The sequence below is a fragment of the Actinia tenebrosa genome, unplaced genomic scaffold (assembly GCF_029948245.1).
Source record: "Actinia tenebrosa isolate PJP-AT-01 unplaced genomic scaffold, QUT_ActTen_1.0 PGA_scaffold16__25_contigs__length_10494907, whole genome shotgun sequence".
Taxonomy (NCBI): Eukaryota; Metazoa; Cnidaria; class Anthozoa; order Actiniaria; family Actiniidae; genus Actinia; species Actinia tenebrosa.
This window is the reverse complement of record NW_028292576.1, coordinates 4,280,520-4,568,877: the sequence shown is the minus strand read 5'-3', so window position 1 is coordinate 4,568,877 and position 288,358 is coordinate 4,280,520. Positions and strand designations below refer to the sequence as shown.

At 38.8% G+C, this 288,358-nt stretch overlaps 17 protein-coding genes, 2 long non-coding RNA genes and 1 pseudogene across 23 annotated transcripts; 8 read left to right on the top strand and 12 right to left on the bottom strand.

Moving 5' to 3' along the window:
- Positions 1–8,764: 8,764 nt before the first annotated feature.
- Positions 8,765–11,291, bottom strand: LOC148910615 (uncharacterized). The gene is made up of 4 exons (XM_089031256.1): positions 11,080–11,291; positions 10,834–10,940; positions 10,397–10,506; positions 8,765–10,064 (listed from the first exon to the last, which is right to left on the bottom strand). Exons 1-4 carry the CDS (start codon positions 11,124–11,126, stop codon positions 9,738–9,740), a joined length of 591 nt encoding a protein of 196 aa, XP_088887382.1. The 5' UTR covers positions 11,127–11,291; the 3' UTR covers positions 8,765–9,737.
- A 1,261-nt stretch (positions 11,292–12,552) lies between these two features.
- On the top strand, positions 12,553–17,038 carry LOC116298469 (tyrosine-protein kinase HCK). Its single transcript, XM_089031255.1, has 3 exons — positions 12,553–12,905; positions 13,740–13,933; positions 14,870–17,038. Exons 1-3 carry the CDS (start codon positions 12,553–12,555, stop codon positions 15,430–15,432), a joined length of 1,110 nt encoding a protein of 369 aa, XP_088887381.1. The 3' UTR covers positions 15,433–17,038.
- LOC148910614 (uncharacterized) lies at positions 15,674–19,580 on the bottom strand. Its single transcript, XM_089031438.1, has 3 exons — positions 19,367–19,580; positions 19,237–19,292; positions 15,674–18,352 (listed from the first exon to the last, which is right to left on the bottom strand). The coding sequence occupies exons 1-3, from the start codon at positions 19,578–19,580 to the stop codon at positions 15,674–15,676; spliced, it is 2,949 nt and encodes a 982-aa protein (XP_088887564.1).
- A 3,593-nt stretch (positions 19,581–23,173) lies between these two features.
- Positions 23,174–35,131, bottom strand: LOC148910613 (uncharacterized). The gene is made up of 6 exons (XM_089031437.1): positions 34,365–35,131; positions 32,932–33,966; positions 31,006–32,719; positions 30,329–30,354; positions 23,519–24,185; positions 23,174–23,367 (listed from the first exon to the last, which is right to left on the bottom strand). The coding sequence occupies exons 1-6, from the start codon at positions 34,380–34,382 to the stop codon at positions 23,174–23,176; spliced, it is 3,654 nt and encodes a 1,217-aa protein (XP_088887563.1). The 5' UTR covers positions 34,383–35,131.
- A 14,433-nt stretch (positions 35,132–49,564) lies between these two features.
- On the top strand, positions 49,565–52,099 carry LOC148910612 (uncharacterized). The gene is made up of 4 exons (XM_089030976.1): positions 49,565–49,785; positions 50,141–50,247; positions 50,399–50,508; positions 50,659–52,099. The coding sequence occupies exons 2-4, from the start codon at positions 50,193–50,195 to the stop codon at positions 50,992–50,994; spliced, it is 501 nt and encodes a 166-aa protein (XP_088887102.1). The 5' UTR covers positions 49,565–49,785; positions 50,141–50,192; the 3' UTR covers positions 50,995–52,099.
- Positions 52,100–58,607: 6,508 nt separating this feature from the next.
- LOC116287072 (uncharacterized) lies at positions 58,608–61,119 on the top strand. The gene is made up of 2 exons (XR_016119981.1): positions 58,608–59,028; positions 60,819–61,119. It is a non-coding gene; the product is annotated as an uncharacterized LOC116287072 (long non-coding RNA).
- Positions 61,120–68,513: 7,394 nt separating this feature from the next.
- On the bottom strand, positions 68,514–193,320 carry LOC116292126 (proprotein convertase subtilisin/kexin type 6-like). The gene is made up of 13 exons (XM_089031253.1): positions 193,130–193,320; positions 182,036–182,140; positions 179,871–179,960; positions 177,123–177,248; positions 164,926–164,996; positions 164,382–164,470; positions 159,013–159,191; positions 154,758–154,973; positions 132,727–132,827; positions 130,208–130,444; positions 89,551–89,843; positions 75,676–75,804; positions 68,514–68,874 (listed from the first exon to the last, which is right to left on the bottom strand). The coding sequence occupies exons 1-13, from the start codon at positions 193,301–193,303 to the stop codon at positions 68,675–68,677; spliced, it is 2,010 nt and encodes a 669-aa protein (XP_088887379.1). The 5' UTR covers positions 193,304–193,320; the 3' UTR covers positions 68,514–68,674.
- Positions 70,453–71,095, bottom strand: LOC116305911 (uncharacterized). Its single transcript, XM_031715914.2, has one exon. The coding sequence runs from the start codon at positions 71,056–71,058 to the stop codon at positions 70,453–70,455; it is 606 nt and encodes a 201-aa protein (XP_031571774.2). The 5' UTR covers positions 71,059–71,095.
- LOC148910611 (uncharacterized) lies at positions 110,385–112,504 on the bottom strand. The gene is made up of 2 exons (XM_089031254.1): positions 111,955–112,504; positions 110,385–111,423 (listed from the first exon to the last, which is right to left on the bottom strand). Exons 1-2 carry the CDS (start codon positions 112,379–112,381, stop codon positions 111,083–111,085), a joined length of 768 nt encoding a protein of 255 aa, XP_088887380.1. The 5' UTR covers positions 112,382–112,504; the 3' UTR covers positions 110,385–111,082.
- Positions 184,798–185,996, bottom strand: LOC148910610 (uncharacterized; annotated as a pseudogene).
- A 1,148-nt stretch (positions 193,321–194,468) lies between the features above and the next one.
- On the top strand, positions 194,469–202,911 carry LOC148910609 (uncharacterized). The gene is made up of 3 exons (XM_089030956.1): positions 194,469–195,019; positions 195,393–195,453; positions 202,720–202,911. Exons 1-3 carry the CDS (start codon positions 194,593–194,595, stop codon positions 202,823–202,825), a joined length of 594 nt encoding a protein of 197 aa, XP_088887082.1. The 5' UTR covers positions 194,469–194,592; the 3' UTR covers positions 202,826–202,911.
- Positions 202,912–216,508: 13,597 nt separating this feature from the next.
- On the top strand, positions 216,509–217,414 carry LOC148910608 (uncharacterized). Its single transcript, XR_016119930.1, has 3 exons — positions 216,509–216,591; positions 216,679–216,826; positions 217,354–217,414. It is a non-coding gene; the product is annotated as an uncharacterized LOC148910608 (long non-coding RNA).
- Positions 217,415–227,659: 10,245 nt separating this feature from the next.
- On the bottom strand, positions 227,660–234,462 carry LOC148910607 (uncharacterized). 2 transcript variants are annotated; one of them, XM_089031440.1, is made up of 8 exons: positions 234,382–234,462; positions 233,224–233,257; positions 232,557–232,642; positions 229,780–232,044; positions 229,622–229,705; positions 229,387–229,534; positions 229,171–229,314; positions 227,660–228,883 (listed from the first exon to the last, which is right to left on the bottom strand). In XM_089031440.1, the coding sequence occupies exons 1-4, from the start codon at positions 234,382–234,384 to the stop codon at positions 231,637–231,639; spliced, it is 531 nt and encodes a 176-aa protein (XP_088887566.1). In that variant the 5' UTR covers positions 234,385–234,462; the 3' UTR covers positions 227,660–228,883; positions 229,171–229,314; positions 229,387–229,534; positions 229,622–229,705; positions 229,780–231,636. The 2 variants fall into 2 exon arrangements, with proteins under 2 accessions (XP_088887566.1, XP_088887565.1); XM_089031439.1 differs by lacking the exon at positions 229,171–229,314.
- Positions 234,463–238,155: 3,693 nt separating this feature from the next.
- On the top strand, positions 238,156–241,977 carry LOC116300767 (uncharacterized). Its single transcript, XM_089031318.1, has 2 exons — positions 238,156–238,589; positions 240,210–241,977. Exons 1-2 carry the CDS (start codon positions 238,504–238,506, stop codon positions 241,081–241,083), a joined length of 960 nt encoding a protein of 319 aa, XP_088887444.1. The 5' UTR covers positions 238,156–238,503; the 3' UTR covers positions 241,084–241,977.
- A 530-nt stretch (positions 241,978–242,507) lies between these two features.
- Positions 242,508–257,038, bottom strand: LOC116300768 (uncharacterized). Of its 4 annotated transcripts, none has more exons than XR_016119944.1 (4): positions 253,730–253,884; positions 253,014–253,103; positions 252,504–252,651; positions 242,508–243,072 (listed from the first exon to the last, which is right to left on the bottom strand). XR_016119944.1 is itself a non-coding variant. In XM_031709693.2 (4 exons), exons 3-4 carry the CDS (start codon positions 252,515–252,517, stop codon positions 247,146–247,148), a joined length of 3,966 nt encoding a protein of 1,321 aa, XP_031565553.2. In that variant the 5' UTR covers positions 252,518–252,651; positions 253,014–253,103; positions 255,589–257,038; the 3' UTR covers positions 246,716–247,145. The 4 variants fall into 4 exon arrangements, 3 of the variants coding, with proteins under 3 accessions (XP_031565553.2, XP_031565552.2, XP_031565554.2); XM_031709693.2 differs by lacking the exons at positions 242,508–243,072; positions 253,730–253,884 and adding exons at positions 246,716–251,097; positions 255,589–257,038; XM_031709692.2 differs by lacking the exon at positions 242,508–243,072 and adding an exon at positions 246,716–251,097.
- A 2,774-nt stretch (positions 257,039–259,812) lies between these two features.
- Positions 259,813–260,784, top strand: LOC148910606 (uncharacterized). Its single transcript, XM_089031436.1, has one exon. It carries the CDS (start codon positions 259,813–259,815, stop codon positions 260,782–260,784), a length of 972 nt encoding a protein of 323 aa, XP_088887562.1.
- A 22-nt stretch (positions 260,785–260,806) lies between these two features.
- Positions 260,807–261,403, top strand: LOC148910605 (uncharacterized). The gene has a single exon (XM_089031435.1). It carries the CDS (start codon positions 260,807–260,809, stop codon positions 261,401–261,403), a length of 597 nt encoding a protein of 198 aa, XP_088887561.1.
- Positions 261,404–261,531: 128 nt separating this feature from the next.
- LOC148910604 (uncharacterized) lies at positions 261,532–267,090 on the bottom strand. Its single transcript, XM_089031013.1, has one exon. It carries the CDS (start codon positions 264,686–264,688, stop codon positions 262,277–262,279), a length of 2,412 nt encoding a protein of 803 aa, XP_088887139.1. The 5' UTR covers positions 264,689–267,090; the 3' UTR covers positions 261,532–262,276.
- Positions 265,655–266,005, bottom strand: LOC116300765 (BTB/POZ domain-containing protein KCTD6). Its single transcript, XM_031709690.2, has one exon. It carries the CDS (start codon positions 266,003–266,005, stop codon positions 265,655–265,657), a length of 351 nt encoding a protein of 116 aa, XP_031565550.2.
- A 5,872-nt stretch (positions 267,091–272,962) lies between the features above and the next one.
- Positions 272,963–287,814, bottom strand: LOC116300772 (catalase). The gene is made up of 14 exons (XM_089031221.1): positions 287,656–287,814; positions 284,795–285,077; positions 283,316–283,446; positions 282,627–282,677; positions 281,848–282,027; positions 280,909–281,019; positions 280,360–280,440; positions 279,039–279,191; positions 278,401–278,536; positions 277,945–278,021; positions 276,434–276,487; positions 275,577–275,684; positions 274,514–274,582; positions 272,963–273,586 (listed from the first exon to the last, which is right to left on the bottom strand). The coding sequence occupies exons 1-14, from the start codon at positions 287,710–287,712 to the stop codon at positions 273,548–273,550; spliced, it is 1,530 nt and encodes a 509-aa protein (XP_088887347.1). The 5' UTR covers positions 287,713–287,814; the 3' UTR covers positions 272,963–273,547.
- Between the last annotated feature and the right edge of the window lie 544 nt (positions 287,815–288,358).

Genomic DNA, 288,358 nt, shown 5'->3' with positions numbered 1-288,358 from the left:
CCCTGAAATGGAGTAACCTTCTCGCTTTGTAATATAATGTCGACCAAATTAATTGACGCCGTCCAAGAAGCTGCTATCACAACCTCCATCATCGCCGGTATTGGCTGGGTAGGTAAGAAAGTCCTAAAGGAGGACCTTACTGAGGACCCAAGTAAAAACCTGAGTAACTTTGCTAAGATGACCGCTGCCGTATGCGGGGCTATCATGCTAAGAAATTACCTACAGAAGGAAAAGTACCTGCCTAACATATAATGGTTAGCTTAGTCGCAGGTGGAGTTATTGCAGCTTTAGCATTCACTGGAGCTAATTATGGTGGTAGATATCTGGATAGATTAGTTAGCGGTGATAGAAACGCAGAATCTAACGCTGAGAGGAAGAGACACGACTTAGCGCTGGAGAAATATCAGCGAGACGTTGCAGCTTGGAATGAAAAAAGACAAGCTTACAGGGATTGGTTGGACAAGAACTACCAAGACAAGATGCAGGCAGACAAGAACTTCGAAAACACAGACTACGCCTTTAAGCTCTATGCGCAAGCACACCCCGACTTTAGAATGAGAAAGCCTCAGTTCAAGAATTACTACCAGCCTTCTAAGAAACAAAAAGACAATGAATTGGTCTTTGTAGGAGTCGCAGGGCTGGCGGGAGGCGTAGCTTTGGCGTATCTAATATAATGATCGTCTTTTTGGAAAGCGACAAGAATGACTTTACCACTTACTTGAATCCCCCCATTAAAGCCCATAAGGTTCGGTTGGTTAGTTGCTCTTTGTACAATTCTTGGTATAACCTGATTAGGGGCATAGTCACTGAGCATACAGGAGGATCTAACTATCAAGCCGTATTGCTGCCCGATGGACACACCATCGCCGACTTAGTCTCCCAAGCTCTGCGGGACCGCCGCATAGACGACACGGAGTTTTCTTTGATCCTCGCGGAGGAAAAGAAATACGGGGAGCTAAAGTCGGGCAATAAAAAAACCATCGTGAAAGATCTGTCCGAGGAATCTCGCAAACAGATCTACCAGAAGGCAAAGGAAGATCTACAAAGAAAACTCGCTCAGTAGACATTTGCTTTGAAAAAAGCGTAGGTGGATTTCGGCTGCACATTTCATCTTCTCGGAATCCATTCTAATAGGGGGTGGTTGGGGTCTATTTTGTAAAATATTTCGTAAATTACGTCGGGGTAATAAGGAATATCCTTATCCAGCCGACAGAATAACCACTCGGCCCTTTGCATATCTGGGACATGAGGAATACGCCTACCGGTAATTTCAGACAAAAGATAGGGAATAGCTTTGTAATATTTCCCTAGCTTTAATTTTTTCAATGTCTTTCGTAGACTTTGCGGCGAGGGCTCTTCCAAATTGTCCACGATCTCCCGCGTGTCTAAATACACCGGATGTAAGCCTTGGATATGACTCATCCAGTCCCTGAAGTATTTCAACCTCTTATATGGCGTTTTCTTACGACCTCCATTGGCGTAATACTGCTCTCTGGTAGCATTTGGTACGGCATTACGAATATTCTTACCACACTCGTAACACTGTGCTGACGTGTCGTCTTCTATTTGCATTTTTTTACCACAACACCAAAAAGATTCTGGCTTCGGTATGACAACTTTAGGCGTTAAACAAATCACACAGAAGTCATTGGTGAACTTCTTACATTCATGCATCGTATATCTAAAGAATATCTTTTCCTCCATTTGCGACCCCAACAGAGCAGCAGTTAGGCACATTTCGCGCTGCAGGCGGATCGCGCAAGACCCCCTGTAGGGCGGGTTACCGACCTCTAAAAACCCACCCCCCCATGGTGTTTTTCGACTTGCGATTTTTGGCAATGCCGGCAATTCGCGACTCCGCCTAACTGCTGCTAATGAAGAGGATAAAAATTTACTAGTTCTCTTTGAACAAATAATCTCTAAGACCTTTCTTGAATTTAATAAGAGAATTACAATGAACTAAATGTTCTGGCAGATCGTTCCATATATTAATATAACTAATCCAAAAGGAGTATTTATAAATGTTAGTTCGAGCATTTGGTGTCCAAATTTTGTGGTCATGAGTAGACCTAGTACGACCTTTAGAAAATACTAAGTAATCTTGTAATTTGACTTTAGAAAAGCCATTTATAAACTTAAATAATTGAATTAAGCTAAGAAAGTCACGACGAGAGTGAAGACTTGGCCATCCTAGGTATTTCAAACGTTCATTGCAGAGATACGCGATAAACTTTCTTGGATAGGGTGGGAGACATCAGATGGTTTGCTAGAGTTGAATAATAGTGTGTCGTCGGCAAACATTTCACTGGCACATGATAGATTCTCTGGTATATCATTTACGTACAACAAAAACAGCATCGGTCCTACAATACTTCCCTGAGGCACTACAGACGAAACCTTAGTCCAGTTCGAACTTTCACCCTCCAATACAACACATTGATATTGTTCATGTAAGAAGTCACTCAGCCATTCAAGAATTTGACCACGAATCCCAAACTGCTGTAGCTTTGAAATGAGATGAACATGCGGAACAGAGTCAAAAGCTTTCTCAAAATCCAAAAAGACAACATCTGATGTTCTGCCCTTATCCAGAGCTGACGCCCATGTGTGGAATAAGTGAATAAGTTGGGATGTACATGAAAGGCCAACTCGGAACCCATACTGATGTTGACTAAGCAGAATGTGATCCTCGAGATACGAAAGGATGTGGTTAACAACAAGATTTTCTAGGGTCTTCACAACCAGAGAAGTGAGAGAAATTGGTCGATAATTAGTGACAAGTTCCTTCTCACCTTTTTTAAACACTGGAGTAATATTAGCACGCTTCCAGTCGCATGGTAACGTTCCTCTGTTGAGAGACATGTTGAACAGGCATGAAAGTGAGGTCGAAATTGAAGGAGCCGCCTCACGAAGCAATCGTGCTGTTACACCATCAGGGCCAGTAGCTTTATTAGTATTCAGTCCAAGTAATAATTTCTCAACGTTTGCACTAGAGCACGCAAGATCTGCAATGATGTCATCAGTGTAAAGCGGTTGGGCATCAGCAGCAGTAAGGGGGACTCGCGGAGGGGGTACCGGGAGGCCCGGGTATTACCTGGGTTAAACACTAAGCGTCCGCAGCGGGTATTACCCGCGCGATAATTCCCTTACTGCTGCTGTGTTTGCGAAATCTATGTATTAAGTTAAAATATTTGTGTCGCAAACGAAGGTTAAAATATTTCCTAGATATAGATGGACGCCATCCAAAGCATTCAAAACAAAACTGTGCGCAAGCTGAGGACTCAGGTGTTGGATCGTTTGGATGCTGACTTCGCCTTCACGACTTTTATGGAGGGAGATACGGACGAGACCATGGATGAAGAAAGAGCTATAATGATAATTAACTTAAAGCCTGAAGGAGATTACCGTTTGAAATTGACGTTTATAAAGTATTTAGATGGTGAATGGATAATAGAAAAAGGCCGTACCCCCATTCGGGCGTCTGGTAAGCAGAACCTGTTTGTTCTGAGTAAGCAAACGCGCCCGGGAGCGTTGGTAGGCGTGGATATGTTGTTCTACGAAGTTGCTTACCCAGTTACGGTGGTCATCTACGGTGCTTATGAGATCAAGAAGCCGGACGTTAAGAAGCTCAAGCCAATGCGACATACTGGCAACTGCGTTGGAAAGTTGGTAAGAGAATTCTTCAAGGATTCCTCTAGAGGCGGTAAGTTAACTCTGAAAAGAAGAGAATCTATCAGAAAATGGGAAGATGTCACCCGTAGGGCAGGAGCCACGATAGATAACATTAAGAAGTTAGAAGTGCTGTTAGAAAGGCGTATACATGTGAAAGACACCACAGACGGGTTTATTTACCCTGGTACGCATAAGTATGGAAGTAGAGGTGCTCCCATAGTCATTTACCAGCACAACGGACGCGCTTGGAGAGAGTTAAGATTTCCTAAGAAGAAGGAGACAAAAATCTACGAAAACACGCCACTTGCAGAATTGGTCCATGAGAATTCTATTTGGCTGATGGATTCTGAAGGAAGTCAATTTATGACGCAAGATGGTACTCGGTATCGTCCTGAAATGGAACACCAACGCATTCGAAGTGCTTGTGAAACTTTAGGGGAAGACTTCTCAGATGAGGTCCTTAGTAGTCGTAGCTTAGACTTTCTAGCAGCGAAGAAAAGGAATGGTTGGAAACCTACCCCAAAGGAGTTCGGAGACATAGCCAAAGCATGCGTGGAGCACGGTCATGGAGGTTTGTGGAATATGGAATACGACGAAGATGAGTATGTTTCCTTGGATATGAAACATTGTTACCCCGCAAGTTTCAAAGGCCTTGGCGACTGTAAGGAATGTTACGACCGTTACGGGCATCCAGACTCGCAGTTCTTTCGCGTAGCTTTACCAGGCCACTATGACGCCCCATCTACGGGGTTCGTAAGATTGACCACGTGTGGAAGTTAGCAAAGGGCTTACATCCTATAATTTACGCTTGGTATGGTAAGCATCTCCAGGAAAAGCAATGGATACCCGTACCCCTCCTCAAATTCCTTGAAGAGCGTAAGTTGCTCAAATACACCGCACATGAAGCCATACTATGTCATTCCTCCTTTACTAAATGGTTACCAGAACACAATCCAACCGCAAGAATTGTCATAGGAAAGTTTACCCAGGGCGCCAAAGAAGGCGAGAAACACATACAAAGGCGCCTAATAACAGACGAAGGTGAGTTAAGTTTCCTCATCAAGCGTGCCCATGACCAAGGAACCATGGTTTCCGTGGAGAAGTGGGACTATTTCATAGAAGCCGAGCAAAAAGAACGCAAATGGAATGCTTTATGCTACTACCAAGATCATCGACCGCAATATTACCACCTCCGCGCCAGCATGCTTGCCTACGCGCATGTCAACCTTCTCGCAATGCTCCTGCGGTTTGACAAAGAAGATATCCCCCGCGTAGCCACGGATTCCTTATACGTAAAGGCTAGCGTGTTGGAAAAGATGAAGGAATTCTACACTGCCGATGAACTCGCAGAAAGTAGCCAATGGCGCGTCAAAGATGAGGAGATAAGGGCTTGGAGGGCACGTGTAGAATATCACGGCGAGCACACCCGTGGTTCCGTAACGCCTACCAAAGAGCCTCTACCTTCAGTTGCCGACCCCATTTCCTACCAACGCTTCTCTTACCTCTACGGTACGGGAGGCAGCGGTAAGACGACGCGTGTGTTAGAACTATTTCCTAAGATAAAGGTGCTAACGCCAACGCATCGTTTGGAAAGAGAACTCTGCGAAATGGGCCACGACGCACAGACGTACCACAGTTTCTTTCGTTGGAATGGCCAAAAGTGGGTACCGGAAGCTATTCACGACATACCACCAGTAATACTTTGGGACGAAATCTGTACCGTTCCTTTAGAAATCCTTCAAGAATTCGTAGACTTCCTCCGCGGGAAATGTCAAGTAATATTCGCCGGAGATCCCTGCCAGCCTCCTCCAATAACCGGAGAAATGCCCCACGAATGGCTGAAAGATTTCGTAGACCACTCCGAAGAAATTAACACAGATTACCCCAGCAAGGATCAAGTAAGAAACCTGAAAGCGGAATTGAGGGGCATCAGTGACGCCGAGCAATGCAAAACACTGCGCAAACGCGTACGAGCAAAGAAGTACGAGGACTTTCTATACGCCTGGCATCCCAAAGATCTGGTGCTAAGTAGTAAGCGCGCAGCACAGTCTCGCATACAGAAAGACCTCTTCAAAATACACCAAGAGCGCTTCCCTACGCATCCCGTGCCCGTTTGTTATAAACCCCACGACACCCGCATGCAGCGCCGCGACGTTTGCGTACCCGGTACCGACATCCAACTGCAAAATGCGGTAACGCATGATAAAGCCTGGGTGCCCATAGAAAAGGTGGAAAAAATAACCTCCCATCCAGACTGGCGCTTGGGCTATTGCATGACAGTCCACAGCGCGCAAGGACTTACCATAAAGGAAACCTTATGGATCATAGATCAGCGGCTGTGTTGGAGCAACCTTATCTACACCGCCGTAAGCAGGGTGGAGTACGCCAAACAGTTAAAAAGAGCCTGGGGTCCGCAACCGCGTTACGACCGCACCCCAGAAGACATAGCAAGGGAGAACATTGCCAAGAAACTCCTTCGCTACAAAAGACACGACGAAGAAAAGAGTACGGATCCCCGCTATGTGGGGGTCAAATTCGACCTATGCGTGGACGACGTCTATAAGAAAGGGGCAAGGTGTGCCAAGTGTAACATACCGCTACTATGGAGGTTTGACCCGAATGACGATCAGCAGTTCTCCGTGGATCGTATGAATAACAAACGCGGGCATTGCAGAGGCAACGTAAGACTGACATGCCTAGAGTGTAATCGGGCGCGTGGAGCAGCACTACTCTGAGTCTTTGGGGACTATGAGCAGCTCTTCCTTGACAAATCCACGACTTGGGCCATCTAGGTAATACAACACGGGTTGCCCTTCCTTGGTGACGGACTTTGAAATCTCATACGTTTCCAAAGACCAGTTAGGATCCGTGGCTCTCTTACTGCCACCTTCGAGTTCCCCCGGCTGATAGAGTTATCGGACCACTATGTCGCGGGGGAGCTTTTTTTCTTTCAGTCCGACCGCCCTCGAGCTTCTGACGTAGGACTTGTGTTCCACGTGTTTCTTCTTCATAGCATCCTTGGGTTTCATCCCCGTAGCCCTGGCCGCCTCGTTGTTTAAAGGCGCGACGACCTGGGGGAGCCTCTGAGCCCATTCCCTGTTGCGTTTGGAGGGATCTTCCCGCTCTTTCCAATACTGGTATCCAAAGAGACGCTCGGCCAGGGTCTTATTGAATCTTTCGACGATGCTCTGACCCCTGTGGTACTCAGCTTCGGCTCTCCTAATCTTAGTGTCGTGGTCTTTCAGGGTCTTAGTAACCACGCCCATGAACTCTGTCCCCGCATCCACCTGCAGCAGCTTAGGCCATTTCAAAACGCGCTTATAAATCCTACCTAGGGCTTCTGCGACTTCCCCAGAATCCTTGCTGGTTATGGGTTCTGCGTCCTTGTATCTGCTTGCGATATCGACTACGGTCAAAGCGTATCTATAGGTCTTTTTTCTCACCTTATCGTGTGGCAAGAAAAGCAAATCCGCCTGATGAACTTCATTGGGGGCATTTACGGTAAAGCTGAGCATGGGAATTTAGTTGGGCACGGGAAGATAAACCTGCCAGAGGGTTTGTTTTTTTAACCAGTTCTTAGCCGTTTCTTCTGATACCCTGGCCGCGGTCGCGAGTTTCTTGATAGCCGACGCCCCTCTCCAATAGCCTTCAGGCCCATAGTAAATCCTCTTGAGTTTGTCCTCTACGCGGCCCATTATATGAATTCCAAAACAAGATTGATCTTACGTCCGTTAAAATCCACCGTCTTTCCGTCCACCTTAATGGGGATGTTTATGCTTTCTACCAAATTAGACAAATCATAGCACAAAGAAATGGGAGTGTATTCTACCAGGTCAAATGGATTACCTTTGGGTAGGAATTTGGACATAAGAGAAGACTTTTCTCCATTGTTGTAACTATGAACCAAGTCGCAATAGACTTCGTAAGAGGATGCGACTTTCCATTTTACGGGTATGGCCGCGTCGGTAATTGTCTTGCCCGAGGCACATAATAAAGATCCCAATGGGTCAAACTTTCCAAAAGTTACTGAATAGTTTGGCATATTATGTTTGAGGGTCATTTCGTCCGGCAATCCCGTGGTGAGAGTATAACCGCGCTTGGCGAGCTCCTTGGCAAGGGTGATTGGCGTGTAATGTCCATCGGGTAGCATTTCACCTTGATATTTGCCAGGCGCCTTAAGTACGGTGACCAAGGCATTGACTAAATTATACCAAGAATTGTACAAAGAACAACTAACCAGCCTAACCTTACGGGCTTTGATGGGGGGATTCAAATAAGTGGTAAAGTTATTTTTGTCGCTTTCCAAAAAGACAATCATATATATTAGACGCTCATACTTCGCGTCACTAAAGGCAGCTCAGACTAAATACGCCAAAGCTACGCCTTCTGCCAGTCCTGCAACTCCTACGAACACAGGGCGAAAATAAATATTTAAATATTGAGTAAAGGCATATTAAAGGTGTGGTAACGGAACCTTTACATACCTTTATTCAAAATGATTAAAGATTTTAAAGCCATGTATAGTTAGCTTTAAAACATATCAATTAAAGGTTAGTAGTGGAGGCTTTACTACTTTCATTTAATGGTATACTAAATGTATGTAATGGTACCTTGCATTACGTGAGTAAAGTATAATTAAACATATGTAAAGTTATCTTTATCATCCTTTAATCATTTTATTAAACATTGGTAAAGGGAACTTAAACTACCTTTAATTATCCATATTAAAGATAGTTAAAGGTACCTTTATCATTCTTTAATCACTTTATTTAAATATCGGTAAAGGGAACTTAATATACCTTTAATAAGCCATATAAATGATAGTTAAAGGCACCTTTATCATTCTTTATTCAATCCATAAACATTGATAAAGGGAACTTTAGGAACCTTAAATTATCTTTATAAATAACCCATAAATGTGCCCACCTTTTAGTTCCCAAATTAATTTTAATGAAGGTAACTAATTATCTTCATTCCTTGTTATAGATCATTAAAAGAAAAACAAAATTAAAATGCTCAGAATTTTCCTTCAATCGTACTGATTTTATTGAATCCATAATAACCTTAACTTACAATGAAAATATATGTTACTAAAAGATATATAAAAGATGCTATTTTTATGTAAAAATAGCCAAAAATGATTTTTACAATAAATATGTCTCATTCTCTATATCACAAAAAAATCATTAAATTTGTTTCAGCTATGAAATATATAGTAAGCTAATAATTGGGTATTGTTTCATTTCATTTTCTCTATCAAAGAGTATAATAGTTTTTGTTGATAAGGTAAGTAAAATCTCCCTATGATGTTAAAATTACTATACTAAATAGTTGATAATGTGGGTACTCCATGCATAGTCTCTATTTCAGAAATCAAGGTCGACCTATACAAATTTTACCACAAAAATGGTAATAATTATTTTAGTTACAACTTTAGTGTCTACCACTAAAGCACTATAATTGGTTATAAATATGAAATTCTATTGCAATAATTCATAATTCAATAATTCATTACAAACACATGATTTACCAAATAAATAGATGAGAAATTTAATAGAGGATAGTAGAGGAAAAGGTTCCATGCAAGACAGTGGCGTATAAACTCAAACTGAAATATTAAAAACTGATTCCTGTTACATTCATGCCCTAAAGAATTTTTAAGTTTTCTTACATTTCACAGGTAGAGTAGTTGACAAAATGAGCAGCCCTGTTGTATAACAGATGGACAATCACTCATAATATATTGTAATTACACACAACTAGGAAAATAAGGAGCTAAAACAGACAAGTTAAAAAGAGAGTTCTTGGACATTTGATCATATCATTGCATGGAATTTGTGCAATTTGGTAGGAGTAAGAGACATTGCTATTATTAAGAAAGAAGCCAAACAATGCACTACCTAATAAAACGTTGTAGCACATACTACAGACTGTTTTATATTGTGACATGAAACTGAATGGAGGTGAAACATGAAACATCTGCACACATGTTGACAAGTGCAAGAGATACAAATCAGAAATTAAGAAATGCTTTTATGATTAGGAATGTCACAAAATTATAATTATTACTGAAGGCAAGCCCAGTCTGGGCAATCGTTTGGCTTTTGTCTTCGAGAAGGATGTCCATTCCGCCTGGGAATAACTCTCCTTTTAACTAAATCAGGCAAAGAATCCTTATGATGTTTGTCAAGAGACTTCTTTGCCTTTTTTAGTTCCTGACTTTCCCAGTTTAGAGGTTTAACAATATATGCCACTGTCTTAAATGGTTCCTCTTCCTCTACCTCACTTTCTTCACTCGAAATATAGTCAGGGTGGAGGCAACTGGCTATTTTTGCCTTCTTCTCATTACTCCACTTCTTAGAGTCAAGGCTTTTAAGTCTTCTTCCCAGCTTCTATGAAAATAAAAACAAGGAAAACAAAAACCCAGATCAATACAAAATCGTTTATTATTTGATGAATCATTACTTGTGACATGGAAAAATGGACATACCTTTCTTATTCAAGGTTGAGGACACAGGCATCATACATTTAATATTTTTTGGGCCAAATTGGATAAGACATTATATTTATCCAAAGGTTTTTTGTTTTATTTAGCCATTTTGATTTGGCCAAACCTCCAAACTAATATATATCTACAACACAGACAAAAAATAATCACCCTAGGGTTCAGTCCATATGATTGCAAATCTAATACTAAGATATATGTAGGGATGCATTTATCTACCTCTTTCTTGCGATTCTGCCTTCTGCATGATCGAACATGCTCCTGGTTGTTACCCTTGGCCTTTCTTTTCGCACTTGCTCTCAATGATCGCATGTATGTTTTTAAAGCAACTAGAAAAAACAAATAGCATACATAGTATTAGTATTAGTTGTCATTCAATTTTATAAGTACAATTTTATAAAATAAAACCTCAATGCTCAGGGATTGCTTTGATCATGTTAATGGCAGTCCTATCCAATGACTTTTAATTACTTATTCATCTATTATGATCAATTAAGGCAGGACAATTCTAATTATGAAATTTGGGGAGGAAGGCACAAATTGCATTAAAAATAATTTTTGAAAACCCTATGCCACATCTGCAACATACTAATCATTTTAAGCCAATCAAAGTAAAGATATTCAATTCATGTTCCATAAAATTACATTTATCTTACCTTTCATCTGTAACACTGTCCAAGGACACTTTCCTTCCCCTCCATAAGAATGGTAAAGCTCATCCTTCACCTGATTGAATATGACTAAATTGTGATCTGAGTCTTGGCTAAAATAAAAAATAAATAAATAAAATAAAAAACACAGAAGATTCGTTCCAATCAATTTAAAAAAAACATTACTACTTATTTTTAACATCAGTGTCAATAGGTCAAAGAATAGCCTGAATGCAAAATAAGTGAATTTACCTTTCCTCCAAGTTTAGAGATAGGTTTTCGGGATCTGCTTTTGCCATCTTTTTTATTTGTTGTCGAAAGTCATTCTGCAGCAACGTGAAAAATGAATTAATTATTGATCAAGCTAGTCTCGTGGTATTTTAGGCGGGAAAATTCACCAACGGTTAGAATATAATTTTTAATACAAAGAGCGGGTTTGCTTGTTGATAAATTCTTTCTTACTACTATATATCAGTTATCAAATTTATTTCGCAGTAAATGCGCTTAAGGATGAATAATGATTATAATAACATTAGCAGGTTAAATAAAGCAAGCTGAAGGATCATCGAAGAACATTGTGTAAATTTGAATTTCAAATTATCTACGTTCAGTTTTGGCGCGCGAATGGTTAATTCTAAGATTTCTTCGAGGATTTTGTAAGAATCAAGAAAAAATGAACATCAACAGGGAATTACAGCTTAATTAGGTTTTCGGATTGCCTTTTCTCTTTTCCTAAGTACTTTTGGATTAAAAATAATTGCAGTAAGCATACCGGACAATGAGGTCACTAGAGCGCACGATGCAGAGGTCACCAGGGAGTTTAATTTTTAAAAAGATTTTTGTGTCTGTTGTTTTAAATATTAAAGATCGAAAAACTTTTAATACTTACGCTACACATCTTAGGGACTTTTGTAGGCCCTCCAATTTGGCGAACTCTTCTCGCAGCCGTCGCATTTATCGAACTTACTGTCGTCGCTAGCCCATCGACTTTCTTAGCTATGTTCTCTAGAACATCTTTCTCCTTACTCTTATCCTTGTGGATCTCCTCTCTCAAGAACTTCGTTTGGTTCACAACATCTTGAAGTAGGACAACGTAGTGATCGCTTAGAGAAATATCGGCCATTATTACACTTAACTCGTAATGTTAACTAACTAGCTTTTGAGATCAATGATCGCTTGGAAAGAGACCCTCTAAGTGTTTACACTGTAATTTATATAATTATATTTTGGCGCGAGAAGAGCTGTTCTCTTTGATTGGCTAATGTCGATACCCAAACAAATATTAACACGCTGGCCCACGTGGGGAACCTTATTATTGACTACACGCTTACTGGGTAAGTGAATCATTGTAATAACCAGTAAAAAATATGCTGCATGGGTCTATTTTTAATAATATTGCGAGAATAATATACTGTTATCCATTACCGAACATAAATGTATAAGCGATATGCATACCGCACGAAAGAAAGCAAGTTATCGCTGTGTATACCTCCCTGACAGTCTAAATAAGGGGAGACCCCTAATTTAGACTGTCAGGGAGGTATTGATAGCAAATCTATAGCACATGTTTACGCGCGCTAACATGATAGGTTACATGAAGAAGACTTGATTCTTACTTGTTGGGTTGGTTGTTGCCTTCGTACCTTCTCTACTATATATTTGAATTCAACTCATCTTATTTAGCAATCTTTTTGGTGAAGTAGTAGTGTTGTAAAACTGGCTGAAATGGCACATTTAAGCACAGTCTTTCACAAGGCGAGTGGCACACTTGCCATGAGTGAAATGCAACATGAACCTCGGCCATTGACGAATGCTAAACAAAGACGGCTTTCTCGTCCAAATACCATCGAAGAAATACGAGTTAAAAGACGAAAAAGAAAGCAAAAAAAGCGCAAGGAAGACAAACAGATGTCTAAGAAAGCGAAGAGAATGATGAAAGCACGAAAGCTGGAGTTGCAAAAGGAAAAAAATAAGGAATTAGAAGAGAAAGCTTTGTATGGCAAAGAGCAACGAAAGAGAGCATTATATTTTTGGAAAAAATGGCGGGAAGAGCGACGATTGGATAATAACGAATGCATGTGAGTCTCTTTTCCCTAGTATTACGTATTTTTATTTATTAAAGCAAAGTATTTTCTACATAAAGTTAGATTATTTAGGATAGAGAGCCTGCACGGTCATGATTCATGACTTCATGTTGGGGGCTTTTTCATTGTTTATAGGGAGAGGGGATCAATTTTATTCACGGAAAAAGGAAAACCAAAATGTTTTTTGTGCAGACTATTCAACTACATATATATGAAATAATGTAGTGTCCCCCTACCCTATAATAATTACCCCTTGGTGCGCGACCTTCAGAGTTCGAGGTACACGATTGGATCCTTAGAATCTCCACATCTGTTTCGACTTCTCTCTAATCCGTGTAGCTTCAGCTTTAAATACTCTTAAAACAGAGCACTGATGGAGAGAGGGGGTAAAGTGCGCACCGTCGGCTTCCATTGATAGCAGGTGAATTTCAACTGAAGGAACTACTGACGTTAAATATAGGTACTTTACCTTTTACCTTGGACACGGATAATATTATAAAGTAGCCAAGTTTCCATTTCATGTAAATAAGTTTATGAGTTTATGAGTTTTGGACAGCCTTGACAGTCTAAGGTCAAAATGGGGGCTTGGATTTGAAAATAAATTTAGTGGATATCAGCAAGATACAAGTGTTGTTGTTATATAGCTCCCTGGCCCCTCTCCCTGCATGATCCATTAACTTAAGAGTTGTAATATTAAAGAACTACAAAATGGGAAGGTTTTGCTTGCATGGGTACATGAATATTTTATTTAAAAACTTGGCCTGATTTAAAATAACTTAGTTTAATATCAAATCTGTATTATTGCTGATCAACATTCTGTCTTTATAGACAAATTCGTCAAATAGACCCAAACAATGTTAAGAGCTTGTCAAAAGAACTTATTCTTGGTGAAGGGAGATTTGGTACATGCAAGAAGGCATGTTACAGAGAGAGGATTGTTGCGGTGAAATATTTCAAGAAATCTGTAACACCCCAAATGGTTGAAAGAGAAGCCAATATGATAAATTCCTTTGATCATCCGGGTAAGTACACATAAGCACTTTTTATGAACTGTCTCTCACATTAACAAGTGCAGTGGATTGGTTTTCATTAACCCATGAAACAAAATGTACCAATTAAAGTGTAATAGTCAGAAAAAAGCAATACAAAGCAAAAGAATTAGAAGTTATTAAGGGCTAAAAATGCTAAAGTGTATTTTACAGGTTTATGAAAACAACTTTAATACACGCATCAAGAGTTCCATGCTACTGCTCTAAGCGCATGCTCAGGGGATTAAAAAGTGGAATAATATTTTGTAAAATATGCTATTTCTCGGTACGTTTGATTCAGAATTTGTTTAACGGTGGGTACACGATCTTGTATGTTTGATCAAAATTTAGCTTAAGAAAGACACAACTAAAATATAGCATATTTTACAAAATATTAATTATCAGCAGTAGCGTGGAACTCTTGATACGTGTTAAAAGGAAGGGTTTACTAAAATTAATTTCACTTAAGTTTTTATTTAATCTCCAAAATAGTCAATTGTCAATGGAAACAACCATCTTGCGGCTTGCATAGGTATTAGACATTTTAAAAAAATTCAGCTTTTTGACCGTAGTTTGATTTTTACAATAATTCATTATTATTAAGGCTCAGGTGTGTGTAAAATACAGACTTCATACGCTGGAAGAAAATAATAAATTTGTAAGCACCTCTTGCATACTATTTGAGGAAATAATTTTTTTGGAATTTTATGTAGTGCATTTCACACTTTCATAGTGCAATTTACATACATTTATGATAATCAGAGGCCTGAGAAACATATGTTTGGGTGTAAACTATTAATTGCTACTCAGTCAGGGGCAAAAGGCAATCAGTGATTGCAGGCAATTGCATGACTGAAAGGTGGGTAAAAGGGGGCAAGAGGATAAAAGCTTTGTGTTATATAAGCCCTGACTGCCAATATATTTTTTCAGGTTTGCCATTTGTGTTTGGCATTTCCAATAAGCCGAAACCATATTCAATGATTATTGAATTTTATGGTATTGATGTAAAAACCGTGACAGTAGCTGAAGGTGCAAAGACAAATTTATTGAAAGACCAAAAAACCTGGGCAGAAAGTCTTTGGCATTGTTCAAATGCCATTGCCTACCTACACCAAAAACTGTACATTCATTGTGATATCAAAGGTGACAATATTGTCTTCCATATAGTAGATGGAAAGTACTTCCCAATATTAATTGATTTTGGCAAGATGAAGAAGGTTAGTGATGCTAAAAAGTACACCCTCTCAACAAATGAGCAAGAAAAATACAGATTATACCACAAGCATATTGCACCAGAGGTAGTAAGGGGATTTCACCCTCAATCTACAGCAAGTGATGTATATGCTTTTGGACTTGTGATATCACTAGTGTGCCACTATACCAAGTATGAGGACTTGAGACTTCTAGCAGTGCAGTGTATTCATGGTACCCCACATAAAAGACCAGGGATACAAAATATAATTTCAAAGCTTTTTTCATTTTTTAATAATTAAATAATTATTATATACTAGCTATACAATGGTTTAAAATGGCATACCATGAAATATCCCACAAGTCATTTATAGTTTCTAGTATACAATCAAGCCTTTAGGCGAGTGTGGTATACAAAGAAAATACAAGTGCGAGTGGGTTACCCACAGTATATGCATCCTTGTTCTCAGTGCCTTCTCAGTGAAATTTTAATAAATTGTAAGGAGGCACTGGGGAATCCGAAAAGGATTGGTTTTATCATACTTAACAAAAACTTTTAACTAAAGAACTTATGACATATCTTTGTTCACCTCTGTCATTTGACACTGTAGTATAAGCACACTTTGAAGAAATTCTTTGTACTGGAAGAAATCTTGAAGGCCCCCCAGGAAGAGTATCATTCTTGCATGCAATGAGAAGAGGGTTTACATTGGCATAAATGGTATCATTTGATGAATGATACCAGGTCACACATGCAAAAATGTTCTTAAAGTAAACTCCGTCTAAAACTAGTGAATGAGTGAAAAAATAATCAACTGTTCCAAATGTTTGAGTGGAGGAATCTTGTGTGATACTACCATCATTTTTGGGCCAAGATGCAAGTATTCCAGTTGATCTACTGCTTCGATGAGCCGTTTTAGAACCAAATTCAAGGCCATAAATATTAATTGTGGCATACTTGTTTACTGATCTTCCAAGATTTTTGTGTGAAAGCTCTTTTTCAGGAAACATAATTTTATATACTTGTAAAAGAATAAGTATGTCATCATCAACAAAAAAAGCTTGCCTATAATTCTTAGGGATTGATATTGGTGCAATATTTAACCAATTAATGTTATGAAGTGGCAGCTTCAAATCCATCTCATAGTATTCAAGTCGAGCAACAAATGATTCACCTGTAAAATTACTTTGTTGTTCTTCTGAAAAAGCGTTAATTGATGTTACATTTCTGAACAAGGGCTCAAATTCCTCAGGCAAGGAAACATTATCAAGAAATCTAGACGTGCATAGCTTTCTCATTAATTGTAACTCCACAGATATGTTGTTCGTAACAATACTTCCAAGTATACCATTATATCGTTCAAAGCTAAAACACCAAAAGCTTTGAATAGGCCCGTAGTCAATGATTACTTCCTTGAGGTGACAATGAAGATGCATATTTGGTGTTGTAGCTTTGTTTCCATAAAGTGACTGGAATTCGTTACAGAATTTCAATAGTAGGCCATCTCCTTTTATTATGTCTGCTTCAGTGAGGATGGGTTTACAGACATACCTACAAGCTAAGGTGAAAGTCTGCCAGCACCTAAAATGGTCATCCCCAATTATATCTTTTAATGCAAAGAGGGAATAAAGAATTGTCCAGTTCTTCCACTGTTCGGCGGTGTATGTTCCATAATTAGCTGAAATATTCTTAGGTAGTCTTCCCAGATGGGGTGGAACATCCATTTCTTGTATTCGAGCATCAATTTTTCTTAATTGTGGAGCACTTAAAATACCTTCGTTAATCCAAAGTTTGAATACAAATTTAGCTGTACCAAGAAATAAATTGTGCATGGGATCTATGGCACAGAACCGTATTACATCGAAGTATTCAAGGTCCAATAACGAAGAATAAAATGATATGCCATATTTTTTTGAGAGCTCTTTAGCCTTGACTTTTGTTTTGCATTTTTTAATTTTTTTTGCATATTTTCTGTGATTTCTATTTGTTCTTTTTTCCCATTTCGTACGGTCAAATCCTGAATAATCTCTAGATTCTCCAAAAGAACCTGAAAATTTCTTTAAACATCTGGAGCAACCCAGCTCTGCAGAATGACCCTTCAATCCACATAACTTTCTTGCAGCAGGAATGTCAGAGGATGTACAGAGAACTGCAGCACGGAACTTAAGTGGTACACTAGTAATGCTATTGTTCATGAAGATTCCTGACCATAATGCATTTAGCTCTTCAACTGCTGGGTTTAAAAACTCATTCAATGTTTTAGGTTCATTTTTCATTGATGGAATTATACCTACCACAATGACATTTTCCCACTTAAATCTTTCTGATCTTGGTAAGTTTAAAAGAACAAGGTATAATACTCCAACCGAATAGTCCTTTCTTCGTTTCATTGGTTGAAAGAAATCAAAGTTTAACATAAGGCCATAATTTCTTGGGGCATCTAAAAAAGGTTTTCCATTGAATGTTTTGAAGTCTTTCCACAGTTGGCCATCATAGATGTCAGTCATTAGTGAATTACCAATATCCCTTTCTCTCCATTCTTCACATTTCTGAGGAAAACCAGCTTTCTTCAATAAATTTTCCAAAGGATTGATTATCCCATTATAGCAATAATAATGTATAGGAAAAAACTTGACATTATTGTTTTTTAGTGTGACCTTCTTTACAAGTGCGCTATCACACTGATGGGGTCGTCCTCTTAAATAGGTAATATTGGTGCAGTGCTTGCCAACTTGATGACCATGGACATCATATGTCAGACATTCATCATAATTGTAGCACTTTGTGCATTTTGGACAAACAATGAACTTTGTAAAGTTATCCCTGTCCAAGTTCAGATATTGCCGCACCATATACAATGAACAAGGAAATGCAGCAATGAGATCTGTTAGGAGTTCATTTGACATATGAAGGTTTAAGGCCTTGAAAAATTGAAGAAAAAATCTTAGCAACCATGTAAGACCATTATCACTTAGATGACAATAGCTTTGCCAAATTAGTAGAAAGTACAATAACCATTGTAATAAGGAATGGGCCAAGTGAAATCTTTTCTTTTTTCGTTTGGGCTCTGGCAAGGGGCTTGATGTCTCAATGTCTTGGTTGAGTAAGGATTCAGGGACATCATCCCAGAATTCATGAACATCTGAATCAGTGGATTCACGTTCATCATCACTGCTCTCTGTCTGCTCTAGGTCACTGTCAACATATGTTACTTGTTCAGCCTGAAAATCAAAATATGTATCAAATTAGTATGGATCAGAAATTAAAGCCATATACATATGCTAAGGCAGATTAGCGTAGCAGTTTAACAAGTGCAAACGCAAACGCAAGCAATGTTCACACGTACAACGCAAATGCAAGTAAATTAAGATACGCATGCGCAGTAGTGATTGTTTATAGTTCACACGTATTTTCCTTGCGTTTGCGTTGCTCGTGTGAACCACGTCTTGCGTTTGTGCTTGCGTTTGCGTTTTCTCCGGTTCACACGTTAAAAAACGCAAACGCAAACACAAACACAAGAAAATGGAAAATTTTCCATTCCTTGCGTTTGCGTTTGTGTTACTGTAGTTCACACGTAGTTTTCTTGCGTTTGCGCTCGTGTGAACCAGGCTTAAGAATGAATGGAACTATATCAACCTTACTCGCGCTAAATTTTAGTTATCTTATTTCTTAAGCGCGCGCATCTTAGTGTTATACGCCATATTATTCAAAATGTTTATCAAATGTTTATCTGTAATTTTGTAAGTGGAGTGAAGAGGATAAACGAAACTGGTTTCCAATTAAATTGTTATTGGGTTAGTGCGTAAAAGATTTTCATAAGGCATTTTGCCTCCAAATATCTATCAATGAGTCAACTATGTAATAATGTATCGATAAATAATTTTCAGTTGGTGAGAGCACAGACATTTAGAAAAAGCTTAATATCAATACGGAACATTTCATAAGATTTGTGTTAACATGTTCTATTATTTCAAATGAAATAAACTTTGCATTTAAAAACATTTTACTTTGACAGTTAATAATACTTTAGTCCCCTCCACTACAAAAGGATATTCCAAAATGATAAAGTATTCATAGTTTAATAAAAAAGGCGATTAATACTTACAGTCTCGGAATTCGTTTGATTTTGAACTTCTTGTGTTTGTAAATCTTGAATTTGATCTGTAAGCAAATATAAGCTTTAGTTTAAGGACGAAAATCCGGGTTATAGAAGGAAAAGAAATGATATGTCATACCTTGCAATAAAGATGTGGATATATGTGATAGATCGACAGATTCGCCATCAGAATCAGACGATGAAGTATCGTCTAGAACTCTATCGTGCTCACTCGTAGTAACAGCTGTTGCTTGTCTCGAAAACAGGTTCAAATGATGTCGTCTATATGTTGATTCGAAAACGTACTCATTGCAGTGAGAGCAATAGAGATATCCAGATGGAGGTTGATTCATATTGATCGCAGTTATATAATAGTTAAAAGGCCGGAAAACGTGTATACGAGTAAATTTGAAACCGTAGTTTTAGAATTCTGAAATGACTGAAGTATAGACCCGACGCGACGCTTGGAATGTTTTTCGTAGCATAGCAACCATAATCAACAAACGGTACCAATCCCTATCGGTCGTATAAAAATCAATCGTATGTATTTATCGTAGTTATTTGACTGCGCGATAAACAATAGGATAACATCAACTAAATAATCAAAAATATATAGTAACCGACACTTAAATTTCATGGTGAAATAATAATAAAAAGGATTGGGATAGAGAACGGAGAGGTGTTTGTGTATCAATTCCCATCTGGAACTCAGAATTGAGTGTGTACACTATTTCCATGTGGCACTATTTCGAGTCACTAGTACCATGCATGCCGAGCTAGAAGAAATTTTTATATTGAATTGACATAATTATTGAAACAAAATTAAACCCGGCTTTATTTACCTTTAAGATGACGCGTTAAATAACGTTAAAGGGAAATCCATATTTAGTCACCTTTAACACGGGGTATTAAAGTAAGTTAAATTGAAACATACCTTTACTCACCTTTAAGATGATGCGTTAAGTAACGTTAAAGGGAAATCCATATTTACTCACCTTTAACACGGGGTATTAAAGTAAGTTAAATTGAAACATACCTTTACTCACCTTTAAGATGATGCGTTAAGTAACGTTAAAGGAAATCCATATATATTCACCTTTATACTGTATGTTAAAGTAAATTAAAGTTAAGTGATACCTTTATTCACCTTTATAGCACTATTAAACGTCATTAAATACGGTTTTCATTTAATCACGTTTAAGTTGTTGCTTAAAGGTGTATAAGACACCTTTACAAACTTTAGTATCATGATAAAAGGCAAGTTAAGATAAATTTTCGCCCTGTGGAAGACCAACTCATTGTCTTTTTGTTTCTTAGAAGGCTGGTAGTAATTCTTAAACTGAGGCCTTTTTAACCCCGTCGATGCCGCGGGGTGCGCCTGCGCATAGAGCTTAAAGGCGTAGTCTGTGTTTTCAAAGTTCTTATCCGCCTGCATTTTGTCTTGGTAGTTCTTGTCCAACCAATCCCTGTAAGCTTGTCTTTTTTCATTCCAGGCTGCCACGTCCCTTTGATACTTTTCCAGCGCTAAGTCATGTCTCTTCCTTTCAGCGGCTAATTCTCCGCTGTGATCGCCTCTAACTAATCTATCCAAATATTGACCACCATAATTAGCTCCAGTGAATGCTAAAGCTGCAATGACTCCACCTGCGACCAAGGTAGCCATTTATACATTAGGGATGTACTTTTCCTTCTGTAGGTAATTCTTTGCCATGATAGCCCCGCCTACGGCAGCGGTCATCTTAGCAAAGTTAGCGAAGCTCTTGCTTGGGTCTTCAGTAAAGTCTTCTCTGAGCACTTTCTTACCTACCCAACCAATACCCGCAACAATGGAAGTAATGATAGCTGCCTCTTCAACAGTTTTCAATAACGCGGTTGACATTATATTACAGAGCGAGAAGGTTATTACTCCATCACGGGTATTTTGCTTCGGGGCTCCTGCGTCACATGTACGGGTTCTACTTTCGGCTTCGTTGCCCGCCATTGTAAGTAGAGGCTGCCTGCTGCTATAGCAACTCCCAACGCGCCAATGACGTACCCAGGATTAATAAAGGATTCCTCTTCTTTTTCCTCTGCCTTTTCTTCTTTTTTGGCTTTGTTCTTCCTGTTCATCTCTGCGAGCTTCTTGCCGGCAGCGACTCTGCCTGGAGATTTAGCCTTGGTAATCTTCTGCTCCTCTTGGGGCTGCTCCTCCGCCTTCGATTCAGCTTCACTCATTTATATCTAAGGACTTGAAGGACTTGATAAGTAACTTAATAGGATCTGAGCAAGTACTTGATAAGTACTTGAGGCGACCTGGGTAATTCCTGAGGATGACTTAAGTAGGTACTTGATCAGGTACCTCAGCAAGTGCCGCCTGGAAGACCTTTGCAACGTCTCTGTCCTTCTTGAAGTCCTTCCAAGACATCGTAAGTTCCTTCAAGTCGACATGCTGGGCTACGTGAAGTGCCGCGGAGGCGACTGCCATTAACTTAGGGAATTGTTTATGCCAGAACTTAAGATGCCCAGATAACTCGTTAGGGTCTAAGATATCTACGAAGAAGTCATCATCTTTCGCGCCTACGCCCGTCCAGGTGCGGTTGTTCACGTAAGTGGGGCAAAGTAGCACTATGTAGTCGAAACGGTATCTAAAGGGTCCTAATAGCTGCTCTACTACGAATTGGGTCTTTCCGCAGCCGGTAGGCCCTACTATCAGAGAGTTACAAGGCATGTGATCTGGGTTCATATATATGGAGCCCGTGGAAGCAGTCAAAGCAATGGTTAACGTCGTCAAAGAGAAGTCAGACCTGGAGAGGACGGTCGAAATGCAAAGGGAGGAGATAGACCGGTTTAATGGACGCGTAAAGGAGCTTTATGAGGAAATGTGCGGTCTAAAGCGCGCAGAGCGGTTTGGCGCTTTGATAACGATGGCAACGTTGGCAAAGGAGTCCGTCGTGGACTTCATGCGCTACCCAATCTAATGTTAAGATTGGTTTGTCATTTTGTTAAGGAAGGTCGGAAACCCTCCTAGAAACCCCCTCAGAATGTTAAATGCAGGTTAAAATATTGTTAAGCTGGGTCCAAGACTCCCGTAAGAAATGCCTCAGAATGTTAAATGGAGGTTAAGATCTTGTTAAGGTTACCGTCAAACTCCTCCAAAAGATGCCTCAGAATGTTAAATGGAGGTTAAAATATTGTTAAGTATATATGGACTGCCTGAAATGTAAGAAGGTATTTAGTACCAAACAAAGACTGCAATACCATGTTTGGCATGGAGTTTGCACAAAAAAGCCAACCAGTAAGGCCTGCAATGACTGTAATAGGGAGTTCAGCACTCTTCAGAAGCTGCAGTACCACGTCAAGAAGGGGGTTTGCCGTAGAACTACGCAGTGTAGTTACTGTGATAAGGTTCTTAGTAGCCGCCAACGTCTTCAGACACATAAAAAAAGACATGAAAGGACATATCGATACCTTTTGAAGGGGTACGATCTGGAAGGAGTGGATTGTTACCAATGCGGGGATCTCATTAGTCGTTGTGAACATAAGGATGATTACCTAAGGAATCGAATAGACTACTTTAGGAAGATTAGTAGGACGCTACCCCGTTTTGACGCGTTAGAAGGTGTCCCATGGACTAACAGGGAATACTGGAGGCAGCAGTGTGAGAGATGTGGATGCGTAAGAGAGGAGGAACACATATTCAACTGTCTCTTAACAAAGTCTTAACCACCATTTAACATTCTGGGATGGTTTCCGGAAGGGTTTCCGACCTTCCTTAACAAAGTCTTAACCACCACTTAACATTCTGGGATGGATATATGATAGCCTACGCTGCAGCATTCCTTGGAGGATTACTAATTACCCTAAGTATATATGGACTGTATTACGTGCGAACCCCCTGCTGACTGCATCGTTAAAAAAGAGTCGCCGAGCAGAGATACGACTGCCGACGACCCTATTTTCAACGTGCCTAACCACATAGAGGCGAAGGAAGGACGCATTTTTCGACGTCAAAGGCCCAGCGGCCATCCTTCTTCCCATACGACCTCAGATGCGTAAACTCCTGTCCTTCGATGACGTATCGAACGCGATCCGGCGCCCACAGGCTGTACGTGACACCCTCATGCGCCAATAACAACCGTAGCCTGTCAATATCTTCAAAGGCTACGTAATTTTTTATTTCATACGTAACACCCTCCTTTAAATCTCGCCAGTGTATCTGCTTTACCGCGTTAAACGTCATATATTCTATGGAATATCTTTAAATGCGTTCCCAGAGTCTGCGCGCTTTTAAAGCGCTTGCAGCACCACCTACAGGGTAGACGAATTCCACGCGCATACTCCGCGATGGCTCTGCAGATGCTGTCGTAGTCGTTGCTAATGAGCACCTTAAATCCATTTTCCTCGTAGCTGTTTAAGAGGCGGCGCTGATCCTCAGACAATACCCCGTTGCCTTTCGGAGTCTTTAACTCGATGCAGAATCCACGGTAATGTTTATGGGCGTTCAAAATAAGCAGATCAGGCTGGCCGCGTTGGTAGCCCTTCTGCCAACACTTTATACGTTTACCGTCGCTGTCCTGCAGTTCTCCTAGGCCGGGTGCTATGAGCATTTGTGGGTAAAAGCGGCGGATGTAATTTACCACTTTCTTATGTAAGTCAAACTCATTCTCGATTTTGAATATCAATTTGTTGGGGCCGTCATAGCGCCGCTCTATCTCATACTTATCGGTCTTCCTTAATGCGGGAAGGACTTCCTCAAAGACCCAATCCTGAAACTCCACGGCCTTGGGTAGTTTGGAGCTGAATATCAGTTCATACAACCCAGGCTCGGTTACGTACACGGAATTTGGCTGTGCATTAGAGGGGCACTGTTTCGATGCCCCCTTTAGCTCATCCAACCTTTTCTGGTATGTTTCAGACACGTGGTCTCTGATTGCGTTTCTTGGGCGCTCATATCCCAACGCGGCAGCCACTTCCTTCGCCTTAAAGTACAAAGTTTCGCCTTGCACTATGCATTGCAGTTTGGTGTTGTTGTTTTCGAAGACGCGTAACATGGTATATTAGACACATATTTTATCTTTTTTTGAATGGCTGAGGCAACGAAGTCATTAATATGTAACGCTCTTTAGCTGATTCATTTCTACGCTAAGCTGCGCGTCAGACACGACGAAGATATACGCGTTTATCTTAGTCGAATCGCTGGCATGTTTGGTGCGCTTGATTTCCAAAGTGATGCCGTCTTGAGTGTTTACCAGCCGCAGACCCTGACCGTGCATAGATTCATCGTTGGTAGTGCGCATGTCAATCCATAACGCTACTTATCCGTGAAGAACTCCTTAGGGCTAATTTGGTCGCCAAACTTTCGTGCGACTTCCCGGTACGTATCCGCTGGCTTTATCCCTTGTGAGTAAACCTTGTTAGGCACTCCGTTAATACTAACACCTACGTTGGTAATGTTAGGATTAAAGAATGCCTCAGAGTCACGCAATCCTGCGGTGTATGTCTTTGCAAACAGCAACATTAACCCTGTGAGGCTGCGCCTGGGAAGATTAATGCTTTGGTTGATAACCTCTTCGACGTTGTTTGTGAAGCTGAACGTCTTGTACATCACTACGTGGTCGTAAAGGAATGCCTTTCCGGCGCTATATTCCATGCCAGCGCTACGGGCCAGCTCTTCGCTATATACCGTCTCGTACTGCAGCTCCAAGTTCTTGATGAAATAAGGGTCCACGGCTGCTGAACTTACATCTTTTCCTTGCAGGATGTTCGTAGTATCTGCTAGGGTCACTTCGAACTGCAGTTCACTTAGCTGCCTTGGGTAGTATACGCCGTGGTTCGTGATAACTTCGAAGTCCAGCGGGATAACATACTTAGTACCGTAGGCCGTCTTTATTTCGTCTTCTCCTGAGGCGCCAGAGGTTGCGCTTTTTACCTTGCGTATGGCTACGCTTGCGATTCCTTGTTCTATCTTTTGCGCGCGGTCGAAGGCCGTCAGCCATAAATCTTCGTACGTGGTGTACAGATCGTACCTGTTCAAGTCCAAAAGGGATTCCCCGGCGAACTTAACCCGCATCTTAGAGACGAGGTTTCTGCCTACGTTATTGACGGCATAACGCGCGTCTGCGGTATCTGGCTGTATTACTAGGTCAAACCTTAACGCCAGCGTGCCGGGTACTAAGACTAGGTTATCCGTTAGACGGGGCACGCCTACGTACAAGGTTTCTCCTGGCTTTCCGCTGCTGGGAGTAAAGGTGACCAGGTGAAAGGTGCGTTCTGCCTTTAGTCCGCCAACCTGCTTAGGTAATACGTTGGGGTTTAACTTTGAGCTTATCATATATAATGGAAGTAGAAGGAACGGATTTTGACCCCCTTACCGAAGAAGGCCAAGTCGATATTAACGATGAAGAATTTGACGCATGGACTAAAGGCGCGGAGACCGACCCCCTAATCTACGACGCAGCTTTACATCACAAATATGGCGGCAAGTGGCAGGCCGCCAAGGCCGTCCTAAAACGCATGTGGCAATCGAAGAACCGCGGCAGGCCCGTCCCTGAGTACTTAGAACTTCAAAATATAGACGAGCATGAAGAAACCACGCGGGAAACCGTAGAGTGGGCAACGCAAGAACTAAGGCAGCGTTATCCCCATTTCGAAGCTGACGACATAAAGCTCACAGAACGCGGAAACAAAGTCCTCATAAGCGTCAGAGACATGAGATATCCCGACGCTAACCGTTGGACCAAACCACAAGTCCTCTTTGATGATAGTGGCTCGGTCAAGGTTAACGTGGCAAGATTGAGGGGCTTCAAAGAGGCTACCAGGAGTGACTTAGAAAATTTGGAAACCCTAAATGAAAGGGTCGCATTAGAAAAACGCGCCGAGGAACTACAAGAAACGTTGGAAGAAAGGGAAGCAGAATACATGAGACAAAACCAACTACTCCTTGATGCTCAAAAGAGAGAACTTGACGACAAAAATCAGCTAATAGTACAGATGAGAGAACAAAGAGACAATGCCCTACGCGATAGGGACCAAGCCCAAAAGGCCTTCGATCTTGCCCTGCAAGACCTGGACATGAGCAAGGAAGAAGCCAAAAACTTGCATATCACCATAGCCGGCTCTTTGGAGGAACGGCGGCAGTTGGTTGCCGAAATCAATACTAAAGAAGAGCAAATCCGGCAAATGAGCCAGGCTATTGAAGACCTGCACTAGGGAAAAAGCTGCGTTTTACCGAATTTTTCATTTTGTAAAACTTGAGCATTATTTGAAATTTTACCGAATTTTACGGAACAGGAAATATTCCTTGCATTTTACACTCATTTTCCCGCACGTCGGAAAACTTTGGATTTTATGTGTTGTCAAAACTATTGGATAATCCCAAATTTTCCCAAAAATTTTCCCAAGCGGGAATATTGGGATTTTTCTAATTTTTCCAGAGTTTTACACCTGGTAAAATTCCGAGTTTGACACGAATTTTCTGGTAGCGTAAAACTAAAGTATTATTGAAGATTTTACCCGAATTTTGGGGCATTTTATCTATTGGACTATTTTACATTATCCCGTGTTTTGGCTTGAACCGGGATTATTTTAAATTTTACTGGGTTTTCCAACAAATGAAATTTTACCTGGTTTTCCTAAAGGGGAGTTGAATTTATAAAATATGTATATTCACCTTCAATTTTCATTGCTTAGACAAGGTATGAAAAACATTTTTTTCCAGTTTTGCATTACAGTAGCGCAGGTGATATATATATATATATTTTTTTTTTCTGTGACGGAGGCTGAACATAGAACTGCGAGTAATAATCGGCCATATTTTCCCTCTTGAAAACGCACGTAAAATGAGCACTTCGTGATGTTAAATAATAATTTCTCACAAAGCAAAATCAAGGCATAAATTATCTTGCGCTAGAAATCAAAGAAAAGGCACAAGATTCGACCAAATAGGTTGATAATTTCGGATTCCTTCTCGATGTTAAATGTCGAGAAATGTACGAGTAATTCAAAGAAGTGGTTTCTTTTCCCTTAAGTTTGCAAAAATAGCGATAATTCATGCAAATTATCCACAAAGATTTATTTAACTTTTCATGTCCGGCCGACGTGAGGTGGATTTGCTCTCTGCTCGTGAAACACCTTGGGCCGGCCGTGCGGTAAAATCAGGGAAAACTAACCCCGATTAATCACCCCCATTTGTTGCGTTTTACCTGCATTATCCTGTTACGGGATAATTCGAATTTTACCGATGTGTAAAACGCGGAGATAACTTCGCATTTTCCGACACATTTTCCATTTGTATTCCAGGGCTGGAAAAATTGTGTAATCTCTTACGTTTTACCATAGGGATTATGCACATAATATACTAATTATCCCGTGCGGTAAAATCAGGGAAAACTAACCCCGATTAATCACCCCCATTTGTTGCGTTTTACCTGCATTATCCTGTTACGGGATAATTCGAATTTTACCGATGTGTAAAACGCGGAGATAACTTCGCATTTTCCGACACATTTTCATTTGTATTCCAGGGCTGGAAAAATTGTGTAATCTCTTACGTTTTACCATAGGGATTATGCACATAATATACTAATTATCCCGTGCGGTAAAATCAGGGAAAACTAACCCCGATTAATCACCCCCATTTGTTGCGTTTTACCTGCATTATCCTGTTACGGGATAATTCGAATGTTACCGACGTGTAACTCTCGGTATTTCAACTACACAATTCAGGAATTATCCTGTAATGGGGCTCCCTGTGGTACATACCGCTGAAATGATATTCGCGCCGGCGCGCTTGCACTCGTATATTGAACTATTGACGTTTATAGTTACTAGTTTAATTATTTCGAAATATATAAGCTTTAAAGTTGTCCAAGATCGACCATTATGTCAACAGTATCACGTTCAAGATCTTCACAGAGGCTAAATCGAGCTTTTCGACTGAGTCGTGCCAAATGGTAAGCAAATATTCATTGTATAAGCATAGTTAAGATTTGGCCGATGTTTTTCCAACTTTAAACTAACTCAAAACATTGTAGCTCTCGAAAATGATATCTTAAACAAATGGGATGTTATGAAAGCAATACAAAATTACCGTTGATTAATTTTGGGAATGTTTTTTTTGGAGAGAGAAGGGGGGGGGGGGGGGGGGGGGGATTAGTGTCTTTTTAGTCAGATCAAAAAAAGAACTATATACCAACAATACCAAAACAATGTTGCTTCAGAAGTGACAATTATTCCCTCCACCACTCCGACCTCTGGTTACTCCCTCCCCACATTGGCCAATATACTCCTATTTTAAAAAATTAATCTTTGTCGCATCAAATATCCCAAGTAACCAGCCAAGAATGCAGAGAATGTTGGTGTAATTTCTAATCAATCAACTCCACAAATCTCTCAAAACATGGCTGCTTCAGTTAATAATATTGATAATATTGTAGAGCTACAAGTGACTTGCGTTTATCATGATCTAAGTTGATTATGAATAGAAGTAGCCACATCCTCTGCAATCTTTGCTTGATGCTCAAGGCTCTAGGTTGTGACAGCAATTTTTGAAATAGGATGTATATTACACATAACAAAATAAATAATGATCACTTTTAAGAAGTATTGTAAGTATATCCAGTCAAAATCAAGCTCTTGATGAGTTAAAATCTTCTCATGAAACAGCATTTGTAGAGAAACAGTAGTCATGGTTTGATACTAAAAACCTATTGTATAAATGCAGTATATTATTTAATCAAAATAATTAATTATTGTTCACTATTTATTTCCAGGCTTAAAACACAGATCTTTGAAACTAAAGGGAGGAAAACTGCATGTGAGGAAATTAAATACATTATTACAGCTTAATATGGAGGAATATCTGAGCAAGAAATTGGTCGGATAGTAAGACTAGCTTTCCCAAATATTAGGAGAGGAAAGCATTCCTCAGGATACAAGTATTTTTACCAAGACCTTTCTCGGAAAACAGCAGTTGAAAATGACTGTGATGCAGCAGACAATTCCATATATTCATCAGACAATATTCTCAAAGAAGAAAATGAAGAGTTGAGAAAGCAAGTTAAGTATCTAAAAGCAACAAATATAAATAAAACATAATCATATTCAAAAAGAACTCAAAAATACCAAGAAAGAACTTCAAAAAGCACAGAAACAATTGCAAGATCAAAAGCATCGTTATTCATGTAGTGATAGAAACAGGCTTAACAAAAATGTGATAACATCTACACCATCATCAAAAACTGTGAGAGATGATTTCACACAAATCCCATGTCAATTGCTTCTTGATATTGAAATTGCTGACTATAAAAAGTCAAAACATATAGGAAGTGGAGCATTTGGTATGTGTCAGCTTAAGCTCTATCGAAACATTGAGGTGTCAGTGAAGTACTTAAGAGAGCATGTCAGCAAAAATCAAACATCGGGCGGCAAGGGTGAAAAATTTGATTTTGCTAATATTTTAAACTTAGGTAGGCCTTAGCGTAAGTAAAACCACTGTGTAGTTTGTTTGGTAAAATAGCGCTTAGTTTTCGAGAAAATCGAAGAAAAGAGTTTTGGACTAAATTCGCTAATTTTCGGCCGATAATTTACATCAACTTTAACAGCTTATCGCGACCAAACAAAGCAACCTAGCACTGTAATAAGACTAAATAGTAGTTAATTGGTATCTTAAGAAACAATTGGTAGAGTGTTAGTAATTTTGGTGAAATTTTTCGATTTTTACTTAATTTATATTTGGAGCACATATAAAACTCCTCTTAAAATGGGGTCAAAATAATCAGATTTTTTTTTATGTGCGACGAAAACTTTTTACCAAAAAGACAACCTGAATTAAAGTTGAAATAATGATTTCCACGAATCATGCAAAATTTTCTTGGGGAAATTATTTTGCGCGTTGCACCACAGCCTGTAAGTTGTAAGAAACTCACGGATTTTATCTGTCGGCGAGTTCAATCAATTTACATTTTGTTTACTAATGTAAACGAATTCATGTTGACTTTCTAAGAAATAAAAAAAAAGAAACGATTTTAAAGAAAAAATAAAAGCTCTTGGACTTATTCTGAAAGAAGTTGAAACAGTAAACTCAAACTATGAATTAAATTTGCTCAAAATTCACTCGACTAACCCAAAATAGTATTGCACGTCTCTGGCCTTAAAATGATAACATGATTATTTTTATCAAAACATACAAAATATTTGCTACAACCTGCCAGATTCCATAAAATAGTTGATTAAAGTTTAAATTTTAAGAATTCTTGCTATGATATATTTTTTACTATGATTTTGGGTTTATATAACAAGACACCCTCCAAAATAACAACAAAAGAAAGTTTTAAAAATGTCATGGTTCCGGTCGGCACCAATTAACGTTGCACGCATGAAATTGACAAGTAATTACGCAATAGAATCCTAACGCAATTTTACTTTATTTACCTTTTGATGTCCAATACCATTATTATTTTGTTCAGCAAGTGCAACTGATAACCAGTTTTTCCAGTAAATCCATGTAAGGCTTTTTGCGCTTTACCTTGATGTCAGATGTATCAAGTTCAAGGGAAGTACAGATTTCTCGTAACATGTGAACAGAGAATTTCGAAAGTTTCCTTTGAGTAGTTAATTCACAAATATTATGCTTTTCGAACATTATTGAATGTTTCAAGCCTATCGTGCCCATCAAGATTTTCGTCAATTCTTGGATTTCTTTTTGCTTTTGCTTTTCGAAATCGTTGTTATTTATATCGTCATTGTCCTTGTCATCGTCATCATTGTCCTTGTCATCGTCATCATTATCATCATCAGCACCGTCATCATCATCATTATATTCATCTTCGGCTGCTGTTGTCCTCCTCTTTTTCGCTAAGCGCGAGAAAAAGCTAGCGATCTGCTGTGATGTTAGAAAGTCGCTCTTGTTAAAAAGACGTGAACCGTCGATGTGTCTGGCCGATCTCATCTCTCTCGATACATCAGCTGGATCGGCTTTTTGACCTGTTTGCTCCCCGGCATCGGACACATCAACTAGGTACTTTTTCTGTGTATCAGAAAACCGTTTTTTCTTAGCAGATGATTTTAAGGCCCAGCCCATATGAAGCTCAGGACCAATATCAAGCTGTGGCAAATTGTTACTTTTTGTTGATTCCGGGTTTTTACTGGTTCCTTTTTCAAGTTTTGTTGCATATAATTTCATTGCCTTGTCATAAAGTGTTTCATGTTCTAATGCGTATTTATGGTTTTCACAATCCAAATGTTTTTCTAGGGAAGAGTACCTCTGGAATGACTTAGTGCAGCCTTGTTCGGGACAAAAAAACAATTTGCTGGAAGTGTCGGGTCTTTGATCACTGTTTTCTTTACTCTCAGTTTCGTCGTCACTTTCAGTTTCGTCGTCACTTTCAGTTTCGCCATTTTCAGCATCACGTTTTAGAAGAGATTTCTTTGGTTGTACCCTTGCTTTCACTGTAGTGAACGATATTTGATTCTGGTCCGTGGTATCTTTGTTATGGATTAGCTTGGGTAAGGATGAGGGCAGACAAAAATTACTCAAAGACAAGACTTTTCCTGGACCAGTATCGTAAGCCATCCACCCTGTCATGGACTCGCGTTTATACTCTATGTTGTTAATATGGCTCACACCCTCCCATTTCCCAGCCACGCCCTCAGGGCTAGCTTGTAAATCACACACTATTACTTTCACTCCAGGGATGCCTCCAAAGGACTCGATCGCTGCCTTCATTTGCTTTGGATTCTCGATATCTTTCCCGGAGTTCAAATATTTATTCATGTGATTTTTGAGATGGGCTGCCTTGCGGTCACACGCCCCTTTTCCCCCTTGAGGATCTGAAAAATCGATACGTCGGATTTTGATCCCAGTTGCTTTCGCTATCATTGGTAAAGACAGCAGAGTTAATGCAGAGTGATAACACCCTGCATTGTCCTGTCGCAGATATACGGTATTTATCTCGGGTGCAATCGATGGGAGCTGCCTTAAGACATCGTCAATGATTGCCACAACAGTAGTACTATCCTGGCTGCAGGATTTGAACACATGTACAAAAGTAAGCATTTGTACCTCACCATCATCCTTCTTCCTGGTTAATACCGTTATGTGCCACGGAAGTCCCCGTTTCCCGAACCAGTCTCTCTGGCTTTCACGGTATTTACGAGGTACGAATTTCATCGCCCAGTCTAACACAATAAAGGCGCAATGAGAATCCAACTCTTCTAAAATGTCGTGTCGTGCAGCGTCCTGATTGATTGATCTTAAAATATGTGCTTTCCAAGACTCAATGTATTGGGCTGCCTGTGTAGTTACGTACTCCATAGCTTCTTTTTCCTCGGAAGAGCAATGTACTTCATCCAAAGCTGCGCGAATTTCAGTCAAAACATCGGGAAATAAGCGGCATCTGTCACATTTCGCATTGTGTTCATGATCACAGACGGCAGTATAATTGTAATCGTTTGAAAGACTAAGAGCATATGCCCTACAGTGATCGGCAACTTCAGAATGACTAGAAATATGAATCTGGAAAAATGAATGAACAAAAAACAACAATTAGTCCTGCTGTATTCTTACATGAACTAACGATGCCACTCAACAGTTTGGTAGTTTATCAAAACATGCCCTAGCGTACTTTATTTCCTGTTTTGGAAAGACTTATTATATTTCAATTATAACAAGGTGAGATTCGCATGTTCATGGAATTGATCATGCATATACCTTCCACCTGTTCTTACCTTATAGTCACCCTTTAAGTAGCGTTTGGCATCTTTGAGTTTTTGGTTTCTTTGTTTGGCCCACGTCAAACCCCTTTCATAGCAATCTCCAAGCTTATCAACGACTTTCTCCAAGTCATCGAAGGCTTTTCCGCCCATGGCTGAGATATAATCAAGTCCTTGTAAGGATTTACGGACTGAAGCAGAGCAGACGTTAAGAACTCTGCGCAATGTGCTGCGGCTCATCGGTTGGAAATTAATCTCCTTGCAATATCTTTCGTACTGTTGAATACATTGCTCTGGGATAAGATTTCGTACAACATTTGGGATTTTTATATCTCTGTCAGTAGAAAGTTTTAATGTTTTTTCTCCGAATGGCAAGTCCTGTATGACATGAGAACTTGATATAAAGGTAACAAAGTGGTCAATTTTTTCTGGCTCAACACAAACTCTTGTGTTTTTTAAAGGAGGGAGTACAGAGCCCCTACCATGTAGCAATAGATGATGTTTAGCGATGTTGAAACGGTATCTGGTCAAGTCTGGTATCCATTTCTGAAGTTCCTTAAAGGTAACCTTATCAGCCATAATAGACAAAATCTGCCTTCGGGTGCTCCAGTGACTGGTATTTCTATAGCATTCTGCCAAAGCATCCAACAGAGAAATATCTTTTTTTTCATCTTTATCGAACTTGTCACATGTTAAGCCTTCAAGCAGAGCGGTCGACTGGCCAGGCGCGATTTCTTCCAGGCAATTAGTAACAACTTGGCGAGCTTTACGCATGTAAAAACGTTTTGTACGGTCTGAAAGCTGTTCCATTGGCGCTGAAAGAGCGTATCTGATCGGACTTACATCCCTTGAAATGAGAAATGCATTCAGTTTTTCCCTCGGTGTGGTTAGAGTGGTAGATTCATCTTCTGAGATGGTGGAAGCAAAAGATGTCTCGTCAGGTTGATATAGGCTCATAGGGGTTTCCGTAACAACACCCGCTGATGCTTGAAACGTTGGGGTGGTAAATTGTGGGCAAAACTTTACTTTCTCATCCTCATTATCACTATTCTGGAAATAGAAAGTACATAGTAGTAGTAAGTATTTAGTGGAAATAAAACAACTATTTGCTTTTTTCTTCTTTTCATTTATTTATTTAGTATTAAGCAACATTATTAGCGCAGTACATACAAATGCCGCAGGTGCGCCATTTCCCGCCAAAAATGTAAATAAAAAGTTTCTCATATTCGTTGAATTCATTAAATAATCGATTGCATCGCACAGTAACTCGGTAGTGAGCAGCACACTCAAATTTAGTTTTTCGCTGCCATCAATCAAAAATAATCAGTCCGTACCTTCTTTGTTCTTGACTGGCGGCAGTGAAAAACCAATTTCACAACAAGCCAATGAAATGTCTGAGCTCACAGAACATGGAAAACCTCAGTAGTGAACTACTAGTTCTAACTTACAAGTGTTAATGCACTCATCTGATCGAGAAGACTTTCTGCTTTATTTGGAGTAATTGGCCCAAATGTCTTCAACGTCTTACGACAAGATGAACAGATACCTGACAAAAAAAAAAAGCATATCAAACATTCAGATACAATCAATTAACAGAAATTAAATATTCATTACATATTTCTTACCTGATCCAACTTGCAGGAAAATGCCAGTCTTCTTTAATATCAACTGCGAATCGTCCTTACTAATACCCCTATCGCACTTTGGCCACTTTCCCTTGATTTCACTGTGATTAGAGAGAGCAGGGGGTACTCTACACCTGGCGTTATTACCTCTAGCCCATCCTAGCCCAAGTTTGGATCGATGCAGGGGACAAACAGTCCAACTATGGATATCTTCCGGCGAAGTAAATATGGCTGCTCGGCTAAGAATTAGATCTATCTCATTCTCGATGCCCGTAAACTGAAATGCGGATCTATGCGCATTGATTTCTTTTTTACATGCTTGTAAAGGTATAACTGTGGTGTCTTGCTTTCGATCTTTTCTGTCGAATCCACAGGTTCCTCCAACAATCGTTTTAAATGAACAGCAAATCTCCATTCTATTCAGTGTACTTAAAAGCAACGCAGTAACCAACTAAAGGAATTATGTTGCATTTAAAAAACATAAGCATGATTGGACAACAATTACTTGTCAATTTCATGCGTGCAACGTTAATTGGTGCCGACCGGAACCATGGCGTTTTTAAAACTTTCTTTTGTTGTTATTTTGGAGGGTGTCTTGTTATATAAACCCAAAATCATAGTAAAAAATATATCATAGCAAGAATTCTTAAAATTTAAACTTTAATCAACTATTTTATGGAATCTGGCAGGTTGTAGCAAATATTTTGTATGTTTTGATAAAAATAATCATGTTATCATTTTAAGGCCAGAGACGTGCAATACTATTTTGGGTTAGTCGAGTGAATTTTGAGCAAATTTAATTCATAGTTTGAGTTTACTGTTTCAACTTCTTTCAGAATAAGTCCAAGAGCTTTTATTTTTTCTTTAAAATCGTTTCTTTTTTTTTATTTCTTAGAAAGTCAACATGAATTCGTTTACATTAGTAAACAAAATGTAAATTGATTGAACTCGCCGACAGATAAAATCCGTGAGTTTCTTACAACTTACAGGCTGTGGTGCAACGCGCAAAATAATTTCCCCAAGAAAATTTTGCATGATTCGTGGAAATCATTATTTCAACTTTAATTCAGGTTGTCTTTTTGGTAAAAAGTTTTCGTCGCACATAAAAAAAAATCTGATTATTTTGACCCCATTTTAAGAGGAGTTTTATATGTGCTCCAAATATAAATTAAGTAAAAATCGAAAAATTTCACCAAAATTACTAACACTCTACCAATTGTTTCTTAAGATACCAATTAACTACTATTTAGTCTTATTACAGTGCTAGGTTGCTTTGTTTGGTCGCGATAAGCTGTTAAAGTTGATGTAAATTATCGGCCGAAAATTAGCGAATTTAGTCCAAAACTCTTTTCTTCGATTTTCTCGAAAACTAAGCGCTATTTTACCAAACAAAGTACACAGTGGTTTTACTTACACTAAGGCCAACCTAAGTTTAAAATATTAGCAAAATCAAATTTTCGGCCTTTGCCGCGGATTTGCCAAAATGTCTGATTTTTGCTGACAACCACTCTTAAGAGCGACTGTCCAGAAATATCGAGCAAAATCGAAAATTTGTGGCCACAATCAAAAAAATAAAAGTCCTTCATTTTTGGTCTGTAGACACTATTAGATGAGTTTATGAACGTACTGGGGTCGGTTTTTCGATCTACGTAAAAAATCCGGATTTTTTTGAAAAAAACGATTTCACCCCGTGTCGGTCTAAAAATTGCCCAAGAAACGGCTGCGAATTACGCTTTCAAAAACATTCTCGCTCCAAGTGAAAACCTAAGTTACAATCAAATTTGCAACTGAATTCAAGAAAAGGGGTGTTGAACAATTGTTCCAGGTGATTTTAAACGTTTTAAACTAAACTTTAGATAGAAAAAATTGCATTCTTCCAGCAGAGTTATTCACAGTCTCGATTTTACCTCACATTTATAAAAGCGATTTTTCGCATGTGGCCATTCTCCAATTTTTACAAAACTCAAGCTGTACAATGTTCAAATGATAGAATAACACGAACTACAAAAATTAGTTTGGGTTTTTCAACAGGCCTTATGAAAACTTTATGCGAATTTGGAAAAATTTGCCATGTAAATATGCAAATTAGCAGTTTGTTTACATCTCTACACCACAGATCACGTCCGCGAAAAAAGTCATCTAAAATAGTTTTAACGGCTTATTAATCCACACATTAGCCTATCTAAGGACTATCTAAGCATGATTGGCCTTTGTTATTATTTTAAACGATTATTTGTTGAAGTTAAGCCTACACTTCCGGTGTTGAAGACACTCAGCTTGCTTGCCTCGGTGGCATTCCATCGGTGCGTAGTAAACTTAGTAATCATAAATGACTGTTAACATGCTCTATAAACGTTACTATTCCTCACTAGTGGTATCCAGCTTATCACATAGTATTTTCACATACTGAGTATGCTTGAAAGTTTGCATTACTTTGTAAATAAGCAGGGATCAAACCTGTCAAAGCGGATTATGTGAGCTGATGGCGTGACAAACGACAGTTTGCGCGGAGCCGGACGTGACGTCGTTTGGTACAGTACGTTTTTTATTGCCCGAACATCTTGTGATTTGGCATAAACTAAAGAGAATCACTCATTATCAAGATTTGTTTTTTTAGTTGTCATATGTTTTCTTGCTTGATCGAAGTCATGTTTAAAATTGGTTACATGTATGAGTGCAGTTGTAGCCTGATATACAATTCCCCTTCCCCTACCCCACTAGCTTCATGGCTGTACAATAGATCGAATGTATGATAGACTCGCCTGGTTTCGTGGAAGCGTAAATCTGATATAAGACTATGAGAAAAAAGAAAATACATTTTAAAGTATATATATAACATTTTATGTCGATAGTGCGATTTGATAGAACTGTGATCTGAACATGACGTGTGTGTGGCCGAAATGTCCAGGAATTTGATAGTTTCAATCAAATTCCAAAAATTTGTTGTACATTACCAGGTAGACAAAAATAAAAGCAGCATTTAACAAAGTGTTTATAGTCAGTATAGAAATTTGTTAATTATGGTGAGCATCAGTTATGGAGGCTCGTGAATCATGTTCTTTTCAAGCTATCATTTGTGGTCATTGTGGGTTTGACCCAAAAGAAAGAAGTAGATCTGTCACTAACGTTCCTTTGACAAGATGTAAACGGGATATCGCCGAGGACAAACGATGTTTTAGTATAGTTGAAGTTGAAACCGAGGTCGAATTAATTCTCGCAAGCGTATGTATTTTTGAGCCCTCTAGAAACATAGACAGCCCTACAATCTGTCGGAATCACCGTGCGTTTGGGCGTCAGCTGGAAACGGATATCAGCGAAATGTTCTGTACCCGTAACTCTTTCTCAGCACAAAGCCGATGTCAAAAGGAATCCAAAAGCAGAGTGGGGTTTGAGCAAAGGTGGATCGAAAACTGTGTTAAAAGAGACTGGTGTTTTTCTTACTGTAGGTTCAGGAAGGTTGGTGGATTGTTAGCATTAAATTGACTAATATATACGGTCTATACGACGCCATGACTACTTGCGCAGTGCTCAGTCAAGAAATTGTGCAAGCTTGACGCTACTACATCATTGATTAGGGACTGGTTATAAAATATAGGGGGGGGGGGGGTGGGGGTGGGCAAAATCAGAATAGAATCAGTGTTTTTTATCGTGGCCCACATAAAATGATGCTGAAAATCCTGATGACCCAAAACCAGTTTAGAAGCAAAATTGCAGGCCCACCCATTTTAGTTGTCAAATTTTATCAACAGCCCACCCCTTTTAAGGAGTTCAAAATTATGTGTCCCATCCCCTGATTTTGCCCCCCAACCCCCCTCCCCCCATACTTTATGACCAGTCCCTTACACATATAGAAATAGTCTTGGGGAGGCCAACGAAGAGAGTGAAGTTATCTTACGAATGGAAGAATTGACTTTGTTAAGTCGAAAAACACGAGGGACGCAAGCTACTTGATTGCAAATCGATGTGGGATGTGGTTCGATGATTCTATTATATGAACTTATTATATAAACTAGTTCTTTGATGTCTGAATTCCATGAGACATTAGGATGCGTTCATAATGTATGGCAGAGAGTGGTGGTGAGGGGGGGGGGGGGGGGCAGATGAAATTTAGGGGGATCGGAAAAAGTTTTACCAATAAAAGGGGGGGGGGGTGTGGGTGGGTTGAAAACCTTTTTTCAGAGAAATGGGGGGGATGCAAAATTTTTAGAAGAAGCTACAAGAGTTTGCCAGGGGGGGGGGGGGGTATATTATTTTTTGGGGGACTTTTGGGTGTTCTTAAGAATTGTTTTGTCATTTAAAGATTTCATCTGCCCCCGCCCCTTCTGCCATACAATATGAACGTAGCCTTATTCAAATCGGGGTCTTTTTGTCGTAAAGAACAATATCATTGAAAGCTCATAGAGAGTCTTGATAACGAGTGATTCTCTTTAGTTTATGCCAAATCACAAGATGTTCGGGCAATAAAAAACGTACTGTACCAAACGACGTCACGTCCGGCTCCGCGCAAACTGTCGTTTGTCACGCCATCAGCTCACATAATCCGCTTTGACAGGTTTGATCCCTGCTTATTTACAAAGTAATGCAAACTTTCAAGCATACTCAGTATGTGAAAATACTATGTGATAAGCTGGATACCACTAGTGAGGAATAGTAACGTTTATAGAGCATGTTAACAGTCATTTATGATTACTAAGTTTACTACGCACCGATGGAATGCCACCGAGGCAAGCAAGCTGAGTGTCTTCAACACCGGAAGTGTAGGCTTAACTTCAACAAATAATCGTTTAAAATAATAACAAAGGCCAATCATGCTTAGATAGTCCTTAGATAGGCTAATGTGTGGATTAATAAGCCGTTAAAACTATTTTAGATGACTTTTTTCGCGGACGTGATCTGTGGTGTAGAGATGTAAACAAACTGCTAATTTGCATATTTACATGGCAAATTTTTCCAAATTCGCATAAAGTTTTCATAAAGCCTGTTGAAAAACCCAAACTAATTTTTGTAGTTCGTGTTATTCTATCATTTGAACATTGTACAGCTTGAGTTTTGTAAAAATTGGAGAATGGCCACATGCGAAAAATCGCTTTTATAAATGTGAGGTAAAATCGAGACTGTGAATAACTCTGCTGGAAGAATGCAATTTTTTCTATCTAAAGTTTAGTTTAAAACGTTTAAAATCACCTGGAACAATTGTTCAACACCCCTTTTCTTGAATTCAGTTGCAAATTTGATTGTAACTTAGGTTTTCACTTGGAGCGAGAATGTTTTTGAAAGCGTAATTCGCAGCCGTTTCTTGGGCAATTTTTAGACCGACACGGGGTGAAATCGTTTTTTTCAAAAAAATCCGGATTTTTTACGTAGATCGAAAAACCGACCCCAGTACGTTCATAAACTCGTCTAATAGTGTCTACAGACCAAAAATGAAGGACTTTTATTTTTTGACTGTGGCCGCCCCGTGCTCGATATTTCTGGACAGTCGCTCTTAAAAGAAAGTTCATACCAAGATTTACTTCATGAAGCCAAAGTTACCAAAGTACTTGAGGGACACCCCAACTTACCAATATTGTTGGGCATAAGCCCAAAAACCACAAGTGAAAAATACCTTGTGACTAAGTTTCATGGGAAAAATTTGAAAGGAATTCCATTATGGTATGTATTATTGAAGGGTAAGAGTTGTGATATTGAACTCAAAGATTTTCAGTTAATCTGCTATGGAGTTGCACGTGGACTTTTACATATGCACATAAAAGGTTATTTGCACAACGACTTGAAACAAGACAATGTGGTCATTGATTTTATTGAGGGAAAACCAACTCCTGTCATAATTGACTTTGGAAAAAGTTGTACCTTATCAGCAGGAAGAACTAAAAATATACCACTAGGAGAAAGAGAGATGTACCTTAAAAAGCACAGCCACATTGCTCCAGAACTGGTTGATGGTTATCATGAACAAACATGTTCTTCTGATGTATATTCTTTTGGCATTCTATTGAGCATGATTACCAAATATGTAGGTCCACATGAAAGTGCTGCAGTCATTGGTCTTGTGGCAGATAAGTGCATTAAGCCAATTCCAAGAACTCGTCCTAATATGGACAATGTTGTAGAAGAACTGAAATGATGTATATGACCAAATATATCACTCATCAATGATTTTAGGCCTGGCCTTCATTTCAGACATATACACCTATTTCAAAAAAGCATTGTCACAACCAAGAGGCTCAAGCAACAAAACAGGACAGCAGAAAATGTCGGTAATTGAGAGTGCTTTATTCATGTTGCACACAAAATTGTAAAAATACTGTTTAAGTGAAAAATAAAACAATTTTATTTACTACCGATATCTGCAGATGAAAATGAATCAAAACAATACAATGCAAGGGCATATCCAGGATTTTTCATAGGGGGGGTCCCTATATACCAAACTTTTACTATGATGTCATAGCAGTCTGGTCAGATTTGCTCTTTTTTATTGCTTTTGTGGCTTACCATATAACCCCTTAAATACGCCCCTGCAATGCCAAGGAAGAATTATATGTGTATGTTCTAATGAACATAAGGAATATGGTAACAACATTATGTGAATATTATACTAATAATCTTCTAGGTGTTTTTGGCTTCTAAAATGAGAATATAACCAAATTGAATTATCAATTGATAAAATACATAAAATTCAGACTAGGGAAATTAGCTGGTCTTTTAAGCCAGTTTTTACTCAACCTTATTTAGACTTAATATCAAAGTGCACCTAACTCCTGATATAATACTTTCAGTATTGATTCTACAGGAGCTGGTGAATAGTTGAATGCATCTTTAACTTATAAAGGTTTATACTTCCAATATGCAAATGACTGTGTTTTAATTGTAATGCTAAACACTGGCCATTATCAGACACCAAATTAACGGTAAACATTGTAGAAACCATGATTATATTGATAAATGATGCTTTTTAAATAATGTTTTTGTGAACCAGCTTAATTTTGTATATTTATGAAGCCTGCAGTGACTTCACAGCCACATGCATATTGGAAGTATAAACCTTAACTACTTAAAGATGCATCACTTAAATGAAGAAATATTTTACCATTCAACTATTCACTTCATGTAGAATCAATAGTGAAAATTAGGGGTTAGGTGCACTTTAAGTTACACAAGGGATTGCTCAGTTTCATGGCTGATGATGGATGCAAGCATTTATTCACGGATTCCTTCTCTTATATAAATATTTGCTCTTGTGTGCTCATAGCTTTCCCCTAGTATGGTGGTGGGATTTTGCCACTGATCAGCTGTAAACCCACCAAAACTATGAGCTATTTTACCTGGAATGTGTCCAATGTCTTGTGGAGTAATCATACAATCTACAATTAATTGCATTTTTTTGAAGTCCTCATCACTGATCAATGGACGATCCCTCCTTGAGCCAGATATTTTTCATCATGTGTTTTGCTGTTCCAAGGTATAAGTTGTGCATTGGATCGATTACAAAAAATCTTATGCTATCAAAATAATTCAGATCATGAAGAACAGAGTATCTTGCACCATGTTCAGAACATTTTGCTTGTTGGCTTGTAGGGGACGTTTCATGCAGAGTGTCGCGTGCTAAATTCTTGTGTTCATCTGAGGTCCTAGAAGGCCACAAGTCACGATTAAAGCCAGAAAAATTTAAATGTCCATCTTGATAAAATTTTCTTTTACATCTAGAACAACCCTAATTTGCCATGTGGCCCATAAATCCTCCAATAATAGGCACTTAAGGTGGCTGCCTACTTTTGAACGTTCGAATTGAGCCCACGATGAGAGCGCGCTCAAAAACCGCTGAAATATTTTATTGAAGAACCATACGCGTTTTGAGCTTCAACAGGGCAAAACCCTCAAATTTTGCACTGGACTCTCTATTTTTTAATGGCTCATTCGAAAAAATTCTCAAAAATCTATGTTATATCAACATTTTGGAAAAAAAGTTTAAATCAGCAACACATGAAAAAATAGATTTTTGTAGGGATTTTTGTTCGACTTTATGAGATTTTTAAGAGCACCAAAACTACAAAATATGAGAAATCAATTTATCTTTTTGTCTTTTTGTTGAAAATATCCATGTATTATCGTAGAATGATTGACTAGCCTTCATTCGTGCAATCATATAGTCTAGAAATAACTATGATCTTATGGATCTTAATTTTTTTCTAATCACTTCCGGTGATGCAGTTTTTACTCCAAAAGGTCGTGCGTAGGCTTCCATTAAATGCTGGTTATCTCGGAAACAAGCTCGGGAGACCCTATTTTTCTTTCCAGATTTGGAATCAGTATTAAATTTCAATTCGGAAAATCGAAGTTTAAAAAAAAGCTTAAATCAATTTTCAAAAGTAGGCAGTCACCTTAACGTAAATCGCATTTGCTTAAAATTAATACGTCATACGTCTTCGACTGACCAATGGGAAAAGCGTATCATAAACAGCACGTGTTACTTGTCAGACAAAATTGTTGTCGTCAGCCAGACAGTTGTCTACAGTCCATGGCAAAGAACAGTACTTGTGAATATTTGGGTTCAGTTGAATACGTCAATTTAGAGAGAGAAAAAGAAATACAGTGGGTACTACAGTACTTGATAGTTAGCTGATTAATCTCCAGGCAAGGTTGTCATTGTCATTACTTTCTCCTTGTTGTAGTGGATCTTACCCATAGCAAATCGAGAGTGGAACCTCTGAATGGGGATGAAACAGCATGGCCCAAAGGCATCAAAATAATCGCACCATATTTCCAAAGAATTCCCGAATGCATGCCTGTTTGGATGTGCTGCGAACCAATTTACTCTGGCTATGTGAAAAAGGTGTGTTTTACTCTCAGGAAAAAATGAGGGATTGCTCGATCTTACTTTAACACGATGACGAAAATAGAACTGTACTTCGCCTGGTCTTGGGTGACCTTCGTCGCGATCGCCTATACTCATTCGACCTTCTGAACCAGCCCAACTAGCTAGGAAATACGAATTTCTGCAACTTCCTTTGCTCATAGAACCAAATAATGTGGAGCCAATTTTGACGGATCCAAACTTAGCAACTGTGTAGGGAATATCCAGGATGTCATTTTCAGTAAGTCCCAATAGTTTTGCATAGACGACTTTAAGGTATCTCAAGTCGTCACTGTCTATAGTATGGTCCTTGATAGGAGGCAGTTCTTCCAAGATAGAACTACGGGTCCAGTCGCAACTTTGGAGCTCGGTTACAGGCGTCGTTCTCTCCATTTGAAAAGCACTCTGAGCCACAATTGGATCAAGTGTGGTTTTTAGAGAGCCCACCATCTTACTCTCACTGAAGAACTCTTTGAATTCTTCTTCGTAATCGGAGGGAAAAGTAAAAGATTTGGGCTTGATTTGCGCCAAAAATTTTCTCATCAGCTGCACTTCTAACGATTTGTTGTTGGTTGTGTATGCCCCAAGGACTCCATTATACCTTTCAAAACTGTAACACCAGAACCCATGGAATGGGCCATAGTCCGGCAAGCATTCTTTTAGATGGCCATGCAAATGCATATTTGGTGTTATGAAATTGGACCCATATAAATCTTCTGCCTTTTTAAGGAACTGTATCAAAACATTATCTCCTTCTTCAATTTCCCCTGTTGTGATACATTTCTTGCTCAGTATTTTGCATGCTTTGGCAAACAGTTTCCAGCAATCCAGATGTTTATCTGGAAGTATTCCTTGAAGAGCATTGAGTGAGTATACCACAACCCAGTTTTGCCATTGATCAGCTGTAAATCCACTAAAATTGTTGGCAATTTTACCCGGGATTCTGCCAATATCTTGGGGAACTACCATTGAGTCTACTCTTTCTTGTATAATTTGAAGCTCATTTTGGCCCAAGAGAGGTGCATCTGGGTTGCACCAAACTTTTTTGAATATGTGCTTTGCTGTTCCCAAGTACAGGTTGTGCATCGGGTCTATAACAAAATATCTGATACAGTCAAAGTACTCTAAGTCCTGCAGCACTGAATATCGGGCACCATGCTTGGAGCACACTGATTGTTGCATGGTTGGTGTCACCTCAAACAAAGAATCTTTTGCCAAGACTTTGTGTTCTGCAGAAGTTCTCTTTTGCCACTCTGACCGATCAAATCCTGAAAAATCTAAATTTCCATCTATATAGAAATTTTTCTTGCATCTTGAGCAACCCTGGTTTGCCATGTGTCCCATGAAACCACCAATTTTTCTTATGGCTGGAATGTCACAAGTGACACAAACCAAACCTACTTTTATTGGTTTTTTCAAGAGACTTCCTGCAACTGAGAAGCGAATGTTAGTGTTCCAGAGTTGTTTAAGTTCTTCAACCAATGGTTTAAGGAATGTATTTGCTGTGAGCTTTGGCTCACTTGGTCCTGGAAGAATCCCTGCTATTATGACATTTTCCAGCTTATATCTCTCATGTCTAGGTAAATCCATTACCACAAGATATATAACGCCGACAGATCCAGGAGAATGCTTGTGTGGCTGAAACCAGTCAACATTCAGCATCAGGCCAAGACTGTTTACAGATGACAAGAAACCAGATGTTGCTAGCTCTTTCCACACATTCCCATCATAAATGTCAGTTTTAATATCTATGTTTGCAGGCCTTGCGGTATGCCTCCACTTTTGACATTCTTTCCAAAATCCTGGCTTCTTTAGAAGATCCTGAAGACATCCAATTAAGGATTGATATGGATATACCATTCTTGGATAAAATCTAGTTTTACCTCCACTTCTAACGGTTTTTAGAAGGAACTCTCCACAAGGACCTAAAAATGGTAAGTTTAAGATTTACTAAATTTTATAGTTTTTATTATATTTTTAGAAAACACATTGTTTAAGCATATGTTCGTGCCAGACTGTTGCCAGTTACCAAGAGTGGATTCAGGGAGTTCAAAAGGGGGCTAAAGTCCCCCTCCCCCCCCCCCCCCCCCCCCTTCAGCAGAAAAAAAGATGCTTTTTTATATTGTTTTTCCTTGTGTTGATGGAAGAAAGTCAATTAGCCCCTCCTAAACTCAATTAGCCCCCACTAAGATTTTGGCAGGATCCGCCCTTGGTTACAGTACAGCAGTATAACAGTGTTCAAATCAAAAAGTGACAATTGTAGTAGGGGAACATAATGAGGCTAATTCTCAAAACACCCTAAAAGAAAAATCAAGAAAACACTGCCAAAAACATATGACATGGGTCAACATGGCATGATATCATTAACACATGAATATTATATAAATATATAGATAGATCAAGGTTAGCTATGTTCTGTCCTCTGATAAAACACTCCTGAAGCTGTAGAACATTCAAAGGGTTATTATATAACTTTTTCCATGTGCTTAACAGCTCCAGTCATGTTTTGTCAGAGCAAAGAACATAGCTAACCCTAATCTATTCATTAAATCAGTTCTACATAACAAAACACTACTGTGTTTCCTTCATGAATTATTAATTATGAGTTTTTTAAACTAAGTTTGCAATTTTGGTTTACCTCTTCTACCTCTGTGTGGGTGATCAGGCCATGGTACATAATTGCATCTGGCAGACACACAGTTACCACTTCTAGTTTCAATGCAGTCCTTCAAGTTATAGAGGGACTTGCATTTGGGGCAAACCACAAATTTCTTGAAGGTGTCCTCAGTGACCCCAATGAATTTCTTCAATTTGTACACAGAACCAGGAAAAAGCTTTTCAAGAGTAGATATCGTTGTATCAAATGTCCTAATGAGCCAAAAGAACTTGCAGAGGAACTTTATGAGCACACTGACTGCACTATCAGATATCCCAAAATTGCTTTGCCATGTTGTTATAAATAATGCCAACCATAGAACTAATGCATTTATCTTGGTGCTCAAAGCTGATGTAGATGTTTCCTCTTGTGGGACTTCTGAATGGTCATCTCCTGTATCGTTATTTATATTGTCAGGCTCTAGGTCTTCCATTATATCGTCATCTGATTCCATACAGCTGTCAACATCTTCATCATCCCAAGTCTCAGTTGGTGGTGGTTGTGTCATTTCTTGACTGCCTGCAGGATCCTCTTGAATATCTTCCTCATTATCGTCACTATCAAAAAAGCTGACATCTTCTTCCTCAAACCTCCTTTTTTCAATTAATTCGCTAAACTGTTTTGTGATGTTTGGAGGTAACTCCATATCTATTGTGCCTCCATCAGCTGGTTCACTATCAATTGGTAACCCACATTCCTTCACATGAAACCTTGACCAGGAGTAAGAAAAAGATTTGCCACACTTTGGACATGTTTTTCTACGTCTCTTCTGGGCTCTTTCCATGATTGTTATTGTAAATCAAACCAGCCTGCATTTAACATGAAAAAGTAAATAATGAGACTATATCTAGCTAGATAGGCAGCCTAAGTGACTTACAAATGAATGAACAGCACATTAATAAGGAACTTGAATATTGATGAAATAGTAATTTGCTCAGTTGCATTAACTTGCCAATAAAGCAAAAAAAAATTATCATGGCCGTTGATTAAATTAAATAATGTATAGTCGGTGGTATTCATCAATGAGGCAGTGTTACTCTACAAGATATACAGTAAAATGAAGATTAATTTCTGGTATTATAACTAAACTTAATAAATAATTATAAAGGAAAGACAATAGGACAAATTATAAAGATATATAATTGCATATGTAGTTAGCATAATTTTAGCCTTGAATATACTTGAATGTATAGTGTCTTATGCCAGATTGGAACTATAGACTGAATCATTTTTTATCCTTCGAATTTTAACTTTTCTCTGATATTCAAGTCTAAAATTAATACTAAAGCAATTATACCCATAAATATAACATAATTATACCCCTCAGGCTCAGTGATTATGGTTAATATTATTTTACCTCGCCACTTGAAGACTCGCAGCTCGCGAAATACTCCACCAATAATCACTCTGCCTTTTATGAATAAAAGCTCTGCTATCCCCAAAATATTGATCTGGACTTTTTTTAAAGCATATTAACACAGATGTAATGTTAGTAGTAGTAGTGGCATAACCATGGAGACATAACATTAATTACATAACTCTGATCTTTGAGTTGAAAATGTGATTTTTTTCTCCTGTAATTAAGTTAATGTTCAATTATTTAATGTCATTTTATTCAAGGGACTGTCGTAATTGAGGAAACCTGTGACGGTATCCCTTACCTCTCATCTGCTTGTAATTTGTTTATATTTTTCATTTTTTAAACGATTTGAGGTAAATGCTAAATAAAATTTAAAAAATATTTCCACTATTTAACGTAATTTTAAGTACATGAATCTTACCTCTTGAACTTGGATAAAATTCTTAGCTTTAATATTGAATACCCTTTTATTAATTTCTGAATTTAGAGACTTGCAAATATTTTTTGACTTTGACCTATAACATGGAAATGTTTATTAATTTATTGATGGGCAGTTAAATCATCTAAAAATATATACTTTTGATCACCATATTTTTTAGAGCCCCATTGTTCCTGTAACAAATTTGAATGTTTGTATGTTTGCATATAAATTAAATTACATAAGTTTATAAATTCTAAAGAAAAATGAAATACTTACCCCCTAAAGAACTCCTGTCGATTCAAATACTAAAAAAAAAGTTCGTTGTATTTATTTTCATTAATTTTGATAGATTAAATAACCAATCAAAATAAAGATTTTATCTGTATTGCGGATGACATTCTGGAATAGCCAATCACACAAGCTGTTATATCAGTTGTTGTGTACATAATTATCCAATCCTGATCCAATTTCGATCCGGTTCTAAACTCGTTTTAACTATTTCAAACCGGTTCTAAACTCTTTTCAAACCAGTTCAGTTCTGATCGAGTTCGTTCTTCAGAAGTTCGGCTTCGTAGACCACTAAAGTTTAGTCTTATTAGAACGCGAAAAATTCGATTCCGTTATTTCTGGTTATTTAGTTGTATTACTAAAATGAATAGAAACGCAGGAGAGTTTCGACAGTTATTGAAATCCATTCAAGAAGTTGGTGGAAAAGTAGACAGTGTAAAGGGAAATGTCGATGTCCTTGATGGAAACGCGGCACTGTTTTCCGATGAAGTCTTTTCGAAAATTAGCGAAATGGAGAATAGGTTAGTCAAAAAGATGGATGATTCTTTGAACGCGATCATGACCCGGCTAGACGCATTAGAAGAGAAGGTAAAGGAAAATTCTGCTTCGCGTAGCGGTTCTGGTTTAACGCCTGACAGTTCTCGTAAAAGAAAAATACAGAGAAACCCCGACTTATCGGTAAGTATGCTTAATCTAAGTTAGCTTAATCGACTCAAATTTATCAAATGGCGTAAAATCAAGGCAGATTTATATTTTTTAAATATTTTTGAATTAAAACGTATTTAAGAATGTTTTTTTATTCAGCTCCTAGATGCACTTTTGATCAAAAAAAAAAGAGAGAGAGAAATTTGCAAACCAACTACTTGGATTTTCCCGCGTTTTTTTACCCGCGAAAGTTTTTTTCCTTTGAATTAAAAAGTCACCAAGATTGCTTTTACATTTCTTTCTGTACTTTATGTTTTTTTATTTGCCCTTTTAATATATTTATAAGCGAGAAATTTACAAGGTATTTAACTCGAGTTTCGAATTTCCTCGGTTTTTCCCTTGTGCATGTCTGGTGAAAATGCAAGTTTGAAAGATGCGCCAATTGTGGCAGGTCACGTGACTCTAAAAGCGAAAGTGCACGAAGTCGAATCTCTATTACATTACAATGTTTTGATTTCTCTAAATAATCATTTGAAGTATTTTCCTTCGACATTAAAAAAAAAAAGAAATGTAAGTATTTTAACGCCAACAACATGCAAAAAAGTCATATATGTGTATATATAAACGAAAAAATACATAGAAAATTTACCTGTTCTTTTTTTTTTTTCAGCATTCAACTGAGTGGTTTGTGAACTTTGATATACATCCCCTATAAGCCTTTTCATAGTTTACGAATCGATTCCACTGCACATGCGATTTTATCCCAAATTTCTCACCTTCTGTCTTAAACCTATTGTTCTTAATTAAACATAAGGTGAGAAATTCGGGATAAATTCGCATGCGCAGTGGAATCGATTCTTAAACTATGAAAAGGCTTATTGGAAGCGTTTAGCCTTTAAATTACTAATTTTGTTTTCGCATTTTTGATTTGACTTTGATTTTTGAATTTAATTACTTTTAAACCTAGCATCATGTGCGCAGCAAGCTAATTTCATTAGATTTGGAATGGGACACCTCAAAGAAGTAAGTAATAATGAAATTTAACGAAAGATTGAAGGAGTATCATTATCAAGGATAAATTATTATCTTTTACTTCTTTTAATTTGGCCCTAACCCAAGGGCTGATCCAGAGGGGGGGGGATAAAGGGGGGCTGAAGGCCGACCACCCCCCCCCTTCAGCAGAAAAAAACGATATTTTTTATATTGTTTTTCGTTGTGTTGACGGTAGAAACTCAATTAGCCCACCCAATACTTACTTAGCCCCCCCCCCCCCCCCTTAAAATTTTGGCTGGATCCACCCTTTAAGCAATCATGGTTTACAATTTAAATGCACTACCTTTAGACTCGACATTGAATAACTTTAAGTTTATATTGATAGAGAAACCGATCCTGTTAACTTGGCTATATCTGAAAAATTGCTAAAGGAGGTGATGGAAGTGGAGACAGTGAGAGGCGATACGTCCATCACTCCCAGAAGAATAAATGGTATGGCCCTGAAAGTTATTCTCTTATTTTGAGGAGAACATAACACATATTATTACATATGTAAAATGTTCACTTACTACCATAGAATTATTAAAGTTTTTTAAATATTGAGAGCGAGATATTTAATTTATTATGATCATACTTCTAACAGATGCTATATCGGCGACTTATCAAACCGCCAGGAAGCGCGGAAAGCGGCAGGAAAGTGGGGCTGACGAGGCTTATAAAAAACGACAAAGAAAAAACCAAAGAATAGATAGAGTAAGTAACAACGGAATTTTATTCGCAAGTAGTAACGTATATTGAAGGGATTTTAGAGGACACTTTTTTTATACTAAGGAATGATTTATCTAAACGAGCTTGAACCTATTTCATCATTCTTTTTCTCTTTTCATTTACCTCTTCTGACAGAAATTAAGACGTCGCCTGGCAGCAGCGACAGAACAGGAAAAGAACGGCGACTTGGGTACCGGACTACATTCTTCCCTCGTTTCATCGGAGGAGTCGGATGATGAAGCCCTGGACCTGAGGCCCATCCCCTGGAGATGTCCCCGGCTCTCAACCTTTTTCCAGTCTCTCGATGATAGGTGGAAGAGTAACCTCACAAGCTATCAGAGGCGGCAGATCGTCGAAAGACAGACTGGGCCGCCTAGCACCAGAGATTATGCTATTGTTCCACAAAGATTGCGTAAGTGGACTATAGGGCCCCATGAAGATGATGTGCTAGCCGAACCCTTTTCCCTATAAAGTGCTACTAGTATATGAAATCGCACGATCTGGAGTACAATTCGGAATTACTAGGCACGAGTGGTGTTTTCAAAGTCTTCAAAATTGAACGAGCCTTTACGAGCCTTTAGGCGAGTTCAATTTGATAACTTTCAAAACATCACGAGTATCTATAAATTCCGAATTGTACGTTTTATTTTTTTTTTGTAAAGTATTTTTAAACGATTTTGCGCGAGTTTGTCTCTGTCTTTTGACACAAACACATCCGGTAGGCAGCCAATCAGCGCTCGCGTTATATGTAAATATTTTTTTAATTACGTATAAAATACTTGGAATGAGTTCATATACACCCCTTTTTCAAAAAAGGTAATTGGGGAAGGTGCATTCTGCATGTTTTTTTACTAATTTTGTATTTTAAGCAATATTTCAAAGCCGACAATGAGGAATGGACAGGATTTGAAGTGCAAGCAATTAGTTGCTTGGAACTAATTGCGCGGACTCTATATCCCGTCCAGTCCGATATTGGAGGCTATAAAATGACACATCATGCTCATTTATTATTGAATTCAGTCCTTTTACAGGATTTTACTAGGTTTCAAGTAACATCATGTGACCCAAATATAGACCATTGATTGACTGGTTTCCTCATGACTTATTATGCATGTGTAAATAATGTCAACACTGTGTATTTCAGGCTTGGTATACAACACATTTTAAAACATGCAAGAAAATCTTCTCCAAATTTTTTTGAAATAGCTGTATAATAGTTCACACTGCATCCGGATTGGCGCGGCATTCTGCATTCTAAAATAAATATTAGAATGGGTAACAAAATTTTTAAAAATGAAATTTTTACTGCACGGTAAAACGTGATTACCTTTCTCGATTTGGGGCATAAATATAGGTTTTGTTGGCTGTGATGCTGGCTGTGATGCTGGCTCTGATTTGAAAGCATGCCTTTTCAGTATTTTAATAAGCAATATATTTGTGATTTTTAGAGACTTTGACTTATTTGTATATTTTGAATACTACAGTTGTGTTGTAATTCCACTAGGGAAAACATTACTTTATTTGATGACATGTAAAAATAAGACGTCATTTTTTAAAATAAAAGACATTAATTCTATGGATAACATATATTGTTTTCCCCAATAATCCTAAAAAGAAAAATCCCGGATAACCAGAATTTTACGTCAATTATACCCTCCTGTAAAAGGCAGGAAATCTCAGAAATTTCCTTAATTATCCTGAAACGAAAAATCCCGGATAACTAGAATTTTACGTCAATTATATCCTCCTGTAAAACGCAAGAAAACTCGGAGTTCTTCTGAATATTCATGAAAAGGAAAATCCTGCAAAATCTTAGTTTTACGTCAATTTTACAAAAGGAAAACGCTGGAAAACGCTACATTTTACCACATTTTACGTAACCGGAAAATTCTGGATAACTCAAATTTTACAACAATTTTACAGCGTCGGTAAAATTCCCGATAATAGGACGTTTACCGGAATTTTACTGTCAGGAAAATTCCCGTAAAACTCGAGTTTTCCTTTTCGTAAAATATCCGATAATTCAGGATTATGTTGCGTTTTGTGGTAATTTTACAGGTGGTAAAACGCGACTGTTTTTCCAGTGTACGCCTTGCGGAATTAGAGGCGCAAAAGGAAAACCTGGAAAAAGAGTTGGGGCTTACTACCAAGGAAAAGGTAAAAAGAGCCCTTTTGAAGTATGGTATTCCGCTGGCATTTGCGGTCGCTATTTCGAGCGTAGTAGGAGTAATCTTATCCGCGCTTAAGGCTACGGGCGCAGGCGTAAAGAAATTAGGCAATGGGTTGACGGACTTGGGGGGAAAAAATGGCAGCCGGTCTTCCTGGGCTGCTTGGTAGTGTTCTTGGCCTGGCACTTAGGGCCGGCGGCGAACTGTTGACGTTTGTGGGGAATAACATCTGGATCCTGGTAGTAGCTATTGGGGTGGTAGTTATGAAGAAGATGAAGGTTTAATCTTGTCCTTGTATGTTACTGGGGGCTTATCGTCGTCAGGCATCCGAGGCGTCTTCGACTGGGGATAAGTAAAGATAGTATTCGCGCCGCCTTGATAATGCGGAACTAGCGGCAGCACACTCATGGTGCTAATGGGCTTATGATTCCAAGTGGCATCCGTCGGGGAATCTCTTGACGGGGCGGCATTTATCCGAAGGTAGGCAACGTCGTTGGGGAGAACTTGTAACTTCGCATATTGGCAATTGGCTATCATGTGAAAAGTTACCGGCGTTAAGTCTTCTCCGCTTCTTGGAGGGGTTCCGACGAGAAATGGGCTGGGTTCCTGTCGTTATCTTTTTTTCTGTAGGGTAGTAATGGATGGTCATTCTCATCGACGATCCTAAACCCGACATTACACGAATACCCCGTCGAAATGCTAATGGTACACATGACCAATCCCAGGCCCCCAACCTTTACCCACAGCCCGGTGTCAAGCCAATGCTGTTCTAAGTAGTCCTTCTCCTCCAAAAAATGTAGAAACCAATCTTCCTTCGCGTGTGGGTTCATATATTTCAGGGAATAAATTCCCTTCTAAAGACTAAGCACCGTAAGAGTGCTGATGGTTGCGTGGTTATAGGCTGTATCCCTTTGATTTTCTATGCTATTTACGCAAACGCTCCCACTATCATCTACGCGTATTTGCGGCTTTACCTTTCCATGGCAATCGGCGACCATGTGGAAAGTCCAAACGGAAAGATTCTCGGCGCTCTGGGGGTTGGGCTCTGCGGAGAAATGCGCAGGCTCCCTGTTGTTTGTCTTCGTACGCATAGGCTGCAGTATGCCGTTGTCATACAGGAACCTAAAGCCGATGTTGGCATGGCTGCTCGTACCAATCCAAATGCTGCATATTATCAGCTTCTTTCCTGAGTAGTTCAAGTCTACAGACATTCCGGTGACATCAACCCAAGATGCCTGGGTGAATTTTTTCTCGCCTGTGTAAGTCGTACAGACACAATCTACTCCAGCTACGTAGGGGTGGTTCATCGCCATATATAATAACTTAGACCAACGCCTGCGGTGGCTAAGCCGGCTTTTAGTAAGTTATGGTCATATTCCTCAGGTATGGTTGGTAACGCGGGAATATGCTTTGATGGTTTCTTAACTGCGGGTAGCTTCGTTTCGTGTGACTTGTTTGGCTCCTCTACAAAGTGAGGAATGCCCTTGGTAGTATCAGAGTTCACGTCATTCACCCCAAACTTCATGTCTTCGGTTGCTCGCTGCAGCTTGTTGTTATAACCCACGACGGAATTGGCGTTGATAATCAAATTACTTGGCATTAACCAACAACCAGGACTCAAGGCGTAATCCAGCCGCACTTTAGATTGTTGCACCGCAAGTTGATACCTTTGAACTGACTTGGATATGTCATTTTCTATTATTGCGGACTCAAACAGAACAAGGAATTCTTGTTGCGTTTCCCGCGAAGCACCTTGGGATCCAACAATGGGGCTGCGGGTATTTACCTGCGCTCCCAGGGTGCAGTAGACGAATGCTTCAAAGCTGCGGTTAATTCGAGCTAGGTTTCTTAGGCCTTTTCCTTTTAATAATACGAATGGATCCCAAGGACTGGGGTAAATCGTCTCAATCCTATCGATCAGCGTAACGTCATTCTTGCGACCACCCAAATCGTAAAACTTTAGGACTCCGGGGTATTTTTGATGATACATGTCTGCCGGACGCACGCCGTCAACATGCCAAGCATAAATAATACCCAAGCCATGCGTGGCGCCCTCCCGATAACGAAAGTCTCTCTGCTGCGGCTTAAACTCATTCATTAGCCTTTCTAGGGCAGCGGAATCGTAGTGGTTATCCATTCTATTAAAAAGCTTTTTCCCCCGGCAGCGGTACGCTAAGCTCCTTCAATATGCGCCGCATAGTAAAGGCAACATGGAACCTTAGAAAGGCAATGTCGAACATATCCGCGGCAACCCCGCAGCCCTTTGTAGCCGCCCAGACGGCAAAGTTTAACTGCTGCGGCCAGTACTTAAAGTTAGGCCCCCTTAACCATTCGTGGGCTTCTTTTCCTGAAGTGTGCGTAAGGTTAAAATCCTTAAAGATATCCCTTATTACTACGTTAAAGGTTTGCTTACCCACTGGAATCTTTAGGTGTGTTACCATCTTATCAAAGTTGTTTACGCCACCTTCAGCATCGTAAAATGGGTAATCCTGGTCGGTTACTAATAGATTCTTTGGAAAATTAGGCTGTACCTCCTTTGTTATTGACAAAGGCCGCTCGCTTACCTTCTTCATTATTTTTGGTTTCAAATCCTCATTGCTGTACATCCTAGAGCCGTTATAGTAAATCCCATCGGGTCTTCTTTCGAACTTACTGGGGTCTGCATGTGGAAACATCTTCCTAAAGGCCCTCCAGTTCCAGTAATCCCGGTTGTCGTGATGTGGCTGCTCCTCAATATCATTCCCAAAAGCGTCGTACATTAGTATATATAATGGATGTTATACCATCAGCACCTCCACTTTATCCTGAACTTCCTAAGGATGCTGAAAACTTTCGTCTGAATAAAGCAAATTTAATCCTGGCTTACTTGGAAGGGCAGACAAAACACTACGAAAAAGTCCGAAAAAAGTACGTCAGAGCCCGGAGTACGCTACATAAGATTTCGATAACTTCAGGATCCATATCTGTTGTGTTAACAGACTCCGGCGTTGCTACTTCGCTTACCGGACCGGGAATAATCGTTGGAGTTCCTTTGGCCGGCGTTGGGGCAGCCTGTGGTATCATTTCGGCTGTTGCTACGGGCATTATGAAACAGTTGTCAAGCAAAATATCAAAACACGACACGACAATAGCTCTGTCAAGGGCTAAAGTAAATACGATCACTGACCTTGTCTCAAAGGCTTTGCGTGACAGAAAGACAGACGACGTAGAATTCTCGCTTATTCTGGCCGAAGAAGACAAATACGAGAAACTAAAGACCGATATAAGGAATAAAAAAACAGTCGTAAGAGATCTTTCCGAGGAATCTCGCAAAAAGATCTACCAGGAGGCAAAAGAAGAGCTTCAAAGAAAGCTTGCTCAGTAAATATCGTGAAAGGATTTTATTTGCATATTGAACGCCGGCTGTCTGGGTCATATGCAAATTAATTTCACAAATTAATTTCACAAATGTGAAACGTTTTCACAAATGTGAAAGAAAATTGTGAAGGTTTTGATTAGCCGAAAACATGTGACGTAATCGTCTCATGCCATAAGATTCACTATCTTCTCGGAATCCATCCTAACAGGGGGTGGTTGGGGTCAATTTTTAAAAATATTTCATAGATTACGTCAGGGTAATAAGGAATATCCTTATCCAACCGACAAAACATCCACTCGGCTTTTGTAACATCAGAAACCTCAGGAATAGGGTCGCCGGTAATTTCAGACAAAAGATAGGGAATAGCTTTGTAATATTTCCCTAGTTTTAATTTTTTCAGCGTTTTCCGTAGACTTTGTGGGGTTGGCTCTTCTAAGTGGTCTATGATTTTCTTCCTTACTTCGTTGTTTAAATATACCGGTCGATAACCTTGGATATGACTCATCCAGTCCCTAAAGTATTTTATTCTCTTATAAGGTGTTTTCTTACGACCTCCATTGGCGTAATATTGCTCTTTGGTAGCATTTGGTACGGCATTACGAATATTCTTACCACACTCGTAACACTGTGCTGACGTGTCGTCTTCTATTCGCATTTTCTTACCACAACAAACATACTTATTAGGTGGTGGGGCAACAAACTTGGGTTTCAAGCACTTTACACAAAAGTCATAAACAAACTCTTTACATTCATGCATCGTATATAGAACGAATATTTTTGCAAACACAGCAGCAGTAAGGGAATTATCGCGCGGGTAATACCCGCTGCGGACGCTTAGTGTTTAACACAGGTAATACCCGGGCCTCCCGGTACCCCCTCCGCGAGCCCCCCTTACTGCTGCTGCATCAATACTTGAGTCAGAATTAGTGGAGAATGTTGACGCAAAAAAGTTATTAAATAGTTCAGCTTTTTCTTTGCCTGACGATGCTATAACGTCACGCTCATCCCATTTCATGGTCAAAGGGATGGAATTATTCTTTGTTTTGGATTTTATGAATGACCAAAAACGCTTTGGATTCTTTGAACTAGTGAGTTGACATACCTGTAGTAGCTTTTATTCAGTTCAGATTTCACTTAATTCCAAATCATTTTATACTTGTTCCAGTCACTTTCAAACTGGGTGGATTTAGATTTCTTTCTTTCTTCTTTATTGAATAATTTTCGAATTTCAGTTGTAATCCAAGGAACATTTTGTTTGAGTTTTATAGTCTTTGATGGAATGTTATTATGAACAGCTTTAAAGTTTATCTGAATCATGTAAACTTTGTTTTCCGAAAAATTTTCGGTCGTTCGTGATTCAGTACCGTATCTCTCCCGATCTCGCGCATGAAAACAGATGAATAAAAAAAAATCAAATTAAAATCGAATCTCAAAATCTAGTATTTATAGCTTATGTATCAAGCTTATCGAAAAGTATTTAAGGCTTATACAAAAGGAATAAAAATATCTTAATGAAGAATTAGGATCAGAAAACTATTTTGAAGTGATGACACATTTGGTTTTAACGTTCAGGGCCTTCATTTCACGAGTTTAGTAATTTTCTCTCGCTGATGCTATCTAATTATTTATTTTCTTAATTTTATTTCGGCAAAAATACGGCTCTTACAAAAACCTAATCTCTTCATAGATAACCAAACATTGTCATGTAAAAGAAGTAAAACTAAGCTTATGTTTTGCTCATCGTCTTTTAAGCAGTTTTCTATTCTGTCTTTATATGCCGTGTTCATTTGTCCATAAAAAGATAGGAAATCTCCGAAATTTGGATTTTAATGAAAGACATCCAAGGTAAATTTCACTAAACTTGACATTTTATTGGATTATCTGTACTTATCTTTCGTTTTTCAAGTAAAATTAACAAGGAATTCAAAGCGTAAAAATGTCGGCCATGGAAAACTTTGTCAAAAAAATTTTCAAGAACAAAACTAGCCCCTGGGTTGGACGGTGGTGGGTTGTGTACATGTGACCAAATTCCTAAGTGGGAGAGTACAAAGACTCGTGCGAAGATTTCATTTTTTCACTTCATGGTTTCCCTTATGACTGACATTGTCTTCATTTCGATGGAGAAAAAAAAATTAGAGACATTTTGCCCTATGGATTTTATTTTCATCTTTCAGTTTTATCTAAATTGGGCTCCCTTTGCTATTAAGATCTCCTTTGATTTGTCGATTCGTCGAAAGAAATTTAAACTGCTTGTCATAGAAAGTAAAAATATGCGATTGTTTGCTAAAAGCCACACACCTGAATTCTTGAAAAATACTTTCTTGATCCATCTTTGACTAAATGGAATTCTTTTCATATCATCTGTTGTCGGTCCATGATTTGTCCCAAAGCGATGTTTTCTGTGCATTTCTGAGTAGTTTTGCTTTGAAATCAAGCGGGATTTCTGTGTTGTGTTACACGGACGTACGGACGGACGGACGGAAGTGACGTCAGCCATGCCATGAAAAATCAACTCGATGGTTTACCATTTTTTCTTAAGTATGGTGCTCCGCTCGCGCGGGATATCCGCTAATAGGGTAACATCTAATCGAAATGAAATAGCGTAAAAAAGAAGGCAGTTCCGTGACCCCTAAGATATTGTACTAACGACTTAGGTGTGTATTACGGCTTAAGTTGTTTGAAATACAATTTTTAACACTTTAGTCTATCCCAACAAAAGTCTACATAATAAAATGAAAATACATAATCAGTGAGATAAAAGAAATTTCTTATGTTGTCCTATATAGGTGTCTAATAGGCCGTCGTCACACAAAATCGAAAAGACTATCCAGCAATGGAGAGTTGGTGCTCGAGTTGACAAACGTACTTTAAGACAGGCAGTTCGTGATTTCTGTGGCCAGTTCCCAATCTATCGCCTAGAGCCATATACTGCTGATTCAGTCTCTGTGATGGCTGCAGACCAGGGAAGTGCGCCCGCTGGTAAGTGTACTCACAGGTTATTTTCTAATTTTCATCTTCGCTACGATTAAGTACTAACTATGAAACCAAATAAAATATATAGATAGATAGACACCTTTATTTAAACTTGAATAAAATAACAACATGGTATTCCAGTCAGTGGCAAAATGCCTCTGCTATCAAAAGGAGCCCTGTTAAACATATACACAATATACAATATGAAATAGAAACTAAAAGGAGCTAGATATAATACACCTTTTGCTGTTCATTAACCGCAAAGGAATATTCATTGAAGCGAAGAAGCATTGTCATTAGAGCGAACAAGCATACAATAAGGCGAACGGAGTCTCAATAGTGCGATGGAACATTCATTAAGAAATTTAGCATTGAATTTGACAATCATGAATATGTTTGCGTGAGTTCATTAACGTTTTCAAACTTTCATTAGCGTTTTGGTGCAGACAATAAACCACAACACACATTCAATACAGCGTTTTGGACATTTATTTACGCAATACAATATAAGTATATTTTCCACTAGGAATTTTAGGATTTAGAATTTTAGGATCCACAGAAATGCATAAAATGGTACAACCACATGCAAACATATCGTCCAAGATGTTTAAATAGAGAACACATTCAAGGATAAATTCACTTTTTTGTTTTTGAAAATGTACAATCGTAAAAGCATAATATACTTATATTGTATTGCGTAAATAAATGTCCAAAACGTTGTATTGAATGCGTGTTGTGGTTTATTGTCTGCACCAAAATGCTAATGAAAGTTTGAAAACGTTAATGAACTCACGCAAACATATTCATGATTGTCAAATTCAATGCTAAATTTCTTAATGAATGTTCCATCGCACTATTGAGACTCCGTTCGCCTTATTGTATGCCTGTTCGCTCTAATGACAATGCTTCTTCGCTTCAATGAATATTCCTTTGCGGTTAATGAACAGCAAAAGGCGTACTACAGTATTAATCTACAATATTTACAATAATGTATTCAATTAAGCTATAAATACAAAGAGCTATATAAATAAAATACAATAATGAATTCATAAGATATAAAATAGACCTATAAATCATTTGCTTAACCTATTAAAATAATACATCCATGATAATAAAATGATTTCTTAGCAAGCTCAATTCTAACCTTTGGCAAATGTAACATATTACTTTGTCTTGTAATTCTACTATGAATAGCGTTGTAGTAAAATAATTTTTAAAAAATTGCGGGCAACTCCCATTGATACATTGCTTAACACGTTTGAACACATGATCAACCCGCCTACTTTGTAAATACAATACAATACAATACAATGCAATAAAGGTTTATTCCAGATGCAACTAAATAGTTTTACACAAATATATTAAAAGGCTTAAAGCATAAAGCGGGTACATAACAAAAGCAAAATAAATAAATAAATAGGCATCCAGAAAGGAAGTTAAGAGGTTAGCCCTATGTGAAACCCCCTATAAAAACTCCCTATAATTAAGTAAAGAGGGCCATTTAACTGAATGTAAGGCTCTAAGGCATCTAAGTAAAACTAGTGTAGCAATTTGAAAGACTGGAGATCTAGAATTACGTTGACATAAGCACGTTTCATAAAATGATATTGAAATACGTAATTTTTTTACAAAAAAAAAAAAAAAAAAAAGAAACTTCTTCCGCTCCCAAAATAATTATAATTGAGTATAAAACAATTATTTGGACTTTTCCTCAGCGTACGAAACGATTTTTTTTTTTAAATTGTTAGACAGTAATGGGATCAACATTTGTGTACTTTATCAACTATTTTCAACAGGTAGAACAAGGCGTGATATCAGGGAATTTCCACTATGCAACAATCATGTGCCCACGTGCAACCCTAATAAATGGGTGTTCTCATGCAAGATTCGTACCAGTCGCTGCGTTTATTACGTTTCATGCAAGCTCGATTTTCAGGGTAAACTCATGAGCTGTTCAACGCTTACTAAGCATCTTTACACCAGCATCGTATGCTGCTCCCCTAGTTGCTCCTAGATGTCCCTTAGGAAAGGGTATTATTATTCTTGTCGTAGAATAATGTAAAATGCAGCAAAAATAAAAACTTGAACATATGAAAATGTGTAATTTGATCATCTTTTTCAGAAAGGCAATCATGAATAATAATTACCTAAATAATCAAAACTTAAAAATCTATTTTGCAATGTTTAATTTCCGGAAACAGAGACTTTTTGAAGCTCATAAAACTCAAGAGCTACATATTTTTTTCGTTCTTCTCCTTCTTTAGCGGATTTCTCCAGACATATAATTCCTATCTTGTATTCACTAATAAACCCCCATAAAATAAAGCTTGACAAAATTAGTAATAAGAAATTGGAAACAAAACAAATATTGTTTTTGACCACAGAGTGCAGTAGATGGCTGGGATTTGTGTAAACTAAGAATTCAGATTACCAAGGGTTAGTTTCTATACCGCCCGCATTTTATTAAGCCTAATAAGTAGTTTTTTTAAATGCACGATATTGCGCTAATTGACCTTAAATTCTACGTTTTGGTTCAGAGACAACCAATTTTAGCAAGAAAAAAAATTAAGTCTTCAACGTCGAAGTTCATTCATTTATGGAAACATTTTACGTTTTATTTTATTTATAAGGAATCCCATATATATCTTTATTTTTATTTTTACACAGCTTTCGTTAGGGGGAAATTACTAAGGAAATCCATCTCGATCTATTGCATGGACCCAACAGATTGCTAGCTGGGCTAAAAATAACTCGTGCGATGGTTGGTCTGGACAATTTTACTATAAAATGACGCTTCTGTTCGGCAATGCGTTAACTCATCAACGAGACGTCAGTCGATTGTTCTTGTCAAGCCCAAGTTTAGCTTTTCGTGGTCTAGAAAACTAAGATAAATTTTTTTAAAAATACTTAAAAAAAGTGTTCGCTCGTTGTCTTGATTCGACAAAAGCATAGGATTCTTAACGTGCCTATCACCCTTCTGACAATATTCACAGTATTGATTCTACATGAGGTGAAATGTTGAATAATCCGGGAAAAAATAGTTTGAGTGCGGCTTCTTGAAGTTATAAAGGTTTTTCAATGCCCTCGCTAATGAGGAGTAATGATTTAAGAGGGAATGTCCACTATCACCGAGCAAAATCAAAAATACGTGGCACATAATGAAAAATCAAAATCCTTTATATTTTGTTCGTTAATACTCTAATTTATACTTAGAAACGTGGTGGGGTTTGTTTTCTGAAATATTATTTTAAACGCGTAGAATTTATCAAAACGTGAACCGGACCCGAGATTCGTCAAATTAGCCAAAAACATTGTGTGAAATAGCCTCTCGTAAACTTCGCTCTGTTCGATTCGCATCGCTGGAAAAATGATTTTGGGTTTTGAAATGTGTTAACAAGATGTTTGTGAAGAATTTGAGTGCAATTATATTCCTTACAATTATTTTTCCAAGGTCTTGGCAAGCCAGTAAAAATCGCTTTATTTTGAGAGCTAAAAAATCCTAATTTCTAACACTTTTTGAAAATTAATTTTCCCTAACCGGTAAAATTCCGATTTCCTTGAATTTTAAAGAATCGAAAGAGGAAATGTTGCTCTAAAACCTGATGTAAAAATTGTTTTGGGGCTTTTTGTTGTTGCGGAATTATAATGATCTGAAAATCGTGAAAATCACAACATATACCTGTCAACAACTCCAGACAATCCGGCACCCCGCTCAGACTAGACGGCCGAAACTTGAAGATTCGCACTTGTTTTCTCTTTTTATTTGGGTATGTAATATAAAATGAAGATCATCTTAAACTAGTTTTATTATTTATAGATCGGGTTCTTACAGAAATAAACTCTGTATCAAAATCATGTTGCAAAAGATCGATGCGTGTGTGACCTTGGCACGTGCATTAATTATAGTGTTAAAGTCCTTATTGACTGCTTGTTCAAATCCAACAGTTCTTTAAAATATATTATTTACTATTATAAACTCCTTTTTCGGTCTGAAATACCTATATGCTCAATATATATTGTTTCAATACTTGACTTTATACACGATGACGGCATGCGTGCGTATGTCTCTTGTAGGTAATAAATTAAAATCAATATCATTGTTATAAATGAAAAAAATACATATCAGAAAATTTTTTCATTGGCTTTTTTATTTTATCAATTACTATTACCCTTACGATCAAGGCATCCGTATTTGTCACACCATGCACGAAATGACGAAATGTAACGCATAGAAAATATATCATTTACTAAGGGACCGACCATTTCTCTTCTGAGGGCGGGGGGATTTTGCAAATGATATGCTTATTTCCAGTGAGAAAAACACGAATATCCTTTTGTTTTTGTGTTTGTTATCTTTTTTTTTTTTTTTTCATCACAAAAATAAAAAAAATAAAAAAAAATAATTAAAAAAATAAAATAAAAAAAAGCGCAAAAGAATATTCACACACACAAAAAAAAAATCTCGTAGGAATATTTTTCGAAATCACCAAATAGCTAAATAAACTCCTTACTCAAAAGTTAAATGGTCGGGCACGTAAAAGTCAGTAAGAATGCGATGGAATTCACTGTCACATGGGCTAAATGAGTTTCATCCGTGTTGAGGCTAATCCTCAACAAGGGTATTCCGGAGTTCCCGCGTTCCTATGTTTCTATTCTACGTCTGCATAAATGTCCCGCAATCCTTTGCGCGGTATATGTTTTACATGTGCTTGAAGTAGTGTGCCGTACTTGTATTCCGTGGTGTCAATTAGGTGAGTTTTTTGTACTGTTTTCCTTTTTTATTTCCCTTTATACATTGTAATTTTAGCTTTGGAATTTTAGGTTTCACCGGGCCTTTTCCCTAGCCTGTTTCTTCGTGGTATTGGACTGATTTGTGTGAATAAAGTTTTAGCCTTTAAACTATGCCCGTGTAGAGCCAAATCGACACATAATTCCTTCGAACCAAACACGCTACTTCAGTCCGTCAACAACGGAAAACAATAAAAAAAAGCATCTAATTCTTCATTTTTTTTTCTTCTGCTGAAGGGGGGCGGGATCCGCCGTTGTCCAGTCCTGGACAACTAACACTGATGATTCATCAAGTGTGTTCAGTACGTTAGCCCTTGCAACTTGGTGAATGTGAGCTCCTCATTGACACTGGGTAGCAATCAATAACCAGCTTGGGTGGTAAGTGCTTAATCTGTCTTCATAATTGTCATATTTCGTGACTGCACGGCCTCAGGGATGATTTAGAATATCCACGGACTAGTCCAAGTACGACTGTTTATTTTTGATTGACGGCAGCGCGCAACTACCGAGTTCGCAGAATTTCAATTAACTCTAAAGAAAAGTCTTGTTCTCGGGAGTCATCATAATCAATCAAATTCAATGCACATATATTTAACGTGAAAAAATAGATTGTAGGATTGGTATCGATTGTGTATTCGGACGTATTTTGTTTATACAAGAAATGTCAGTCTAATAATAAAAACGTTTAAAACACAGAGATATTTCTGTCATAATAGGAAATTGAAAGAAATTGGTAAAATGGAAGTTTAAAAAAAAAAAGACAGACAGACAAACGGACGGACGGACGGACGTAGACAGAAGTAAATAAATGAATGAATGAATGGATAAATGAAGGAATGGATGGATGAAGGAATGAATGAATTAGGGGATTAATGAATGAATTAATTAATAAAGGGTTAGGAACCCCCTTTCAGGACTCTCTTTTTTAAGTATTAAACTTTGCACTGTTACAGTAAAACGTTATCTTACTGATATTGTTTTACATATATTTATGGCACAAAAGCATTGAATGCTTATGATATATATTGAATTGAAAAAAGGAATGTTTGCTGAAGGATAGCCCAAGAAGGGTTACGTTTTTTTAAGGAGGCTCGAAACGGTATTTCTGAGCGCGCGCGCTCTATAAATTTTTGATATTCAAACTGAAAAAAATCAAAAACTCTGTGGTGAAATTTCTTCAAATTTTGCATATGGCTTTAGTTTATGTTTTCAAAAACTTAAGGAAAAATTTAAAAAATTCTATGAGGGAACTATTCCAAACCAATTTTATCGATTTTTACGAAATTCCTATTAAAGATTTTTTTCCTTTTTTTGCCAAAAAGAAGATTGCGATACAAACTTTAAATATTCCGCTTTTTTAAAAAAAATTTCACCATTCGGTTCTTGAGTTATGATTTTTTAAATGAACACTTTTGATGGCATTCCAAGTGTTCTCATGTTGTCATAGCAACGTCTGGCGTCATTTTTTCATGTTCATTGTGATCTTTGGTTTATAGTCTTTTGCATTCCGGGTTTACTTGCTGTCATATTATAGCCATATAAGTTTTTTGGTTCATAATTGTAAGTGTATGTGAAGGCACAAAACACTTTCCAACCTCCTTAATTGTAACGCAGTGGGGAAAAGATGTTGTTGCGTCGAGATCGAGTGACAGAAAAAAAATCGAGTCTGAAACAGTCTAAAATCGAACTCTATTCAAAATGATTTGTGCAAAGATTACAAAGAAAAGAGGAATATTGAGCATAGGTATTTCAGTCTGAAAGAACAAGGAAAGACTCAAACTAACCGAACTGTTGCCAATCTCTTATTGGCATGAAATGCTAGACATCATCTTCTTTTTTAAAGCAATTAATGGATTGGTGGACATAGAGAATGTGCTACCGTCAATAAGGGATACCGGCAGAACAAGGGCCGCACCAAGCAACAACAGAGCAGTGACATTCACTCAGAAAAGATGTAGAACGACCACGTACCAACGCTCTTTCTTCATTAGGGTATGCAGGACGTGGAACGCCCTACCGGAAAATCTAAGAAATAAGAATGTTTCTCTTTTCATCTACAAGAAATCTCTTGTAGACTACTATCGTCGCGCTCTGCACCTCGTTTATGACCAGGAAGATCCTCGGACATGGAAAACCATCTGTATAAAATGTAACACTGCCCGAGGATTGCAGAGCGCCCCATCATGCTGCTATTAACTGTCAATAATAAGGATAATCAAGGATAATCAATGATCATCAAGAGAAAAAGGACATAATAAAAAAAAAAAAAAAAAAAAAAAAAAAAAGAGAACAAAATAACTTTGTTCAAACGAACCTCTTTTAAATTAATGTATATATGTGAGGGGCCACTGTAATTGGCACACGCTGTAGTGGATTCCCAGCCAGTATTTATTTATGTATGTATGTATGTATGTATGTATGTATGTATGTATGTGTGTGTGTGTGTGTGTGTGTGTGTGTGTGTGTGTGGTGTGTGTGTGTGTGTGTGTGTGTGTGTGGTGTGTGTGTGTGTGTGTGTGTGTGTGTGTGGTGTGTGTGTGTGTGTGTGTGTATGTGTGTATGTATGTATGTATGTATGAGTGAGTGAGTGTGTGTGTGTGTGTGTGTGTGTGTGTGTGTGTGTATGTATGCATGTAATTATTCTCGTGTGTGTGTAGTGTGAGTGGGTTAATGTGTGAGTGTTTGAATGGCGAAGCTAAATAAATAAATAAATAAATAAACAAACTCTGGGAAATTATGACCTATGTATTACGTCAGAAACAATTTAACAATGTAACATTTTAGCAATAATGCCCTTATTTCTTTCAGATATATGCATTATTAGAATGTCTTATATTGTTTAATTTATTGTTTAGCTTACAAGCTGTTTTGTAATATATAAGACGTCATTATGGCGTCATAATAACGTGATTGGCGTAGCTAATGACAATTAAAGACTTAGCAAACATTATACCTTCATTAAACATATATTTTTTAAAGATTAGTGTTATACTTTCGGTCTTGTAGGGAGTATCCAATAAATACAGTTTTAGCCAATATTTGCAATGTCATAATGACTCTAAGCTGACAAATCCAAAAAAATAACGTGACACGTTAAGGAATTACTTAACAGACACGTAACAGATCAAAACAAACAAAATGGCGTACTTGAGCGAAGAGCAAAAAAGTCTTTTATCTCGTAGAAAAAGGTTTTAGTGTGTTTATTAGTGGAAAAGCTGTAAGCGGAAAACCATTAATTAGATATATTTTAAAGGAGTTGAGAAAGGGAGCAAAAACTGCTTCGAGCTTTATTGATACCGAGCGGTTTTATGTCATGTAAAAAAATCTCTTCTTCTGCCTTCTTCATGCACGGTTGTTTCTTGTTAGTGATATTCATTTGTGTTTTGTAAACTAAATATGCCTCCGTAGTTTTGATAGCTTCCCCATTAGATACGGAAAACAAACTATTGATTATTCTGTAGACAAATTGAAATTTCAAATTGAATTCATGACTGTAACGATTTCAAAAACATTCGAACGAGTGACTCAACAGTTCATCTTGAACATAAAATCATACGCTCATGTTATGTAAATTCATAAATTCAGCTACTTCAAGTTTCGACAAGGGAGCACGTGAAATTTTTGATCGTGTAATCCAGCCATCAATGTGCATAGCAACCGCCTGTGTGCATAGCAATCTGCTTCGAGCATATGCGATAAAATTTCCACCGTTTCATTCCCCTTCTATTACACTCGTCATTTCCTTCCTTACAGGATCGTAAGCCATTCGGATCGGCCGAAACCAAAACACTACGAGGAACGCCTGTCACATGATGGATTGCGCGCGCTTGATAGATCAACCAAGAACAATAACTTTCTTTACACAAACAACATTTTAATGTGCTCCCTCGCTCTAAATATGGTTAACACACTGGTATATAATTAAACAATAAACCCCTTGCAGCATGTCGGAATACAGCTCAATTTCGAAGACATAACAATAGGTTTCAAATTCTCATGAGATTTAAATTATTTTGTTTTGACGTCACATCCAAGAGGTCTATCGAGTACAAGTAAGCTACTAGCTAACTTCATTTAGTTATAAGTACACCTTTTGCTGTTCATTAACCGCAAAGGAATATTCATTGAAGCGAAGAAGCATTGTCATTAGAGCGAACAGGCATACAATAAGGCGAACGGAGTCTCAATAGTGCGATGGAACGTTCATTAAGAAATTTAGCATTGAATTTGACAATCATGAATATGTTTGCGTGAGTTCATTAACGTTTTCAAACTTTCATTAGCATTTTGGTGCAGACAATAAACCACAACACGCATTCAATACAACGTTTTGGACATTTATTTACGCAATACAATATAAGTATATTATGCTTTTACGATTGTACATTTTCAAAAACAAAAAAGTGAATTTATCCTTGAATGTGTTCTCTATTTAAACATCTTGGACGATATGTTTGCATGTGGTTGTACCATTTTATGCATTTCTGTGGATCCTAAAATTCTAAATCCTAAAATTCCTAGTGGAAAATATACTTATATTGTATTGCGTAAATAAATGTCCAAAACGCTGTATTGAATGTGTGTTGTGGTTTATTGTCTGCACCAAAACGCTAATGAAAGTTTGAAAACGTTAATGAACTCACGCAAACATATTCATGATTGTCAAATTCAATGCTAAATTTCTTAATGAATGTTCCATCGCACTATTGAGACTCCGTTCGCCTTATTGTATGCCTGTTCGCTCTAATGACAATGCTTCTTCGCTTCAATGAATATTCCTTTGCGGTTAATGAACAGCAAAAGGTGTATTTATATTCGGTGGCCTTTAGAGACGACAAAAGTCTCTACAATTATAAACAATATATTATACCACGAATCTACCCTCAGTCCCAGAAGAATCTCCGTGTTTCTCTTCCTTTCTCATCTCGTTAAGCTCTGGAACGGATTCCTCTATCTCCACGGGCTTTTTACATTTATAACGGTAGCAAAAATAACCGATAACCAGCAAAACAAACAGTGCCAAGGCTATGAAGCCAACAACAGCCAAAATTTTCTTCCAGCGTTCTACAAATTAAAAAATAAAAAAATAAAAAAATAATAAATAAATAAATAAATAAATAAATAAATAAATAAATAAACAAAAAATAAATAAATAAAGAAGAAAATAAAAGAAAAAGAAAAAGAAAAAAAGAAAACAGGGAATTGCACACAATAAAGGGCAAAAACTATATCCACAAAATTGCAACATTTTGCACTATTTAGTAGTAAATAGTGCTAAATAAACAATAGAAAACAATAGGATTGGCATAATTTAGCAGTATTATGTATTAGTGGTATTTATGTTGCATACTTAGTGCAGTTTTCGTATGACTGTGAAAAGTTCACGGCACGAACACGGTCGTGACACAGCAAAGGATACGCCAGACAAATCACATTACACGAGAATTTACTCTCCATCCAATCAAATACCCGGAACACGGCACAAACACGGCGCGGACACGGTCATGCCAAGATCACGGCACTTTTAGACTAATCATATTGCGCGTGAAAAAAATCAGCCAATTAAAATTCTAGAAAGTATCACGGTCACGGCACGTCACGCTTACGGCACTGAGCTTTTCACAGTCATACGAACACTGCACTATAGTGTTTGTACTCAAAAGTGACATTAAATAGGGTAAAGAAAAAAAGGTAAATCGAAAAAATCTAATATCGGGAATTTAACGGCAAAAATTGTTCTTTAAGATGAATAGTCTTCACAAGAAAAAAGAAAAAAAAAGGAAAGAAAAGAAAAGAAAATAACGCCGGAGGGCGTCGAAACTTCGAGTATACAAGTCTTCAAATTTAGAGAGAAAAAGAAAGATACAACAACAAAAAACAAACAAAAATGCTACTTTTTCTTATCTAAACGAGCAAGTAAAACTTGTCAAGATATACATGCTCTTGACAGTACCGCTTTATCAAATAACAATGCTTTACTAAATTTATATAAAGTAAGGAAAAAAATGTTTAAAATTGTAAGAAAAATGCTTACGTGAACGGTGTTTCAAGTTAGGCCTTAAACCCTTATGACGTTTCATACCTAAACTCTCACAATCCTTTTCAAAATATCCTTTCATATTCAAATGCTATGAGCAGCGTTGCATTTAAAATTATGTGTGACGACATACGCGCAACTGGCATCCTTTTTACCCACACTGACTCTACAATGTTCTCTGTAAGAAGGCATGCCTTGGTGTAAAGCTTGTTTTTAAATCAAAAATAGTCGAAATTTGGTTGCAATTACACATTGTGAAAAGCCGCGAATTTTGAAGGGTGGCGCGTATGACGTCTCTTCCTTCGAATCACTAAAAGTTGCCAGGAACGCAATCGCTTAATGGTGGACTCAAACGGCCAAACTTTACCGGCTAAATACAACATCTTCCCTGTCTCGTATCGAAAAAGAATTTGGACAGTAAGCTATCATTATCATCATCAGGTTTTCCCTCTCGGCCCGTCCTTGGCCTTAGGGCACAACTGCTCCGGGAAACGTCCTCTGAGCAGATGTTTGAACTTGGTTTTGTCCATCATCATTTTTCTGGCTTGCATTGGATCTATTTGGAGGAGATCCTCAACTCGATTCCAAACTCTTGAAGTGTTCCTTTAATCGAAAAGGACCTGTTTCTGGAGGGCGTCATTCTCCATGCGACAAACATGGGCCATGTATTTAAGATGTTGGACATGGCAATAATCCTGGATGGAACTGGATTTTGTTATTTCCCGTAGTCGCTCATTTGATATTTTATATCCCCAATCCAGCTGTCCTTCCACCAAGGTAGCTGGGTCGACACCCTTTTTTTGCTTGTTGCGAGGAACACTTTTCCTTGCATAGCCTCCCGATACCATCTTCCTTAGAAAATTATTCCACACACTCTCAACCTTTTGTAGTTCTGAGGCGGACAGGTGACATGCCTGAATGCTATACAATAAACGTGATCTGACACATGAGGTAAGGACCTTCATGCGCATAGATAAGTGAATTTCTCTGTCCATCAAACAATTCTTCAGTTCATCCCACTTCTTAAATGCAGATGCGATATTGGCATGCAACGCTGCTGCTGAGTTGCTTATATTGCTGATTACATGTCCCAGATACCGGAATGTCCGGACATTCTTGATATCCACGCCATTTACTGATACTAGGGTCTTCTGATCTTTGATGGCATCATCAACGTTAAACGCCATTGTCTCGGTCTTGCTATAGGACATCTGTAGCCCAAATCGAGTAAAAGTATTGTCATAGATAGATAGGACCAAGTTTAATGCCTCTACACTTTTTGTGAAGATTGCCACATCATCAGCATAAAGTAACTCTAACTCTTCTCCATCCAGATGTTGGTGCCCGTTTTCGGCACTCTCGAGGTGACACTTCATTAGGGAGGCAGAACTCTACAAGAATTCCTGCATCGAGGCATTGCTTCAAAATTTGGTACTTTGCACATTGCATTACGAAGTCCATGTAGTTATTGAATATTGGTGAACTCTCAAGAGCGCCTTGGCGGCAACCCACATACGTATTGAAGTACTGTTGGGCTCCTTTAATGCAAGCTTTAGTGCCAGTAATATTGAAACTAAATTGGGGCATTGTAGACGGATGTCCAACACTCTAAATAGTGCTTCACGTGGGACCCAATCATACGCGGCCTTAAGGTCAATGAAGCAAACAAACAGCGGATTTCTTTTTTTCTCCAGTATATGTCTTGTGATGTATATGGCGTCGCACGTCGATCGATTTCTTCTAAAGTTAAATTGCGTCTCCATAAGGATGATTTCGTAGACTGGCCTTACTCTTTCAATGACAATGCCTGCTAAAATCTTTGACATTGTGGCAATGATGGAAATACCAGGATAATTATCGGACAGGCTTTTTGACCCCTTCTTGTGTAAACACGTTATTGTTGATATTAACCATACACTGGGAACCTTAAGACACGTCCATGCTGTGTTGAGTAGGATGACTAGGTACTGGAGGAGTGTTGCAGATTGAGAATACTTCAACTGTTCTACATAGATGCCATCTGTCCCCGGACACTTCCCGTTGTTAAATCTCTTGGGACAACGTTCAATCTCGGCCGCTTCAGGTGGCGGTTTTCATCTATAGGTTGTATATCCTCAGATAGTAATATGTACGGAAATTCTTCTGGCTTAACCAGCTCAGGTTGAAGTTGGAATGGTCGCTGGCCTAAATGTTGGGGAAAATGCTTCTCTAGCTTCTGTTGGTGAATGACTTGCATGTTCTTCCTCGGCATTGAAGAGTAAATCTTCGACAAACGAAATTCTTCTTCGACATTTCTTTGTTCACTAGCTGCATTGATTTTTTGTGCCTTCTCACTGAAGTACTTGTTTTTCAGTGCTATGCGCATCTTTCTTATTTGTTTGGACAGCTCCTTTCTTTCCTCGGGATCACATGATTGATGACAGTTTGCAATCAGCTCTAAAAGCTCGTTATTGACCCATGGTTTAGTATCACAATCTTTCTTCCTTTCTGGAATGACCTTCCTCGTAGCTTTCATTACAGCATCTACATCTTGCCTGTCTATATTACATGTCTAGTTTTATATGGTACAATATCCAGGGATGGTGTCATTTTCGTAAGACTAGCACTTTCAAACTCTTTTGAGAATAGCAAATAAAACTATAGCGAAAATTAGATATAGCATAACGAATTAGAGAAACCGAATGGGATTCTGGGAGTATAGGTATAAAACGTCAACATGCTTGAGGTCTATCATCTTATTGTATGGAGACCTCAATATTTTTTCCCGAATTCCAATGTATAGCGGATTTTATATCATAGATACTGAGATTTACACACGGAAATCTAGTTTAGTAAATTCTCGTTCGTGTGCTGAATTTAGCCAATGAGAAAGGCGAACGATGTTTTTCACTAGTGAAAAAATACCGTTCGCATTCTGATTGGAAGAACGATGTATTTTTACTAGTGAAAAATTATCGTTCGTCCAATCAGAAACAAGATCGACGAAGCCTCGTTGTGTCAGCAAACTGGCGCCTTGGCAACTTGAGCGAAAGTGGCTGCAGAAAGCTCCAGATCTGTGTCACTCGACAATTCAGTAGAGTCGTTCATTAAAGAACAAGAAAATACAAATACTGTGAAAGAGACGACAAGAGATGTTTCCTTGTTAACCAAGTTTCTTCAAACTAAAGGTAAAACACGCATCGAGATAGCCGACATTCCTCCTGTCGAGCTGAATGAACTTTTCAGTGAGTTTTTCGTGTGTGTATGAACCAAAGAAGGCCAAGAGTACAAACCGTCGTCGCTACGAGGGATGTTGTCTAGTTTTGAAAGATATCTTGAATCAAAGTCCTATCCAAACAGCATTATCAATGATCTTGTGTTTGAAAAAACGCGAAAAGCACTATCCTCCAAGCAGAAACAGCTAAAGAAACTAGGGAAAGGAAACAAGCCTAACGCTTCCGCTTTCAATTGTCAAACTTTCTGACTTGAATTTGTAAACGATATATAATAAAAAAACGAAATTAAATTCAGTTTATTTATTAAAACCCTTTTTTTAGTGCAGTAGTGTCCATATTTTTGATTGTTTGTTTTTAGTCAATAAGCTTATCAGTCAATATGGTCGCCTGGCCTGTAGACCAACAACTATATTAGTTTTATTGTAGGAAGTTTTGATCCTTGAAATCTCAGTATCTATGAGATAATTATTTCTCAATTGACACGTTTTTCTTTGTTATTCAAAAAGGCTTTAGTTTTTGTTATTTCTCAATTGACACGGTTTTCTTTGTTATTCACAAGGCTTTATTTTTGTTATAACCCTCATTATAAATGCGAGGTCAATATATAGTTATTAACCTGGTTAATATCACATATAGACCGTTCGCATTTATAATGAGCAACATTAGATAGAAAACCTTCTCAATTGATAAATAAAATACTTAATTACCTCGAACGTCGGCAATAAGCCTATACATCCCTCGGGCCTGCGGCCCTCGGGATCTATATGGCTTATTGCCGACGTTCGAGCTAATTAACTCTTACTTATAACCCTCATTATAAATGCGAAGTCAATATGTAGTTAGTTATTAACCTCGTTAATAAATATATATAGACTTCGCATTTATAATGAACAACATTTGATAGAAAACCTTCTCTATTGACAAATAAAATACTTTATTACATCCATTTTGAAATCACAAGCAAATCCTGCAATCTGATAAGTTCCCTGCAGCATTGATATCAGCAGTGAATACAAGCAGTGAGCATTGGCTGTATGGACAAGAGCCAGTTTATTACAACCCTTTTGAGCAGGATTGTATTGCTATTTAATGTAAGTAAATGATTCTTAATACATGTAATGCCTTTTGGTCCTATATAAATTCATTTTAGCTTTTTAAATTGAAAGTGTTGTTTTTCAAAATGAGAATCACTGCTCGATCAGTATAAATAAGTTCTCTTGACAGCATGTTTGAATCAACTGCTTTTAGATTGTAAGTCATGTCGGTTTAACTGGAAAAAAACCCGTCTTTTTCAAAAAAGATTTCAAAATGGATATAATAAAGTGGTTATTGAACTTCGTGTCGTGCAATTTTGGTCTGAAATCAAAGTTGCAATTACAAATGTCACTCTCGCTACGCGGTCGTGCGATTTTGTAATCTCGCGTTTGAGTTCAGACCAAATTGCACTCCACTCAGTTCAATTACCATTATTAATTACCTCGAACGTCGGTAATAAGACTATACATCCCTCGGGCCTGCGGCCCTCGAAATGTACATGGCTTATTGCCTCCGTTCTCGGGAATTAACTCTTACATAAAGTACGGAATGGAAAATACTTGTAAGGTTTTTATCACTCGTTAATGCGTATCAGAAAACTCACTCGCTACGCTACGCTCACTCCTTCGTTTTCTAATAATAAAAATAAAAATAATACAAAATGGGGTTTAGCAGTGGCATTTCTACAGAGTAGCTATTCATCCACTGTCATTCCAATGGGAATTTAGGAGTTGATTTTGGCGGAGGGAGGAAAGCCGGGGTACCCGGAAAACCCTCGAAGCACAGGAGAGAACCAACAAACAACCCTACTCACATACGACACCGAGCTCAGCGGGACTCAAACCCGGGTCGCATTGGTGAGAGGCGAGCGCTGTAACCGCTACGCCACCCGTGCTTCCCACATGTCTTTTTTTAAGAATGTAAGAATAATCGTTATATCAAGGTAAATTACTGCGCTTTTCAATTGAGTTTGGAACGGGTAGATCTTTTATCCATTAGTATTATGTGGAAACAGCTTTTCTTTTCCTTGGCGCCTTTTCTTCTTGTTCAAATCTCCATCATGAGTTTTCAAGTTAAGGTCAAGCATTTTCCATAGAAAAAATATACAATTTCAAATAAATGTCGTTTCAGTATATAGTAAAACTACAAATTTTAAAATCTATGAGACAACACTTTAGATGTCCATCGTTGGGTTATCTCGACCCGTTTATCACAACAATACGCTACAAAGATGGCGATGCTACTTCATTATGGAGACGACATACAATTCTGAATTTTCTTATACTTCTCAACTCGTGCATAAAAACCGTACGCGCGCATTTTCCATTAAGTAATCTCTATAAAATAACTGGGATAATCTTGGAAAAAAAAGCAAATTGTAGACGTCAGGCTTCTGGTTCGTGTTTTTAAACAAACAAAGAAAACACGTCCCCTTCTCACAAGTTTAATAAACAAAGCCACACAAAAATAAAATAATAATAATAATAAATCAAGAGGAAAAAATAATAAAAAAATAAAAAAAGAAAGAAAGAAAAACAGGGTAAAGGGGGAAGGGAAATGGTAATGGATTCTGCTTACGAGGTTCAGAAGTTGGTTGCACTGTCGTAGTAGGGAACTTTGTTGGGGAACTTGCAATAACGTGGGAGTTGTTTGATAAGATATCCAAACTCGTTCCATATAAAATCAAGGACCAGCTATAAAGTGTACCTGGAAATGATATAAAAAGCATTAGATATGGAATATTTTTTTTAGAATGTAAGAATAATAGTTACATCGACGTAAATTACTGCGCTTTTCAATTGAGTTTGGAATGGGGTAGATCTTTTATCCATTAGTTTTATTTACAACAATACGCTACAAAGATGGCGAGGCTACTTCATTAAGGTTCATTATGGAGACGACATAGAATTCTACATTTTGTGAAAGAATGCAAAGGCTGTGACTGATAGAGACTAAAAGGGTAAAGATAGAGGCTGGCGAAATTGATTTACCCGCAGTTAGATACTCGTCGACACAGAACAAAGATTTCAGGCCAAGGAAGGAAGGAAGGAAGGAAGGAAGGAAGGAAGGAATTCTGTTGTTTTTTGGGCAAGTCTTAATCCTCCTAGTATTTGCTGAAATGAAGCACAAGGAAACTCAACAACAAACTCGAATAAAATTAGACATGACTAGGCCCCCTTTAGGCGTTCACTGGGTATCATGCAATGAGGCCTAGTGTAGCTGAAGAAATCTGCAGATAGCCAAAGACAATGGAATGTTTCACAGAAAAGAATAATTTCGTTTTGCTCGTCTAACAAGATCTTCTCCTTTAAGGTGTTCCCCACGTAATATAAAAATAATTGCAAGCCATGCGCTTATTTCCTCCAATAGACAGTGCTGTGTTATGCATGTCACACTACTTGTCAACTTGACCTTGCGACGACTCGACTGACCAAATTGTCCAAACTTGCCCATAGTAAATGTATTCGACTGAAGAAGAGAATTTCACCCAGAAAAATCTGATTCATGTGCTCGCCCAAATAAGCTAAGTTTTTCTTCGAATTCCTTTAGAAATTTATTTCAGCTTGTCTTTATTCGGGTATAATTCACTTTTTAAAGCAAATCTTGAAGTTGTTGGGCGAGACGGCGTTCATGTGTCTCATATTGATCAAAGCCTAGGAATGTTAAGTTTATTGAGAAACGCTTTATTTGTATGGTAAGTCAGGCCGATTTTTCCTCAAGATTCCATCGGAATTGGTATTCGTTTTGTTTTTTTGTTTTTTGTTTTTGGTATTTTTTTTAGGTTCTCCTTTTATCATTTATTAAGGAAGATCATGGGCATTGTTCGCGCGCATCCTTTCTACGCATGAATTTAGTGAGTACGCGCTCATCGTGATGACTTCAATCCAATGTTTTTATAAGCAAAAATCTTTAAAAAACGTCTTTTATCTCTTATGGCTCAAAAACAAAAAAGGGGAACCCCGTTTTTATTATATCGTTTTTTTTGATAGTACTTTGTAATACCTAACAGGTAATTCCCTTGAAAGAAATTTGGCCAATAACTTTGTCCTGAAACTTTGCATGGACAATATTTATGTTATGCACATTTAAAAACTGCAATTAAAAGAAGGGGTCACCATTCTCGTTTTTTCCCTAGATGCTCTCCAAATATGTCAATTTATGGGTTTTATAGTGAAATGCGGTAGAAACCGGAAGCTGGAATCAAGAACCTTTATACGCAGTTTAAAGTACTTTCATATAACAAAACGTACTTATAACTCGAAGTTTACTAGATAATCAATACTATTAAATCCATCAAAGTCATTGGATGACTATGATTCTTGAACTACTAGTGAAAAATGCAGGTATGTGCGCCTCTACGAACGTCCAAAAATTGCACATGTAAACTCTTCTCATCAAAATCTATTTTGAAAATCTATCCAATAAACTTTCCTTCATATTTTTATATACAATGACGAACATCGCATTTATCAAAAATCTGAAATAAAAAATGGGGGTTACCATTATCGTTTTTGATTTATCTTAAAAAAACATCTCAAAATAGTCGAACTGACACTTTTCCGAGTGGAGACTGGTGAGAGTCAGATAAAAATCGCAACTTCTCTACTCAAAAAAGAGGAAAAAGTAAAAATTGGTTTTGAACATGTTTCTTATTTAGCTTCCGAAAGAAAAAAAGCCTAAAATTTGCTAGTTCCATGCTTTTAGTTGCATGCGCAGAAAAAATGCGCAGTGCAAAGCAAGGGAAAGCAGCAGTAAGGGGGACTCGCGGCCACACCCGGAATTACGCGGGTATTACCCCCGCCAAACACCATTGGTCGGCCGCGGGTATTACCCGTAAGGTCGGTCTGGGTATTGCCTGCGTAATTCGATTTGAGAAATGCTCTGCGGATTTTATCGGTGTCCCGCATTACTATGAAGTTTTAGAAGAGTATTTTTTTCCCTCGTTTCGGCAACCATTCTCGGCTACCTTTTCTACTCCTACACAGGTATTCCTGGTAGACACATTTATGTGCTATAGAGTATTCTTTTTGTATTCTTTGCGCTGGTAGCAAACCCCAGAAATGTCCGTAGGGAAGTAGGTGGAGGCGAATTGCCTCCCCCTCTAGATATATGGAAGAAGAGAGTATTTTGGATTGCTATAGGGAGTTTTTCGAGTGGATATTCTACGACTACTATGTTTGCGACTACAGAAAAGCAATAGCTACGAAGGTGTCTTTCCAAGAGCTGCGAACCACCGCCCTTGCAAGGGTGTCCACCAGATCGACACCCTCTATCTATTTCGTGGTAGTTGCGCCAAAGTAGCTACGTAGCCTGGTACGCGAATTTCCTGCAAAGTCGTTTGCGCTCTGTAGAGGCCTTCCAAGATCTCCAAAAGTATTTGTGTCGTTCTTTGTTTTCCTAGCATGTAGCTGGCTATGCCTAGAGCTATGTAGATATACATCTATATACCTATGGACCCACGGAATACCCAGGTATCCAGAAATGTCCAACCAGGTATTTCCCTGTGTCCAAACCATATTCCTAGATATATATGGCAACACCCAAAATACTATCCGAGGAAGAAATAGCAGGATTGTTGGAAGATAGAAAAAATGGAGTAGGGCTGCAAAAGGTAGCCAAGAAGTATGGCATAGGCATACCAAAGATACGCAGGATAGAGCGAGAAAATGGTTTGGAGGTAGCAATCCCCGAAAAACCACCTACTACGGATTTGCAGAAACATTTCCTAGAAGTGCAGGATTCCTTTGCTATAGTCTTGGACGATCTCCAAAAAGCTAGAGAAGAACTGCGGGATGCGAAGGAGGGACTGCTAGCCAAGATGGACCAGGAAGACGACATGGAGGATTCGTTCGAGAAAATAGACGTAGAGGATTTGTCCGACGAAGTAGAGGAAGTATCCACAAAGATAGACTGGCAAATAGGTAGCAATGTGCTATTTGCCGCCTTGGGAATTGCTGCCATCGTTTGGGCGCGCATGCAACCACCCAAAGTAGTCTACTATGCGCGCCCAGAAACGCCCAAACCGAAGTCTAGGATTCCGGATATGGAGTAGACACGTGCACCAGTCGGTCTTTCTTCTTTCTTTGGTAGTCTGCTGCGTCCAGTCTATTTTCTGCTCGTCCAGGAAATGCCCCCATACAGGAGTCGTGGGATGTTCTACCGTACAGCCCTCCAATACGCATTCTGGACATTTCTGCGAAAGGAACAGAATTGTCCTTTCTTTTTTTCTGTACGTGGTTTTGGCGTATCTCCAGCATTGGTACTCTCCTTCCTGCATGTGCAAAGCCTGCACGCATTCTTTGTTTGGCGGCGCCGGTACTTCTAGTAGTCTTTCTGGATTTCTGGGAATCGAATAGTCTACTTTCCTAGCCAATTCGTAGTACGTGTCCAGACCGGGTCCTTCGGGTACGAATGCAGTTGCTATGTTGTTCTTCCACTCCATCAATATCTCTTCTCCGGGTATAGCAATGCGCATGTTTTCGTTTGCTTCGAACTTTCCAGCCGCGCAAGCTTCCAGTAGAGCTTCCGTAGCCCATGCAATGCAGGTCTCTTTGCCTTTTCGCAATGCTACGCGGTGTCCTCTTGCCAACCAAACGGTATCTACGTTTTTTGGTACTGCGTATCCTAGTATTTTGCACTCCCCTGCAGGTATTTCTTGCATTCGGTGTACTTTGGGTCTCTCGTATTCGGGGCCTTCAAAGAACAATCCGCGTAGGTTTTTGGTTCTCTTGGAAATTCTATCCAATAGTTTCCTGTACTTTTCCAACTCTTTCTCTATGGCTTTCCTGTCCTCTTCTTTTTGCCGCAGTACGGAGTTCCTTTGCTCTAGGAGTTCTGCGTGGTATCTTTTCGTGGCTTCGACCCACTCGTCTCCTTCCAAATTGTCTCGTATGTCTTCCAATTTTTGCTGTCGTCGTCTTTTGGACAAGAAGGATATTCTGCGGCTGGAAGGCACTTCTAGTATTCCGAAGGGACTCTTGTCCACTCCGATCCTTTGCGCCTTCTTCGTGCGCCAAACCCACTCTACGTGCTCCGCGGCGGGAAGCATAGTAGCGATGGCGGGGGCATTTGTGTGCACTCGAGTGTGAAACTTAGACTCCGCCAGTATGGTAGGAGAGTCCTTCGTGTAGCAGCAAAGCGGAGCTATCTCCACCGGGTCTGTTCCTAGGATGTCCACGCGAAAGATAGGACAACGACGCAATCCAAACTCTGCTATGGTCCAAAGTACGCATTGCTCCCACTTTTCGCTGCCTCGCACTCGTACGCCGGCTATGCGTCTTGTTCCCAAATTGCAGTACCACGGTAGGAATATTTCTCCCGTCTCTTCGCAGCAAATGCAGCAGCATCTATCCAAGTGTTCTGCGAGAGCCAACCACATATTCTTTGGCGGCTGTACTACGAATATCTCCTGCAAAGGTTCTAGCGTCTCCGCAATAGCGTTGGTGTGGGATTTGGAGAAGTCTTTGCCGTAGATGGATATTTCCACTCTGGTACATCCTCTCGCCTGCACATCTGGGTGCAGGAATGTCCTACGCAGGTGTTCGTTTGGACAATCCACGTACTCTGCCAACTTTGCGCCTACTGGATTTTGCACTTCTCCGGCTTCGAAGTTGGATACTATTTTGTTGTATATTTTCGTACGTTTCCCGTTTTCCATCCAAGTGCAAACATGTTCTCCCACAGCATGCGTGTTGTCCAAAATCGTACCGTTGCGCCAACCGCCACTATGCTGCGACACGTATCTCAACTCCCGCAAACGACATACCAATGCGACTCTATCCAAAGTTCCGGAGAAATCCTGCGTGTAGTCTATGGAGTATATTCCATATCCGTGCGCGCGTAGCAGTCTGGCAAACGCGGAAATCTTCTCGTCTACGACTTCTATAGGCAATTCGGAGGTATCTACTTTGGCTACGAAGACAGCAGCGGGCTCCGTCCCATACAAACCGGACCACTTGCTCCCGGAATCCATGCTGGAAACGCGGTCTACTATGTTTCCCTGTCTGCATGTGTGTACTATGCTGGTTAGCAGGAACGTCCCAAACGTCTCCGTGGCCGCAATGGATATTCTCGACACTATTGTCTTTGCGTTCCTGCAAAGTAGTTTCTTCCCATACAAATTCTCTTCTGCTACAAAACCATAGACAAACACGTCGTCTACGAAAGGCGGCAATCCGGATAGCGGCTGCAAACTCGTAGTACCTTCGTTGTTCCGCAGGTAGTTGCATTTGGATATGTCCGGTAACAGGTTTCCGTCGCAGGCATTGTCCAGCAGCAAATGCGCTAGTAGCCTACTTTTTGCTCGTATGCCCATTTCTTGCAATGTTGTCGAAATACTCTTTTGCTCTTCCATCTTCTATATATAGGGGTCGAAGGTTTTGGGCTACTACTATGGGGAACGAATCGTTCCTCTCTATCCAAGAGCGGTGTTTCGAAGCCCATGCAGAGGTAGCGGTGTCTTGCCGCGCCCTTGCTACGAGGGACTCGTTTTGGGGCCCTAGCTATCCAAAATCTGGGAATTGCTACTATGGAGAGGCAATTCGCCTCCACCTACTTCCCTACGGACATTTCTGGGGTTTGCTACCAGCGCAAAGAATACAAAAAGAATACTCTATAGCACATAAATGTGTCTACCAGGAATACCCGTGTAGGAGTAGAAAAGGTAGCCGAGAATGGTTGCCGAAACGAGGGAAAAAAATACACTCTTCTAAAACTTCATAGTAATGCGGGACACCGATAAAATCCGCAGAGCATTTCTCAAATCGAATTACGCAGGCAATACCCAGACCGACCTTACGGGTAATACCCGCGGCCGACCAATGGTGTTTGGCGGGGGTAATACCCGCGTAATTCCGGGGGTGGCCGCGAGTCCCCCTTACTGCTGCTAGGGAATTACCTTAAGAGGGGGAAAATCTGACGATGGGATCAAATCGAAATTACGTGTTTTGCGTATAATTGGAATACAAGTTCACGTAACCCGAAGGCTTCAAGTTCACATTTGTCGCAGACTAACATTTTATGTTTATAACAGGAGGGAGGAGATGACTCAAATGGTTTTCCTATTAAAATTCTGAAAACAGTCATGTATGACAGTGTGACGTCACATAGCAACCAAATCTTGGCGCGACGCGTCTACCAAAATGTCACAATAAAATTGTAATTTTAAAGGCGGGAATCTTGAAACGAAAAGCGGTCAAAACAAAGATTTAAAAGTTTATTCATCTTTAATTTAACGTAAGCATAAAAATTACTCATTAACCTATCTAGTTCAATACTTTTTTTATCATGTCAACGACCTAAAACTCTGAAAATATAAATAATTTGAGCTACGGGCCTTTCGTTTTCTCACCATTTTTTTCCTTGCAAGAAAAGTTATCGCGTAGTTAGAAAAATCTTTTCTCTTCTTTCCCTTCATTTTATAAACCCAAACAAGGACGTTTTACTACTAAGCTGTTGGGTTTTTAACTAAGCTAAAGTACGTTTTCCCTTGTCTTTGCATTGTGCTTATCAATCCTTTTAAGTGTCAAAATTTACTCAGTAACTCGTTTATCGTATTCGCCTTCGTAAACCAGTCGTACTTTTTGAGCATTTTTTAGTCTCAAAATCAACATTTAAGTGGTTTATTCTTTATCTTTAGGGACCATAAATCATATCTGCATTCAGTATCTTTGACCTCCTTTCCTCGACTTGGATAAAGCATATTTTTTCTTTGTTAAAATTCTATTTTTTTGTTCTGAAATTCTATTTTTTTACAGTAATCTTATATATTGTTGTCAAAAAATACTTATATAAAAAGACCTAAGCTTATACAAAAAAATGTTGATGACATTTATCAAGTTTAATTGAAAAATATTTTCAAACATTTCATTTTGTGGCTAAAAATAAATTTATTGAATATTTTATATGGAAAAAATTGCATGATTTATTATATTAAAAATTGTTTCAAAAATATTGCTTAAAGTTGTTAAAAATACATTCATTGAATATTTTTTTTAAATATTGAAAATTTGATTTATAATATAACAATCATTATTTACCCCACAAAGTGAGGTGAAATTTAAATACTGAACTCCATATTTGTATAGTTGAAACCTCACTGTTAAAAATGGCAATTTTGAGGATCTTCATTTATACCTTCCTTTTGTATGACCTGTATTTTGACTCTGCTGGTGGGTTATTTTCTCAAGACTACTATCACACTGTACAGGTGATAATGGCAATCATCCTCTGCCATATTTTAACCCGTTTTATTTATCAAAATTTTCTCCTTGGGTCATGGAAAGTCCCATTTCTAAACTCTCCTTTTGAAAAAGACACTATGATACAGAATAACTCATTGCTGAAGAGAGACAAGCTGTACAGACGCACAAAAAAACACAAGAAAAATTATCTTTTATTGCAAGTGAAGAGCAAGAATCGTGCCAATTTTTGTAAGCAGCAGTCATTTAAAATTGTAAGAAGCCAGTGCAGTGACACAGCTGGTAATGGTGTTGATCCTGTGTCATGGTTCTGGTACAAGATTTCAGTATGATTCAAACTTCAACACCTGGATTCAAACCACTGATCAGCCGTTACCTTAGTCCCTGCTACTTATGCTCAGGGTTGGGGGGGGGGGGGGGGGGGTAGAGAATTGGGAGGAGTTGCTTGTCAAAAATGTTGAAAATGGCTTCTAAAATAATGATTTTTACCCCCAAAAAGGACAAACTATCTATGAGTGCTAAGTGACAGAAGGGAGGTAATAATCCTAAATTTCAACTGTCAGTTTGTCTTTCATTTTTTAATTTCATTTTTTTGCAAAGAAACCACCGAACCCCCTGGGATATAATAAACGATTAGTCCCTTATGAAAAGCCGCATACAGTATGTTCATATAAAATGTTGTCTTTTCCCCGTGTACTTTTATTTGCTTGACTTCTTATCTTAAATCTAGTAATAGTTTATGGTTGAATCATCTATTTTGTACGAATAATGTTTGTCTTTGTTGCTCAGTTGTTTTCATCTCTGCCCGCATCTCTGAGTGATAGGTGGGAGCCCTGACATAACACCCTGGTCCTGATATAACAACTTTTGCAGCAATCGTAGAGATTATAAAAACATTATGCATCACAGGAAAATTTCAGTGACATTGATATCTACTTGTTGATACTTAGAAATCGCTCGAATTATAAAAAACAACCACAACAACTTTCGAATTCACTTTCCTTTCCTATTTATTAAACTTCATATATTTAATCGCGAAACATGTCAGTTTAACATTTGAGTTCTAAAAAGAACCAAAATTAAATATGAGCTCGCCCTACCTGGAATATAAGATCATATTTCATGGATTAAAATCATTTTAGGATAGGAATAGGAAAGTACAACATGGATAATACAAGCTTTACTGTACGACTTTTGTGTGTTTAGAATAAGGTGGCAAAATATTATCTACAGATAGAGTACAAACACTAAAAGTATGCAACACTTTGCACTATTTAGTAGTAAATAGTGCAAATTAAACAATAGAAAACAATAATAATTTAACAGTATTTAGTGGTATTTATGTTACACACTTATAGCGTTTGTACTCTACTCTGGGATAGTTTATGTTATTTATGTAAATAGATGTAACAAGAGTTTGTCTTCGTTCAAATCAAACACACGAAGAAACGCGATGTAGTTTAGAACTGGTTCGCCAAAGGCAACCTAGTAACTAGCAAACCGCAGTACGTGTTTCCACATTCAATCTGACGTACTGGCCAGGACCTTGTGTGACCGAATAAGAAGAGTTGTGTAGAATTTACAGTTTTGGATAGCGTAATGTGACATAAAATTGATTTTTCCATGAATAAAGCAGATTCAATATTCAGCGAATTCCCCTATTAGTTATCGAGAAGACGACATGACCTCATCATTACTGTGGTGCAATACATTGGTTGAAAATCATGGATCCGGTCAGAGATCAACTGCCGCACTTTTAAGTGCGGCAGTTGATCTGCTTAAAAGCATATAAAATATGCCTGATATTTCTCGGCACCTCAGTAGCGTGCCGGCTAAATATAACTGACACGAGTCCCTTACAGACCACTTCCCCCCTACGGACAAATAGAGGGGCTTGGGTAGAATTCCGGCGGGCACTGGTGCACCTGTGGTGCAGTACTGTCATTCCATATCTACTGACTTTTTAATCACAAATGGTCTCTTTGTCTTTTTGTCTCTTTGGTCTCTTTGTGTTATGGAGTATTCTGGTTGGGTGATAGCAACTATTAGTCACTAAATATAACTGTTTGTCAGTATAAATTTTGATATTGTTTCATAGTTTTACTGCATGTGCTCTTGACTTAATGTCTGGTCCCTCGCGAAATTAGTTACTTTTGTTTCCCCTCGAGTCTCGATGTTTTTCTTGAGAACAAACATTAATTATGCTATTTTGGCCCAAAAGTAAAAACATATCCGATCGCCTAAAAATTAAAATCTTTCGAACCTTTCTCTATTTTTTCATGAAATATGTCACTGAGGTCTATCTTCTGGCAAGGTTTGCACACTTCTGGTCGATTACAGCTCTACTCTTAAGTTTATCTTAATATTACGAGCAACCCGTATACAACTTTACCGTCTTCTTCTGGTCAACATATTATTTCATACTCCTAACTGGCTTGATTAACGCTCATAATTCCCTTATTCCTGGTAGTCCAGTCAATCAATGACTTTATGTGGGTCCAGTTCAAACTTGCAATATAATTAGTTTCACTGCTATTATGTCAGGAGAGGTGTCCTTCGTTGGAAAATCCTGTAAAATTGAATGAAATATTTTGGTGTATCACCACAGGGTTTCCACATCATTAAAAACAAATGCCATTGATGCGCCAAGCTGGTGTTTGCTGTCAATGCAGTGGCAAAACAAATCAAACCAATTTAATTTCACTTCTATACGACACAAAGGAGTAACCCAAGTAACATATTAAAGATTCCCTAAAATACCATTGAAGGAACTTCCTGAAATTACGAGTTACTTATTTTGATGTTTTACCACAGGGTTCTCGCACCATAAAAATTTAATATGCCAAAAAAAAATATATATATATATATATATATAAGATTTTCGAAGGTTTTCGAACCGATCTTAAAATTACAAATGTTTAAGAATTATTGAAGGGTTTTAAAAACTTCAATTTTGATTTTTCAGGGGTGGGTAATTCACTGGTAATTCACTGCAACATCTGCAGACCAATTAGTTTGCTTAAAGTATACAGGCTTCTGTCACAAAGTTGCTTCTGGGTTATCGTTTTTCACAGTAAGAAAACCTGCCACCTCTATCATTAGCTGCAGCGCGCACAACAGCAAGAGAGTGTACTTTCTTTCAGGTTTAGGAGTGGAAGGATGATCGAGATCTGCAACCAGTGGACTGGGTATGGGAATTGTATGATGGGAAGCTTCTTTCGGTTGGCACCTGCCGCCAGCACACGAGTCCCTCGTAGAGATGATCAGATACAACTTCAAATCCGATCGCACAAACATGAGATGCTACCACCAGCTGGTTGGCTCAATTCGTTGAGCATCGGACGTTCGTGCAAAGATCCTGGTTAAGTTCATGGTCCTAAGGTAATTGATGATCAAGAGCTGCCTTTGTAATTACATTTACAAATCGGCAGACCCATTCTCCACACTTCATCATTCATAGACCTCATTGCTAACCACCTCTCATGCTAGTAAACACTTTATGCCCATATTGAAATGGCGCTATATGAATTATAAATCATTTAATCATTATTGCATGTAAGAGACATGGCTTAGATATTTGTTCTGCGTGTGGAGTTCGGGCAAGTTTTTTGAACTCGGCGGCGCCCAACTAGATCTCTGAAAATGATTAATAGATAACTGTTTTTGTCCCGTTTGAGACCATATGCAATATCTTTTACGTGGAAGTACATCCTGAGGGCACACGTTTCTCACTTGAAAATATAGAATAATTAAGAGGATGTCTTTAACAATGCAAATTAAAATTTCGATAAAGCAACTAGAAAACATATCAATTTGAGGAGCCCTGTCAATACGTTATTCATCAGAAAAAATCTGTTAACATTTGGTCAGCTACGACTTCAAGCTCACGCCCCCTCATGTGAGCCCATACAAATTATGTCTCAAAAACACGGTTTTTGGATCTTTTCTCAAAATAATGACTGTCTAGGCAAAAAACAGAAGTGGATTCAGTTAATTCAACTATTCACGGAAAAATTGTTAAAATTTTAGAACCGTATTTTTGCTGAATTTATAAGCTCATACTATCTGTTGGCCTATGCATTCGGCTCTATTGGTTTCTTAGGTTTCGTGGCCGCGAAAACACGCTAACTACAGTAGTTCGCGAAGAACAGAAGATTTACAGGGTCATTTAGGATGTTGTGTCACGCAGTTTACTTGTGCTATATAACTTTACTTTTAAGAACAACCTTTTGCTTTGGAAAGAGAGAAAAAAGACCGAAAAGAGCAAATATTCCAAATGTATGGGCAGTTTTTGCCAATGAAAAGAACATTTACCTGTTAATTTCCCCCTTCCCAATTAAAAAATAAAAAAGTTTTTTATTTTTCTTTACATAAAATGAAAGTCCGAGTTTTCAAAACGTACTAATAATATTAAAGACTTGTAGTGTGAAAAAAAAAAAAAAAAATTCCTAACGATTTTTTTAGGTTTATGGCCTTTTTATTGTGCGGAGGCCCTTAGGTAAAACATCAAAACATATAACTCGCAAGTTCATAAAGTTTCTTCGATGGGATTTTAGGGAATCTTTAATGTTACTTGGGTTACTCCTCTCTGTCGTATAGAAGTGAAATTAATTTGGTTTGCCACTGCACTGGCAGCGTACAACAGCTTGGCTGTTGTTTTTAATGTTTTGGGAACCCTGTGATGAGACATCAAAATCTTTAATTCTATTTTCCACCGAAAGGATTTTTTAGGATTTTTAGTATGTTATTTAGGACACCTCTCCTGACATAAAGGCAGTGAAAAAAATATATTTCAATTAGTTTGAACTCAAACCTTAGATTGACTGGACTATTGTGTTTCAATGAAAATTGTCAGTTTTCATACGAATTGGTTGGCAAATATGTTAATGTGCTTCTTAAGATTTAAAATTTATTCAAAATCACACCTAAAATCCTAAATTCCGTTGTGAAACCGCATGGGTTATCCCCCAATAACAACAGAGGCCATTTTGCATGACCATGCGCGAACTGCTGTGCTGTGAGATAGTAATGCAGGCTAAACACAGGGTACCCATGCATTTAGCTTGTAGCAAGATGTCTCGGTGTTCGATTTCTTTCTTTCTTTCTTATAATTTTCACAGTTATTTGAAACTAATCAGCTACATGTAAAATCGGCTAAAAAATGATCTCAAAGAAACGATTTTTGAATAACAGCTCTAGACATATAATTTATTCATAGATAAATAAATAATTGCTCTATTTTCCCCAATTTTTCTAACTAATCAAACAGGATAGGTCGAAAGCACAGATAACAAAGATCACATCAAATGTGTGGTATCAATCAATTGTGTGGTAGTTTCTCTCACGTCACTCAAGTCAGAAAAATATTAGAGAATAAAGATAAACAGATTAACATCATTATACTACATTTGATACTTTCTTAAATACCCAAGAAAATTGTTCGATTGCTGGGATATTGAGAATCCCTTTCCGGTAAGGATACATACAACTAAAATATGCATTATTTCGGCTCGAGCATTTGAAATTACAAAAGTTTTGACAAATTTATAAATGACTATGCAAACAATGTTTACAACTTTGATGTACAAAGATCCATAATCAAACACAATAAACACATATAGATATTATCATTTTTGCTTGCAGTACAGTGGTATTCTCAATACTTTTACAAGTATTTGAAGGAGAAAAACGCCGAAAAGCTCAAATTATGAATATATGATATGAAAGAAAGGTGAATATTTTCGCAGTGTCATTGCAGGCGATTTATACATATGATATCGTAATAAAATAAGAATAGCACAACACTAAACTTTATAGCAAAGCTGGCATCAAATAGTCTTATTTCTTCAGTAAAACCAACAGTAGCCATTTTTGAGGTTGCTTGCATGGCTCTTTGCAATCATGTTTTGCGAAGACTTTAAAATTAAAAATATTTTCCAGATTTCTAATTTTTCCTATGATCTTTACTTTGATTTTTACTTTGATTTTTGCTTTGATTTTTGCTTTGATTTCATTTTTAATATGATTATTTTGATCGGTTATATATCTCTTTTTCGAAAATTGAGCATGCGCCAAAAAATGGATTATGCCAGAGCCCTCGTTCATCGCTGCAGGCCAGAAGAAACGCAGGCTCTGGGTACGAGATTGAGTACACATGAACTCAGGTATGGCGCGCATGCGCAGCAAAATGGCCCCTTGTTCCCAATAACTACTGTTTATAGATCAAATGGAAACCCGCAATGCATATACTTACCCTTAGTTTTGTAGTTTGAATCTAAATTTCCAATTTTAAGCTTCCATTCCCCTACGGGATTCTCTCCCCAATTAAAAAGGGTCGTGATAATCCAGTTTGTCAGGTTTTTGAATCCTGTTAAGTTGTCATACTTTCGCCGACGAGTCAGTGGAGATGTCGTTCCACTTGGTGCCTCCAGCTCTAGGTATAAGTCCCCACGACGTGTGAAATCGAGATTTACTTTCACCTGAACGTGTTCCAGAAATGTTATATTACAGTTCGCAAATGTTACGGAAAAGTTAGAAGGTATTGAACTGAAAGTGAAAGAAGTTGAATCAGTTCTAGCAACAACGACAATTTATTGGTACTTAAAAGGGAAAATATGAATAGGTATATGTAAGAGTTAATTTCCGAGAACGGAGACAATAAGCCATATAAAGGATGTATAGGCTTATTGCCGACGTTCGAGGTAATTAAGTATTTTAGTTATCAATTGAAGTTTTCTATCAAATGTTGCTCATTATAAATGCGAAGTCTATATATAGTTATTAACCGGGTTAATAACTGACTTTAGCATATACCAACTTGTGTACTTCCTAAGAACGCGCGCGCTCATTGGTTAATTGGAGGTGAATATTGTACGATATTCACCTCTGAATCTCGGAATATTGAGTCGGCAACAAAGTGGCATCTGCCGGCAATCGTTTTGCTACAATTTCCGATGAGGAAATTGAAAAAATGAAAGTAAATGCCATTCCTATCAATACTAAAAAGGCAACGAAGTATGGCCTATAAGTTTTGCTAAAAGGTTTGCTAAAAGTTTTGCGTGAATTTGTCACAAAAACTGAAAGTTTCTGTTTGTTTGTTTTTATGTACTGTTTAAAAAACGAGCAGGAGTGTGTTATCGGTTTTAGACCCGATAAGACACGATCTGCGAGTTTATTAAACAGCTTAGAAAACTCATGATGTATGTTCTCATATGGTACAGAATTCTTTACGAAATGAACCAAGTTTGATATAGAAAATCCAAGTTAAAGTTTATGCAAATTACGACGACGAATCAGATTAAAAAATCACCTTCATGGTCATGATTTCTATTGTGTTTTCCTCATGAATTATTAATGAGTTTTCTAATGAATTATTGTATATAAAAAAAAAGGTTACTCTGTACACAAGTTGGCATATGCTAAAACAATTATTCGCCTCAGGCTCAGTGAATATGGAGAATATTTACCTCGCCGCTCTTAGACTCGCGTGTCGGTAAATATTACCCGACTTCGCCTTCGGCGAATAATTACTAAATATATTGACCTCGCATTTATAATGAGGGTTATAACAAAAATAAAGCCTTGTGAATAACAAAGAAAACCGTGTCAATTGAGAAATAATTTTTGTTACAACCCGCATTATAAATGCGAGGTTAATATGTCCGGTGCGGGTCCGGGTCCCGGTCTATGTACATGTCTATGTCCACATCCATGTCCACATCCATATCCATATGAGCATCGAAATAAAATTTAAAAAATAGAAAAAATTCAAGATATGCAATAATGCATACCGCTGAAGCATTGATGAAAAACGGTGAAAAATTGAGCTTATATATTTTATTTATCAATTGACACGGTTTTCTTTCTTATTCACAAGGCTTTATTTTTGTTATAACCCTCATTATAAATGCGAAAAGGACAGCGATAGGACACATAGTTTTTACTTCACGACGTTTTCGTATCATTGAGAAGTAAAAACTATATGTTTCCTATCGCTGTCCTTTTTTTTATTATGCTTCTTCAAGCAACTACTTATCAAGATTATAAATGAGAGGTCAAAATATAGTTTATTAACCTGGTTAATAGCTATATATTGAAATCGCATTTATAATGAGCTATTCAAATATATAAACATCTAATAGAAAAGCTTCTCAATTGATAAATAAAATACTTATTACCTCGAACGTCGACAATAAGCCTATACACGTATATGGCTTATTGCCTCCATTCGCGGTAATTAACTCTTACATATAAGTTCAATTTATATAATTATTATTACTAGCTGGAAAAGCTCAATAAACGGCGAATATTTGGCGTAACATGTAACCTTCTATATTTCGTTCAACGTGGAAGTAAATTATCTATAAGGCCTAGGGCAAACGCCGAGCTTTCCATGCACCGAACTCATTAAAAACAATGCATGTCAGGTGATAATGAGGGGTTATTCTTTGATGTAATTAAGTTCGTTGCATATAAAGTTCGACGTTTGCTCAATAATAATAATAATAATAATAATAATAATAATAATAATAATTTATCCACATAAAGCCTAGGAGCATTTCACATACTCGTTTAAAATACGCACGTGAACTAGTCCTTAAGAAATATACAAAACTAATATAAAATAAAATAAAATAAAATATAATATAATATAATACATAAGAGAAGAGAGAGAAGAAAGAAAGAGAAGAAGAAGGAGAAAGAGAAAGAAGAGAAGAGAAGAAATGAGTGAAGATAAGAAAAGAAGAGATGAGAAGAAGAGAAGAAAGAGTAAGAGAAGAGAGATAAGAGATAAAGAGAAGAGAAGAGAAGAGAAGAGAAGAGAAGAGAAGAGAAGAGAAGAGAAGAGAAGAGAAGAGAAGAGAAGAGAAGAGAAGAGAAGAGAAGAGAAGAGAAGAGAAGAGAAGAGAAGAGAAGAGAAGAGAAGAGAAGAGAAGAGAAGAGAGAGAAGAGAAGAGAAGAGAAGAGAAGAGAAGAGAAGAGAAGAGAAGAGAAGAGAAGAGAAGAGAAGAGAAGAGAAGAGAAGAGAAGAGAAGAGAAGAGAAGAGAAGAGAAGAGAAGAGAAGAGAAGAGAAGAGAAGAGAAGAGAAGAGAAGAGAAGAGAAGAGAAGAGAAGAGAAGAGAAGAGAAGAGAAGAGAAGAGAAGAGAAGAGAAGAGAAGAGAAGAGAAGAGAAGAGAAGAGAAGAGAAGAGAAGAGAAGAGAAGAGAAGAGAAGAGAAGAGAAGAGAAGAGAAGAGAAGAGAAGAGAAGAGAAGAGAAGAGAAGAGAAGAGAAGAGAAGAGAAGAGGAAGAGAAGAGAAGAGAAGAGAAGAGAAGAGAAGAGAAGAGAAGAGAAGAGAAGAGAAGAGAAGAGAAGAGAAGAGAAGAGAAGAGAAGAGAAGAGAAGAGAAGAGAAGAGAAGAGAAGAGAAGAGAAGAGAAGAGAAGAGAAGAGAAGAGAAGAGAAGAGAAGAGAAGAGAAGAGAAGAGAAGAGAAGAGAAGAGAAGAGAAGAGAAGAGAAGAGAAGAGAAGAGAAGAGAAGAGAAGAGAAGAGAAGAGAAGAGAAGAGAAGAGAAGAGAAGAGAAGAGAAGAGAAGAGAAGAGAAGAGAAGAGAAGAGAAGAGAAGAGAAGAGAAGAGAAGAGAAGAGAAGAGAAGAGAAGAGAAGAGATTAGAACAGAAGAGAGAGAGAAGAGAGAGAAGAGAAGAGAAGAGAGAGAAGAGAAAGAGAAGAGAAGAGAAGAGAAGAGAGAGAAGAGAAGAGAAGAGAAGAGAAGAGAAGAGAGGAAGAGAAGAGAGAAGAGAAGTAGAAGAGAAGAGAAGGAAGAGAAGAGAAGAGAAGAGAAGAAGAGAAGAGAAGAGAGAGAAGATAGAGAATAAAGAGAGATAAAAAGAGAAGAGAAGAAGAAAGAGAAAGAGAAAGAAGAGAAGAGAAGAGAAGACAGAGAAGAGAATAGAAAGAATAGAAATATAGAGGAAATAAGAGAAGAAAGATAAGAAGAGAAGATAAAGAAGTAATATAATATAGATCATTGAAATAATATAAATAAATAATATAATATAATTATGAATAGAATATAATATAAATAAGTGAATATAATATATATATAATATAATATAATATAATATAATATATATAATATAATATAATATAATATAATATAATATAATATAATATAATATAATATAATATAATATAATATGTATATGTATATGCATATGCATATACATATGTATATATATATATACATACAGCGATATGCAGAAATTCTGATCCTTTTGTACATATATACAAGTATATCAAAAGTATATCAGAAATTATGGGATATCATCGCTGATATTTTTTCAGTTTGTCTATCACTAGGGCTTTCTGAAAAAATATCAGAGAAGGTATCCCATAATTTCTAATATACTTTTGATATACTTTATGTATATCCAAAAGGATCCGAATTTCTGCATATCGCTATATATATATATATATATATATGGTTTCATGTCAGCGATGGAACAATACGAACTAGTGAACGCACTGTGTCAAGACGAAAGTCCATCATTGACGCCAAAAAACATTAACAAGGAAGACGACAACGCAAATGTAGAAACCTGAAAGGGGAAAATCTCTATAGGGAAAACTTCCCGAAAGGGGAAAAATGTGAAAAATACTAGTAACGGTGAGAAACCACAAGCTAGTAGTGGCACGAGCAATTTGGCGACAAATGCGCTAGAAGCCGAGGTAAATGAGATTAAACAACAGCTAGCCACTATAACTGGCTCCCTAACCAACATAACGCCAGTAATTGCCGAAATGAAGGCAGCTTATGATAATTTCAATGACCAAGACTCGAGAGAGCGACCATCACATAGACAATAATCAAGATGGCAGCCATGACGATAACGACGAGGAAAGCCAACAACCTCCTGCGAAATAACTCAAAAAAGTCAACTCAGTTTTAGCAGGCATGGCAAAAATGGTGAATAAACCGTCAAACGATGGAGAGGATTTTGATTCCGATCTGTTAGAATTGTTAGCGGAGCTCCTAAGTAAAGGCGCTAGTAAAGAATCGAGGGAAGAGCTTATTGAAAAATACCCAACGCCGGCAAACTGTCAACGACTAGAAGTAGTTCGGGTCAACCCCGAGATATTCAACACCGTAAGGAAAGAGGTGAAAACAGAGGATGTTATGCTGCAAAAAAACACAAAAACCTCTGCTAAAGGGAATTACAGCGGTCGCAAACGTGCTGACTAATGTGATAAAATCTACTGACAAGGAAAATCAAAGCGCCGACATGGCGCCATTGATGACAACTCTCTCTGACAGCTTGTCATTATTGTGCGACGCTTCGCACGAAATAGACATACGAAGACGAGCTCTGTTCAAAGCTGATATGAAATCAGAATACCGACTGTTATGTAGTGAGCAGAATCCTGTTGAAGATCTATTGTTTGGAACCGAACTCGGCAAATCTGTGAAAGACCTAACAGAAGCGAGCAAAGTTACGTCAAAAATCTCGTCCTGCAAAATCAAAAGCCAAAGCTCTAGCAATAATTACAGTGGCCAACGTGGCCGATTTACAGATCAAAGAAAATCATTTCCTTTTTTAGGCCAAAACAGAGGCTATACGGGGCGACAAAGAAGTGTAAGCAAAACCTACAAACAGAAAACTCAAGCCCAGTATCAGCCTCGGAAGTGAATGTTAATACTTCAAATGTTGTTAGTCAACTAGTTCAGGTAAGAAATCCACCATTATGTTCAGCCAAATCGGAAAAATCCGATTTGCAAAGTAAGAACACAATGGTTACAAAAGACATATTACCAGCTGGCCAATTGAAATTTCATAAACAAGCGTGGGAAAGACTCACATGTGATAAAACTATTCTTAATATTGTAGCGGGTTACAAAATTGATTTTATGTTACAACCTACGCAAACGCTTACACTGAGACAGCCAAAAATCAATAAATGCGAAGAAAAAGCCCTTGATGGTCTTATAGAGGAGCTGCTTAGTAAAGAAGTTATACAAAAATGTGAACATGAAATTGGCGAATTCATTTCCCCAGTGTTTTTACGAATGAAAAAGAGCGGGAAATACCGGATGATATATGATATCAAATCTTAAAAGTTTAAACCAATATATTACACCTGTCCATTTTAAGATGGACACAATTCAGTCATGTATTAAACTTATGAAACGGAACTGTTTTATGGCATCGCTGGACTTAACTGATGCATATTACTCAATCTCAGTTCATCAAGATTCTCAAAAATATCTGAAATTTCAGGTAGTAGTATAGGGAATGGGGGTTCCAGCGCAATCTCAACACGGGCAAGACCCGTGTCAAAAATCCACCTACGGACAATCCCCACTCCAAGTGTGGTTGGGGGCAACAGCGCAAATATGTTAGTCTATATATGGAGTGCGAAGAATGTAAGAGAACTTTTAAGAAAGAAGCGGATTTGAAAAAGCATTTGAAAATGAAGACGAAGTGTATGAGCAGTTATGATTGTGGATGTGGTAAGAAGTTTGAGACTAAGGTTAAATTGTTTTGGCATTGTCAGGACTGTGAGTACGACTACGACGACCTAAAAAGTGCTTGGTATTAGGTATAAAATATTTCCTATTATATAGATGGAATCCCAAAGCAATTTCGAAACGGTGTCAATACCCGGTAACGGTGAGATTGACGTTAGACAGTTTTGGCGTCAGTCAGAAAGGAAGGTTAAAAGGACTCTCCGAAAAGGTATAGAAGAATTAGGAGCCCTGAAAGCGAGCATAATGGTAGAAGTAAGTTTGTCAAAAGATGAGGTAATGACGACAGCAATGTTGCGATCAAAGTCGTTAGTGATATTAGAATCCACGAATCTGGATAGGTCACTCAGTGAAGCCTTAGAAGCAATAATGGAGTCGCTGTCTAACTACACGAAAGAAGGATCGGGTTGGACAGTAGAGGAGGTTGAAGGAATAGAGATAAGTATAGCCAGGTACGTACCCATACGAGGGGGGAGTTACGTACCGCTACCAACGTGGGTAGAAAGGAAGAAGGCTATTGTAAACGTGAAGAATGAAGACAATCGATGCTTTATGTGGGCAATCAGGTCTGCACTGTATCCAGCAGAGAAGGATCCCTGTAGGACAAGTAAGTATCCCACAGATGATTTAGAGTGGGATGGTGTGGAATTTCCCATGCAGTTGATAGACATCCCCATATTTGAGGAAATAAACGATCTAGCAATTAACGTTTACGGAGTCAGAGAGCAGACGATAGTACCGTTAGTTCTGTCAAAAAGTAAAGGAGAGCGCGTACATTTATTCTACCACGGCGGACACTACTCATGGGTTAAACACATTAGCAGACTATTCTACAGACATACTAAGCACAAAGGCAAAAAGTACTTCTGCGACTGCTGCTTGCTGTCATTTACATCCTTAAATACCCTAAAGAAACACGATGAGATCTGCCGCGGAGTCGAAGAAGTGGCGCAACGGATCCAGATGCCCACCAACAAAGAGCTTTCATACGCAGACCATCAAAAGCAGATGCAAGTGCCTTACGTGATATATGCAGACTTCGAAGCGTTGATAACTAAGGAAGAGCAGAAACGTGGCGCCACGAATAAGGTAGGATTACACGAGATCTGCTCCTTTGGTTACATAGTAGTCAGATCAGACGGTAAAGCAAACCCTCCTGTGATTTACCGAGGTAAGAACGCAGCTAATGAGTTTCTAGAAGCATTGCGAGAAGAGGAGGGGGAGATTAGAGAACAATTAAGACGTCCAAAGAAGATGGAATTTACCAAAGAGAACCAGGAGGCTTTTAACAAGGCAAAAAAATGCCACATTTGCCAACATACGCTTCTTCAGTTTGGAAGACGAGCCAAGAAAGCGTGGGATGAAGATGGAAAGTATCTAGGAGAAGCTCATTTTAAATGCGGGAAGTATGCTAAGAAAGGTGAGAAGCCGGGAAAGCCCTCCACGCACTGCATTCACTGTCACAAAGCATTTGTTGAGGATTTCTATGTGGATAAGGTTAGGGATCACTGCCACATCACTGGTAAATACAGAGGAGCGGCTCATTGGAAATGCAATATAAACTTCAAAGTAAATCCAGACATGGAGATTCCGGTGTTCTTTCACAACCTCCGCGGTTACGACTCCCATTTGCTACTACAAGGAACAGACGGCTCCGACGTCAAATGCATACCCAACAACAAAGAGCGCTACATGTCCGTAACTGTGGGTAAGCTAAAGTTCTTAGATTCGCAGCAGTTTATGGCGGACTCCTTAGCAAACCTCGTAAAGTATAACACCAACTTTCCCATTTCCAGTCAATATGGTGCGGAAAGGAAAGGAGTCTACCCATATGAATACATGGATTCCTGGGATCGATTCAAAGAACCCCTACCACCCAAAGATCGCTTCTACAGCACCCTAAACGAGTCCGGTATAAAGGATGAGGAGTACCAGCATGCGTTAGACGTGTGGGAAAAGTACTCCTGTGAGAACATGGGGGACTACCACGACATCTACCTAAGGTCTGACGTAGTGCTGCTTGCAGATGTTTTCCAAAGCTTCAGAAAGATGGCTATGGAATATTACGGATTGGATCCCGCTAATTTCTACACGGCTCCTGGGCTCAGCTGGAGTGCTTTGTTAAAGAAGACAAATGCGCAGTTGGATCTCCTAACGGAGTACGACATGTATCGGTTTATGGAAGACGGTATTCGTGGTGGCGTATGCGGACCCAGCCGACGTTACGCCCGCGCAAACAACCCCTTAGTAGAGCACGACCCAGAGAAACCAACCACATACATTTACTACCTGGATGCGAATAACCTTTATGGTTGGGCAATGTCACAGTACCTACCTGTGAGAGACTTCGAATGGGATCCAGTGAAGCCGATAGACTTCTACATGCAGGTAGGAAAGGAGGAAGACAAGGGTTACGTCTTAGAAGTGGATCTGGAGTACCCAGAGCACCTGCACGACGAACACAATGAGTTCCCCTTAGCACCAGAAGCGATAGAGATACCATTTAAGCAGCTAAGTCCGCTGCAAAAGCAAATGTGCCCTGGTTACAAACCGTACAGGAAACTAACTATGAACCTGATGGATAAGAAGAAGTATGTGGTACATTACCGCAACCTGCAGTTCTACGTGCGACACGGAATGCGCGTAGAGAAGATCCACAGAGTCCTAAAATTCACGCAGGAACCCTGGATGCGCCCCTACATTGACTTTAACACGCAAAAGCGTACCGCAGCGAAAAATGACTTCGAGAAAAACCTCTTCAAACTGATGAACAACAGCGTGTTCGGAAAGACAATGGAGAACATCCGCAAGCGCGTAAGCGTAAAAATAGTCAGCACCAAAGAGGAAGCAGAAGCATACGTGTCACAGCCAGGCTTCGTTAGATACGTAGAAATGCTGAACTTCTACGTGATTCACATGAAAAGGGCAAACCTCTTACTAAACAAGCCCGTTTACACAGGCTTTACGGTGCTGGATCTATCGAAGCTGCTTATGTACGAGTTCTACTACGATAAGCTTAAGCCAAAGTACGGAGACCGCTGTCGCCTCCTGTACACAGACACCGACTCCCTAATTCTAGAAGTGCAAACGGAAGACGTTTACAAAGACTGCCTCCCCGACATAGACGAGTACGACACCAGCGGTTACCCGAAGGAGCACTTCCTTTACTCTGCGAAGAATAAGAAGGTAATTGGGAAGATGAAAGACGAAATGTTAGGAAAACCCATCGTGGAATACGTGGGTCTGAAACCAAAGATGTACAGCGTGCTAAAGTTAGACGGCGTAGAAAAGAAAGCTAAAGGCGTAAAAAAGTATGTGGTTAAGAAGGACATTACGCACGAGTCCTACCTCAACGTATTACGAACACGCAAGGAACAGCGGCATAAGATGAACAGCCTGCGCAGCTATGGTCATCAGATACATAACGTCACGCAGGAGAAGGTGTCACTGTCTGCATTTGACGGTAAGCGATGGATGTGTGATGACGGAGTGCATACGATAGCATTCGGACATCACACGATAAGCAGTTCTTCTTTGACGAACCCACGCGTGGGACCATCATGAAGATAATACAAGATGGGCTGACCCTTCTTAGCTATCGCACTTCGGATCTGGTAAGTTTCCAAAGACCAATTAGGATCCGTAGCTCTTTTGGATCCTCCTTCTAATTCACCCGGCTCATAGAGATATCGAACCGTGACATTACCTAATTTCTTTTCATGGGGGAAGACCGCCCTCGAACTTCTGACGTAGGACTTGTGTTCCACGTGTTTCTTTTTTATGGCATCTCTGGGTTTTATTCCTGTAGCCCTGGCCGCCTCGTTGTTCAAAGCCGCGACGACCTGGGGGAGCCTCTGGGTCCATTCCCTGTTGCGTTTGGAGGGATCTTCCAGCTCTTTCCAATACTGGTACCCAAAGAGGCGCTCGGCCAAGGTCTTATTGAATCTTTCGACGATGCTCTGACCCCTGTGGTACTCTGCTTTAGCTCTCCTAATCTTAGTGCTGTGGTCTTTCAGGGTCTTAGTAACCACGCCCATAAACTCTGTTCCCGCATCCACTTGCAGCAGCTTAGGCCATTTCAAGACGCGCTTATAAATCCTACCTAGGGCTTCTGCGACTTCCCCAGAATCCTTGCTGGTTATGGGTTCGGCGTCCTTATATCTGCTTGCGATATCAACTACGGTCAAAGCGTACCTATAGGTCTTCTTTCTCACTTTGTCGTGCGGCAAGAAAAGCAAATCCGCCTGATGAACTTCATTGGGGGTATTTACGGTAAAGCTGGGCCTGGGAATGTACTTGGGCACGGGAAGATAAACCTGCCAGAGGGTTTGTTTTTTTAACCAGTTCTTAGCCATTTCTTCTGATACCCTGGCCGCGGCTGCAAGTTTCTTGATGGCCGACGCTCCTTTCCAATAGCCTTCAGGCCCATAGTAAATCCTTTTGAGTTTGTCCTCTACGCGGCCCATTATATGAATTCCAAAACAAGATTGATCTTGCGTCCGTTAAAATCCACCGTCTTTCCGTCCACTTTGATGGTGATGTTTATGCTTTCTACCAAATTAGATAAGTCATAGCTCAAAGAAATGGGAGTGTATTCCACTGGGTCAAATGGATTACCTTGGGGCAGAAACTTGGACATAAGAGAAGACTTTTCTCCATTGTTGTAACTATGGACCAAGTCGCAATAGACTTCATAAGAGGATGCGACTTTCCATTTCACATCATATGTACTGCCGCTATTTATCGTGGTACTAGTAAGGCCCAGGAGTTCTACCAATGGACTGTCCTTCAAATTAGCGCTCCCATTATTTTTCTTGAATGTCATTTCATGGGGTAATCCTGTGGTAAGAGTATATCCATGCTTTGCTAGCTCCTTAGCCAGTGTTATTGGGGTGTAATGGGAATCTGGTATTTTTGGTTTGGCGGCATTGTCAACGACAAAGCCATCAATTAAATTATACCAAGAATTGTACAAAGAGCAACTAACCAACCGAACCCTTTCCGCGCGGATGGGAGGATTCAGATAAGTGGTAAAGTCATTCTTGTCGCTTTCCAAAAAGACGATCATTATATTAGATACGCCAAGGCCACGCCTCCTGCCAGCCCTGCGACTCCTACGAAGACCAACTCACTATTTTTTTGTTTCTTAGAAGGCTGGTAGTAATTCTTAAAGTCAGGCTTCTTTAACACCACTGTTGGGTGCGCCTGCGAATAAAGTTTGAAGGCGTAGTCTGTGTTTTCGAAGTTCGTATCCGCCTGCATCTTGTCTTGGTAATTCTTATCCAACCAATCCCTGTAGGCTTGTCTTTTTTTATTCCAAGCCGCCACGTCCCGCTGATATTTCTCCAGCGCTAAGTCGTGCCTTTTTCTTTCGGCGTTAGATTCTGCGTTTTTATCACCGCTAACTAATTTATCCAGATATCTACCACCATAATTAGCCCCTGTAAATGCTAAAGCTGCAATAACTCCACCTGCGACTAAGCTAACCATTATATATTAGGCAGGTACTTTTCCTTCCGTAGGTAATCCTTTACCATGATAGCCCCGCATACGGCAGCGGTCATCTTAGCAAAATTAGCGAAGCTCTTGCTTGGGTCTTCAGTAAAGTCTTCTTTGAGCACTTTCTTACCTACCCAACCAATACCCGCAACGATGGAAGTAATGATAGCTGCTTCTTCAACAGTTTTCAACAACGCGGTCGACATTATATTACAAAGCGAGAAGGAAAATCTAGGTCGCCACGGTACGTGGTGATGAGATTATTCCATTTCAGGGATCTTACTCTTTTTCGTCTCTACAGGTGCGTGATATGTTGCGGCCTCCCACTTTACTTTTGGCTTCGTAGCCCGCCATTGTAAGTAAAGGCTGCCTGCTGCTATAGCGACTCCTAACGCGCCAATGACGTACCCAGGATTAATGAAGGATTCCTCTTCCTCCACCTTTTCTTCTTTCTTTGCTTTGTTCTTCCTGTTCATCTCCGCGAGCTTCTTTCCGGCAGCGACTCTGCCTGGAGATTTAGCCTTGGTAATCTTGGTATCTTCTACGGGTGGTTGTTCTTCGGTGTCACTCATCTTATATTAAGGGACTTGAAGGACTTGACAAGTAACTTGATGACGACTTGACAATGACTTGGCAATGACTTGACAACGACTTGACTAAGTACTTGAGAATGACTTAAGGACGACTTGACTAAGTACTTGAGGTGACTTGACAACGACTTGACTAAGTACTTGAGGTGACTTGACAACGACTTGACTAAGTACTTGACTAGGTACTTGAGGCGACTTGATCAGGTACCTCAGCAAGTGCCGCCTGGAAGACCTTTTCGACTTCTCTGTCCTTCTTGAAGTCCTTCCAAGATGTTCCGAAGGAACCTAGTACCTCCTTCAAGTCGACATGCTGAGCTACGTGCAAAGCCGCAGAGGCGACTGCCATTAACTTACCGCACTTCAAAGACAACCACCCACAGGTTATCTTAAGTTCTTGGGATATGACATAGTCATCTCTTATGTCCTTCTGTAGTTGCTCCACGTCGTCTATGGGCAGCGCAAGTCCAAGCAATTTAGTCGCGAACTTAATGGCTGAGTATGCTACGGCGTCCGTGGTCTTACTTGCAAGGGCAGCCTCATACCTCTTATGGAACTTCTTGACTTCCTCTTCCGACAGCTTATTAACCTGCTCATGGGTAAGTTCCTTGCCTATCATTTCCTTACACTTCCCCGAGGAAACAAGGATGTTAAGTTGTTCCTTAAGGTTACTTTCGTCTAACTGTGTGGGGACTTCATCTATCAGCTGCTCAATCTCCATATATGTAAACGTCATACGGAAACCTCAAAGAGAAGATCATCTTGGAATGTTGATGCGTTTTTAAATGCCGCATGTATTCGTGCAACTGTTCCTTGCTTATCTCACCACCGTAGTCGCTTAAGATGGTTTCCAGGTCAGACTTACTTGGAGTATAAAATACGACCAGGGAGCCTATGTTTTCCCTGAAGGGTTTAGAGACACTGGTAAGCTGCTGGGAAAGCAACCAAACGCTGATATTGTCATGTCTGCCGCTGAAGGCGAGCTTCACTAATTCGGAGGTGCGCTTTTTTACGTCGTCCCCACAGGCAATGTCATCCAGTATGAGTAAAGTCTGCGTATCTTTAGGGAATTGCTTATGCCAGAACTTCAAATGGCTGGATAACTCGTTAGGGTCTAAGATATCTACGAAGAAGTCGTCATCTTTCACTCCTATGCCTTCCCAGGTGCGGTTGTTCACGTAGGTGGGGCATAATAGCACGATGTAGTCAAAGCGGTATCTAAAGGATCCTAATAGCTGCTCCACGATGAACTGGGTCTTTCCGCAGCCGGTGGGTCCTACTATCAGAGCGTTACAAGGCATGTGATCTGGGTTCATATATAGATGGAACCAGTGGAAGCAGTAAGAAGGATTACCGCCGACGCAAAGGATAAAAGAGACACCATAGAAATGCAAAGGGAAGAGATAGACCGGTTAAAAGAGCGCGTACAGGAATTGTACGATGAAATGTGTGGTCTGAAGCGTGCAGAACGGTTTGGCGCGCTTTTGACAATGGCGGGCTGGGCTAAGGAGTCCATTAAGGACTTCATTCGATATCCCCCATAGATATATGGACTGCATTACGTGCGAACTACCTGCTGACTGCATCATCGTTACCCCTCCGACGCCTCGTAAGAAACACAGCTGCTGTCACTGTAATAAGGTATTCTCTGAAGAAGACTTCGTTGGACATTGGTGTCCCGCGGATACTAAAGCACAAAGGACTTTAGACGACGTTCGAGAAGAGTAAGAGGTCGCAAAGAAGATCTTACTAAGCCCCAGCAAGAGGAATTAGCATAGGTCTTTCTTTTTTATTGTTATTTTGTTAAATGCTGCAAAGAGGTCTCAAGTAAGGACCTATTTTTTATTGTTATTTTGTTAAATCATCGTAATCGAAGAATGGTTAACATGATTATCTTTTTGCTGGCTTCAACAATGAGAAAGAATGATACCTCATCTTTTAATGGGGGCTTAACAAAATAACAAGAAATAATAGACCCTATCCTAAAACCCTCTTACAGGGTTTAACAATTTAACAATAAAAAATAAGGTATATATAATGAAGTGCGTGCAATGTGATAGAGCTTTTAGTAGCAAGCAGCGACTGCAATACCATCTTTCCAAGAAAGTCTGTCAGAAGACCATCAGCACTGTTTGCGGTGACTGCGGTAAGGAACTGTCCACAGTACAGGCCCTACGATATCACCGCGAGCATAGAGTCTGCCTTAAAGGTCATTGCCGCCGATGCGATGAACCCCTCTTCGAAGAAAACTGGCATAAGTACCGCTGCCGTCGCTATGACCTCACAGATGTGGTCTGCGAGACCCACGGCGATTTAGCAGAGCGATGTTGCCCCCTTGAAACCGGCCGGGTGTTCACGCGACGTAAGAAGGAGATCGACGAAGACTTCGTATGCTTCGACGACTATGAGGGTGTAAGGTGGGAGAATAGGGAACACTGGGATGGCATCTGCGACCGATGTGGCTGTATACGTAGCGGCCAACATATTTGGTGCTGCCTTTACGATGGCCCTAAGCCCTTAGATCATTATCTGTTGGTAAGAAAAGAGTGGAATCTACTTAAGGTATAATGTTACCTTACATCGCAGCGTTCCTAGGAGGTGTGACTATTACCTTATCAGCGTATGAAATGGCGGAAAAAATGAGGGCAGACACAGCAGATGACTACTTATCCGCCCATGAAGAGGATTAGTCGCACAACGGATTATCCTCCGCTCGACGTTCGATGTCAAACTTCCATCGGCCGTTTACCTTACCATGACTGCGTAGGTGTGTATATTCTTCACCCTGCAGTATGTATCTCACGCAGTCAGGCGCCCAAAGGCTGTATTCCTGACCGTCGCGTTCTAAGACCAACCTCAAACGGTCGATGTCTTCGAATGCGACGTAGTTTTTTATTCGGTATGAAACGCCTTGCAGCAGATCTCGCCAGTATGTTTGTTTAAGAATCATTATACCTATGGAATATCTTAAGGTGCGTGCTTAAGGTGTTGGGGCCTTTGAAGGCCTTTACGCACCAAGGACAAGGGGTACGTACGTCGGCCATGTACTCGGCTATTTCCCTGGTCAGCATATCGTAATCATTGCTTACGATGGTCAGGTAACCATTCTCTTCGAATCTTTCTAACATCACCTTTTGTTTGTCGGACAGGACTCCGTTGCCTTTAGGTGTTTTCAGTTCGATGCACAGCCCATTATATTTTTTATGACTGTTGAGAATCAACAGGTCGGGTTGCCCTGCCTGGTAGCCCTTCTGCCAGCATTTAATGCGCTTATTTGAGGTGTCTTGCAGTTCTCCTAAGCCAGGGACTATGATTGCATATGGGTAGAACCTGCGAACGTTGTATACGACCCGATTATGTAGGTCAGACTCGGTCTCTATTTTAAACTTCATCTTATTTGGGCTATTGAAGCGCTTCTCCAGCTCGTAGTTACCATTCTTTCTAAGCGCAGGTAGGACTTCCTCGAAGACCCAGCTACGCAGCTCCACTGCTTTAGGTAGCTTGGAGCTAAATATCAACTCATACAACCCAGGTTCCGAAATGAACACGGATTGTGGGTGGATAGTAGAAGGGGAACGGTTTGGGACCCCTTGCATGTCAACCCATCTTTTCTGGTATTTTTCGGAGACATGATCCCTGATGGCCTTCTTGGTGTTCTCGTAATCTAACGCCGCAGCCACCTCCTTTGCTTTGAAATACAATTGGTCGCCTTGCACTAGGCATTGCAGTTTGGTGTCGTCGTTTTCAAATACGCGAAGCATTATATATGTAAGGAATATTCTTTATCCTTGGCTCAAGGAACTCGAGTCTAGTAGGCAACGCTTTTTAGCTGATTCATTTCTACACTCAGTTGCGCGTCTGAGACTACGAAGATATATGCGTTGATCTTAGTAGTGTCGCTGGCGTCTTTGGTGCGCTTGATCTCCAACGTAATACCGTCCTGGGTATTTACCAGCCGCAATCCCTGTCCATGTAGGTCTTCGTCGTTCGTCGTGCGCATGTCGATCCACAGCGCATACTTATCCTTAAAGAATTCCTCGGGGCTAATTTGGTCGCCAAACTTACGTGCGACTTCCCGGTACATATCCGCGGGCTTTATCCCTTGTGAGTAAACCTTATTAGGCACTCCGTTAATGCTAACGCCTACGTTAGTGATGTTAGGATTAAAGAACGCCTCGGAGTCACGCAATCCTGCCGTGTATGTCTTTGCGAACAGCAACATTATCCCTGTAAGGCTGCGTCTGGGTAGGTTAATGCTTTGGTTGATGACCTCTTCGACGTTGTTCGTGAAGCTAAAGGTCTTGTACATCACGACGTGATCGTAAAGGAAAGCCTTCCCGGAGCTGTATTCCATACCGGCGCTACGTGCTAAGTCTTCGCTGTATACCGTTTCATACTGCAGCTCTAAGTTAGTAACGGAGTATGGGTGGACGGCTGAGGAACTTACATCTTTTCCCTGTAGGATGTTCGTAGTGTCTGCTAGGGTTACTTCGAACTGCAGCTCGCTTAGCTGCCTTGGGTAGTATGCGCCGTGGTTCGTAATAACTTCAAAGTCCAAAGGAACGACATATTTAGTACCATAAGCCGTCTTTATTTCGTCTTCTCCCGAGGCGCCAGAGGTTGCGCTTCTTACCTTGCGTATAGCATCACTGGCGATTCCCTGCTCTATCCTTTGCGCGCGGTCAAATGCAGTCAACCATAAGTCTTTGTACGTGGTATACAGATCGTACCTATTTAAGTCCAAGAGGGATTCCCCTGCGAACTTCACCCGCATCTTTGAGACAATGTTGCGGCCAAGGTCGTTGACAACGTGACGCGCGTCCGCAGTGCTTGGTTGTATTGCTAGGTCAAACCTTAACGCCAAGGTACCAGGAACTAACACTAGGTTATCCGTTAGGCGGGGCACGCCTACGTACAGGGTTTCCCCTGGCTTAGCGCTAGAAGGCGTGAATGTAACCCGGTGAAAGGTGCGTTCTGCTTTCAGTCCGCCAACCTGCTTAGGTAATACGTTGGGGTTTAACTTTGAGCTTATCATATATAATGGAAGTAGAAGGAACGGATTTTGACCCCCTTACTGAGGAAGGTCAAGCAGATATTAACGACGACGAATACAACGCATGGACTAAAGGCGCGGAAACCGACCCCCTGATCTACGACGCAGCCTTAAGAGACAAGTTTGGTAGTAGGTGGAGGAGGGTCAAGGCCACATTAAATCGTATGTTCACACGAAAAAATCCATACAAAACCGTTCCAGAATTTTTGTAAATGGATTACGTAGTAGGCCCAGGCGGCGACATTCCTGAAGCCCCCGGCGCTGCATGGCTTAGCAGGGTTCAGGAGCAAATGGACGAATCCATGGAAGAAACCCCGGACGACTTTGATAGGATCAAGGAAGAATTCCCAAACTGGGATCCAAACAAAGTCCAAGTAATGTTTGACGCGGATAACGAATGGGGCAGGGAAGTCATAGTAGCAAGGTTAAATAGGTCTAATGCTCATCCATACGTCATCAGGGACATAAATGGTAAATACTACGCAGATAAAAATATTCCTTCAACCCTTAGAAAGGCATTAGGAGAACCCAACTTACCCGAAAGAATGAGAGAAAATAGTGAGAATATTGACGAAGCCGTCGAAAGAGTTAAGACCCTAATGCAGCGGCAACAAAAAGGCCTTGAGGCGATAAGGGAAGTAGAAGAGCTAAAGCAGGCGATGGAGGAAAGGGAAGCAGATTACATGCGGCAAACCCGACTACTCCTTGATGCTCGAAAGAGAGAACTTGATGATAAAAACCAAAGAATAACGGAAATGAGAGAACGAGAAGGAAATGCCTTACGTGAAAGAGACCAAACCCGACACGCCTTCGAACTTGCCCTGCAAGACCTAGACATAAGCAAGGAAGAAGCTAAGAACTTACGTACCACCATAGAGGGTTCTTTAGAGGAACGGCGGCAGTTGGTTGCCGAAATCAACACTAAAGAGGAGCAAATCCGGCAAAGAGATCGGGCCATCGAAGACCTGGAGGGGCAAATAGAGCGGCAGCAGGAAATAATCAATGACCAGGCTCGTACTGAAGAGGAAAGGGAGGCAGCTCAAAGAAAACTAGAAACTCTTCAGGTGGAAGTTGCGGAATTACAGGCGCAAAAGGAAAACCTGGAAAGAGAATTGGGGCTTACCGCCAAGGAAAAGGTAAAAAGAGCCCTTTTGAAGTATGGCGTTCCGCTGGCGTTTGCGGTCGCTATTTCAAGCGTAGTAGGAGTTATCCTATCCGCGCTTAAGGCTACAGGTGCAGGCGTAAGCAAGTTAGGTAAGGGACTAACGGACTTGGGGAAAAAGATGGCAGCCGGTCTTCCTGGGCTGCTGGGTTCGGTTGTTTCCTTGGCACTTAGGGCCGGCGGCGAACTGTTGAAGTTTGTAGGGAATAACATCTGGATATTAGTCGTAGCTATTGGGGTGGTCCTCCTGAAGAAGATGAAGGCTTAATCTTCTCATCGGACGGTGTCCTGCTTTGAGGATAATGAAAGACGGTATTAGCACCGCCCTGGTAATTTGGAACCAACGGCAACACACTCATGGTAGAAATGGGCTTATGACTCCAGGCTGCATTAGCGGGCCTGCGACCTATGCGATTTATCCCAAACTTGCCGTCATCAGAAGTGACTTGCAACTTAGCATATTTACAATTGGCTAGCATATGAAAAGTTACTGGCGTTAGGTCTTCAGTGGACCTAGTGTAGGGCTCCATCGAAAAATGGGTAACTTTCCTGGTGTTCGTTGAAGTTCGATAAGGAAGCAGGGGCTTATTATTCTCATCGATAAGCCTAAACCCCACATTCGCATGCGTATTTGCATTAATGCTAATAGTGCAAATGACCAATGCAGTGCCCCCAACCTCAACCCACAGTCCAACGTCATGCCAAGCGCCGTTGTCATATCCCTCTTCATCTAAGCGGTGGGTATAACGCGTTTCCCTCACGTATGGATTCATATATTACAGGGAACAAGTTCCCTTCTAGAGGCTCATTACCGTCAAAGTGCTGATGGTCATGTGGTTATAGACAGTATTCCTTTGATTTTCTATGCTATTTATGCAAACACTCCCGGTGTCATCTACTCTTATCTGCAGCTTTACCTTTCCGTGGCAATCAGCAACCATGTGGAAAGTCCAAACGGAAAGATTCTCAGAGCTATTCGTTGACGGCTCTACTGAGAAATGCGTAGGCTCCCTGTTGTTTGTCTTCGCGCGCATGGGCTGTAATACTCCATTGTCGTCACAGAAACGAAATCCTACATTCGCACTGCTAACGGCCCCCAAAGAAATGCTGCATAATATCAATTTCTTTCCTGAGTAGTTCAGATCCACAGACATCCCGGTGACGTCCACCCAAGATGCCTGGTTGTATTTTTTCTCGCCTGTGTAAGTCGTATAGACGCAATCTACTCCAGCTACGTAGGGGTTGTTCATCGCCATATATAATAGCTCAGACCAATGCTTGCAGCTGCTAAGCCGGCCTTTAGTAAGTTATGGTCATATTCCTCAGGTATCGCAGGTAGGACCTTCTTTGATGGTTTCTTAACTACGGGTAGCTTCGTTTCGTGTGACTTTTTTGGCTTCTCTACGAAGTGAGGAATGTTCCTAAGAGTGTCAGAGTTCACGTCATTCACCCCAAACTTCATATCCTTAGTAGCTCGTTGAAGTTTGTTGTTGTATCCTACTACAGAACCAGTATTTATAGATAAATTACTAGGCATTAACCAACAACCCGGGGCTACTGCATAGTCCAACCTCGCCTTAGAATTTTGTATGGCTAGTTGGTAACGCTGTACGCCCTTGCTAATGTCGCCCTCCAAGATTGAACTTTCGAATAAGATCAAGGCTTCGGCTCGCGTTTCTTCTGCGGCGCCAGTATTTCCGATTATGCTGGATCGGGTGTTTACCTGAGCTCCAAGGATAGAATACACGTAAGCTTCTATGCTGCGGTTTAAACGGGCAAGGCCGGCTTTGGTTAGTCCTTTACCTTCTGGGGGTATGAAATTAAGATATTGCTTTGTTTGCTCGTCGTTGGTAATTTTGATAATCAGTGGATTAGCCCCTGCATACTTACCGCCCTCGTCTTTGAACAAAGGTCCGTCTCTAACTTCCTTAGTGGTCTTAGCGTTTGGTTCAAAGAAGGTGCTACTGTCGTGAGTTTCTTTGTGATACCCAGTGTTCCATCGTAGATTCAACGCATGAACTTCCTTATCACTTAGCTCGTGTCCACCAATCCCCCAATAAGCCCAAATATGCCCCAAACCATTGTTAGCACCGGTAGTGCATCTAAAATCCTTCCCTACAACACCGAACTCCTTACAAAGCCTGTTATAGGCTGGAACGTCGTATTTGTTATCTCTAGGATAAAACGCAGCATCTCCCGGTAATGCAGTAACGCCCATCTCATGCAGTATTCTTCTAACCGTGAAGTGAAAGTGAAACATAAATATCGAATTCTTCATCAAGTTTGCGCTTACCCCACAGCCGCTAGTGGCACACCAAACTGCAAAGTTTAGTTGCTGCGGCCAATAACGCATGTTAGGACCACTTAACCATTCATGAGATTCCTTAGCGGTGGTATGAACAATGGGTACGTTTTTGAAGATATCTCGCACCTTTAACGGAAAGGAATGCTTGTTAGAGATCCGCATGTTCAGCGTTAGGTCCAAGCTTGGGTGTTTATCAAATGAAACTGCGGGTATCGGATAAGTACTGGTACCCAGCAATAATTCCTTTGACCAACCTTGCACGGGCTTATGTTCAACATATGTTGGCTTAGGCTTATGTTCAACATAACCAGAATTCTTCAGTTGATCGTCTATCTGATTAACCAGCGTAGGTTTCAAATCCTCATTACTGTACATTCTGGAGCCGTTATAGTAAATACCATCGGGCCTTCTTTCGAACTTACTAGCATCCGCGTGCGGAAACATCTTCCTAAAGGCCCTCCAGTTCCAGTAATCCCGATTATCGTGATGTGGCTGCTCCTCTACGTTATTTCCAAAAGCGTCGTACATTAGTATATATAATGGATGTTATACCATCAGCACCTCAGTTGTACCCAGATGTTCCCTATACTACACCTAACGAACTAAACGCCGAAAACTTTCGTCTGAATAAAGCGAACTTAATCTTGGCTTACTTGGAAGGACAAGCAAAACACTACGAAAAAGTCCGAAAAAAGTACGTCAGAGCCCGGAGTACGCTACATAAGATTGCGATAACCTCAGGATCCATGTCCGTGGCGTTAACAGGCACCGGCGTTGCTACTTCGCTTACTGGACCTGGAATAGTCGTTGGCGTTCCTTTGGCCGGCGTTGGGGCAGCCTGTGGTATTATCTCGGCTGTTGCTACGGGTATTATGAAACAGTTGTCAAGCAAAATATCCAAGCATGACACGACAATAGCTCTGTCAAGGGCTAAAGTAAATACGATCACTGACCTTGTCTCAAAGGCTTTGCGCGACAGAAAGATAGACGACGTAGAATTCTCGCTTATCTTAGCTGAAGAGGAAAAGTACGAGAAATTAAAGTCGGATATAAGAAATAAAAAAACAGTCGTAAAAGATCTTTCCGAGGAATCTCGCAAAAAGATCTACCAGGAGGCAAAAGAAGAGCTTCAAAGAAAGCTTGCTCAGTAAACATCTGCTTTGAAAAAAGCGAGACAGGATTTCATTTGCATATTGAACGACAGTCTGGAAATTATGCGTAATATAAATTCAGTGAATTATTACGCGTAATATAAATTCAGTGAATTATTACGCGTAATATGAATTATTTGGCGAATTATTACGCGTAATATAAATTATTTGCATGACCTTATTTGGCAAATTATTACGCGTAATATAAATTCATCGTATGAATTACGTGTAATATGTTATTGTCGCCTCGGAATCCATCCTAACAGGGGGTGGTTGGGGTCTATTTCGTAAAATATTTCGTAAATTACGTCAGGGTAATAAGGAATATCCTTATCCAGCCGACAAAACATCCACTCGGCTCTGCTCATATCAGAAACCTCGGGAATAGACTTACCGGTAATTTCAGACAAAAGATAGGGAATAGCTTTGTAATATTTCCCTAGTTTTAATTTTTTCAGCGTTTTCCGTAGACTTTGCGGGGTTGGCTCTTCTAAGTGGTTTATAATTCTTTCCATTACTTCGTCGTCTAAATATACCGGCCGATGACCTTGAATGTGACTCATCCAGTCTCTGAAGTATTTTATTCTTTTGTATGGGGTCTTCTTACGGCCTCCATTAGCGTAATACTGCTCTTTGGTAGCATTTGGTACGGCATTACGAATATTCTTACCACACTCGTAACACTGTGCTGACGTGTCGTCTTCTATTTGCATTTTCTTGTCACAACAAATATACTTATTTGGTTTAGTAGGTACAAACTTGGGTTTCAAGCACTTTACACAGAAATCATAAACAAACTCTTTACATTCTTCGCACTCCATATATAGACTAACATATTTGCGCTGTTGCCCCCAACCACACTTGGAGTGGGGATTGTCCGTAGGTGGATTTTTGACACGGGTCTTGCCCGTGTTGAGATTGCGCTGGAACCCCCATTCCCTATACTACTCAGGTTAAAGATCAATTGTATAAGTATGTCACTTTGCCAAATGGCCTTTGCTCGGCACCAAGAATATTCACCAAACTTTTGAAACTAGTGTATTCTACTCTGCGAGGCAGAGGATATATTTCCAGGGGTTATTTAGATGATGTAGTTTCCTTGCAGGGGAATCATATGATCAGTGTTTGAGAAATGTAGAAGAGGCATATAGTTTATTTAAAGACCTTGGTTTCCAGATTTCGGAAGGGAAATCTATAACAACCCCAACTCAAATACTCGAGCATTTGGGTTTTATCTTGAATTCAGTTAACATGACAATAAGTCTAACTGAAGAAAAAATTAACAACATCAGGATTTGTGCCAAAATATTCTGCTCAAAGAAGAAATCTCAATACATCAGGTTGCCTAACTAATTGGCACTCTAGTCTCCTGTTCAATTGGGGTGGAATTTGGACCACTGATTTTTTAAACATCTTGAAATTGAGAAAATTGATGCATTAAGAGTTAATAGAGGTGATTTTCAAGCTTATATGCAAATTTAAGAACTTGCCAGAAAAGTTTTAAGTGGTGGTTAGGAAGCTACAAACAATTTACTAAGAAAATATGTCAAGCCAACCCTGTTTTTACTCTAACTGCTGATGCATCACTTGAAGGATGGCGTGCTCATAGACAGGAAAGGGAATTGGCAGGGGGCAGATTGCTTGAACATGAACAAAGCAAGCACATAAATTGTTTGGAGCTAGAAGCTGCAAAACTTGGTTTACAGTCCTTATGTCAAAATGAAACTAACGTGCACATCCATTTGCAATTGGATAATGTAACAGCAATAACATATCTTAACAATATGGGGGGTACACACTCACTAATGTGTAACCAAGTAGCACGGGAAATCTGGTTGTGGTGCATGGCCAGAAATATATGGATAAGTGCAACACATATTCCTGGAATTGAAAATGAAACGGCGGATCGATTGAGTAGAAAATTTTTAGATAGGACTGAATGGCAACTTAACCCATGCATTTTCCAAAAATTAGTAGATCTTTGGGGAAAACCAGAAATAGATCTGTTTGCTTCAAGGAACAATTATCAGTTTAAGCCATTTGTACGTAGGCGTGCTGATCCTGAAGCTGCAGCAATAGATGCATTCTGCCAAAGTTGGAATAATAAATATGTGTATTTATTTCCACCTTTCAGTTTGTTACCAAAAGCTTTACAAAAGATACAGCAAGACCAGTCACAAGCCTTATTAAGAGCGACTGTCTGTAAGGATCGACCAAAATCGAAATTTCGTGGCACAAGTCAAAAAATCGATTTCGCTCATATTTTGTTTTTAGATAGCCCTTAGTGTAAAATAAATCGAGGTGTTGTTACTTTTGAAAAAAAAAAAAATCCCCATGAAATTTACGAAAATAGATTTCGCCCAAATGCAGGGGGAAAATGACCGACGAGGTCAAGGAATTTAGTACAAAAATAAGCGCATCCTACAGCTAAACTACTTAACAATTTTTTCGGTTGGTACTTTTTACCGAAGGAATACGTATTCCTCTTGCTTTTCGTTGTATTTATTCTAGAATATTAGGCGATTTAAAATTTGTAATAATTTTTCTACCGTGTACACTTTTTCCAAAGTCTAAAAATGCAAATTAAGGCCTTAAAATACTGCTTATAAAAACTATGTGCGGAGATACCAAATTATTCAAAACCTACACCCAGAGGATTATCTAATGTATTTCTATCAGATTCAAAAGAAAAATCTCTGGGCAAATCATTTTTAGCTTTCCGTTGAGGTCTTTTTACGATCTCTATTTCGCGATATTTCAACCGTAAACAGCTTGTTGCGTTACCTCCACCGACGTGACTATAATTTTAATTGCAATCATTCCATCGCTAAATTTTGCTAAAACTATGGGATCAAACCAAGAAAAAGACGTCATAGTAATATCCAACACATTTCAATTGCGATATATTGACATATTTTATTACATACGTTTTTAACTCATTCTATTGCGTGACACAAAGCATGCTTTGTCGGTAAAAAGTATGTGAACTAAACCGGCTCCAATCTCACATTTTTGCGATTGATATATGCTTTTGCAAGATCTTCAGCGTGACTTTGAACCAGCTAAACTGTCCTCATATAGATGCAGAACATTTCCAAACATTCAACATATATTAACATCATAAAAATGGTGCGTGTTGCCAGCCAGCGAACTTCACTCGTGTAAATAACTTAAATTAGGCTGCGTTCATAATGTATGAAAGAGGGGGGGGGGGGGGGGGGGGGGCAGGTGAAATTGAGGGGGAATCGGGAAAATTTTGGTAGGAAAAAGAGGGGATGCACAATTTTAGAAAGAAGCTACAAGCCTTGCTTAGGGGGGATCGTATTTTTTTGCATGACTTTAAGGGGGGTGTTGAGAATTATTCTGGACATTTCAAACTTCTACCTGCCCCCCCCCCCCCCTCTGCCATACATTATGAACGCAGCCTTATATAACAACAACAACAACAACAAAACAAATAAAAATCAATACTTGTATAATATTGCATAAAGATGATTAGAATTAGTAACGCATTTTATGGAAATAATTATATGAACATTTACATATACAGAATATATATGTACGTATGACGTGTATGTGTGGAATATGTGAATATAGATATTATGCGCATACATAAACATACGTATATACTCGTAGAGTGCACGCACTAAAACCGTGAACATTAAATAGTACTAATTAGTACTATTTCATACAGAATCCTTTGTTTTCTATTGTTTAATTATCACTATTTAGTGCTAAAAATTAGTATTTGTTTCACAGTGATGTGCAACTATGTACAAAACGCCAAATAAAATATGTTTGTCTGTCTATAAAAAGTTTATACACTTATTTCAAAAAAGTTAGTCACCCGAAAAGCTATAAAGCTGAGGCCGACAAGGATTATGGGTAGATTCATTTTACACGTTCAACCGCTTGATAACTGTTCATGGACTTGCGAATCTTTTACCGGTTATAGTCTCACTTCTTCTGAGCCTCATCGAGCTGCAGTTTGTATTAAAAAAAGCTTTGTATATATATGCTTCCTTGATATGAAAAGTTTCCCATGATGCTCATATCAGTGATCTCAGCTTTCTAGGTTTTTGGTGACTAACTTTATTGAAATAAGTGTATACATTTATCTCTGAAACGATAATTAATATAGATCTTAGACTTGCTCCAGTACTTCTCGGTCGAAGTTACCGGGAAGTACTCCAGCGAGAGAGATGGATGCCTGGGTTGGTGTGAAAGATTACTTTAATTATTCAACACGATGACACAACAAGGAAAAATATTTAAAAAAATAATCAATGTCAAACCCTCCTTTGGGGTATTGGTATTTGTTATTAAATATAGGATACTTTTATCAAGTTAGCGTTATTTACCAAATGTCAAAAGTAGTACGTAGGAGGACTAACTACCACAATGTGCGTATTTTCGTCAGAATGCAATTTTCATATATCTTCTTCACTAGAAGCCGAGAAGCAATTTCATGTATACCAGCTTTATTTCAAGAGCAGGAACAGGACTTGCCTAGTTGTTCGTGCTTGTCTGATATAGCTTCTTGCGTTTGACGGGTAACGACTTGACTGACTTATTTCTGTCTCTTCGATCATAGCTACACGGACCTCCAACTATAGAACTAAACGAACAAACCACTTCCATGTTTATACAGTGCTTGCTGAACTTTCCCATGGAAAGATGGCACGTGTTTTTAAACATTGCGGCAGTCAACTCAATGTTAGTTTCATGCATTATCAAAACAATGTTTATTGAAAGAAATTGCTAATATTAAATGCTACTGGATTAGTAAAACCATATTTTGAAAATCCAATGGAAGAGCTGCTAAATAAAATAAAGTTAGTTCACTGATATATTTAGTTTGAAAGTTATTGTTGTTCGATTTTCATCTGCGTGTTCATTTTACTGACAAAGCATGCTTTGCGTCACGCAATAGAATGAGTTAAAAATGTATGTGATAAATTATGTCACTATATCGCAATTGAAATGTATTGGATATTACTATGATGTCTTTTTCTTGGTTTGATCCCCTAGTTTTAGCAAAAATTCAGCGATGGAATGATTGCAATTAAAATTATAGTCACGTCGGTGGAGGTAACGCAACAAGCTGTTTACGGTTGAAATATCGCGAAATAGAGATCGTAAAAAGACCTCAACGGAAAGCTAAAAATGATTTGCCCAGAGATTTTTTGTTTGAATCCGATAGAAATACATTAGATAATCCTCTGGGTGTAGGTTTTGAATAATTTGGTATCTCCGCACATAGTTTTTATAAGCAGTATTTTAAGGCCTTAATTTGCATTTTTAGACTTTGGAAAAAGTGTACACGGTAGAAAAATTATTACGAATCTTAAATCGCCAAATATTCTAGAATAAATACAACGAAAAGCAAGAGGAATACCTATTTCTTCGGTAAAAAGTACCAACCGAAAAAATTGTTAAGTAGTTTAGCTGTAGGATGCGCTTATTTTTGTACTAAATTCCTTGACCTCGTCGGTCATTTTCCCCCTGCATTTGGGCGAAATCTATTTTCGTAAATTTCATGGGGAAGTTGGTTTTTTTTTTTTTTCAAAAGTAACAACACCTCGATTTATTTTACACTAAGGGCTATCTAAAAACTAAATATGAGCGAAATCGATTTTTTGACTTGTGCCGATGTTTGGTCGACTCTTACAGAAAGTCGCTCTTAATAGCACCAGTGTGGCCAACACAGTTCTGATTTCCAAAGTTGATGCAAACGCTAATCAAAAAACCAGTTCTCCTCCCACAAGGAAAGGATTTACTCCAGCTACCACACAACAGGACAATAACGCACCCTTTGTGGCCAAAACTAAAGATGATGCCATGCCTTTTATCAGGGGAAGACTCCAAAAACAGAATATTTCAGAGAGGGCATGTGAAATCATCCTATCATCTTGGCGGACCGGAACCTCAAAACAATACCGAGTATATCTGGATAAGTGGAGAAGATTTTCAGCAGAAAGAAATGAAGATTCGATTAACCCATCTGTAGCAGATATAATTAATTTCCTTACACACCTTTATGACACAGGAAGCCGCTATTCAGCCATATATACTGCAAGACCAGCCTTGTCAGCTGCTTTCGAACTTACTGATGGTCATTTACCTATTGGAGAACACCCATTGATAAAGCGGTTTGTCAAAGCAACTTACCAAACAAGACCACCACTGCCACGATATCGTACAACTTGGATTGTTTGTCAAGTCTTAGATTTACTCAAAACATGAAGCCCTGCATCAAAGTTAACGTTGAGAACACTAACACTCAAGTTAGTAATGTTATGTATGCTAGTCACAGGACAAAGGTGTCAGTCTGTCCACATGATGGATTTAGAACATGTATCTAAAGGCAAATCATTGTATAAATTCTATCTAAACAAACTTATAAAGCAATCAAGATCTGGGAAAGAACAACCTGTATTAGTGTTGCCAGCATTTCCGGCAGATAGGAGACTGTGTGTATTTACCTATCTAGAAACTTGCATAGCCAGAACGGAACCTATTCGAAATAAACAACATACTAAAGTTTTTCTTAGTTACACTAAACCGTATCACCCGGTTACCTCAAGCACTATCTCTAGATGGATGAAGACGGTAATGGAGAAGTCAGGCACTGATGTTCAAAATTTCAGACCACACAGTACTAGATCAGCGCCAACCTCAGCTGCATATCACAAAGGAGTACCACTAGACATAATAATGAAAGCAGCAGGTTGGTCCTCTGAATGTACTTTTGTAAGTTATTACAAGAGAGAAGTTTATTCTGAAACTGAATATGGAAATTCTGTTTTAAGTTGTGCTTTATAATAATATGTAATCGCAAGTTCAGAAACTAAGCAGGTTATTCTTGCTTTACACTTACAATTACATTGTAAATTCCAAGATAGGGAATATTAATTTGGTTGATGTTTATTTTTTCAATAAAAGTTGTTTAAAAAAATAACTGATCAAAATGTTTTGGATACCAGTTGGTTTGAAGTGCCCATGCAGCTTCAAAGTCTCACGGGATCTCGAATATGCAAATGAGGAGGTAGAATTGAAAAATTAAACGAGCCTTACCTGTAAAGTGAAGTTGGATTGGGATTCTACGTCCTCATTGCTTGCATAGAGAGATCACGTGCCCTCCCTTCTATCTTGGTTAGTTATTATTGTAACCAATTTTTTCTTTGCCCATCCCCTCTATGCTATGCAATGGACATGGGCCCACTTTAAAGGATGACCTTCACTACGCATGCGCTATCTCACGTGATCTCTCTATACAAGCAATGAGGACGTAGAATCCCAATCCAACTTCACCTTACAGGTAAGGCTCGTTTAATTTTTCAATTATACTTGACCGTCAAAATTTGAAAAAGTCATTAATATATCTAGGACCATTCTCTTTGGTGCATTTAAAAGGTAAGACTAAAACTTGAAAATATCACCTATGTTCTAAGGTACGCATATTAATTATTTAAGAATGCTGTCATAAGAATTAGATTTAGATAGGCCTAATAAAGTTCCAAGAATATAATAATTTGCTTCTTCTAATTTGTTTGACAATGATTCAGATATCCCCACCAGCACAGGGCCACGATACTCAAGATGAGGCAAAATAAAAGCCTTATGTAATTGAATCATAACATGAGCTGGAATTAGGCGTCTTATTCTACGTAAAGCGCTTGTTTTAGCTTAAGCCTTACTAAGCTGAATATTTAAATGATCCTCAAGTTAATTTTGAATTAATACTAACGCCAAGTATCTTTAAAGAGTCCTTGATTTTCACAGGATCATTGCCCAATAAATAATCGTACTTGTAAGTGTTCGTTCCAATAACGAGAACTTGAGTCTTCAAAGCATTTATTGATAGATGGTTAATAGTAACCCATTCCTTGATAGTGTCAAGTTCCTTGTTGATAGTATAGTTTAGTGGTACCATAGGAGAATGGTCAGCATAGTATTCAGTAGTGTCATCAGCATACAAACGTAGAGATACCATATAGATAAAGTCATTCAAGTCATTCACGAAAATGTTAAACAGAAGCGGCCCAAGCAAGGCCTAAGCAATATTAAAACTATTGAAAGAAAATATTTTTGGAATTGCCAATTGGAGCCTAACGAAACTTTCTCTAGAGCAGTAAAAAATATAAGATTGTTCGCTTAAAACCACCTGAATTCTTGAAGATTACTTCTCCATCAATCCATCTTTGACTAGATAAAGATGTATTTTCTGTTGTTTTTCGGCTTACATTTGCCTCAAAGAAATGTTTGCTGTACCTTTTGCTTTGGGATTAACGGGGAACGATGTGGCGTGTACACAGACGTACGGACGGACGAAAGTGACGTAATCAAGCCATGAAAAATCAAATCGAAGAGTTACTATATTTTCCTAAGTATGGTACTCCGCTCGCACAGGAACTCCGCTATCATTTTTAGCAGTTCATTTGTGAAAAGAGCACAAAATACTGAGCATTGTTAGTTACTAAATGTCAATTACTTGCATCATAAAAACACTAGTCACTCTAGGCGACCGCTCGCTTGAAGTAGCGGCTCCTACGCTGTGGAAAGGTGTGCAGTCCCAGCTGAAATACGTAATGTCAATGGTGTTGAAGTTTTTAAGAAACAACTTTAAACTTGGAGTATTCAGCAAGGGCTGGTTAATCGGTTGGGATTTGATTGAAAAGATTTCCCACTGGGAACAACAGTAAAATTTCACGGGTTTCTCAACTAGTAATAATTGTTATTATTATAAATGCCGGGAATTTTTATGTACCACGCTGGATTCGTTGACTTTAAAAATAGGTAAAATTTACACTTTCGTGTCATCGCTCCCACAGCATCCGGCAAAGTGTTAGGAAAAATAGTTCTCATACTCATTAATAATTCATGAGTAAACCAGCCAATCAATGGGCTATTTTTGGGTCACATGATGTTACTTGAAACCTGGTAAAGTTGTGAAAGGAATGCATTCGGTCTGGAGTAACTGGAACAAAATTAATTGTCCTAGGACTAGTCCTAGGACTGAATTAATTTTGTTCCAGTTACTCCAAGTCGAATAATTAATGAGATGAGAAGTCATTTCAAAGCCTTCAATATCGGACTGGACGGGATTTCAAGTCCGCGCAATTAGTTCCAGCTCGAGGCGCAACCGGCTTTGACTTGAAATCCCGTCCAGTCCTCATTGTCGGCTTTGAAATATTACTAAAAACCCAAATATCGGTGATATTTTTAATGTTTTGGAAATAATAATTATCAAGGTTTCGTGTGGGTAAACAAAAGTTCAGGATTTTCGCTTAGTCACAGTGCCTGTTTTTTCAATTTAGGGCATTTCGACAACCTTCGATTTTCAAGGAAATAAGATCCTGCGGAAGTTTCGATGCTATTTTTGGAAATAGTTGAAATTTGCGAAATGAGGAGAAATTCGATTTTTCGCACAACGGTTCTTAAGAGCCGGGGGTCTGTAAAAATCGACCAAAGGTGTGCAATATAAAAAAAAATCGACATTTTTCTTACTTAGCCCAAACGTAGGCCCAGATGAACTATTAGTGGGGAAAATATTGAAAACTTCATCAGGTGTTTATTTTGGGAGAACGGCGCGATTTTCTGCTTTTCCGGCTGAGGACTACAATTCAAGGCCTTTTCACCGCACCTCACAAAAAATTCTATTGAAAAATCATCTCGTAACTAAATCAAAAACTAAAATAATATTTCAAAAGAAGAGATATTTCCCGTTAATCCTAGAGCTTATTTTTGAATATTGTCGATAATTCGAATATTTTACAGAATTTTCAACTTGAGTGAATTTTCACGTATGAAAATATCGCTTCACTTGAACGTCGAAAATCGCACATCGCTACATGCTCCAAGGCAATGAGACTATAACCAGATTAAACCACAATGTTTCCTCTTTCAGAAACTGCAATAAAATTTTTGAACTACTGAAAAGGTAAAATTTCAGGGCCCTTGACATTTATACTACGGAGGTCAAAATCCCTGCTACGTAACAGCCGAAAAATCACATGTTAGCCATTTGAAAAATTCACCAGAAATTCTCTTTATCGTCAGTTCCCTTAATATGAAGGCAAATTATTTCCAATACAATAAGGAATAAAAGAATCACAGTCACATAAATTTTAGAGGCAAAAAACATTGTTTAATGGAGTTTATATTTTCAACCGACCTTATTTACATTTCAACATATCCGATTGTCACTGTCTCAAACTAGCACATTATAAGACAATTATCGGTTTTGAAGGCGCTTCTCCTCGCTAAAGATGCAGCAAATAGTCAATTAGAACCTTCAGAAGATTCATTGTATTAGAATCACACCAGATATCCCACAGAATTTTAAAAAGCACTTTCTTCTTGTTTACGTGCGAACTGTGTACCATAACTTCAAACAAACCAGATTGCGTTACACACAGGAAGCCCGACATTGACTGTTGTTATTTATCATCAAATTGACGCATAACTAAATATATATAACTTGCTTTCAAAATTATTGTTCTTCACAGGAGCAAAATACTGCTGCATTATTCTGAACATCGCCTTCACGGCGTTTTAAACATTGTCCATTCTGTCTGAGATCGAGAGGAATTGTGGGTCCACAACAAAACATTCGAACAACTCCGTTTTTTTTAACGACCATTTACAAGTGTACGTTTCCGCATCGGAGAATTTTCAATTGTATGGGCAATTGATGGGCATGAATTCTTCTTTGCGTCCTCTATTTCATCGCCCCCATACTCTTTAGTTTCTTCTTGAGCTGGAATGGAGCTTTTATCTTCCACGAAAACTCCCGTGAAAACTCTATTTGCGTTGCAGTGTCAGGCAACCTGACAACTACTTTAAAGTGCAAATTAACCCTTCGACAATACTTTCAGTACTGATTCTACATGAAGTAAATAGTTGAAAGGTAAAATATTTCTTGATTTGAGTGATGCATTTCTGAGTTATGAAGGTTTATACTTGCAATATGCTAATAAGTGTGACGTCTATTAAGCCTTAATTAAATATACAAAATCGAACTGGTTCATAGATACAGTATTTATTATTCTACAGCGTAGGAGCCGCTACTTCAAACGAGCGGTCGCCTAGAGTGACTAGTGTTCTTATGATGCAAGTAATTGACATTTAGTAACTAACAATGCTCAGTATTATATATTCTTGTAATTCTATTATATAAAATTGAAAAAAACAGTGTAAATAAACTGAAATTGTATTGAAATCCTTATCACTAACTCTTACTAATAATAATAACAATAATAATAGTAATAATAATAATAATTTATTAACTTATATTGCGCAAAAATCAACATTGCTGTTTTCTAATGTGCATTACAATCTATATATATATATATATATATATATATATTAAAGATTGGATTAAAGACGAGACATGTTCACTGTAACTCCGAGTTTCGTGCTTACGCACTCATCAGACAGACTTTAATGAAACATATTCCTATTACTGTGATATTTATATACAAGAGGTGTAATGATTATTTACAAAAGAAGTATTGTTCGGAAAGGAGTTAATTAGCTAGGCCTGGATTTCTATTGTTCATCAGATAGAACTTGTTTTCATGTCGGCATTTGGAGATCAATTCGGATCGCTTGTTTAAAAGAGTGTCGCTGTTTGCTTTGATGATAAGTAGCTTTTCTGTTAAGCACAGGTCACACCTCTTAGAAATGTTGCTGTATGGTCTGGCTGAAGTGATGATTGTCCATTCTATGTTGTAGTCTTTGTTGTTATCTTTAAGGTCCCAGATGTATTTAGAAAGTTCGGTGCTGTTAGCGTATTTTCTATTTCGCAGAGATAGTTTGTGCTGAGTGTATCGTTGTTTGAATGTTCCTTCTGTCAGGCCAATGTAGTTTTTCCCAGTAGTGTCCTCGTTTGTTGTGACATGAGCGTTGTAGATGATGCTGGAGGAGAGGCAGTTGTTGTTTAGAGGGCATTGATCTTTTTTACGGCAGTTGCATGTTTTCTCAGAGGTGGTGGCGGGATCGGTATCGGTGTTGAAGATTTTCTTGTTGTGTTTGGTAATGGTGGTTTTCATGTTTTCCATGCAGCTGTAGATAGCTCACTTTGATATTATTCTTATTGAAGATCCGGTGAAATCTGTGGTGCTTGGGAAAGTGTTTGTGTATGAGCTTCAGGAAGATGCTTCCGACGTTGGTTTGTACATTCTTGCTGTATGGAGGGTTGTACCAGATGATGTTCCGTTGTCTGTTTCTTTTTGAATGTGTAGATGGTTTATGGCTGTTGTAGGTCAGGGTTTTGGTATATCCGCTGGAATTCAGGGCATGTTCATAATAATATCAGAATAATATCAAAGTGAGCTACAGCTGCATGGAAAACATGAAAACCACCATTACCAAACACAACAAGAAAATCTTCAACACCGATACCGATCCCGCCACCACCTCTGAGAAAACATGCAACTGCCGTAAAAAAGATCAATGCCCTCTAAACAACAACTGCCTCTCCTCCAGCATCATCTACAACGCTCATGTCACAACAAACGAGGACACTACTGGGAAAAACTACATTGGCCTGACAGAAGGAACATTCAAACAACGATACACTCAGCACAAACTATCTCTGCGAAATAGAAAATACGCTAACAGCACCGAACTTTCTAAATACATCTGGGACCTTAAAGATAACAACAAAGACTACAACATAGAATGGACAATCATCACTTCAGCCAGACCATACAGCAACATTTCTAAGAGGTGTGACCTGTGCTTAACAGAAAAGCTACTTATCATCAAAGCAAACACGACACTCTTTTAAACAAGCGATCCGAATTGATCTCCAAATGCCGACATGAAAACAAGTTCTATCTGATGAACAATAGAAATCCAGGCCTAGCTAATTAACTCCTTTCCGAACAATACTTCTTTTGTAAATAATCATTACACCTCTTGTATATAAATATCACAGTAATAGGAATATGTTTCATTAAAGTCTGTCTGATGAGTGCGTAAGAACGAAACTCGGAGTTACAGTGAACATGTCTCGTCTTTAATCCAATCTTTACTATATATCTATTGCTCTGCATCCCTACGCATCGAGCACTGTTTCAACAGTATAGACCACATTACATACTTTGTTATATATATATATTTAGGCACTGCCTAAAAGCGGAGCTCCCGATACGGAAGTCACAGGGATAACAATTTGAATGAAACTGAAAGGTGAAAATAAGATCGAAGAAAAAAATCTTCAATTATTTTTTTATTCGAAATGATGATAATTTCTCCCATAATAAAAACCAGGTAGTGAAATCGAATCGAAATGCACTACATGGTTTTTTGTCTTTTTGTGTTTTTTTTGCGCAACATACTCTCCCACTTAGGAATTTTGTACACACCTTACCACCACCCCCAGGGGCTAGTTTTGTTCTTGGAAAATTCTTCGATAAAAAGTTTTCTATAAAGGCCTACAGTTTTAGGCTTTGAATCTCTTTTACTTAAAGAAAAAAGAAAGCTAACTACAGATAATCCAATACAATTTCAAGTTTAGTGAAATTTACCTCGGATGTCTTTCATTGAAATCGGAAATCTGGAGATTTAGGACAAATCAAGACCAAAAAACAGACTGGTTAAGGTGAGCAAAAAATGAGGTTTACTTCATAGGTCTTTTACAGTTTTCCAAAAACAGAGCTTACATTCATTTAAACAGTTGACAAGAACAACTGAGACAAAATAAAAAATAATGCAAAAGGCAATGCAAAATACAAAATGACTCATTTCTTTGGCAGTAAATTGGCGTTCGTAAATGTTTTTGAATATTTTTTAGCTTTTTAGAGTGAAAGTCTGGTAGGTCTTTATACTATAGCATCTTTCAACAACACAAATTTAAGCTGATTTTTGTAATCATACTTGCTCGAATAGCTTACACCAGATTTCAAAATAGTGCGAACTCTCGGGATTTCCAGTTTCGGTCGATCTTCGACACTCGACCGACATCACTCGACGGCTTGGTAACCAGGCTAACCAGGCGGGTTACATATCTATCAATGGCAGTCATGACGAAAACCAAACTCGGGAACTGATCATGAAAGATATAAATCAGGTTTTGACAAGACCATAGACTTCAATATACCATTTTCATTGTCTGGAATGAAATTTAGAATTTACAATATTTTATTGGCTGTGTTCCCGACTAAAATTTTGAAGTAAACTAACGTAACCTTACGTATAATAAGCTTATACTCACATGTTAGCAGTCAGTACCTTCCTCGTCTTCCAAGTGCTTTGACATCTCGCTGCTGTTTACATAGCTTTCTTATTTTACACAGGAATGTCTCGCCAACGAAAAGAGCCCTGCATGTTTCTTGAATTGTGGAGCAATAAATTATCTGATGATAGATTACCCTCCATCGCAGATCAGTTGATATGGTTTCCATGATCAGTTCCCAAGTGAAAATGGCATATTGAAGTCTATGGTCTTGTCAAAACCTGATTTATATCTTTCATGATCAGTTCCCGAGTTTGGTTTTCGTCATGACTGCCATTGATAGATATGTAATACGCCTGGTTAGCCTGGTTACCAAGCCGTCGAGTGATGTCGGTCGAGTGCCGAAGATCGACCGAAACTGGAAATCCCGAGAGTTCGCACTATTTTGAAATCAGGTGTAATAAACATTTGAATATTTGGCACAAAATTTGTATTTCATTTAATGATTAAATAAATTATCCGTGTAGAAAGATATCTAAAAGTCTTCTTTGTTTTGCCGACTGGACCCCGCGATAGGAGGCGAACAAAGCTTTTTCTTGAACGAAAAACATACGATAGATGGCTAAAAACAGCCGAATTGTTAAAGATTTACAAAGCTAAATAAAGGACGAATATTTGTTGTATTTCATGTTATATTTCCTCCAGCATTAAAATAAAATAATCTTATCGATAGAAATATAAAAACTTTTGAAAGAAAGTCTTTGATTTCTCGATTCGTCGAGAAAAATGCTTGTCAAAAAAAAAAAATATATATATATATATACGATTGTTTGCTGAAAAAACACACCTGAATTCTTGAAGAACACTTCTTGATCCATCTTTGACTACACGAAAGTGTTTTTTTAATTGTTTTTGGTTTATAACTTGTCCTAAAGCGATTTTTTTCTGTGCATTTGAGAGCCGCATTTGTTAGTAGTTTTGCTTTGATGTCAAGCGGGATTTCTGTGTTGTGTACACGCCGGAACGTACGGACGGAAGTGACGTCAGCCAAACCATGAAAAATCAACTCGATGGTTTACCATTTTTTCTTGAGTATGGGGCCCGCGCGGTAGCTCCGCTAAAAATTTACATGAATAAAAACGTTAACATTATTATCAAAAAAATCCCCCTTTCCCCAACCCAGCCAAACATATATAATAAATAAATGAATGAAGAAAATAAAAATATTTAAACAAATAAAGAATAATCTAATTAAAATATGTCATCTTATAAAAATACGACTTTAGTGCTGTCTTAAATCTAACAAGAGAAGAGATGTTGCGAACGTCCAATGGGAGCCCATTCCACAGTTTGGGAGAAGCAATGCAAAAAGATCTATCGCCAAGCTTCCTTAGAGACTTGCATGTGGGAATGTTTAATAAAATACCTTTATGATTTGACCTAATACTATACCTCCCAGTATTACTCTTAATAGATCTTAGATTAGAAATGTATGGTAGAGCGCTAGCAAGCCCATGGATAGCCTTGAAAGTAATCAGTACTATCTTAAAATCAATGCGATATTTCATGGGTGACCAGTGAAGAGTACTAAGCAAAGGCGTGAATAATATGACAAAATTTGCTCTCTTGAAGGACAAGACGAGCAGCCGCGTTCTGAACCCTCTGGAGCTTTTGAAGCTGATAAGCTGGCAGGCCGTAAAAGAGACTATTACAATAATCTAAACGACTAGATATAAAAGCATGAATTAAAGTCTCCGTGCAATCCCTACTCAGGTACTTTCTAATTCTTCTTATGTTGTATAAGTAAAAAAATGCAGCAGAACATGTTTTCGTAATGTGAGCACTCATAGATATATTTGAATCTAACCACACACCTAGATTGCGTACAGGCGATTGCGGGAGAATGTCACAGTCTCCTATAGTTAAACTATTAATACTAACTTTTGCAAGTGCTGTTTGGTACCTAGCAAAAGAAGTTCGGTTTTAACATCGTTCATAAGTAGCTTGTTCTTACTAACATGCTTTAACAGAAATGTTAAAGAAATACATATTTAATGGCCATGGATCTGTTTTCTGCATTTCTCTGATGGTTTTGATTTTTTCCGAAGCTTTTCTTTGATCCCTTAGGTTACTTAGATATAGCTGCACTAGAGGAGGAATGTGCTGCTGCTCTATCAAAGATCAATTTTGCTGCCTTGTTTTGCAGGACTTGTAATGCAACCATTAAGACTTTACTGATCTTAACATCCCAAACGATGTGGGACATTCAAGTATGGGTATGATCATTGCTAAAACGTAGATCTTTATGCAATGGATAGTGAGGAAACACGTGTTTTATCTCTTCAGGACCCCAAGCCTTAGCATCACTTTGCTCTTTATCGGATCGATATGACTATGCAATGTTATTGGGTTGATTTATAATCAAGCCAAGGTAATTGAATTCTGATACCTTCTCCCGACTATCATCGACCAGCCAAGTTGTAAATTACGTTTCAACTTAGAATTGCTACCAATGTCCGTGATTTTTGATTTTCCAATGTTCAGAGTCAACTTATTCTCATGCAACCAAGTTGTAATAGCTTTCAACTCTGAGTTTGGCTTTGGCTGCAATTCAGTAGCCCAACGGCATGTCCTAGAACCTGGCCTGGACTCTGGCCTGGACTCTGGCCTGGACTCTGGACTGGACTCTGGACTGGAATCTGTGCTTTCTATCTTAGACTAGACTCCCAGTTTTACATGAAAATTATACATCTTTTTATAATTCATTCTCTTCAATACCTATACACATTTAAGACTATACCATTTATTTTCGGCAATGTTCTTTGTGTGTGTGTGTGTGTGTGTGTGTGTGTGTGTGTGTGTGTGTGTGTGTGTGTGTGTGTGTGTGTGTGGCCGGAAGCGAAAATCTCAAGTGACATCTCAATCAAAATCTCAAGTAAAAGTTGCCTGAATATTGCTTCATTGATATAACGTGTGCCATCTCTGTCGATCGTAAACTATTGAGAATACTCTTTTCTCAATGTCTCGTTTATCGCTTTCATTTTTAATCAGCGATAAACTGGTTGCTTTAATCCCCAACGCGTTCAAATAGCTGACCTGATCTTTCATTAAAGGGACTCTGAGGTGTCAGACACATCATAGCTTAAATTGTACATCAAACCTTGTTGATTTTGAAAATCGAAATGAAAATTCCATGAAGTGCGTTTTTTGGGGTGATATCGTCCGTCAAAGTTGCGAAATGCCTTAAGCTGGGCTCCCTGTGGAATATCGCGGATTTGATGGCTTGGGATGAATGAGGTGTGATGACGTCTGATAGTGGAACATGTTGGATAGCTGGAGTTGAATCAACCAAATTTCGCTTTGGAAGTATGGCTGTTCTTTATCAATTTGAGCCGGAAATTGCTTGAGGAGAAGAATATAATACACCCGATGAAAGTGTGAGCGAGGAAAGTGAGCTAGATAAATTGTCAGCAAAAAGGTACAAAACGATTTTTTTCGCCGAAGCAAAAAAAGCTGACGTGAGCGTGCAACCCATGGGCAAATAGTTCATGCTTTTCAACCAATCAGATCGCGCAAATTCACTTGACTATATTATAAAATACATTCATTGCATATGAATGTACAAACTCGTATTGATTGTCTATTGATGTCCATGAATGTACACGCATGTTCAAATATCGTTATTGGAAGTTGATCCGCGCTAATGATGTTACTTGCGGTGTTGATGAAAGTACATTACACGTTATTGATACAACTATTGGCACAAATGAATGTACATTTTCTGTTAATGAACAGCAAAAGGTGTATAGAAAGACGCAATGTTGATAAGTTTTTCAAGGGTCAACTGTTGCCCACCAATTGTGGCACAAAAGTGGATTTTATTTTCAGCTCCACGGTAGCTCTCAAAAAATTTGAAAAATGAAAAGAACGCTCGATCAACTTGACTCAATTCGAGACGTACGGTGTCGGACTGCATACTTACAGTCCTTGTTTGTATACTCTAATTTATTCACGACTTGACTTTTCAAAAGTCTTGACGAGTTGAACAACTTGACTCAACCTGACTAAGACTAAGACGACAGTAATGATGAAAAGGTAAATTATACACCGTGAAAAGAAGAAAAAACTTACTGTTTTTTCTTCTTTTCACGGTGTATAATTTACCTTTTCATCATTACTGTTTCATTAGAAACACCGACGCAGCTCACACTAGTTTTTAGCTAGTTATATCTTCTTAAGACTAAGACGAGTTGATCGCAACTTGACTATGGACATCACGAGTTCATTCAGGTCGTGAGAATTGGACATGGATACTTTCAGAAAGTGTCATCGTTTGTCGGTGTTATACTGTAAAGCGACCGCGTCATTTTAAAAGTTCGCGCACATAATGGTCGTAAACGTATACATTAAGCAAGTACTGCTTGGAGTAAATTAAATGGACAAAGTTAACAAAAAGTCAAACCTGTTTTCATCATCATGGCCCTTAATCTCACATCTTTGTTGCGAAGGCACTGTTTTCCACTTCTTCGCCAACTGCACCATCTTAAATGCATCCATAACGCCGAACCCATAAAACTTGCTAACGGTTAAATTAGCTTTGTTCACCACCCAGTCTCCCCTCTCGAGTAGAATACCTCCTGGTGCTGATCTTGCACTTCTTACTATTATATGTTGCACGTCACGCCATGATAAGTGAGGACTACAAAACAAAGTGTAATTACTTTTAATATTTATCATTAAAAAAAGTTTAAAAAGGCTATAACACTGTTTTAGTATGTTAAAAAATGTTTAACTAACCTACTTCGGGAAGGAATACATAGTACCAATCCTGTTTAAACTCTAGTAAACTTACCGACCAAACCAGGAAGGACGTGGGATAGAGAAATCAAGAAAACGAGGTAGTTGGTGTGAATGGGGGATATATGATTTTTAAGTTCTCAGCATTCAAAACTCGTGAAAAAAACTTAAATATATTGCTGTTAACCACTGATACAATACTTTCAGTGTACAGTTAACATGAACCAAGACCCTGGGACAGGGTATACTGGAATACCTGAGTATTCTGGTAGGGACGATCCAATAGCGTCCAATAATCTAAAGACGGTGTGAACATAAGTTGCTAAGTTTCAAAAGACAGTGATAGAGCTACTAATGTGTACAGTGGAAGCCATTTTGGACAAAACATTTATGCCAACCAACGTCAACGAAAACTGATTTCGATATATTGATGCTCATAAGGACCCTTCTCAAAATTATCTCGAATGCGCAGCTAATATGGAAAAAAAAAAAAAAAAGCCACAAATTCCATCGAGAAAAAGCATAATATCTTTTGTATTTTCATATTAACCTTGCATATCCCAGATACTTTAGAGAAGGTTCCAATCCTTTCTGGGATTTAGCATATGTAATTAGTTTTAATAAGTTGTGTGACGTCGCCCGGGTTCTAAAGAGACTACTGTTTTGCTAGTTTGGCTAGAAAAGTTAGTGAATCTTTAAGCTTCATTTCAAACGGTAAGACAGGCTTATTTTGCTCAAGAATTCCCTCGGAATTGCTTTCCCTTTTCTAATATTCTATGTTCTCCTATATTTTTTAATTTGTAGACATTTTCTAAAAAAATCTCATTGAACGAGTCAGCTAGAAGTCGAATATTTTTTTAAAATATGAGATGGATCTGAATGCAAATAAACTTCTAAAATAATAATATGGCATCAATTGAAGCGCGTAGTACAGCGCTTCCCAATCACACGTGCAAAATCGTAGAATTTGCTGTTGCGACAAACCTTTGGTTGGACGTCAACCAAGGCGTTTTTACAACCCTCCATAGGCACATGCTCTTGAAAATTTTGTATTTTCCGACAATATCATTGAAACGCTTTGAATACCATCCACCAAAACTTATTTTGTTGAGGCAGAAAAGAGGACGACATTGCACGTCTGATTGGGAAGCGCTGTAACATATATATTGGCTTAGCATTGTACTGATCTTCAAATACAGAGAATACCTGAAATAGCTGAATAAAAGCATGGCTAGTTAATACAAATAATCTATTGGCCATGATATTTGAAAAATTCTTAGAAATCCTGGCTTACGAATCCTTACAAGTACAAGTAAATTAATGTCTCGCCCGCCAGTCTTGAATGGTTAGCACTCGTTCACATGGAACAAAAGTAGCTATTGTATTATAAAACGATAGAACGACAGTATTACACTATATTTGTTATAATGTTTGACACTCAAAGGTCCTTATGGTCCATGTGAACGAGTGCTTACCGTCTTGAATCAAAGAAATACAGCATGTCATTAATTTATGTCACGTGATCAGCTAGCTCCATCCTAGCTAACATGTTGACATCGATTGACAGCTAGCATATGCTAATTGCTTGGACTGTAGACAGAACCCCACAGCACATGCCTGCTAGGTTCTATTAATTGAGTGAAGACCCCTGGTAAGATTGCGCAATTCGTTCATAACTTTTGTCGGACAGAAATTAGGAAAAAAAGGTATTTTACGACTTGTCTAACACATTTGTAAATTGTAAAAAAATTACAAAAACATCACTATTTACTTGTGGTTTACACGGAGGTTATAGTACATTTTTTTCTCATAATGGCCAGCATTTAGTATTTCAAGTTAAAATAAACTCAAATAACTTACATGACATCAGAGTCATTAGCATATTTGAGGTTATAAACTTTCATTTATATAAAAATATTTTACTATTTTACTTTTAACTTCATGTAGAATCAATGCTGAAAATATTGAGTTAGGGGTCATAGGCACTTTAAAGACAGCACAAATCTGGAAAATTCAATATTTAACTATCATTTGAAAACTGAAAGTATGTTGTTAGGGGCAAGATTCACTTTCACCTATAATCTTTTAACTAATAAAAGGGCAAAACATCAACACAACACGAACACCCAATTTTTGAAATGAGCTCAGTCTTCGGAATGGAGAAAGCAAGAAAATGAGCCTTACTTTGCTTCAAGTGTTAACGCAACGAGACCAGACGCCATTGCTGTTGCGGCTGATGTTCCTCCAAAGTTATCAATGCACCCATCATTGTTATCAGCAGTTATCTTAATGGTGAAGAAAAACAAAACAAAGGAAAAATAAGAGGTTATATTAATTGCGATATGCAATAGACGCTAATTGGAATGTACGAAACACTGTGCGACATTGCCGCCTAATGCTGAAAGTAAGGCGTGAAATGTCCTTGTTTTATGTAGTAAAGAGAACGGCTATGCCAAAAGCTCATCTTTGCTATTAATGTTCGCTTTAAGTAAAGCGCTCCCGAAACACGTCATTTCACTCAAAAACTGAGGTGCTTAGTGAGTAAAATACAAGACAAACATGAAATAATACATGATACACGAGTAGGCTGTAGTGCCGTCCTGCAGCTTAAAATCCCTTATGTGAGAGGACGCACCGCCGTTGGTTGGAAGTGGTCATCACGAAGTTAACTCTTCTGTTACAAGAGGAAAACAACAACAGAGGCGTGCACAGTGCATTGTGGAATCTTATTGTTACAATATTAGTCGTCTTTATATTCGGTACTTAGAATAGCTCACTCGATTTAAATGCTCAATGTAACTGGTCAGATGGGACAATCGTCATTATATTTTTCTTTAAATTTCTCCTTTTTTTAGTTTTTTATGCCTGCCTGCCTGCCTGCCTGCCTGCCTGCCTGCCTGCCTGCCTGCCTGCCTGCCTGCCTGCCTGCCTGCCTGCCTGCCTGCCTGCCTGCCTGCCTGCCTGCCTGCCTGTTTGGATTTGATAATGCGAATGTGCGAAATACCCAGAATCTGGCTTTCAGTCATTAGCGTTTTCCAGAACCTATCAAATCTCGTACCCAGAGCCTGCGTTTCTTCTGGCCTGCGGCGAAGAACGAGGGCCCTGGCATAATTCATTTTTTTAATTTAAAATACTTGCGAAAAATCAAAAGAAAAAAAATATATTTCCCGATTTCTAATTTGATATCTGATTTTTTATATTGATCGGAAATAAACGCAGAACTCTGTTTGAAAGCATGGTTTTCATTGATTATATTTCACTTCCAGACAACTGCGCATGCGCCAAAAAATGGATTATGCCAGAGCCCTCGTTCTTCACCGCAGATTATATCTCGTACCCAAAGCCTTTATTTGTTACTTCGCATGCTCGACGAAATAAAATAGGCTCCAATCTCGTAACCCAAGCCTGCGTTTTGTGTTAACTTACGGTAAAGATATGTAAGCTTAAGGTGGCTGCCTCCTTTTGAACGTTCGATTTAAGCCCACGATGTGCGCGCGCTCAAAAACCACTGAAAAATCTACAAGATTTTATGGTAGGTTTCATTGTTGACGTATTTCCGGTGACGTGACCATCCTGAAAACGAAGCTAGCCGTCACGCGGCCGTCAGTACGTTTAGCCATCATTTTGTAAGCAAAGTGTTGCCCTTTAAAAAGTGTATCTTGATATAATAAGCTAATTTTTTGAAGTTTTGTCACGATGGGTAAAACGTGTATTGTATTGGGTTGTACGAACAAAGATTCGGGGAAGCATAGGAAAGAAAATGTGAATTTTCATCGGATACCAAAAGAGGAGCCCAGGCGAAGCATGTGGATAAATACTATCAACAGACGAGAAGAAAACAACGAAAACTTATGGATTCCTTCTTCAGACAACGACAGAATTGGTAGTGAACATTTCGTTATAGGTAAGCTGATCATAATCGTAATTTTCCCCGTGTATTGGTGATACAGAGTACGCAAAAATAGTATAAAAATATCTATTTACTTCGTGTACAGTTTACGAAAACAAAGTCTTATGTTTTTGTTTTTGTTTTGTTTTTGTATGATTGAACACATGTTTCTCTCAGGAAATATTTAAAAAGGGATTAAAAATATCTACATTCAAAATATTTTTGCTTAAATATCGCTCAAAATCTCCTAAGTGCCTTCACGATCGATGTAAACAATGTATCTTTGGCCGTTAAAAAATACACTCACCATAATTTTGAAGAAAGACGATATCCAAATCGAATCCGCATTTACGATACGAAGACTTCCGGCGTGACCTCGGGTCGGTTGCCGAAAGAAATCCGTTGAACTGGTGTACAGTGAGCTCCAAGTACGGGTCAGAACAAGCGAGGTAGTATGTGAATACAGGCAAATTTCATGGCTTAAAGACGCGAAGACTAATCTCTAATGCGACTTTCTCGGTTCTATAGGGATGTGAGAGAAGGGTCATGACTAAAATTTGGCGCTGGAAAGAAAATTCGAAGACGTACGAGGTTTCAAAGACTCGTGATGGCTCGCTTTTGGATCCCGAGTTTCCAACCTTCTCTTATTTCTTACTGGTGGGGGAAAAAATCCTTAAAACGGGCTAAATTCAAAAAATAACCACGCAGAGCGAAAAAAGTGCTATTTCTCAATGATAGGGTAAAATTTCGAGGCTTTATTTCACGTTTTGATGGTTTTATTGAAATTTTTGATGATTCCCCATACATTTCCTTATAACAGGACACCACAGAAACCAAGCTTGGGCTACCTGTGTTATGTGCAGTACTAAAACGTATAGATGCAAGAAATCTATGACCTGTATAGGGCGCACAGCGCAGCCTATACAGTCTAAAAGGAAATATATATATATATATAAAATCAGCTACAATAAATTTCTAGCAACAACAAAAAAACCTCTAAATTCTATAAATCTGTAGCGGTATCCTAAGATTATCAACAACAAAAAATGTCCAAGCTTATATAACAGTTGCTTTAAATGTTCGTGCTATATGGAGCGAGTAAGAGATGATGGCTTTCTGCATCTTCTCCAAAACACACTTTGATCGGGCACCAACAAGCTTCTTCATAGTTTGCTCTAGCTTCTTTGACCATCCTCCCAATGCGTCAATTATGATATTGCATTGCTGTACCTTGTAACCATTGCTGTTGTTTTAACTCCAAGAGTAGTGCACCGTACTTAATTGCCTTCTCCTCAACTTTCTTTTCACGATTTTTAAACCAGAGACAGCTCATTTCGACTGCCCAGACTTGCTTTGCCTTGTGGTCCACGAATCGTACATCCGCCCTATTGGCTTTGACGTAGGTGTGTTCAGCATACACCGGTACATCCCAGAAAGCTTTAGCATCATCCGACTCATAGATAGGTTTTGGAGTCACAGGTGAGTACCAAGGGGGAACACTTTTCACTAATTTAAGATCTTTGCACTTCTCAAAGAATAATATCTTCAGAGCAGCATTGTGTCGGTCCAAATACTTTGATTGAGCCAGTGTAGAACATCCTGACAGAACGTGTGGAAGGGTCTCTGCTCCTTTACCGCACAGCAGCAGCAGTTAGGTGGACTCGCGAAGCGCCGACAATGCCAAAAATCACAAGTCGAAAAAACCCACCCCCCCCTGGGGTTTTGGGGGGTCGTGAATCCGCGGAACAGGGGGTCTTGCGCGATCGGCCGACAGCGCGAAAGGTGCCTAACTGCTGCTCTGTTGGGGTCGCAAATGGAGGAAAAGATATTCTTTAGATATACATGGCATCCGTCAACGACATTCAAAACGAAACTGTGCGCAGGCTGGGAAATCAGGTGATGGATAACTCAGATGCGGATTTCGTCTTCGCGACGTTTATGGAGGGAAAGACAGACAAGACGATGAATCACGAGATGGCTGAAAGGATAATCGACAGAATGCCGGACGGTGACTACCGTTTGGAGTTGACGTTCGTGAAGTATTTGGATGGCGAGTGGGTGATAGAAAAGGGCCGTAATCCCATCAGGGCGTCGGGTAGGCAGAGTTTGTTCGTTTTGAATAAGCAAACGAGACCAGGGGCATTGGAGGGAATTGACATGCTCTTCTATGAGGTTGCTTACCCGGTTACCGTTGTCATTTACGGCGCGCATGAGATTAAGGAGCCAGACGTCAAAAAGTTGCGGCCAATGCGACATCCAGGTAATTGTGTTGCGAAGTTAGTAAGAGAGTTCTTCGAAGATTCCTCTCGTGGCGGTAAGCTTACGCCAAAAAGAAGTGAAGTCATCAGGAAATGGGAAAGAGATACCAATAAAACCGGAGGTACCATCAAAAACATCAAGAAGTTAGAAACGGCTTTAGAACGTCGCATACATGTGAAGGATATCACCGACGGTTGCATTTACGAAGGGATGAAAAAATATGGAGGTAGAGGTGCCCCTATTGTCATCTACCAACACAATGGACACGCTTGGCGAGAACTTAGGTTCCCCAAAAAGAAGGAAACTAAGGTTTATAAAATGTCACCGTTGGCAGATTTGGTCCACGAGAATTCCGTTTGGTTGATGGACGCGGAAGGAAGTCAGTTTATGACGCAGGATGGTACTCTCTACAGGCCCCAAGTAGAACACCAACGCATTCAAAGTGCTTGTGAGACCTTGGGGGAAGACTTTGCAGACGAGGTCCTTAGCTCTCGTAGTTTGGACTTTCTAGCTGCGAAGAAAAGAAATGGCTGGAAGTCCACGCCTAAGGAATTTGGAGACATAGCAAAAGCCTGTGTAGAGCATGGCCATGGAGGTTTGTGGAATATGGAGTATGACGAGAACGAATACGTGTCCCTGGACATGAAACATTGTTACCCCGCAAGTTTTAAAGGATTGGGGGATTGTAAGGAGTATTACGACCGCTACGGGCATCCAGATTCGCAGTTCTTTCGTGTGTCTTTGCCCGGCAGCTATAACGCTCCAGCTACGGGGTTTGTAAGATTGACCACGTGGAAGTTAGCAAAGGGCTTACATCCGATAATTTACGCGTGGTATGGGAAACATCTGCAGGAGAAAGAATGGATTCCCATACCCTTGTTGAAGTTTCTCGAAGAGCGCGAACTGCTCACGTACACGGCGCATGAAGCCATATTGTGTCATTCTGCATTTACGAAATGGTTACCAGAGCACAACCCCACTGCTAGAATCGTCATAGGTAAATTCACCCAGGGCGCGAAAGAAGGAGAAAAGCACATGCAGCGGCGTTTGATAACCGACGACGGAGAGTTGAGCTTCCTCGTAAAGCGTGCACATGAACAAGGGACGATGGTGTCCGTAGAGAAATGGAATTATTTCATAGAAGGCCAAGGTGAACGACAATGGAATGCGTTGTGTTATTACCAAGATCATCGTCCGCAATATTACCATCTCCGGGCTAGCATGCTTGCATATGCGCATATCAATCTGTTGTCGATGCTGTTGCGTTTTGACAAAGAGGATATCCCACGCGTGGCTACGGATTCCCTCTATGTGAAGCCTGAAGTGTTAGAAAGAATGCAGGAGTTCTACACGGCGGACGAACTTGCGGAAAGTGGTCAATGGCGTGTAAAAGATGAAGAGATAAAAGCCTGGAGAGAACGTGTGGAATACCACGGGAAACATACGAAAGGTGCCGTCGTCCCCACCGTGGAGCCATTGCCGTCCGTTGTGGATCCCATTTCTTACCAACGCTTCTCGTACTTGTACGGGCCCGGAGGCAGCGGTAAGACCACCAGGGTTTTGGAATTATTTCCCCGCGTGAAGGTGTTAACGCCGACGCACCGTTTGGAAAGAGAATTAACGGAGATGGGCCACGATGCGCAAACGTACCACAGCTTCTTTCGCTGGAATGGTCAAAAGTGGGTGCCGGAAGCAATACGCGACATACCGTCGGTTATATTATGGGATGAGATTTGCACCGTGCCATTAGAAATCCTACAGGAATTTGTGGACTTCCTCCGTGGGAAGTGTCAAGTGATATTCGCCGGAGATCCATGTCAGCCACCTCCCATTTGCGGAGAAATGCCCCATAAATGGTTAAAAGGGTTCGTAGACCATGCGGAGGAAATCAATGCCGACTACCGCAGCAAGGACGAAGTGAGAAACTTAAAGGCGGAACTTCGGGGCCTCAGTGATGCCGAGCAAAACAAAACGCTGCGTAAGCATATACGAGCGAAGTCTTACGAGGACTTCCTTACCACGTGGCATCCCGAGGACTTGGTGTTGAGTAGCAAGCGCGCAGCACAATCGCGAATACAGAAAGATCTATTAAAAGTACACCGTGAGAGATTTCCGGGCCATTTGGTGCCCGTTTGCTACAAGCCTCGCGATACCCGCATGCAGAAGCGCGACGTATGGGTGCCAGGTACTGACGTTCGACTGCCAAATGCGGTAACTCATGATAAAGCCTGGGTGCCTATGGGAAAGGTTGAAAAAATAACCTCCCATCCAGATTGGCGTTTGGGATATTGTATGACAGTCCACAGCGCGCAAGGGCTTACCATAAAAGAAACCTTATGGATCATAGACCAGCGGTTATCTTGGAGTAATTTGATATATACCGCTGTGAGCCGTGTGGAGTATGCCAAACAGTTAAAGAGAGCCTGGGGTCCGCAATTGCGTTACGATAAGACGCCAGAAGACATAGCCAAAGAGAACATTGCTAAGAAACTCCTTCGCTACAAGCGGCACGACGAAGAAAAAAATATGACGTTCGACCTATGCGTGGACGACGTCTATAAGAAAGGGGCACGGTGTGCCAAATGCAACATACCTCTACTATGGAGGTTTGACCCAAATGACGATCAGCAGTTCTCCGTGGATCGCATAAATAATAAACGCGGGCATTGCAGAGGCAACGTAAGACTGACATGCCTAGAGTGTAATCGGGCGCGTGGAGCTGCACTACTCTGAGTCTTTGGGGACTATGAGCAGCTCTTCCTTGACAAATCCACGACTTGGGCCATTTAGGTAATACAACACGGGTTGCCCTTCCTTGGTGACGGACTTCGAAATCTCATACGTTTCCAAAGACCAGTTAGGATCCGTGGCTCTCTTACTGCCACCTTCGAGTTCCCCCGGCTGATAGAGGTATCTGACCACTATGTCGCGGGGGAGCTTTTTTTCCTTCAGTCCGACCGCCCTTGAACTTCTGACGTAGGACTTGTGTTCCACGTGTTTCTTTTTTATGGCATCCTTGGGTTTCATCCCCGTAGCCCTGGCCGCCTCGTTGTTCAAAGCCGCGACGACCTGGGGGAGCCTCTGAGTCCATTCCCTGTTGCGTTTGGAGGGATCTTCCAGCTCTTTCCAATACTGGTACCCAAAGAGACGCTCGGCCAGGGTCTTATTAAATCTTTCGACAATGCTCTGACCCCTGTGGTACTCTGCCTCGGCTCTCCTAATTTTGGCGTCGTGGCCTCTCAGGGTCTTAGTAACCACGCCCATGAACTCTGTCCCCGCATCCACTTGCAGCAGCTTAGGCCATTTCAAAACGCGCTTATAAATCCTACCTAGGGCTTCTGCGACTTCCCCAGAATCCTTGCTGGTTATGGGTTCGGCGTCCTTATATCTGCTTGCGATATCAACTACGGTCAAAGCGTATCTATAGGTCTTTCTTCTCACCTTGTCGTGCGGTAAGAAAAGCAAATCCGCCTGATGAACTTCATTGGGGGCATTTACGGTAAAGCTGGGCCTGGGAATGTACTTGGGCACGGGAAGATAAACCTGCCAGAGGGTTTGTTTTCTTAGCCAGTTCTTAGCCGTTTCATCTGATACCCTGGCCGCGGTCGCGAGTTTCTTGATGGCCGACGCTCCTTTCCAATAGCCTTCAGGCCCATAGTAAATCCTTTTAAGTTTGTCCTCTACGCGGCCCATTATATGAATTCCAAAACAAGATTGATCTTACGTCCGTTAAAATCCACCGTCTTTCCGTCCACTTTAATGGTGATGTTTATGCTTTCTACCAAATTAGACAAGTCATAGCTCAAAGAAATGGGAGTGTATTCTACCAGGTCAAATGGATTACCCTTAGGTGGAAACTTGGACATAAGAGAAGACTTTTCTCCATTGCTGTAACTATGAACCAAGTCACAATAGACTTCATAAGAGGATGCGACTTTCCATTTCACATCATATGTACTGCCGCTATTTATCGTGGTACTAGTAAGGCCCAGGAGTTCTACCAATGAACTGTCCTTTAAATTGGCGCTTCCACTATTTTTCTTGAATTTCATTTCATGGGGTAATCCTGTGGTAAGAGTATATCCATGCTTTGCTAGCTCCTTAGCCAGTGTTATAGGGGTGTAATGGGAATCTGGTAACTTTGGCTTTTGGGAATTCACAACGACAAAGCCATTAATCAAATTATACCAAGAATTGTACAAAGAGCAACTAACCAACCTTACCTTACAGGCTTTGATGGGGGGATTCAGATAAGTGGTAAAGTTATTTTTATCGCTTTCCAAAAAGACGATCATATATTACAGGGGACAAGTCCCCTTTTAGTGATCTGAGCGCAGCTCAGAGCAGATACGCCAAGGCCGCGCCTCCCGCCAGCCCTGCGATGCCAACAAATACCAGCTCATTGTCTTTTTGCTTCTTAGAAGGCTGGTAGTAATCCTTAAACTGAGGCTTTCTTAACCTAAAGTCGGGGTGTGCTTGCGCATAGAGCTTAAAGGCGTAGTCTGTGTTTTCGAAGTTCTTGTCTGCCTGCATCTTGTCTTGGTAGTTCTTGTCCAACCAATCCCTGTAAGCTTGTCTCTTTTCATTCCAAGCCGCCACGTCTCGCTGATATTTCTCCAGCGCTAAGTCGTGCCTCTTCCTCTCAGCGTTAGATTCTGCGTTTCTATCACCGCTAACTAATTTATCCAGATATCTACCACCATAATTAGCCCCTGTAAATGCTAAAGCTGCAATAACTCCACCTGCGACTAAGCTAACCATTATATGTTAGGCAGGTACTTTTCCTTCTGTAGGTAATTTCTTAGCATGATAGCCCCGCATACGGCAGCGGTCATCTTAGCAAAGTTACTCAGATTTTTACTTGGGTCCTCAGTAAGGTCCTCCTTTAGGACTTTCTTACCTACCCAGCCAATACCGGCGATGATGGAGGTTGTGATAGCAGCTTCTTGGACGGCGTCAATTAATTTGGTTGACATTATATTACAAAGCGAGAAGGTTACTCCATTTCAGGGATCTTACTTTTTCTAACCTCCACAGGTGCGCGATATGTTGCGGCCTCCCACTTTACTTTTGGCTTCGTAGCCCGCCATTGTAAGTAAAGGCTGCCTGCTGCTATAGCGACTCCTATCGCGCCAATGACGTAGCCGGGATTCCAAAAGGATTCCTCTTCTTTCTCTTCCACCTTTTCCTCCTTTTTTGCTTTGTTCTTCCTGTTCATCTCCGCGAGCTTCTTTCCGGCAGCGACTCTGCCTGGAGATTTAGCCTTGGTAATCTTTTGCTCGGGCTGCTCTACCTTCGACTCTGGTTCACTCATTTATATCTAAGGACTTGAAGGACTTGATAAGTAACTTGACTAAGTACTTGAGAATGACTTAAGGATAACTTGACTAAGTACTTGAGAATGACTTAAGGATAACTTGACTAAGTACTTGAGGCGACTTGACTAAGTACTTGAGAATGACTTAAGGACGACTTGACTAAGTACTTGAGAATGACTTGACTAAGTACTTGAGGCGACTTGATCAGGTACCTCAGTAAGTGCTGCCTGGAAGACCTTTTCGACTTCTCTGTCCTTCTTGAAGTCCTTCCAAGATGTTCCGAAGGAACCTAGTACCTCCTTCAAGTCGACATGCTGAGCTACGTGCAAAGCCGCAGAGGCGACTGCCATTAACTTACCGCACTTCAAAGACAACCACCCGCAGGTTATCTTAAGTTCTTGGGCGATGACATAGTCCTCGCTTATGTCCTTCCGCAGTTGCTCCACGTCGTCTATGGGCAGCGCAAGTCCAAGGAGCTTGGTGGCAAGTCGGATGGCGGAGTCTGCTACGGCGTCCGTGGTCTTACTTGCAAGGGCGGCCTCGTACCTCTTATGGAACTTTTTGACTTCCTCTTCTGACAACTTATTAACCTGCTCATGGGTAAGTTCCTTGCCTATCATTTCTTTGCACTTCCCAGAAGACACCAGGATGTTAAGTTGTTCCTTAAGGTTACTTTCGTCTAACTGTGTGGGGACTTCATCTAAGAGCTGCTCAATATCCATATATGTTAATGGAATACGGAAACCTCAAAGAGAAGATCATCTTGGAATGTTGGTGCGTTTTTAAATGCCGCATGTATTCGTGTAACTGTTCCTTGCTTATCTCACCGCCGTAGTCGCTTAAGATGGTTTCCAGGTCACTCCGGCTCGGAGTATAAAATACGACAAGTGAACCTATGTTTTCCCTGAAGGGCTTAGAGACGCTGGTAAGCTGCTGGGAAAGCAACCAAACGCTGATATTGTCATGCCTACCGCTGAAGGCGAGTTTAACGAGCTCGGAAGTGCGTCTTTTTACGTCGTCCCCGCAGGCGATGTCATCCAATATGAGCAAGGTTTGCGTATCCTTGGGGAATTGCTTATGCCAAAACTTCAAATGGCTGGATAACTCATTAGGATCTAAGATATCCACGAAGAAGTCGTCATCTTTCACTCCTATGCCTTCCCAGGTGCGGTTATTCACATAGGTGGGGCATAATAACACAATATAGTCGAAACGGTATCTAAAGGGTCCTAATAGCTGCTCCACTACGAACTGCGTTTTGCCGCAGCCGGTGGGTCCTACTATCAGAGCATTGCAGGGAATATGGTTCGGATCCATTATATATACGATGGACCCAGTGGAAGCAGTAAGAAGGATTGCCGCCGACGCAAAAGATAAAAGAGACACCATAGAAATGCAAAGGGAGGAGATCGATCGGCTGCGGGAGCGCGTGCAGGAATGGTATGATGAAATGTGCAGCCTGAAGCGCGCGGAAAGGTTTGGTGCCTTGTTGACGATGGCCGGTTGGGCGAAAGAAAGCATTAAGGACTTTATGCGATATCCGCTGTAGAGCTGTTTGAAAGACACCTCAGAATGTTAAGTGTATGGTTGTTATATTGTTAAAGATATACGTATGAGTCATTTAAAAGACACCTTAGAATGTTAAAGATAAGGTTGTTATATTGTTAAAGATATACGTATGAGTCATTTAAAAGACACCTTAGAATGTTAAAGATAAGGTTGTTATATTGTTAAAGACATATACATGCTGCTTTAAAAGATGTCTTAGAATGTTAACTATAAGGTTGTTATATTGTTAAAGATATACGTATGAGTCATTTAAAAGACACCTTAGAATGTTAAAGATAAGGTTGTTATATTGTTAAAGACATATGCATGCTGCTTTAAAAGATGTCTTAGAATGTTAAGTGTATGGTTGTTATATTGTTAAAGATATACGTATGAGTCATTTAAAAGACACCTTAGAATGTTAAAGATAAGGTTGTTATATTGTTAAAGATATACGTATGAGTCATTTAAAAGACACCTTAGAATGTTAACTATAAGGTTGTTAAGGATGTCTTGCATGTTACTTCTAAAAGACACCTAAGAATGTTAAGTATAAGGTTGTTAAATTGTTAAAGATATACTGCGTGTGCTGTTTAAAAGACACCTTAGAATGTTAACTATAAGGTTGTTAAGGATGTCTTGCATGTTACTTCTAAAAGACACTTCAGAATGTCGAGTATAAGGTCGTTAAATTGTTAAGGACTATTATTTCTTCTTTTAAGAAAATATACCTAAGGATAAGGATATTTCTTTTCTTAAAAAAAAAAAGAAGAGATAATAGTCTTTAACAATATGATAACCTTATCTTTAACATTCTGAAGTGTCTTTTAAAGCAGCACGTGCAGACATACTTAACAATATGATAACCTTATCTTTAACATTCTGAGGTGTCTTTTAAAGCAGCACGTGCAGACATACTTAACAATTTAACAACCTTATACTTAACATTCTGAAGTGTCTTTTAAACAGCACGTGCAGACATACTTAACAATTTAACAACCTTATACTTAACATTCTGAAGTGTCTTTTAAACAACACATGCATATATCCTTAACAATTTAACAACCTTATACTTAACATTCTGAAGTGTCTTTTTTAACGCAGCTGTATGCTCCCGTAGACCTGTTTTAAAAGACACTTCATAATGTTAACAATAAAGTTAAAAATACGTTATATTGTGGTTAAGGTACACTCAAGTATAAATGAACTGTTCAATGTGTAAAAAGGTGTTCAGCACCAAGCAAAGACTACAATACCACGTTCGTCGTGGCGTTTGCACGAAGAAACCAATTAGTAAAGTTTGTAAGGATTGTGGTAAAGAATTCAGTACCGTTCAAAAGATGCGACAACATCAAGACAAACGCATTTGTGGGCTTTGCAAGGGCTGTAATAAGGAATTTCCTAACACCTCCGAGCACCTGAAAAGGGGCGTCTGTGAACAAAGCAGACAGTGTAGTTTCTGTAATAAGATACTAAGCAGTCGTCAACGTTTACAGACGCATCGGAAAACACATGAAGTCAACTATCGGTTTCTCTTTGGGAGCTACGACTTGGAAGGCGTGGATTGCTACCAATGTGCGGATATGATGAGTCGCTGCCCGCATAAAGAGGATTACTTAAGGAATCGCATAGATTACCATAAGAAGATAGTCCGTACTTACCCCTCTTTCGAACGCGCAGAAGGCGTTCCGTGGACTAAAAGGGAGTATTGGAGGCAAGAGTGCGATCGTTGTGGTTGCATCAGAGAAGAGGAACATATCTTCAACTGCCTCGACAAATAAACGTCCTTAACAATATAACAACCTTATACTCAACATTCTGAGGCCCTTTTAGAATGGGGTTTGCGCAAAGAGTCTCAAACCCCATTCTTATTCTCATTTATTATTATTAAGGATAATAAATAAAAATAAGAACCCCTTTAAAGGTATATGCTAGCCTACTTTGTGGCGATTCCTAATCACCCTTTCAATATATGGACTGTATTACGTGCGAACTACCAGCTGATTGCATTACGCCCACTCCTGCACCGCGTAAAAAATACACCTGCCTTCATTGCGGCAAGGTATTCCTGGAAGGATCCTTTGTGGGGCATTGGTGCTCCGCGGAGCAGCGGACTTTAGCAGACATTACGAATGCAGAGGACTCTCGGGCTCATACTTGACTACGTCAAATACCCACCTGCCATCCTTTTTACCATGACTCATGACATGGGTAACGTCCTGCCCTTCGATGGCGTACCTTATCCTATCGGGCGCCCAAAAGGTGTATGTTCTTTTTTTATTCTTTAAGACCAAGCGCAGGCGGTCCAAGTCTTCAAAGACCACATAATTCTTTATCTCGTAAATCTCCCCCACCTGCAAATCCCTCCAGTGCGTTTGTATAAACTTTAACTCGTTAAATTTATCCTTGTCCATATATTCTATGAAATATCTTTAAGTGTGTTGCCAAAGTCTCCGAGGTTTTAAAGCCCTTACAACACCACCTGCAGGGAATTCGTAGGTGTTCAGCATACGCAGTGATCTCCCTGCAAATGACATCGTAGTCGCTGCTTATGAGCACCTTATAGCCGTTTTCTTCATACCTCTGTAAGAGCAGTTGCTGATCCTCAGATAACCTGCCATTGCCTTTTGGGGTCTTTAGCTCTATGCAGAATCCACAGTAATGTGTATGCGCGTTCAAGATCATTAAGTCGAGTTGGCCGCGTTGATATCCTTTCTGCCAGCACTTTATACGTTTGCCGTCCGAATCCTGCAGTTCGCCTAGACCAGGGGCTATGAGCATTTGGGGGTAAAACTTGCGGATGTAGTCCACCACCTTTTTATGCAGGTCAAACTCATTTTCTATCTTGAATACCAACTTGTTTGGACCGTCAAAGCGCTTGTCTATTGCATATTTACCCGTCTTACGCAGCGCGGGTAGGACTTCCTCAAAGACCCAATCACGAAACTCCACAGCTTTGGGTAGTTTGGAGCTAAATATCAGTTCGTACAAACCAGGTTCGGATATAAACACGGCATTTGGTTGCGTAGTAAAGGAGCGGTGATTCGCAGCCCCTTGTAGATCAACCCATCTTTTCTGGTATTTCTCAGATACGTGTGCTCTAATTGCATCTCTAGGGCGCTCATAGCCCAACGCCAAAGCCACCTCCTTCGCTTTGAAGTACAAAGTTTCGCCTTGCACTATGCATTGCAGTCTCGTACCGTTGTTTTCAAATATTTGCAGCATTGTATATCTAAGAAATATTTTAACCCTAATATGCAACACTTTTAAGTTGGTTCATTTCTACGCTCAGTTGCGCGTCTGAGACGACGAAGATGTAGCAGTTTATCTTGTCGCTGTCGCCGGCACTGGTGTTCTTGGTGCGCTTGATCTCCAATGTTATGCCATCCTGGGTGTTTACTAGACGTAAACCCTGGCCATGTAGGTCTTCGTCGTTAATGGTGCGCATATCAATCCACAGCGCGTACTTATCCTTAAAGAATTCCTCGGGGCTAATTTGGTCGCCAAACTTGCGCATCGCCTCCCTGTACACGTCTGCGGGCTTTATTCCCTGCGAGTAGACCTTGTTTGGGACTCCGTTGATATTCACACCGACGTTAGTAATGTTGGGGTTGTGAAAGGCCTCGGAGTCGCGCTTACCAGCCTCATAGGGTTTGGCAAACACCAGCATTAACCCCGTGAGACTTCTTCGGGGGAGGTTAATGCTTTGGTTGATAACCTCATCCGTCTTATCCAGGAAGCTGAACGTCTTATACATCACTACGTGGTCGTACAAGAATGCCTTTCCGGAGCTGTATTCCATGCCGGCGCTACGGGCCAGCTCTTCGCTGTACACGGTCTCATACTGCAGCTCTAAGTTGGTGATAGAATAAGGATCAACAGTCCCGCTAATTGCGCTGTCCATGCCTCCAATGACGTTCGTAGTGTCCGCCAAGGTTACTTCAAACTGTAACTCGGATAACTGTCTGGGGTAATACACGCCATGGTTCGTAATTACTTCAAAGTCCAAAGGGATAACGTATTTGGTACCGTACGCAGTTACTACCCTTGTTGCGTCTGCTACTGCGGTTGCTCCGCTGGAGTCAGTAGGCGCCGGGTTGGTGCCGCTGCGAAGCTTACGAAGGATAACGCTTCCGATTCCCTGCTCTATCTTTTGTGCACGGTCAAAGGCCGTCAACCATAAATCTTTGTACGTGGTGTACAGGTCGTACCTATTTAAGTCTAAGAGAGATTCCCCGGCAAACTTGATTCTCATCTTAGAGACGAGGTTCCTACCCACATTATTGATGGTATAGCGCTTGTCCTTGGTGCTTGGTTGTATTGCTAGGTCAAACCTTAACGCCAGGGTGCCAGGAACCAATACTAGGTTATCCGTTAGGCGGGGAACGCCCACATACAGCGTTTCTCCAGGCTTTGCGCTGGATGGCGTGAATGTGACCCGATGAAAGGTGCGTTCTGCTTTCAGTCCGCCAACCTGCTTAGGTAATACGTTGGGGTTTAACTTTGAGCTTATCATATATAATGGAAGTAGAAGGAACGGATTTTGATCCCCTTACCGAAGAAGGTCAAGTTGATATTAATGACGAAGAATATGAAACCCTGCTTCCTGATGACAATGTAGACCCCCGAGGCCTTTTTGATAAATTGCTGAGCAAGTATGGCAGCAGGGCCCGCGATGCTATGCGTTCCTTAAGAGATAAATTCAAGTCTAAGAACCCCCACACGCCCATTCCAGAATACTTACAAATGGAATCCCTTGGCGTGCGGTCGGACGTAATAGCGGACCTCATCGAGGACCTAAGGGAGCGATACCCAAGCCTAAACCTGGCTCTTTTGGACTTCCAAATAGGAGACAAAGGGCAGGTTCAAGTTAGAGAATCGGGTAGGGAAAAATGGTATAACCTGTATCAAAGGAAGAATTCCCACCTGCTTAACAACCAGCTTCCAAAAGGAGTCACAAATGCGCTGGGAACGCCCAACTTGACGATGCTAAGCACTTTGACTCAAGAGGAAACAAAAGTTGCTCAAAGGGCCTTTATTAGAGGTATTTCGAACCCTGGCTACAAAGATGCCCTCAGATCCGCAATCAGACTGCAAGAGGAGCGTCAGGAAAAACTCAACCAATTAGAGACCGTCAAAGAGGAAAAAAGCAAACAACTTGAAGAACTTCCAAAAGATAGCGACGCGACTGGAGGCTTAATGAGATACTTAGAGAAAATAAGGGCTGAAAGGGAAGCACTTAAGAATGAAATACAGGAAAATAACATAACCATCGATGACCTTACGCGACAACTTGATGACGTAACCAAGGAAGAAGGCGGTCTTACTAGTCGCTTCGAAGCCGTCCAAGAGGAAAACCAAGCATTGCAGGAACGTATAAGAGAATTGGAAGACGAATTCATTAAACAAAATAAACTAACTACTAAGAGCCATGCCGACGAAATCGTAGACTTTAGGAATAGACTTTCTAAGGCGTTGGACGAAAAAAGCGACGCAAGGAATCAGCTAAGGGCTGCTTTGAATGAAGCGGCGGGAAAAGACACGGAACTACAGCGCTTAGGACAAGAATTAATGGAGTCTGTTGACAGAGAAAGGCAATTGATGGTGGACAAGGCAGTGGCGGAGGAACAAATACGGCAACTTCGACAGGCCGTCGAAGACTTGGAGTACGAAATAGATCGACAGCGAGTAATAATCGAAGATCAAACTCGCCCTGAAGAAGAAAGGGAGGCAGCCCAAAAGGAAGTAGAAACCCTTCAGGAAAGACTGGCGGAATTACGAACGCAAATAGAAGGTAAGGAAAAGGAGCTGGGGCTTACCACCAAGGAAAAGATAAAAAGAGCCCTTTTGAAATATGGCGTTCCGCTGGCATTTGCGGTCGCTATTTCGAGCGTAGTAGGAGTTATCCTTAGCACACTTAAGGCTACAGGCGCTGGCGTAAGCAAGTTAGGTAAGGGACTAACGGACTTGGGAAAAAAGATGGCAGCCGGTCTTCCTGGGCTGCTGGGTAGCGTCCTTAGCCTGGTACTTAGGACCGGCGGAGAACTGTTGAAGTTCGTGGGGAATAACATTTGGATCTTGGTCGTCGCTATTGGAGTGGTACTCCTGAAGAAGATGAAGGGTTAATCTTATCCTTATGTATTATGTCGGGCTTATCGTTGTCGGGCGTCCGAGGCGTCCTCGACTGAGGATAAGTAAAGATAGTATTCGCGCCGCCTTCATAATGCGGAACTAGCGGCAGCACGCTCATGGTGCTAATGGGCTTATGATTCCAGGTCCTGTCGGGGGTGTTAGCGTATCCGTCCGTGCTATTTATGAAAGCATAATAACCAAGATTGCTACTACCGTCAGGGTAAATCTGTAACTTAGCATACTTACAATTGACTACCATTTGAAACGTAGCCACGTAAAACGCCTCATTACTAAATGGATATGGCTGCGCTGAGAAATGAGTAGGACTTCGATTGTTGGTCGATGCCCTATAAGGGGCTAAAGGCTCATCGTTCTCGTCAACCAACCTAAACCCTATGATTCCCGCCCGCCCCGAGGTAACGATAATACTACAAACGATCAACGCAAGACCTCCAACTTCAACCCACATCCCAATATCGAGCCAGGTGTGATCAGTATACCGCTCATCCCTTAAGTAATAAGCGTAATGGGCTTCCTTCCAATGTGGATTCATATATTAAAGGCTAAGCACCGTAAGAGTGCTTATGGTCTCGTGGTTATAGGTCGTATCCCTTTGATTTTCTATGCTATTTACGCAAACGCTCCCGGTGTCATCTACGCGTATTTGTAGCTTTACCTTTCCATGGCAGTTAGCAACCATATGAAAAGTCCAAGTCGTAAGATTCTCAGCGCTATTCGTTGGCGGCTCTACGGAGAAATGCACAGGCTCCCTGTTGTTCGTCTTCGCGCGCATAGGCTGCAGTATACCATTCTCATCCAGGAACCTGAAGCCCGCGTTGGCGTGGCCGGTTGCACCAATGCAAATACTACAAAGGATTAACTTCTTTCCCGAGTAGTTCAAATTCACGGACATGCCCGTGACATCAACCCAAGATCCCTGGTTGTATTTTTTCTCGCCTGTGTAAGTCGTATAGACACAATCTACTCCAGCTACGTAGGGGTTGTTCATCGCCATATATAATAACTCAGACCAATGCTTGCAGCTGCTAAGCCGGCTTTTAGTAAGTTATGGTCATATTCCTCGGTAACCTTCTTTACTGGTTTCTTTGGTGGCTTTTCTACATGCGCCTTCTTTGATGGTTTTTCTACGTGCTCCTTCTTTGGCTTCTCCACGAAATGGGGAATGTTCCTAAGAGTGTCAGAGTTCACGTCATTCACCCCAAACTTCATATCCTTAGTAGCTCGTTGAAGTTTGTTGTTGTAACCCACGACGGAATCGGCGTTGATGACCAAATTACTTGGCATTAACCAACAACCAGGTGACAAAGCGTAATCCAGTCGCACTTTAGACTGCTGCACCGCAAGTTGATATCTTTGAACTGACTTAGAAATCTCATTCTCGATAACAGCGCTTTCGAAGAGGACAAGGAATACTTGTTGCGTTTCCTGTGACGCACCGGAGGCATCTACGATGGGGCTGCGAGTGCTAACCTGGGCCCCTAGAATGCAGTAAACAAAGGCTTCAATGCTGCGGTTAATCCTTGCTAGGTTTTTCAATCCAATGCCCTTCGCGGCAAAGAAAGGCGCCCACGGGTATTTCTCTTTGCTTTCTATGAAGTAAATCAAGTCACCTTTTGACGCTTTACCCCCTAAGTCGGAGAATTCCCATCTGCTAGGATACCCCATACCCGGAGTTTCTATGCTGGCGCCAACATACGAAGCATAGGTGTAAGTCTCTCCTAAACCATGGGCGGCACCCTCTTTGTTGCGAAAATCAGGGTTGGTAAGCTTAAACTCATTCCTTAATCGCTCCCATGCGACTTTGTCATATTTGTTATCCTTCGGCTTAAAGATAGTGTCACTAGGAAGCGGTGCTCCTAACTCAAACAATATCCTACGAATAGTAAAAGCAACATGAAATCGCAGGAAAGGAATATGGAACATGTCCGCGGCTATACCGCATCCTTTAGTAGCAGCCCAGACAGCAAAGTTTAACTGCTGCGGCCAATACCGCATGTTGGGACCTGATAACCATTCTCTGGATTCTTTCCCTGAGGTATGTTTCATGGCAGTTTCTCTAAAGATGTCTCTGACTTTTATTTTGAAAGTCGTAGAACCCACGGGGATTTCTAAGGAGGTAACCATCTTAGCAAAGTCATTTGCGCCGCCTTTGTTATCGTAAAATGGGTAATCCTCCGTTGCCGGTAATAAATTCTCTGGAAAATTAGGCTGCCTTTCTTTATGCTCGGGTTTTGGGTTCTTTGGCTCCAAGTCCGCATTGCTGTACATCCTGGAGCCTTTATAGTAAATCCCATCGGGTCTTCTTTCAAACTTACTAGGGTCTGCATGCGGAAACATCTTCCTAAATGCTCTCCAGTTGGCATAATCCCTGTTGTCGTGATGTGGCTGCTCCTCTATGTTATTCCCAAAAGCGTCGTACATTAGTATATATAATGGATGTTATACCTTCAGCACCTCAGTTGTACCCAGATGTTCCCAACGAATTAAACGCCGAGAACTTTAGGCTCAACAAAGCGAACTTAATACTGGCTTACTTGGAAGGGCAAGCGAAACACTACGAAGAGGTCAGGAAAAAGTACGCCAGAGCCCGAAGCATCTTGCATAAAATCGCGATAACTTCCGGCTCCATGTCTGTGGCGCTTACCGCCACCGGCGTTGCTACTTCTTTAACGGGTCCGGGAATGGTAGTCGGCATTCCTTTAGCCAGCGTTGGAGCCGTCTGCGGCATTGTTTCCGCTGTTACGACAGGCATTATAAAGCAATTGTCCGGTAAGATATCCAAGCACGACACTCATATAGCCCTGGCAAAAGCAAAGGCTAACACCATCACCGACTTGGTCTCCAAGGCTTTGCGAGACCGCCATATAGACGACACGGAGTTCTCTTTGATCCTTGCGGAGGAAAAGAAATATGGCGAATTAAAGTCGGGCAATAAAAAAACCATCGTGAAAGATCTGTCCGAGGAATCTCGCAAAAAGATCTACCAAGAGGCAAAAGAGGAGCTCCAAAGAAAACTCGCTCAGTAGACATCTGCTTTGAAAAGAACGTAGGGGGATTTCGACTGCACATTTCATCTTCTCGGAATCCATTCTAATAGGGGGTGGTTGGGGTCTATTTTGTAAAATATTTCGTAAATTACGTCGGGGTAATAAGGAATATCCTTATCCAGCCGACAGAATAACCACTCGGCCCTTTGCATATCTGGGACATGAGGAATACGCCTACCGGTAATTTCAGACAAAAGATAGGGAATGGCTTTATAATACTTCCCTAATTTTAATTTTTTCAACGTTTTCCGTAAACTTTGCGGGCAGGGCTCTTCCAAATTGTCCATGATCTCCCGCGTGTCTAAATACACCGGATGTAAACCTTGGATATGACTCATCGAATCTCTGAAGTATTTCAACCTCTTATATGGCGTTTTCGTGCGACCTCCATTGGCGTAATACTGTTCTTTGGTAACATTTGGCACCGCATTACGAATATTCTTACCACACTCGTAACACTGTGCTGACGTATCCTCCTCTATCTGCATTTTTTTACCACAACACCAAAAGGGTTCTGGCTTAGGTACGATAACTTTAAACCTTAAACAAATTATGCAAAAGTCGTTAACATACTCCTTACACTCATGCATCGTATATCTAAAGAATATCTTTTCCTCCATTTGCGACCCCAACAGAGCAGCAGTTAGGCACCTTTCGCGCTGTCGGCCGATCGCGCAAGACCCCCTGTTCCGCGGATTCACGACCCCCCAAAACCCCAGGGGGGGGGTGGGTTTTTTCGACTTGTGATTTTTGGCATTGTCGGCGCTTCGCGAGTCCACCTAACTGCTGCTACAGCCTACAACTTACATCTCCCTGGGTTGTTTTGGTCTTGTGTGACGTATACACTTTGGTTGGCAATAGTTGTTCATAGAGCTCCATCATACCAGTTATTATCATATTATCATTATTACTATTACTATTACTATTACTATTACTATTACTATTACTATTACTATTACTATTACTATTACTATTACTATTACTATTACTATTACTATTACTATTACTATTACTATTACTATTACTATTACTATTACTATTACTATTACTATTACTATTACTATTACTATTACTATTACTATTACTATTACTATTACTATTACTATTACTATTACTATTACTATTACTATTACTATTACTATTACTATTACTATTACTATTACTATTACTATTACTATTACTATTACTATTACTATTACTATTACTATTACTATTACTATTACTATTACTATTACTATTACTATTACTATTACTATTACTATTACTATTACTATTACTATTACTATTACTATTACTATTACTATTACTATTACTATTACTATTACTATTACTATTACTATTACTATTACTATTACTATTACTATTACTATTACTATTACTATTACTATTACTATTACTATTACTATTACTATTACTATTACTATTACTATTACTATTACTATTACTATTACTATTACTATTACTATTACTATTACTATTACTATTACTATTACTATTACTATTACTATTACTATTACTATTACTATTACTATTACTATTACTATTACTATTACTATTACTATTACTATTACTATTACTATTACTATTACTATTACTATTACTATTACTATTACTATTACTATTACTATTACTATTACTATTACTATTACTATTACTATTACTATTACTATTACTATTACTATTACTATTACTATTACTATTACTATTACTATTACTATTACTATTACTATTACTATTACTATTACTATTACTATTACTATTACTATTACTATTACTATTACTATTACTATTACTATTGCTATTACTATTACTATTACTATTATTATTATTATTACTATTATTATTATTGTTATTATCATCATCATCATTATTACTTGCCATGGAAAGGATTTACAAGAGAAAGAAGGAGAAAGAGAGAGAGGGCGACGAAAGCTAAATAAGTGGGATGAGAAAGATAAAGCGACTAGAAATCATTAATTTTCAATATTTTTTTTTACTCACAATTTTTCCTGTTCCCCCCGATTGTTCTCCGCTGTAAGTCGTAGCCATGATACCTGGACACTCTTCTGCATAACCTGGATTAGTGCCATCAAAGTTCACACCATTGATTGCAATTGTGTAAATACTGTTAACATAACCGTTATAGGCACAGCTGTCCCGAACTATGCCGCCGTTCCCAGCTGCGAAAGTGTAAATAGCACCCAAGCCATTACGACCCTGACGAATAACACAAGAGAAAATTGAATTGGGTCAAGGTTCTCATTGACGGGATAACACACATATAAATCATGTATGGAAAAACCTCATCCCCCCTCCCAAGCAATACACACAATAAATAAAACAATACCCTGACCCTTACTTCATGTAGATGACACAGTCTATATGATTCAATATCCACTTTAAATCTTATAAAATAAAGCAAAGCTAACAAGAATATAATAGTTTAAGCCAGGGGGAATATAATAGTTTAATAAGCCAGGAGGCCTCGTTGGCTATGAGCATATGTACAAATCGAGTTCGTTGGAGTGCCCATTTTAATTTCATGAACCAAGGCTTAAAGTTGCATGGAATCAGTCTATGCGGTGGGGGACTGATAGAGTAGAAAAAGTAAACGAGACTTAACTGTAAGATGAATTTTTCTTGATTTAAGGAGTATGCACGGTCTAAAAATAACTTTTCGGGAATTCCGATATCCCAAGGATAGTGCGCGTTCCCTCTCTGTCCTTCGTAGTCGCTTGTGTATACTACATAGCTATCTGATGGAATTTGTTGAACAAACATAGGTTGTATCTGTTTTGATGATGTACATACATACATACATACATACTTTATTCGTCCTCTTTAAGGCTTTTCAGAATAAAGGGCCTAATTAATTACAATTAAAATAATACTATACATAATTATAAGAAGCAGAAAGAAAAGATCAAAGAATAAAGTAAATAAATAAATAAATAAATTGTACATTTAAATTACATTAAGGTTTTAAAAACTCTGAAATAAGATGTTGTTTTAATGTCCGTTTAAAGTCTTTCACGGTTGGGCTTAACTTAAGGGCAGAGTCTAGTGAATTCCACAATTTGACAGTTCTATAGTAAAATGATCTTTGTCCAGTAGTCGTTCTGCAAAGAGGTATCTGCAGCTTTTGCGAGTTTCTTGTCGTACGCTGCGTGATGCTTGATCTTGGAATAAATCGCGAGCATAAGGAATCAGGGGCACACCCAGTCATGCATTGGAATGCCATAATTGCATTACGGTAGTGTAATTGCTGTCTGACGGGTAACCATCGTAGCTCTTTAAGAATAGGCGTGACGTGATCGTACTTTCTTTTGTTGCTAATGATACGGCATGCGAAGTTCTGCACAGCTTGGACTTTGTTCAGGTTACTCTCAGTGGTATTGCTCCACACATTAGAGCAATAGTAGAGCTTGCTGAAAACTAAGGCATTTATCATGGTTTTTAGAGTGTTTTGATCAAAGGCATGTTTTACTCGGTTAATCTGTCCCAAACGCGACATGCAACTAGACACTGTCGATTCTACATGATCTTTATACGTCAAGTTGGAATCAAGGAGAACTCCTAAATCCTTTACTGACTTGACAGGTGTAAGTTCTTTTCCCAGTAGCGTTAGACGAAAATCTTCCACTTTAGCAGTCATCACTTTGCTCCCAAAGATGATGAGTTTAGTTTTGTCGGGATTTAGAAGTAGGTAATTGTCAAGAGTCCAATTAGTTATTCTGGAAAGGTCTTGATTAAGTCTTGAAACAATATATTGCTGGTCCTGGAGATTGAAAGTAAGCAGCAATTTGGTGTCGTCAACGTAACATTGAGTGGTACAATGTTGAGGAACGCTTGGGAGATCGTTTATATATATGCTAAAAAGCAATGGTCCCAAGATACTTCCCTATGGTACACCACAGGTCATAGGCAAACGGTCTGACTGCAGTTTGGATTCTGACGACTTGATAGCGTGAAGTAAGATAGCTGCGAAACCACTGAATGGCTAGAGGTGACAGTCCAACGTCCTGCAGTTTTGTCATAAGGATTTTATGATCAATGCTATCGAAGGCCTTACTCATGTCGAGCAGCACAGTAGCAGTAAGCTGTTTCTTATCGATGGCCTCGAGAATAGTATCGGTTGTTTGGATGACAGATGTCTCGGTTGAATTCCACTTTTTATTTCCGCTTTGCTTGGATGTTAAGCGTTGATTGGTTGATAAATATGAAGTTAACTGATCATGAGCGACTCTCTCACAAACCTTGGATAACACTGGTAATAGTGAAATAGGCCTGTTGTTGTCTGGGATTTCGTGATCGCCATCCTTTGGAATAGGTACGACCTCGGCTATTTTCCAAGCGATGGGAAATTGTGCAGAGCTAAAAGTGGCGTTCACGATCGAAGTAATCGATGGTAAGATGACAGGGAGGCAGTCTTTTATAACGTGGAGAGGAATCTTATCTATTCCAGGAGCTTTGTTTGAAGCCATTGAGTTAATGATTTTTTGCACTTGATTACAACTCACGCGATTATCAAAGAAGAATTGTTCGGACTCGGGATACCCTCGAGGGACGAACGTGCTGTTGTTGGATTCACACTTGAATTGCTCTGCCAAGGCGTTAACTTTCTCAATTGTATTTGTGCCGACATTTGCAAAGAAAATATTAAATTCGTTGGCTACGATTTCGTTGTCCTTTGAATATGTTTTCTGAGAGGCAGACTTTTTAGGGATGCAACCACGAATTGCTTTCCACATGCTGTTAGTGTTGTTCTTGTTTTCTTTAATTTGTTGTGCCACAAACTCTTTCTCCGCCATGCGTATTTCTCTTTTGACCTCGCGGCTAAAATTCTTATACGCAGACCAGGCAAATGGGTCTTTAGTTTGCCTGAAATTACGCTTCCAATTATCTCTTGTTGCCATCAAATTGCGAATCTCATCAGTAATGTAGGGATTTGGTTGTCCTCGCATGCGAATTGTTTTCACTGGCGCGTGTTCCTCTAGGATGTTATTAAACATTGAGTTAAAAGCGTACAATTTGTCATCAGGATCGTCGAAAACATCTAGGACTGACCAGGGTGCGAGTGCAATGTCATTCAAGAATTTATCCGGGGAATACTCTTTAAAGGTCCTCGTAGTGACAAAGGTGGCTTGAGTGCGCGGTTTTTTCAAGCCCAGCTCAGCGTAAACAAGGTCATGGTCGCTTATCGATGAAGATAACACTTTGGTGTCGAGAACATGTTTTGCATTTGACACAAGAATTACATAGATTAAGGATTCGGTGGAGTGAGTAATACGAGTAGGTTGAGTGACTATCTGATTCAAGTTGTAGGTAGAACAGAAGCTTATAAGTGCTTGGGAATCAGGCAGGTCGGACTGTAATAGGTTGCAATTTATGTCTCCAAGTATGTAAATTGGTTTATTTAGTAGCAATGCAGAGATTAGGCTTGGTCCTAAGTCGTTGTCAAGGCAAGCAATTGGAGATCCAGGAGGTCGATAGGTTGTGCAGACCACAAAGGACTTAAAACTGCGTACCTTAATTTCCATCCAAAGTTGGTGTAGCCCGCCATTTGATATGCCAGAGATTTCATTAAGCACTTTAGTTTTGAAGCTCTGCTTCACATAAGAACACACACCGCCGCCTCTTTTATTTTGACGGTCTACTCTAAAAACGTCGTAGCCGGGAATTTCGACTTCTAAATTAGAAACGGAGTTGTCCAGCCACGTTTCAGAGATAGTAAACACGTCAAAATCGTTGGAAATAACGGCGTCTATTAACATTGAAGTAAGCAGATTTGAAAAGCGTGTTTATTATTTCCTCATGAGAATTAAGGATCAACAATCAGATTAACGACGTCCTGCAGTGGGACTATTTTTGTGTAACAACATTCTCAATCATATACTATTTTACTTTTAATCCCGCTGAATTCCAAAGATACACATTTCGACGAAGGATTGCTGGTCTGCTCGAAAATAAATCCATGAAAATCAACCATCTCTTTTTCTTTTTTTTTTTTTTTTTTTTTTTTTCGAGTAAACATTATCGTCAAATTTGAACCAAAAAAAATACCTCGAACGTCGGCAATACGGCATTTGGGCTTTATATGGCTTACTGCCTCCGTCCAAGTCTAACTGCTCCTGACCTCTATACACATTCAAGGGCAATACAGTAGAGTGAAAACTGTAATTAAAGCCATAATAAATCACTTCGCTTACTTGATTTTCTTTCATTATGTTGATTACTTAGTTGCTTGCTTACTTACTTTCTTTATCCCATATTCTATAGCTCGTCTGGTCAACTCTTCAGGTCCCTCAATTTGCACTCCCATGTCACCAGGTCCCCAACTATTTGAATAGATGTCAATGATGTCTAATCTGTGGATCAAGGCGAGGGACTCTGTGGCATCAGTTGACCTGACATTTTCGTCGAAAAGGCGTAGACCTGAAACAAAATTATTAAATACTAAGTCCTTATGTCCCTTCTCGTTCTTTAAGATCCTCTTCTGCAAATCTACTGAAAGAGGGCCTTTTCTTGTGCTGCACCTGAGTTATGTACACAACTTACCACCACCCCCAGGGGCTAGTTTTGTTCTTGGAAGATTCTTCGACAAAAAGTTTTCCAAGGCCTACAGTTTTAGGCTTTGAATCTCTTTTACTTGAAGAAAAACGAAAGCTAACTACAGATAATCCAATACAATATCAAGTTTAGTGAAATTTGCCTCGGATGTCTTTCATTGAAATCGAAAATCTGGAGATTTAGGACAAATCAAGACCAAAAAACAGACTTGAAAACTGGTTAAGGTGAGCAAAAAATGAGGTTTACTTAATAGTCCTTTTACAGTTTTCCAAAAACAGAGCTTACATTCATTTAAACAGTTGACTAGAACAACGGAGACAAAATAAAAAATAATGCAAAAGGCAATGCAAAATACAAAATGACTCATTTCTTTGGCAGTTAATTGGCGTTTGTAAATGTTTTTGAATAGTGAAAGTATAGTAGGTCTTTATACAATAACATCTTTCAACAACACAAATTTAAGCTCATTTTTGCTCGAACAGCTTAATAAACAGTTGAATATTTGGTAAACATTTATATTTCATTTAATGATTAAATAAATTATTTGTAGAAAGATATAAAATTATTGCATGAAAGTCTTCTTTGTTTTGCCGATTGGACCCCGCGATAGGAGGCGAACAAAGCTTTTTCTTAAACGAAAAACATACGATAGCTGGTTAAAAACAACCGAATTGTTAAAGATTTACAAAGCTAAATAAAGGACGAATATTTCTTGTATTATGCTCTTCATGTTATATTTCCTCCAGCATTAAAATAAATTAAGCTTATCGATAGAAATAGAAAAAGTTTTGAGAGAAAGTCTTTGATTTGTCGATTCGTCGAGAAAAATGCTTGTCAAAAAAATATATATATGCAGTGGAACCCCGCTCTAAGGACAACCGCTTTATAAGGACACCCGTTAATAAGTACAAAGGACACATTTCTAGGACCTGAATGACAGTTTCCATACAAAATCAACCCCGCATTAAGGACACTTGAAATTTGAAGACGTCTTTACTGTATTTGTTTATTGATATAATGAGCTGAATACGGATTATATTGTCAGTTTTTGCGTATCGGAGGACCACACACTGATCATTGCAGTAGAGTTTCCTATTACAGCATAATGAATAAGACAAAGCTCGCAATACCATTGCATTGTTTTTTTCCAGAACTCAACTCAAAATGAAATTGTACAATACAGTGCAGTAAATGCAAATGTTGTTCTTGCACAGTAATGCACTTTTTGTTCTAGTTTAGGCTGTTATATTGAACACTGTAGTTCAAGCTTTACAGTACAGTAAAAATAAATGGTTAAAAATGTGTTTTCAGCTGTTTTTTTTTTGACACCTCGGTTAATAGGGACACCCCGTTAATAAGGACAGTTTTGTCCGTCCCAACGGTGTCCTTATTAACGGGGTTCCACTGTATATACGATTGTTTGCTAAAAACACACACCTGAATTCTTGAAGAACACTTCTTGATCCATCTTTGACTACATGAAAATTTTTTTTGAATTAAAATTAAAGTATGTTTGGTAAAAGTCAAATGCTTTAATATTATATAATGTTCTTCTACCCCGGCAAGTGGAAAACTGTTTACACAGAAATAAATAAATCGAAAACTATCTTGACTCTATATACATTCCTTTGTAAAATCCGACTTAACTCGCGTAACACTTTCAAGCGACACCGCTGCATTTGCACGCGGGCGCATGACCGGAATAGTTGGCGATGGCCTAAAAAACTGACCATAAAAATAATGCAATCGATAGATTTTCTCAAAACTCGACAGAAAAAAATTATGACAATCTATTTAACAAAAAAAATGAAATTTCATGGGAATTGATCGATTTTTGAGCGAACAATATTATGAAAAAACACAAATCGGCCCGTAACGACAAACGCAACGCCAAAATAAAATGTCGAATATTTACCACCTTCCATACATTGGTTCTCTAACTTTCTGTGACCTGCCCCAGATCACAAACCTTGCGGACTTAGACAATGCAGCCAGCATCCAAGAATGTCAGGAGTGCTAGTAGCCTCCCGTTGCGTGACAGAAACTAAGAACGTGTGTGTAAGAGGATAGAGTGCTAGTCGAGAAGTCATGACTTGTGAGTAGTTTCTTATGTTTTCTTTGTTACAATGTTCCTATGATCCACAATGCATTTCGGTCTTGGAATGCACTATTCAGTATGCAGTACTCAGTATTCAACCTTTTTTTTTAAATAGCTGCATACCAAACGGATATCGATATCTACAGGTCACTGGTCAAATAAAAAGCGTCCAACCGAGGCTACAAGCTGGTTTCAAAGGATTATTTAAATGTGAGCCTTGCAGCCTCGAATAAGCCTGAAGCGAGATGACGTTTTACCCCCGACTCTACACCATAATAGTTTTTAAAATTCTTTCATATTAAAAATTTTGATTCCTTAGAGAATACAGGAACAATAGTCATAATTTAAGATCAAAAGCAATGTGAAAGGGATTATGGTCTAGAGACGGGGGTAATACATCGTTAAAAGCCTAAATGTTTGAGCTACTACAGCAGTGCGAAGTTCAGAAATACCCGAGCGTTTTTGATTCCTTAGAGAATACAGGAACAATAGTCATAATTAAAGATCAAAAGCAATGTGAAGAGGATTATGGTCTAGAGACGGGGGTAATACATCGTTAAAAGCCTAAATGTTTGAGCTACTACAGCAGTGCGAAGTTCAGAAATACCCGAGCGTTTTTGACGCGGTACGAGCAAGGGAAAAAAATCACAAAATGGTAAAAACTTCGATCATATTATAAATCAATATGCTGATTTTGTTCATACCATCAACTTTTACCATTTCGCAATGTCGGTAAACCAGCTTTATTACATCCATCCTGCAGCAGTGATTTCAGCATAAATTGCACGATTTTGAGCTCTAAATTGCACGATTTTGCACATCAACTGATATGAACCAATCACAAGAGAGACATGTCATTTTCTAGCCAATTATATCAAGGAATCCATCTGAGTGTTGAGCTCACCGCTTCTTGCGAAAAAAAAGAGCCACGGCTCAAATAATTTTTTTCTGAAGAACGATTTTACCATCAAAAGTTGTAAAAAAAGACTTAAAAAGCCGTAAAAAGGACTTAAAAAGACCAACTGATCACTTAAAATTGTCAAAAGCATCTTTGCAAAGTAACTGCTTAAGTAAGTTGAAGATATTACAGCGAAAAGCAGTGGGGGAAAATGCAATCGACAGCTTTTGAATGTGACTTCTTGGCGATTGATCGTGGAAAGTGGTTTCCTTTTCAATCTGTAAAGCATAACAACACATCGAAAATACAGTCATTAAAAGAAGTTTTTCTTAAGAAGAAGATTTTTGCTGAGCTACGTGACTTCTTAAGGACAACCGAAGGACTAAACAACCTTTGATTTTTGCTGTTTTCTCGGCACAAGTGTGATCTTAACATGTTGAACAGAAATTCGTAAAAATACGAGCAGTAAGCATTGGCTCTATGGACAACAGACAGTTCATTACAACCTTTTTGGGAGGGATTGTTTTGCTATTTAATGTAAGTAAACGATTCTTAATACATCTAATGCCTTTTGGTCCTATATAAATTCATTTTAGAGAATCAGAATGAATGAGAATCATTGCTCGACCAGTATAAACAAGTTCTCTTGACAGCATGTTTGAATCGACTGCTTGTAGATTGTAAGTCATGTCGGTTTAACTGGAAAAAACGTCTTTTTCAAAAAAAGATTTCAAAATGGATATAATAAAGTGGTAATTGAACTTCGTGTCGTGCAATTTTGGTCTGAAATCAAACTTGCAATTACAAATCGCACTCTCGCTACGCGGTCGTGCGATTTTGTAATCGCGCGTTTGATTTCAGACCAAATTGCACTCCACTTAGTTCAATTACCATTATTTATAATGGTAATTGAACTGAGTGGAGTGCAATTTGGTCTGAAATCAAACGCGCGATTACAAAATCGCACGACCGCGTAGCGGGAGTGCGATTTGTAATTGCAAGTTTGATTTCAGACCAAAATTGTACGACACGAAGTTCAATTACCACTTTATTATATCCATTTTGAAATCTTTTTTGAAAAAGACGTTTTTTCAGTTAAACCGACATGACTTACAATCTAAAAGCAGTCGATTCAAACATGCTGCCAAGAGAACTTGTTTATACTGATCGAGCAATGATTCTCATTTTGAAAACCAACACTTTCAATCCAAAACTAAAATGAATTTATATCGGACCAAAAGGCATTACGTGTATTAAGAATCGTTTACTTACATTAAATAGCAAAACAATCCCTCCCAAAAAGGTTGTAATGAACTGGCTGTTGTCCATACCACAGCCAATGCTCACTGCTTGTATTTTTACGATTTCTGTTCAATATGTTTAGATCACACTTGTGCCGACAAAACAGCAAAAATCAAAGGTTGTTTAGTCCTTCGGTTGTCCTTAAGAAGTCACTTAGCTCAGCAAAAATCTTCTTCTTAAGAAAAACTTCTTTTAATGACTGTATTTTCGATGTGTTGTTATGCTTTACAGATTGAAAAGGAAACCACTTTCCACGATCAATCGCCAAGAAGTCACATTCAAAAGATGCCGATTGCATTTTCTCCCACTGCTTTTCGCTGTAATATCTTTAACTTACTTAAGCAGTTACTTTACAAAGATGCTTTTGACGATTTTAAGTGATCAGTTGGTCTTTTTAAGTCCTTTTTACGGCTTTTTAAGTCTTTTTTTAAGACTTTTGACGGTAAAATCGTTCTTCAGAAAAAATTATTTGAGCCGTGGCTCTTTTTTTTCGCAAGAAGCGGTGAGCTCAACACTCAGATGGATTCCTTGATATAATTGGCTAGAAAATGACATGTCTCTCTTGTGATTGGTTCATATCAGTTGATGTGCAAAATCGTGCAATTTAGAGCTCAAAATCGTGCAATTTATGCTGAAATCACTGCTGCAGGGAACCAATCAGATTGCAGGATTTGCTTGTGATTTCAAAATGGATGTAATAAATCTTTGGTATCACATTATGAATACCGGAAACCCTCAACCACTTAAACAAACTTACCAGCAATTTGGGCATTGTATGCTAATCCAACGCCACACAAACTGTTATTAGCTGCACCAGCTATAATACCTGCACAGGCACTGCCATGTCTAAAGGGGGGAAAAAAAGTAAAGCTTTAAGTCCATGAAACTTTTTAAATTATAATTATTCAGTCATTTATTCCCCTTAGAGCAAATTATGATTGTCGAAAAAGGAAAAATGTATTACTTAGTTCTGGACCCAGACATTCTCCAATATACTTTTTTGTGGAATATTTCGTTATAAGGTGTGAATGAATTACAAATATGAAACAAAAGAGAGAACACCGTGCAAATTTTCGAGCTGGGGGGAGGGGTGGGGTAGACTTAGGAGTGTTTTTGTATACTCTACCGTAAAAATGGAAGGCACATTTGATCAAATAAAAGGATTTTTTTCAGAAGGTTTGAGTTAGTTCGAAGTTGAACACAAACAAATAACTGTTATGGGAACAAGCTTCCTTTCCCGATATATCGATGAGAAGAATGAGAAGAATGAGGAGAAAAAGTTGTATAAAGTTTTAATATACCCCGACACTTGTTTACCACTAGGAGCTGGTATTTTGTCATTTTCCATAAAATCGTAACTTGCTGAGGCATTCTAAAAAAGCAAAATCAGTTACTTTTAGGCAAAACAACACTACAATAAACCAAACATGAAACACTGTAAAACAAGCAACCCTGTAAATCTAACGGCTGGGAACATAACATAATAGAGTTTTTCCGTATCCCATGAATTTCATGTGTGAATTTCAAGGGGTGAAATGTTTCATGCAAATTAGCTGTCTGAGGCCCCGTCCACACGTATCCGGAAATTTTTGTATCCGCAATTTTTCTTTTACAGTTACGGGTTACGTCCACACGTGTCCGCAAATTTTTGTCCGTATCTGCAAATTTTACGAAAGCGGATACGTGTGGACGGTGAAAACGATTCGAATACGCTGCGTGTGGTCGTAAACATTTTCGTATCCGCAAAAAATAATTTGCGGATACAAAAATTTCCGGATACGTGTGGACGGGGCCTGATATATAATTATGAAGTTCTTTTGTATTCAATTTTGAACATAAATATATAACTCTGTAATATCGATACGGTAAATTGCATTGAATTTATTTGGTAAAAGACTCAAAGTATGACTAGAACGTAGCACCAATTAACATTTTTACTTCAAAACCATAGAAAACCCTTTATTTTTAATGAATTATGGCAGTTTCCCGTTTCCTTTTGAAAGGAAAGAAGATGGTTGGTGTGGGTTTCCATGACTGGGCTTATAACCGGTTGAGACCCAATTATTGCAGCCACACAAGTTAGTCTCTGTTATTTATTCCATTCCCTTTCTTATAGTTATTAACGTATGCGAACATCTATTTTTAACGGTGTTCGTTGCGCTATGGTGACGTTACGAAGGCCCCGTCCACACGTATCCGCAAATTTGTGTACCCGCAAAAAATTTTTTGCGGATACGGGTTGCGTCCACACGTGTTCGGAATTTTTTGTGTCCGTATCCGCAAATTTTACGAAAACGGATACGTGTGAACGGTGAAAACGATTCGAATACGATGCGTGTGGGCGCAAACATCTTCGTATCCGCAAAAAATAATTCGCTGATACAAAAATTTCCGGATGCGTGTGGACGGGGCCGAAGATATCCAAACTTAGTTTTAGCACTGAACTGAAAAAAAAAATAACAAAAAACAAAACACTACACCTAAATTGATTTTTAAACTAAATGGACTGCGTTTCTTCTAATATTGTAAATGATTTAATGAATGAGGCAAGGAAGACCTATTATACTGACTTTATTTCCAATAATAGTGACAATCAAGGCAAACTCTTTACCGCTGTTAAAAAGTTGATCAGTCCCAGGAATCAGCTATCTTTTCCGAACTGTCCCAATAATACTGTGCTTTCCAATGATATTGGTGAATTTTTTATACGGAAGATTTTGAAAATTCGAGATGAGGTCGATGCTGTTTTCCTTGACCCTTCGTCACGTGATTTGGTACCTGATGATCGATGTCTACTGGCAGATGAAAGTGTAAGCTTAGGAAGCTTTGAGAAGCTTAGCATTGATAAAGTTCGGTCACTTGTAATGGCTTCAGCAAAAAAGTATTGTGCCCTGGATCCAATGCCCATGCCGATGGTTCTGGACATTCTACTTCCGGTAATTACCCACGTCATCAATTCCTCTTTAGCTACCGGATATTTTCCTAAAGGCTGGAAGGAGGCGCTGGTGAAACCTCTTTTAAAGAAAGAGGGACTTGATGTTGTGTTTAGTAACTTACGTCCGATCACCAATCTTCAGTTTGTCTCAAAGTTGACTGAAAGGGCTGTCTATGAACAAACTTATAACTATCTTGTAGAGCACGATTTACTTCCCGAGCTCCAATCTGCGTATAGAAAACGCTATAGTACGGAGACAGCACTTCATAAAGTACAGAATGACATTCTTCTGAGTATGGATCGCCAACATGTAACGCTACTTGTACTTCTTGACCTTAGTGCGGCATTCGACAGTCGATCATAGTATTCTTCTTCGTCGCCTCGAGTCATCGTTTGGTATCACAGGGAAGGCGCTGGAGTGGTTCAAGTCCTACTTGTCAAACCTGTCTCAACGTGTGGCATTTGATTATGGGATCTCTGACAGTTTTCAGTTATCTTGCGGGGTACCACATGGTTCCTGTCTGGGGCCACTTTTATTCACATTGTATGCAAGTAAGTTGTTTGATGTGATCAAGGGATATCTGCCGACCGCGCACGCGTATGCTGATGACACACAGCTGTATTTGTCTTTCAAACCAAGGACTGGGGTGAGCGAAGTGGAGAGTATTGCCGCCATGGAGATGTGTATAACGGCTGTGCGGGCTGGGATGATTACCGACAAGATGAAACTGAATGATAGCAAAACAGAGTTCCTGATTATCGGAACCAGGCAACAGCTGAAAAAAGTTTGTATCGACAAGTTAACAGTTGGAGACGTTAGAGCAACGCCAGTTTCAGCAGCCAGGAATCTAGGAACTTTGTTTGACTGTAATATGAGTCTTGTTCCTCACATCAACAATATATGTAAAGCTGCATTTTTCCATTTCTATAATATTAGGATGATAAGAAAATATCTTTATTATGATACAACAAGAATGTTAATTCATGCTTTTATTATGGGCAGAATAGACTATTGTAACAGCCTCCTTTACGGTCTACCTGCAAAGTCTATTAGTAAATTACGTGTTCAAAATGCAGCGGCTAGGTTCGTAACAGGAACGTCTAGGTACAATCATATCACTCCAGTACTATATTCACTCCATTGGTTACCAGTTAAGGAAAGAATACATTATAAGATATTAATACTTACTTTTAAAGCTATATATGGTCTTGCACCAAGTTACATCAGCAGCCTAGTTGACGTTAAGCGCTCTAGTGCACACTCTCTTCGGAGGAACAATGATTTATATCTCCAACCGTTTTTAAATGTTAGAACCAAGAAAACTCTTGGTGATAGGGCTTTTGCTGTGGCTGCTCCGTCTTTGTTTAATGCCCTCCCTCGTCATATCAGGAATGAGAGTAATTTTAACAATTTTGAGTCATTACTTAAGACATTCTTGTTTCAGACTGCATATGGATCTTAAATTATATTATTTAGATTAGAGTAGATTGTTTTTATTTATATATATATATATTTTTAATTAATACATACCACATACACTACACTCACACACTTACACGCACCCATACGCACATACACCACCTAAAAATATATTAGGGAAAAGCCATTAGTCATTATCGATAGTTTTAACCACTGCATAACAATTTGTTACTTGACCTTAGGAAATTATATTTATTTAGATATGTTCTTCTTTCATAATTCATATGTTATAGTTAGTTGTTTTTAGTGATGCTTTATATTTAATCTTTTATATTTGGAAATATTCTTATTTTATTGTTACGCGCATTTGATCATATACACATGCTAATTTGCGCGTTATAAGTAATAAATTATTATTATTATTATTAATGAGCTTTCTTCTTCTATTCGTAAGGGGTATCACTAAGTTAGCCACCCCACGTATTCGCCATTGCCTGTGTCTAATTCTATTCGACACACATCTATAGATTTTTAAGTCAGTGATCCGATGTTCCACTCGAAATCTATGCTTGGACAAAGCTCGATTAAACATTTCCATGTTGGCAGTTAGGCGTCTTCCACCTCTTCGGGAAAAGGACACAAGCAGGAGATATCCTGTTGGGTATCCACTATCTGCCATGAGATAACTACTCACAGGAAGCTGTAGAAGAAAATTATTGCCGAAACCTATTCGTGGTAACATTCCATTTGTGTCAACAGTTACTTGCCAGTTAACGAAATGAAACCCGCGATCGCCGCAATAGTAGAGCCTTTGGCGTTCCCTTGAGGTCTGTTGATGGTGATTGGTGTGGATAGCGTCAATCATACCAACAACATCTGGAAAGTCATCTATGCTTCAACGTAAATAGTTCCACACTCGCGAAGGATGCCAGCTTATATATAGGGACTCATAGTTAAAAAGCGTTATTAAGAGCAATATATGGACATTTTCTGCAGTTGTTGCATCACTCACTCTAAACAAGCTCCCAAGGAAAACATTCACTAAATTCCCAGTCTATCGTATGACTAGTCTTGGTATGATGCCTGGCAATGTTATTATGTTCATCCTGTTTTTCAACAGCACTTTGATGTTCTTTATGTCATATAATAACGTTGGCAGGCATCATACCAAGACTAGTCATACGATAGACTGAAAATCTAGTAATTTGAGCATCATCCACTAAACCGCTCAATCTTAACTTACCGGCTCCGTATAATAGGATTATTAGAAACAATAAATCTGCCCACAACACCAAAACAGCGACTCGCACTCATTAGACCGATGCCGCCAATTATACGCAAATCCAGGTAATTTGGCTATTGCTATTGTGGCAGTATAAAAATGACCAATCTGACTTTATTTTTCACATGCTCTGAAGATGACTTCCGCTCAGGTTGTCGAAACGTCATCAGGGGCGGATCGATCCAGAGGAGGGGTGCAGGGGTTGCGCACCCCTCCCTGGTTACACTTTGTGCTCCTACTTCGACGATAACCAATTTTGTTTTTGCCTTTGATTCTGAGGGGTGCACCCTCCCTGCGTTAACATTGTGCGCAGCACCCCTTCCTGAACAAAATCCTGGATCCGCCCCTGGTCAGTCACATTAAACAATCCTTCTCAGGACTACGTACACCCGGATGATCATAATACTTCGATTAACATTCATTCACCTGGGTTCAGTCCGTTCTATAAAATAACATCAAGCACGGGAAGCACGGGTGGCGTGCGCTGTTATCGCGCCGCCTCTCACCAATGCGACCTGAGTTCGAGCCCCGCCGTGCTCGGTTTCGTATGTGAGTAGAGTTGTTTGTTGGTTCTCTCCTGTGCTTCTAGGGTTTTTCTCCGGGTTCTCCGGTTTTCCTCCCTCCGCAAAAATCAACTTCTAAAATTCCAATTCGATCTTGGGCTTTCACCTAACATGGATCTGTGGTTCCGTTCGTGATTGTCCCACTCTGTGATTACAGACAAAACTGGTAGATTTTTTTTTTTTTTTTTTTTTTTTTTTTTTTTAACATACTGAGAAGGATACATTGCCCATATGTTATATGCAAATCGTCTTCCTCATCATCAAAGTATATATATATATATATATATATAACAAAGTATGTAATGTGGTCTATACTGTTGAAACAGTGCTCGATGCGTAGGGATGCAGAGCAATAGATATATAGTAAAGATTGGATTAAAGACGAGACATGTTCACTGTAACTCCGAGTTTCGTGCTTACGCACTCATCAGACAGACTTTAATGAAACATATTCCTATTACTGTGATATTTATATACAAGAGGTGTAATGATTATTTACAAAAGAAGTATTGTTCGGAAAGGAGTTAATTAGCTAGGCCTGGATTTCTATTGTTCATCAGATAGAACTTGTTTTCATGTCGGCATTTGGAGATCAATTCGGATCGCTTGTTTAAAAGAGTGTCGCTGTTTGCTTTGATGATAAGTAGCTTTTCTGTTAAGCACAGGTCACACCTCTTAGAAATGTTGCTGTATGGTCTGGCTGAAGTGATGATTGTCCATTCTATGTTGTAGTCTTTGTTGTTATCTTTAAGGTCCCAGATGTATTTAGAAAGTTCGGTGCTGTTAGCGTATTTTCTATTTCGCAGAGATAGTTTGTGCTGAGTGTATCGTTGTTTGAATGTTCCTTCTGTCAGGCCAATGTAGTTTTTCCCAGTAGTGTCCTCGTTTGTTGTGACATGAGCGTTGTAGATGATGCTGGAGGAGAGGCAGTTGTCGTTTAGAGGGCATTGATCTTTTTTACGGCAGTTGCATGTTTTCTCAGAGGTGGTGGCGGGATCGGTATCGGTGTTGAAGATTTTCTTGTTGTGTTTGGTAATGGTGGTTTTCATGTTTTCCATGCAGCTGTAGATAGCTCACTTTGATATTATTCTTATTGAAGATCCGGTGAAATCTGTGGTGCTTGGGAAAGTGTTTGTGTATGAGCTTCAGGAAGATGCTTCCGACGTTGGTTTGTACATTCTTGCTGTATGGAGGGTTGTACCAGATGATGTTCCGTTGTCTGTTTCTTTTTGAATGTGTAGATGGTTTATGGCTGTTGTAGGTCAGGGTTTTGGTATATCCGCTGGAATTCAGGGCATGTTCATAATAATATCAGAATAATATCAAAGTGAGCTACAGCTGCATGGAAAACATGAAAACCACCATTACCAAACACAACAAGAAAATCTTCAACACCGATACCGATCCCGCCACCACCTCTGAGAAAACATGCAACTGCCGTAAAAAAGATCAATGCCCTCTAAACAACAACTGCCTCTCCTCCAGCATCATCTACAACGCTCATGTCACAACAAACGAGGACACTACTGGGAAAAACTACATTGGCCTGACAGAAGGAACATTCAAACAACGATACACTCAGCACAAACTATCTCTGCGAAATAGAAAATACGCTAACAGCACCGAACTTTCTAAATACATCTGGGACCTTAAAGATAACAACAAAGACTACAACATAGAATGGACAATCATCACTTCAGCCAGACCATACAGCAACATTTCTAAGAGGTGTGACCTGTGCTTAACAGAAAAGCTACTTATCATCAAAGCAAACAGCGACACTCTTTTAAACAAGCGATCCGAATTGATCTCCAAATGCCGACATGAAAACAAGTTCTATCTGATGAACAATAGAAATCCAGGCCTAGCTAATTAACTCCTTTCCGAACAATACTTCTTTTGTAAATAATCATTACACCTCTTGTATATAAATATCACAGTAATAGGAATATGTTTCATTAAAGTCTGTCTGATGAGTGCGTAAGCACGAAACTCGGAGTTACAGTGAACATGTCTCGTCTTTAATCCAATCTTTACTATATATATATTTTTTACTCCGACGAAGGACTAGCGTCCGAAACGTCAGTAAGTTTTTTCATCTTTTCACGGTGTATAATTTACCTTTTCATCATTATATATATATATATATATATACATATATATATATATATTTGTTTGAGAAGAAAAAGTCAAGACAACATTTTTCCCGACAAGCCTGTTTCGTGAATTGCTTCACTCTTCAGGGGATTTAATTATATTCTGCTCTACTTCTATCGATGTATTGAGCACTATTTTACGGAAAATTGATTCACAGATTTCTTATATATATATATATACAGTGCGTTTAGGTAGTGCACCACTCTACTACTCAAATTAGTGCTGAATTTAGTGCTGACTTGAAAGAGAGAACAAGCAAAATATTTGCATCTGAAATAATTTTTTAAGTTACTGTTTGGAGCTAAAATTGTTTTAACGCGACCCATGGTTTATCTAAAAACGTAAAATCAGTCAATCACTCTGTGGGAGGAATTTCTTCAAGTCAAAGGGTCATTTGTATACATTAACATAGGCTCCCTCTTGAGGATTATTGACAAATAAGTACAAATCTTATTCACTAAAATTAAAAGAAAAATTTTCATTATCACGATGATACAGTTTTCGCTATAATTGTCTACTAGCCTTCAAGTGGTTTTGTTATATGTGGTTACATTTTGTTATGTTAAGTCGAATTCCAGTTGTTTACATTGATTACCATATCAATTAACTTGCTATTAATATGTTTTTAACAGAAATAAAACATTTGTAAGCTGTGATTTTAGGTACCACTGACAAAAAAAAGTTACTAGCGCTCAAGAAAATAACTTTGTAGAGTACAATTACCGAGTTTCGTAAAGTTAATGAAGAATATAATAAATGCCCTTGCTTAATTTGCATGAAACATTTCACCCCTTGAAAATCACACATGAAATTCAAGGGATACGGAAAAACTCTAATACTTCCTTTTCGAGTTCAACTTTGCTCAGTCTTAGCCTCGATTGTGTACAAAGGTGTTCTTTTCTTTTTTTTAAGGTCCATTGTATAGTACGAACAATACGAGTTGATTAAGATTGATTGCCACGGGTTTTGGTTGAATAACTGAATATTATAACGCACAACGAAGACTAAGGCGGCTGAGCAAAGAGAACTCGAACTGGAGTATTGCAATACACATCCTGCGTGTCGGGGTTTCTATGGAATGCCGTTGCTGCCAAAAGAGATCGAATTTTTTTTAGAAGGGGTTGTTGTTAGTTCAGATTAATTTTACAGGGTGGAAATATAAAAAGTGTTCAAATTTTTATATTTTAGGCTTAGTATTCGCTAGCGAGTTCTTTGCATATTCTCACTAGCGAGTTTTCTTTACGACAAAAATCTCGCTAGCGAGTTTTTGTGCTTTAACTTCTCGCTAGCGAGTTTTCGGTATATACTCCATGGCTGAATACCATGGATGCACCGGCATGAACATGGTATATGGTAGGTATAAGTAACCACCCTAGCCATCCTTTACCATCTCTATCCATCCTTTATCATCCCTTACCATCCCTAGCCCTCCTTTACCATCTCTAGCCATCCTTTACCATCCCTTACCATCCCTAGCCACCCTTTGCCATCCCTAGCCATCTTTAGCCATCCCTAGATATGGCAAAGAATGGTAAAGGATGGCTAAGGATAGTAAAGGATGGCTAGGAATGGATAAAGATGGCTAGGGATTCAAACCTGCTTTGCTGAACTGGCACCTCCGTATAAATATTGTTGATAAATCAATAAATAAATCAATCAATCAATCAATCAATAAATAAATAAATAAATAAATAACTAGATAACTAGGGATGGCTAGAGATGGCTAGGGATGGCTAGGGGCGACAAGGGATGGCTAGGGATGGTAAAGGATGGCTTGAGATGGTAAAGGATGGCTTGAGATGGTAAGGATGGCTAGGGGTGGCTAAAGTACCTACCCTATACCATATACATGCTGCTAGGGAGAATTAGCGTGAAAAAAACTCGCTAGCGAGAATTAAGTGTGAAAAAACTCGCTAGCGAGAAATTAAATCGATCCCTTTTGGCAGCAACGGCATTCCATAGGTTTCTGTGTGATTCAATACTCGCTAAAATCGAGATTTAGGATATCAGTTTGGAAGATTTAAGGAGGCACGGGTACTTATTGCGCCTTCACATGTTTTCAGTTCGACCCCGTTGAACTGCGCCACTGCTATACTTGCGGTGGTGATAAGCGACAACAAATTTTTATGCAACCACTAGCTTTAATACATGTATCGCTAATAGCCACTACTGACAATACACTTCTAGTTTTTGTGTCTACTGCATGTTAATAAGCAGTAGACACTATGCCATCGAGTTTACCCAGATATACTTCATATCCTATTTAACTAGCGAAAAATATAGTTAAATGACATACGATATAACTGACATAAAGTTCATCCCGGTGTAAGGGTTGTAAAACTTCAGATTACTTTCGAATTCCACTTGCACGGCTAGCGGCGCATGGCGAGGATAGCCGATGTTATCCGAAGTCCCGCGTACTGGCTGGTCAACTTGGTTGTTCTGTTTGCGACTGCTTACGACTTTCTATCGACTGGGAAACGTTTGACCAACGTTTCAAACATGATTTGGTAGGATTCAGTGATTTCAACAAGATAATCGCAGTCATTTTTGTAGTGAATTTTATCTGTTTTTTGGAACAAGCTTAAGGCACACAGGTTTCATGAATGTGTCAAGTGTTGTTTAATTAAAGTGCTTTCAGGTATTTGCAATGTCTAGAAAAAATTTATCGCAAAAAACGGCGACAGAATTGGTGTGTTTGTGCTACACGAAGTATGTCAACAATGGCGCTTTATGAACGATTGTTACAGAACCGATGTCATGTGAAACTGACTCAGATTTTTACGGTGACAATATTTTAGCCCTTTAATGGGGATAACTGAGCTCCGTAAGCAGAATATTAAGCCCTGAATACCTGCAAGTGAATATTCTACATATACATGATTCAAAAATGTTGCTGTTTATCTATCACCAGTATACACATGTACTCATCGAGTACGTATTTTTTTACTGGGTACTACGCCACTTGTATTTTTCATACGAACTCATCCGGGACCTCATTGGCATATTTTCCATTTCCTTGCACGTGAAATTATCGATAACATCACTTCCGATGTTTTCCCGCTCACATTAACGCGCGTTGTGACAAGTATTTTTTGTTTCTGGATATGTCCATTTATTAAAAAAAATTACACGTTGGATTGAAGAGATATGAAGTTTATCTTCTCCTGTTAAAAAAGATTTCACCAGTCCAAGATCAACTTTATATATTCGCGCAAACGCGTAATATCCTGCGTAACTCTCAAGGCCAATTTACACAAGGGAGCACATTAAAATTTTGTTTGTGTAAGGAGAGTTATTGTTCTTGGTTGATCTATCTAGCGCGCGCAATCCATCTTGCGACAGGCGTTCCTCGTAGCGTTTTGGTTTCGGCCGATCCGAATGGCTTACGATCGTATAAGGAAGGGAATGACAAATGTAAGATATTCGTCGGTTTTCGGAGTAAATTCGCTAGCCCGACTAAAGCAAGGAACGCCTGACATGAAGTGTAGCGCGCACGTAAACAAGAACTACAAGGAACGCCTGCTATACCTTAGAATACGTGCGATAAAATCGAAGATAAACCAACACAATCAAAATTTTAACGTGCTCCCTTGATTTACACGGTACAACCAGTTTTGCTTCGAATGGCGCATGCAACTTGCTTACGCAATGATCACTACACGAATTGCGTTGTGTAAATCAACCCTACGACTTGCTGACAACGGCTGTATACGACAAGAAAAAAGTTGTAGGATTTTAAAACATGTTTTAAAACCTTCCGACAATCGTAGCCGAAAACGAAGAAAAGTGACGAAAACTGTTACAATTTTCCGACGAAGGGGGTAGAAGAGTGAGTACTTCAAGTGGTCACAAAATGCGGATGATGTAAGCAACACCGAAAAACGAAGCGCTAAGCGAAAAATATAAAGAAGTCGAAGCCTTTACTTTTTAAGAAACAGAGCAGCTAATAAACTCGTGTGGAGATGACGAGGCGTTGTATAATAGCGCAGCGCACTGATTCTAAAAATAGCTTAAAGACTCGGACAAACATTGCATTCTGTTTAACCGCTACGAGGATTATACGAACCGATTTTATTATTTTTACTTAAAGTTACAATAATAACCCATGTAAACTAAGATCAACTGCGATCGGCTGTGAAAATTATCTGCTGAAAGTAAACTTGTAAGTTTGTTTGTCCGAATTTCGCCTTTGTCTTCGTTTTTATGACGTCAACGGTTGCGCTGCGCTATTAGCGTCACAAGGAGTATTTCAGCAAAGATGCCATAGCAAACCGAGAGAATTGCACACGATTTCATGGTGTCGTAAACTAAGAGTTGCGTGCGTGTAAATAACCGCTAAAATATAGTAAGTCTGTTGTGAAAGACAGTTGCAGTTCTTTTCAAAGTATACAAGCGAGATGTTGACGATACGATTTGTGTAACCAAGAAGTATTTCTTTGGCGCTTTCCATCATCAGTTAAATATTGTGCTTCGCTAAGTGAAAATATTGTCTGTTCGAACTCTAATGTGTGGTTGAGAAAGCTAAAGCCAATAAAGTTTGTAATAGACCAGCCTCGTATCAGTGTTTAAATATTCACAAATACCAACAGAAAAGGAAAGAATGCGCAACTTCAACAATACAAGCATTTTGAAACTCGAAGGACCTTGACTGGAACACGTGAATATTCTGCACAAACTCGAGGCTAACCCTGTGCAAGTGAGTCTGTAATCAAGAAACACAGCGGTAATTTGGAATTCGAAAGGGGTCTATTGAATTACAACGATAATGTGCTACCACTGGCCCTTAACTTGCTATAGTTATAGAAATAATGGCAAAAGTTATTATTTCTTTCCTTAGGTATTTTTTATTGTACGATGAGACCCCTTGGACTGACAAATATGAAGCCATTAAGCTTCACGAAATTGAAGTTGACATTTGAAAATAAAATCACAAATTAAAGCAGAGGAAAAAGCAAGAATGATTCTCCAAATGAAACTATATCTAATAGCTCCGAAGGTTTTAATTTGCGTCTGTCGAATTATGGATACATACAGCACGGCTGTCTGCTAAGCATGAAAGAAACGTAAGAGTTGCACGAGTTTAAATTTATCATATGATTAATTTATTAATTTATTAAAAAACAATACGACATACTTACGTAGTTTCTTAATAATTCAGGATGATTTTCATGAACTCCATCATCGACTACTGCGACAACAATTCCCTTCCCTGTGTACGCTGGCCATACTGAAGTTACGCCAAATGTCGGATTACTCGGCCTATCCTAGATTTATAAAAATAATAAGAAAACCAGCACATTTACTAAAAAAAAACCTTTATCATTGCAAGGAAACTTTGATCCATTTCAATAAAACGTTGGACCAACAAGACCCTGAGGGTAGACTGGGATACCTGGGTTGGACAGTTACTTAGGTCTAAAAAGCTAAAGGCTTTAAGTGAAATTAAGTAGTGACCAAAGGGTAAATTTTACACCGTAAAAAGATGAAAAAACTTACTGACGCTTCGGACGCTAGTCCTTGGTCGGAGTAAAAGAGAAAGAGGTGGTAGAAATGTTGTTTGCTCACCAGTAAATTTCACACATGGGAATCAAAATGTTCATTCATTTGCTCTCAGTGAATTAATCAGCACGTGATTGCTTAGCTGCAAAGGGCCTATTCTTTTAATTCTTCGCAATTCCATCTTAGCACAAGTGTCAATTACAAACCTACTGATTCTCATTCTTATTTACTCTACTCGTCCTCTCATCCTAAGCACACTCTTAACGCTATTCCTTTCTCGCAATTTCTTCGTCGTTTGTGTAGTGATGATCTTCATTTTTCTGTTAAATGTTCTGAGATGCGTTCTTCCTTTCTTAAGCGTAATTATCCTGCTCATGTTATTGATCACGCCAATCGCAGAGTTTCCACCACTGATCGTACCACCGCTCTCACTCCTCACACTCGTCCCTCTAATGATCGCATTCCTTTCGCTCTTGCGTATCATCCTCTTAATAGGGAGATTAAGATTCCCGTTTTTCCTTCCCGCAAACGGCAAACGTGACCACGTTTTCATCGCTCTCCTACACTTCACTTTGCCTTTTGCAAACCTTCTCGACAAAAACAAGTATTCTTTTGTTTATCTACTACTTGGAGATTTTTGCGATTCCTTTTCACTAATTTTAAAGAATTCTTTGATGGTCAACTGACGTTTCACGTTTGCCGTAAACGAGAATCTAAAACTCTCTACTAACTCCATTAAAACCACTCGAGTTCTTCCCTCTGACAAAGAACCTGCTATTTTTGGCTGCTCTCGTAAACGTTGTTATACTTGTCTTCATACAGTTTCTCACACTTCTGTTGTCGGTCCTAAATCCACTGTTAAAATCACTGACCACTTTGTTTGTACCACTTCTAATGTTGTATAATGTATCAAATGTACTCGCTGTAATCTTTTGTATGTGGGCGAGACTGGCCGCCGTCTTGGTGATCGCATTTGCAATCATCTTTATGATGTTAACAATAACGATCCTACCAAAGCAGTTTCCCGCCATTTTAATCAAGCTAACCATTCTCTTACAACTGACTTCATTGTTTTCGGTCATTCTCTGATTGCGGCTTATTCACCTATTGGGTACTCTTAGTCCAAACGGGATTAATGAACGCTTTGCTTTTAACAAACCTACTCTTTGTCTTTTGATTGTTTCTTTCGTTTCCTTGCCCACCTTGTTCTCATAGGTTTCTTTTGTCTTATTCTATCATATAAACACTCCTTTCTACCACCTCTTTCTCTTTTACTCCGACGAAGGACTAGCATCCGAAGCGTCATAAGTTTTTTCATCTTTCCACAGTGTAAAATTTACCCTGTTATCGTTACTGTTTCAATAGAAACACCGACGCAGATCACACTAGTTTTAAGTTAGTTATCTCTTCTAAGTGAAAATAAGTTGGTTTCGAACGACAGTGACCAAGTCCAAGTTCAAGTTCTGGTTTTAGCATACGTATAAATACACGGATTGCTCGAGACTTCAGAATTACTTGACTCTTTATAATTTCCTTCGTTAACCGATATTTGCAAGTTAATGTACATAAATTTCATTTACGAATTACTGTAACTAGAAGTTGAATAATACGAGAACGATCTGACAGTCTAAATGCTAGCCTACTACGCAGACTTTCCTAGTGTCTGTCGCGAAACATTGCGTATATCTCTGCAAAGATTTTAAATAACCTGAAAAATCCTCTACCATCCAAATATTTTAGGAATATCAGGCTTCCTCCCTGCAAAATTCCACGTCACAAAGTGCCTTCGATCTCCGTCGGCGTACATCAACACAAACAATTTTTTTTTTTTGCAAAATTTCGTCAAAATTCTTAACCTGAACGTCTGTCGCTCCGATTTAAAAATTTATCGATGATTTTTTTCTGACTTCCAAGAGTTAAAGTTGACCATGTTTGCAAAACGCTGTGCAAGCGCCGATGCCATTGAAGTTTTCTGAGGCACCCGAAAAAAAATCCAAAGTTCAGTAGGCTCTATGTTGTTTTCGAGTTACTAAAATAAGTAAGTTATTAAAATAAAGTGAAATAAATAGGAAAACATGGAAAAGGTGCGATTTCCTTTTCAGTAAACAATTAATCTTAATAATATAGGATTAATTAACAAACAATAACTATTTCGGCTAGCAGCGATAATAGATACATAACTACCAGCCTCACTCTACCAATCACAGCGCACGAAAATCTATATAAGTAATAGATATTTCAATGGCACATTCATAATTTAGAGATGCAGTCTTTATAGAAGAGCTAAGCACCACCATATAGAGGTATATCATGAAATTTTTAAAAAAATACTTCTAATCTGACTGTTTGATAAAATGAGAAATGAAAACAAAAGCCCTATCACTTACAATGTACCACTGCTCCTTAAACATTGGATCATTAAAACTTGGTGAGAAAAGTTGATATTCCTTTACTTTCTGTTGCATAAACCATTCTATCTGGAAAATAAATAAGAATCATTATCCTTCATTTTAAATATGATTCGGGTTTGTTTTTTTTTTTTTTTTTGTTTTTTGTTTTGTTTTGTTTTGTTTTGTTTTGTTTTGTTTTTCGTTTTTTTTCTCATAATACTGTAGACTGAAATTTGATGACATTACACATCTATAGTTATGAGTAGTATACAAAAGAAAGTTGTACATCACGGGCCCCATCAGCTGCCCCAGGCCCCTATGGGGAGGGGGCGTTCTACATTATCCAGCTCCAGAGCCGCTTCGGAACCAAAGGAGAGGGGGGGGGGGGGGGGGGGGGGGGGACTTTTTAGGGGGTACTTTTTACCTCCTGAGGATTCGGCCAGATGACATCATGAGTATTTGAGTTACTAAATGATTACTAATGATTACTCTTGACAGTGCATCAGCTAGAACAGAATATTTTCCTGGTATGTACTGAATACTTTAATGAAATTTCATCAGGTGCATACGGAACCACTGTATCCTTGGTGGTATGGTATCCAAGTCCATGCTGCCCAGAAGTGATACAAGTGGCTTATGATCCGTTATGATTCCTCAGTCACCTCTCCTACTGTCTTGCAAACAGACTGGAAATGTCCTTTCTTTTTACATTTATGACAGGCTACATCCTTCGCTAGACACTGTTGACAAGGTTGAGAAGGATCTTTACCACATCTACTGCATTTTGACTGAGCTTTTCTGTTTCTTATGTCTTTGAATGTTCTTTCATTTTCTTGAATTTTTTCCTCTGGATGACTTCAACATTCTATTTCTCTCCTTCTGGCTGACTTATCTGAGTTGCTTTTCCTTTGATGACATTCTGCTGTTTCTTTATGGCATCTTTAACATTGCATAGTCCACAGCTTTCTTAGGTTAAGCCTGGATTCAACTGTAGTTTTTCATACATGTACATGTACAATCTGTCATCCTGAAGACCAACAACCAGTCTATCAAGGATTAATTCTTCAGTAAGGGTACCATACCAAACCACTTGTTGATTTGTTGATTAAACTTGGCTCTCTCGAAGATAGGATTTCTTTTCTTTATGAAATGGCTTTCAAATTTTTGAACCACTGTCTTGTATATCTTCGCTTGATCTTCAGTTAAAGAGGTGCTGAAAATATCATCTGCTCTCTCACCCAAGAAATAGATGAGCGCATTGAACTGACTTGGGCCATCCTTTTTGTCCAGTTCCGAAGCAACTTGAAATCTGTCAAATCTTTTGACCCACTTTGGCCACAAATCTGGCTTTGGCTTTCCAAAGTCAAATTTTTCGGTTGAGGTAACTTGTCACTTTGCCATCATTCATTTACACTTCTGACACCATGTAGTATTTTCCTAAGTTCGATGTTTACCGATGACTAGTCGAATATAAAACTATAAACACTAGGACACCATATTTGATTCGGAAGCATACTTTATTTGTGGAAGCAAGGCTACCACAGGAATCCCATTACATCACAGAAGACAGTGATAAAAATTATTCAAGCTACAATTGAAAATTGATGCGATTCGTTCACTCAGCGGTACTTGAAAACAGCTTCAACCTAAATGCAATTTGTCACTTTACTATATCCCTTTTGATTTTGTCCAACCAGCTTGCATTGAAAGAAAGTATCTTCAAAATGTTGTTTTTGCTGTTATTTGCCAAACTGTTTGCTATTATTACTGTAAGTTTGAGCCGATGACAAGAATTAAGATGTAGGAAGAGTAGTTGTGCAAGAATCTTGGTTCAATATATGGTTGCAGTATGACACGGTTTTTACATTTAATATAAATAAGTAAAAAAACAGTTTTATCAACTATTTTAGGGGTTGGCAAGTCCGTACATACTGAAACAATTATTCACCTCAGTGTTTTGAATATTGATGGAATATGTACCTTGATGCTCGAAGACTTGCGTCTTGGTAAATATTCCAACGATATTGACAGCACCTTTGGCGAATAATTACTAAAATATGTATATATCATATATACACACACACATATATATTATTAGCAGAAGCTATAATAATTATAAATAAATTTTCGAAAAAAAAACAAACATTATAAATAAATAGTACCTTTGATTCCAAATCCAGCTTTCTGTCAATTTCAGTCGATATGTCAGTCTTGTTTGACCATCCCTTTAATTCAGATCTTTTATATATGTGATAGTCCTCAAACAGCTATAAGAACAAATGACACCTTCGATCAGTAGGCTTTAAAACAATAGGCTTTAGAAACAAAATATCAAATACCAAATATAATATTTAAGCTAAATAAAAATGAGGAAATGCAATTGTCTAAAGAATACAAGTGCAAAAATAACTGGAGGCTGCTCTAAACCCAAGGTCAATTTAATCAGATAAGCTTGGATGAATTGAATTTCTGCCGTTCATTTAAACCATGTGGAGCAAGAGTACACAATTGGGTGCTCCAAAAGGCATCCCTACTAGTTAAAGTGCCACGAAATTTTAATGTCTCCAATTTTTACTTTTTAAACACATGATGATTAAGTACTTTTACAAAAGAAGAAAACTGGTGTTTTTTTCCATTCCTTGTTAGCATTTTTGGCTTGAAAGATATCAAGTTTATGTTAAAACTCAGCTCACAGTTTCCTTCAACATAGATTTTAGTACATCTTTGTGTATTTCATGAATATCATTCAAACTTTGCAGTGTATTTGTATTCAAAATATGGGATATGAAAATGCACATGTGCTATGGCAACACAATGGCATACAGGCCCCTAACAATGATTTTAACCTTTCATCAATTCCATCGATTTCATCAATTCCATCAAGAAAATTGTTTAACCAAATTTTTGTCTACAGTATGACCGTAACAGATATTTTAACCTATCCTTATTCCACACCCTTTCACTACTACAGCAGCCAAAAGAGTACAACCAGAAATGCTACGGTTTTGCTAGAGCGGCCAAAAGTGGCCAGTGGAAAGACATTTTTGCTTTTCAATTACCTGTACCCTAAGTCATTTCTATGTGTTGAAACATGTAGGCTTTTTTTTTTTTTTTTTTTTTTTGGATCATTAACTAATCAGATTCTATCGACTGCTTTGATGTGTGTTATTATATATCAAAAATATATCAACATCTACTGATAAATAAGTTTTTCATTTTGATATTCAGAAATAAAAAACACCCTTGGCTAATTATGTTCCAGGAAGAGCCTGTTTTGGACCCTTTTAGCCTCTAGTACTGAAAGGGTTAAGGTAGAAATGTCAAAAACCTGAATTTTAGGTAGGGGAGACCTGGAACCAAGGCTGCATGTTCTATGGCAACTTATCTCTATAGTTAAGCTTGACGAATGGCTAGAGTACTATTAATATTACTACTAAATTTGATTGACTTTGATTGAAACTGAGCTGAGATATAGCTTATCATAATCTTAGGCTGCTCAATTATTATCGATAATATGCCGTCATCAGGAAAAATGGCCGCCATTTCTTAAACTCCAATATCTTTAAAAGGAAAAATTATATTTGAAAAAGGAAAGTGATATTTTACTTCACTATCAAAGGTCTTTCAATCCATGCCAAAAAAAGCAAGTCAGAAAGTTGATCAGAGAAGCACCTACCTTGTACTTTCGCTACTGCACATTCGCTACCGTAATAGAAGTCCATTCACTACCTCGAGGTAGCACAGTATTGCTACTTTATTTGGTTTGATTAATATTTATGTAATATATATTCCTGATATTGTGATATTTAACATTTTGAGATAAGGTACCGAATCGACTTCTATTACATGTACTAGCAAATCGACTTCCATTAAGTAGCGAATCATTACCTATTAGGTAAGTAGCGAAAGTGCAAGGTAGCGAAAAGACCGGATACCGGTTTGATGTACAGCAAAAAGAGCCAAAATACAAAAAAAAAGCATAATTACAATTAGAATGGTAAAACAATTAATGATCTCGGCTATCACAAAATATTGTGATTTTTTAGTGTCTTCTAGCAATAATTAATTTATTATTTGGTGGTCTGCCTTCGGCATTTCGCTAAGTGAGCTTAATAGGTCATAACTCATTACACTATAATAATTATTAAAGTTGGCACATGCTAATGTAACAATGAAGGATGGGGTTGGCAGTGGAAGAAAACAGGCATTGGCAATTTATTATTGCTTACTCACCAGTAACCAAGTGTGATATTTTGTTCAAAGTAATCCAATAATTGTCATGACTAAGCAAATTAATGTATGTAAATCGTCCTATCTTTCACTACGTAACCTTGGAAAAATCAGTAACTATCTAGATCAAACTTCCACTGAAAAACTAGTTCACGCTTTTGTGTGCTCCAAAATTGATTTCTGTAATAGCCTCCTTTTTGGTATTCCGATTAAGCACATTGACAAATTGCAACGTATATTAAATGCAGCTGCTCGCATTACCATCAGAGCAAAGAAATTTCGACACCTATACTCAATCATCTCATTGGTTAAATGTTGCCAAAAGGATCGAATTAGAGTTTTCCGATTTACCGGCCTTGGCACTATTAGTTCCATAGACTTAATACCAAAAAAACTTTAACCTCAAGTTACGTTTTAGTTAAAAGTCACAACTTATTTCGTAATGCGAATACCAGTAAATAATAGAGTTTAGTATGCCATTTTTATTTAACCTTGAGACATGGTTTCAAAATTACTGATTTATCCTGGTTTTCTAAAATCATGCATCATCATTTTTAGTCGGCAAAACATTTAAGGAAAGGTCCATAATGAGCGTGCATATATCAAGTTCTGGAAGCACGAGAGCAGGCGTAAGAGATGCTCGAGGCGTAGCCGAGGGCATCTCTAGCTGCTCGAGTGCTTCCAGAACTGGATATATGCACGCTCATTATGGACCATTGCTTTTATAACATAGATAACGACTTTAATTCTCTGAAAAATGTTTTATTCGTACGATCACATGTCAAAACTCTCTTAAATGTGCGCGCGCACACTAAGGAAATTTACATTTACCGTTGACTATCAAGAAAGCTCAAAGTATGTTTATACAGCTCCTCTTCTAAAAGAAAAAGACCGCGATAATCAAAAAAGTCAATAAAAGCCTTCGCGGAGAAATGAGAGTCTAAAAGAAGATGAATCACAGAGGTTATGTTCATGGTCTACACCCGTTGCGATAGATCAGCGATCACTTCTCGTGAATGACCAGTTGAACGTTTTGAACTGTGCAGTTGCTAAAGATGGAGCCAAACTGGCTCGCCGGATCTTGTCTTGCAACTTCTACAACCACATTGTTGTTTTTAACAGCTGTGTTCAGATGAACAGTACCCGGGACAATCGCTTGGCTTGAGGAAGTGAGACTTTGGGACAGCACTTCAGAACAGTGGTGCAGTTGTTCGGTCGAAGGCCTCGTATTGTAGTGTGCCAAAGGGATTCGCAGTTTGGATTGGTCTTTGACAAATGCAAGCGCAGAGCTTTGTAGCCGTCGTTTGGATACTCAGTTTCATACATTCGAGCTTCTTTCTCTGAGGAGTTTACATCATTTATGCCGCCCGGGTGGTTCTTGGTCGCTTCGATCGTCGTGCGCCATTGTAGCGTAGGGTCGCCCGCTTGCATCAACTTCAAACTTCAAGCTTGATATCTTTAGCTCTCGCTGGTCTTCTCTTGCTCTCCGGCAGAAAAACAAGATCAAATGGAACCAGACATTCCTTAACAGACTCCATGGATCATTAAGGGAGAGAGCCTTGGAAGTTTTCAACTTCAATAGATCTTGGTTTTCTATGACTGGTTTGTGTTGTGTATCCTCCGTGTTTTTTTGCTTCATTTGAACTAGCTGGGCATCAAGCATCTCATTTGAACGGTTAAACCTTGGGTCAGTTGAGAGCTTCAAACCACGGTTTAAAGGAGGCTGATTCATATATCTCTCAAAGGCATGTCGGAAGCCCAGGAGTGTTTTCTTGCTGTACATCTCGCCGGTTGTCTTTCGTGCTTCGGGATAAAACCTGCGGAGATTTGCATCCAGTTGACCAAGCGTCATCTTCTCAAGAGGTGTCTGAATGTGCTTCTCTTTGCACCATGCTAAAAGAATAAAGGTTTGAAAAAGGTTAAGAACAATTAATTTGTATTTCTTACCTGTTATCGAGCAATTATTACCGCACTCAACAAGCTGTTGTGCAAAACCGATTGAAAACACGTTTTATTTCATTACTTAGTGAATTAGGAGATTTTTGCCGATAGATCGATTCACTGCTTTAAAAATATGTAAACAGTTTGCTAGCAATAAAAATAAAGCAGAAATACGAAAAGATTGTTGTTTAATATTTTATAATTTTCCTCGTTGAGAGTGATAGCTGTCTACAACACAACTTACGGAAGCCACGTTAGTGTTTATTGTCTGTGTTGACATTTTCGCGAACAATATTTTTCATGAAAACTAGTTTCTATATTTTTAACTAAGTCAAAAGGTCATGCCATTTTATCTCATAAAAGCTATTAATTAATTTTTCTTACCTTTAAACGTGGAAACACACCAGTTTGTGTTTTTTTTGGTCTTGGCAGACTGCTTATCAGTGAGGATATCTTGCAACTCGTTTTCGTTGAAGTTAGCGAATCTTTGTGAATTTGTTTCTGGTTTTTGTTGTTTATTAACTGGGGGTTCAATGTTTTGCTCAAAATCAAAATTAGGAAGCTCATAATCTTTGTTAGATGGAAAAGAAGCCATATTTCTAGTTTTAAGTCACGAAACACTTTGCTATTTGCTACAGCTAGCGAACCAACGGTGAATTTTTCGCACCTTCACCGTAAAAACATTTTCTATGGGATATCTCTATGGGATATCCATTTTTTTCACATAGCAAATTAGCCAATCAGAGCACGCGTTATATCTTGCCTATGTTATAATATATATTAGTTACTGCATGTCATGTGTCAAATGGCTTTATTTGTAGCTCGTGTTTATCATTATTTTCAAAAAATATTGAGCATGCCATGTATCCATGGAAAAGTTAAGTACAAATTATATAATGCAACGTTATTCTTTGAAAATATCAAACCCGGGAAAATTCAATAGCTCCACGATGTTGAACAGGCTTGTTATTATCACAAGAGGATTACAAATAAAGGTAGGAAAAGGTGGAGGTGATATATGATATCATCAAACACCAACAACCGTTATCGTCAGATATGCAAATAAAGGAAACGGTGGAGGAACCATAATTACTTTAGGATGATCTTAGTCTTCACGGTCAGGAAATGTTGGATGCATGTCAAATTTTGCATGAATTTAAATATTTAAACTAATAATAAAATTCAAAGTGCAGTCATGGGGAACTCAAATGTAATGACAGTTGCAGTTTGCACAACTAAATTTGATCGATGTCAAAGAATTGTAGCAGGCTTCGAATTCTCTTTCGTAACCTTTATAATGTTCAAATTTCAGGTTTCAAATACACGTTATAAAACTCGTTTCATTATGATGAACTTTAATTCATTTTGCTAATAAACGCTGAGTCGTGAAAAATACAATATTCACGTGCCTTGTGTACACATAATGCTCAGGTGTCCATGTGCATGTTTTGTACAACTGTTTTTATTAGCATTTAGCATTGAGATGTCTCAACCACTTCTAAAGTGTTCGCGTCTACGAGCAACTCCAGTAGAAAATATGTTGACAACAAAAGCAATGGGGCTTTACAAAAGAGATTTCAAAGCTGTTGTGTTGTTCCTCCAAAGAAATGGAGAAGTTTTTTACTATTTTACTCTAAAGCGGGAGATTCTGGTTTCAAAAAGGCCACGGAAAGAGTTCGAAAAAGAGCTGCAAAATTGCTGTTGAAAAGGTAAACATCATGATAAAGACTATAATATTTTATACACATGAAGAAAGGTTTCAAATTTTGTGCTGAGATTTTTGCTACTCTTACTGTTACTATACCTACGACACCATCAAACATAAAGTTTAGCTAATAGTTTGTGTAGTTAAATAATATATTATTTTTTCTTCCCTTTTCTTCGTTTCAATCAATCGCGGTACCAATAATCCAGTCAACCGAATCAATCTAATAACGTGAACACGAACATAGAGGAAGAATTTGACAGAAGCCAAGCAGATGACGACCTTGAATCTTCCGCGGAAGACGGAATGACGACGAGAACACACCTTCTCTTCGTCTCGATATTGACAGCAACGATATGAGATTCTCTGTTGATGCACAAGGTGGTACGGATGGCTTGGCAACACGTACTAATGTCCTAACTAAAATAATGCAGCCAGACGAAAAGACTGGCCATTAAAAAATGGGCAGATACCATTTCTGATTCCAGCTCAAGTTCGAATGAATAAAATAACAAAAATACAGACAGCTCAGTGAACGTTAAGTGGTATTTAACTACCAGTAAGTTACAATGTAACCGACGTCCTGGGTTTTAGTTTATTTTGTTCATTGTAACTTGGCGAGTTTACCCGCACATGCAGATTAAATATAAATATTGTTAATGTTCATTCTTATTAAATCTTCATTGCCAGTATAGCTTTCTTGTTAGCTTTTATGTCCATGCTTACACTTCAAATGATATAAAGTCATAACGTTTTACTGAATATGCTCTTCAATGAATTTGGACGGTAAATAAAATTGACGCCGCTATATCGTTATCATATCATATGCTAACGGCTATATTAAATAAATATATATCTAGCTACGCAGTAGGTGTGCTTGGTGCTGATAACAAATGTACTTGTGTTGATAAGAATATGTTATGTTGATACTTGTGACTAAAAAAATGTTTGTTAAAAGGAAAAATAAATGTCATTTATGCCAACACATGCATGAGAGAAGATATTTTTCCTCCAGATCCATCCCGAAATAGTTAGTCCAAAAAGCAAAATTTTATTCCCCAGACCTTTAGATTATACCTTTTTATCTCTGTTTTAAACCAACAAACAGAGAATTTAAGGTGCTATAATTTGGAACTTTTAAAGTTGGTATTATCGTCTGGTACTATTAGTGCCAAAACCGCGTTTATACCGGTAAATCGGAAAACTCTATTTAAGCTTTTAACCGTCACATACAAAGCTATAAACGCTATCGCTCCATCCTATATGAGTGATATTCTTGAAATACACCAACCTACTCGTAAGCTAAGGAGTGCCACACGTGGAGTAATTTTAGAACAATCTCCATGTCGTACTAAGTCATATGATGTGCGTAGCTTTGCCGTAGCAGTGCCCAGACTAAGGAACCGTTTACCACCAGATATAAAAACATCGCAGTCTTTGGAAATATTCAAGAGAATACTAAAAACATTTTTGTTCCCTTCGTAACTTTAATCTACTTTATCACTTAACAATTCATCGTTATATTCGTAAAGCACATTAAGAATCAATAATGCGAAAAATTCCAGATTGACAGTATCTCCTTAACATTTATACCAAACAAGACGCTTTATTTCATTTTTTGAAAATACTTCGTAATACCTAACTTTAGGGGAAAATTTTTTTAATCTGACTATGGGATCAAATCGAAACAACACCAAATTGACTCAGCACTAATTAGTGAGTGTATTTCACTCAGAAAGTTTTTATTTACTCACCGAAATAAGACGAGAGCTTTTCTACAAATTCCTTTACTTATTGTATTCTGGAGGTCAAAGTTCCGAGTTTAGCTTCTGGTTTGACCGAAATACCAAATAAGTACCCAATAGGTACCCAAATAAGCCAACTTTTTCTACGAATTTCCTTAGAAATATCATTCAGCTTGTCTTTATTCAGGTTTGTATATCACTGGTTGTTTTTTAGAGCAAATCTTCAAGTTGTTGACCGAGACAGCCTTTATGGCCTAATAATATCGATCAAAGCCTAGTTCAGAGTTCATTGACAAACACTTGATTTATATGGTAAGTTAGGCTGATTTTTACTCAAGATTCCATCGGAATTGGTATTCTTTTTGTTCTTTAGTATTTTTTCAAGTTCTTCTTTTCTCGCTTATCATTTTATTGAAGAAATCATTGCATATAGTTGACTGTTATTAAAAGTGTTTGTCGTGGCATTGAAGCTTGTTGATTGCCCTTACAAAATTATTTTAGTCTTCGTTCAAATCAAAATTAAAACTCCATCAAACCTTTTTATGCTTTGTATGTTCGTTAATAGCATTTAATCTCACTGAATCAGTGAACACGAATGTGAATAAATGACTTACTAGTAAAACTCCGCGATGAAAGTCTACCGCATGAAAATGAAGGTCGCCAACTTCATTTAATGATGGACTTTGCTCATGTCCCGATAAAAGGCTAAAGGTATAAAATTTTGGCCACATATCCTCAAAGAACATGCACGATTCGATTCCACAATAGCTTGCATGTGAACTCACAGTAAAGTTAGACACGTTATCCAATCCATATATGGGTAATATTGCGCAACTTTTCCATTTTGTCGAGGAGGGAAAAAAAACCAGACGCATTTTTTAAGACTGGTTTGCCACAAGCAATCCATTAATTATAGCATTTCAAACTGTTGTATTTTATAGGTCTATCTTTGTCGTTTTTGAAATAAAGTTGTTCAACTTTTTTCTCCTATCCAATTATTGCTTTCTCAAATAATATCTTACAACACACACAACAAAAATGTGTAAATCCAAAACATCCACCAGACCACCCTTACACCCCAATGTTTAAATAAATGCTTATTTCAGTAATGAACTTGATAATGACAAATAGTTGATCTCATACCAACAGAAATTATGGGAGTTCACTAGATAAACATTATACAGCAACCATAAATACCCTTCATGCCTACTCGCAGCACTTTACTTGCAATATGCAACAGCTAGTATACATTTACATTTACCAAATTACAAGCATGCCCTCTCTTCGAGGCTTAAGTGCTCGGCTTCGAGGCTTAAGTGCTCGTATATAAAGCTTAAAGAGCCATGTTGGTTGTTTAAATCAATAATCCTTTTTCAAAAGTACTAAAAATGATTTCAGACCAGACTCTTGGAGCAACTAATTAGTAAGCTATATCCTACGAAAACCAAAGTTCGAATGCTAAAAGCAGCCTTTAGTAAACACAAGTCAAACAAACATTACCTATATAATATTGAGCAATGAAACAACTTTTATGCTGATCGAAGTCAGTGCATGGCTAACTTATGGATTTTGCGGATATACACATCTACGACAAAAAAGGCTTACGGTTATAAAAACATAACTTAAGTACAGTCGAACCTCTATTAAGCGGTCACCCACGGGACTTAGCCAAGTGACCGCTTAATAGAGGTTGACCGCTTGATAGAGGTTTTACTTATTTAGGCCTCATTTTGTAGAATTTTAACAAAAGAGTGCATAATTGATCACGAAATGTACATTTTATTCTTAGAAAACAGTAACACTAGAAAATAGAGCAATAAAGTGCAAAATTGCTCACTCAAAATATTTTTTTTCTTCGCAAACTGTAGAACAACATTGCATGACTACGTACGTACAATACAGTGGTTTGTTCTTGCTATGAAAAATCACAAAATTCACATCGCTGGTGTAAACATTATTTGTTTAAGGTACAGTACAGTATTATGAAAAAAACTCAGTTATGGTTGTTTGTAATTTAGGGGCTAACACTTAAGTTCATGAAACATGTCGTTCACTTTGCTAAGCGCTAGCGACAGCTCTTCGTGACCATGGAATTGCGCGAAGTGGAAATTGGCCGAAACAAACTGGCTAGTGCTGCGGATTTGCTTTATATACAGTGACGTAGAATACGAACATCTGTTATTGAAGTTATGCTATCTAAACAACTGTTAAAAGAATGTTGACATGTTTTATGTATTTGGTGTCATAATACATCAATGTGTAATCAGTAGGTGACCGCTTAAGGTGGCTCGACTCCCTCACGCTTGACCGCTACCTTCCACTTTTGGAACGCTAGTGCATAAACGTCTTTTATCCGATAGCAAATCTTTTTTGCACATAAGTCACATAAAGATTGAATTAATGTTTGATGCAGTTTTTTATGAGATCGGACGTCATAACACGTGATTATGATGAAATATTTGTTTTCGTTTAGAAAATAGATTTAGCCTTGCAGAGCGTTCAACACTAAAATGCTTCGTACCACATAATTATATACTAGATGCCTCCATTTGTGGGGATTTTTGAAAAAATCTATCTAGCTAATTATGAGATATTTGAGATTATTTAAATATAGTGCATAATCTACTTCAAAACTAAACAATGGATTTCATACGGCCGAAATTAATATTTCAGAGCTATATATTCACAAAAGTCATTGCTCATTTAGTTTTACTCTGTATCTAGTTTTAAAAGGAACATTTTGAAGGTAATCGACTTATGCGATTTTGTGAAAACGTATAGTGCAGAAGACGGGGTAAACATTTGATGCGCACTTTTCATCGCAGTTTTCTAGTCAATCTTACTAGATCTTTCATTATTCTAAAATTCGCTGATCATTTCTCTCAAAATTACGTCAGGATACAAATTTGAACTTAAACTAATATTACACAAAATTGCAAGACTATTGAACTCATTTAAAGCGATCTAAAGCGAACGAGAAATACAGAAATTCTTTCGCACCATGCACGGTCTCATCTCGCTTGGCTGCTTTCCGATTTACCCCCGAAGTTTGGTAACAAACAGTTGGTTTTTTTAATTTAAACGTGGGACGTTTGTCATGATGTACTTTGTCAGTGTGAGTGAATAGAATCGGCGAACATGCCTCAAATTAAAACTTCAAGAAAGAAGCGAGCAAGACAAGTTTAGATAAAGAACCATACTTCGGGAGTAAATCGGAAAGCAGCCAAGCGAGATGAGACCGTGCATGGTGCGAAAGAATTTGATGTTATGATCATTAGCAAACAATAGAATTCCCAGAGCATCAAATCGTTGGGAAACGATCAATGTTTATCGGATAAAAGACGTTTATGCACTAGCGTTCCAAAAGTGGAAGGTAGCGGTCAAGCGTGAGGGGGTCGAGCCACCTTAAAAAGGTGAAATACAATGCAAGTTTACAAATTGGTACGTTGAGATGGTGACCGCGTCCGCTTAATAGAGATGACCGCTTAATAGGGGTCAAGTTTACAGTATACATGAGAGAGAAAATTCGGGACTTTAGTAAGTGACCGTTGAATAGAGGGCGACCGCTTAATAGAGTGCCGCTTAATAGAGGTTCGACTGTATAGGCATTTGGGACTAACTTTAACTTAGCTTACATGTTTTTCGTAAGAGAAACCATGTTCGAGAGCCAACTGCTTCGCTTCTTGTACACTGCCGCGAACTTTAACGGCCCAGATATTAGTATAAATGTCTTTGGCAAAAACATCAGTCTTTATGTGGAATATTATCCAAAGAACACAACACAAAATTCTTCTTTGAAAATCCGCCATCTTGCACGCAAACTTCCTTCTTCGACGGCCCCGACTGGTAGAGGCTGTAGCGTGGCGAAACGGACTTCCATGGCAGAACTGACCTAATACCTCTTAGCCAATAGAAGACGTGCTTTTATCTACCAATCAGAATGCATGGTGAAACCAACTCATTGAATATCCCCCCTTAGGGGAAGGGGAGACATAGTTGAGATCACGTTGACCACGTTTTTATCTTCCAGTTGAGTGCGTACAGTATTCACTATTGTGTCCTCAAGCGTTTCATCAAGAATTCTTTTTGTCTTACTCTTGAAGACAATAACATGGTTAGTATACATTAAAATTTTGTTTATAAATATGGGAACATATAAATGAATTTTCATTTAGCGTTAGAACGGATAATAATCAGCTTGTAATGTTAGCCGTTTCAGCTGAAGCTGACCATCCAAAAATTAAATGTTGTTAATCTCACCTCTCGTTGTTTTATAAATTTCGAGTAATTCTTAATAGATTTGAAAAGAGGCTTTAACTAAAACTTATATGTCTGAATTCGGTCGAAGTGTTAAGACTTACTAAAGAAAGAAATCTTATGTTATAAAGACTTGGGATCGTTTTAACTTTGAACACCTCGCCGCTTTGCCTCAGAATTAAGCATGTCTTCTACGAACGAAGCAATGACAATAGAGGAACAATGGTTTAAAAGATTCCAAGGATTTTGAACGTTATAAATCGCTCGTATGTAATTTTGATAACCTGCTCATTCTCCAAATCAGCTATTGTTTGAAAGAAGTATATTTAGTAACCGAAGATCAGTACTGTTAAAGGAAGAATAGTCTAAGAATTTATGTCTTGTAATATTGGTAAACATACTAACTTCAAACTTTGAGCTATTTTTTCATTATTTAGAAGCCCATTCTGAAGCTATATGAAATGTTTTTTGCTCTAAAGACAAATACATAAAAAAATGAAGCTTCTAATATTTTGTTATCAGATATAAGAATAAGAACTAACAGTAGAACTAACAGTAAATATACAAAATTATAAGATGCAAAGCAATCATAATGGAATTTTTTATCTTACCGTCGTAAATATATCATTTCAATTTATGAACCGACAATTTGAACTGACAATAATTATTCAGTCGAGTCGAAATATATTCTTGTCTCACAACTTGCAGAAGGAAGAAGTAGTATAGGGGATGGGGGTTCCAGCGCAACGACCACCGGAGGATTACCCGCCTAAAGTACCCCCCTCGATTCGTACCGCGATTACCCGCATCCCGCGTCTATGTAAAATATGTTAGTCTATATATGGAGTGCGAAGATTGTAAAGAGTTTGTTTTTGACTTCTGTATAAAGTGCTTAAAACCCAAGTTTGTACCTACTAAGCCAAATAAGTATATTTGTTGTGGTAAAAAAATGCAAATAGAAGACGACACGTCAGCACAGTGTTACGAGTGTGGTAAGAATATTCGTAATGCCGTACCAAATGCCACCAGAGAGCAGTATTACGCTAATGGAGGCCGTAAGAAGACCCCATACAAAAGAATAAAATACTTCAGAGACTGGATGAGTCACATACAAGGTCATCAGCCAGTATATTTAGATAACGAAGTAATGGAAAGAATTATAGACCACTTAGAAGAGCCAACGCCACAAAGCCTGCGGAAAACGCTAGAAAAATTAAAGCTAGGGAAGTATTACAAAGCTATTCCCTATCTTTTGTCTGAAATTACCGGTAAGTCTATTCCTGAGGTTTCTGATATGAGTAGAGCCGAGTGGATGTTTTGTCAGCTGAATAAGGATATTCCTTATTACCCTGATGTAATCTATGAAATATTTTACAAAATTGACCCCAACCACCACCTGTTAGAATGGATTCCAAGGCGATGATGTAATTAAGTCAATTTGCATATGACAGCCGGCGTTCAATATGCAAATAGAATCCTGTCACGCTCTTTTCAAAGCAAATCTTTACTGAGCGAGTTTTCTTTGAAGCTCTTCTTTTGCTTCTTGGTAGATCTTTTTGCGAGATTCCTCGGAAAGATCTCTTACAATTGTTTTTTTATTTCTTACATCCGACTTTAATTTCTCATACTTTTCCTCTTCAGCTAGAATAAGCGAGAATTCTACATCATCTATCTTTCTGTCACACAAAGCCTTTGAGACAAGGTCAGTGATAGTATTTACTTTAGCCTTTGACAGAGCTATTGTCGTGTCATGCTTGGATATTTTGCTTGACAACTGTTTCATAATGCCTGTTGTAACAGCGGAAACGATGCCGCAGGCGGCGCCGACGCTAGCTAAAGGAACTCCAACAATTACCCCAGGTCCAGTAAGCGAAGTAGCAACGCCAGTGCCTGTTAACGCCACGGACATGGAGCCGGAAGTTATCGCGATTTTATGTAAAATGCTTCGGGCTCTGACGTACTTTTTTTGGACTTTTTCATAATGTTTAGTTTGCCCTTCCAAGTAAGCCAGGATTAGGTTTACCTTATTCAAACGAAAGTTCTCGGCATTCAATTCATTAGGTAAATCAGGATAGAGAGGAGGTGCTGATGCTATAACATCCATTATATATACTAATGTACGACGCTTTTGGGAATGATATACAGGAGCAGCCACATCACGACAACCGGGATTACTGGAACTGGAGGGCCTTTAGGAAGATGTTTCCGTACGCGGGTGCTAGTAAGTTTGAAAGAAGACCCGATGGGATTTACTATAACGGTGAAAGAATGTACAGCAATGAGGATTTGAAACCTACGCTGGTTGATCAGGTGAAGCATTTACCGGTTGTACACCCCCCAACACCTAAGCCCGTTCATAAAGAAAGGCCACCAAAACCCGAGCATAAAGAACCTAATTTCCCAAGGGATCTATTAATGAACAAGGAAGATTACCCATTTTACGATGCTGAAGGTGGTGTAAACGAATTTGAAACGATGGTAACGCATCTAGAGATTTTAGTGGGTAAGCAATCATTTGACGTAGTAGTAAGGAACATCTATAAGAATACGATGTTGAAGCATACGTCAGGTAAAGAGGCCAGGGAATGGTTAGCAGGACCCAATATGCGATATTGGCCACAGCAGTTAAACTTTGCTGTCTGGGCCGCCACTAAAGGTTGTGGTGTTGCCGCGGACATGTTCCACATTTCATTTATGCGGTTTCACGTTGCCTTTACGGTTAGGAGGTTGTTGAAGGAGCTTAATGTACCTTTACCGGGAGATAAGGCATTTAATCCATTGAATAATCGATATGACGCCGCAGCCCTGGAAAGGTTAATTAATGAGTTCAAACCACAGCAAAAAGATTTTCGTTACAAAGAGGGTAAGACGCATGGGCTGGGTATAGTTTACGTTTGGGGTGCCAATGGTGAGAAGCCAGCCGACTACGGACATCAAAAATACCCAAGTGGTGAGTTAGAGTTCGGTGATATGGGCGGTGATAAGAGTAATAATTCTTTAATTACCAGAATTCAATCGAACTACCTCGGCACTTGGGATCCATTCGTGTTGATGAAAGGAAAAGGTCTAAGAAACCTAGCCAGGATTAACCGCAGCATTGAAGCATTTGTGTACTGTATCTTAGGAGCGCAGGTAAATACCCGCAGCCCCATCATTGGATCCCAAGGCGCTTCGCGGGAAACGCAAGAAGAATTCCTAACTTTATTTGAGTCTGCAATAATAGAAAATGACATATCCAAGTCGGTGCAGAGATATCAATTAGCGGTGCAGCAGTCTAAAGTGCGACTGGATTACGCTTTGTCGCCTGGTTGTTGGTTAATGCCAAGTAATTTGGTTATTAACACCAATTCCGTTGTGGGTTATAACAATAAGCTGCAGCGAGCTACCAAGGACATGAAGTTTGGGATGAATGACGTGAACTCTGACATGACCAAGAGCATTCCTCACTTCGTAGAGAAACCAAAAAAAGAGGTAGAAAAACCATTAAAAAAGGTGCTGCCAAAGAAATCAGTAAAGAAGGTTATACCTGAGGAATATGACCATAACTTACTAAAAGCCGGTCTAGCAGCTGCAAGCATTGGTCTGAGTTATTATATATGGCGATGAACAACCCCTACATGGCTGGAGTAGATTGTGTTTATACGACTTACAAAGGTGAGAAAAGATACACCCAGAGCTCTTGGGTTGATGTTACGGGGATGTCTGTGAATTTGAACTACTCAGGAAAGAAGTTAATCCTTTGTAGTATTTGCATTGGCGCAAGTAGTCATGCCAACGTAGGATTTCGCTTCTGCGACGACAATGGAGTATTACAGCCTATGCGCGTAAAAGATGATAACAGGGAGCCTACGCATTTCTCCGTAGAGCCCAACCCCAGCAGCCTTGAAAATCTATCGGTTTGGACTTTTCATATGGTCGCCGATTGTCATGGGAAGGTAAAGCTGCAGATAAGAGTAGACGATACGGGGAGGGTTACGATAAATAGCATAGATGATAAAAGAGATTACGTTTATAATCACAAAACTATTAGCGCCCTTACGGTAGTTAGCCTTTAAATATATGAATAACCCACATGTAAAGGAAGATTCGTTTTTTCATTATTTAGAGGAGGAGGAGTACTCTGACGATAGCTGGCATGATACCAACCTGCAGGTGAAGGTTGGAGGTCTTGGTATAATCATATGCACTATTAACATTAGTACGTGGAATGATTGCAATGTTGGGTTTAGAATCCTTGATGAGAATGACCACCCACTACTACCCTACAGGAAAAAAAATAATAAGAGGCATTTAACCCACTTCACTTTTGAGCCCACGACCACGAGCTCGGAGAACCTAACACCGGTGACTTTTCACATAATAGCTAATTGTCAACATGCGAGGCTTCAAATTCGTCCAAGCGACACAAGGAGCACCCATTCGGGTATTGTTGGGATAAATACCACCTATCCGGCAGCTGGCCCCCCGGTGGATGCTACCTGGAGTCATAAGACCATTAGTACTATGACTTTCATACCTTTAGTTTCGCATTATCAAGGCGGCGCGAATACTATCTTCACTTATCCCCAGTCGAGAACACCTCGGACACCCGACAACGATAAGCCACCAGTAATACACGAGGATAAAATTAACCCTTCATCTTTTTCAGGAGTACCACCCCAATAGCTACTACCAAGATCCAAACGTTATTCCCCACGAACTTCAACAGTTCTCCGCCGGCCCTAAGTGCCAAGGAAACGACCGAACCCAGCAGCCCAGGCAAACCGGCTGCCATCTTTTTTCCTAAGGCCGTTAGTCCATTACCTAATTTTTTTACGCCTGCGCCTGTAGCCTTAAGCGCGGACAAGATCACGCCTACTACGCTTGAAATAGCGACCGCGAATGCCAGTGGAATACCATACTTCAAAAGGGCTCTTTTTACCTTTTCCTTGGTGGTAAGCCCCAATTCTCTTTCCAGGTTTTCCTTTTGCGCATGTAATTCTGCAAGGCGCTCCTGAAGGGTTTCTACTTCCTTTTGAGCAGCTTCCCTTTCCTCTTCGGGGCGAGTTTGATCCGCAACTATTTCCTGCTGCCGCTCTATTTGTCCCTCCAGGTCTTCGATAGCCTGATCTCTTTGCCGGATTTGTTCTTCCTTAGCGTTAATTTCGGCAACCAACTGCCGCCGTTCCTCTAAAGAGGTAGCTATGGTGGTACGTAAGTTCCTAGCTTCTTCCTTGTTTATGTCTAGGTCTTGCAAGGCAAGTTCAAAGGCCTTTTGAGCTTGGTCCCTATCGCGTAGGGCTTTGTTTCTTTGTTCTCTCATTTCCATTATTCTTTGGTTCTTGTCGTCAACTTCTCTCTTTTGAGCATCAAGGAGTAGTCGGTTTTGTCGCATATAATCTGCTTCCCTTTCTTCCAACGTTTCTTGTAGTCCCTCAACGCGCTTTTCTAGCGCGACCTTTTCATTCAGGGTTTCCAACCTTTCTAACATGCTTCTAGTGGCACGCTGGAAGCCTTTTAATCTTGAGACGTCACCCCTAACTTCACCATCTTTATCAAAGAGGGGTTGTGGTTTCGTCCAGCGGTCTTTGTTAGGAAATCTTAGGTCTTGAACGCTTATGAGGACTTTGTTTTCGCGTTCTGTGAGCCTTACGTCGTCAGCATCGAAACGGGAATAACGCTCATTTAGCTCTTGCATTGCCCACTCTACAGTTTCCCGCGCGGTTGCTCCGCCCATGTTTTGAAGCTCCAAGTACTCAGGGATGGGTTTGCCGTGGTGTCTTGATTTCCACATGCGATTTAAGGTGGCCTTGGCGCTTTTCCATCTACTACCATATTTATCGTGTAAGGCTGCGTCGTAGATTAAGGGGTCGGTTTCCAGGCCTTTAGTCCATGCGTCGTATTCTTCATCGTTAATATCGACTTGACCTTCTTCAGTGGTGGGATCAAAATCTGTTCCTTCTACTTCCATTATATATGATAAGCTCAAAGTTAAACCCCAATATATTACCTAAGCAGGTTGGCGGACTGAAAGCAGAACGCACCTTTCACCGGGTCACCTTTACCCCCAGCAGCGCTAGACCTGGAGAAACCTTGTACGTAGGCGTGCCCCGCCTAACAGATAACCTAGTATTAGTTCCTGGTACCTTGGCGTTAAGGTTTGATTTGACGGTGCAACCTACCGCCGCAGATGAAAGGATTATCGTTAACAACCTTGGTCGCAACATCGTCTCAAAGATGCGAGTAAAGTTTGCCGGGGAATCCCTCTTAGACTTAAACAACTATGACCTTTACACCACTTACAAAGATCTGTGGTTGACTGCATTCGAAAGGGCACAAAAGATAGAGCAGGGTATTGGTAGCACAATCTTACGTAAGGTTAGGACTCCTACCAAGACACAACCTACTGACGGCAGCGGAGAAACCGCAGTGGCAGATGCAAAGGCCATTAAAACAGCCTATGGTACTAAATACGTAATACCATTGGACTTTGAGGCTATTACCAGCCACGGAGTTTATTATCCTAGACAGTTGAGTGAGTTGCAGTTTGAAGTGACCTTAGCCAACATAACTAACATCATTGGTGGGTTAAGCACTGCGTTGTCGGGAAGTATTCCTCCATATGCCATTACCAACCTGGAATTGCAGTATGAAACCATACATTCCGAAGATCTAGCACGCAGCGCTGGCATGGAATACAGCTCCGGAAAGGCTTTCTTGTATGACCACGCGGTAATGTATAAAACCTTTAGTTTCCTGGATAAGACAGACGCGGTAATTACTCAGAGCATTAATTTACCACGTCGTAGTCTTACAGGGCTGATGTTGGTATTTATCAAACCTTATGAAGCTGGTAAGCGCGACTCTGAAGCCTTTCATAACCCCAACATCACCAATGTCGGGATTAGCATCAATGGAGTTCCAAATAAGGTGTATTCGCAGGGAATGAAGCCCTCAGACATCTACAGGGAAATAAAAAGAAAGTTTGGGGATCAAGTTGCACCCGGCGAGTTCTTTACCGATAAGTATGCATTGTGGATTGACATGCGAACCACCGACGACGAGGATTTACATGGACAGGGATTGCGTCTGGTAAATACCCAGGACGGCATTACCCTGGAAATCAAGCGTGACTTAAACACTAGTGCAGGCGACTCAGACAAGATCAACGCATACGTCTTTGTGGTCTCTGACGCGCAACTGAGCGTAGAAATGAATCAGCTAAAGAGTGTTGCATATTAATGCGCTGCGCTCCCTCATCCAAGAAAGGATACAAATATCCCTTACGTATATAATGCTTCGCGTATTCAAAAACAACAACACCAAACTGCAATGCATAGTGCAAGGCGATAAACTTTATTTCAAAGCAAAGTCCGTGGCTGATGCCTTGGGTTACGTAAATTCCAGAAAAGCGGCGTCTGATCACGTCTCAGAGGAAAACAAGGTAACTTTGAGGTCTATAAAGGGTGTAAATCTGACTGACACCCTTAATGCGCAACCACATTCCGTTTACATCACTGAAATGGGTCTTTATGAGTTAATATTCGGATCTGAAAAGTCCGTAGCTAAGGCGTTCAGAAAATGGGTGTTAGGTGACGTTCTCCCTACCCTCAGGAAAACAGGTAAGTATGAAATAGAGCGGCGCTTTGACAGTCCTAACAAGTTGGTATTCAAAATAGAAAATGAATTTGACCTGCATAAGAAGGTCGTAAACTACATACGTCGATTTCACCCTATCCTACTGCTAGCACCAGGTCTTGGAGAACTACAGGACTCAGCTAGCAAAAGAATAGTATGTTGGCAGAAAGGTTACCAGGCAGGTCAGCCTGACATCTTAGTTCTCAATGCACATAAAAAACATAATGGGTTATGCTTGGAGTTGAAGACACCTAAGGGTAACGGCGTATTATCCTCAAAACAAAAGGCATTACTCGCACAATACAAAGCAAATGGTTACCTAACTATGGTGTGCAATGATTACGACCTTATATGCAGGGAGATCGACCATTACGCGGAAGGCATTCGCATACCTTGTCCTTGGTGTGATAAGGCTTTTAAGACGCAGGATACGTTAAGGACTCACCAAAGAATATTTCATAGATATAATGATAGTTGAACAGACACACTGGCGTGAATTAGTCCAAGGCATTTCATACAGAATAAAAAATTATGTTGTGTTCGAAGACATTAGCCGTTTAAGGTTGGTCTTGGAACACGACGGTAAAGAGTGCACACTGTGGGCACCCGACTGCGTGCGGTATGTCCTTCAAGGTGAGGAATTCACACACATACGCAGCTATGGTAAGGTCAGCGGTCGATGGAAGTTCGACGTTGAAAGGAAGGTAGATGCTAATCCTCTGTGTGATTAGAAGTCATCCTCATGGGCGGTTAAGTATTGGTCTGCTACGGCGGACCTCATTTTTTCTGTTATCTGGTAAGCGGATACGGTAATGAAGACGCCTCCTACGAATGCTGCGATTTGAGGAATCATATATCTTTCTCATTTTTCCAAGCCTTTCGTACCGCCAGGTAATGGTCTAAAGGACGTGGTCCGTCGTATAGACAGCACCAAATATGTTGTCCGCTCCGTTGACAGCCGCAGCGATCGCAAATAGCCTCCCAGTGTTCCCTGTCCTCCCATTTAACGCCCTCAACATCGTCAAAGCCTACAAAGGTTTGGTCAATTTCCTTCTTACGCTTTGTCAGCGCCCGGGAGGTTTCAAGGGGACAACAGCGTTCGGCTATGTCACCGTGGGTTTCGCAGGCAATACCTTCTAGGTGGTAACGGCGGCAGCGGTACTTATGCCAGTTCTCTTCAAAGAAGGGCTCATCACAGCGGCGGCAGTAGTTATTTAGACAGACTTTGTTGTCGCGGTGATATTGTAAGGCTTGGAGGGTGGACAGCTTTTGACCGCAGTCACCGCAAAGGGTGCTTATGGGACGGTATCGCAGTCGCTCCATATACTTACAGATTCTCTTTGTGTTTTAGGATCTGTGGGACACCAATGCCCAACAAAGGATCCTTCGGGGAATACCTTATTACAATGAGGACAGGCGTATCTTTTCTCCTCACGAATTATGCAGTCGGCAGGTAGTTCACACGTAATGCAGTCCATATATTGAAAGGGTTACTAGGATTCCTCCTGCGCCTTAACTTTGACGTAAGGATATCTTATTTCATTATTATTATTATTTCTTAGAATACGTTACGTAAAGACTTAACTTAGGGGTCCTTAATATTATTTCATTATTATTATTATTTCTTAGAATACGTTACGTAAAGACTTAACTTAGGGGTCCTTAATATTATTTCATTATTATTATTATTTCTTAGAATACGTTACGTAAAGACTTAACTTAGGGGTCCTTAATATTATTTCATTATTATTATTTCTTAGAATACGTTACGTAAAGACTTAACTTAGGGGTCCTTAATATTATCCTCTTTTCATCCATCATATTTAAGTAACATTAAAGAATAATAACCAATCATTAAAACTAAAGGTCCTAAGAATATCAGCCTAATAACATTTAAAACATTAAAGAATAATAACCAATCATTAAAACTAAAGGCCTTAAGAGACCCTACCCTATCAGCAACAACGAAGTAGGATTATTAATAAGGCATAAAGAACACCCTACTATAATGACGTGCAACGATTGCAACAAACGATTCAGTTCCTTACAGCGACTTAACTATCACACCGAAAACAAGGTCTGCTTTAAGCAACGCGCAGCAACGACATGCGAACATTGCAATAAGACCTTTACGACCAGCCAAGCTCGTTCCTACCACGTCAAAAACAAGGTCTGCTTTAAGCAACGCGCGACAGAAACGACATGCGAACATTGCAATAAGACCTTTGCTACCGCGCAAGCTTGTTCCTACCACGTCAAAAACAAAGTCTGTCGCCGAAACAACGCACACAACCTTACTTGCGAAGAATGCAACAAGGTACTAAGCTCTTCTCAAGCACTAGCATACCACATGGAACACAGAGTCTGCCTCAAATCTCTTTGCAAAAGCTGCAACGCATCCTTTGAAGATGCCTGGCACAAATACAGATGTAAACGATACGACCTTTCAGAAGTCGTCTGCGAAGAGCATGGCGACGTAGCAGAACGTTGTTGTCCAGTCGACACGGTAAGGCAATTAAACAACCAGAAAAAAGAAATAGACAACCTCTTTGTGAACTTCGACGTCACATTTGAAAAGGTCGCCTGGGAGAACGTAAACTACTGGAACGACACTTGCGATAAGTGTGGCTGCGTCAGGAAGGAACAACACTTGTGGCAGTGCTTATACGATCCATCACAAGCACGTACTTTCAGTCGCTATGCTGAAATGCGTATGAAAGATGCGCTGCTACGCCAGCAACGACGATGAGGTTCTAGAGGGGATATCTCATGAAGTCCTTAACGGACTCCGCAGCCCAACACACTATCGTTAAAACCGCACCAAACCGTTCTTCGCGCTTCAGACTACACATTTCATCATACAATTCCTGCACACGCTCTTTTAACCGATCTATTTCTTCCCTTTGTATTTCTATGGTGTTTTTTTTTTATCCTTTGCGTCGGCGGTCATTCTTCTTACTGCTTCCACTGGTTCCATCTATATATGAATCCAGATCACATGCCTTGTAACGCTCTGATAGTAGGACCCACCGGCTGCGGAAAGACCCAGTTCATCGTGGAGCAGCTATTAGGGCCCTTTAGATACCGTTTCGACTACATCGTGCTATTATGCCCCACCTACGTGAATAACCGCACCTGGGAAGGCATAGGAGTGAAAGATGACGACTTCTTCGTAGATATTTTAGACCCTAACGAGTTATCCAGCCATTTGAAGTTCTGGCACAAGCAATTCCCTAAAGATACGCAAACCTTGTTCATACTGGATGACATTGCCTGTGGGGACGACGTAAAAAAGCGCACCTCCGAATTAGTGAAGCTCGCTTTCAGCGGTAGGCATGACAATATCAGCGTTTGGTTACTCTCGCAGCAGCTTACCAGTGTCTCTAAACCCTTCAGGGAAAACATAGGCTCCCTGGTCGTATTTTATACACCCAGTAAGTCTGACCTGCAAACCATCTTAAGCGACTACGGCGGTGAAATATCCAAGGAACAGTTGCATGAATACATGCGGCGTTTAAAGACGCATCAACATTCCAAGATGATATTCACTTTAAGGTTTCCTTATAACGTTAACATATATGGAGATTGAGCAGCTCTTAGATGAAGTCCCCACACAGGTAGACGAAAGTAACCTCAAGGAACAACTCAACATCCTTGTGTCTTCGGGGAAGTGTAAAGAAATGATAGGCAAGGAACTTACCCATGAGCAAGTTAACAAGTTGTCAGAAGAGGAGGTTAAGAAGTTCCATAAGAGGTACGAGGCCGCCCTTGCAAGTAAGACCACGGACGCCGTCGCAGACTCCGCTATCCGACTTGCGACTAAATTGCTTGGACTTGCACTGCCCATAGACGATGTGGATCAACTGCGGAAGGACATAAGAGATGACTATGTCATCGCCCAAGAACTTAAGATAACCTGCGGGTGGTTGTCTTTGAAGTGCGGCAAGTTAATGGCAGTAGCCTCTGCGGCTTTGCACGTAGCTCAGCACGTTGACTTGAAGGAGGTACTAGGTTCCTTTGGAACATCTTGGAAGGACTTCAAGAAGGACAGAGAAGTCGAAAAGGTCTTTCAGGCAGCACTTGCTGATAATCAAGTCACCTCAAGTACTTAGTCAAGTCATTGTCAAGTCACCTCAAGTACTTAGTCAAGTACTTAGTCAAGTCATTGTCAAGTACTTAGTCAAGTCATCCTTAAGTACTTAGTTAAGTCATCCTTAAGTACTTAGTCAAGTCATTGTCAAGTCGTCTTAAGTACTTAGTCAAGTCATTGTCAAGTACTTAGTCAAGTCGTCTTAAGTCATTCTCAAGTACTTAGTCAAGTCATTGTCAAGTCGTCCTTAAGTACTTAATCAAGTCATCCTTAAGTCATTGTCAAGTCATCGTCAAGTTACTTGTCAAGTCCTTCAAGTCCTTAGATATAAGATGAGTGGCACCGAAGAGCAACCTCAGGAGGAGCAGAAGATTACCAAGCCTAAATCTGCAGGCAGAGTTGCCGCGGGAAAGAAGCTCGCGGAGATGAACAGAAAGAATAAAGCAAAGAAAGAAGAAAAGGTGGAGGACGAAAGCGAATCCTTTTGGAATCCCGGCTACGTCATCGGCGCGTTAGGAATTGCTATAGCAGCAGGCAGCTTTTATTTACAATGGCGGAATATGAAGCCAGAAGTAAAGTGGGAGGCCCCAACATATCACGCACCTGTGGAGGTCAGAAAAAACAAAATCCCTGAAATGGAATGACCTTCTCGCTTTGTAATATAATGTCGACTGCATTGTTGAAAACTGTTGAAGAAGCAGCTATCATTACCTCTATTGTTGCGGGTATTGGTTGGGTAGGTAAGAAAGTGCTCAAAGAAGACTTTACTGAAGACCCAAGCAAGAGCTTCGCTAATTTCGCTAAAATGACCGCTGCCGTTGGCGGGGCTATCTTGCTAAAGGATTACCTACGGAAGGAAAAGTACCTGCCTAACATATAATGGTTAGCTTAGTCGCAGGTGGAGTCATTGCAGCTTTAGCATTTACAGGGGCTAATTATGGCGGTAGATATCTGGATAAATTAGTTAGCGGTGATAGGAACGCAGAATCTAACGCCGAAAGAAAAAGGCACGACTTAGCGCTGGAGAAATATCAGCGGGACGTGGCGGTTTGGAATGAAAAAAGACAAGCTTACAGGGATTGGTTGGATAAGAATTACCAAGACAAAATGCAGGCGGATAAGAACTTCGAAAATACAGACTACGCCTTCAAACTTTATTCGCAGGCGCACCCAACAGTGGTGTTAAAGAAGCCTGACTTTAAGAATTACTACCAGCCTTCTAAGAAACAAAAAAATAGTGAGTTGGTCTTCGTAGGAGTCGCAGGGCTGGCAGGAGGCGTGGCCTTGGCGTATCTAATATAATGATCGTCTTTTTGGAAAGCGACAAGAATGACTTTACCACTTATCTGAATCCTCCCATCCGCGCGGAAAGGGTTCGGTTGGTTAGTTGCTCTTTGTACAATTCTTGGTATAATTTAATTGATGGCTTTGTCGTTGACAATGCCGCCAAACCAAAAATACCAGATTCCCAATACACACCTATAACACTGGCTAAGGAGCTAGCAAAGCATGGATATACTCTTACCACAGGATTACCCCATGAAATGACATTTAAGAAAAATAATGGAAGCGCTAATTTGAAGGACAGTTCATTGGTAGAACTCCTGGGTCTTACTAGTACCACGATAAATAACGGCAGTACATATGATGTGAAATGGAAAGTCGCATCCTCTTACGAAGTCTATTGCGACTTGATCCATAGTTACAATAATGGAGAAAAGTCTTCTCTTATGTCCAAGTTTCTACCCAAAGGTAATCCATTTGACCCAGTAGAATACACTCCCATTTCTTTGAGCTATGACTTGTCTAATTTGGTGGAAAGCATAAACATCACCATTAAAGTGGACGGAAAGACGGTGGATTTCAATGGACGTAAGATCAATCTTGTTTTATCCTTCGCTTGAATCAAGCGAAGCGCGATTCTATTCATATAATGGGCCGAACTGAGGACAAACTTAAAAGGATTTACTATGGGCCTGAAGGCTATTGGAAAGGAGCGTCAGCTATTAAAAAACTCGCGACCGCGGCCAGGGTATCAGATGAAACGGCTAAGAACTGGCTAAGAAAACAAACCCTCTGGCAGGTCTATCTTCCCGTGCCTAAGTACATTCCCAGGCCCAGCTTTACCGTAAATACCCCCAATGAAGTTCATCAGGCGGATTTGCTCTTCTTACCGCACGACAAGGTGAGAAGAAAGACCTATAGGTACGCTTTGACCGTAGTTGATATCGCAAGCAGATACAAGGACGCCGAACCCATAACCAGCAAGGATTCTGGGGAAGTCGCAGAAGCCCTAGGTAGGATTTATAAGCGCGTCTTGAAATGGCCTAAGCTGCTGCAAGTGGATGCGGGGACAGAGTTCATGGGCGTGGTTACTAAGACCCTGAAAGACCACAGCACCAAGATTAGGAGAGCCGAAGCTGAGTACCACAGGGGTCAAAGCATCGTCGAAAGATTCAATAAGACCTTGGCCGAGCGTCTCTTTGGGTACCAGTATTGGAAAGAGCTGGAAGATCCATCCAAACGCAACAGAGAATGGACTCAGAGGCTCCCCCAGGTCGTCGCGGCTTTGAACAACGAGGCGGCCAGGGCTACGGGAATAAAACCCAGAGATGCCATAAAAAAGAAACACGTGGAACACAAGTCCTGCGTCAGAAGTTCAAGGGCGGTCTTCCCCCAGGAAAAGAAATTAGGTGATGTCACGGTTCGATATCTCTATGAGCCGGGTGAATTAGAAGGAGGATCCAAAAGAGCTACGGATCCTAATTGGTCTTTTGAAACTTACCAGATCCGAAGTGCGATAGCTAAGAAGGGTCAGCCCATCTTGTATTATCTTCATGATGGTCCCACTCGTGGGTTCGTCAAAGAAGAACTGCTTATCGTGTGATGTCCGAATGCTATCGTATGAATACCATCATCACACATCCACCTCTTACCGTCAAATGCAGACAGCGACACCTTCTCCTGCGTGACGTTATGTATCTGATGACCATAGCTGCGCAGGCTGTTCATCTTATGTCGCTGTTCCTTACGCGTACGCAGTACCTTCAAGTAGGACTCGTGCGTAATGTCCTTCTTAACCACGTATTTTTTTACGCCTTTGGCTTTCTTTTCTACACCGTCCAGCTTTAGCACGCTGTACATCTTAGGTTTCAGACCCACGTATTCCACGATGGGTTTTCCTTTCATCTCATCCTTCATTTTCCCGATTACTTTCTTGTTTTTAGGGGAGTAAAGAAAGTGGTCGCGTGGGTAATCGCTGGTGTCGTATTCATCGATGTCGGGAACACAGTCTTCGTAAATGTCTTCCGTGTGCACCTCTAGTATCAAGGAATCGGTGTCGGTGTATAAGAGGCGGCACTTATCACCGTATTTCGGTTTTAGCTTGTCGTAGTAAAACTCATACATGAGCAGCTTTGATAGGTCTAACACTGTAAACCCCGTGTATACGGGTTTATTCAGGAATAGATTCGCTTTCTTCATGTGAATCACGTAGAAGTTTAACATTTCTACGTATCTAACGAATCCAGGCTGTGACACGTATGCTTCTGCTTCCTCTCTGGTGCTGGCTATCTTTATGCTTACGCGCTTGCGGATGTTCTCCATTGTCTTACCAAATACGCTATTGTTCATTAGTTTAAACAGGTTCTTTTCGAAGTCATTCTTTGCCTGCGTGCGCTTTTGTGTGTTAAAGTCAATGTAGGAGCGCATCCATGGTTCCTGCGTGAACTTCAAAACGCGATGGATCTTCTTCACGCGTAAGCCGTGGCGCACATAGAACTGCAGGTTGCGGTAATGCACCACGTACTTTCGCTTGTCCATCAGGTTCATCGTTAGCTTCCTGTATGGCTTGTATCCGGGACACATTTGCTTTTGCAGCGGAGACAGCTGCTTAAATGGTATCTCTATCGCTTCTGGTGCTAACGGGAACTCATCGTGCGCGTCGTGCAAGTGCTCTGGGTATTCCAAATCAACCTCCAGCACGTAACCTTTGTCGTCTTCTTTACCTACGTTTAGGTAAAACTCTATGGGCTTTATGTTGTCCCATTCGAAGTCGCGTACAGGTAAGTACTGCGACATTGCCCAACCGTAGAGGTTGTTTGCGTCTAAGTAGAATATGTATGTGGTTGGCTTCTCCGGGTCGTACTCCACCGTGGGATTGTTCGCTTTTGCGTATCGTCTGCTGGGCCCGCAAACACCGCCGCGGATACCGTCTTCCATAAAGCGGTACATGTCGTATTCCGTTAGGAGATCCAGTTGCGCGTTTGTCTTCTTTAGAAGCGCACTCCAACTAAGCCCAGGAGCCGTGTAGAAGTTCGCTGGATCCAACCCGTAGTATTCCATTGCCATCTTTCGAAAGCTTTGGAAAACATCTGCGAGCAGCACTACGTCTGAACGTAGGTAGATGTCGTGGTATTCTCCCATATTCTCACAGGAGTACTTTTCCCACACATCTAACGCATGCTGGTACTCCTCGTCCTTTATACCAGACTCGTTTAGGGTGCTGTAGAATCTCTCTTTGGGTGGTAGGGGCTCTTCGAATCGCTCCCAGGAATCCATGTATTCGTATGGGTAGACTCCTTTCCTTTCCGCGCCGTATTGACTGGAAATGGGGAACTCCGTGTTGTATTTAACCAAGTTTGCTAAGGAGTCCGCCATGAACTGCTGCGAGTCTAAGAACTTCAGCTTGCCCACAGTTACGGACATGTACCTTTCTTTGTTGTTGGGTATGCACTTTACTTCGGAGCCGTCTGTTCCTTGTAAAAGTAAGTGACTGTCGTAACCCCTTAAATTGTGAAAGAATACGGGTATTTCCATTTCTGGATCTACTTTGAAGTTTATATTACATTTCCAATGAGCCGCACCTCTGTATTTACCCGTGATGTGGCAGTGATCTCTAACCTTATCCACATAGAAATCCTCAACAAATGCTTTGTGGCAGTGAATGCAATGCGTGGAGGGCTTTCCCGGCTTCTCACCCTTCTTAGCATACTTCCCGCATTTAAAATGAGCTTCTCCTAAATACTTTCCATCTTCGTCCCACGCTTTCTTGGCTCGTCTTCCAAACTGGAGAAGCGTATGTTGGCAAATGTGGCATTTCTTTGCCTTGGTAAAAGCCTCCTGGTTTTCTTTGGTAAATACCATCTTCTTTGGGTGTCTTAATTGTTCTCTTATCTCTTCCTCCTCTTCTCGCAATGCTTCTAGAAACTCATTAGCTGCGTTCTTACCTCGGTAAATTACAGGAGGGTTAGCCTTACCGTCTGATCTGACTACTATGTAACCAAAGGAGCAAATCTCGTGTAATCCCACCTTATTCGTGGCACCACTTTTCTGCTCTTCCTTAGTTATCAACGCTTCAAAGTCTGCATATATCACGTAAGGCACCTGCATCTGCTTTTGATGGTCTGAGTAGGATAGGTTCTTATCTGTGGGCATCTGGATCCGTTGCGCCACTTCTTCGACTCCGCGACATATTTCATCGTGTTCCTTTAGAGCTTTAACGCTGGTAAAGGATAATAAGCAGCAATCGCAGAAGTATTTCTTACCTTTGTGTTTGGTGTGTCTGTAAAATAGTCTGCTAATATGTTTAACCCACGAATAATGTCCGCCGTGGTAGAAAAGGTGTATTCGTTCTCCTTTACTCTTTGACAACACTAGTGGTACTATCGTTTGGTCTCTGACTCCATAAACGTTAATTGCTAAATCGTTTATTTCCTCAAATATGGGGATGTCTATCAACTGCATGGGAAATTCCACACCATCCCACTCTAAATCGTCTGTGGGATACTTACTTGTCCTACATGGATCCTTCTCTGCTGGATACAGTGCGGATCGTATTGCCCACATAAAGCAGCGGTTGTCGTCATTCTTTACGTTAACGATTGCCTTCTTCCTTTCTACCCACACCGGCAGGGGCACGTAACTTCCTCCTCGTATTGGCACGTACCTTGCCATGCTAACCTCCATACCTTCTACCTCCTCCACTGTCCAACCTGATCCTTCTTTCGTGTAGTTAGACAGCGGCTCCATTATTGCTTCTAAGGCTTCGCTGAGTGACCTATCCAGATTCGTGGACTCTAATATAACCAGTGACTTTGATCGCAACATTGCTGTCGTCGTTACCTCATCTTTTGATAAACTTACTTCTACCATTATACTCGCTTTCAGGGCTCCTAATTCTTCTATACCTTTTCGAAGTGTTCTCTTGACCTTCCTTTCTGACTGACGCCAAAACTGTCTAACGTCAATCTCACCGTTACCGGGTATTGACACCGTTTCGAAATTGCTTTGGGATTCCATCTATATAATAGGAAATATCTTATACCTAATTCCAGACCCTTTTCAGATCGTCGTAGTCATACTCACAATCCTGACAATGCCAAAACAATTTAACCTTAGTCTCAAACTTCTTACCACATCCACAATCATAGCTGCTCATACATTTCGTCTTCATCTTCAAATGCTTCTTCAAGTCCACTTCTTTCTTAAAAGTTCTTTTACAATCTTCGCACTCCATATATAGACTAACATATCTTACATAGACGCGGGATGCGGGATGCGGGTAATCGCGGTACGAATCGAGGTGGGTACTTTAGACGGGTAATCCTCCGGTTGTCGTTGCGCTGGAACCCCCATCCCCTATACTACTGAAGAAGCATGACTTGAAGTAGCTGATATGGAAATCATTCCACTCTAAGCATTCGAGCTTGAGAATGTAGCCATATTGGAATCTTAAGAATTTCAGAGAACACAAAAAACTATAAGATTCAAAGCAATACTTCTTTTTTACAGTTCCATTCAATGATCACGAATGTACCTGACATGCACAATAGTTGTGTCATCTATTATACAAACATTGCAATTTTAATGCATATTTTGATTGAATTGTGAATTGTTTTTTTTACTTATAGGAAGAGGAGAATTTTTTAGACACATCTACTAGTGGTAAGTCAAAAGATAAATAGAGGATATTACATGGGCGCGCGGAGATACGAAATTTATCTTCGAGTGTTGAAAAGATCTCTCACAAGTGAGCGCAGCGAACGAGTGAGAGATTTTCAACATGAGAAGATAAATTTCGTATCTCCAAGCACCCATGTAATATTCTGTTTATTATATGATTATCAATGAAATATGTTTTGGCTTTTTCAGGCAATTCCTTCCTTGTATTTTTGAATAGCCATCGCAATGGTGTTATTTTCACACGTGAAAATAACATGTTATTTTCACGTGTGAAGATATCAATTTTTCGAAATAGAGAAAAATAGATATTTCATTGGTAATTATATAATAAAGTGTATTATTATATAATTAACTATGAAATATCTATTTTTCTCTATTTCGAAAAATTGATATCTTCACACGTGAAAATAACATGTTATCTTCACGTGTGAAAATAACACCATTGCGATGGCTATTCAAAAATACACGAAAAGAATTGCCTGAAAAGGCCAAAACATACTTCATTGATAATTATATAATAAACAGAATATTACATGGGCGCTTGGAGATACGCAATTTATCTTCTCGTGTTGAAAATCTCTCACTCGTTCGCTGCGCTCACTTGTGAGAGATCTTTTCAACACTCGAAGATAAATTTTGTATCTCCGCGCGCCCATGTAATATCCTCTATATATCCACCTCTCTTTCTATATAGTGGTCATACATGTAAATGTATCCCAGTACCTCAAGGTGACATCAAGCTATTTGATGCAGAATTAAATGCTAATTCCAAAAATGAACCTGAAAATGGGGTGTCATCACAAGCTTGATTTTGAGATTGAATTTTGAATACCTACATAAGATTGGAAGAAAAATGGTGAAAATAATTTTATAAAAAAAAGTGAAAATGATAAGAGCAATGCTAATTCATGTGATGAGGATGATGATATCTTTAACTATCAGAGCTTACCACCACTCTCTCCAGTAAATCTAGATTCAGAAAATGTCATTGCCACAGGTATTAATAATGCCTATTATAATTACAATTGAAATATATAGGAGCTTCTCATATCTTTTTATTGTCTTTACATGTTGTGTTAATTGCAACTCAACTTTAAAATCCATTTAGCAGTACACTGTAATAGCTCTTAGTTGATTTGTTTACCTTAGTTTTGTTTACATTTTAAGAACAGTAATATACATTACTTTTTTCAATTCTGAATCATTGCTATTCTATTACCCTTCCAGCCATATCATCAGTTGCCAGAAATGAAGAAGAAACAGATTATCTTCTGCTGAATCTTTTGAAACCTCCTCAGGAAGCAACAGAAGAAGTAAGTGAAGCCTTTTCATTTCTTAAGGTATCATGGGACAAACGTTTTGAAGAATGTTTTTCTTTTCTTTTCTTCTTTTTTAAAATTTTATTTATTTATTTATTTTTATTTTGCCACACAATGTCAGTGTTAAATTTCATTTGCTTTATTCAGAAGTTATACAGTAATTGTCAATAATGTTGTCCATAAAATGCTTTTTGATTTTTTCATAAGTACCTTCTATTTGAGATGCATATTATATGCATAACACATTACAGTTTCGTGTCTGTCAAAAACTAAATTCCTTGTGATGAAATTGAAAATGTGATGAATTTAGACAACTCAAATGTCCAAATCCAAAATCTTTGTTTTCAAAAATTGAACTATTATATACTTTGATGGGAATGTCTTTCAAAAAGACAAATAGTTTTTTCCCATGATATCTTAATAATTGCTACACTGATACAGTTCAGTAAATATGCATTTGTGCTTGCTTGTTTTCCGTTTGAGATATCAGTATATTAGATTAAATGGTTACCGGTCTTTTCGAACCAAAGTCTTTTCGATCCAGGTCTTTTCGAACCAAGTCCAGGTCTTTTCGAACCACCTATATACACTTTCGATCCACCTATGTACACTTTCGATCCCCCTATATACACATTCGATCCAATACAGTTATGAAATATTTTATAGATGTTTAGCGTTTTCTTTTGGAAATATTAGAGAAATATCATAGAAGAAGTGAATTAATCCAAGTGAGCGAACCAAGTATCGTGTGTGATATGTGTTTTAATAGTATCGCTTACGAAGCTAAGTTAGCCCCCATAGTCACTTCCAACGTAAAGTCTTTAGCCAAGAAAAAATGTTTTCTCAGTTCAAGAATATCCTAGTGAATAAAGTGAAGGAATTCATGAAGAAGTCAACAACATTAGAAGCGAATGATTACTGTTGTGTGACAAGCATGTGTGACAATTAGCGAGTGCGTTGTTACCGTCTCGTCAATGAAATCGGTAAACTTTCTATTTGTTAACGAGTTATTGATTGATTTTTGAATTTTCTACAAAAACTTTTTTTTATATCCAAGAAGCTTTAAAATTGCTTTCAAACGAATAAAAATAGAGAAACACCACGAAAGAATAAAGAGAAGACAGATTATTCATGAATTAAAGGAGCGAAAGCGATGATGTGTGACAACTAGTCACATGTGAAACTCGTCAATGAAACCGGCAAACTATCCGATTTATGTAAGAAATATTTGCTTGTTTACCCAAATATTGAGTACAAAAACACAGATATTTTCTCCAGTAATGTTTATGTTCAGCTCACGGCAAATAAAGTAAGGGAAATATCGCGAATGAGTTAAAACGTTGTGTGACAAGATTCACCTATCTACTTAGATACACAAATGTTTGTTGTTTGGTTGCGAAGGACGCTACTAAAATAAGAAGTGGAGTTTCAATCCAAAACGATGTGATCGTTAACAAAAACAGTTAGCATTTCATACGCTAAACTTAGCCAATGATATTTCCACTTGTTTAGATACAGTTATTAGATACTATAAACAAGAATTGAAAACAATGTTCTACTATTTAAGACAGGTTAAAGGCGTTTGTTTGAAAAAGTCCGTAGCATCGATGTAATCATCATGCCATAGTTCAACGCGCATAGTTTCGATTTCTTTTTTGATCATAATCTTTTATTCGATGCTTAAGACAACTTTTTAAACTCTTTGAATCGTACTCTTTTAAATTTTGCATGTACACAACATATAGGACGTGTTATATGCTTTGGTTATATAGGTGCAGAGTTAAAAATAGAAAAAGATGCACATTTTTTGAATGGAATGTGTCTCTCGAAAAATGGTTGGAATCATCAGACAGAAACAAGGAAGACGTCATGTGTCGAATGGATAAACATGGTTGGGTACCATTGGATGCAGAAGAGTCCCATTATTTCACCATGTGGTGTGACCTCACTTACAACTATCTGAAAAAACCAAGTATGAATAATGTCAATGACCTGTCTTAAAAAAGAGGTTTATCTGTGGCAAAAACACCCTGATGATAATATTTCATTTGCCAAAAAAAAAAGACATCAGATATGTCGTAAGCCCCGACTGCTTATTCCAAGCAGCAACCATGTCCTGCAATCCTCACATCCAGACAATGGTCACCACAAGGAAACAATCAGACTCTCCCAAGTGAAACAAGCAGAGTACTATAACAGAAAGGCAAGTAAATCTGACACAAGACCATTACTTGCCGAGGAGCCGGTATATGTGTACAATACGCACAAAAGAATGTGGGACAAGGGTGAAATCACAAGGAAACCCAACCCTATAAGCGAACCAAGGACATATGTTGTTGGGATGAACGGTAAGCTCTACCAGAGAACCAGAGAACATCTAAGACCGAGAACAAGCCAGCTTAAAGAACCAGAAAGAAGGGACTACCAAGAAACCCAACCTGCACTTAACATACATCATCCCCAAGACCTACTTGGTAAACCAGCGGTATTGGTACAAGAAAGACCACAGATGACTGAAGCTACCAAAAGCCGAGATGTATCTTTAAGTGATTATAAACCAAAGGAGCAGAACAATCAATCAGCAAGCTATACCACTAGATGTGGGCGTACAATCAAAGAGACTTCGACACACATATTTGCTGTTAAGTCCCAGAGGTCAAGCACCAGGAGCACTTCAACAAGATCCTTTGAAGGTTTGTTGCATATCACTACTTCTCCTGATAAATGGCGTTCATGCTTAGGGTCTCATTTTTTTCCTACTTGTCAGGCAAAAGTCAACATTGCTGAGCCCTCAGTGAGAACTGCAAGGAGTTGAAAATGAAATGAAAGCCATTTGGGATGATAGCTGTTGGTATGTAGTCATTTTATCATATTAGTTATATCTAAAAATGCAGATATCAGCTGTTAATACCTTTTGTTTGTACTTTGTAATTATCAGGATTTGTGACTGGTGAATTCAACTTGATATGGACACAAGGGACAAATAGGCCCGTGAACATAATACACATTATCATGGATGCAACATCAGAGGCCAAAAAAATTGCCAGTACACCAGATTGAATTGTATTTAAAACCCCTGCACATTGGTAAGTAGGATGAATTTTATGTTGTAAACAAAAGTATAGTTTTAAAAGATAATATCTATTGTATACATTAAGGTGGAGCCATTGTCATAGAAGACATCCACTTTCTTGAAAACACTTTGGCAGCAAATTGGCTATCTTTTCAAGATGCACTTGTTTCTCTACAAAGAACCAAGTACCAACGATATTATAACCCTTATCCTCAGGTAGCTGGTGCTGGTAAGCTAACATTTTGTTAATTTTCATCTGACTATCAATCTTAATGTATGACAAATCTCTGACTATGAAAGAAAGGGCATACTTTTGCATTGCTAAACTGGAAAAAAGATGTTTTTATTTCATTCATTCCCAAATGTACCTCACTCCTGATGGTTTGAGGTACCTCACTCCTTATATTATCAGCTACCTCACTCCTTATATTATCAGCTACCTCACTCCTTATATTATCAGCTACCTCACTCCTTATATTATCAGCTACCTCACTCCTTATATTGAAAGGCACTTTGATACTTCATTGTTGTTTTTTTTAGGTAAAACTGATAAAACTGAGACAAAAGCAGACTTGCTGAAATATTTGATGGCCATGTATTCTTAACACAATAAAATTAAGGCATACACCCTACAAGGAATTAATTTAAGAGAACATCTGTATGTCCCTGAGCAAGTTGAGGATAATGAGGAACCACAACATAAAAAGGAAGACCATAGCCATGTTCTAAGAGGAATAGCCATCAGTGTTAGAAATAGTGCTGTGCCTGATTTCAACCTAAGAGACCTTGTCCAATGTATGCATGATCCATGTACAGGCCTAACATGGGAAAAAGGAAACAGGATGAGCAGCGGGATGTTGAGAAAGTCTTATCAATAACAATAGCCAACTGACTGGAAAGAAATAACCATGCTTATGAGGGGAGGTTTGTACTTACTCTAAATGTGGCTAATTAGCACAAGGAGGGGCCTATCAGAAGATGTGAGATCAAGGTACAATCATGATATTGAATGCCCTAGTTTAAAAACAACCGTGATTTCTCAACTATGGACATCGACAGGTATGTTTCTTTTGACAGGGGGAGCACAATAGTAGTGCAAAAACAATGACAGGGTATGTATCATTGGAATCTGAAGGTGTGATGAGAAATGCAATAGTCCTTTTTCATACCATGATGAGACTGGATACTGGAAATATGTTATATCCCTCACAACAACAACCGTTTTATTGTTTCTTGGGATACAAAATTAATTTGATGAGAAAGCATTTCATGAGGCCGTTCCAAAGTTCATGTTAGACTTCACAAAAAATTTGACCCAAACCTCCCCTTTTATCGCTACACTAGTGTAAATAAGAGATACGATATATTGTTGTCCTCTTTCAATGCTCCATCTGATGGTGGTGTATGCAAGAGCTGACCCAGATGTTTTTGTGACAATTCGAGCTGTAATGCTGCAGCATGGTGAACTGACAACGTGCTCAGCTCATTTCAGCCCAGCTGAACGTTTACCTCCTCCACCACAGTAAAGTGGTCATAACACCAAGACAAAATCAAACAAAATTGTTTTTTCTAGATGTGCAGGTTGGTCTGAGAATGATGATACATAATTCCTTAGGCTAATGTAATTCATGTGAGCTGAAGTAATTTATGAAGGCTGACTCAGACCTAACCTGTTGTCTAAATGCAGCATATTGTGGGATAAAAAATCTACTCATTTGCAAACGACACTTGTACATTACTTACAAGCTATGCATACGCCACAAATCCTTGATGGTCGCACTTAGATTTTTCTAAGAGCTCTGGTTCGATTCCGGAAGGGATTGTTGTATGTATATGCATCTCACAAGAACAACACATTTTCAATAATAGTTTTTTAATAATTTAAGTCTTCCATATCATTCTATATATTATAATGTATAGAAATATGTGTTTATCAGAATTATCTCTTTTATTTGTTGCTTTTTTCTCCCAATATGTTTTGCCAGGTAACATTTGAAGTAGGCAAGAACTTTCATAGTTCAAATAAATAGAAATCATGATAATAATAACAATATCATACCTTAGTGACGGTTACAAAACACCAAACTATTTCTTTCAAGAATGAAAGGCACTTTTTAAGCGCACATGGATACTACTAGTTATTGCTTTATTTGATAGTCATCTTTCTTGTTTGTAAAGAGATCAGATTTAAAATTTCTGGCAACCAACCACAGGAAACCCAAGCAAATAACCGTGATATACAAAAATTATCATAAATATTAAAGTTTGAAATGTTTTATTTTTTCATGTCATTTGGTTTTTACGGTGGTTTTTAAAAATCACCTCTCCATAGTAATATATAGCCAGACCCATTCAAGTTATTTGCTTGGATTCCCTGTACGGCGAACACTCTGGCAACACACGGCTATGTACAGGTGATACAACCTAATTTCCCTAATATGATTTCCAACCTTCTAACATTGAAAAAGGAAATAGTCCAAAAGTATAACTGAGGCACTTGCTTTACAGTAAGAGATACATGATCCAATGTTAAAAGACGATGACTGAGAAAATATTTTTATTCATTACTTGATACGGTTCATTTTCAAACTTCACTATTTTATTACTGAAAAAAACAATTAATGACACTTAAAAACATAGATGATGCAGTGAGCTGTGTGGGATGGGCTCAGATATCATATAAAAACATATGTAATAGGTAAATTGAGAGTGCCATAAAGCCTTTCACAATTTTAAGTCATGTAAAAAATGAGCCAGCTCAACTAGAAACCTTGGACAGCTGTTTCGGCCTGTATTGGGCCTCGTCAGCACAGTGTATCTAGTGAGCTGATAGAGTCCCACGAAAAAGTAGTACTTGATAGATGAGGCAGTAAGTCTCATAGTGTGTTGTAAATTTAAGCTGTTTTTAATACGTTTCTTTATATGCTGACATGCAGTAAATAATGCACTAATAATAATATTATTAGTGAACACTAGTTTGAACTATGAAAAGAGCAAAATAAAGGTATTGAAAATTATTTTGTAGTACAAAATGATACACATGAGGTAAGGAAACTAATGTGCAGTGTTTAGTACTTCAAAGCTTCAGTTTCTTTCAGCTTTCGTTATCAATATTTATAACCACTCTTTCAATAAAAGATGTGACTGTTTAAGGGACTAATTCCATTGAAAGAATCCGAGACGTTCCATCTTCATTTCATTATTCCTGGTCATTGCCCAGAACTTTTTTCTTAAAAGTGTTTTGATGGAATATTTTACACCCTTGAGTAGTGTGCAATAGTGGACTATCTTAATGTAAGAGTCTAGAAAAAAATTATTCTAAAAAGTTATTTACTTTTTTGCTTTGTTGCAGTTTCAAACTTTTTATATGTTTAAGTTTTCTCCTGCTCAAAAAACAAGTTGACACCATATATCACATGGATTAAAACTCAGAACAATAGGTTTAGAAATAACAATAGACTCGCATTTAGCGGCTTTAATCGATGGGATTAAATCTGAAACACCACCCTTTGCCACCTAGAGAAACCAGGACAGCCTTCTAATTAATTCATTCCAAAAAAATAAGTCTCCCTTAAACAATGGCTAGCACTGACGGCCGTACAATTTTACTGCCGTCTTTGTTGTCGTCCCCGTCCGCGTTGCTGTATTTTATGGTTATTCCATGATTCAAAATGCTTGTATTTACGAACTGTAATACTTTGCTTATATTTCAATCTATATATGATTTATATATGATATGGCCATTTCTGAAAACGATCCAGGATTTCGTTTTTTTTTGTGTGTGTGTGTTTTTTTGTTTTCTTAATTTGTGAAAATTTGTGAATAAATGGGTTAAAGTTTGAATCCGTAAATTTTATGAGCACATGCATTGTATTGGGGACAAATGTTGAGATCAAGAGGAATGTAAATAGACCTTTTCTAAATTCACTTAGGTGATCACAAAACAATAATGGTTTCAATTAAGTGCATTGCACTATCATAAATATGTCGTAAATGCCTCTTGCTTGAGGTTCTCAATTTGCCCTTGAACCCCCTAGTTGAGCCCCTCCCACAGGTATTTTGGGAACAAGGAAACAGGTGCATTTATTTTCAGGGAAAACAAAATATTGTCAGAGTATTTTCATGCAACAAGTAAGACTTGAGGAACAACGACAATACATTCTTGTCAGTAATCTTCGGAACAAAATGAGAAACACTGATTTTGGGGAACAAGTCATTTAAAGGGAACAAAAATGTTAAGGGAACAAAGACCTTTTTTTTTGGGAAGGACCCTAGGTACTGCCATATTACTCAGTTGTTAGCAAGCCCGATCACTGCTATGATTCAGTTGCAAAATGGAGCACGTGAGCACTGTTTCAGGTGTTCCGTTGACATGCGTAGGACTTTTCAGAAACATGCAGTTTTAATATATGGTCAGAGGCGAAGCTTTCAGTAACAGCTACAACCCCATGTGACTTACCTTTTCCTAACAATTCCTTAAAAAGTCATATACAAGTATTGCGCTATCGCGAAATGTGGCGATTGTGTATTGTCATAGTTTGAATCATCGCGAAATGTGACTCATGCTTGAATACCACATTTTGCGATGAGAATTTGTCGCAAACTGTTGCGAAATAACACTTTCGAAAGTCATTTACAAAAATATAAACAAAAAAATTGACAAACTACAACGATAATATAGTTGTGCTCGTTGTTTTCAAGTCACGATTGAGTGAAGGAATGATCGATATGTTAAGAATTTTCGTGAAACAATAGAACCAATTTGATTGACAGGCTCTAAGCCAATGGGAATTTTACGCTCATATTATGAACGTAAAATACGAGGAATGTAGGGTCATCATTGCAGGCTCTCCCTCTTCCTCCTCCCCTCCCCCTTTTCCTCCCCAATCCACCTAGAGCCGCTACGCTGGCTACCATCTTGCACGCAAACTTCCTTCTTCGACGGCCCCGGTAGAGGCTATTTCGCGAGACTCAAAACGACATCCCGAAATGACGTCACCTTCGTGTTCCCGACGGATTCGTTCCGTCGTACCGACTCGTGACGTGACCAACAACAAACAAGATGACGCCGATGCGTTTCTACTACTTTTCTCTGTGCTTTTCTTAAAGCTTTTCTCTTCTTACATGAGGACTACCTCCAAGTTCCGTACAAAAATAAAGGTAAGATTTTAGGCAAAGTATTTTAACAGCAATTGTTTGCAAAATCGTAACAATGTTTTATTATTGTGTCATTTTGGGACTCACGAAATAGTTGTTTTAAACTTTGGACGTTACTTCGCGAGTTCCAAAATGACAAGCTTTTTTAAGCTCAAATTTTCTCTTAAAATTTACAACTGTATGTCGAAACTACATCCTCTTAGACTTCTTTTTTTTTTTTTTATCAATTTACATCTATTTTCATAAATATGCGACCTCGGTGCTCCGGGTTGCACGCTGAAATTTGTTTTTTTTCGCTGTCGTCAATCAAACCTAATCAGTCGGTAACTTTCATATCTTTGATTTGCGGCAGCGAAAACCCAAATTTCAGTGTGTAACTCAGTTAACTTAAAGTTGATGATGCAATAATGTAGGCGCATAGGCTCGTAGGCATGTAGGCGCTTACAGGCTCCTATTCTTGTATGCCCGGAGTGGGAGGGTGGGGGTACTCCCATAAATGGACTATACGGGGATGATGCGATGAAGAGGGTATGGTTTTTTGAGCTTCTTCTTTGATCCAGCCCCGCCCCTCAGAAATTCAACATCCCTATGCGTGTGTGTGAGGAGAGGGGCATGGATAGTTTCTGGTACTACGCAATGTTATTTTGTTAATATCGTTCATCATGACTAGTATCAAAACTACCTCATAGTCTGAAGTAGGGCAGGGCAGCCAAACCTTTTAGTATTTTGAACCAGAAATCTTCGCTTTTTAAATGAAAAATGATCACCATTGTCCTGCAAAAGTGTGGATAGATTTCTTTAGTTAAGAGAGACATTGACTTGTTTCTATTCATAACTTAAGTACCTGCATCTTTTCAAGATATTGCCTTTTATTAGCCTTGTTTCTGTCAATACCATGATGACAGCCATAGACCTTTTATGCCATTTATCACAGATGGCACCATCAAACTCTATTCTGCTAGAAATTGTTGATTTTTCCGAACATTTGTTTTGGTTTTATTTTTATTAAAAAAAAATTTAATGAATATCTTTCACATGTAGATAGATTGATAAATCATTCAATTCATTCTATTTTTATTACTTGTTTTATTACTTGTTACAGATAAATATTACTATCGACTATGTCTCATTTTCTCATTGGACTCTGAAGATGACTTACACTCAGGTTGTGGAATCGTCAGTCGCCACCAACTACAGTCTTTTTCAAGGCTACACTCACCCGGACAATCACATTTCACACCAAATTCAACTTATTTCTTTAATTTTTCTCTTTCTGTTCTTTCACTTTTGGTGTAATGCAAATTCTTTTAGAATTTTTCATTTCATTTTCCAGGTTAAGCAACATGCTATTAACAAATACTACAGAATGTCTCTGTGATCCATGCCATGTGTATATAATGACATAACATCTTATAAAGAAAAAAAGTTAATACATATATACTATAAAAGTCATTTATTACTACAGTAGTCATAGTTGTGACCTTATAAATTAGAATAATTGTTCTCTTGAATTTTTTCCGGGGACTCTGGGAGGAGGAGGATAGAGGGAAGGAGAAATGATCATGAAGAGAGCTTAGTATTTTTTTATTAAAAATGCCAACATACCTTTTCTTGCAAAATTCTTGCAGTAAAACACGCAGAATTTACTTGTTGTAGCAGTTTCAAATTGTCTAAGCACCTCTAAGGCTTCAAGCTCATTCGAAACTTAACCAAAATTAGGGGCGAATCCAGGATTTTTTCAAAGGGGGAGGGGGGGGGGGGTTGTAGCATTGATTGAGGTGGTGGAGAGATACAGCAGACCAAAGGGTTAGGGAGACAATTATTTGCTGCAGGCGAGCATGGTTGTTTCAGGTCCCACACACAGCGCATAGAAAAAAAGGCGAGCAAAATGTGTCCAGTACCCCTGTTTTAATAAAACTCGCAATGCTGTTGGTGTTGTCATGAAAAATTATGATAATAATAATAAATCACGATGGCTCTCATAGGGGTGGTTGCAACTCCCAAACCCCCCCCCCCCCCCCCCCCCCCCGCTTAGATTTGCCACTGAAAATTTGTCTCCAGAGATGTGAAGTTATTCAAATGATTCAAAATATAGTCCATCTCCATCAAGATTTATACCACATTTCCCGGCAAATTTCTGAACTTCCCGCCAAAAGGACCATCCATCATATTTACTTCCGGTTGTCAATTTCCTTCACGCGAAATAGTGTTCATAAGTTTGTTTACATTACTTCGCGTGAATCAGGCTGACATTGTTGCTTCTTTCAATTAATGGCTATAAAACGATTTTAATAACAGAAGGTACGACATTATTGAGAGATTCTTATTTTTATTTAAAAATTAATCACGATTTACACGTTAAAACACTCAACAAACGGCTTCAACACGACTTCAACACGGCATGATTTCCGGTAGCTTCACTATTGAGACAATCGTTCCGTCGGGAACACGAAGGTGACGTCATTTCGGGATGTCGTTTTGAGTCTCGCGAAATAGCCTCTACCGGGGCCGTCGAAGAAGGAAGTTTGCGTGCAAGATGGTAGCCAGCGTAGCGGCTCTAGGTGGATTGGGGAGGAAAAGGGGGAGGGGAGGAGGAAGAGGGAGAGCCTGCAATGATGACCCTACATTCCTCGTATTTTACGTTCATAATATGAGCGTAAAATTCCCATTGGCTTAGAGCCTGTCAATCAAATTGGTTCTATTGTTTCACGAAAATTCTTAACATATCGATCATTCCTTCACTCAATCGTGACTTGAAAACAACGAGCACAACTATATTATCGTTGTAGTTTGTCAATTTTTTTGTTTATATTTTTGTAAATGACTTTCGAAAGTGTTATTTCGCAACAGTTTGCGACAAATTCTCATCGCAAAATGTGGTATTCAAGCATGAGTCACATTTCGCGATGATTCAAACTATGACAATACACAATCGCCACATTTCGCGATAGCGCAATACTTGTATATGACTTTTTAAGGAATTGTTAGGAAAAGGTAAGTCACATGGGGTTGTAGCTGTTACTGAAAGCTTCGCCTCTGACCATATATTAAAACTGCATGTTTCTGAAAAGTCCTACGCATGTCAACGGAACACCTGAAACAGTGCTCACGTGCTCCATTTTGCAACTGAATCATAGCAGTGATCGGGCTTGCTAACAACTGAGTAATGTGGCAGTACCTAGGGTCCTTCCCAAAAAAAAAGGTCTTTGTTCCCTTAACATTTTTGTTCCCTTTAAATGACTTGTTCCCCAAAATCAGTGTTTCTCATTTTGTTCCGAAGATTACTGACAAGAATGTATTGTCGTTGTTCCTCAAGTCTTACTTGTTGCATGAAAATACTCTGACAATATTTTGTTTTCCCTGAAAATAAATGCACCTGTTTCCTTGTTCCCAAAATACCTGTGGGAGGGGCTCAACTAGGGGGTTCAAGGGCAAATTGAGAACCTCAAGCAAGAGGCATTTACGACATATTTATGATAGTGCAATGCACTTAATTGAAACCATTATTGTTTTGTGATCACCTAAGTGAATTTAGAAAAGGTCTATTTACATTCCTCTTGATCTCAACATTTGTCCCCAATACAATGCATGTGCTCATAAAATTTACGGATTCAAACTTTAACCCATTTATTCACAAATTTTCACAAATTAAGAAAACAAAAAAACACACACACACAAAAAAAAACGAAATCCTGGATCGTTTTCAGAAATGGCCATATCATATATAAATCATATATAGATTGAAATATAAGCAAAGTATTACAGTTCGTAAATACAAGCATTTTGAATCATGGAATAACCATAAAATACAGCAACGCGGACGGGGACGACAACAAAGACGGCAGTAAAATTGTACGGCCGTCAGTGCTAGCCATTGTTTAAGGGAGACTTATTTTTTTGGAATGAATTAATTAGAAGGCTGTCCTGGTTTCTCTAGGTGGCAAAGGGTGGTGTTTCAGATTTAATCCCATCGATTAAAGCCGCTAAATGCGAGTCTATTGTTATTTCTAAACCTATTGTTCTGAGTTTTAATCCATGTGATATATGGTGTCAACTTGTTTTTTGAGCAGGAGAAAACTTAAACATATAAAAAGTTTGAAACTGCAACAAAGCAAAAAAGTAAATAACTTTTTAGAATAATTTTTTTCTAGACTCTTACATTAAGATAGTCCACTATTGCACACTACTCAAGGGTGTAAAATATTCCATCAAAACACTTTTAAGAAAAAAGTTCTGGGCAATGACCAGGAATAATGAAATGAAGATGGAACGTCTCGGATTCTTTCAATGGAATTAGTCCCTTAAACAGTCACATCTTTTATTGAAAGAGTGGTTATAAATATTGATAACGAAAGCTGAAAGAAACTGAAGCTTTGAAGTACTAAACACTGCACATTAGTTTCCTTACCTCATGTGTATCATTTTGTACTACAAAATAATTTTCAATACCTTTATTTTGCTCTTTTCATAGTTCAAACTAGTGTTCACTAATAATATTATTATTAGTGCATTATTTACTGCATGTCAGCATATAAAGAAACGTATTAAAAACAGCTTAAATTTACAACACACTATGAGACTTACTGCCTCATCTATCAAGTACTACTTTTTCGTGGGACTCTATCAGCTCACTAGATACACTGTGCTGACGAGGCCCAATACAGGCCGAAACAGCTGTCCAAGGTTTCTAGTTGAGCTGGCTCATTTTTTACATGACTTAAAATTGTGAAAGGCTTTATGGCACTCTCAATTTACCTATTACATATGTTTTTATATGATATCTGAGCCCATCCCACACAGCTCACTGCATCATCTATGTTTTTAAGTGTCATTAATTGTTTTTTTCAGTAATAAAATAGTGAAGTTTGAAAATGAACCGTATCAAGTAATGAATAAAAATATTTTCTCAGTCATCGTCTTTTAACATTGGATCATGTATCTCTTACTGTAAAGCAAGTGCCTCAGTTATACTTTTGGACTATTTCCTTTTTCAATGTTAGAAGGTTGGAAATCATATTAGGGAAATTAGGTTGTATCACCTGTACATAGCCGTGTGTTGCCAGAGTGTTCGCCGTACAGGGAATCCAAGCAAATAACTTGAATGGGTCTGGCTATATATTACTATGGAGAGGTGATTTTTAAAAACCACCGTAAAAACCAAATGACATGAAAAAATAAAACATTTCAAACTTTAATATTTATGATAATTTTTGTATATCACGGTTATTTGCTTGGGTTTCCTGTGGTTGGTTGCCAGAAATTTTAAATCTGATCTCTTTACAAACAAGAAAGATGACTATCAAATAAAGCAATAACTAGTAGTATCCATGTGCGCTTAAAAAGTGCCTTTCATTCTTGAAAGAAATAGTTTGGTGTTTTGTAACCGTCACTAAGGTATGATATTGTTATTATTATCATGATTTCTATTTATTTGAACTATGAAAGTTCTTGCCTACTTCAAATGTTACCTGGCAAAACATATTGGGAGAAAAAAGCAACAAATAAAAGAGATAATTCTGATAAACACATATTTCTATACATTATAATATATAGAATGATATGGAAGACTTAAATTATTAAAAAACTATTATTGAAAATGTGTTGTTCTTGTGAGATGCATATACATACAACAATCCCTTCCGGAATCGAACCAGAGCTCTTAGAAAAATCTAAGTGCGACCATCAAGGATTTGTGGCGTATGCATAGCTTGTAAGTAATGTACAAGTGTCGTTTGCAAATGAGTAGATTTTTTATCCCACAATATGCTGCATTTAGACAACAGGTTAGGTCTGAGTCAGCCTTCATAAATTACTTCAGCTCACATGAATTACATTAGCCTAAGGAATTATGTATCATCATTCTCAGACCAACCTGCACATCTAGAAAAAACAATTTTGTTTGATTTTGTCTTGGTGTTATGACCACTTTACTGTGGTGGAGGAGGTAAACGTTCAGCTGGGCTGAAATGAGCTGAGCACGTTGTCAGTTCACCATGCTGCAGCATTACAGCTCGAATTGTCACAAAAACATCTGGGTCAGCTCTTGCATACACCACCATCAGATGGAGCATTGAAAGAGGACAACAATATATCGTATCTCTTATTTACACTAGTGTAGCGATAAAAGGGGAGGTTTGGGTCAAATTTTTTGTGAAGTCTAACATGAACTTTGGAACGGCCTCATGAAATGCTTTCTCATCAAATTAATTTTGTATCCCAAGAAACAATAAAACGGTTGTTGTTGTGAGGGATATAACATATTTCCAGTATCCAGTCTCATCATGGTATGAAAAAGGACTATTGCATTTCTCATCACACCTTCAGATTCCAATGATACATACCCTGTCATTGTTTTTGCACTACTATTGTGCTCCCCCTGTCAAAAGAAACATACCTGTCGATGTCCATAGTTGAGAAATCACGGTTGTTTTTAAACTAGGGCATTCAATATCATGATTGTACCTTGATCTCACATCTTCTGATAGGCCCCTCCTTGTGCTAATTAGCCACATTTAGAGTAAGTACAAACCTCCCCTCATAAGCATGGTTATTTCTTTCCAGTCAGTTGGCTATTGTTATTGATAAGACTTTCTCAACATCCCGCTGCTCATCCTGTTTCCTTTTTCCCATGTTAGGCCTGTACATGGATCATGCATACATTGGACAAGGTCTCTTAGGTTGAAATCAGGCACAGCACTATTTCTAACACTGATGGCTATTCCTCTTAGAACATGGCTATGGTCTTCCTTTTTATGTTGTGGTTCCTCATTATCCTCAACTTGCTCAGGGACATACAGATGTTCTCTTAAATTAATTCCTTGTAGGGTGTATGTCTTAATTTTATTGTGTTAAGAATACATGGCCATCAAATATTTCAGCAAGTCTGCTTTTGTCTCAGTTTTATCAGTTTTACCTAAAAAAAACAACAATGAAGTATCAAAGTGCCTTTCAATATAAGGAGTGAGGTAGCTGATAATATAAGGAGTGAGGTAGCTGATAATATAAGGAGTGAGGTAGCTGATAATATAAGGAGTGAGGTACCTCAAACCATCAGGAGTGAGGTACATTTGGGAATGAATGAAATAAAAACATCTTTTTTCCAGTTTAGCAATGCAAAAGTATGCCCTTTCTTTCATAGTCAGAGATTTGTCATACATTAAGATTGATAGTCAGATGAAAATTAACAAAATGTTAGCTTACCAGCACCAGCTACCTGAGGATAAGGGTTATAATATCGTTGGTACTTGGTTCTTTGTAGAGAAACAAGTGCATCTTGAAAAGATAGCCAATTTGCTGCCAAAGTGTTTTCAAGAAAGTGGATGTCTTCTATGACAATGGCTCCACCTTAATGTATACAATAGATATTATCTTTTAAAACTATACTTTTGTTTACAACATAAAATTCATCCTACTTACCAATGTGCAGGGGTTTTAAATACAATTCAATCTGGTGTACTGGCAATTTTTTTGGCCTCTGATGTTGCATCCATGATAATGTGTATTATGTTCACGGGCCTATTTGTCCCTTGTGTCCATATCAAGTTGAATTCACCAGTCACAAATCCTGATAATTACAAAGTACAAACAAAAGGTATTAACAGCTGATATCTGCATTTTTAGATATAACTAATATGATAAAATGACTACATACCAACAGCTATCATCTCAAATGGCTTTCATTTCATTTTCAACTCTTTGCAGTTCTCACTGAGGGCTCAGCAATGTTGACTTTTGCCTGACAAGTAGAAAAAAAATGAGACCCTAAGCATGAACACCATTTATCAGGAGAAGTAGTGATATGCAACAAACCTTCAAAGGATCTTGTTGAAGTGCTCCTGGTGCTTGACCTCTGGGACTAACAGCAAATATGTGTGTCGAAGTCTCTTGGGTTGGTTTAGATGTATTTTTATTCTGGAATCATGTTGTACATATCAACACATTCGGTTCGAGCCATGGCTTGCCTAGAAACTAATTTACATCATACAGATGTCCATATATGGGGTGCTATGACATCCCCCTCTTTGTGTTCAATTGTTCAATGTTTATCAACCTGATGGTTAATTGGTGTTGATCAATATATGTAAATGTTCAATGTCAACTTATATAGACAGGTCATATGCTTTTTTTTTGTATCAACTCTTTACAAACGTAGTCTAATAGGAGCTTTGATTGTATGCCCATATCTAGTGGTATAGCTTGCTGATTGATTGTTCTGCTCCTTTGGTTTATAATCACTTAAAGGTACATCTCGGCTTTTGGTAGCTTCAGTCATCTGTGGTCTTTCTTGTACCAATACCGCTGGTTTACCAAGTAGGTCTTGGGGATGATGTATGTCAAGTGCAGGTTGGGTTTCTTGGTAGTCCCTTCTTTCTGGTTCTTTAAGCTGGCTTGTTCTCGGTCTTAGATGTTCTCTGGTTCTCTAGTAGAGCTTACCATTCATCCCAACAACGTACGTCCTTGGTTCGCTTATAGGGTTGGGTTTCCTTGTGATTTCACCCTTGTCCCACATTCTTTTGTGCGTATTGTACACATATACCAGCTCCTCGACAAGTAATGGTCTTGTGTCAGATTTACTTGCCTTTCTGGTATAGTACTCTGCTTGTTTCACTTGGGAGAGTCTGATTGTTTCCTTGTGGTGACCATTGTCTGGATGTGAGGATTGCAGGACATGGTTGCTGCTTGGAATAAGCAGTCGGGGCTTACATCCATACAAAAACTCACAGGGTGATGGTATAGTGCTTGTTCGGGGTGTGATTTTGTAGATCCAGAGTGCTGTGTAAGGGCACTTCTTTTCATTTAGGGCCTTCTTCCATAAGGATTTGCATGCTCCTATAGCTCTGTCTGCGACACTGTTTGCTTGGTGATGGTAGGGTGAGCTGAATGTTAACTTGATCCCATTGTTTTCACATTACTCACGAAACTCTTTGCTAATGTACTGCGTACCAAAGTCAGCATGGATGTGTGATGGTAATCCATATTCTGTTAACACATGCTGGAAGTGGCTACATAATTTATGGTATTGGCTGTAATATTAGCAATTTGACTTACGACAGGAAATCTTGAGTAATAGTCTACAATCATTAGATACTTTGAACCGCTGAATTCAAAGATATCAGTTCCTAACTTTTCCCATGGACTAGAAGGAAGATCTTGTTGCAATATGAGAAGACAGGATAACTGCACTGAGGTGGTACTTGATTAAGGAAGACTGAACAACTGCACTGAGGTGATATTTGATTAAGGAGGTCAGGATAACTGCACTGAGGTGGTACTTGATTAAGAAAGACTGAACAACTGCACTGAGGTGGTAAGAGGAATGGATAACTATGGGGATACCGCTGCACTGTGAAGATCTTGTGACTTGTGGGGATACTGCTGCACCGTGAATATCTTGTGAATTGTGGGGATACGGCTGCACTGTGATGATCTTGTGACTTGTGGGGATACCGCTGCACTGTGATGATCTTGTGACTTGTGGGGATACCGCTCCACCATGAATATCTTGTGACTTGTGGGGATACTGCTGCAATGTGATGATCTTGTGACTTGTGGGGATACCGCTGCACCGTGATGATTTCACCTATTTGTGTCATATCTGATGTCTTTTTTTTTTTGGCAAATGAAATATTATCATCAGGGTGTTTTTGCCACAGATAAACCTCTTTTTTAAGACAGGTCATTGACATTATTCATACTTGGTTTTTTCAGATAGTTGTAAGTGAGGTCACACCACATGGTGAAATAATGGGACTCTTCTGCATCCAATGGTACCCAACCATGTTTATCCATTCGACACATGACATCTTCCTTGTTTCTGTCTGATGATTCCAACCATTTTTCGAGAGACACATTCCATTCAAAAAATGTGCATCTTTTCCTATTTTTAACTCTGTGAGCTGTTTTCCAGTTTGTTTGCTTATCAAATTCCTCAGGATAACCCATTAGCACATGGTAATCCCCAGATGGGTATCTTCTAGCAGGCCTTTCCTGAAGATACCTTTTCACTTCTGTATTCAAGCCAACAAAACATGAACTTTGGATCTGTTCAGGGTACATTTCTTCAAGGGTTTCAATCTAAGAGACGAAGAGAAAAAGTTAGCAAAGGAATTAACTTCCAAACATGATGATTGGCAAACAGACTGTTGAGTTCAATTTTCACCTGGTCTAAAAATGGACTCATTAAAGTCTTAGATCTTTGCTCTCAAGCAAATCTTATTATTGACAATAACATATTTAATCTAATATACTGATATCTCAAACGGAAAACAAGCAAGCACAAATGCATATTTACTGAACTGTATCAGTGTAGCAATTATTAAGATATCATGGGAAAAAACTATTTGTCTTTTTGAAAGACATTCCCATCAAAGTATATAATAGTTCAATTCTTAAAAACAAAGATTTTGGATTTTGACATTTGAGTTGTCTAAATTCTGAATAAAGCAAATGAAATTTAACACTGACATTGTGTGGCAAAATATAAATAAATAAATAAATAAAATTTTAAAAAAGAAGAAAAGAAAAGAAAAACATTCTTCAAAACGTTTGTCCCATGATACCTTAAGAAATGACGAGGCTTCACTTACTTCTTCTGTTGCTTCCTGAGGAGGTTTCAAAAGATTCAGCAGAAGATAATCTGTTTCTTCTTCATTTCTGGCAACTGATGATATGGCTGGAAGGGTAATAGAATAGCAATGATTCAGAATTGGAAAAAGTAATGTATATTACTGTTCTTAAAATGTAAACAAAACTAAGGTAAACAAATCAACTAAGAGCTATTACAGTGTACTGCTAAATGGATTTTAAAGTTGAGTTGCAATTAACACAACATATAAAGACAATAAAAAGATATGAGAAGCTCCTATATATTTCAATTGTAATTATAATAGGCATTATTAATACCTGTGGCAATGACATTTTCTGAATCTAGATTTACTGGAAAGAGTGGTGGTAAGCTCTGATAGTTATAAAGATATCATCATCCTCATCACATGAATTAGCATTGCTCTTATCATTTTCACTTTTTTTTATAAAATTATTTTCACCATTTTTCTTCCAATCTTATGTAGGTATTCAAAATTCAATCTCAACATCAAGCTTGTGATGAAACCCCATTTTCAGGTTCATTTTTGGAATTAGCATTTAATTCTGCATCAAATAGCTTGATGTCACCTTGAGGTACTGGGATACATTTACATGTATGACCACTATATAGACAGAGAGGTGGATATTACACTTTATCTTTTGACTTACCACTAGTAGATGTGTCTAAAAAATTCTCCTCTTCCTATTAGTAAAAAAACAATTCACAATTCAATCAAAATATGCATTAAAATTGCAATGTTTGTATAATAGATGACACAACTATTGTGCATGTCAGGTACATTCGTGATCATTGAATGGAACTGTAAAAAAGAAGTATTGCTTTGAATCTTATAGTTTTTTGTGTTCTCTGAAATTCTTAAGATTCCAATGGCTACATTCTCAAGCTCGAATGCTTAGAGTGGAATGATTTCCATATCATCTACTTCAAGTCATGCTTCTTCCTTCCGCAAGTTGTGAGACAAGAATATATTTCGACTCGACTGAATAATTATTGTCAGTTCAAATTGTCGGTTCATAAATTGAAATGATATATTTACGACGGTAAGATAAAAAATTCCATTATGATTGCTTTGCATCTTATTCTAAGTTTAATGAGGTAGAAGTTGATGAATTATCTGAAATTCCTTTACTTATTCTTATATCTGATAACAAAATATTAAAAGCTTCATTTTTTAATGTATTTGTCTTTAGAGCAAAAACACTTCATATAGCTTCAGAATGGGCTTCTAAATAATGAAAAATTAGCTCAAAGTTTGAAGTTAGTATGTTTACCAATATTACAAGACATAAATTCTTAGACTATTCTTCCTTTAACAGTACTGATCTTCGGTTACTAAATATACTTCTTTCAAACAATAGCTGATTTAGAGAATGAGCAGGTTATCAAAATTACATATGAGCGTTTTATAACGTTCAAAATCCTTGGAATCTTTTAAACCATTGTTCCTCTATTGTCATTGCTTCGTTCGTAGAAGACATGCTTAATTCTGAGGCAAAGCGGCGAGGTGTTCAAAGTTAAAACGATCCCAAGTCTTTATAACATAAGATTTCTTTCTTTAGTAAGTTTTAACACTTCGACCGAATTCAGACATATAAGTTTTAGTTAAAGCCTCTTTTCAAATCTATTAAGAATTACTCGAAATTTATAAAACAACGAGAGGTGAGATTAACAACATTTAATTTTTGGATGGTCAGCTTCAGCTGAAACGGCTAACATTACAAGCTGATTATTATCCGTTCTAACGCTAAATGAAAATTCATTTATATGTTCCTATATTTATAAACAAAATTTTAATGTATACTAACCATGGTATTGTCTTCAAGAGTAAGACAAAAAGAATTCTTGATGAAACGCTTGAGGACACAATAGTGAATACTGTACGCACTCAACTGGAAGATAAAAACGTGGTCAACGTGATCTCAACTATGTCTCCCCTTCCCCCAAGGGAGGATATTCAATGAGTTGGTTTCACCATGCATTCTGATTGGTAGATAAAAGCACGTCTTCTATTGGCTAAGAGGTATTAGGTCAGTTCTGCCATGGAAGTCCGTTTCGCCACGCTACAGGCGAACACGAGCCGAAGAAATGGAATCCGATACTGGTGCTTGGAACGCCTGCTCAAATTTTCGAATTAGTTTTTGAAAATGAATTTTATCTTATTTATTTTTTATTGATTCGAGAGAGGAATATTTAAAAGCATGTGCTAAACCAATCTCTGAAGCAAATTTAAAGTTTAAAAAAAAATCGCTTTGATTTCAAAACTTTCTATTCTTCCTTTAATGCTTGGATATTATGCGCAGAGGGGGAGGGGGGATTTTATACGAACAATGTAATGAGCACAATCCTGAAATAATGCACACACACACACACACACACACACACACACACACACACACACACACACACACACAAACACACACACACACACACACACACACACTCACACACACACACACTCACACACACACACTCACACACACACACACACACACACACACACACACACACACACACACACAAAGTGTGAAAAATGGAAAAAATTACAAGCATTCAAATCCTGCCAAAATTACAAAAGAAATAGATGGTGTCCAGCATTCACTGTAGTATTTTTAGTAATTTTAAAAATACTGTAATCTAGTTCGTTTAGATTTAATTAATCAAACTCGATCAAATTTTAAATTCTTGTTCTTTCTTGAAACTGAAACTGATTTAATATAATGACAATGATTTGAGAAACTTGGTTCCAGTCCCGTGGCAAAAGGCTAATAAAATAAAAAGATTCATTGATTTGAAAATGTTTTCAAAAAAAAAGAAAAAGAAAAAAAAGAAATAAAGAAAACAAAATCAGCCCATTTAAATTTGCAAAGTAAAAAAAACTTGATAAATTGCTTAATATGCAAATATACCCATCTAAATATGAGGCATATCCGAGGTTCTCATTTGAATTGTAAATTAGTCATGCATAGAGCAGGTGTGCTTGTTCACTTATTCGTTTCTCTTGACAATTCGTGATAAGGCAGCCTGTTTCTGGCTGAACGTTTGCCTTAGTAGCATCCAAGATTATACTAGGTTACCATACTATTCTGTGTATTTGAATCCAAAGCTTCATTCAAAAACATGGATATTCTTTCCAACAAACAAGAGATTGAGAGTTTTGGAATAAAGCCGGAAAGAAAAACAGAAGACGTCGCTTTGCGAAAATTATTATCTGAATGGAAACAACACAATGAATTTCCTCGGTCGATTCCTAGAAGGAATTCGAAATTTTCAACTTACGAAATGCGAGGGCAAAGCGGTTCTTTTCAAGGCACATTTTTACGAAGACTGAAAATAGAAACAATATCACCAGATGTGGTCTACGAAGCTCTTCCTTCGCCAGAATTTAAGCCAGGAATGTTTTATCGTTTACCACGCAAGGTTGGTAAATCAAGAAACTATCAGGAGAAAAGAGCCACTCCGTGTTTTAGTTCCGCTTGTTCTAGGGATCAACTTTGTCAAGGTATGAAGAAAAGGATTTTCTGCGAGGTAATGGAAGATGATCGATTATGTTTTGATTGCGATGGACGTGAAATTAGAACAAGATTTAACAGTGAAGTAAACAGTGTTTTTCCATACTTAGAATATGATCAAATGAAGAGACCATACGGCTTTTGCCCGCGGGCTACCCGCTTAACGGAGCCGCTTCCTATGCGGGGAATTTCTAACAGTAGAGTTTTGACGTTGCATCGAAACTGTGACTGCACGAGGACAAAAAGTGCTTTGCTGCCAAGGATAAAAGAAGGGGATTATCAAGAATGGCTTAAGGAAAGACCTTTTACAAATTGATATAAAATGAAAAACGTTAACAGCTGATTAAGTGAGATTTATTAAGATGTCAGAATGGAAGGGTATTTGTAGTCGACCAAGTTGAAATGACCATTTAGAAACGGCGCGAAACTGCTTTTCCATCCAATCACAATCCACGATAGAGGTTTTGCACCATCACGTGACTGCAGCCATGTTAGATGGCAGGAACAATACAATCGTTTCACAATGAGAAGAGAATTCAATTCCCAAGAGAGGAGGAATTTTATTGTTATACCATCTAACCACAGGAAGCCCAAGAAGTATTATGGGTGTGGGCACGTGATGGTGCAAAACCTCTATAGAGATATGCCTCAATAATTATACTTTTAAAAAATCAAGCTTCTGCAGTAAATTATTTTTAGGCTTTTAAAGTCATTTTAAGTGAAACAAATTATAGCGTAATGAATCAAAAAAGTTTTAAAAACTTTCACAAGCCCTCCTAGGTGTGTGTTTGGGCAAAAAAAGGTCTTTGCAGCGGCAATCACAAAAAAACGTCAGTTGCCATGACAGCGAATCACTGGTAAAAAAATATTCGGTTGACTGAGAAAATCACGCGTTGAGATCAGACGGTGCCTTACGGGTGATGGTGCAGTGTGCGAGAATTTACTGAATTGGACAAGCAGCTAGGTCGCTTGGTGTCATTGGTCTAATGGATGCATTTCGTCAATTACTCTACGATCAGCCCAGAGGTTGTTTCAGGGTTTGAACTATGAGTTAGCCATGCCCTGACTTAGGTTGCGTTCATAATGTATGGCGGAGGGGGGGGGGGGGGGGGGGGGAGGGGGCAGGTGAAAATTTGAAATGTCCAGTATAATTCTTAACACCCCCCCTTAAAGTCATGCAAAAAAAACCATCCCCCCTAAGCAAGGCTTGTAGCTTCTTCCAAAAATTGTGCATCCCCCCCAATTTTCTGATAAAAATTTGCCCCTCCCCCCTCAATTTCACCTGTCCCCCCTTCTCTGCCATACATTATGAACGCAGCCTTACATCAGCCCAGAGGTTGTTTCAGGGTTTGATCTGTGAGTTAGCCGTGACCTGACTTAGATCAGTCCAGAGGTTGTTTCAGGGTTTGTTCTGTGAGTTAGCCATGCCCTGAGTTAGATCAGCCCAGGAGGTTGTTTCAGGGTTAAATTCGCTGTGAGTTAGCCGTGCCCTGACTTAGATCAGCCCAGAGGTTGTTTCAGGGTTTGTTCTGTGAGTTAGCCGTGCCCTGACTTAGATCAGCCCAGGAGGTTGTTTCAGGGTTCAATTCGCTGTGCGTTTGCCGTGCCCTGGCTTAGATCAACATAGAGGTTGTTTCAGGGTTTGATCTGTGAGTTAGCCATGCTCTGACTTAGATCAACCCAGAGGTTGTTTCAGGGTTCAATCTGTGAGTTAGCCATGCCCTGACTTAGATCAGTCCAGAGGTTGTTTCAGGGTTTGATCTGTGAATTGGCCATGCTCTGCCGGACTTAACCCAAAGGAGACCAGACGTTGTTTCAGGGTTCGAAAAAATTGAACTACGATGCCATGCCGTTGTAGCATAGTAATATTAGACGTTCATTATGCACAACACCGCCTTTACTAAGCCCATATAATCTTTAATCTGTGAATATTGACCACTTCAGTGTTGATCAAACAGTTTTTTTATTGAAATCATTAATCCCCTTTATTCAAACACAGTGATGGGAACTCAATAAAAACTATTCAATTAACTTTTGCACTCGTTATTAACGCGGTATAAAAACCAAAGGCAAAACTGAACCACTATGTCAACAAAGTTTACCAAACACTTAGTTTCTCCAGACAAGTTCACTAGACCTTTGCTATTCTTAGAAAGAGGTTTTGTCAAAGTTTTTCAACTGTAGACAATATTTCATTATAGATGCAGTCGGACTTCAAAAAAGCGTGTCACAATTTCAATTATAATACTAGCTTTATTTAATTCCTATAGGCCAATTAAGTCCAGCCGGAACTCAGTAACCATGGAGAAGGCCTGTCTGCTCACCAACCACAGATGTAATAGATCTTGAGTTATCTTTGTCAAGGAGTTCTAGAAGTATTCGATTTTTATTACGAATGCTGGAAGTATCTGAGCCAATATGGCTCTAAAAAGTAGGCTGTGTCCGAGAATTCAGACCGAACCCGAGGAAGTTTGGCGTCCAACAAAGTCATTTGTTGACAAAAGGTTAGTCTTATCACAATGCCATTTCCAAGCAGCCTTTGAGTCCAAAAAATCTTATTTTACTCATTTAAGAAGAAAGCAACACTTTCTAAACGACCTTAAAGCTTAACAAGGATACTAGCTTTCTTTTAAAAACAAAATAATGTGTCTTTTCATGAACCGTTTCATGTAAAAATCTTCCAAACTCTACGGAATACGAGACAGGTTTTCAAAACAAATGCGCAGATTTTTACTTTTTCTACAGCAGTCTTTTTAAACTGGAAATGGTGATGCTTCTTAACTGAATCAATACTAAAAAACAAAACTCAATTTTTATGCATTGTTTTAAAGTTTTTAAAAGTGTTGACTAGACTAAACCTGTAATAACGATATGTTTGTCTAATCTTCGGGTTCAATGTTCTAATGTTTTGATTGTGTTTTCCTGTATTTGATTCATGCGTACTGTAAAACTGTCAAACTCAATCGCTTGTTTTCTGAGCAGTCGACGCGATCGTTCTCTCAATTCTCTTTGTTGACGACAAACGTTTGCCAGCACTTTTACCGTAACTGATTTGAAATTCACGGAAAGTTGGTTGTTTTATAAAATGAATATTTTATCAAGGTTGTCTTGTCCGCTATTATAACTTGTTCAATCAATATACTCCTAAATTTGCTAAAAATCTTTCTTGCTACGAGTGGTTACATTGATAACTACCCATATATACTTACTTTCTTTACGGCGCAACGCGCAAAAGTTGGGCTTTTTACGTATATACCGACATTTCGATGCGGAGCCGGCTGGTCATACTAGAGGCGCGAGAAATTTTCTCTGCAACTTTCTCTGCAACTTGACACAAGTTCCATGAGTGTTTGCACGGTTCGCAACATTTCCCTCCCCCCCCCCCCCCCCCAAAGAAAAAAAAAAGCGCTGCAGCCGGGTTACGCTCTGCGATGTTCCATGCAACATTCCGTTGCAAGACAAGAACTTGCAGAGAAAATATTTCAAGTAATCACTGGTTTGGCAGCGCAAAGCCCGTGCATAGCTCATTAATCGTGGTCATACACTGTGAATACCTTTCGGCTGCTTCGTATAAACGTCAGTCTAGTTACCCAAACAGGCAAGCTAACACCTACCCAACTCACCCTGACCAACTATAGTATCCATCTGTTGCAACACATTCACTTTTCTATCTACTTTTCATCTACTAGATACCTTCTTACTCATACCTTACCTACATAACCAGCTTCCTTACTACATCTGCTTACCTATAACCAGACCCGTTGAAATACCCCCCTCCCCCCTAGTTGACAACTTGACAAAAAACTTCAAATATTTTCAATATTTCCAAAACAACCTCTGGGCTGATCAAATCACGGTACTGCTAGCTCGAATTGGCAAATTTACCTTGTAGGCAGTTCTCCAGTTAGGAAAAGTAGAGAACCTGGAGAAAAACCCCTTCATCAAAGGTGAGACCTAACAAATCCTACTCAATTGTCATGTCGAGTCCAGGAATCGAACCTGAGACCCTAACGGTGCATGTATGTACTTCTGCCCCGCTAATGAATCATGATTCTTACAATCCTTGTTATTATCTTGTGAAGATGACATCAGGGTTGAACATATCATATCTTTACTCTCCGTAGCAAACCGCTGAACAAAGTCATCGTTTCATTTGTGAAACCAACTGGAACCCCCGAGATACGATCTGAAGACATCTACTCAAACAGCGTCAGCCCAACCAAGGAGCCTACAGATAGTCCACGGTTTGAGCATGCGTACATCCCAGGTGACGTCATACGTCACCTAGGCGCATACCATAGTCAGATGACGAGTCACATGACACCAATAAGCACGTGCCTTGATGATGACGTGCAATCTGAACGTTCGTATGGTGAAAACGTTATTGGGTACTCGCCGGGTGTGACGTCAAGAACAAATATCCTATCCCACATGGCGAAGCACAAAACGTCTTGGGTGGAGAATTCTATACAGAATCGTGTACAAACAGCACAAAGGACAAGTCCTATTCTTGTGAAAGGAACGAATCCAAACTCCTTCGAGACTCCTTACGAAAAAAGCCAGAGGTCCAAAGACACTAGTACTAAGGGGGTGAGGAACGGGAAACGATATGACCTGTTGCCGATATGCAAATATTTGGCGCACTTTCAAAACCAGATAAAAATGGCCAACAAAGAAGAAAAAAGATTACCACTAGTGCGTATTAGCTCTGTGCAAAGAATGCCCTCTCTACCTTCTCCAAGTGAACATCAATCCCGTTTGCCAGGTTTTTACCCAAGATTTTACAGAGGAAAGACGTTCTTCACCGAGCGCCACCAGTTTAAACCACGAGAGGCACGATCTCTGCCCACACGAGGGGAAGCAGCATTTATAGAAATAAGAGAACAGCTTCCTCGACTTTATAGAAAACAATATAATGCGCCGGTAGTCGTCATGGGAAGAGAACAAAAAGCTATAACATCGTCGCGAGAAAAGGTGGCGCTCCCTGTTGTTACGTAACGGATAGCCGTTTTGAACCAGCTGAGCTGAGAGTTTTTTATAGCCAGTCAGAATTGAGAAAATTTGCAAAACTGAGTTATCACTATTCCTCTTGAAATTTTGGATTTCCATGCCATCAAATGAAAAGAAAAATGTTGCTTATAATAGTGACATACTATCCAATATTTTTATTTTATTGGCAGGCATGTTTTTGGGTTTTCGTAGTCAATTTTTACAATCAGTGACAGTCAGTTTTGAAGTGACGTCGTTTCTAGTCATGGTTGGAAGTAGTTCGCAAGCAAAGTTTTGGTCAGCAATAAATACAAGAGAAGGCAAAAAAGTTTGTACGATGTTTTGACCTTTAAGTCAAGGTTTGGAGCTTACAAAGTTATTTTAGAAAGCAGATAAAGTTATTTCAAAAAAGGTTGGTAAAGGTTTTGTTGCAGGAGATATACCAAGTCCTTAATGTACTATGGGTGATGGAGATTGATGTGAATCCAATCTGCGATAGGTCCGACAACGATATGGAATTTAACCAAACTTTGTCTGCACGTTTTTCCTGTATATTTTCTCAGTTCTGTGCTGACATTTCAATTTCAATACATATTTCAATCTTCGTAAACAAAATTCTGCAACGATTACCTTCGCAGAACGTTCTTTTGAAATAGCTGTATATATTTACTATAGAACTATAGTTAGGATTTAGAATTTAGGATAGTAAGGATACTGAAGAAAAGTAAAAAAAACCACATACATTTACTTTAGAATTCGAAATGAAATATTGGAGTACATCATGAGTTTTGAGCTGTGTGCCCATCACGCTTCACTAGTTCTTTGATTATTTTTTTGTTTCCTTATAATTATATAAAACTGCATCATAATCAACTGAATAAAAAAGCGTGGAAGAGTTGAGAATATATTTGAAGCTTATAGATTATATTGGAATTCGTTTGGGAAGGAGCGGAGCAGTAACTGAGAAGGCAAGAAGGGGTTGAGAGGAGATCGGACGGGGAGGGAGGTAGGGAGGGAGGAAGGTAAATGGATGGAGGGAGGGTGGATGGTTGGAGGGAGGGTGGATAGATGGATGATGGATGGATGGAGGGAGGGAGGGAGGGAGGGATGAATGGATGCATGGATGCATGCATGGATGCATGAATGGATGGATGGTGGAGTGAGGGAGGGAGGGAGGGAGGGAGGGAGGGTGGATGGATGGATGGATGGATGGATGGACAGATGGGTGGATGGATGGACGGTGTATGAATGGATGCATGAATGGATGGATGGTGGATGGAGGCAGGGAGGGAGGGAGGGTGGGTGGGTGGGTGGATGGATGGATGAATGGATGGATGGATGGATGGATGGATGGATGGATGGATGGATGGATAGATGGAGGGAGGGAGGGTGGGTGGGTGGGAGGGAGGGTGGATGGACGGATGGATGGAGAGAGGGAGGGAGGGGGAATGGATGGATGGAGGGAGGGAGAATGGGATGGAGTGTGGATGGATGGAGGGCGGATGGACGGAGGGAGAATGGGATGGAGGGTGGATGGATGGAGGAAGGGGGATGAATGGAAGGAGGGAGGGAGAAGCGCCGACAGAAATAAGGGGAAGGAACATCGAGGAAGAAGTTGAGGCGACGGCTTAAAATAATGAGGCAAACATTCCAAATGAAATGATAACAATGTAAGAAATTAAAGGACCTATCAAAGTACGTTGTGACAAGCAGCCTAGTTTCTTGCTGCAGTCTATCACCATGACAACCTTTCGCAGCCTGGCATTGTAACCATGTAGCTTGACCCAGTCCTCGTACTTGTCTTCTCCACAAGTGATGATTCGTTTTTTGATTTTCCAGGGTCAAGAAGTATAAATACTACTTTAAAAGAAATTCATTTTTCACACAGCTACAATATTCGCTCTGCATCAAATAGACATCTTTCTTTGCCCCATGTAAAATTGAATTATGGTAAATTTGGCGTGAAATATGCAAGTGCGGTAAGCTGGAACGATGTGCCTTTTGAAATAAAAGCAAGCATTTTATTATCTCAATAATACTACTTATTTTGCTTAATTCTCAAACTATGCTTATTCACACTTTTGTAATTCTCTCTTCCGCTACTTTTAACCATATTTTTTTCTGACTATAGGGTGTAACAAGCTTCTTCATTAACCCTTTGGGTTGTATTCCTGCACTCTACCACCACAATAATTTACCCTTATGTTTTTTAATGTATTATTTTACATTGTTGTAAGTGGAAATTAAAAAAGGCTTGTAAGGCTTGAAAACCAGAAAAAAAGATTTGTTGTCCAACACAATAACCAATATATTCATCCAATAAATCTTCAAAGCCCTAGATAATCCTTCCTTTCTTGATTCAAAACAGCTTAATAAAACAGAAACAGAAAAAGTCGACTTAATTTGATTTCAAGATTCTCGTGAAAAACTTTTGTAACACATTTCGAGCAGAAAAATTAAATCCTAGTTTGGGTTGTGGGAGGCACGCGAAAAACATCATCGCGTAATCGGTCTGAGTGAAGCTGTTTTGCTTTCATTGATTTTGTTGTCATTATAATTTCAAACTCTTTAGTTATGGCTTCAATGACGCTATTCTTTTCTTCAAAGATGTGTATTACATGCAAATCACTTGACACGTTTTCGTGTTATATCAGAAGTAGTGTGGTTCGGAGTTTGCCATAAGCCGGATTGGTGTCGCTAAAAAATACACAGAACACTGTGTTATAACAAATTCCAGTCCGTTCACAACGAGAATACATCAAAATCATTGATTTTCTAAAGAAATTTTAGTTAAGGATAAAGAAAATTAGTATCTTTTGAAGTCGGTTACTGCAATTAATGTTTTGTGGTTATTTACAACTTGGTCAAGTCTACACGGTGTGATGGATTTTGTAAGCCATGCATTTTGGTCAACGACTAAGTCAAGTGCGAATCTACACTCAATGGAAGAGCCGCATGAAGACGCTGAACTATTCGCTTAGGTATTGAGAAACATCTGAAGCAGCTTGATTTGTAATTCTTAAGAAAAATATAATCTATACGACCAGAAATGTAGGTTCCAATGATTAGACTGAGTAAACCTGTTATGAAACGAAATACGGCAAACGCATCATTCAGTACAACAGAGTAATGATGAAACTACGCTTCCAAAGTTGGCCTCATAAAGTAAAAATGGATACAACGTCAGCTATAAAAAGAGTTATGGCATAAGGTATTCATTGCTCGGCTGGTGAGGAAACTTCCTAATAATTTTGAATGAATGTTTATAGCTATGAATATTGTATACAGAGGCCGTTGAATGACGGACAAACACTTCAGTGAAGAAGCAGACGCTTTCAAAGATGATGAACTCGTATTTCCGACACAAGCTTGGCAAGATTATGTAACACGAAATATGAAAACACAGCGTTCGTTGACGATTCTTGAAGGTTTTATACCTGAGAAAGAAAAGCCTGAGAGCACGAACAAGAATTACAAAGGTTTATTTAAAAAATGTTTTCTTGAAGATAGTGATTATGGCGACGATAAAGAAGTAGCTTCTCGTAAAGATAGAAGAATCGCGAGAGAAAAAAATTCCAGTTCGGAAGAGAAAGTATTTTTTTCTAGAGATCATTTTGAGGAAATTTATCTAGATTTAAAGAAAAAATCTAAGAAAGATCTTCGAGTATCGTTCAAAGAGCGCGTTCAGTTGATTTCACCAGACATCAGAATAGCTCCTACAACGCAAAGATTAAAGTCTGGGGAAGATGAAACGTTTCGTTCAAAATCAAGTTTGCCATTCTTAGAAAACAATACCGATTGTTCCAAAGCAGTTTGCCTGTCCAAAAGGAAAGGAATCAGTGGAACTGCATCAGCAAAAGATAAAAGTTCAAATTTCAATGCTTATGTTGATGGTACGAGTATGTCTAGAAGTAGCAGCATTAACCTGAAAGGTTTGCAAAGATTTCTGCCTGAAGTTAGTTTGGCCCAGTGCAATGATTTTGATTCGGCAGTTATCGAGATTGTACGAGAATATAACGATCCTTGCCGAGGCGTGCACGGAGAGTATCGATTTGTACTTCTGAATGATGTTATGTAGTCTGTACGAGAATTTATCGATCTTTTACAGACGCAATGATTCTTCGATTGGGATGTTATCAAAATTGTGCGAGAATATAACGATCCTTGCTGAGGTGTGCACGGAGAGAGTATCGATTTGTACTTCTGAATGATGTTACGTAGTCTGTACGAGAATTTATCGATCTTTTACAGACGCAATGATTCTTTGATTGGGATGTTATCAAAATTGTACGAGAATATAACGATCCTTGCTGAGGTGTACACGGAGAGAGTATCGATTTGTACTTCTGAATGATGTTACGTAGTCTGTACGAGAATTTATCGATCTTTTACAGACGCACTGATTCTTTGATTCGGGTGTTATCAAAATTGTACGAGAATATAACGATCCTTGCCGAGGTGTGCACGGAGAGAGTATCGATTTGTACTTCTGAATGTAGTCTTCACGAAAATTTATTGATCTTTGACCGATGCACTTGCGTAGAGGTAGCTAGCGATTCTTTGATTCGGATGTTATCAAAATTGTACGAGAATATAACGATCTTTGCCGAGATGTGCAGGGTAATTTGTACGAGATTTTATCGATACGTTAGGCTGCGTTCATAAAGTATGGCAGGGAGGGGTGGGGGGACAGGTGAAATTGAGGAGGGATCGGGAAAATTTTGGTAGGAAAAAGGGGGATGGGCAAATTTTTTATCAGAAAAATGGGGGGGGGGATGCACAATTTTTGGAAGAAGCTACAAGCCTTGCTGAGGGGGGATCGTATTTTTTTGCATGACTTTAAGGGGGGTGCTAAGAATTATTCTGGACATTTCAATTTTTCACATGCCGCCCCCCCCCCCCTCCCCCCCCCCCTCCCCCCCTTCCCCGCCGCCATACTTTATGAACGCAGCCTTAACGACGCGCATACGTAGAGGTGAGCCAACGATCCTTGCTGAGATGTTATGTAGTCTGTACGAGAATTTATTGAACTTAAACAATCATTGGACCATAAGTATACAAATTAAAAATATATAGCTTACTGGGCAAAGCTTAACAACGATTGCGAGTTATATTTTATCACTAATATTTGCTTGATATAAACAGACATAAAAATAAACTCAGAGTCTTTCGTCAGTTCAAAACGGATTATAACTTTGAAGAATATTTAAGTCAAGTCACCAATATTAAGCACAGAGTGGCGCTTACAAAATTAAGAATTAGTAACCATAAGCTTGAAGTAGAAACGGGGAGGTATAAGAGGCCTTATCTCATTTACGATGAAAGGATTTGCCCAGTGTGTAAGTCGGGAGTAGAAAACGAAAAACACTTTCTAGTTTGGTGTCCACTATATGACTCTCATAGAAACGACTTAAGAGAGTTCATAGAAAAAAACACCAGCATTAATTTCAACAATATGAGCGCTGACAGTCGTTTTATGTTCTTAATCAATTCAAAATCAGCGTCTCTACAAAGAGCCATATCAGCATACATTCATCAATGTATGCTGATACGTGAAAATGAATTAAGAAAATTACCTAATACATAGTATATATATATACCTATAATATATTTGGAATCAAACACTCATGTACTATTAGTATAAGGTGCCAAATAAAATTGTATTGTTGTTGTTGTTGTAAACATGATTACGACGACCAAACTTTGTAATCTGTTCGGGTTAGTTTCAAAATCCAAACCCCCCCTCATCTAAGTCTTGTAGCTGTTTCTCATTCCACAAGCTATTTCAATAACAGTTGCACATTGTTGTACACTAATATAAGTTGACTAAGATATGATAATTGGAGGTTCATTAGCTAATGTCGCGGAGCCAATCCGACGAGTTCTAGCCTTTATACGGGCCTACCAATACTAGTAAAATTATTATAGATATTCTTACGATATACAATTCCACATACATTCCTTTGTAATGCGGTACTAGTACAATGCTTGGGCTTCCTAGTGTGGTAAGGGTAATCATGCAAGAAATAAGTTTTGAAAATGTGATCATTATGCCTTGCTTTCAGTATTCTTTAACATTTGATTGTGACATCTTCACCCATGAGAAAGAATGGTGCCCAGTACTTTGGAGCGCTGTAGCCGGAAGAGTTCCTGATTTCATTCATCGCTTGATGTAAACTTGCACTCGCACTCTTTCCGTCCATTAAGCGAGTATAGAATTTAAACATGAACTCGAATGTTGCATCGTCATCGATGGCCCACAGAGACGCTACCACTGCACGAGCACCTGACGCTAGAAAGGCTCGACACATGCCAACTACTCCTTCAGCTCTGATTTCACCACGTCCACTGTGACAGCAGCTTAACACAACTAACTGTGCACGTACTTGAGCCTGCTGTACTTCAGCCATGGTCAGCATGTAATCTTCTTCATCTGGGATCTTTGTTGCTCTTACCTCAGGAGAAGGTGCAAGTGCTATCGTACCTTTACTGAGACTGCCGTGTGCAGCGATATGAACGACAGCTACTCCTTCATTTAGTCTCTGGATGACAGCTTGTTTCGTTGCCTTCTCTCCTGTCAAAGGCGTCGCCTTGCATACATTGCCTACTGCGATCACTTCAGCAAACGCATTATCCAAAGGATCGAACTCTGTCTCTTCCCCATCGAACATGACTTTACCAACAAGAGGATTTCCAACGATTACGGCGCCATTCTTGGAATAATAATCTTCTGTACGTCCTTGCAATGCCTTTAAAGTTGCTAATGAAGGAATAAGTCTGATACGTTTGTCTTCTGAAAGATACCGACCAGTATCTGGGTCGCGCAGGGCAGCAAATGGTACTTTGTATAAGGGACCATCAGGAATAATCAAAATTTCTTCTTCCTGTCCAAAGTATTTTATATGTTTAGTGATAGCATGCCTACCATCTTGCTTGAAAGAGTGTATTGCATCGTAGCTTAGTAGTGAATTATGTAACCATTCCAAAGCACTTCCCTCAATGTTTTCTTCGCTTTTCTGAGGTTTTTCATCGTCTGGAGATCGTTTTTTTCCTGAGAAATGAGACTTTTCGAATTCTTCAGTCAGACTTATTATCTCTTCAGAATGGCGTACAGCAACTTCATACGGCGGCTTGTCCAGGGATCTATTTTCGCAGTTGTCGACGACATGATCCCAAATTTCGATCTCATTCAAGGCTTTATCAATAAGCATTTCAAAAGTTACTGTATCTGCACATTGGCACGTGCATCCAAAGCGCTTCATAGAAAATTGCAATTCTCTGTCATTTTCAATAATGAAAATATAAACCATCGGGTAAATATCAATGTAGAAAAGAGTTGAGCATTTGTATTGAGAAAGGAGTGATTCAATATCCTTATACTCCAAGACATCATTTATTTCTCCATTCATTCCACATTTTTGTAGTAAGCCGTTCAACAATCGAGCTCGTCCTCGATCTGACACGACGAGGGCGTCTTTTATTTGCTTAGTATGGAAAAAAACATTGGCCAAAAACTTGTAACACATAACGTAAGCATCAAGAAGTGATAGCTTGAAATCTTCGCCACCAAGGGCATCAAACATGGTTTCAAAATATCGTATTGCTTCCCTGAATGAGTTTTCAGCTTCTTTCATCATCTTGAGTTTTAGATAGGTACGACCTTGTCTAGAATAACTGATAGCTTGTAGGTGTTTTGCACCAACGTGACTTGCAATAGCCAGAGATTCTTGATAACACTGTAAGCTGTTTTCGTATTGACCTAATGTATCGTGTATATCTGCAATCTCGAGTAAACAGTACACTTTGTCTGTACCATGATAGTGACCACATCGCTCAAACAAGTCCAATTGCCGTTTGAGACAAACCTTCGCTTGTTCGTATTCCCCGTTTAATCTGTGGCATATTAATTTTTCTCTAAACTCGTTGCATTTTTCATCTTGTCCATCACTGCTCTCTTTAAGAAATTCCAAACATAGGTGCCCACAGGAAATAAATCCAGCAAAATTGGTTGCTTGCCCGATAGCTTCTACGCGCAGGTGAAGGTTGTTTAAGAAACTGTTGAATGTTTCTGCTTTACTCGTGTTTTCCCTTTCTGTAGCTATTTTCAAACCTTCTTTTAGATTGAAAAATGTATCTTCATAATTATCTAAACCTAGATAGGCCACTCCTAGCGCCAAGTACGCCTCCATCACGTCATCTTCATTTCCAATTTCCTTTGCAACTTCCATGTACTTCTTACCATAACGGATAGCTCTGTCGTATTGATTCATAAATTCATAGATATTCCCGATTTCATAATACACATCCTTTTGCATGTTCTTGTCTCCGGTTCTCAATGCAATAACGATAGCCTTTTTCAAGGACTCTATGGCTTCATTGTAATTCTTACTAGACCTGTACATCTTCCCCAATAACAAATGGCCTTGCATTTCATGCTGCACTAAACCATTTTCTCTCAAAATTTCAATGCCTTTTTTAAAATGTAAGATAGCATCACTCTCTTTACGCAGTGAATCATAGGTCTTCCCCAGCAACATATACGCGTCGCCTTCAGCACGTCTGTTACCAGATCTATTTGCAATATCGAGACACTTTCGAAGATACTCGCGAGCTTTATCGTGTTGTTGAAGTTGTAGATAACTATCTCCAAGTGCCATATACACGTATGCTATCTCCTCTTTCGTATTATATCTTGCAAATTCAAGGGCCTTTGTTAAATGGATAATAGCTGTATCAAACTGATTCTTTGACACATGCACCTTGCCAAGTAAAAAATGTGCTTGAAAATCTAACTTTTCTTCTACTGGCACAGTTTCTGAATTGCTGAGGCATTTCTTAAGGTACATAACAGCCTCGTCAAATTTGTTCAACGAATTGTAAATGTCTCCAAGTAAAAGGTATGCATGACTTTTACTTCTATTCTCTCCAGTTTCTTCTGCTATGTCAATGTATTTCATTGCACACGCAATAGCGCTGTCATGATGACCAAGTGAGTGGTAGATCTTACCAAGTGAATAATATTCTGTCATTGCCGAGATCTTGTCTCCACTTTCGATTTCAAGCTCTAGACTCTTTGTTGTACAATCTACAGCATCCTCATGCTGGTTTAACAATTCGTATGTCTTTCCGAGAAGTGCATACGCAACCTTTTCACCAAGTTTATCTCCAATGTCCTTTGCAGCGGCTATAGCCTTTTGACCAGTGACAACCGCATCCTTGTATTCATTCATATGGTACTGACAGTCCTGAATTAACAAATAAACCATCGATTCATATCGTTTATCACCTATTGCTTTTGTATTCTCAAGGCTTCTTTTGCTGTACGCAAGAGCTTCCTTATAGTTGCTTTGAGAGAAAAATAACTTTCCAACGATAAAACATGCTGTCATCTCAACAGCTTTTTTATCGATTTCTTTCGCGATGCTTATACAGCTCTTACAGTAAGCAATAGCTTCACTTTCCAGTTTTAATTCACGACATGTCCTTGCAAGTAATAGACACGATGACATTGCAACTCTTTTGTTACCAATTTCCCTTGCAATGGCAAGACATTTCTTGTTGTAAATAATAACGTCATAGTACTGATTTAACTGTTCATTTAGTAATCCTAAGCTAAAGTATGCTCCCATCTCTTCCTTCTTGTTTCTCGTTGCATTGGCGACGTCAATGCATTTCTTGTGATAAAGAATTCTATTCTCCAAACCGTTTCCGTTCTTTGAAAAATAGCCATAAAATTCTTTTAAACGAGAGTCAAAAGGAAACTTCTTAGAAAACGAAAATTCTATTAGCAGTATTTTCAGATGGATGTCGTTATTATAAAAAGCAATCTCTGTACACTCTTTGTAAAGAAAAATCAATTGTTCCCTGGTGAGGTCATGATCGAGATATTCACCAAATGATGTACAAAATCTTGCAAGAATAATGGGTTGAAAAACTTTGTCCGAATTATTTGGACTATTATACTGGACTTCAGAGTTTGATGAAGTATCCTTTATCTTTTTCTTCTTTTTCTTTTTCTTATTTCTGATACAAAATGACATGTAGGCCATGCAGTGAGACAACGAATCATTTTGACTATGACATTAATCAATTTTTTACAACAACTCACGTAAATAACACATTCTGATTGGCTGAGAGCTATGATCACTAAGAGGACAGACACATGGATGACGTAATGTTTTTGAAAACAAGACTCGCCGGTAGGATTTTATCGTAAGGACTGTGATTTTGCGAATTTATTTTGCTAATAAAAGTCGACAATGGAACCAGAAGAGGAACCAAACTTTGAATTTAATCTTGCTGATAGTCTTGCCGACAAATATTTAGTTCTGGAGGCAGAAAAGATAGAGGAAGACGTGAAAAATTCATCTCGCTTTGCAACTTGCGAAGAAAAAGACTTGAATGAGCTTGTACAGTCTGAGATGGCCATTAACTCCATTCCAGAGTCGATCTTCAATGGCTGCTCCATCCAGAACGTGAATGTCTATGTTGTCAAGCGAAATTGACATTGCTTTTCTTAGCTGAACTTATTAGTAAGCTTCGTTTTTTAGAACCTTTGAGTTCTGACTCAAACTCTTTTCGACTTAGCTAAAAAAGCCATTTATAAGTAAATGTCAAAAGTTTTGACCAATAGCAAGCATTCTTTCACAGTGGCTGTCAAAGAACTGTCAAAATTAGCCAATCACAGCGTAGGAAGTTTGGTTGTGAAATGTTGACGTGTTTTATGAAAAAACTTTTGTAAGTCATAAAATAACCTTTGAAGTTTTCAAAAGTAAATAACCGAAAAACCTTCGTCTTACTCCTGTACTCTGTCCTCTAATGATCATGAAAACTAACTATCTTAGCGAAAATATTCAAAAGCTCACAATAATCGGAGCTGTTTGGTCTATCGCCTTGCTTTCCTTGAATGACAAATTTTCGAAAAACTTTTCGCTTATTTTATTTTGTAAACATTTCGCAGTTTGTTGTAAAAAACAGATCGCACATAGATTTCCATTGTCTGTCCTCTTATTGATCATAGATGACGTCTTAAAATGTTCAAAACTTTACAGTGAAACCACTCGCTGCGCTCGTGGTTCCACTTTAGTTTTGAACATTTTAAGACGTCATCTATGATCAATAAGAGGACAGACAATGGAAATCTATGTGCGATTTGTTAAATATCTAATACATTGGTTACAGGAAAATCGTGCATATAAAGTGCAGTTTGTAAAGTGCAGTATTAAGATCTTACAATGGGTGGTTGTCAACTCGAAAGTTTTAACCATCTCGACAACCACACACACCATACATTAGCTCTTTCTCTTATAATTAATTTAGTTTCACCTTTCTTTTCATTATTCATTAATATTACTCCTGTGAACATTTGTATATATTTATGTGTGTGTGAATCAATAAAAATGTTCAAAATGTTCAAAGTTTGCACGTACCTTTGTTCGTTCATTTTATACCAATGTCAGGAGACCGAGGTTTTTTTGCATAATTGTCAGTTGCAAATGAACAAAGTTATTTCAACTTTAAGCAGACCTTGTACGACTTATCCTGCTCTGGTCCTCCTCAAACGAAACATAACTAGACCTTTAGAAAAAGATAAATGTGTTAGTTTGAGTCCGTTGTAAAAATGCTGCCAAATGCAAACTGTGTGTTACAGTTAAAACGGCTAGATTCCATTAACGGTTTCATTATTCGAATATTGAAATGTATTATTCTTTCCGAGAGTACAAAGACTCGGGATTCGAAATGATAACCCACAGGCTTACCACCCTAGGTATTTGTGGGTCTTTGGATACCTGTTGTTTATAGTTTCTTTGGTTTGGGATCCCTGTGGCGCATATATTGGCCGTTGATCAATGTAGTTTGAAATATGCTCCTGAAATCTGTCCGTTGTAGTCAGTCTTCAAACACTTTTTATCTCAACATAAAGATTAATAGCTTATTACCTGTTTTGAAGTGTTTTTTCGGCGAAAAAGCCTCGAAAAACGCTTGTTTGGGTCTTTCATAAGTTCAGCGGTTGGTTTGACTCGCTCTCCCTAGTGAAGAATTAGTGAATTATTTTATTCAATGAATTTTGGCTAAAACGTTTAATTTCTGTGGATAATTTTACAAAATAATGGAGTTTTTATCCGAAAATATATGGATTCGGCAACCAGAATGTATTGTAAAAGTCCAAGTTCAACTCGTCGAGACCTAGAAAACTGATATCAAAACATGAATACTTCAAAAAGTGCTGCTTTGTCTAGTTTCGGCGAAACATGATTACATAAACGATTGTATGTAATATTGCTGCCCAGATGCTTCTAAGTATTGTTAGCAATCTCATATCCACACATTCGTAACCGAAAAATTTCTTTTAAAACTTTACTGTCGAAATTTACGGTAATCGAATTTCAGTACAGCCGAAGTAAGAATCTTTATTTTCATTATTCCTGTGTATCGATCCGCCATCAAAGAACCGTCCACCTTGTTTGATCGTACGTCTTTAGGGAAATCATATTTTATCATGGGCAAGCAACATTTATACACGTTAAACTAAATTAAATAAATCGGTATTACAATAATACGAGTTGGAGTCACGACAATTTCAAACTAGTATTAAATTTTTTGATATTTTAAGAAATTTCTTATACAATTCTGATTAGAAAAACAGAGTTCCTACCTTCGCCTGAATTGATATCATTTTTAAAAAGGTAAATCCATCAAAATTGAGCAGCATAAAACGTGATGACTTCAAAGCCATTCATTTTTCTTCGAAAAACCCGAGCGAGACGCAATGATTTTGAAACCATTGACTGTGAATGCTTGATCAAAGTACTCGTGATAAACGAGGGACTTTTCCCGTGACCTCCGTGACGTAATTGCTATTGTTCCCTAACCCTGGGGCTCAAATGCAAAGCAACATCTTTTTCCGGCTCATAGCTATCAGTCTATATTTCCATAAAGAAATCATCCCTTTTCGCATCAATGCATCTAAAACTGTCAGCTAGTCTTTTGAGATGAGTCTTTTACCTTTTACCTAGATTTTGAAAGTAAGATACGCTTAGAAAGCCGTAACGATATAAACATAGTGCGAGTGAAGAAAGCGGTCGCATATTTAGAATTAGGATACAAATGTTTACGGAATTGAGAATATTATTTGATCGCTTTAAATTATTTCAATGAACTTGAAACTTTAGGGTATATAAATGCGTTATCTAAAGTAACTGACTTGGAAGTTAAAAAAAAATTCATCATCGGATTATTGAGTTTGACCGTTTTTAGTAAAGACAAGTGAAATTTTTGACAAGATATCAAAAGGCACAACTTTACTAACTAGGCTTGAAATCATATTTCTCGAAATCGAATAACGCGATTTCTTTCCATTCTCAGAAGGACTATTGGAATAGTAACACAACACTATGACCCCAAAAAAAGCTTTTCCCATGTCCAGAAAGGAAAGGTTTCGGTCACATGAACTAATTGCTTTGGATTGTTTACATTTTTGTTGCCCGAAAGTTCCGACGGTAATTTTTTCGAAACGCTTCCATACAAATCTTCGAAACTTCGTTAACTTGAAGACAAACATATGAACTTTAAGTTCTGTTAAACAATTTTTAAAACAAACATTATTATCTAGATTGTAGTGAAATTTCTACAGCTCGTCCTATTCAAATTTTGGAGAAAACATTTTTTAAAGTGAGGAGTACCTAAAGAGCTCGACCCGCTAGAAATAATTAATTCAATAGCGGTCGACAACAACGCTCTCGGACATTCCACAATGTTAACTTCGGGACAGGTTCGGCAGAATATCTGCATAAACACAATGACATTGAAGATGTCGTTATGCAAATATTCTCACGAACTTAACCGTGTGGAACGACTGAGAGCGTTGTTGTCGACCGACAAGGTGATCTCTTTAGGTACACCTCACTTTAAAAAATGTTTTCTCCAAAATTTGAATAGGACGAGCTGTAGAAATTTCACTACAATCTAGATAAAGCTCTGGTCTATTGATGTAGGTAGTTTAAAGAAAAAACTTGGAGCCGTTTTGAAGAAAACGGCGAAAATGTGATTTTTAGCAAAACTCTCATATTTGAGGTTTACAACGACAATTAGTAAAAAAACATTTATTTGATGAATTTTATGCTGATTTTTCGTAAGGCTCATCTGCAATACTTGGGAATAGATATGTGACAACTTCAAGGCAATCCATTCAATGGTAATGTTTCTAAAGCGCGATGTTTCATATGCTTCAAATTTTGGATCGAATTTTCAAGCGGCGTCATAACTTTTTTTTGCCCAAGACTTTCCATCCAAATTTATACACAGGCTGCAATAGTACTAGATGATAAAATTCTGAAAATTTCAGAAAAATCGTACCTGGGGATGAGGAGAAAAAAAGCCAAAAACTAAAAATAGCACTGTTCGATTTTCGGCCGTAATAGGCTAAACATTTAAAAAATCTTAAAATAAAATACACTGTTAGAATCTAGGATAATCCAAGCACTTTATATGAAAAATCCAGTTAAATTGACTCACCAGTTTTGCGAAGGGAGCAAGAATAAAATTGTCCAAAATTCGCTCTGAATTAGTTTCGTTCCACCTCAAAACCCTGCGAATCGTAACAAAATGAATTTCAAAATCTGACCGGAAATGAACCTTCACGAATAATAAACAAAAGCAACACACCTGCTAACCATTATTACAGGGAGTGGTTTTTGATTTAACAGAAAAATTATTTCTCTTTTAAATAAAACTTTTAAACCCTAAAATTGAAGTTCCCAAGGATATCTAAAAGCAACTACTTCGTCGCTGACAACCGAAGTGCGACTGTATGCCCTATAATTACATAGGAATAACAAGAAACAAATGCACATTATCAGTTCATGAAGAAGCGGATTAATTCGTTAATCATATCCTTTTTGTAATCACTACCAAATCCTGCAATCTGATTGGTTCAAAGGAGTGCGATTAATTCCCAAATCGCATCCTTAGGAGCTCTTAATCGCATCCTTAAAAAAATGTTTTTTAAACAACAAAATAAAACAAAAAAAATCAACAAAAAAAATTTTTTAGATGTTTTTTTTTTGTTCGCATTTAGTTCTTCTACTACATTAAATTGATTATTCTGCACTCTTTATTGTGTCTTTTTCTTGTGTATGATTACAAAAAGGATATGATTAAGTGGTAACTGAACTTCGTGTCGTGCAATTTTGGACCAAAATCATACTTCTGATTAACAAATTGCACTCCCGCTACGCGGTCGTGCTATTTTGTAATCACACGTATGATTTTGGTCCAATTGCACTCCACTCATTTTAATTACCATCATTTATTTACCTACTAAAGTACAGAGGTATTATCTGAATAACACACTGAATAACACCAATGATGATCCCAGTAAAATATACCATACAAGAATAACTAATACAGTATGAGGTTTATGCTTTAGGTTTGCTTTATAGTTTATAGCTTTTCCTACGTAATGTTCTTTTTTCTAATCATTGACAGGAAAACGACACCGTCTAGTTCGCGCCACGTGTCTTCTTCCTGACAACACTCAATGTCTAGTTTTTTTTTCTTTGGAACAGCCAGATTTCAGACAAATGAACGCCTCGATCACTACCTCCACATCCATGGGCTACTGATTTACATGTGAAACCATTTGATGTAAGAATATTCACCCAAGCACTCCATGTCCAGAACGTACTTATAGTATTTTTCACAATACTTTCCTTTTGCGTTAAGGGAACGACATCATCATCAACAATATCAATGTCGTGACTTGAAATAGATATGGTTCTGTCATTTTGAAAAATGGGTTCCAGTACGTCTGTCGGTCCAATCAGCTCATATTGATTCCCTAAACTTTGTTTCACTAGCTTCACATAATCAATGTTTACCGTTGCTCGGCCTGCCATATTCAAAAACCTCTTAACAATCCACCAAGTACTGCTACGATTCACAAGCGCTCGGCAAAAGAGACGGCGAAGAGTGAACTAGGACAAAGCTCCCTCGCAGACATAATTGCTTAAAGGGACTGGAGAGGAGTCTAGGCAGGTACTTCATGTATTTTCACATTGTGTATCATCAGGCCTCAAAAAAATATTCAAGGAGAATAGCGCAGCGCACTGATTCTAAAAATAGCTTAAAGATTCGGACATTTGCGTAGACATTGAATGGAAAAACGACTTCCGGGTCCAAAACGAAAAGAAGTTCTATAAAAATTTTTCTTCATTACTTTTACTTCATATTAGGATTTGTTGTCCAAAGTTCTAATTGCTTTAGGTGAAGGTTAAATCACTGATATTATTTTCACTTTATTTTGGCGGCTTTTGTGAGCAGTTGGACTCGGAAATACGTCACAACTTGGAAGCTCTATATATTTTGTAAAAGGATATGAATATGTATATAGATGCATACAAACAACTTGCTTCGATGTTTAGAGCTTGCTGAAGCCTTGCCTAACCCTTTATTATAAAAATATCTATTCTTTTAAAGTACCGGATCTTCAAAATTCTTCTATGGATTTTTTAAAAAATTCTGTCATTTGCGGTTCATTGTTAGGGTATTCAAATAATGAAAAAAGAGAAGGGGGTCACCGTATTGGTTATCGAGATATAAGGCTTCAAAAAGGAGGGATTTTTCAGTTTTCCGCGCGTTTTTGCCGAAAATCTGCCTCTGAAAATCTGATTTTTAACAAAGAAAAACAGAAAACTGTTTTAAACTATAGGTGTTGAGTCTAGAAAACATATCTAAATAAAAAGTCCATCCAATTTTTTGCAAGTAGTGTGAAAAGTTAACTCTAGAAGCGAAATTGCTTGTAATTCGGCGCAGTTATGCGTGTGTAGTTGTAAAATTGCTGAAAATTTATGACAATTCTTTCAATGAACTTTTTTTTTCCGCACTAAATCTAAAGAAAATGATATCTAGCTTCGATTAAGAAGAAAAAAATTGGGGGTCTAAGTACTAATAGACGAGCTATTGGCGACTAAATCCAAGTTTTTGGTCAAAAAACACAAATCCTGTCCGCGCGGGACTGGGTTCTAGTACATTAACCTCCGTCTGAAACATGTCAAATCGTCTTTGTAATCTCCAGAGAATCTAAGACTTATTTCGAATTGATTTTGAGAATAACATGTCAAATTCATTTTTTGTTACTTCATTTTTATAAATTAAAGTTATGAATATGTTGTTTTGAATCAAAAGAGTGATCAAGTCAGGCAATGAAAATCTAAGTATGTTTTGAAAACATTTCATTTTTGCCTCAAAAATTCCATGAATTAGCGAAATACTTTATTAAGTTATAGAAAAGGATTCAACTTCTGACATTATTTAAATCAATTTTCAAAACAGCGCAAATAATGGGTAAAAAACGAGATGCGCGAAATGGATGCGCAGTAGCAAGGGTCCGGAACTACCTTAAGACTGAGATTGTTTAACAATATATGTTGTTAAGATTTTTATTATATTTATTGGTACGAATATAAACATTGGCTTTTTGTTATATACATATTTGTATATACATATATTTATATATCAAATTATGAGTATGTATGAGTATGTATTTATCATTAGCATATACCAACTTGTTTACTTCCTAAGAACGCGCGCGCTCATTGGTTAATTGGAGGTGAATATTGCACGATATTCACCTCTGAATCTCGAAAATTGAGTCGGCAACAAAAAGGCATCTGCCGGCAATCGTTTTGCTACAATTTCCGATGAGGAAATTGAAAAAATGAAAGTAAATGCCATTCCTATCAATACTAAAAAGGTAACAAAGGTAACTTACCTATATTATCTTCTACTATTTCATTAGTGCCACGCGGTCCACATACTCTCATCTTTGCATCATAATTACCGCGACCTAACATCTATTTCACCCCGGCCTGCTCTCAGTCTGACCTCTAGCTCAGCTGGTAGAGCATCGGTAGTACAATTCCGAAGGTCGTGGGTTCGAATCCCAGCGAGGTCGGAAATTAATTTTTCCGAATTTAATTCCAAGGGCTTTCGCCCGGAATAACCTCGTTCCCAAGCACTACAACTTACCTATATTATCTTCTACTGTTTCATTAGTGCCACGCGGTCCACATACTCTCATCTTTGCATCATAATTACCGCGACCTAACATCTATTTCACCCCGGCCTGCTCTCAGTCTGACCTCTAGCTCAGCTGGTAGAGCATCGGTAGTACAATTCCGAAGGTCGTGGGTTCGAATCCCAGCGAGGTCGGAAATTAATTTTTCCGAATTTAATTCCAAGGGCTTTCGCCCGGAATAACCTCGTTCCCAAGCACTACAACTTAACTATATTATCTTCAAAGTATGGCGTAAAAGTTTTGCTAAATGTTTTGCGTAAATTTGTCACGCAAACTAAAAGTTTCTGTTTGTTTGTTTTTATTGAATTATTGTATATAAAAATAAGTTACTCTGTACACAAGTTGGTATATGGTTATCTATAAAATATACATCCATTCGAGAGTAGAAAAAAAATCATGAAATAATTAGCAATTATTCGCCTCAGGCTCAGTGAATATGGAGAATATTTACCGAGACACGAGTCTTCGAGATAGAAAGATATTTTATATTTTAATTTCGGAGAGTAGTTTTTATATGGGAATTCAGTTTCCATTTTCTACTATTCTTGGCTTTCACCCACGTGACACCGGTCTTGACAACGGTTGCTATCCGCCATCTTTGTGCCCCTCGATAGTAAACAAACAGACGCGACAGAGAGATATGTGTGAACTTTTCACTGAACATGGTGCATTGTATCGTAGTTGGTTGCGGTTCAAAGAGCGGTAAGAAAAAAGTTTCCTTTTCTTCAATACCTAAAGTGATATCGAATCAAGGCGAAGAGCACGAAGAGATGACACGAGAGCGGAGAAGGCTTTGGATTTCGGCCATCAGTCGAGGCGATACTGACGCGAAGAGGGTTCTTGAAACCGAACGTGTTTGTGGTCTTCACTTTGTCTCTGGAAAGCCTGCAAAAGTCTGGGACAGATATAATATTGATTGGGTTCCACCTATTAACCTTGGAAAAAAGGAAAGTCAGGAAGAAGATCTGAAGGAAGCAGCGAAAGCTAAGACAGAACGAGCTGAAAGGGCAAGAGAGCGCAGGAAGCGAATCATAGAACATCAGCAACTTGGAGTCGAGAGGAAAAAGAAGGACTTGAATCAAATTGGGAGTGCTGTCCAAGATATCGAGTTTTCTACCGAAACACAGAGTAATTCATGTTTTAATATTGAGCCTTCTTGCAGCAGTGCGAATGATGAGCGTGAAGAAATACTCGACAAGAGCACCCAGACACCCGTAGTGACTTTCAAGGACGAGTCAACACAAATGGACTTAGACTTAACTTATTTTGAAGGTTCACAGAACGCTGACACACAGACAGATGAATTTGAATACATGTTTTTAAAATCTGCATATCAAGCTCCGGACAGAGAATTCTTCGATACAGCTGATAAAGTTCGATTTTACACAGGACTACCTTCCTATGAAGTCCTGACGGTGGTGTTTGAGCATGTCGCGCCACATGTTCAACGGAAATCTACAGTTCTTAATAGATTTCAAGAATTTGTGCTGGTACTGATGAAGCTGAGACTAAACGTTCCCTTTCAAGACCTAGCGTATCGTTTCGTGGTGTCCCTGTCAAGTGTATCAAGAATATTTACCTCTTGGATATTGGCAATGGATTCTAGGTTGTCCTGCTTTATCCATTTGGCCTGAAAGGGAACAGTTGTGGAAAACTATGCCAATGTGCTTTCAATATACATTTAGGCGCAAAGTAACTGTCATAATCGATTGCTTTGAAGTTTTTATTGAAAAACCAACAAATCTTATGGCCAGAGCTCAAACGTTCTCATCTTATAAGCGCCACAACACCATAAAGATCCTTATTGGTATCACTCCCCAAGGTACAATTTGCTTTGTTTCTGAAGCTTGGGGTGGCCGCACCTCAGATAAATATTTAACTGAGAATTGTGGATTCTTAGATAAGTTGACCCCAGGGGATACAGTCATGGCTGATCGGGGATTTACCATCACAGAAAGTGTTGGTTTAAAGCATGGAAAACTGGTAATTCCAGCATTTACCAAAGGGAAAGCCCAGTTAGATCCCATTGACGTTGAACATTCAAGGGGGATAGCCAGTGTTAGGATACACGTCGAAAGAGTGATTGGTCTACTGCGGCGAAAATACACTATTCTGGAAGGAACACTGCCCACAAACTTTGTAAGCAGCAACCAGAATGGGTCACCTGAATTCCAGGTACCAATCATTGACCGCATTTTAAGGGTTTGCTCTGCACTTGTTAATTTTTGTCCTTCCATAGTGCCATTTGAGTAGTACATTTTTCATAAAAAGCAGGGGTGGTAACAATGTTTAAAGTTTTTTCTATAATAACATTATACCAGGAGAAATCATTATTACATTGCGACAGGCACAAAACACTAAAATCACAATTACTATTTCACTAGAAATAAAGCAACAATTTTATTCACGTTCTTCAACAAGTCCAAATATGGAGGGGACAAACAATCTTAAAAATTAAATTTTGATATGAAAAAGGGCATGAAGGAAAAAGAAAGTGAAAATAACTCTTTACCTATGGCCTAATTTTTCATCTGAGATTATGTGCTAAGAAGATAACTGTGGCTAACACATGAATACTGATTTTGATTCAACTAACAATTTTTTAGCCAGAGAGAAATTGAAAAATATTATGCCAAAGGTAAACAGAGGTCTAATAATATTCAATAGCAACTGAAATGTTTATTAATTAATTTTATTGCTAGAAATATTGCTCTATGTATGACTCATTGTCATGTTACTGTTTCTTCCCTGATACACCATTTCCCTGAACATGGGTTCCTGCTTATTTTAATATTGTCACTAGATTTCATAATAAGAGATGTAGATTGAATCTCGAAAGAAAAGATTTTAATATGTTGGTGTATTTCTCAAAGCAGAATTAATCTGTTTTGACTGAGCCTAAAGTAAGAAGCTGATAATGCTGGACAGTTCAGACACAAACATTTTTACATTTTATTCACTGAGTTCCAATGAAAAGATGTCTGATTTAAATCGCTTAAATGAAGTATTTATTTTGATTATCAGCTTTTTGCTTTTGGTTATTTATTAAAAATTATTTATTATAATATTTATGTCATATTACTGACTATTACTTATCACTAATAATTTTCTTTGCTAAAGAATGAATTAAAAAGTTGGAAACATGCTTATTTGTCCACCTTTAAGGGAAGCTAATAAATGGGGACGCATTTTAGCAACATCAAAAGTTACATGACTGGGGTTAGTACCAAAAGCCAAACACGTAGCAAAAGCAACTGAAAAAGCTCCGCAGTCGCTACCATTACTTTGTTGCTGAACTGGTACAAATTCTAAATTAACTAGTCTTCCACCTATTAAGTCATTTGCTTGCTCCTCTATTTCCTGGCTAATTGCATGATGGTAGAGACTATCATAAAGATTTACAACACCAGGTAAGCATCCTATACTGCTAATACATACCCAGTGATCAGTCCCTGTATGCAAAATCTGAATAAATTCTCCCGAAACTACATCAAAGTTCCTTACTCTTCCTAGGGTTGGGCGCTGAAATCCCTCAATTGACTGGTTTACATTCTGCAATAATACTTGGGTAGCTTGAATTATATCACCATTAAGCCATCCAGCAGGATCACTGATGAGGTCATAATCAGCATTGTTTAGTGTTGCAAGGGCACTATACTTGTCAACAACACCGGTTGTAACCTGTGTGATTTCAATATCATCTTCACTGTCACTATTACAATCATCTGTTTGTGATTCTGAAGTTTCTGGTGATGGTGAATTGCTTGGCTTGGCAGAGGTTGTCTTTGAAGAAGTAGAAGTGGTAGGTGTGGATGATTTGTTTTCTTTAGCTTTACAGGCACCACACACCCACGTTGACTGGTGATTCTTTGGCATTCTTTTCAATCCCAAACAGCTAAGATGAAAAAAATGACCATTTGTACAGTTGGCATTGTGGCACTCGACCAGTTTATCACTTATGAGTGCCTTTGCATTACAAACACAAATAGCATTGCATTGCATTGCAGCTTGGTTGACAGTAGATGGTTTCGGCTTGGCTTTTGAAGCCCCAATTCCTCTCTTAAACTGTGGCAGCCTGCTGCAGTGAGGACAATACCATCTTTTAGGTATGGACTTCCCACCTACAGCCAAACATTCTATGTGAAATTGGCCATAAGGACAGTCAGCATTACTGCAGGAGACCATCTCATCACTGCACTGTCCTCTACAAAAGCAGACTGCTTGATCACCTGGAACTTTAATGATAACATTGCACTTTCTTGTGTACCACCGTCCCAAGATCTCAGGGAGTATGCCAATCCTCCAAAATGCTTCAAGCTTTTTCACGACAGTTTTGAAGTGGTGGGGGTCTGGGTAAATTCTCTCACACACAATGTGTGCATTTCCATCTGAATCCACAGCACAAACAACAAAGTCAGCATATTTTCTTTCTGGCAGAGTAAACAACTGTTGTTGAACCTGTAAGTAATAATTGTGGCTCTTCTTTAGCTTCATTAGGCCATTTACCACCTCAAGACAAGAGTTTTTTTGTAGAACATACTGCTTAAAGTCACAGTTGGGGATGGAAATGGGACATTTCACCTCTCCACATCCCAATCCGCAGCAATTGCAAGAAACTAAAAAGTCTGGGGTTGCATGGATGAAAGGAAATTCCCTGTTGATGAACAAACCACATCTCTTAAGTTCAAAGTTAATATGCTTTGTTTTCATTAAGCTTTCATATGCATTAATGGCATACTGTTCGTACTTGATGCCATGTCGAATGGCCTTGTTATCCAGCTTGTACAAGTGGGGGTAGCAGATAGATTGGATCAGTGACTGGGAGGGCTGAGCTAGGTTGGTGTTGTAGGCAGCACCACATACAGAGGCTCCAATTCTGCCAGCACGATGTCTAAAAAAACCTGGGCCCTTAGCTTGATCTCTTGTGTCTTGCTCAACCGCTTTTATCTCCTCGTCTGAAATGTTCAGCTTGACATCTAAGCACTTTCGCAACAGTTCTAGATAATCTAGATCTAAATTACAAGGCTCGTAAAGATCACATAAAACTGGAACATTCCGACTTTTGGAAATGAAATGGTCAGCGAAGGGGTCGATTAAACTTAACAAAGCAGCTTTTGTTTGGCAGTTGTAGAGTTTTGTGTAAAATTCCTCCTTTTCCGCTGCTGAAACTTGGGCTGAAGGGTTCGGGTCTCGTCCAGGTCCAGCTTGATTTTTACGAGACTGTCCTAAATTTTCATCATTCAATTTATCAATGTTACTGTCTAGAATCTCTTTGAGTTTTTTCGCAGAAGAGAAATCTATGTCCTTGGCCCTTGCGTAAGATACTTGGTTGACATACGTGGGAAGAAGCCACGTGCACTTAACTTGGGTACAGGCTAATTTCCCGTTGATTCTTGTCCAACATTCGATGTAAAATGAGACGCTGGCAACATGCGAACAAGATTCTGCTAGGCCTGCTTTACAACCCAAACAATGAGCAGAAAAAATCGTACCATCCTTGCCGGCAATGATCCAAATATCGGCCAGAGGGTCATTCATGCGTTGGGAATGGCGAACTTTCGCCACGACCACATGCTTGCTTGAGATAATTCGTCCCCTTACCGAAGCCACAAATCCAGACACCACTTGATTATATGCTTCCAAACTCTTGTAATTTTTAAACTGATCGTTCGTATAATAGCTCGTCTGCAAAACCAAGTAACTAAACAAAACATTCAGGATCAAACTGCTCACTTGGTATGGTGACTGGATCAACGCCTACTGCCTCGATCTTCTTCAAATAACGTTCCTTTACATGACTTTCAAGACCTGATCCATATTTCGAGAGCACTGGCACAGCCATTTTCCAAAGTTTTGAGACGTCATTTGGCTCTGAAGCGAGCTAAAACTCTAAACACTATAAAAATGGCCTACTATTATCACAACATTTCACACTCGGAGGAGCACAAAGATGGCGGACGCCCATATTTGGATAGGTCGAAATAGGTCAGTGACGTCACGTGAAAGCCAAGAATCCCTTACCATTCTTATTATTTATTCATTTATTCAATTTTTTAGGTTATCATTTGGGGAAAGTATTATTAAACCTGAACTTAAACTTATCATGATTGTGATGGTGTGCATGCATAGTGTATCCGATCTGATGATTTACTGCACACATGAAAAATGTTATTTTATTAAACGGTGACCAGACGTCTAAAATGTCGTCTACTATCTTAAAGAATATACATGGTGATATTTGAACTTACAAACACTGCTATCGACAAAGTATCAGTGTCAAAACACAAGGTTTCAGACATACAATAGTTGAACTTAACTTGGCTATGTCCGAGTTCTGATTATGATGTGGATACTGTTATCCTAAATTTTTCGGGCACATTGTGTCTTCAGTCGCTTCTCATTCTCTAAAAAATCTCAGTGTTTCTTCATTTTTTCTATTAATGACTGTTTCTTTTGGAAAATGAAGCCATAATCAAAACCGGTGCCCTCATTGTTGAGCAGTATCTATTTAATTCGCCTCGGCATTGCTTCGATACTCTTCGCTATTAGTTTCTGGTGAAGTTTATCAAGGCCATAGAACTGTGCTTCTTGCAAAAGCAAATCAAATTCTTCAAAATTTTCGGGTAACAACAGCATCTCAGTACGAAGATAATTCAGAATGTGACGGAAAACAACTCCATCCCTGTCGAAGAAGAAATTGCCTTGTTCATCGGTTGCCGCTACGTCTTTCTCGGCGGTTAGAAGTCTGTACAATAACGAGCCTCTCTCGCAGCGATTCAATGTTGAGAGACTTGTAAGGTACACTTGGCCTCCAATGTTTAGTCCAATAAATTCAGTTTCACTCACCGCGGACATGGGTGTGTGAGACAGTCAACACTCAAGAAAGATAGATCGGTTCTCGTTTTCCTCGATCAACTACTACGGTAGAAAGTGGTTCCACTTTCCCTGATTGATAACTTTTATAACGTTTTCACCTGTTGATTTTGGAGTGGCGTTTCAATAAGCAATTTGTTCTGGCTAGGTTGTTCTGTTTATTTGGGAGTGTTCATTTCTTGGAAATTGCGTACCTTTACCTTGTAAATTATGCGTATTATTTTCAATGCATTTAGTTAACTTCATGACCTACCGTCTGCTCCAAGTATCTTACTCAACGGGATCAGTGAGCTATGACGTATTTCCGGGTCCAACTCGAATAACAAAAAAGTTGAAAGTTTGAAGTTTGGCCAAAAAAATATTGTCATGTTGACTTGGTTTGTCAGTTTGGTAGTTGTCTTATTATGTAAATCGCATTTAGCTCACATGTTTTGCCTTTCTAGAGATGTTGTCTGACAATCACCTTCGATAAACGATACCCCATCATAAATTCGCGTTTTTATGTTCACTCAATGTTAGTTGTGCGAAAGCTGTCAAACTTTGGTTAAAATTCAGTAGTATTAACAGTTGCTTAGTTACATTATATCAACTTGTCTTATTCAGCCACGTGTAACTTATTTGATTGGTACTATTAGATATGACGTCTAATTCAAGTAGGTGTCATATTTCGTGGAATTGTATCTCAGTTTTGAGACTTCAAGAGTTTTGAGAATTCAATGAAAACACCAAATAGACATGAAAAACTAAGAGAAATCTGAAAACAACTATTTACGAAAAAATGAGCTATATTTGCTCCGAAACTTAGTTTAAAAATGAGAGATTTTGAAATGCAAAATCATTCCAATTCACAATCTCATTTTTCATGATATGTAGTGTTGATTTGGTTTAAATTATAATGATTTACTGCATAAATATAGCTATATATTGCGGTCTAAAAGCTAAGAATTATACGTGTTGAATTTTGGTGGGCTATTGTGTTTGTCAGAGTATCTTCCTTCATCTTAATGACTGTGTTTTTAATTTAGATCTTGACGCCACAGAATCGGTGCTTTTCGTTGCGCTTCATTATCTATTCTTCGCCTTTCCTTTATCCTTCGCTGCGTTAATTATTTCCTCTTTAAGTTTTGATAGCTCATAGAACTGAGCCTCTTGGAAGAGCAAATCAAACTCTCCAAAATCTTCGGGTAGCAAGAGTTTTCCAGTACGAAGATAATTCAGAATGTGACGGAAAACGACTCCATCCCTATCGAAGAAGAAATTGCCTCGTGCATCGGTGGCAGCTCGTGGCGGTGCGAATAAACGTGTTGGCGGTGTACCTAAGACCGACTCGCGCAAGAGCGAATGCTCTTCGCAGCGATTCAACGTAGACCGAGTAGTAAAGTAAACGTGGCCTCCAATGTTCAATCCAATAGGTTTCTCATTCACTGAGGACATGTGAATATATATGTGTAATACAATCAAGACTGGTTGTTTTTCGAACTTGAACGCTAGGTACAGAATCACTTTCCCTGCATAAAGAGATTGATAATGTTTCAGCTCTTTCACCTGTACACGTTTGATTGGCGTTTACGAATAAGCAATGCATCTCATTGGCTGAATTTTGCCTTGCTTCAGTTCTATGATTTATGTGAGCGCTCATTTCTTGGAAATTAAGTGGCCTGATTTTTAATTTTCTTTTTGCATTCATTAACTCGATCGACTGTCTGCTCCCAGTATCTTTCAGAACAGGATCAATCACCAAAATTACCGAATTTTGGTATTCCTTTTGACAGTCAAAAAAGTTCAAAAGAAATCTCTCTTCAAATTTTTAGTGTTTTAACTGTATTTGAACTGTATTTGTTTTAACTGAAATGTATTTTCAAGGATTTTCTTTCACTATTAAGGAGGCTCTGGGTAGTTTCGGTCAGGCACATTGAAACTGCTACAGCTTCGTCTTGAATAACTCGATCTGCAAGCGCTTTTCACACAATGTCAGAAAAGGGTTAAGGGTTTCAAAAATGATAAATTAGTTTAAAGCGGCCTTTCCATTATGACGTAATGATGACATCATAGAAATCATTTACCCCTTATTTTCTCGAAAACTAGACCTAAACTTTCAAAGCGAATTGCACCAGTCGATAGTATTCATCAAGGCACCCAACATATTGCAATATGAAAAAAATGTATGACAGCGTTTTCCAAATGTTACGCGATGAATATTTTCGTCAAATAAAAATAAGTACGCCCACAACTATTTTCGCTCACGGCTGCACCGCTTGTTGATTTTTCACGCTTGACTTCCGTGTTATTCCTTGTCGTGTGTCGTTAGTTGTGAGCGTACTTATTTTTATTTGACTGCCTTAAAACCCTTCAATGCATATGAAATTAAAGGAGAATATTTGTAAAAGATACATCTCTTAGTGACTTCATTTAGGTTTCCCAGAAAACAAGCGTTACGCTAACGCTTCGATTCAAATTGACGCTCTACCTGTTTACTTAGGCTTTTTTACTCGCTCAAAAGTTTATTTGATCAATTAAATCGATAAAAAAGGTGCTGAAAAGGACAAAATTCCATTTTAATTGATGTAAAGATTATGGACACAGCAAAACAGAATGCAAATCACGTCAAAAGGCAAAGAATTCCCTAAAGCCTGTGCAATCAGATTTCGAGATTTCATTTGATTTTTGAAAATAATTAAGGAATATTAGAAAACAAAAAATGACGCCAAAAATCGAATGATGAAATGAATAATGCATTCTAGATGGGCACGCTTCATGTCCTTTGACCATAAGAAGAAGATATATTTAGTTTGGTTGCCTACTAAAGTACACATCTGAATATCACAATAAATAACACCAATGATGATCGCAGTAAACTACACCATACAAAAATAACTAATACAGTATGGAGGTTTCCCTTTGCTTAATAGTTCCTAGGTTACGCGATACGTAATGTCCTAGGAATCTTTTCTCTAGCTTCATTTGTCTTCTTCAAGTATGGCAACGTCTAGTTGTTTTTTCTTTCAAACAGCCAGATTTCAGACTCAATGCCTCCATCACGACCATGGGCTACTGATTTACATGTGAAACCATTGGATGTAAGAACCTTCACCCAAGCACTCCATGTCCAGGCATAACAGCTGCCCTTTCTCTGTGTGACGATACTCTGTACTTGAAAGTCGTCAATTTGTTTACGACTGCCATCGCTACTTGTGGTACAGCGTTTTGACAATGTGCCGGTTGAGATGCATATTTCTCCCCACTGGACATCATCTTTAAAAATGGTTTCTAACACATCTCTCGGTCCAATTAGCTGATAGTCCTTCGACCCATCTCTGCGAGGTTTCTCTAGCTTCAGATAATCAACGTTGGCGAGTGCTTGTTCTGCCATATCGAAATCTTAACAATCTGCTAAGTACTGCTTGTTCTTAGCAAGAGACGACGATGAGTGAACTAAAACGAAGCTTTTTGCAGACTATATTCTTCCGCAGAGGCTCAGGGGGACTGGAAAGGAGTGAAGGATGTACTTGATGCTTTATATGGTGCACATTGTCACTATGGACTTGCCACAAGTCGTCCTCGCTGTCTGTATTGGTTTAGCGGGCGAAGCGCGACATATTTAAGCGAGCAAATTGCGAGACGAAGCGCCGCTAAGAATGTCTTATGAAAGTCTATGTTCGGCCCGCGCTAGCGGTGCATCACCCCAGAATTAAGAAAAAATGGTAAACCATTGAGTTGATTTTTCATGGCTTGGCTGCCGTCACTTCCGTACGTACGTACGTACGTACGCCCGTGTATACAACACAGGGATCCCACTTGATGTCAAAGCAAAACTACTCGCAATTGCGGCTCTCAAATACACAGAAAAATAGCTGTAGGACAAATTATAGACCAACAGGTAATAAAAACAACTTTCATGTAGTCAAAGATGGATCAAGAGGTGTTCTTCAAGAATTCAGGTGTGTTTATTTTAGCAAACAATGCGTATATTATTATTGAAAAGCATTTTTTTCGACGACTCTACAAATCAAAGACTCTCTCTCAAAATTTTTAATGTTTCTATAGATAAGCTTAATTTATTTTAATTCTGAATGAAATATAACACGAAGAGCATATTACAACAAATATACGTCCTTTATTTGACTTTGTAAATCTTTAACAATTCAGTTGTTTTTAACCAACTATCGTATGTTTTTCGTTCAAGAAAGATGCAGCTTTGTTTGCTACCTGTCGCGGGTTTCATATCGGCAAAACAAAGCTGAAGAGACTTTCATTCAATAATTTTATATCTTTCTACAGATAATTTGTTCAATTATGGAATGAAATATAAATTTATTTACAAATGAGCTTAAATTTGTGTTGTTGAGAGATGTTATTGTATAAAGACTTTGTCTTTCAATTTAAAAAGCTAAAAAATATTCAAAAACATTTACAAATGCCAATTTACGGACAAACAAATTAGTTACTTTGTATTTTGCATTATTTTCTATTTTGTCTCAGTTGTTCTTGTGAAGTTTAATAACTGAATGTAAACTTTGTTTTTCGAATACTTTTGTCGTTCGTGATTTTCGTTAGCCTAGGAATTTTGATGTTCTTTAATTAAAATTTATTAGCGTAACCAGGGATCTTGCACAGGCAAAGATTTGCAGAACCAAATAAATAAAAAAAAAATGGAAAGTGGTCTTCATTTAATCAAAAAAACATTTACATGCAATTTAAAAGCAAAAGGAGATAGATGAGCGGACCTTAAGCTTTTATTACGAAACTAGCCCCTAGGGTGGCTGGTGGTGAGTTGTCCGTGTAAGAAATTCCTAAGCGGGAGAGTATAATCGAGCAAAGAAAACAATGTAGTGCATTTTGATTCGATTTCAATGCATGGTTTTTATTATGGGATACGTTATCTTCATCTCGAATAAAAATAATTGAAGATTATTTTCCCGATCTTCTTTTTACCTTTCATATTCATTCAAATTGGGCTCCCTAATTTCGTATCGGGAGCTCCGCCGTTAGGCACTGCCTAAATATATATATTACAGTAGCCTATGAAAAAACGTCCATCCGACACGAAGGTTCCAAGCTTTGGAACAGGCCGATATACCCTCATACAAGAATGACTAATGCAGTTCGAACACAGGGAGCCCGGCTTTAAAATTTGTACATGAATAAAAAAAATCAATAAGTGCTTTATTGGGTTTCCTGTGTTTAGAATTTGTTCATGAATAAAAAACATCAGTAAATGCTTTATTGGGTTTCCTGTGTCATTTGAGATTTGAAACAAGACGCTGATACGTTGAATTTCCGGTAATCGTACTAACCAGTAACTTGATAGCAGATTAACGTAACGTATCAGTGTAACGCACGTCCTAGTAAATGGTAAGAAAGAGAGAAGTCTCTCTTTCTTACCATTTACTAGAGAGTACGTTACACTAATACGTTAAATTTGAATTATAAGTTGCTCTCGAGTTACTTACTGTTACGGCTGGGGCAATCTTTCGAGTTTCCCCGGGTCGGCCGTGTTAGAACAGCAAATCACTTACTGAGATTCCATCATTCAATCACTGCATTTATTAGAATCACGTAAAGACTGGGTAAAATACAATAAGGTATATCTGTATTAGTTAAAACCGCTTACAAATAGAAAAATGTACTTGATTAGGGAATGATTATGCAACACGTGGTCTAGCGATACTTAGAAATGAATGCTCAGCCAACTATAGGAAGTTTATGCTGAATAATAATATTGATAATTTCTTGTAGGAGAACTAAATATAATGAGTTACATACCTCTGTGCTACTTGGCCGGATAGCAAATTAGTTAATATTCTAAGGAGCTTCTTTCTTAGTTTAACTTTCCTTCGACACGCTACATCAACTTATCACCCAAATCAAACTATCCGATTACGGTTATGTGATACGAGCATAATCACTGGTAAATCATTAACACTTACATTACTCCTGCTATCACGTTACGTTAATCTGCTATCAAGTTACTGGTTAGTACGATTATCGGAAATTCAACGTATCAGCGTCTTCAGTTTCAAATCTCAAATGACACAGGAAACCCAATAAAGCACTTATTGATTTTTTTTATTCATGAACAAATTCTAAACACAGGAAACCCAATAAAGCACTTATTGATTTTTTTTATTCATGTACAAATTCTAAAGCCGGGCTCTCTGTGGTTCGAAGTTTCTGCCTTCCTTAGTTTATAGTTAGTTTTCGTAGAGGTTGAAAGGGACTGGAGAGGAGTATAGGTAGGTACTCCATGTATAGTACACAGTGTATCATCGTCAGGGCTCACGATATAGGACGTTTGCACGATGGCGTCATTTGACTCGCACTACCTTAATGCTTCGCAAAATTTCTTTCTTATTTAAATTTGTGTTCCCTCATGAGAATAGTAAGACAATTGGTGGTTATTAACTGAACAAAAGAAAGTGTGCAAGGGATTCTGGTAGTAGAGGTCAATGACGCCATCGTGCAAAGTTCCTATTGCGTTCTGCGCGTAGAAGGCGAAGAGAAGGGCATAAGAATTTTCAGAGAGCAAAGGTATCGATTTGTACTCCTGAATGTAAACTGTACGAGAACTTATCCATCATTTACGACGAGCATACGGAGCCGGTGGCCGATATAATTATGGAGAAGTTCATGAAGAAGTACGTTATCAGTTTGAAAAGCGCGACTTTCGCCGATACAACTTGCGAGGAATTAATAGAATAATCCCTACAGCAACCCGAGGGACACTGCTATTATTGCTCAAGCAAACATGAAATGCAATTATCATGAGCTACATCCTTGCGATCATTCAGGAGAATGCGCTGTTATGTCTGAGTTGTACCTTCCCTGTAACTTTTTTTTATAATACGTGTAAAATAAAAACTATTAAACTTTATATACGCGCCAGTGTATAAATTGGCAAATTGGTGGCGTCCCATTTTACTGGACAAAAATATCTCCATATTATAAATTCTTCGCCAGTTTATTCAACAAGATTGAGATTATTTTTGAATGTGATGACTATCCTGAATTAAACTATTTACCAATGAATATTGGGATTCTTGAGTCATTCCAATCCAAGACGGATAGCATTGAATGGATCCGGCTTTGGGACGTAAGAGTGGATCCAGGAGGGGGAGGAGGGGTGCGTAGGAGTGGATTGGGGGGGGGGGGGGGGGGGGGGTGGCTATCTTCCTATTACTACTGATAAAATGTTATGTCGCAAGTACTAGAATCTATATAAAGAAATTAAGACTATAAAATCAAAACACCACTGACCAAAAATGACTACAACATCTACAACACAGTTAAGCATTAACAATCAGTAAAACCCATCCTAATATGAAAGAATCAAAACTAGACTACACTAGACTACACAACATACACTTCCTATCTAGATCAAGAATGAACATCTAAAATCTTCTCTATACTACAATCACCGAGTTCTTTTAAATCAAAATAAAAACTAGCTCCTAGTCGTCAGGTACTTGTGCTTGTAATCAGACGTTGCCGTGGATACCAGGTTGTCATGGAGACGTGGGCGGGTAATTACAAGGCTGCATGGGCCCCTGCCCCAACAATTCCCTGCTGCAAAAAGCAAACAATAAAAAGGAAAATATTATTATGAAGTCTTGGCATTGTTCTATATATTACAGCTACAGGTATTCCTTGGTTTTTGAAACGTCATTTCCGGTCACGTGAGGAATAGGCCTTTTCTGAATTCGATAAACAGGATGCATTGTGTTCTAGATTCGGTCCAAAAAAACCATATAAGGCATGATGAACGGAAGATGTTTGTATCTAAGCTAATCCACAATGCACCGTGTTCGCTGTCTCAGAAAAGGTCTATGTTCAGCAGCTCAAATTCGTACAAAACCACTGTGTTCCTTGATCACAGACTCAGTTACTCTACTCATAATTAGCTTGTTTCAGCGTCAATATTCACAAATACCAACGCTAAAGTAGAGAATGCACGACTTCAGCAATACAAACACTGAAATTCCATGGTCCTTGATTACACAAAATCGAGGCTAACCCTGAGCAACAGAGAAACTTGAAACTGGAGTATTCAAGTTCTTAATAGAATAGCACATGGTGGCCAATGTTTGAGCACCATTTAGGGCAGATAATGAGATTCAAAGAGTTTTATCAGCTGATGGAGCCCCAAATATTTGTAGTCATCAAAAAAAAAAGTGTTTCGCCAGGATTGCTAAAACTCGTCATTATATTATTTGTAATGACATTTTTTCACCAGAAGTTGCAAAGGGTTGATGGTTAAAACTACAGGAGGAAAATAACCTTCTTATCCCATACCATTCTATCTTTTTCCATCCTATTCCATCTTATTCCATTCTATCTTTTCCATTCCATTCCATTCTATCTTTTCCCATCCTATTCCATCCCATTCCATTCTATCTTATCTCATCCCATAGTTAACTCGTCTACTTAACCCTCGTAGACCCCATGAAGCAGGGATAGTACTATTTCTATTAGCATTCATAATCTATTACTTACCTTGTGCTTGGCAAGTTCCTTGGCTATGCCATTACCAAAGTCAGGATGGACTTGCATGAAGTTAGCAACCTAATAAGATAATGACAGAATATATAAAATTTCATTTTATTTTTATTTATTTATTAAACTTCCAACAGTTAAACTGTTGCGGAGAACTAGACAGGTGACATTCCACCCATAGGATAGTCTCCAACTAAAATTTAAAAAAAATAAAACAACATCAAACAGGTAACTAATAAATGAATGGCTAAGCCCTACTATTTATTTGTATTTTCACGAGAGTGCTTTGATTGGCTTAATTTATGCTTTAGAGCATAGACCACAATAATTGTTGCCACAGACTGACAGCAACGTATCGATTCATTAGTGGGTGGCTAGAGATTACTCAAGAGACTAGTTGTTTGTCTGTCCACAGTCTCTCTACCTTCTTTCTACATATGTAATGATTAACTGACTGGCAAAATGAATGACTGTGTGTCTGCCTATGTGTTGGTTCAATTCAACAGACTGATGAGATGGCAGACATACTGAATGACTGACTGACAGACTGCATCACCTACTGACCTACTGACCTACTGACCTACTGACCTACTGACCTACTGACCAACTGACCAACTGACCAACTGACCAACTGACCTACTGACCGACTGACCTACTGACCTACTGACCGACTGACCTACTGACCAACTGACCTACTGACCGACTGACCGACTGACCGATGGATTGACTTTCTTGACCAAGAGAAATGTAAACTACTGTGCAGTCTAATAAAATGTTTAAAGTGTTTATATTTAACAATTATTCGCAGAAGGCGAAGTGATTATCGGTGGAATATTTACCGAGCTGCGAGTCTGAGGGGAATAATTGTTTTAGTATAATTTTAGACTTGAATATCAGAGAAAAGTCGAAATTCAGGATAAAAAATGTTTTAATATTACTTCCGATCTGGAAAAACTTTGGAAAACCTCATAATCACCGCTCGAGCAGTGTTTATTGTCTCAGAATCAATGGACGCTTCTATATTCAAGTATAAAATCATACTAAATATCAATATTCAACTTACACATCTCTTTTGGATAAATTCTTTGGCATCCTTGACGTGACCAGCAATGTTGCGCACAAGGCGTCCACGCTCCTCATCATTCAAAACTTTGGTCCAGAATGTTGTCACCTTAAGAATAATATTTTGATATAAGTATGCCCTTTATTCATGTATTCATCAGCAGCAGCAGAAGCAGCAGCATGGCCATCACCATCACCATCAATATCATAATCACCATCATCATCATCAACAGCATCATCATCATTATCATCATTACCATCATCACTATAATCACCCTATCATCAAAATCACCATCATCATCACCATCATCACCATCATCATTATCATCAACACGATCGTCGTCATCACCATCATCGTCATCATCATCTCCACCATCATCACCATCATCAACACCATCATCACCATCATCATCAACACATCGTCCTCATCATTATCATCGTCATCGTTCCTTATCATTATCTCTTATTATCATCATCATATCCATAAATGTCATCCCCTTGACCACTTTTATTATTCGACACCATCATAATCATAATTAGCAGCAGCAGCACCAGCACCAGCACCACCACCAGCAGCACCACCACCACCACCAGCAGCAGCACCAGCACCAGCACCACCAGCACCACCAGCATCAGCAGCACCACCAGCAGCACCACCAGCACCACCACCAGCACCACCACCAGCACCACCACCAGCACCACCACCAGCACCACCACCAGCACCACCACCAGCACCACCACCAGCACACCACCACCAGCAGCACCAGCAGCACCAGCACCAGCACCAGCAGCACCAGCAGCAGCAGCAGCACCAGCACCAGCAGCATGGCAATCCTCATTATCAATGAATTTACAAACCTGAGTAAAGTTGTCTTCATCAGCAGAGTTGTACCTTGCAACATCACCAGACAGCTACAACAAATAAATGATACAACACTCAGGATGATCATGCTTCATACAATACCTATGAATACCGGTAATAAATGATACAACACTCTGGATGATCATGCTTCATACAATACCTATGAATACCGGTAATAAATGATACAACACTCTGGATGATCATGCTACATACAATATCTATGAATACCAGTAATAAATGATACAACACTCTGGATGATCATGCTTCATACAATACCTATGAATAACGGTAATAAATGATACAACACTCTGGATGATCATGCTTCATACAATATCTATGAATACCGGTAATAAATGATACAACACTCTGGATGATCATGCTACATACAATATCTATGAATACCAGTAATAAATGATACAACACTCTGGATGATCATGCTTCATACAATACCTATGAATAACGGTAATAAATGATACAACACTCTGGATGATCATGCTTCATACAATATCTATGAATACCGGTAATAAATGATACAACACTCTGGATGATCATGCTACATACAATATCTATGAATACCAGTAATAAATGATACAACACTCTGGATGATCATGCTTCATACAATACCTATGAATAACGGTAATAAATGATACAACACTCTGGATGATCATGCTTCATACAATATCTATGAATACCGGTAATAAATGATACAACACTCTGGATGATCATGCTACATACAATATCTATGAATACCAGTAATAAATGATACAACACTCTGGATGATCATGCTTCATACAATACCTATGAATACCGGTAATAAATGATACAACACTCTGGATGATCATGCTTCATACAATACCTATGAATAGCGGTTATAAATAGACCATCCCATAGAGCGTTTTCACGTGAAGTCACAGCGGCCATGTTGGTGTACCACCAAAACAACCACCAAAACATTTTCTATCCTCCAGGAATTAAACTACATTTCAATGTAAAAGCTGCACAGACGTTTTCCATTGTTTGGAACACCAATATGGCTGCCTTCTCAAGTGAGTGAAAACGCTCTATACACATAATAAGCAATATATAAGAATAGATAATGTCATAAATCGGCAACAGAAATAAATAGAGAATAGAGTGAGTAAGTAAATACGCATTACACTGCTGGAGCCCGAACATTTTTTACAGGCTTAGAAGGGATTTGATACCGATACAGGTACAAGTTCAAACCACCTGAGCTATCCAAGCCAAAGGGGTAACTTTTGCACCGGTGTGGCCAAGGCCAGGGGTTCAAATGCCGTTCTTAGCATGTACGAAATTTTAAGGCTCCAGTAGTGTTAGGCCGCGTTTACTTATTCTCCACTCTCTAAGATGACTTCCGCTCAGGTTGTCGAAACGTCAGTCACCACCAACAACAGTCTTTCTCAAGACCACTTACCCGGATGATCACATTTCACAACAAACTTCAACGCCTGGATTAAAACCAGGTAGCAATCATATTTGAAAATACCTTAAAGACCGATGGAGAAAACTTGGCGTTATCCATTGGGCCTGAGAAGCTGTTTGGGAAATAGTTAGGAGCTCCCTCTGGGAAAAGGAAAACATAACGTAAGAGTAAAGTATTGGTAACGTAACGGTGGGGTATCGGTAACGTAACCAGCAGTGAGGCATCGGTAACGTAACGGTGAAATATCGGTAACGTAACGGTTAGGTATCGGTGACGTAACGGTGAGGTATCGGTAACGTAACGGAGAAATATCGGTAACGTAACGGTTAGGTATCGGTGACGTAACGGTGAGGTATCGGTAACGTAACGGAGAAATATCGGTAACGTAACGGTAAAATATCGGTAACGTAACGGTGAAAATAAAATAAAATTTGACTTAACATGTTTAGAGTATGCTAACGTATGCAGATAAATGGCCAGTTATAACATAAATGATTTCATTCAAAAGATCAATCATACCTTGATTGTCAAAGGTTTGAGGCCCATCTCTCTGATAATTTCTGACTCTTGTGCTGAAGGGACAATTGACGGGCAACTGGGTGTAGTTTGTTCCCAGGCGATGTAGGTGGGTATCATGATATGAGAACAGACGTCCCTGAAATCGAACCAAAAGTGAAATACTGCCACCTAAGGAAATACTCTTAAAGTGTATATCAAGGGGAAAAAATATTTTCAAAATCACTTGTATGTGAACAGTGTAGTAGTATGGGTGCAGTATTTTTGTATGTGGACCTCTCTTTTCAGAGATATAAACATTTGAAATATCAATATGCAAATGAGATGACGTAAATTAAAGACTAAATCATTATACAAAAATGCTGTTGTGGGAAGTACTGCTGTTTTTCTCATTTGCAAATCATCCTGAACTGAAATATGCGGTTTTGTACATTTTTAGATTATTTCACTTCAGAACACTTAGCTTGTTGTAAATTACACTGCAAAATGTAACACATTCTGGAATTTACGTCATCTCATTTGCATATTGATATTTCAAATGTTTATACCTACTCACATTTGATGCCAATTACAGGAACCCTACCCAAGACCCCAGAGGTGAGAGGTGAGTGGACTGACTAGTCAATAGTCTACGGACATACCTGAAGCATCTTGTCAGGAGATGCCTCTATCCCAGGTACCATATTGGCTGGGTTGAAAGCACTCTGTTCAATCTCAGCAAAGTAGTTCTTGGGGTTCCTGTTCAATACCATCTTACCAACTGGAATCAGAGGAAACTCACTATGTGGCCAGATCTATAAATAGAGTAAATTAAACCAGATTTGTTAAAGGAGCTCACCGCCACTGGAACAAGTCTACTTAAGTCCCGTTTACATGGGCAATATTTGAAGTGCGATTGTCGAGCGACAATCACAGTTTTTTGGTTGCAACCTCAAATCGTTCGTGTAAACGGCCTGTGGCAAACATCGAGCGACAAGTTGCCTCAAATTCCAACATACTTGAAATTTTGTACAACTTCATGGAGATTTTTGCTTGAAAAATACCAAAATCAACTGTGCCCATCCCCCCTTTGAAGGAAATTTGCACTCGTGAATATCACTTAAGAGTTTTATTGATATATCATTTAATGAAAGGCTGCTAAAAAAGGAAGTAGTGATATGATTTTTCAATAAACAAGTCTATGGTATAGGGTGGCATGGGTGGTGTAGTGGTGGTTTATCACTTGCTCTCACCGCTGTGGTCCATGTTCGTGCCCCAGCTCAGACTGGATCATGTATGAGTTGAGTTTGTTTGATGTGTTGTTCTATCCTATGCTACGAGGGTTTTCTCCAGGTTCTCCGGTTTCCTCCCTCCATAAAAATCAACATGTGAGTTGAGTGTTGTATGTTGTAAATTATATAGAATGTAGTGATAGTGCGTGTGGAGGGAACCTCACAGAAGAGTTCCGTACAGGGAGTAATGGTTGTAAAATATAAGCTATAAAATATAAGATTATGTACACCTAATTGAAAAAACCTTAAAAAATTGTTATATGATTGAAAAAATGTTATATGATCAAAGTTAAGACCGAAGGGGAGCATGGGAAGACAAACAATTATGCTAATTTCATGCGTATCGCAGTTTTCCCTTCCTGTACACATTTTATGCATCATGGCATGGGCATATTGTTAATCTAGGTCGACCAACTTTGCTCTACAGTGCATTATTACATCTATATGCAAATATAATACACATTTTGGAGTACCCAAAACCCTTTTCTGTCTTAGCTTTGATGATACGACCTTCGAACCCGACTACGTTTTTTCAATTAGGTGTATAAGTTTTTATGGTTTCATTTTTCAGGAATAAACAAATGACTGACATTTTAGTAGCCATACTTAAAGCAAGAAACAATGCTCCTAGGATTATAATAGCTATTGATTACGATGACTGAAACTACAAAATGAGCAGCTATATACTAACCTTAGTGAGATCAAAAGGGTTGAATCTGTACTTCTCAGCCTCGTCAAAGGTCATCACTTGGATGTACATTGTCCAGGAGGGCTAAATAATGAAAGAGGTACATTGTAAATATTTGTGATTTTATCAGCATCAACACCCACCACTATCATTATGATCATCACCATCAACATCATCACCACCACCATCACCACCACCATCACTACTTTCATCACCATCATCTACACAAGCATCCTCATGATCATTAACATCATCACCACCATCACCTTCATCACTACCATCACTATCATCATCAACATCATCAATTAACTAAAACCTTTATCATCGTTACCAATGACATCCCGACTGTTATCAACATCAAATCAACTGTAGTATAGACCCCTTGTATGTGACGTCAAAGCAGCTCGATCTGGGGGACAAAACAAGAGAATTTCAAGAGAATCTTCTGAGAATTGGAACCTATTGTTTTGTCCCCCAGATTGAGCTGCATTACAAAGTGGTACAAGGGGTCTATTTAATATGTCATGATGAACAAGACATTTTTCTACTCACATTTTTCCCTTCTGCAATACGGTTATACAAATCCCTGTTGCTATAATCAGGATCCTCTCCTGACATTCTGGTGGCTACTTCTACTGGGACGTTCTTGATTCCTTGATCAGTCTATAACAACAACATGTTGTTCAATTCTAACTCCTAACCTTGAGCATAATAATGTTTTCCCATTACAGCACGTGTCATTCCCTATAGTGTCATTCCCTAGAGTATCATTTCTTTATTATTTTAACAGTTCCACATCAGCAGAGGTTTCAGCCTAAGCCTGTTACTGGCAGTCAATTGCCAGGTTCTTCACCTTCATCGCTGGCTATTTCAGAATCGGCATAAAATCATTACCAAAATATTAATCTGGTGCAGAAAATAGCTGTCTATTTTGTCATATGAGAGCCTATTACCTCAAAAATTACTAAATCCTCTGATGAGAAGACACATGAGTATGGTTACAACTCAAACAAAGGGTCTTAGTCTCAAGAGAATGACACATGGTTTGAAATGGGAAAACATTACGTCCAAGGTAAAACGTCTATTACTCTGTCTTCTGATTTGCAACAGTTAAACAAAGAAATGATACTCTAGAGAATAACACATGGTCTAAATGGGAAAACATTACGCCCAAGGTAAAGAGGTCTATTACTCTGTCTTCTCATTTGCAACAGTTATACAAAGAAATGATACTCTAGAGAATGACATGTGGTCTGAAATGGGAAAACATTACGCCCAAGGTAAAGAGGTCTATTACTCTGTCTTCTGATTTGCAACAGTTATACAAAGAATTGATACTCTAGAGAATGACATATGGTCTGAAATGGAAAGAGATTGATATCCCCAAGCTGATTTCAAAATCCTTTGGTTCATAATTTGAATAAAATATGGTTTGGGACCCAAACACATGGTACCCAAAATTTCAAGCATACGTTTATATAATATGCAAACCTTCATGTGGAACTTGCAATAGACAGCTTCACCAGCAGCGTTAACCATCTTAAAGGTGTGGCTACCGTACCCATTCATGTGGGTGTGGCCATCAGGGATGCCGCGGTCACTGAACAGGAAGGATACTTGGTGGGTGGTCTCTGGACGTAGAGTAATAAAGTCCCAAAACATGTCAGGATCCTGTGGATATGATAATCACAAAGTCATTACTTTAACAATAACTGTTATAAATCTTGCATTCTGATTAATTGGGAGCTTACAGCATGTCTGTACACTTTTAGTTGCATCATTCCTATCCAAAATAATGGTTGTTGTAATTTGTATTTTATAAAAGAAATAAAAAACTTGCTTGCTGTGCTGTGTGGAGTTATAAAGCACTTGGGGATTGGCAGAACACTTGAGAAGTGTTGAGAAGCACTCCGCTACACATCATACTTCTCCTAACACTTTTCTCGTGTTCCGCCAACCCCGTGTGCTTTATAACTGTGCACAGAATATGCCAAAATCTTCTATTTCTTCATAATAATAATAACATATATACATGGCTTATATAGCGCTTATACAAGTCTGTGCTAAGCGCTTAGTAACATAACGTTAAAGGAATAAATAAATAAGATAGATAATATGATTATGAAGAAAAAGCTAACTTAAATAAATGAGTCTTGAGTTTAGATTTAAATAAAGATAAACTGGAAATATCTCTAATTGAAGAAGGTAGAGAGTTCCAGAGGAGCAGAGCAGCAACAGTCTTCAGAGGATTTTTGGTATGAATTGCTGACCTTCAGATGTGTGACTGGGTTCCTCTTCTGAGTGTGAATAAAGCTAGGAAACTGAAGCAAATAAAATATTAGATATTAATCATAGATAGCATTGAGCAGACTACCTTGACAATATGGCAGCCATATTGGATCACAAGGCATTACGGGGCATCAAAGGGGTAAATAAAGCTTTGTTACAGTAATGACATATGATTGATATTAACAGCACATTGATCTCCTTTACCCATTAAAGAAAGACAAACACACAAAACTCTATACATTTTCAGTCATCTTTATTTTGCTATGACCCCTGCCATATCGTCTAACTTTATTATACCTTATACTTTATTATTTTTCCCACAGATTCATTTCTTTGCTGCTCACTTTCACCTTGCCACCCTTAGTAAATCCATGAAAATATTCCTCTGGACAACATATATTCAAATTTTGGTAACTAATAGGCCATTTCGCGGATCCCGTTACTCAACCTCAGCCTCGTCAGCGTGTAATTATTCTTTAGAATTTGACTACAGTCCGCAGTAATGAAAGGAATTTACACATCAACGAACAATTGAAACACTTAAAAATTTCACAGGTTGTAGGCAATTTTTAAAGAATATATTACACGCTGACGAGGCTGAGGTTGAGCTGTGGGATCTGTGAAATGGCCTATTCTCTTAATTTTTTTTTCTAAGTTGCAAATGACTCACCAGGATTGGGTCTCTGATGAAGAAGATTGGCGTATTGTTGCCAACAAGATCCCAGTTTCCTTCTTCAGTATAGAACTTCATGGCGAAGCCACGTGGGTCGCGCACGGTATCAGCGCTGCCTGATTCACCACCTGTGCCAACACACACATAACAACAAAACAATAATTCAAGGACACTATAATTGTTGTTCAATGCCTGGGAGTTTTTAATCCAAATGTTGTTAATTCTGTTGTTAATATTTCCTCTATATTTCAGTGTTTCTACTTGAAGTTTATCAAAAATTATAGGTGTAAATATATTGTTTAAAAAAAACGTAATTTATAGACCTTCGACACTAACTCAATTCCTAAGGGGGGGGGGGGGTGAAATAAAAATATTAAAATCAAAAAAGCTATCAATCCTCAAGAGAAGGGATTTTTTTGCTTTGACCCCAGTATTGGGAACTAAGACCTGATTATTGTCTTGCTGCAATGTTTACCCGTTTCATATATCATGTATCATTCCCTAGAGTATTATTACTTCTTTCTTACTGCTAATAATTTTTATAAGCATGCGAACTTGGTAGCTGTGAGCTGCATGCTGGAATTTAGATTTTTGCTGCTGTCAATTTAAACTAGTCAGTTACATACATACATACATACATACATACATACTTTTATTTGTTAAGCAGGTTAACTAAACTACGCAGCCACAGGCTTTTATATAATTATTGGATTGGTGGCAGTGCAAAATCACAACTAAAGAGTTTGCATGCTTATGAAAAAAGCATTAATAGTTGTGCATGAGAAGCCACATGAATATGGATGTAAATCAAATAAAGAATCTTATTCTATAGGGAAAGACACATGGTCTGAAATGGAAAAACATTATACAGTAAATGCCCAAGGTGAAGATGTTTATATCACCCCGTGTAAGGGAGTCCAGAATCCACAAAATTTTAGGCTTTGGAACCTGGAATCCAGCACTCTGGAATCCGGAATCCAGGCCTTGGAATCCAGAATCCAGTTTATAATGGAATCTGGAATCCACCCTTAATTAAATTGAAATTTAGATCAGGAAATTGTTGTTTAATATTAGAGGTTATATGACAAATGAATTCAAAAGGGAGGATTGGGCTATTTGCAATACACTATGGTGTCTGAAACTTAACGTATGCGCTTTTGTAAATTGTTTTTTCATCACACTAGTCATATATACCAGGGACACCTCCCTAGTTATACCGGCAAGTATATCAAATATAATTTTCAGAGAAAGTATCTAAAAATTAATGATATGGAATCCAGAATCCGCAATACAAAAGTTTTGGAATCCGGAATCCAGACCCTTGGAATCCGGAATCCAGAGTCTCGGAATCCGGAATCCAGCACTTGGAATCTGGAATCCACCATACACTGTAAGTCCAGATTCCCTTACGTGGGGCAATTCAATAAGGTCTGTACAAAATTATGCAGCACAATAACACATGAAAACTAAACTCACCAACAGTAGAAAATCTGACCAAACATGGAGTTGTCTTGCCAACTCTTTCAAAGATCTTGGCCTTGCAGTATTTAGAGATGTCGTGGGTTACCTCAAAATACCCAAATGCTCCGCCTCCCTTAGCATGCACAACTCGCTCCGGAATCCTTTCACGGTCAAAATGTGACATCACATCCATGTACTGGGTGTCTTGCATCAATACTGGGCCACGAGGGCCTACGGTCATCGTTGAAGTGTTGGTATCCACAGGTATTCCACCGCTAGTAGTCAGAACATCCTGACCCTTCATTAATAGAAGAAAACTATTTTTAGTTAAGTTTTGAAATGAAGTGAATGAGACATACAATGTAGAGTGCAAATAATATACCCGTGAAATAGTTACGATGAAATAGGAGATAGTTAGCGCTTAATTAGACAAAACATAGGAATTCAGTGAGGCATGACCAGGACACGGGCGTTTACCAGAGTAACAAAGTAATACACAAATGAATGAATACGAAAATGCAAACATGTCAAATTATACAAAGGAAAAACATGTACAACAAAATATTGTTTCAGTTTTTGTAAGTGTCTTTAGAAATATTTCAAAATGTGCACCCTTGAGTAGCACACCTGCACTAGTTTACCCATCACAGCTTGCCTATTTTAACTATTTAGACTTAGGCAACAAAAGGTTAGTAATTAGTTAGCTAGCTATCTATTTCATGGGTATATTATTTGCACTCTACTTCTACAAAATAATCAATATATCATATTAGTATAAACATTCACTGATGGTTTATCACAAATTTCAGAGTTAGTTTTACAATTTTCAGCGATCAGTGTCTGACTTTCCATGCTGTATATCAAAAATGCATTTTAACTCGTCCGCTATAGTATCTGTGTATTTGGAGGTTAGGGCGGCAAGCCTTTGACTATAGTTTTTTTACTATAAGTAGAGTGAGTCAAATCAACTCCCAAACAAGAGTTTTAAAGGCTTTTTTGCACAAAAAAAACAAAACACTTAAGGCATGTAATAAACTAATAATCTTTATCTTAAGGTCATTTCTTTTATCATTTCATTTATTTATTTCATTTTTATATTTTTATCTCTGGGCCACAGGGATCCCAAACCTTGGAATTAAGTGTTGAGGTAGCATGACTATGCATAATTTTTTCAATAAACACATACACATCGGTATAGAAAACCCATATAGACTAACATCTACTCTTTATCAAAAGCTCTAATAGAGCGGATGCAATTAAACCATGAAATAAAATCAAACTAAATACTAACTAATAGTATCTATTTAGTGACTAATAGTTGCTATTACTCAACCAGAACATTCATCATACAAAGACAAATACACAAGAGACCAAATTTGTGGGTTTTTTTTAATGTTTTTGTTTAAATTGCATCCGCTCTATTTTTTTTATTATCATTTCATCAAAAGCTCTAGTAATTTTTTATTATCATTTTATTTCATTTATTTATAGAGTACCGAAGTGATGACATCACATAATATTTTATTTTCACTGTATCATAATTTCCATCCTTGATTTTGATAGGAAATCAAGAAATACGCTAACAGGCCAAATTTCAGGAGAATTGGTTGAATATATATAGCAACAGAGATACGGCCGTCTGAATATATAATTTCCCCACCAGGGCAAAAATACAGAGATTTGTATGGGGAAATTATATATTCAAAAGGCCATATCTCTGTTGCTTTTTAACCGATATTGTCAAACTCATTATTAAATAATTCATGAGGAAAACACGACAGAAATCACGACCGTGAAGAGTGTTGTAAATCTGATACAAAATTGTGTTCATTTGCATGAACTTTAAGTTGGATTTTCTTGGCCAGATTCACTTTAATTTTGAAAATTTTAGTGAAACACAAAGGAACTAACCTAGACGTTTGATAAGTAATATACAGTGTTCGTGTCCGTGTTTTGTCCAATCTCGGCTACGCCTCGAGTTTGTATATCTGATACAAAACGGCCACTCATACTGTATATATTACTTATTAAAATTTGGCTCGTTATGTCTTTCTTGATGTTCTATTGAAATAGACCCTTTTCGAGTTCCAAATTACCGCTGTACAGTGTTTCTTGATTACATTTGCTCAGGCTAAGCCTCGAATCAGTGTCTAATTACTCGCAAATACCAACGGTAAAGTATTGCACCAGTTCAACAATATGAACACTTTGAAACTTGATGGACCTTGACTTGAAAACGTGAATATTCTTCACAAAATCAAGGCTTGGCCTGAGCAAATGAGGCTGTAATCAAGAAACGCAGCGGTAATTTGGAACTCGAAAAGGGTCTATTGAGGATCGAAAATTGTCAAAAGCAAAATTTTGTCTTTCGTGACGTTAAACTTCGGTACTCTTATCTCCTATCTCTGTGCCACAGAGATCCCAAACCCTGGAGTTGTGCTGAGGTAAAATGACTAAGCATTTTTCAATGCACTCATTGGTACAGAAAACCCATATAGACTCATCTACCCTTTATCAAAAGCTCCATAAATACGGTGATATTTATTAAATGCCAGCACTGCTATTAAGTTTTTGAATGATTTGCATGTGTATAAGGTGCACTTCACATGCAAGATAAAGAATGTGTACCAATATTTGTACACGTAACATCAAATTTCTGTCCTGCTCTGGAATTATACAGTTTTGGGGGGAAAAGCAACTTAAATACGCTTTTCAGATGACAATGAAAGACATTAATTATTGCAGCGTAAAGCAATTAAATCGCGTATTTCGTGATTTTACGAGAGCATTGTACTCTAAAATTGCACAACAAAACGTGAAAGCCAGATGAAATAACTGTGTAAATGAGGCTAAAAAGAACAGAACTCCAAATTTACCTTTTGTGCGTGGGCAAATTCGCTCATTTGCTCGCTTGCTTTGGTCCTGGAAGCCATTTTTTGAGGTAAAAATGGTAAAAATCAAAGATATTAACCAACCTCACTGAGAAGAATACGTATTGTGGCGACCTATTGTGGCTAGATCAGGGATATAGGTCACGTGATGTCACGCGGTTATCACACAGGGTACCCATCCGAGGAAATATTTGGTATCGTTTGTTCTTTCTTTCTTTCTTTCTTCCTTTCTTTCTTTCTTTCTTCCTTCCTTTCTTTCTTTCTTTCTTTCTTCCTTTCTTTCTTCCTTTCTTCCTTTCTTCCTTTCTTTCTTTCTTTCTTCCTTCCTTTCTTTCTTTCTTCCTTTCTTTCTTTTTTTCTTTCTTTCTTTCTTCCTTCCTTCCTTCCTTCCCTTTGCCTTCTTTCTTTCCTTTCTCTTCTTAAAGGAATCAAAATTTGATTGCACACCAGTTCAATGCTGATAAAATGATAAAATACTATAACGTTACTTGACATCAAAGAAGATTAAAATGTCTTAAATTATTTTGGGCCACTTTATTACTAAAGTTCACTTTAAAAGTATCGAAATCCTTTCTGAACGTTTGACGAAAGAGTAACCTTATGCTGTAATTCCACCGAGACTCAATGAATCAAAGAACGAGTAAGCCTGCGTTCAGGCCGGTTAAAATATTTAAACCGGCTGAACGCC

Coding starts and splice junctions, on each gene's coding strand:
- LOC148910615 (XM_089031256.1), bottom strand. CDS start 11,126: ATGGCAAAAGCAGATCCCGAAAACCTATCTCTAAACTTGGAGGAAAG. Junction 10,941..11,079: donor TCTCTAAACTTGGAGGAAAG/GTAAATTCACTT, acceptor TTTTTATTTTAG/CCAAGACTCAGATCACAATT. Junction 10,065..10,396: donor GGCAGAATCGCAAGAAAGAG/GTAGATAAATGC, acceptor TTATTTTCATAG/AAGCTGGGAAGAAGACTTAA.
- LOC116298469 (XM_089031255.1), top strand. CDS start 12,553: ATGGCACATTTAAGCACAGTCTTTCACAAGGCGAGTGGCACACTTGCC. Junction 12,906..13,739: donor TTGGATAATAACGAATGCAT/GTGAGTCTCTTT, acceptor CTGTCTTTATAG/ACAAATTCGTCAAATAGACC. Junction 13,934..14,869: donor AAATTCCTTTGATCATCCGG/GTAAGTACACAT, acceptor ATATTTTTTCAG/GTTTGCCATTTGTGTTTGGC.
- LOC148910614 (XM_089031438.1), bottom strand. CDS start 19,580: ATGAATCAACCTCCATCTGGATATCTCTATTGCTCTCACTGCAATGAG. Junction 19,293..19,366: donor ATCCACATCTTTATTGCAAG/GTATGACATATC, acceptor ATTTGCTTACAG/ATCAAATTCAAGATTTACAA. Junction 18,353..19,236: donor ATCAAACGAATTCCGAGACT/GTAAGTATTAAT, acceptor TTTGATTTTCAG/GCTGAACAAGTAACATATGT.
- LOC148910613 (XM_089031437.1), bottom strand. Junction 32,720..32,931: donor ACTTAAAGGGTGACTATAAG/GTAAGAACAGGT, acceptor TCATTTTTCCAG/ATTCATATTTCTAGTCATTC. Junction 23,368..23,518: donor GCGTGGAATTCGTCTACCCT/GTAGGTGGTGCT, acceptor AAAATTACGTAG/CCTTTGAAGATATTGACAGG.
- LOC148910612 (XM_089030976.1), top strand. CDS start 50,193: ATGGAAGTGGAGACAGTGAGAGGCGATACGTCCATCACTCCCAGAAGA. Junction 50,248..50,398: donor CACTCCCAGAAGAATAAATG/GTATGGCCCTGA, acceptor TACTTCTAACAG/ATGCTATATCGGCGACTTAT. Junction 50,509..50,658: donor AAAACCAAAGAATAGATAGA/GTAAGTAACAAC, acceptor CTCTTCTGACAG/AAATTAAGACGTCGCCTGGC.
- LOC116305911 (XM_031715914.2), bottom strand. CDS start 71,058: ATGTCCTATAGCAAGACCGAGACAATGGCGTTTAACGTTGATGATGCC.
- LOC148910611 (XM_089031254.1), bottom strand. CDS start 112,381: ATGGAGTGCGAAGAATGTAAAGAGTTTGTTTATGATTTCTGTGTAAAG. Junction 111,424..111,954: donor TCTTTTGTCTGAAATTACCG/GTAAGTCTATTC, acceptor TTTCCTCTTCAG/CTAAGATAAGCGAGAATTCT.
- LOC116292126 (XM_089031253.1), bottom strand. CDS start 193,303: ATGGCGGATTTTCAAAGAAGAATTTTGTGTTGTGTTCTTTGGATAATA. Junction 130,445..132,726: donor GCGTTAACACTTGAAGCAAA/GTAAGGCTCATT, acceptor TTTGTTTTGTAG/TCCTCACTTATCATGGCGTG. Junction 75,805..89,550: donor TTCAAACTACAAAACTAAGG/GTAAGTATATGC, acceptor TATCATTTCCAG/GTACACTTTATAGCTGGTCC.
- LOC148910609 (XM_089030956.1), top strand. CDS start 194,593: ATGGAGTGCGAAGATTGTAAAGAGTTTGTTTTTGACTTCTGTATAAAG. Junction 195,020..195,392: donor TCTTTTGTCTGAAATTACCG/GTAAGTCTATTC, acceptor TTTCCTCTTCAG/CTAGAATAAGCGAGAATTCT. Junction 195,454..202,719: donor CACAAAGCCTTTGAGACAAG/GTCAGTGATAGT, acceptor TTTGTGTTTTAG/GATCTGTGGGACACCAATGC.
- LOC148910607 (XM_089031440.1), bottom strand. Junction 232,643..233,223: donor TTTAGACACATCTACTAGTG/GTAAGTCAAAAG, acceptor TTACCCTTCCAG/CCATATCATCAGTTGCCAGA. Junction 232,045..232,556: donor CTCAGGAAGCAACAGAAGAA/GTAAGTGAAGCC, acceptor TTCGTCTCTTAG/ATTGAAACCCTTGAAGAAAT.
- LOC116300767 (XM_089031318.1), top strand. CDS start 238,504: ATGGCTCTAAAAAGTAGGCTGTGTCCGAGAATTCAGACCGAACCCGAG. Junction 238,590..240,209: donor AAGTCATTTGTTGACAAAAG/GTTAGTCTTATC, acceptor TACTCTCCGTAG/CAAACCGCTGAACAAAGTCA.
- LOC148910606 (XM_089031436.1), top strand. CDS start 259,813: ATGGTGCATTGTATCGTAGTTGGTTGCGGTTCAAAGAGCGGTAAGAAA.
- LOC148910605 (XM_089031435.1), top strand. CDS start 260,807: ATGCCAATGTGCTTTCAATATACATTTAGGCGCAAAGTAACTGTCATA.
- LOC148910604 (XM_089031013.1), bottom strand. CDS start 264,688: ATGAATGACCCTCTGGCCGATATTTGGATCATTGCCGGCAAGGATGGT.
- LOC116300765 (XM_031709690.2), bottom strand. CDS start 266,005: ATGTCCGCGGTGAGTGAAACTGAATTTATTGGACTAAACATTGGAGGC.
- LOC116300772 (XM_089031221.1), bottom strand. CDS start 287,712: ATGGCTTCCAGGACCAAAGCAAGCGAGCAAATGAGCGAATTTGCCCAC. Junction 285,078..287,655: donor AATTTGCCCACGCACAAAAG/GTAAATTTGGAG, acceptor CTATTAATGAAG/GGTCAGGATGTTCTGACTAC. Junction 281,020..281,847: donor ATTGCAAGTTCCACATGAAG/GTTTGCATATTA, acceptor TTGTTGTTATAG/ACTGATCAAGGAATCAAGAA.